The 266,517-nt window shown below is 46.8% G+C and overlaps 3 protein-coding genes across 8 annotated transcripts; 1 reads left to right on the top strand and 2 right to left on the bottom strand.

Moving 5' to 3' along the window:
• Positions 1 to 2,418: 2,418 nt before the first annotated feature.
• ACTB (actin beta) lies at positions 2,419 to 5,835 on the bottom strand. Its single transcript, XM_060032501.1, has 6 exons — positions 5,746 to 5,835; positions 4,897 to 5,025; positions 4,509 to 4,748; positions 3,620 to 4,058; positions 3,353 to 3,534; positions 2,419 to 3,196 (listed from the first exon to the last, which is right to left on the bottom strand). Exons 2-6 carry the CDS (start codon positions 5,017 to 5,019, stop codon positions 3,053 to 3,055), a joined length of 1,128 nt encoding a protein of 375 aa, XP_059888484.1. The 5' UTR covers positions 5,020 to 5,025; positions 5,746 to 5,835; the 3' UTR covers positions 2,419 to 3,052.
• Positions 5,836 to 45,287: 39,452 nt separating this feature from the next.
• On the top strand, positions 45,288 to 55,064 carry FSCN1 (fascin actin-bundling protein 1). Its single transcript, XM_060032500.1, has 5 exons — positions 45,288 to 46,214; positions 52,394 to 52,550; positions 52,642 to 52,763; positions 53,011 to 53,178; positions 53,644 to 55,064. The coding sequence occupies exons 1-5, from the start codon at positions 45,383 to 45,385 to the stop codon at positions 53,844 to 53,846; spliced, it is 1,482 nt and encodes a 493-aa protein (XP_059888483.1). The 5' UTR covers positions 45,288 to 45,382; the 3' UTR covers positions 53,847 to 55,064.
• A 16,649-nt stretch (positions 55,065 to 71,713) lies between these two features.
• Positions 71,714 to 243,428, bottom strand: RNF216 (ring finger protein 216). Of its 6 annotated transcripts, XR_009522175.1 has the most exons (18): positions 243,324 to 243,428; positions 223,731 to 223,866; positions 211,831 to 211,964; positions 203,076 to 203,933; positions 202,039 to 202,115; positions 193,082 to 193,184; positions 191,085 to 191,249; positions 183,300 to 183,414; positions 179,914 to 180,053; positions 174,344 to 174,394; positions 172,707 to 172,844; positions 170,661 to 170,809; positions 170,071 to 170,149; positions 103,375 to 103,472; positions 91,499 to 91,721; positions 90,810 to 90,868; positions 75,464 to 75,533; positions 74,584 to 74,719 (listed from the first exon to the last, which is right to left on the bottom strand). XR_009522175.1 is itself a non-coding variant. In XM_060032496.1 (17 exons), exons 2-17 carry the CDS (start codon positions 223,795 to 223,797, stop codon positions 74,400 to 74,402), a joined length of 2,787 nt encoding a protein of 928 aa, XP_059888479.1. In that variant the 5' UTR covers positions 223,798 to 223,866; positions 243,320 to 243,428; the 3' UTR covers positions 71,714 to 74,399. The 6 variants fall into 6 exon arrangements, 5 of the variants coding, with proteins under 5 accessions (XP_059888479.1, XP_059888478.1, XP_059888480.1 ...); XM_060032496.1 differs by lacking the exon at positions 90,810 to 90,868 and having other exon boundaries at positions 71,714 to 74,719; positions 243,320 to 243,428; XM_060032495.1 differs by lacking the exon at positions 90,810 to 90,868 and having other exon boundaries at positions 71,714 to 74,719.
• Positions 243,429 to 266,517: the final 23,089 nt, after the last annotated feature.

Here is a 266,517-nt window from a genome sequence, read left to right as displayed (position 1 = left end):
GGGGGAGCCAGCCACCTGAGAAAGCAAGGAGCCTCCTGGCCCAGGGCTGAGGTGGCTCAGGGTCAGAGTGGAGAAGCCGAAGTTCTGTAAAACAAGAGGACGGTTGTGTTGGGCTGAACCTTGCCTCTCCTGGCCCGTTGCCCTGTTGGGCTTCACAGGTATTAGGGTCAAATTCCAGCTTCCTCACTTACAAGATGGGTAACCTGGGGCCAGCGCACCTATCCTCCCTGAGCCTCAGTTTCCTAATCTGTAAGATGGGTGCTGAGAGGAAGGCGGCAGGTAATGCAGCACCCTCTGGCTTAGCCCAGATGATCAGCCCAGCTGTGGCCCCGGGAGGAAGGGAGCAGCACCTAAAGGGTCAAGTGTGTGTCTCCTTTCAAAGGAAAAGACTGAGGGAGCACCTGCTCACAGCACCCCTCCAGCTGTTACTGACATTCCCATTTCTCAGATGGGCATGTGGACAGTAACGTGACTTCCCAGGGCCACATAGAAAAGACACATAGCCCCATCCACCCTCCCATTCATCCCCGGGCCTCTGCCTGAGACATGCACACCCACACTTCCACCTGCCCAAGCGACTGTCGTGTGGCCAGCTCCCGCACCCCTCCCACAGGAAGCCGTCTGAAAAAGCCTCCTGATCAAGAGCCGCGGATGCCCCCATCCCCCCATCAGCCAGGTTTATGGTCCTTTATTACCTTATTTATTGGAAAAAGGCAAAATGATGATTGCTAAAAAAAAAAAAAAAAAAAAAAAAATGATGATTGCTTTTTTCCTTTTTTTTTAACCTGTATTTCTTAGGTTTTTTTCAGCTTCACTGAGGTACTTTGATGAGCTTTGATGTCTGTCCACACCCGTGACACCATCACGCATCAACGTGATGAATGTCTCCGTTTTCCCAGACCGACCCTATGCTCTTTACCACACGCAGCCGCTACTCTTTCTTCTCATTATCACCACTGGTACTTGTACATTCCTATTTATTCTGTCTTGCCCAGTCAGCTGGGCCCCTTGTGAGGGCAGGAAACACACCTGGTTTCTTCTCCACTGCATCCCACAGCGTGGCACAATGCCTAGCACAAATAGCGTGAGGGAGGAAGCGGGGAAGAGAGAAAGGGAGGGAGGGAGAGAGGGGAGTTTCCAGGCTGACAGCTCCTCCAGGGCAGGCTCTGTGTCCAAGACATCAGCACAGAGTAGGTACTCTCAGCTCCCAGAGCCCAGGGCTGACCACCATCCCTGAATTAGACCAAAAGAGCTGGAACTGACCCAGGAGGGACTTCCCTTCCAGGTTCGCAGGCCTCTAAGACTGCACAGGGTCAGGGCGAAGGATCCTCGGTGCTCTTCCTCTGGGCCAGGTGATAGAGGGCAACGCCCTGGGGAACAGAACACCTTGCAGGTATCACATTCTGCACCTGCCATGCTGTTTCATGTGCTGACCTAGGAAAATCTGCCCAGGTTAGCCCGGGGACCGTGGGCTCCCCTTTGGTTTTTGAAGCCACCAGGAGGTCGAACAGCCCTCTTCCCCCCACACACCCCCAAGGTGCTGCGCAAAAGGTGCCTGAGGGTCTGCACTGTCCCTAAGATGGGAGGCAGTGGGTCGCCCCATCCTCACGGGCCACAGCTCCCACCGTCCCCAGCGGAGCCCTGGGGAAGCCCCAGATTCATGGAGGGGAGAGGGTCCCCCAAGGCCTCAAATCTGGATCGACTTGGGGGCCAGTTTCCTTATCTCACTCCCTCTGGCAGTGTGGGAGAGGCCTCACCCACTTTCCCTCCATGTCAACCACAGCTTCTAGCAAGAGTGGAGGCCAGCCAGGCTTGGAGAAGAGTCCCAAACTGACCGCAACCCCCAGGCTGCTTCCCCCTGGGCCAGATCTGCACTTGAAACTGGGCACCAATAAAGGATGACGTCTACCCTCCAACTAAGGTCATCTCTGCCGACCCCGCATCCCCTTGCCCACAGGCCCCAGATGGGTGGCGCTGTCCCTTCCACGGGGGTCACTCCAGGTGAGTGGGCAGGTGTTAAACTTGAGGCCCCGCCCATAACCTCAGAGCCCCTGGTTCTCCGCAGGTACTGAAGAGAAGGCGAGGACAAAGCCTGTGGCCTGGGAGACCCCACTATCCCAAGAGAACAGTGAGGAAGCAGCACCCACAGAGACGAAGGTCCCCACCCAGTTCTACGAGGTGGGTACAGGGACCACACCTCCCTAGCTCCCCACTCTCCCAGCATCTGGACCTCAGAACCCAGCGAGAAACCGAGGGGAACAAGGGCCAGGCAGGAAATTCACTTAAACAGGATTAGAGGCCAGAATTCCTAACTCCTCCCACATAACCCAATCCCAGACCCTTCAGGGTGAGAGGCACCTCAAAGCACCCCCAGCACCCCAGCCTTCTCCCCAACATCCAACAACGCCAGCCACAAGCCACGTGTATAAGGTGTGCACTTTATTGAACTGGTCTCAAGTCAGTGTACAGGTAAGCCCTGGCTACCTCCGCACCTCAACCCACTCCCAGGGGGACCAAAAGCCTTCATACATCTCAAGATGGGGGACAAAAAGGGGGGCCACGATGGCTGACCATTCAAAATAAAACAAACAAAAAGAACAAGTATTAAGGCAAAGATTAAAAAAAAAATTTGGAGTACATAATTTACACGAAAGCAATGCTATCACCCTCCCCTATGTGGACTCGGGCGAGGACTGGCCCTTCTCCTAAGGGAGAAGTGGGGCGGCTTTTGGGAAGGCAAGGGACCTCCTGTAACAATGCATCTCACAATATTTGGAATGACTATTTTAAAAAAAAAAACAAACAATGTACAATCAAAGTCCTCGGCCACATTGTAGAACTCTGGGGATGCTCCATCCAACCGACTGCTGTCACCTTCACCGTTCCAGTTTTTAAATCCTGAGTCAAGCGCAAAAAAAACAAAACAAAAAAAAAATAAAAAAAGACCAAAAAAAAAAAACAAAAAACCAAATAAAGCCATGCCAATCTCATCTCGTTTTCTGCACAAGTTAGGTTTTGTCGAGAAAAGGGTGTGACGCAACTAAGAGTCCGCCTAGAAGCACTTGCGGTGGACGATGGAGGGGCCAGACTCGTCGTACTCCTGCTTGCTGATCCACATCTGCTGGAAGGTGGACAGCGAGGCCAGGATGGAGCCACCAATCCACACGGAGTACTTGCGTTCAGGGGGAGCGATGATCTGGGGAGAGAAAGGCAGTGAGGGCTCTGGCGGTCCCAGCCCTGGTACACCAGGGGCCTACAGCAAGGCAGCTGCCTTGACGACCACCACGCTCACCTGCACCAAAGCCACATCTCACCCCCCAAGTGCCCAGGCCAGCTCAGGCCAGGCACTCACCTTGATCTTCATCGTGCTGGGAGCCAGGGCGGTGATCTCCTTCTGCATCCTGTCAGCGATGCCTGGGTACATGGTGGTCCCGCCAGACAGCACCGTGTTGGCATAGAGGTCCTTGCGGATGTCGACGTCACACTTCATGATGGAATTGAAGGTAGTTTCGTGGATGCCACAAGATTCCATGCCTGAGGAGAAAGAGAAGCCAGACTTAACTTCCAGTGTGGCCAGAGTGACCCTCGTGTGGGGCGGGCATGAGACCTCCTGACTCACCCAGGAAGGAAGGCTGGAAGAGAGCCTCAGGGCAGCGGAACCGCTCGTTGCCAATGGTGATGACCTGACCATCGGGCAGCTCGTAGCTCTTCTCCAGGGAGGAGCTGGAGGCCGCGGTGGCCATCTCCTGCTCGAAGTCCAGGGCGACGTAGCAGAGCTTCTCCTTGATGTCACGTACGATTTCCCGCTCGGCCGTGGTGGTGAAGCTGTAGCCACGCTCCGTGAGGATCTTCATGAGGTAGTCCGTCAGGTCCCGGCCAGCCAGGTCCAGACGCAGGATGGCATGGGGGAGGGCGTACCCCTCGTAGATAGGCACCGTGTGGGTGACCCCATCACCGGAGTCCATCACGATGCCAGTGGTGCGTCCAGAGGCGTACAAGGACAGCACAGCCTGGATGGCCACGTACATGGCTGGGGTGTTGAAGGTCTCGAACATGATCTGCACGGAGAGATGGACCATGTCACACTTGGGAAGCCACCGGGAGCAGTGAGGCCAGACTGGGGACATGCAAAGAGTGCAAGGAACATGACTAAGTGTGCTGGGGCTCCCAGGACGGGGATTCACTTCAGACCTATTGTGCACCTACTGAATACACACTCCAAGGCCACTTTACAGCGGCCTCGTCAGCTTTGTCACACGAGCCAGTGTTAGTACCTACACCCACAGCACTTTATGCTTTCAACACCTAGTCAGAAAAGCAAACACGAGAAAAAGATTCCATCTGGGAAATAGCAAATAGAACCTGCAGAGTTCCAAAGGAGACTCAGGTCAGAGAAGAAAGTCCTAGGAAAATGGCAGAAGAAAGAACAAGTGAGAAAGGGCGTGACAAAGAAGGGCAAGAAACGGGGTGCGGGGGTGGCGCCCAGGCGAGGCCGGCGGGCCACTGACCTGGGTCATCTTCTCACGGTTGGCCTTGGGGTTCAGGGGGGCCTCGGTCAGCAGAACGGGGTGCTCCTCGGGGGCCACACGCAGCTCGTTGTAGAAGGTGTGGTGCCAGATCTTCTCCATGTCGTCCCAGTTGGTGACGATGCCGTGCTCGATGGGGTACTTGAGGGTCAGGATGCCTCTCTTGCTCTGCGCCTCGTCGCCCACATAGGAGTCCTTCTGCCCCATGCCCACCATCACGCCCTGCGGAGGGAGGAGCAAGGCGCCTTCAGCTCAGGCACTGCCCCACCGACCCTCACCCAGAAAACCGAAGGTCTCCCCCTCCCTCCCTCCGCCTGCTCCCGAGAGGGGAGCCCCACCCACCAAGTCAGACCCGAGGCGGGCGCCTTACCTGGTGCCGGGGGCGCCCCACGATGGAGGGGAAGACGGCCCGGGGAGCATCGTCACCCGCGAAGCCGGCCTTGCACATGCCGGAGCCGTTGTCGACCACGAGCGCAGCAATATCGTCATCCATGGCAAACTGCGGAGAGAACAGGACCATGAGCCGTGCGGCCGCCCCCGCCCTACCCACTTCCGGCGCACCGCGCCTTCGAGCCGCCAGGGGGCGCCGGCGCGCGCCCAGATTGGGGACAAAGAAAGCCGGCCGGCCGCGTTATTACCATAAAAGGCAAACGCGGATTGGAGGCGGCCCCGCGGCTCGCGGCAGGAAGCCAGGCCTCCGCCCCCCTACACCGGGCGCCGGCCCCGCCCCGCCCAAAAAGCACCACCAGGCGAACGCTCAGCAGCCACACCCGCGGGAGCCGGCGGCGCGAGAAGGAAGTGCGCGCAGGCGCTCTCGCGCCGCGGCGACCCCACCCCTTCCGGCCGGCCGCCCCGCCCTCGCTTCCCGAGCCTAACGCGCACACGCACGCGCACTGGTGTCCCCAGCCCCCACCCGGCCCTGCTGCCCCGCCGCGCCCACCCACCCTCCCGCCTCGCCGCCCCGCTGCCCCGCTGCCCCGCTGCCCCGCCGTCCCGCCGTCCCGCCGGCGGAGCGAGCCGCTCGCTCGGACAAAGACCCGCGGTCCCAACGGTAACATTCTGGGAGCGCGCCCCGAGCGCAGCTCCGGCCCCGAGCGAGGAGCGCATGAGTCCACTCCCCGCAGCCAGGAGGCTGTCCACGGGGCCGGGATCGCGCGCTGCCTCCCCGGAGGAGGCGCGGGCCCAGCGCATTAGCGGCCCGGCCGGCGCGGGGCCCTACCTGGTAGCGGTGTAGACCGGCGGCGAAGGCGGAGCGGCGAGGGCGAGGGGCCTGTGCTGACGGAGTGGACGCGGTCTCGACTGTGGCTGCGCGTCGCGCCGCCGGGTTTTATAGGGCGCCGCCGCGGCCGCTCGAGCCATAAAAGGCAACTTTCGAAACGGCCAGCGCTGATTGGCCCCGCGCCGCTCACTCACCGGCCTCGCCGCACAGTGCAGCATTTTTTTACCCCCTCTCCCCTCCTTTTGCAAAAAAAAAAAAAGAGAGAGAGAGAGAGAGATGGACTGGTAGAGAGCGAGAGCGAGATTGAGGAAGAGGAGGAGGGAGAGAGTTTTGGCTTTGGGTGCTGGGCCCGCGGGTCGTGGGGTGCGAGCCCCGGGCCGCCGCCCAGCTGAGCAGTGCCCGGTCCGGCCCCGCGTGGCCAGGCCTGCACCCGGCCTGCCTGTCACTCCGGGTCCCCCCACCCCGGGACCCTCCGGGTGTGGATGCCCCAGAGCAGTGAGCGACCTGGTGGGCAAGGGTCAGCACAGATGCGAGGGTGCCTGGTTGCTGTGGGCGCATACTTAAGGAACAGTTGGGGGGGAGGGGTGGGCAGCGAGTCACCCCCCTTGTCCACATTAGCTCCACTGCCCAGAAAGCCTGGGTTACATGGGGGCCTCTGGGGGTGCTGAGCGTGCTGAGTGGGGGTCTCCGTGTGCCATGGGGGCACATTACTACTCAAGAGACCTGGGGCTGAGGACTATGGTGTTTCATGGGGGAGTAAGGGGGGCTGGTGGCCATTTAACAGGGGCTTCAAGACCACAGTCCTCAGGGACAGGGCAGCCCCCCCCACACACACACACACACCACCAGGGGCCAGCGGCTAGAAGTTCCCTGTGAGAAGGGCTCCAAACCTCCGCTGCTGCAGACCTGGGGAGTGGTGGGCTCTGTAGAGCAGAGAAACTGTTCCCATGGAGCTGGGCTGCCTCGGAGCTGCCTGGTCACACCCAGCCAAGGCCAAGCCTGGGCTGTTAGCCGGCGACCCGGGCAGCTGCCAACCACTGCTGGGCGCAGGCAGGCAGGGCCATTTGTCACAGCTCTGGGGCCCGGGGCCCACCGTCCATCGTCTGTCTGTCATGTGCAGCCACAGCTGAACTGCCCTCCTGGACCATCTGGAGGCCACCAAGGACTGGGGAAGGACACACAATGTGCCAGAGAGGAGTGAGGGTGAGGGGTGGAGCGGCAGTGACAGTAGCTGAAGGCCAGCTGCCCTCAGAGGAGACCCTCCCACTGCACCTGCTCCTGCCCTGGGTCTCTCCACCAAACCCTGGGGCAGACCTGGGTGCCCCACAGTGTTCTGGGTGGTTCCCTGCTCTGAGAAGTGTCAGGCCGGCAGGGAGAGCCTGCCACCCAGAGGGTGGCCGACAGTAGTCACTGTGTGGTGAAAGGAAACCCAGAGGCCATGGAACCCCCAGAGGGGAATCTGGCCCAACCTGGAGGAGCACGCATCCTCTCAGAGGTGGTGACAAGCTGAATTTTCACACAAGGGAAAACGGGAAGGGTGGTCCAGGTAGAGGCCCTGGCCTGTTGCCGTGGTCTGTGTCCAGGCACCCCAGGTCTGCCCAGGGCTTTGCTACACACAGTAGGTGCTCACTGAGCGTGTGTTGAAACCAGCAAAAGCTTCGTCCATATATGGAGGTGGAATCTGGCCAGGGCAGAGGCAGCTTGGGCCAGCCCACTGCAGGAGGCTAGTGCTGGCAGGGCTCTTTGAAGGTTGCAGAGGCCACAAACAGGTAGAAAGGGTGACCGTCTCCTAGCGCACAGCAGAGCCCACGGGCTCAGAGCCACCTGCCAGCGGAATTCCCAGGGATCTGCTCTCGGTGGCTCCCCCAGCCCCGCCCCGGGCCTGGGCAAATGTTCCCAGCCCGTCCACTCCCTGCTTCCCAGGGGCCGGACTGCCCTGTCCCTGGCCTTGTGTGTCTCATTCACGGGCGTCCGGCCAGCCACCCTGGGACCTGCCAACCCTGTGATTCAGGAGCTGTGGTGGGGGGTTGGGGGGGGGTGGGTGACCCTCTTTGCTGCTGGCCGATGAGGGCTGCTCTGGGCTGTTCACTGAGCCTGGTGGGTGCCAGACAGACTGGGACCAGGGCTGCAGGCCAAGGCGTGGGAGACTTTGGTGGCTCCAGGCAGCTACATGGGGTGGAGAGCAAGGCTGGTCCCCAAGCAGGACCTGTGCTGCCACCTCGCCGCTTCTCAACCAGGGGCCGGCCAAGGGGCAGAAGCACCGAGCTCAGGCTGCACTACTCCCGGCCCTCTGTCTGCGGCAGCTGGGAGTCTCCTATGCATCCTTCAAGGCCCATCCCAGAAGGCCCCTACCTGAGGGAGTCCTTTGGCATCTGCAGCATATCCCCCCTCCCCCCAAGACCACTGCACAGGGCCGGCATTTATAACTGGGCCTCCCCGACCAGACTGTGAGCCCTTTCGGGTCTCTGATCCGTCCATCTCCACCCACCATACCCTCCCCAGGGCTCTGATCTGTTGAATGAATAAGTGACCGCTTGGGTGTCCTAGGCCCTGAGAAAGGACCCTGGGAAGATGGAGGGGTGGGGGGTGGGGGCCGCAGGCCTAGCGGGAGAGAAGGAGCTGAAGAGAGACAGCAGCCAGAGGAGGAAAAGAGGAAGTGGAGGGGCCAGAGGAAGAGGGAGGAGACCTCCGGAGAGGAAGTGAACAGGTTCTTTGCCCTTGCAGGGAGTTTTCAGAGCTGTCACCGGGGCAGGCACACAGCCCCCGGGGCCCTTAGCCGGCTCAGCCAATGGGGACTTCACTTGCCTTTCTGGTGCTTTTTTTTTTTCCTCTTGCGGTTCCCCTCCCTGAGAGGCCTCCAGGCCAGGCGACCTTTACAGCCCATAGCAAAGGACCACTCCCCACCTTCCTCCAGAACTGGCCACCCGGCCGCCTTGCTCTGGGTGTTCGGACCCCACTGCTGCCCTGACCCGCGGGGAAACCAAGCTCCATTTTTCAGAGGAAGAAACTGAGGCAGGACAGAGAAGGGGAGACCTTAGGAAGACCTTAGACTGTTGGCTCCAGGAGGGCAGAGCCCCTGCGCACTGTGGGTCCTCACTGAGGAGCAACTGATGGGCAGCATTCTAGCAAATACGCCTCTTGCTACAGATGAGGAAACTGAGGCCAGACTGGAAAAGGGCTTGGAGTCCGGTGTGAGGGATTCCAGGTGTAGGGCCTGGAGGCCTCTCACTGCCTCTGCAGTGTCCCCTGCAGTGTCCTCAGGGACTGGGACCAAAGGCTGTTCCAAAGTCTAAATTCTTGGGTCCCACCTCTGTCCTCAGTGCTTATCTCCTGAGGCCCAGAGAAGACAGCCACTAGCCCTTGGTTACACAACAGGGGGTCCTGAGCCCCAGGCCTGCACGCTGTCACCACCTCTTTCCCCTGCCCTCGTCCCCTGCTCCCAGGATGGTCTCAAGAGGCAATTCTGGACTTCTGGATTCCTAAGGTCCTGGGAGGGACTGGGCTTGGGGTGCCTCTGCCTCCAGGGCCAGCTCTGGGCTGCCACCTCCAGGAAGTCGGCTATGACTTCCTCCCTCCTCTACCATAACAGCAGTAAGCTTTCCTGCCCAGAGTGGGGAACTGACCCAGTCAGGATTACACAGCAAGAGCACAGGCAGCCGCTCAACATCCTGGATCACACTGCTCCTGCATTCCACACACCAGCACCGACCAGCCAGACGTGCTTCCAGAGAAGAAGAGCACCAGAGAACACACTGAATAAAGCAGGTGTGATCCCTGAGACAGACCTCAAACAAGAGAGCCAAAGAGAACAAGTGCTGATGCCCAAGAAGGAAAGCAGTGGATTTTCTCAGGAAGGAGGGAGTCAGGGAAGGCCCTCTGAGGAGGTGCCCAGCCAGCTGAAGGGGGCCCCGGAGGCGGGAAGGATGGGCTGGGCCCTGTGTGCTCTCCTGGGCGTCAGCCAGGGCCTTGGTCCCCATCCTGGCCTGGCCTCTAGCCAGAGTCTCTCCCAGGGCTGTCAGTGGGCAGCCTCCAGCCCCTCAGCCTGCCCTGGGCCTCCTGTCCTCCCTGACAGAGCTATCCGCCCGAGGGGGATCCCTGCTCCGGAGAAACTGGGAACTTCCAACACTTCTTGGGAGTGTTTTTAAAAATCCTTAAAAACTACCCTCTCTCTTCCTGTCCCCCAGGGCACCCAGAGAAACGCCACCCTCCTGGGGAGTTCCCAGCCTTGCTTATTTGATTGAATTTTTCAGAAATAGACGTAAGTTTCCCTGGGCTTCCCCCACTACACACACCCAGCTGAGCCCCTTCTGCTGGTCCCTGGAGTCTTCTGCTGGGAGGGCTAGCTGTCTCCGTTCTCCAGATGAGAACCGAGGTGACCCAGGCAGACCCTGAGTGCTGAGAGGCAGAGGCCCCTTGGGGTGACAGCCGTCCAGACAGACAGGGGGCATCTGGCCTCATGCCCCCCGCCCCAGTTGTGGTCCCAGGAGGCCTTTGAGGTCCACTTCTCACCTGGGCCCACCTCAGCCCACCGGGAGTGGGTGGTGACCTGCTCCGAGTCATCTGGCAACCAAGACATCCCTCAGATGCCAGGTTCCTCTGGTTCCCCAGACAGAGGCCTGAGAAGCTGGGGGACAGGTTGGACCACGTGGGGTGGGGTCAGCAGCAATTTCAAGTTCAGGCCAAGCAGGGTTCTGGAGCTCCTGGGCCTGACGCCCCAGAGTGTTGGCAAACATGCCCACGGGAATGGCACAGACAGGAGGCCAGGGGACCCTGCGCCTCAGGCCTCTGTCCCTGGGCTGTGAAAAGGGGCAGGGGGGCGTCTGGCCCCAGGGGGACCAGAAGCAGTCAGTGACGTGGGCTCTCCCATGCCAGGCGCCTGGGGCCACTGGTGGGGGCTCAGCCCCTTCCTGGCTGGGTGGCCTTGTTCCGGCTCCCCTCCTGGCTGGGCCAGGGGCTCCGAAATGCCCTAGGAGCTGGGGGAGCTGGGGGAGCGGAGGTACAGCTCCCCAGCTGGAGGGGCCGGAGGAAGTGAAAGGGGAACAGGAAGGGGGAAGGGAGGCGTTGGGAAAGTGCAGGCGGGTGGGTGGGGCCGAGGTGACTCAGGAGCCTCAGGCTCACCTACCTCAGGGCGAAGCCCGCATCCGCAGCGCATCAGCGACAGGACAGGGAAGACAGAGTCCCCAAGGGCCCGCGGAAGCAGAGCCAGACCCACCTGCGCACACAGAACGCTCACCGCGCCCCTGCCGGCCAAGCAGGAATCTCCCCATTTCTCAGAGGAGCCAGCTGGGATCAGTGAGAGCGAGAATCAATTACTGATTACCGGAACCCAGGAGTCTGGGCTGGAGCAGCGCAAAGGCCCACAGCCAGTCTCGAGGGGGCGCCCTGAGTCCCTGAGCCTCCAGGGGGCTGCTGTTCTCAGGTGGGCAAATCGAGGCTCAGGGTGGTCAGTGGGCAGTGCAGAGCGGGCTCCCTGCTTGGCCGTGGGGCGCGCCTGGGGCCCCCCGTGGGGCCCTCCTCAGCTAGCGCTGGCTCCTCCAGCCTGGGGCCTGGGGCCCATCCAAGTGGAAACCCAATCGGCTGGGCCGCGCAGCCGTGTAACCAGGCCCTCCTCGGCCAGAAATCTCAGCCGCCGGCTGGGCTGGCCAGGAACCTGAGCCGGCTCGGTGGCCTGAGCTTCCTGATGTCTCCCCTACGCCCAGCCCTGTGCCAGCTGCCGGGGAGACAGGGGACCAGCCCCTCCCCTTGGCCTGCACTGTCCACTGGGACACAGTCCTGAACCCATGAGACTGGTTCTGTACGAGCCCAGAGAAGCCCCATCTCAGGCTTGGGTGTGATGGGTCAGGCGGGGAAGGGGTTTCCCCTGGCACAGCAGCCCCTGTTGGGGGCCGGGGGCCGAAACCAGGGTTCCCCCTCCCCAGAGGGGCCCTGTTCCCTCCACTTCCCAGGTCCCCAGTGAGTAATTCGGGCTGTCTGAGTCATCCAGGCTGCTGAGACCCCAGCACTGGGGGCACACAGGTGCACCTGAGGACACGTGTGCCCACACCTATGACCCAGAACACGTAGTGGCCAGGCTGGGGGGTTGGTCCAGACCCAGGTAGGACTCAGCGATAAACCCACTGTGCACAGGGCCAGGGGGCTGCATGCTGTGCCCTCTTAGCTAAGCCAGAGCGAAGGGAGCCGCAGAGCAGCTGGGGACCCCAGGAAAGAACATAGCACCCTCTTCCCACCGCGAGGCCCCACAGAACGGTCAGCTCGGCGTCCCGGCTTTTGGGGACCCTGGTCCTTCCTTTTCTGATCCACTTTCAGGCTCTGTGTTAAGTAGGACTCAGTTCTGTCCCTCACCCCTGGATGTCCTCGGAAAGGGACTCGGCACCCCTGAGCCCACCAGGGGCAGCAGGACCGAGTGTGGATCGTGCCCTCTGAGTGGGCCTTCCTGACCTTTCAGGGGCTTGTCACAGACAGCCTGGAAGGTGACCATCACCGGCCTACTTACCAAAGGGGAAACCAAGGCCCAGAGATGGGCAGAGTCTCCCCAGCATCACACAGCACGTGGGGCAAGCCAGAGCCCAGGCCTGGAGGGCTGGGGCTTCGCATTTTGTGTGCTGCCAGGATGGCGAGGAGGATGCTAAGTTTTCTGCCGGGAGTACCAGGCTGGTCTGTCCAGGATGGGTGCAGGACCCCGCTCCCCTCGGCCAAGATGGCTCTAAAGCCGACCTGCTGAGACAGCCCAGAAGCCGTGCAAGACCTACTCCTTCTGGCAGGAAGCACACACCGTCCTGGTGGTCCAGGTCTGGCCAGACGCAGCCCTGCTGACGTGCATCTGACGAGGATGAGGGCCTGGTCCCTCATCCCTCCCTGAGTCAGAAGGACTCCAGGTCCCTCAAAGGCCCTGGCTCAGGGGCCTCCTGTCTACCCCTAGTTGCTCCCTCTCTGTGGGTGGGGGGACCCTGGAGGGCAGGGCCCGGGCTGGGTCATCCTGGTTCCCAGACATGTAGGCAGGGGACTGCAGAAGTGGGTGGAAAGTTCTGTGTCCAGCTCTGAAATCTCCTCTCTGGGGACACAGCTGAGCAGGTTGTGTGTTGGCGGCCTCGGCAAACTCACTCATCTACGTCGCAGAGCTGTAGGAAGGGGACAGGTGAGCCAACAGACACATTGGAGCTGGGCCTGCTCGGAGCCAGTCCAGGGTGGCCATTGCTGGCGACTTGGGCCAGGCGTACTGTGCCTCTGTGACACGAAGACCATGTACCGCATCTGGTCCGTCCCAGGCTCACTGGGGGGCTGCAGGAAGGGCGGGGGCTCCAACAGGGGACATGTGTGCGCATGTGCAGCGCTGTGCCTCTCCCTGGTCTCCGGGCCTGTCACACACAGAGCAGGGCCCAAGAGGGGTGGGTTGTGGGGAGGAGGGAGCCTTCATCTCCTTCTGGATTGTTCTTCCACCAGAGAATACCGGTATAGCCTTTGGGCAAGAAAGAGAGGGGAAAGGCAGGGAGGGGAATGAGAAAAAGAAGTGAAGGGGCATTTTATTTTTATTTTTTTAGCCATGCCACAAGGCTTGTGGGATCTCAGTTCCCCGACTAGGGATTGAACCCAGGCCACAGCAGTGAAAGTGCGGGGCCCTAACCGCTAGACCACCAGGGAATTCCCATGAAGGGGTATTTTAAACAAGAGGCCACCCAAATCTCCACATCGCCAGCAAAGATAAAAAGAGTGTTGACATCACGGGTCATCCGGGAGATGCAAATGCAAACCACAGTGAGATCCCACTTCACACGCAAGATCAGATTCTCTATGATCCTGTGTTCATCTGTGTGCAGAGGTCAGGCCAACGGTGCCCTTTGGGGAGGACCGACTGGAAAGGATGTGATGGAGGGACCTGCACATGTCTCTTGATCTGGGTGCTGGGTACTGTGAGTGTTCAGTTTGTGGCAATCCAAGTAGCTGCACAATGATAATGTGCGTCCTTGCCTAGACGGCAGCTAGTTTGGGAGTGTGGCTGCCCGTCCCCCCACCCCACCCCCACCCCCCGCTCCCGCCAGCCTCACTCTACACTCCAGACATGCTGGCCTCTAGCCCTTAGAGCACCAAACTCCCGCCTGCCTCAGGGCCTTTGCACTTGCTGTTCTGTCTGTCTGTAATGGACCCTTCTTCCCACACACATCCTTTCTGCTTCTTGAAGTTCTGCTTATCCTTCAGGGCTCGGTGTAAACATCACCTGGTCCAGGGGGATCCCTAGACAAGGGCAGGGTTCTTGTGGCTCCTGCACTTCTTTGTCATGCTCGTCACAGCCGATTCTTGGGTGTATCTGTGTGATCATAGGTTTATTCTCTCCCTCCATGCTGCAAAGGCAGGGACCACATTTGTTTTGATCACTGTGGGATCCCCATCTCAGGGTGTATAGTCAGTACCATTTTGGGCTTCTTTTTTTTTTTCTTTTTTTGGGTCTCCATTGCTGCGTGCGGGCATTCTCTAGTTGCGGTGAGCAGGGGCTACTCTTCGTTGCGGTGCACGGGCTTCTCACTGCGGGGGCTTCTCTTGTTGTGGCGCATGGGCTCTAGGTGTGTGGGCTTCAGTAGTTGCGGCACACAGGCTCAGTAGCTGTGGCTCGCAGGCTCTAGAGCACAGGCTCAGTAGTTGTGGCGCAAGGGCATAGTTGCTCTGCGGCATGTGGGATCTTCCTGGACCAGGGCTCAAGCCCATGTCCCCTGCATTGGCAGCTGGATTCTTAACCACTGCTCTACCAGGGAAACCCCAGCTTTGGGCGTCTATCTTCAGATGGAAGAAAGGAAGGGAGGAAGGGAAGATGGATGGATCCAGTTCTCTACAGAAGGGACAGAGGTCACAGTAATGGATGTACTGGCTCTCAAGGGTGTGAACACCCTGTGCCAGGAGGGTGTGGGCACAGCCCTAGCAGGAATGATGTCCCAGGACTGCCAAAGCTGATGAGGAACAGGCCTGGGGAGGAAGGGGTTTGGCCAGCTCAGGGCTCACACCTTCCAGCGGATGTTGACGGGATGGGTGTATGGGAGGCTGGGTGTCACAAGAAGTCCTCAGGTCTCTGGGCTGCAGCTGACTCACCCAGTGTCTGATATCACTCACAGGTCAGACTTGAGCCTTGTTCTCCGGAAGTCTCCAGGGAAAACAACTGTTTGATATCCTGAACGTGTGAGGAGCTGAACTGGAGGAAGAGCAACCCAGCCCAAGGATCAAGCAAGGCTTTCCACAGGAGGGGTCTTTTTGGCTGGGCTTTGAAGTATGAATAGGAGTTCACAAAGGAGACAATTTAGAGGGGGCTTGACAGAAGGTATGTTGGGAGAACTGCAAATATCTGATGTGGCTGGGAACTTTGGAAACTGAGTCCATAGAAACCTTAATGGAGAGATCTGGGCTCAACACCATTTTTGTTCTGGCCAACACTCAGTAGAGTACATGGAGGCCCCATCTGAGAAAGACCCCAACTGGGTGAGCAGGGTTGGGGTGGGCATGGGGTTGGTGGAGCCCTCTTAGCACAGCTCAGTGGGGGCTGTGAGTCCTTACCCCTTGGAAGGAATGTACTGGGCCTTGAATTCAGGTCCCATTGTACAGGTGGGGAGACTGAGGTAGGCAGGGTCAGAGCTAGGCTCAAATAGCTGGGTTAAGCTTGGGTTCTGGAGCCCATAAGGGCAAGAAACAGGCCCTCCTGGAAGTTGGACACCCTGCAGACGCAAGTTTACGGGGCCAGCCTCTGGGGTCCAGCGCTGGGGGTACCATGACACTCACCAAAGAACTGGCTGGAAACAAGGAACTAGAACTCTGCAACAGGTGACAGCTGCAGGGCCTCTGTGCTGCCCTCCCCCAAAGCTGTCAGGTGCCCCTTCCTCTCCTAGTCAGCCTCAGCCTTGGCCCAGAGAAGGAAAGCAAGATGCAGGGCCACACAGCAAGAACGCAGCCTTGGAACTCAGCCAGGAGGTGGGAAAGTGCTTCCCAGGTCTGGAGATTTGCTGGCGCCCAGGATGCCTGGGGTGGGTGTGTTCTCAGAGGACTGGCGTGAACTCAGGAGCTGGGACTTTGTCCGCAATGGTAATGGGGAGCTATAGAGGGTGGGGGAGCGGGAGAGGGGAGGGCCATGTCTGATGTTTCAGCAGATGGCTCTCCATTATGAAAGGGCCCAGGAGGCTCCAAAACAAACTCTGTAGCCTCAGATTTCAGATTTCTGTCTGTCTCTGGCCAAGTAGAAGTTTGTATTAGAAATACTAGCACTATACAAATAATTATAATAATAGTAATGAGAATAATAACCTATGTGTCTGTGATACTCTTTCATTTTTCTGATGTTCTATAATTTGATTTTATCCCATGGCAACCCCAAGAGGCAGGAAGGGCAGCTTTCATCATGATGTTTTAAGTCGTGGGTAGCAAAGCTGACAGTCGAGGTTGGGGACCTGCCTGGGGTATGGGGAGCACGCAGCTCACTCACGTTCATGCAGGGCCACACTTACCTGCATGAGGTGAGGTGGTGAGCCCCCAGCTGGGACCGACTGTTGCTACATGCCCAGATGCCCTTCATGAGCCTCTAGGAGGCAGGCCCTGTCCTGCTCACTCCCCATTAACTGCCCCATGAGGCAGGGGCCTTCATGTTTCCCCAAATCCAGGTGAAGCCCAGAGGAGTGAGGGGACATGCCCAAGGTCACACACAGCCAGGGAAAGATGGCAAGAGGGGGAATATCTGCCATCTCTGTGACTCTGGGCAAGTCACTTTACTGGCAAAGGCCCTCAGTTTTCTCACTTGTAAAATGGGGGTGAGGACTTCCCTGGTGTCACAGTGGTTAAGAATCCGCCTGCCAATGCAGGGGACACGGGTTGGAGCCCTGGTCCGGGAAGATCCCACATGCTGTGGAGCAGCTAAGCCAATGCACCACAACTCCAGAGCCTGTGCTCTAGAGCCGGCGAGCCACATCTACTGAGCCCTTATGCCACAACTACTGAAGCCCACGCTCCTAAAGTCTGTGCTCTGCAACGAGAAGCCACCGAGTGAGAAGCCCGTGCACCGCAACAAAGAATAGCCCCTGCTCGCTGCAACTAGACAAAGCCCGTACGCAGCAACGAAGACCCAACACAGCCAAAAAATAAATTAATTAACTTTTTTAAAAAGGGGGTAAAAACTGTGTGGGGCTGCTGGAAGGACGAAACCAGACTGTAAGTCGATGTGTCAAAAAACATGCAGCTGGGGCTGCCCTGGTGGCTCAGTGGTTTAGAATCCGCCTGCCAATGCAGGGGACACGGGTTTGAGCCCTGGTCTGGGAAGATCCCACATGCTGCAGAGCAACTAAGCTCGTGCGCCACAACTACTGAGCCCGCACTCTAGAGCCCACGAGTCACAACTACTGAGCCCGCGTGCCACAACTACTGAAGCCCGCGCACCTAGAGCCTGTGCTCCGCAACAAGAGAAGCCACTGCAATGAGAAGCCCGCGCACTGCAATGAAGAGTAGCCCCCGCTCGCTGCAACTAGAGAAAGCCCGCGCAGCAACGAAGACCCAACACGGCCAAAAATAAATAAAGAAAATAATTTTTTTAAAAAAATTATTAAAAAAAAAAAAGTATCTGCCTGCCGACGCAGGCGACATGGGTTCCAGCCCCGGTCCGGGAAGATCCCACATGCTGTGGAGCAACTAGGCCCGTGCGCCACAACTACTGAGCCTGTGCTCTGGAGCCCACGAGCCACAACTACTGAGCCCACGTGCCACAGCTACTGAAGCCTGTGCGCCTAGAGCCCGTGCTCCGCAGCAAGAGAAGCCACCGCAGTGAGAAGTCCGTACACCGCAACGAAGAGCAGCCCCTGCTCGCCACAGCTAGAGAAAGCCCACGCGCAGCAACGAAGACCCAACGCAGCCAAAAATTAATTAATTAATTAATTCAAATAAACAAAAAACGAAAACAACCACGGAGCTGGACTTCCTTGGTGGTCTAGTGGTTAAGACTCCGCTTTCCCAAGGCAGGGAGCACGGGTTCGATCACTGGTCCGGGAAGATCCTGCATACCATGTAAGCGCAGCCAAAAAAAACCAAAAAAGACACGGAGTTGCTGGGCTGTGGTTACAACTGCTCTTGTTTCCAGGGAAGAACCGGGGGCCAGTGGCCTCTCTGTGGTACCTGCTCATGGTTGGTTTTGGGGGAGGGGGTGGGGGGGTGTAGGGAGGAGGAGAAAGGTGTTCATGTATCAGCAGATAAGCTAAGCTTCCTGGTTCTGCCCTAGCCCACTCCCAGGGTCCTTATGAGCGGAGAGCAAAGGACAAAGTGCAGGGGCTGGAATCTGGCCTCGCCCTGTCATCCAGGGGCACTTGTAGGCATATGTAGGCTTAGTCATGACAGTCACCTTTCCCGGAGGGTGTACGGGGTGTGACGCCAGGCTTCCAGCTCAGGAATCTGAAAATACACGTGCACACCTCCGCCCACCTGTCCCTATCCTCCACTGAAATGTCACCCCAGGCCTGGGGGCAGGGGAAGTATCCACTATGGGCCTAGAGACCTTAGGGGCCCCCACCCTTAGGAAGGGCAGCGCCAGGACTCCTGGCCAGGTCTTGCTGACCCCGGAGGAGGGAGGGGATTGTGCGGGTGTCGCGGAGCATTTGCAGCAGGGCTGGACCAGGGTCTTCAGGCCCTGCGGCAGCCCCATCTTCTGCCGCTCAGCTCCTCGGGCCTGTGAACTCCCTCCAAGGCCTGGCGATTTCTGGGGGGGACTCAGGAGAATCTCTTCGGGCATAGCTGGGACAGCATTCCCCGTGTCCAGACCCTCTGGTCGGGGTTCATGAGGCCCCACGACAGAAGAGCAGAACCTTCGCAGCACCCTGAATCACACCCTGCTGTCTCTGGGCCTCAGTGTGCCCACCTGCAAAATGGAGCCCAGTGGCCTCAAACCAGCCTTGCTGGGTCCCAGCTGGACTCTGGACCACACGGATGTGGTGGAATACTGGGTTCCCAGAATCCCACAGCCCATCCCGGCCCTCCTCCCGTACAGTGGCCAGGGCTGGAGCTGGTGGCTGTTGAAGGTGGAGGAGAACTTTGTTGGGGGTCTGGACCAGGAGACACTGAGCTGCAGGACAGAGGCCCTGACTCTCCCAGGTCAGGGGAGCGGGGAGGGGGTGTGTCTAAGTCATATCAGAGGGTGGGAGCCCATCTGGACACCTCAGGTAAGTAACTGTCTGGGGTCCCAAGGTGAGCGTGCTCAGACCCATCCCCAGGCAGGTCGTAGGAGCCCAAGGCCAGGGCCAGGCTTGGCCGGCAGAGGTGGAGGCTCCGCCTCCCCTGGGCTCGGCCGGCCGCTGGGGGCCGGGGTGGGGTGTTTATTATCTGGCGTTCCCAGGCCCGCGCGGCTCACGTGGCCGTGGCTCGGGGCCTCCCGCGTCCCAGGGCCGCTCGGAGATAAGCCTGATGCTCCCAGTGCGTGTCCAGCGCGGGCCGGGCCGGAGCTCCAGGTCCCCACCCCGCCCCTCGGGCCGGCCCGGCCCACTTGGCCCAACTTCCTCTCCATAAAAGGCGAGCTTTGGGAGCGCCCGGGGAGGGGGCGCTGGCCTCACAGGCCCGGCCGCCGCCGCCGCCGAGGTTTGCCTGGGCCGCCCCCCCATGCCCCTCCCCCCAGGGAGCTGTCGCGGGCCTGAGCGCCCCGGGTTGGGAGGGGGGCATAGCCCAGCGCCCGGGTGTTCTAAATCCCTGCCTCTCTCCTCCCAGACCATCACCCCGAGCGCGCTCCCCACTCCAAACCGGACCCCCTGTACTCCCCGCATTTTGCGTTTGAACAAACGGAGGCCCACAGCGTGGCAGGGCCGGGGGCGGGGACTGAAGACCAGCAGGAAACCATACACGTGCCCCGAGGGTCGCGGTGCGACTCAGCTCCGCACAGACGCACAGGAATTCTATTCCGTGTGGGGTGTATGTGAGTTCTGACGCCCCTAGGATTGGGGTACCTGCTCCCAGACATACTTACGTTAGGCCCCTCGCATTGCCACTTAGCTCCCCGACCTGGGGCTCACAGCTTCAGTCTACCATCTGTTAAATGGGGAGATGATTTTCATCTCCCCGCAAACGTAAAGTACAACAGCCAGCCAGGGGCAGGTGAGGGGGAGGACCAAGGGGGAGCTGCTTCTCCCCTCCGGGGAGAGCCCGCGTCGGGCTGTGGTTCGCGGACCCAAACCCGCTCTGAAAGGACTGCTGTGAAGCCGAGAAATCTGGAGGCCGGGAGACAAACAGTGGGTGCTCAATAAATGCAGCTGCGCGCCCTTGGGAGTGTGTCATCTTTGTCCCGGCCCTGGGCTGGGAAGCAGGGCCTTTGGGTGTCATCGGGTGCCACCCCGCCGTGGTGCGATGTGACCTTGGCAGGGCTCCGCCCCTCCCCGGACCTCAGTTTCCCTCTCGGTAAATCTGGGAGGCTGGGCCTGGCCAGCTGGGGGAAGGGGTGGGGTGGGGGAGGTGGGGGGAGAGGATGGGCGGCCCTCGGGGAAGCGCCCGCAACCCCCCGCCGCCGCCCGGCCCCTCGCAGTCGTGCCCTCAGCCCCTCGGCCGGGGGTGGGTGGGGGGGCCCGGGAGGCCACGTCCGCTGCCGGCGAGTCCGCCATAAAAGGCAACCGGCGGCGGGGCGCGCGGCCAAACTTAGTCATCCGGCCCGCGGGCCGCCCGGCGCGCGCCGCGCTCAGCTTCCTCCCTGAACTTCCCGTGTGCCGAGGGGCCCGGGAGGGGTCCGAGGTGCGGCTGCGCCTTTCGAAACGTACGCGCTTCTCAAAAGGGCCGGCAGCGGCTGGGCCCTGGGGTGGAACGCCCTCGGGGAGGCTGGCAGGCTTGGCCTGGGGGGTCCCGGGCTGGGGGCGCCCTCGGGGAGGCTGGGAGGCTTGGCTTGGGGGGTCCCAGGCTGGGGACCCGCCGCGGACGCCACCGCCCCGCCCTCAGTCAAGTCGGTCTGCGGCGCTTTAACCCCGGAGCTGCTGGACAGTCTGGCGCCGGGGCGGGCGGGCGCCTGGGCCCCGCAGAGTGATCTCCAGAAGATGCCTGCGAGGGAGGCCGAGGTCACTGCCCAGATCAATCTAAGCGAAGCCCCGGGGAGAAAAGTGCAAGGCAGTCAGGTCGAGTTTGTAAAATGTAAAAACACTTTGTGAAACCACCAAAATACCGGCCCTCAGGAGCAGGGATAGATAAGAAGGGTATGGGATGAAATACGTGCAAAGTCAGGAGTAACTAGCCAGAAGCACCCAGATGGAGCAGCCGCAGGCTGTCTGGTTCAGGCCCCTTACAGCCAAAGCTAACTGAGAGTGACAGCAGTCAGGATGGTGGGGGGGAGGCTATGGGGGGCGGTGCGTGGGGAGCCATTCTGGGATGGAAAAGTCCTGTGTGCTGATTTGCGGTGACCCCACTGCAGTACACTCAGGACCCAGCTGTACACCCGAGGCTGGTGACCTCGACTGTAGGTAAATTACACCCCAATACAGACTGTAAAAAGGAATGTGCACACAGGACACTCCCATTTATCGTTTAGGGACATGTAGGTAGGAACAAAGGCCATGGAAACAGATGGGAAGGGGCCACCACAGCTCCAGGGTGGAGGTGGGAGGGGGCAGAAGGGTGGGCATCCACTGCTTCTGATATCCTCTATTTCTTTGAGAAAACAGAACTGAAGAAAATATAGTGAAATAATTACCGGATCTGGGGGTGCATTATATTCCTCTCTATACCTTTCTGTACATTCGAAATATTTCACGCTTTTCAAAAAGGGGGGGGGAAGGGGGGGGAAGGAGGGGGAAAAGCGCAGAGCCGGTAGTTGGACATGGTGGTCAACCTCTCTGACCCTGAGTTTCTTCTTCTGTACAGTGGGCCAATCAGTAATCCCTCTGGGGTAAGTATATTAGAACTATACGATGTGGGGCATGCAAAGTGTTGAACGTGAGCCCCAGGCACACAGTAGGTGCTCGACAAAGGGGGCAGGTGTGGGGCTCCCCCTTTCCTCAGCACCCCTGGGAGAAGGAAGGACTTGCTGGGGTGTGGGCCTAGGGTGGGAAGGTCTTTAGGCCATAGCTCCCTTAGGCTAATGGCCTGGCCTGGCCTGGCCTGGCTGGAAAGGCTTGTGTTTCTGACAAATGGGGCCAGCCAACCCCATGCCCTGCTGTCCTGTCCTGACTGTCCTGTCCCTGGGGCGAGGGTCACTCCAGGTGAGGCTCAGGGCCAGCATACTCAGCAGGACACGGGCCTGCAGGTCCCCTGGCCTCAGATTCCAGGTGGCCGGGGCCACAGGCAGCCTCCGTGGCGGTGAGGACACACTGGATGGTGGGTGCCAGACGGTGAGTCCTGGAGCCCTGCCCTGGGAGCATGGCGCAGAGGGCTCCAGAGGGCTGTGGGCAAGCCTAGCCAGCAGGGAGGAAGCGGGGAGGGCGTGGGGGTTTAGAAAGGGCATTCGGGAAGGAACAGGGAAGAGAAAGCAGGAGAGTCTGCCTTTCCTCCCATGACTTAGGGGCACCCACCGGTGGGCACTGCATCCGGGTGCTCTGATGAAAGCTATCATGACCCTGACAGGGAAGGAAGACCCCCAAATGCAGTGAGGTTAAGTGACTGGGTCAAGGTGACCCAGCTGAGAAGGGCAGGTATGAACAAGAGAGAATTGACAGAAGCGTGGCCAGGGGACAACAGAGTAGGTAGCGGGCATGAAGCAGCCCAAGTGAAGGGGAGGCCCTGGGAGTAGGAAGGAGAGGTGGGGGCCCAAGGAAGGGGGGGTTGGGGGCGGTTGGGGGAGCAGAGAGGATAAGTGAATGACAGCCAGCTGGGGCAGGCCGGAGGGCAGGACCAGCGGGAAGACACTGCTCTCGGGTGCCCTCTAGTGGGGACATTTTCTTCCCTGGCCAGGTGGACCTGTGATGTCCCCACACGATGAATTAGGGACTGGCTGGATTCTCCCTGTACGGCCCAGACCTCCATAGGCACCCCCCTTCATGGTACCCCTTTCCCAACCCTCCCTCACCTCCGCAGGCCCTGCCTCCCCCAGGCCTTGCTGGACAAGAAGTGGCCATGGCAAAGTATCAGGCAAGAGGAGTGTCCTTAGCTGCCCTACGGCCCAGCCGTCATCCACCCACCAAACGCTCCAGCTGCAGCCTCCCAGCCACACTGTTGGGGCAGACATTTCTCTCCCCCTTTTCCAGATGAGGAAACTGAGGTCTAGAGGGTACCAGGCATGCCCACCTCTCATGCACACGAGTGCACGATGGAACTGGGCACCCTGAGTCTGCACACCTGGGTGGATACAGACGAAGCTGAGAATCTGGGTTTCTCAGCCTCCCTGGCTGGCAAAGGCAGCCCCTCCTGCAGTATCTGAGGAATCCAACCTTCCCTGGCTGCAAGGTGCTTTAACACCCTCACCTGAAGGGAACCTCTTACAGGCTTTAGCTCCACCATCCCTGTGGCCTTCAGCCCCAGAACTAGGGTCAGATTTCAGCATGCCCCAGAGGCTCAGAGGTCAAAGTTGACCCGGAGGAAACAGCTTATATTCCAAGAGAGACAAATGTTGCTAGTTTCCATCAACAGAAACCTGGGGCTCTATGGAGATGGACTGTACAGGTATTAGGCCCGTGGGGGTGACACTGGGGCACTGTGACACTGGATTGGGCTGGATTTACAGGCATGAATGTGCATCCCAGAGAGTCAGAATGTAATGTGTCAGCTGGTGCAACTGAAAGGACCTCCAACAATTTGCTTGGTCTGTTGTCTGAAGTTGCATCCCATCAGTGGTCTACATTCAGTGAGGCAGATGTGCGAGAACTTCCCAGGCATAACTGAAGGAAGAATCAGAAGAGAGTGATTTGTCACATGTGACCTGCATGTCTCTGAGAAATGTAGCGGCGAGGCAGCGCCAGCAACCCCAGGCACCAGCGGCCGTGCTCTGTGGGCTGGCATGAGGGGGTGGTGCTGCACTGCCGTGGGCTCCTGATCTCAGGGGGCTGATGGTACCCCGAACGGTAGAGGCTGAGCGGTGACCCTTAAGCTCTAGAGACAAGGTGAGCACATTACACAGAGATGGAGCTATTTCCAGAAAGTTCTGGCCTGCAGGATTTTTTTTTTTTTTCCTGCAGGAATTTCTGATGGAGGCTAATGGATCGTGGTGTTCTTAGGAATGAAGTAGATGGGCCACATACTAACGTATCACTTGAGCTATAAAATTGGAAAACTCCAGGTCTGGTGGACCAGAAATCCCACTGGAGTCCCCACAGTCTCGAGTTTCTAGGCTTGAGATATGTTATTTAATGCATTAATAAAGAAGTACTTTTATCAGTTACTGTATCACACATTTGTGATTTCAAATTGTTGACAACTGCGATTGATAGTTTCCTTTTGTGTATTCCTTTGTAATTCTATGCATTTTATTTTATGCACTTAAAGGCATGATTCTCATTGTCTGTGGATGGATGAATGCATAAACAAAATGGGAACATATATACAATGGAATATGATTTTGCCTTTTAGAGGGAAGGAAATTCTGACACATGGTACAAGGTGGATGAACCTTGAGGGCATTATGCTAAGTGAATAAGACAGCCACAAAAGGACAAATACTGTATGATTCCACTGACATGAAACAGCTAACGTAGTCAAACAGAAAGAGAAAGTAGAAGGGTGTTTTACCAGGGGCTGGGGGCAGGGCGAGAAGGGGAATTTATTGGGTATAGAGTTTCAAGTTTGCAAAATGAAGAAGTTCTCAAGAGCTGTTTCACAATAGTGTGAATGTCTTAAACTGTACAGTTAAAATGGGCTAAGAAGGCAAATTTCATGTGTTTACCACAACTTAAAAAATACAGAATACAATACACACAACTGAAAGTCTTAAATTTTCTTTTCTTAAAAGCATGATTCTGGGACTTCCCTGGTGGTCCAGTGGTTAAGACTCCACGCTACCAATGCAGGGGGCCCAGGTTCCATCCCGCATGCCGCAAAGAAGACCCCATGCAGCCAAGTAAATAAGTATTTTTTTAAATTAAAAAAAAAAGCATGATTCTGAGAAGGGTCGCCCTAAGTATCTTCAGATGCTAAACGCAGCCACATGGGTCCACCCACAACACCCGAACTGTTAAGAGCCCCGGCGCCTCCTATTGGCCGAACCCAGCAGGAATTCCGGGTCGGCCAGGGATTCTGGGAATCGTAGTTTACAGACCTCAGCCGGAGCCTCGCTGAGAAGGGTGGGCTTGGAGCTGGGAGACAATAGCTCCGAGACCGACATCCGGGATGGCGGGGGATTCGCGGAATGCAAGCTCGGCGCACCCGTCCCCACGTTGCCCAGGGCAGCCTCTTACACGGTCAGACGAACACATACACCTGTCCACTTGCACCACGCAGCGCGTGGCGCTCCCGGTTTGCAGTTTGCACCTGCACATTTTTTCCAATACAAATGCCCACACGAACATCTGCGGGTCAGGCACGTAGATGCTCCCTCGCTCTTCCCTGACACATCCCCACGGGAGCAGAGGCCTTGGCAGTGACCATGGGGAGGATGCACAGGCTACAGATGCCCTGGGGAAGTGTGTGCCAGGCTGAGGGCACAGAGAGTGCAAAGGCCCTGAGGCGGGAGGCTGCGTGGCCACTTGCACTAGGGGAGAACGGCAGGGGATGAGGTGGGGTTGGCCTCGTTGGCCACGTAGAGGCGTTTAAACAGGCTAGTGGCCGAGCCTCCCAGGTGAGCGCTGGGCCGCTGCCTAGTGAATTGAATGACGCTTATTGTTTTCACCGTGATTGCAGCTGCAGCCTCGGAAGTGACTCAGCGGAATTCCTGGGAGCTGGGTGTGGGCGGGAGGGATGCTCCAAATAGTCTGGGTAGGGGGCGGTGCCCGAGCAGAGGCCCCACCCCCAAGCTCTGGCTGACGGCGGCGCACACCCACCCTGGAGTTCTCCACCCTATCCCTGTTGGCTCGGGCAAGCGCCAGCGGGAGCGGAGGAAAGCGGGGCGGCGGTGGGCGTACAGCCGGAGGATTCAGGGAGAGAGGGAGGGAGCGGGAAACCTGGCGCGGGGCGGGGACTTCTCCCATCCTCCTGGAACCTCCATCCTTGAGCCCGGATTTGGGTGGGGGTGGGGCAGACTGGAAGGAACTGGGGTGCGGTGGAGGCTGGCTCTCTTTTCAGCCCCCGGGGGGAGCCCAGGCCTTTGGCCGGGGGCTGGGGAGCAGAGTTGACCCAGTCCGGACTCCTGAGTGAGTCAGCCGGATCAGGGCCTCTCTGGGACTAACTTCTTCCTCTAAATAAAGGGAATCGTTCAGTCAGCAGGCATTCGAGCTTAAAGTCGCTCCTGGCAGACTGGGCATTTCCGAGGGGGAGCCAGGGCAGGCTTGAGTTAAGAAGGTCTGAGCACTGGACTGGGGCTGTGGCGCAAACATTCTAAGAATGAGCCTCAGTTTTCCAGTGCATAAAACGGGTGCAACAACCCCAAGAATGAGGCTTGCTGGAGTAAGCTGCGCGCGGTCCACCTAATTCAGGGCGAGAGCTTGCTCTGGCCTTGCACCCCGGGGTGGCTGGACTGAGAAGGCGAATTAATAAGTACTGCATGGCCCAGCTCCAACTTGCCCTCCTTAGGGAAGACGTCCCCCACTACCAAGACAAAACACACGGCCTGTTCCCTCCTCGGGGCCGGAGAAGGGAGGACCCCGCCCAGGATCTGACCGCCCACAGGGACCCCACTGCCCTTTCCACCGCCCGATCGGGCTGCGGGGCGCCTGGCGGCCTCCAGGTGGCACTGGAGACGCGCCTGCCAAGCCAAGCTGGGCGGGGCTGGACTTGTCCTTGAGAAGGCGCTGCTCGGGAAGCCACCCCAGATCCACTGAGAAGCTGTTTGGACACCCCCGCCCCCAGCCAAAAGTACCGCATTCAAAAATGCAAAATTAAGAGTCAATACATATATGTATTTATGTGACATATATGTATATATATGTCAAGTTATGACTGAACTCGCCTCATCTTTCTGAGTTGGGGGTCCAGAGCAGGGCCAGAGGTCTCTGTCCTGGCGGGGTGACAGGTGAGAAGTGGCTGGGGTGCTTATCGGAGCAGGGAGATTTAAATAGGGCCTTGAAAAGTGAGTAGAATGTGGAGCGGAGGGGAGAGGGAATTCTAGGCTGGAAGGTGGGACTGGTTCCAACAAGTACAGAACAAAACAAGTTCACTTCTCGGGTAAGAGGGTGGAATTTGGCAAGTGGAGTAGATGGGGTGGGTGATGTCCTAGCCTCGTCCAGCTTGGGACTGGCCACATTTTGTCTCAGCATGGTGTCCTTGCTCCACTGGCATTTCACTCTGGCATTGACAGATACTGAGAGGTCACTGTGGGCTGTGCCTAGCCTGGGGACACAGTAGGCCTGCCTGTCTGCTTCCAACCTAACATTATCCGAAGCTCCCCAGGGCCCTTGGGACAAAATCTGGGGCCTCAGCTTGAACCTGCATGCCAGTAGCAGCTGGACATTCCCTGGCAGGTGGAGATCAGGAACGGCGTATGTGGGGCGCTGGACGAGTAGCACCTTCCAAGCTTCTTAGGTCAGAAAGGCATAAATAAGGAGGTCTCGGCACAGGTGCTAAGGTGGGCCGGGCAGTGACTCTGGCCTGGCAGCAATGGTGGGGGGTGAGCACTTGGGGAGAACCAGGCCTTGACCTCCCACCCTGCCCAGACTTGATCAAGGTCGGGAGATAGAAAGGCCCTGTGCTGGGAGGCAGGTGTCAAAGCATGATTTTTGAAAAGCTAAGATCATGACTCTCACATAATTAGAACATGAACATTTGTGAGAGATTTAGTTCAACTCATTAATGAATGAGGGAACAGTAAGGGGGTAAAATTCACGCGAAGAGCATTTGTGGAACTGGGGTTTATACAGTCCATTAAAAGTGCTAGGATAAGATGCCTAAATTTGATTTCAAAAGCTGCCCAAACCTGACTCGTGTCCTTTTGGGCAACCAAGAGTTAACCTTTGGTGTTATCTTTCATCTCAGACACAAATCCACAAGTTAACCTGTAACTTCAAGTTTGAGCCCTTACTTATTTTTTATTTATTTGTTAATATAAATTTATTTTTATTTTTGGCTGCATTGGGTCTTTGTTGCTGCGCACGGGCTTTCTCTAGTTGCGGCGAGTGGGGGCTACTCTTCGTTGCAGTGCGCGGGCTTCTCATTGCGGTGGCTTCTCTTGTTGCAGACCGCGGGCTGTAGGCGTGCAGGCTGCAGTAGTTGTGGCACATGGGCTCAGTAGTTGTGGCTCGTGGGCTTAGTTGCTTTGCGGCATGTGGGATCTTCCCGGACCAGGGCTTGAAGCTGTGCCCCTTGCATTGGCAGGCAGATTCTTAACCACTGCGCCACCAAGGAAGCCCTTGCTGTTTACTTTTAAATAAAGGCTCAGGGCTTCCCGCGCACCTAGAGCTCACGCTCCGAAACAAGAGAAGCCACCACGATGAGAGGCCCGCACACCGCAACGAAGAGTAGCCCCTGCTCGCCGCAACTAGAGAAAGCCAGTGCGTAATGAAGACCCAACACAGCCAAAAATAAATAAATAAAATTTACATATAAATAAAAAAGTACGGACTTCCCTGGTGGTCCAGTGGCAAAGAATCCGCCTTACAATGCAGGGGACGCCAGGTTCGATCCCTGGTCAGGGAACTGACTCAGCCCGTGCACCACAACTACTGAGCTCACGCATCTCAACTAGAGCCTGCCTGCCGCAAACTACAGAGCCCAAGCGCTCTGGAACCCGCGCGCCACAACTACAGAGCCCACGCACCTTGGAGCTTGTGCACCTCAACTAGAGAAGAGAAAACCCGCAGGCTACAACTAGAGAGAAGCCCGCGTGCCACAACTAAGACCCGACGCAGCCAAAAATAAATAAATGAATAATAAATAAATCTTAAAAAAACAAAAAGTAAATAGCAAGGCAAACAGAAGTTTCCTAGAGAATTAGATAATCCTTAGGTGGGCCCCGTACACATAATGCAGTCCTTCTCTGGGCTTCATTTCTAGGTCTTCATGTTGCAAGAAATGGAAAATACCAACGTACCTTGTCTAGAACAACAAATACTGGCTTCTGTAGCTGTCTAGAGGTAATGGGATGTGAGGTATGGTATGATCAGGGCTCTGGCTCGATTTCTGTCTCTCTAAGCACTGTCTTCTCCATGGGTCAGCTCTGTGTACCGGGTGGCCAAATGCTTGCTGCAGGTCCAGGTGGCACATGCATAGGCCATAGTGACTTGGAGTAGAACAGCAGTGCTCTGGGCCAGGGTGCCAAGCATGCCCCGAGGGCTCTCCAGATTGGGCAGTTTAGGTCACAGGCCCATCCCTGGAGCGATGATGACCTGGATGGGGAGGTGACCTGGATGGGGAGGTGAGAGTAGGGGTTGGCCCAAGGCTCAGGAGTTGAGAGGAGCAGAGAGTGGAATGAACACCTGGACTGTCCCTAAAAAGAAGGGGAGGGATGGATGTGGGGAAGGAGCCCGAGGAAGAACAATGGAGGGAAAAGAGGAGATTGACAAGGAAATCCCTTAGGCGGTTGCGCTGGTGTAATCACCCAGGCTTGGGGACTGTCTGGCTGGCAGCGGGTGCAGTAGCTCAGGTGTGGAGGGCGGAAGGGGCTCTGGGTGAGGATGCAGCTGGAGGACCTTGGTGAGGGGGCTCCAACCCCAGGACTCCGGAAACCACACCCAGAACGAAGCCACTCAGGCCCTACCAGAAGCCTCCAAGCTCCCCAAACCTCCTACTGCTCTAACTGCCGCCTCCGCCAGCAGGAAACCAGGGGGGAGGGGAGGCTGCTCGCGGAAGGGGACGGGAAGGGCCGTCTCGGGACTCAGCCGGTTCGGGAAGTAATCGGGTAGCAGGAGTTGCAAAGGGAGGAGGGACCCGGGGGGCGCGGGATCCGCTGGGGCGGTCCGGGCGAGGCTCTGCAGGGCCTCGCGGACCCCGGGGCGCCCCCTTCCTAGCCGCGCCCAGAGTCAGGGGCTTCCCCATCGCGGGCGGGGCCTCTGCTCGCCCTGATCCCACTGCTGGATCCCAGGCCCCTTCCCCCCGTGGCACCCCTCTCCCCAGCCCCTCCTTCTCCCCTGGGGCACCCGACGGCCTCTGCAGGACCCCAAAGGAACCTCAACTACAGCAGGTAGCAGGAGCCCCGCCCACTCCCCCACAGGCCCCGCCCACGTCCCGGCCACAGCCCCGCCATTGGCTTCCCAGAGCTGGGGCCTCCCCGGATTGGTCTATCTCCGCTAGACCGCGCCCTCCCGCCCGCACAAAGAAAGGGGCCCGCTCAGCCCACCCCCACCGCAGACTGCAGGGAATTTGGGGGGGCTGGGTCCCAAGGTTGCAAGCCCCGCTCTCGCCCCGACCGAGGCGACCCGGTTGAGTCACAGCCTGGGGGTTGTAATAGTAACTGCGGTCGAGGTTGTTGTGAGCCCCAGATGCGCTGACTCAGGCCTTGGGGGGTTCCGCTTTGGGAAAACCCGGGTCTCCCTACCCAGACCTCGCGCCCCGCCCCCCCGCCCCGGCTCCATTCCCACCTAGGAACTTACCCTCTAGGCCCCGCCACTCTGTCACGCCGCTGTTTCCCCTCCCTGCCCTTCGTGCTGAGGTGGGGGTGGGTGGACTCACCGATTTCGAGTTACTTGATTGTGAAGCTGTTACAGATGAGAAAACTGAGGCTCACAGAGGGTAGGTAGCCTGGGCCAAGTCACACAGCAGTCAGGAGTAGCCGAAAAAAAAATAATGAGGTGTGGGAAGAGGGGGGAGAGGGCTGTGGTCGGTGTGATCATCGGTGCCTCCTCCCCCCCTTCCTCCCTGCACACCTGAGACTCAGCAGCTAAGTCAGGGAAGGGTCGCCTGCAGGCTGAGGGAGGGGATTGGATTTGATTTGATTTATTTACTGTTTATGGTCAGAACGTGAGCCATTTTAATGTAGTCGAGATTCTTTGTTCAGAATTTTATTTTCTTTATCAGTGATGTGCTCGATCCCAAACAACAGCAGGATCCAGCAGATACATCATGAAGCCGTAAATGCAAATCACATATTTAGTTTTAAGGTTTCTTGTCTGGAGGAGGAGATTTGAGCAAGAAAACCTGGCCGTGGTGTCTAGAGAGCGTGTACAGGCTTTGTTCCCACCTCCACCTCCCAGGCAAGTTTTGCCTCCTTGAAACTTTCCTTATCTGTAAAATGGGTTGGTAACAGCTGTGAGGATTACATGAGACCCTGCCCGTGCCAGGCACACAGTAGGGGTGGACATGCAGCACTGTGAAGAGCCACGAGGGCAAGCTGGGGTGAGGGTCCAGGCTGCCCCAGGAAGCGTGGGTGTGAGGGGACATTCGGGCCATGCCCGGGCAGGGCCTCCCAGTGCCCGGCAAGGACCAGCAAGGGGTGTGGGTGGGCTTGAGGACCTCACGCTTCCCAGAAACACCTTAAACTGTTTCAAAGCTGACGGCACTTCTGAAGTTTTGGGAGAGGGTGGGTGGGTGGCGGGAACACTGGCCAGGACCCCTGGATTCAAGCTTGAGGCGTGTGGTACATCTCCAGGTGAGGGGTCAGGGCTGTCCCCTTGTCCTCAGCCCAGTCAGTGGCCCTGCCCTCCTGGAGGAAGCCCCCTCCTGCCCTCTCCACTTCCCAGGCTCGTTGCTGGGGCCTCTCGATTCTTTCTCCTGAACATGAGAATCCAACCCCTCCTGCCACCTCCAGGGTCAATGCAGGGTACAGCCACCACCCTCTGCCACCTGGCTTCATGTCCGCAAGCCGGCCACCCAACTCCTGCACACACCCCCATGGGAGCCCTCTCCACCCTGTGCATGGAAGCCCACCTTGCTCTGCCCCAGCCAGTGGCTTTAGGACTCAGCTGTTCCAGAAGGGAAATGAAAGAAGGGGCAAAGGGGAGAGGAAGGAAGAGGTCTTCTCTGTTTCTCGCTTTATCTTGAAAACTCACGCCAAGCGTGCAGTTTTTAAAGAATGCAATTCCTTTCAGTTTAACGTGATGCAGGGTCCTCCCCACTCATCTTCGTGCTGTCCTGGGAGGAGGTCTGGGGCTTCCAGGGGCCAGTCCAGGGCAGAGACAGGTGGGGAAGCTGGAATGGCGGGGGTGGGGTGGGGTAGTGGTGGGGTGGAGTGGGGGAGCCTGGGGGAGGGTGGGGCAGGGCAGGGGCCTCGGGGACTCTCCTCTGCCCTTCCCTTCCTTCCAAGACAATGGGCTACCAGCTGAGGGAGATAAGGGGCTGGATGGGGGCCCAGTGGAATCACAGCCTCTGGCAGCTGCCTGGAGGAGGGGGGCTTCCCCAAGGATGGCCCCCCCACAGCCTCCAGGGCCTCTGGTCCCCATTACTCTGCACCTTTGTGGAAGGGAGGCCCGAAGGCTGTGCCTGGTCGGTCACCAGAGCCCCCCTCCTGACTCAGGGACTCAGTCACTCAAGGACAACATCTTCCTTCCTCCCTCCCTCGCCCCCCGCGTCTATTTCTCTTTCTCTCTTTCTTCCAACACAAAGTGCACCTACCTTGAGTACAAGTATGTGTCTGTTGAGATGTGTCCAGCCGAGATGTCAGCCTGTGGAGCCCAGGATGGGCCTGTGGTGGGAGCGGGCCAGGTGCGGCTTGACGGAGTGTAGGTGGGCCAGATGGCTTAGTTTGGAGGGCAAGGAGAACCTAAAAATTTCTCAGTAACTTTTATATTGATTACATATTGAAATGATCATATTTGGGGCATACTCATGGGTTCAATAAGATATATTATTAAAATTGATTTCACTGGTTTATTTTTACCGTGTCAGTGAGGCCGCTGGAACAGTTAAAGTTACGTCTGTGGCTGACACCGAACATTTCCAGCTCCTAGAAGCCCCCTGGAGCCCCACCTGGCCAGCACCTCCCCGACTAGCTTTGACTGTTCTTGAACTTCCTAAAAGGAGTCACCCAGCACGCGCTCCTTCCCATCTGTGGGGTCATCGTGGTGGTGGAGTTGCCGCGCCCTCATGGGGAATTTAACAAGCCAGACTCTGGACGGAGCACAGAGATGCTGTGGCCACCACGACAGCCGGGTCCTTACCTTGGAGCAGCCCACAAATGGCGGGAATGATGCCGGGGTTCCCAGGGGCTGCAGAGGGAAAGGGGCACCTGAGCGAGGCCCACATCTGAACTGGACTGGGTTGAACTGTGACCCCCCCTCAAATTCATTTCCCGTTGGAACCTCAGAATGTGACCTTAGGATAGGAAATAGGATCTTGGCAGGTGTCATTATTTAGGGATCTCGGATGAGAGCCTGGGTTGGGGGCGGCCCCTCCATCCATTGGCTGGTGTCTTTGTAAGAGAAAGGAGAGGGAGATTGGGACCCAGAGAGACGCCAGGAAGGAGGTCTTGTGAAGGCAGAGGAAGAGATGGGGTGATTTGGCCACAAGCCAAGGAACACCCGGGGCCACCAGAGCCCGAAAGAGGCAGGAAGGAGCCTTCCCTGGAGCCTCTGGAGGGAGCACGGCCCTGCCGACACCTTGACTTCCACCCCTGGACTCCAGAACTGTGGGAAAATAAATTCCTGTTGTTTTAAGCCAACTAGTTTGTGGTAATTTGTTATGGCAGCCCCAGGAAACCCATCTACGGAGACTTGGAGCACTCATCTGGGAACAGAGGGGAAACTGAGGCACTGGGGGCACGCGGGTGAGGTCTCCTCACAGAGCACAGGTTTGGGACCCCTCCCGGACTAGCTGGGCATCCCTGAGCAAGTCACTGCACCTCTCTGAGCCCCACTGTCCTCCTTGAAGAGGCGCTGCTGAGAGTGGACGGAGACCCTCCTACCCAGGGCTGGGGGTCACCGCAGATGGTAGGGAGGGGCCTCCGTCCCTCTGCCCCCAGAGGTGCTCTGAGCCTGGCTCCTCAGTGACACTGATGCTGCAGGAATCAGCTCAACAGCGGCTCCACCGTCACTGTGCGCAGACCCTGGGGTGCCCGGAGACACTGGCTTCTAAGGCTTTCCTGTTAGGGTTTGCCTTGCACAGGTTTTATAAAAAAAATCCATAACTAGGCCAGAGACAAGGCAAGGGACACTGCAGCTCGCTGGCCACTGCACGATGCCTGCCAGGGCCCAGCCAGAGCTGCTGGGAGGGAACTGCCCCCTGCGGGCACTTCCCAGCCTCCGCACCCCGTCTTCCCCTCCGCTGCCTTCCTGCTGGTCACCGCCTGTGGGGTGAGGGCTAGAGGGCGGTGGGAGTCTGGGGACGGCAGCGGGGAGGCAGGAGGAACTGTGGGGTCCCAGCCAGTGTGATCTGAGCAGGCTTGTGACCCTCCCCCAGGTGCCTGTCTGGTCCTACTCATGCTGCCCCCTTCCAGCCCCTCAGACGGTGTCAAAGTTCTTCCCCCCAAAACAGAAACTGCTTTCTGAGCACATCCTCTGGGCCCTGTTTGGTCCTTGTGACCCTCGGGATGTGGGGCTCCGAGGCCCCCGCGCCCCAGCATGCTGACTCACCCTCTTGTACACGGCACCTCCTGCCCATCTCAGCCCCGGGGCCTGCTCCTCCCATCTGACTTCCCCAGGTGTCAACAGGAGCACGCCACACTCCCACTGAAACCTTCCATGGCTCCCCAGCACTCCCAGGATAAACCCTGAGCACAGACCTGCAGGCTCCGGCCTCTCCACCACCCTGTCTCCCCCCACCCCGCCCCCGTGCACCCCAGACCAAACCCCAGGTGGTCCCTGAACTCCTCCTGCCCTGCAGGCTCCCGTGGACACATCTTTTTCAGGACATTTCCCCACAGCCCTCTGAGGTGGGCAGTACAGTACCCATTTCACAGAGGACAACGCTGAGGCTCGAGAGAGAAAGGAAGACAGAGGATGAGCAAGGGCCTGCACCCCGGTGGCTGCAGCTGCCCACAGCCCTGCTCGGAGACCGCTGCCCCATCCGTGTGCTGACCTCTATTTCTTTGGCACCTTTGGTGAAAATCAAATGACTGGATAAGTCAATTGGGCTCAATCTTCTATTCCATCCACCTGCGTGTCGGTCCTGTTCCAGAACTTTGCCATCTTCCTTACTGTGGCGTCAGAGAAAGTCACAAGGTTAGGCAGCAGTAAGTTCTCTTTGTTTTATTTTTTCCCCCTCACTCAACCCCCGGCCACCACCATTCCACCTTCTGTCTCTCTGCACGTGGCTCCTCCAGGGACCTCATATAAGCAGAATCCTACAGTATTTGTCCTTTCGTGTTCACTGAGCATACTGTCCTCAAGGTCCATTCCCGTTGTAGCAGGTCTCAGAATTTCATTCCTTTTTAAGGCTAGATGACATTTCATTGTATGATGGACCACATTTCGTTTATCTACTCAGCTGTCAGTGGGACTTCCCTGGTGGTCCACTGGTTAAGACTCCACGCTTCCACTGCTGGGGGCACGGGTTCGATCCCTGGTCAGGGAACTAAGATCCCACAAGCCGCTCAGCGTGGCCAAAAAAAAAAAAAAAAAAAGCTGTCAATGGTCACTTGGGTTCCTTCCACTTTCTGGCTACTGTGAATAAACGGTGCTGTGAACATGGGTGTGCAGATACCTGTTCAGGTCCCTGCGTTCAGTTCTACAGGGCTTATACCCAGAAGTCGAATTGCTGGACCATATAGTCATTCTATGGGGTGTGGATTTGGGGAGAAGCACGTTGTCAGCTTGGCTAAGAGAAGTGAGGGAAGGTCTGCAGGAGGGCTCTGGGAAAGAACAGCCTTCCACAGAGAGCTGAGGGAGTTAGGGAGTCTGGAGTCTCTGAACTCGGATGAGAAAACAATCACATCCTGATCGTCACTGACTGAGTTCAGCATTTCCCTCCTTTAGGATTGTGAACAGCAAACCCCAGAAGGGCCTGTGGCTTTGCCACCAACACTGTCATCGAGGGTTTCAGAACATAGTACCTCTATTGTAGAAATTTCAGAATGTCGTTTGGACTCAAGTAGTGGTAGTTCTTAAACCCACCACTAGGTATTATTTAATGACTTAAAAGAAAGTCCATATTAGCACATCACAAGGAAACAATAGGCTGACAATTTGAATGTAATTGGCTTCCTTTGTAATGCTACGTATTCTGTCTTATGCATTTAAAAACATGATACTGAGAAGGGGTTTGTCAAAAGCCTAGTTTAGATGATGCTGGGAAGATGTGATGTCTGGAACCCTGGTAGCCATTTTGTGACTCTGAGGGGCTCAGCCTGAGAGTAAAGCTGACTCAGTAAGGATGGTAGAGAGAGGAGTAGGGGAAGTTCCAGGGTCCTTTCCCAGCTATTATCAGAATTACCCAACCCAGGAAACTCCCCTCTTCAGGGCTTCTTATTTCTTGCCATAACTACTGGACTTGTTATTGATATTTATCCAGTTGAGTCAAGTTTCTTTCCCTCTTCTTTTTTTTGGCCACCCTGCAAGGCTTGCAGGATCTCAGTTCCTCAACCAGGGACTGAACCTGGGCCACGGTAGTGAAAGCCCGGAACCTAACCACTAGGCCACCAGGGAACTCCCAATTTTTTTGGTTGGTTGTTTGTGTGGTTTTCTTGCCGTGAAGATTTCATGACTGAAAGACAGTGTTTCCAAAGGGATCCATGAATGGCCTAGGGAACGATGGGTGAGGACAGAATCCTGCTGGCCTGCATAGAGCCTTTGTGTGAATTAGAAAGAGGTGCTCCTCTGGGTGGCTAAAAAGTGCCCTGGCTGGGGGCTGTGGCTTTTGGCAAGAATAAAAGCCTCTTTTCCTCCAGGCTGACACAGCCCCCAAGCGGGGGCACAGGGCTTGTCTAAGTGGGCTTGAGTTGGCTCTCCCCCGACCCCAGCTGTACACGGAGGCCTTGGGAGGAGACCCCAGGTTGAGGAGAGCAGGTGGGCTCCATGGAGGGGCTGGACATGCATCGGGTGGGGTAGAGAGGGGCTGGCAGGACCCCTGAGTCAGGCACATAGTGAAAGGTTCCCCTTCCCCGTCTGAGCATTTGGAATCCCCCAGGCAGCTGGCGCTCCCGAAATGCTATGCAGATTCCGCCCCAGGCTCTTTCGGGGAAGCAGCCAGAGTGCTGGTCGGAGGCCATGTGCCCACTTGTGGAACTGTCAGGGTCTGGAGTCGGGGAGGGTCCCTGGGCCGCGGAGGATTGAGCCAAGAAAGGCCTGGGCAGCAGGGAAGGTGAGGGAGGGTCTGGTGTCCACCCCTCCTGCCTCTGGGTCCCTCTGTCTTGCTTGGGGCTGCCTGGCTGCTGGGTGGGCCTCAGGGATGCACGCGTCAGGGGTTTGCTGCATGTTGCAGGGCCCGACATGGGTGCTGCAGCTGTGGCACTGGAGTCGGGGGTGGGGAGACACAGTCCTGGCCGCCGGTGAGGGGGGAGGGCAAAAGGGGCAAGTCACCAACAACTGGCCGAGGCACTGGACGCTTGTTGTCACATCTGTCAACTCGTGGGATATCCCTCCGAGCTCCAAACTCTGCTCTAGCCTCCCAGGGAGGGGCGGGGCGGGGCGGGGCGGCGCGGGGCGGGGCGGGGCGGCGCCGGCTGCCCAGGCCGCAGCAAAAGTGCCCGGACCTGCGCTTCTTACACGTAAGCGAAGCACAGCGAAGCAAAATGAAAGGTTCCTCGGTCACACCAGCCACGTTTCAAATGCTCCGCAGCCACATGTGTGACCTGAGGCTCCCGTATTGGACAGAGCAGGTCCAGAACACTTCCATCACTGCACAAAGAGGCCTGCCTTGACCCCTGGGACGCTCGGACCTGCGGGAACAGGGCCAGAGTTTCCCCCACACACACTGGGGGCCTCCCCAGAGGAGATGGGGGATGTTTGAGGTGGGTCTTTTGCACGAGCAGGGGTTTGCAGGTGGAGAACAGGGAGAGGAGGAGAGCGAGGCAGCAGAGATGGACAGAGGCTGGACCACCAAGGGCACTGGGCACTGGGGAGCCTTGAGAGAGCTTTAAGCTGCGGGGCAGGCGGGGCCAGCTTTGCCGTGGAGGAAGCAGCCGATATGCCCCAGTAGATGAGTTGGGGGTAATGGAGGAGGCGGGCGAGGCTGCCGTCCCTGTGGAGGTGCTCGTCACTCTTTCTCCCCGCCCAGGCGTCAGAAGTCAATCAGAATAGCGCTCAGAGCCCGCTGGGTGGGGGAAGAGCGGGCACCGTGCTCCTCGCAGGTGACCGTGATGCCCCCGGACTTACGGGCGTTACGTAGCAAGGGTTCCGTGCAGGCTCAGGGAGGGTGGATGAACACACATTTGACACACGGGGCCTGAGGCCTGAGGCCAGAGGCCGGCCTGTGCTGTGGAGGTTCACGGGCACCGGTAGAGGGGCGGGGGGACCCCGAAGGTCGGCCGCAGGCCCTGAGGAGCAGGAGTGGGGTGGCGGCCAGGTGGGGCTTAGCCGAGGCCTGGCACGGCCAGGGAATCGGCCCTGCTCCTGGCAAGGATGCCTTGGCAGGAGAGGGCTTCTGCCCAGGGTGCTAATGCCCTCTTAATTAGCCAGGCACTTGCCAAGGAACTGCCGCCACAGCCTCACTTTACAAAACACACTCGGGGCTCAGAGCTGGTCCAGCACCTGCCACACTGTCAGGTGGATGGCCAGGTGCGGCCTCTGAGCTGCCCGCTGAGGCCAATCCAGGCCTTCCCCTCGGGGCTTCCTGGTCCAGGACGACAGAAATAGAAATGCTTTGTAGGGACACGTTTTTGGTAACAGACACGGGGCAGGTCAGCCTCTGTACCTTTGCTCCAGCCAGCCTGGCTCTGCCCTGCTGAATTCCTATTCACCCAGCGTGGCCACCACTTCCTCCTGGGGGCCCTCCTGGACCTCACGGTTAACTCTGGGGTCTCCCCCACCGCCCAGGACAGCTCACTACGTGGGCCACGCTGTGGGCACCCACAGGTTTGGTTCCTGACTTAGAAGGGTTACAATTTAGGGGCAGGAGGGGGTGTCACAGATCTCTTGGCAAATCTGAGAAGAGCCACAGACTGGGCCCCTGAGAGCTCTATGTCCCTCCTAAAAGCTGGACCAGAGCCTCACTGTTCTGTCCAGGCCACAGTTTCCCTACGTGTAACCTGGCGGCCCTGAACCCCTATTGGCAGAGATGTTTCTGGAGATGGGGTGACAGCTGGTCCTGCCCTCCTTGGCTCTGACCCGACAGTGCTGGGGTGTGGCCTGTGGCCCTGGAAGGCACAGCTGTCCATCGGTTACTCCCACTTAGGGCACTCGTGAGGGATGCGAGGGATGCAGGGATGCAGGCCGTACCAGGCTGCCTCGAGGGGCCACAGGGGCAGAACAACAAAGACACCATTCACAGGCTCTGGGCCCCGAGGCCGGTCATCTATGGGGGCTGGGCCGTTGACATCTGTGCATCTGCAACGTGGATGGCTGTTCTGGCCTCTTACACATGCCTGGGACACACTTACCTCCTTTTGAGAGAAGGGAAAGTGAGCCTCAGAGAAGACGGGGAGCCCCCTGTTCACGGCTCTAAGTGATGCTGGCGGGAAACTCCCAGGATGTCACATCCTGTCCTTTTGCAGACGAGGAACTGAAGCTTCGAGGGGCCTCAAACCCTGGTCCCTGGACAACAGTCAAGACCAAGTGCAGGGCCCATGCCCTGAAAGCCGGCAGCCCTGGTCAGGTGTGACAGGAGGTTTCTAGCGTTGAGATCCTGGAAGGCAAAAGACAGGGTGTGAGACTGCAAAGCTGGTATGAAGGGGGAGCCCCAGCAAGGAGTGGGAGGTGCTGGGGGCGGGGCGGGGGACAATGGGAGACAGTCTAAGGCTTGATTTTGTCACTCCTAGCTGCGTGACTTGCTTACGTGCTTTTTTCCCCCAAGATTGATTGATGTTTCTTAAGTTGAGGTAAAGTTCACTCAACATAAAAATTTAAAGCACACAATCCTGTGGCATTTAGTATATACATTCACAATGTTGTGCAACCACCACCTCTACTTAGTTCTTTTTTTTTTAATTTTTAAAATTTTTTGGTGGTGCTGCACATCATGTCGGATCTTAGTTCCCCCACCAGGGATCGAACCCTCGCCCCGTGCAGTGGAAGCGTGGAGTCTTAGCCACTGGACCGCCGGGGAAGTTCCTCTACTTAGTTCCGAAACACTGTCGTCCCCCCCCGCCCCCCAAAGGAACTCCGTCCCCATTAAGCAGCCGCTCCCCGTTCCCCGGCCCCTGCAGGCACCAATCTCCTTTCTGTTTGGTTGTGTTTCTTCCGCCGCTCAGGCTCCTTCTCCTCATTCGTGAAGTGGGCATGACACCCGGTTGTCGGAAAGTTAAAGCATATAAAGCCCTCGGCGCAGTGCCTGCAGCGCCTGTGACTGTGAGTGGCTTAATGCCCGCCTCCCAACGGGAGCCCAGCACCAGTGACCCCAGGAGCGGTGGGAGCTGGGGCCCGGGTCTCGGCGGCCGGGAGAAGTGGGGCTTGGGAAGATTTCCTCGAGGAGAAGCCATGGGGAGCCCGAGGTGCCGGAGACCCTGGGCAGCGCAGCTTTGCCCCAGCCCAGGTGAGAGGGCTCAGCTCCGGGACAGGCACAGGTCAGGGCCCAGCTAGTCCAGGCAGGCATCTGCCCCTGGGATCAAGCCTGGAACGTCAGGTCAATGTGACAGCCTAGTAGGAATCTGATGACCTTCCACATGCCAGAGAGAATGGGGTGGAAACAGCCCTGGGGATGGAGGGGGTGGGGGTCATTCACTGGGCCAAGTCGTCATGGGATGTAAGTAAGAGGCAGAGCAAAAAAAAAAAAAAAAAAAAAAAAGCCAAATTAACAAAACCCTCAGAAATAAAGCTATGCACTTCTCTATCTAAATATCTATCAATATCTCCTATCTATCATCTATCATCTACCTATCACCTCTCCATCTCTACCTACATAATACATTCCTGAATAAAGGTACAGAGAGGGCTGGCAGGATGAGGTCCAAACACAACGAAACAGCACACACAGGAGACAGGACTAAGGCACAGGCGAAGATGCAGGGTCAGAATGTCAGGGTTCATTATTGTTATGAACATGTTCAGGCAGACATAAAAAACACAGTATGTTGTCTCTTCTCGTGCCATCACTGCTGGCACAATCATTGCATCCTATCTATTCCCCACCACAACTATCGTTTTTTTGGGGGAAGGGAGGACTGGGGTATTTTATTTTTTATTTTTAGTGTCCTCGTCCAAAACTTTTTATCATGGAAATGTCCAAACATTTGTTAAAGTAGAGAGACTCGGGAATTCCCTGGCGGTCCCGTCGTTAGGACTCCGCACTTTCACTGCCAAGGGCCCGGGTGTGATCCCTGGTCAGGGCCACGAGGCATGGCCAAAAAATAAAAATAGAGAGACTCACGGAATGCAATCCCATGTGCCCACCACCCTGTCTGGAATGGTTTAAGGCAAAACCCAGGCATCATGTCATTTCATAGGGAGTTCTTTTTCATGGCTTGAGAGATCTTAGTTCCCTGACCAGGGATCAAACCCGGGCCCTCAGCAGTGAAAGTGCCAAGTCCTGACCACTGGCCCGCCAGGGAGGTTCCTTTAGGGAGGGTTTCTGACAGGTAAAGACATTTGTTTGCTGCTTTTACAAACACTGTGCCATTTTTATACCTACCTCTGTGTTGTCCATGAGGAACTCTGCATGTATTATTATTTCCATTTGACAGGTGAGGAAACTGAGGGTGAAGTAACCTGTCAAAGGTCCCATGGCAAGTGTGTGTCAGAGCCAGGAGCCAAGTCAAGGCCTACTGACTCCAGCTTCTGCTCCTTGGCTTTTGTGCTGGGATGCATCCCAGGATGTCATTTCAGGAAGCCCCTGACCATCAGTGGTGGGTGGGCACAGGGAATTCTCCAAGCCTGCTGGACGGGGGAGGAGTCTGAGTCTTTGTGGCTCAGAATCCTCACTCGGGGAACTGGGTTCAGGCCTAGCTGAGCAGCCCTTCCTGGTGGCCTCATTTTCCTGCCCAGACCAGGCAGGAGGGCGCCCGGCGGCCAGCCTGGGAGCGGCTCAGGCCTGGCCCCAGCCAAGCACCTCCGTTCTCCCCGTGCCATGCCCTTGTTCCGGGCAGCTCAGGTGGCGCCTGGGTTCCCGTGGGGCCCAGGGACACAGCGTCCGTGTTCCTGTCCTTCCCCAGAGGGACCCAAGGTGGAGCCTGCAGACAGGACCATGTGACTGCACTGGACACAGAAGTGCCCAGTGTAACTGAGACTCGGGGAATGGAAGAGGCGGGAACATGGGTGCAGAGCAGGGAAGGAGTTTTGAAAATGCTCTTTTGCCAAACTGACCTAAGATTTTGTTCCTATATTGGCTTTTCGGCAATAATTAATCATAATAATAATTAAAAAAAAACTGAGATGCTTCCCTCTGCCCTCATCCAAAGATCTATGCTCATGAGACTCAGCCATCTGGTAGTTTTCCCTGTACTCAGGAGACCCCTCTTTCCCAGCAGCTGCTGTGAGCCAGGGCTCCCTCATCCCCCAATCTCCCCCCAAGCTAGAACAAGGCAAATACGTATCACCCATATTGGCTTTGGACAGAGGACAGAGTGAGCTCCCCATCACCAGAGGCATTCAAGCCAAGACTGGACAGCCTTAATTTTTTAGAAGTTGCCTGCTGGGTAAAGAGAAACATGAACACATGTTGGTTTGTGGTGGAGGGCATCCCTCTTGGGAGGAGGTTCTGGCCAAAGCAGGGCATCAATAGCAACAACCCAAGTGTCCATCCACATGGCAGCAGTTAAATAAATGGCACATTCATGCAGTGGAACATTACACAGCTGTGAAAGAGAACAAGGAAGGCACTCAGGTACTGAAGCAGAGACTGGGTTCAGATGCAAGTAAGAAAGCAGGATTGAAAATACTGTTTAAAGATGTAGGGATTTACAAGAATACAGATGCAGGTTTGCTTGTCTTTGAAGTTCATGGAAAGGGAGACAATCTAACAGCAGGTATGGAGGTAGTGGGTGGGAATGGGGGGAGGGGGAGGACAAAAGCCTTTTTAGGGTTTGGGAGATTTGAACCATGTGAATATATTGTCTGTTCAGAAAAAAATTAAATATACTAATTTAGCTCCACACCTATTGAAACGAACCTCAGCTCTTCATATACTCACCCCTACACCACCCCTTGCCCCCAGTCTCAGGACTAACCTGATTTTCCCCAACACTTCAGGCTCTATGTTGTTCACTCGACCTGGACTGCCCTCATCTGTAGGGAAATCCAAGGTCCCCTTTCTATGTGCCCTCCCCCACACTGCTCCATTTGATTTTAATTTATTCAGCAAACTGGCACAAGGCTCACGCTCCTGGCCGACTGATCCTAAAGCTTTGTACTTCACCATCGCTCTGACTACGGGACTAGGGTCCTGGGGATTCCTGGTGACCCTGGGGGCTGGAGGGAGTCTGGCCCATCCCCAGGACAGTTCCCAGGACCAGCTGGCATTTATGAGCACTGACCACGTGCCAGGCACTGTTTTTTAGGTGCCTGATGTGTGGAGTCACCAACTTGTCTCCGTTTGCCCAAGACCTTCCTGGTTTGAAAACCGAATGCCACGTCCCGGGAGCCCCCTCAGTCCCGTTCACAGCGCCTTCTGTCCTCTCAGCTTCTCTCCTGCGGCAGGTGCTATCATTATGCCCTTTTTAGAGATGGGAAAACCACGAACCAGGGGTGTGCATTTGAGTCCAGGAAGCCCGATGCAGGAACCCTGGCTGCCACCATACCCAGCCGGGCTCACCAGTCTTTCTGCCAAAAGCATCACCTGGGAAGGCCTGGACCGGCTCCCACTCCTGGCCTGACTGAGAGGCAGGAGCCCCCAACCCCAGCCTCCTTCCTGGCCTCCATGCTGCTAAGTTGTAGGAGGGGGACTCGCTCGGGTCAGAATGGGGAGCTGCAGAGCCAGGAGGGAGATGCCATCCAGCCCCCATCCCAGCAGGCACGTCTCAGCAGACTCCAGTCCTGCTGCCAGCATGGACCCCGCCCCCAACCTTCAGTTATTCAGCTCCCTCTCCTCTGAGCCTTGGTAGTTGGCCAGAGGGTTGGGGTCTCCCTTACGAGGGCTTTCTGGGGACTGGAATGGGTTCTGAGGGTGGCCAGGGACCGTGTCTGCTGAGCTCCATGCCCTCAGGGACTCTCAGACAACCCTGAGATGGGGGATTTGAATTTCTTCTACAAAAGGTGAAACAGGCTCAGAGAGGTTTAAGTGACTTGCCTACAGTCACACAGCCAGCGAGACCCTGGGTTTCAAGTCTATTAGATGACCTCAAAAAGAGACACTTGATTTCTCATCTCTCCAGAGGTGAGCTTTGTGGGAGGGGATGCTGTGGGCAGTGCCTGCCTGGGGCTCAAGGACCTGCCAGTAAACCCATTTGACCCAAATGATGGGAAAGTAACACAAAATTACCCTGAAAGATAAAAATCCCTGGAGGAGGTTGCCTGGGGGGAGCCACAGGCACAGACCAACCAGCCCAGGAGCTAGTTCAATGCCCTCTGCCTTTGGCCTCGAGACCTTGTGGGCAGCCTGTGGTCATGCTGGCATTCCAGGGGCCTGCTTGGCATGTGGGGAATGTCCCAGCAAAAGTCTTGGCCTTTGGAGATGCTCAGAAAAGGGAAGTGTTCCTCTACAGGGGCAGGGGTGGGCATCTGTAGGGAATATCCACGTTGACGGAGCAGGATGGAGAGCTGAGGTCCTAAAGGAGGGCTGTAGCCAGCGTCGCCCCTTCCTGTGTGCCAGGCTCTGCGTCCAATGCAGTGGGGACCTGGGGGTGGGTATCAAGTGGGAGGCATGCTGGCTCCTGGGTTCCACCCCTCGGGGCTGTGCTGCCTGAGCGGGAGCACGTCTCTGACCTGCTCAGTAAAAGGGCACGCTGCTCACTCTATGCCTGGAGAACCTCACCAGAACCCTGTGGCTTCTGCATCCTCAGAGTGGACACACTGCCACTTGTCTCAGCCACTACCACGGAGACCTATTTGGGCCAGCCCGGCTGGGTGCCTGGGCCACAGGGAAGGGTCTGGGTGGCTTTCAGGGCAGTGTCCTGGGAGGGAAGCCTCGGGGAACCCCAGCCCCCGCTCTGGAGGCTGCAAGGCCTGGGTTGGGTGAGTTGGGGTCTGCAGGCCCCTCCCCAGCTCCTGGCCTGCCCCCCACTCTTCTGCCCACAGGCCCTTGGAGGGTCCCCTCTCAGCTCCTTCAAGGCTCTGCTGTAAAGCCACCTCCTCTGAGGAGCCTCCAGGCCGCTCCGCCCTAGTACTGATGTGCTCTGTGGTCTTGCGGTCTCTATCACAACCTCAAACCTGGCTCGGCCTTCCTCCCGGCTGGGCTTGGGGTGCGGGGCCTCCGAGGGGTCCCGTGCTCTGGGTGAGTCCTCAGGCTGAGGTGCTGCGAGGGCGAGGCCTTGGCATTGGCGGGGAGGGGGCGGCGGCCCGAAGAGGGGGGACTGCAGAGGCCGGCCGAGCAGGGAACGCGGCGAGCCCAGCTCCCACCCGCGCCCCTCCGGGACCCTGCGCGACTCAGCTCGCTCCCTGGGCCCCGGTGCCCCCTCCTCGGCGAGCCCCGGGGCGGGGCGGGGGCGGGACCTCGCGACGCTGACGTCACCCCGCCTATAAAGAGGCTCGGGCGCCACGGGCCGGCTTTGTAAAGCGCTGCTGAGAGTGAGCGCACGGCCGCGGCAACTGAACAAAGGAGCAGGGCGCCGCCGCTGGGACCCGCCACCGACCTCCCGGGCCGCGCCGGCCTCCCGCCCGCCGCCACCATGACCGCCAACGGCACGGCCGAGGCCCTGCAGATCCAGTTCGGTCTCATTAACTGCAGCAACAAGTACCTGACGGCCGAGACGTTCGGGTTCAAGGTGAATGCGTCGGCCAGCAGCCTGAAGAAGAAGCAGATCTGGACGCTGGAACAGCCGCCCGACGAGGCGGGCAGCGCAGCCGTGTGCCTGCGCAGCCACCTGGGCCGCTACCTGGCGGCGGACAAGGATGGCAACGTGACCTGCGAACACGAGGTGCCCAGTGCCGACTGCCGCTTTCTCATCGTGGCGCACGACGACGGCCGCTGGTCGCTGCAGTCTGAGGCGCACCGGCGCTACTTTGGCGGCACCGAGGACCGCCTGTCGTGCTTCGCTCAGACCGTGTCGCCGGCCGAGAAGTGGAGCGTGCACATCGCCATGCACCCCCAGGTCACCATCTACAGCCTGGCCCGCAAGCGCTACGCGCACCTGAGCGCGCGGCCGGCCGACGAGATCGCAGTGGACCGCGACGTGCCCTGGGGCGTCGACTCGCTCATCACGCTGGCCTTCCAGGACCAGCGCTACAGCTTGCAGACGGCCGACCACCGCTTCCTGCGCCACGACGGGCGCCTAGTGGCGCACCCCGAGCCCGCCACCGGCTACACGCTCGAGTTCCGCTCCGGCAAGGTGGCCTTCCGCGACTGCGAAGGCCGCTACCTGGCGCCGTCGGGGCCCAGCGGCACGCTCAAGGCGGGCAAGGCCACCAAGGTGGGCAAGGACGAGCTCTTCGCCCTGGAACAGAGCTGCGCCCAGGTCGTGCTGCAGGCGGCCAACGAGAGGAACGTGTCCACGCGCCAGGGTGAGTGGGGACGCCGTCCCCCGCCTCTCTGGGCCATGCACAAAGCGAACCCCACCCCAGTCCCCGCAGCCTCCCGCCCTTTCTCGCCCGCGGCGCCGCTGCAATCCTGAGCGACGCCCGGTGCGCCCCCGCTGGGCGCGCGGGCCACCCCACCCCGCCGCGGGACCTACGCTCCGATCCCCAGGAAAGGGCGAGGGGTGGGGCTTTGCCCATCCTTGGGTGCCGCTGCATAACCCCCACTCCGCCTTGAGGTTGGGGCTCCTAGGCCGCGATTAGACGCCGCCCCTTGTGCCACCCTCCGAACCCTCGGCCTGATCTGGGTCCTCCCTACGCGCGCAGATCCCTCCCTCGCATCCGTGGGCCTAGCCCGTGGGGAGGGGACGCCCCTCGCCTGTTTCCTCGTGCCCCTCCCCCCGGCAGTGGGCCTTTGGCTCCAGGGAGACTAGGGGTCGCAACAGGCGCGGGGCGCGCCCCCGCTCCATGAAGGCCGCCTTTCGCGGGCGGGATGGGGGTAGCCTTTGATCTCCGCAGGGTGCGCTTCCACCTCCCCTCCCTCCGGGCCTTTCTCCACCTCCGCTGGCTGCTGGGAGGGGTTGGCCTCTGCTGGAGGGGGGGTGCCCAGAGTGTCTGCCCTTCCCCCCCCAGCCCCTCCTCCCGTGTCCGCCCCGCGCTCGAGGCCGCGGCCTTTGTGAGCAGGGGGGCGGGCTCGTCGACAAGGCCCTCCCTCGCCCCCTTTGTCCTGCTCCGTCTCTGCAGATGGGAAAACCAGATGCGGCCGGGCGGGGGAAGGAATCGACTTTCTGCGGGTTCCCCCCTGCTGAGGACCCCCCGCGCCGCCCCTAGGCCCAGTGCCCCGTCCGAAGCCACCCCAGAAGGCGGCCTCTCTGCTCGCGCCCCAGCCCCGGGACGGCGTGGCGTGGATGGCGCCCCGCCAGGCACCCCGCCCCGCGCCCGCGCGCGTCTCCTGGCCGGTACCCTCTGCTCTGCGGGAGCCAGAGAGCGGTCTCAGCCTGAGCCCGGAGACCCCAGCCCGGCACCCTCGGGAAGCCCCCCCTACCCTCGGTTGAACCCACCCCCAAGACTCCCGCCTGGAACAACTGGCTGCAACTCGATGCGTCCTCTCCCGGGGCCTCCCGTTGGCCTGGCGATTTCCTACTGGCCTGCGCGCCAGAAGTGAACCCTCCTCTTTCCCTTCTTAGATTCTCCCCGTAGGCGGCTTCTCTTCCTTCTGGCGCCCTCGCCCCTCCTTTGGGGGAACCTGTGGGTGTCTGGCTCCCCCAGCCGGGAAGTTGGACCCCAGCCTCTGGAGATAGCTGGATGGGAGCCCAGTCATTGCCCAGCCCCCCCTCCCCTTCCTTCTGACGGCCACCCTCCTGACCCGGCTCTGCCAAGGAGGTTGCAGCCCGGTGGCAGTTTCCTACCTGAGTGTGCTGATTGAAGTGGGTGGTGTTTCCTCCATCCTGCAGATGGGCAGGTTTAGGCCCAGAGAGGAGCAGCCATGTGCCCAAGATCACACAGCAAGTAAGCAGCATGAAGAACTGGGTTTGACTCCAGAAGGAGCTCTTATCTGGACCCCCTGATGCCTCCCAGCCTCTGGGGCACAGGTCCTCCCCTTTCCAGTCTCACACAGTACGAGGTGGGGCAGGAATCCCCACCTATTCAGCAAACACTGAGCCCCTATCAAGTGAGACATGCTGAGGCCTGAGTGGTGAGCACATGGGCATCTCCTGGATCCTTCCCTGCTGGGCCCAATGTTCTCGTTGGGACATGAGGAACATCCCAGAGGTGTCAAGCAAAGGTCTGGGGGTCCAGGAAGTACATGAGGGTCCCAGATTAGATGGGGGAGGTCCCTTTCTGAGGAGGACACTTGACCTGACCTGAGGATGAATAGAAGGTAGCATGTATCAGGTGTGTGGAACAGTGTTGCAGGTACAGGGAGCAGCTTGTGCAAAGGCCCCGAGGCAGGAAGGAGCAGAAAGCCCAGGGTGGCTGAACAGAAGCTTGTGAGGTTGGTAGACGGGACTGGAACAGCCGGCAGGGCCACAGGACCTAGGTTGGGTGTTCATCAATGCAGGCATGCTCCATGCTTGCTGGGCTGCATCTAGCACCTGCCCTGGGGAAGGTGTGGCAGGAACGCGTGGCCCTGGCCCTAGCCCTTGGCGCCAGAAAGGAGCAGAGAGATCCTGGGGGTGTTTCTGGCAGGCACTGGTGAGCCCGGGCAGGTGCCCTTTCCTTTCTAGTAAAGCTCGTTGGTGGCGTCATGGTGTGATTCAAGCTGATGGGGCAGGAGGAGACGGAAATTGCACCAGGAGAGCTGCTGGCTCATCTGTGCGTTTAAAGGGAAGGGAGATTTGGGAGCAAAGTTTGGAGCTACATTGGCCTCAGATTTTGGGGTCCTCATCTCGTTCTGATGTTGGCTGACCTCAGGTCTTCTTTGTGGGGTGGAGGATGCCCAGAGGACCTGGAGCCGGCATGGGCTTGGGGGGTGTGTCTGCAGAGGCCATTTTGGACAGGCCTGCGTGGCAAGGAGGCTTCAGCTGTGCTTCCGACACATGTTGGGAAACGCCAGCCAGGAAGGAGGAGCATCCTGGGTTTAGCTGGCTGGGGGAAGTGAATCATCATCCCCGTAGGCCTGCACAGGCAGGGCCTGGTGGGGGTGGGGTGCTCCCTGCTGAAGCTGCAGCCTGCTCTCTGGCCTCAGTTTCCCCATTTGTAAAGGGCTCGCCCAGGGCTGCCCTGGGCACATTCTTTTCGGCCAGACTGTATTTCTGGGAGGAGGCCATCACAGCCTACATTAGAGGAAGGATCGGCCACAGGGAGTGGGGGTCCCAAGAGCTGATGTGACCAGGCAGATGGCACGTGTCTACCCCAGCTCCTGGGAAGTGCTGTAGCTGTGACCACACAGGTGGGGGCGTGGCTTGGGCAGGGATGGAGGGTGGCAGGGCCACTGAGTGAGCAGTACTCATGCTACTTTGGAGCCTCACCTGCCCTGGGCTCCAGCCAGACCCTGGGCAGAGCCTCACCCCATTTCCCACCTGGTCTCACAGCCTCTTTGCATCTGGCCAGCTGTGCCCTGGGGACTCCATGCTCAGGAAGTGCCCAGTCCCAGCCGCTCAAAGGTGAGGCTGGCTGGCTGAGAAAGGGCTGGTCAAGCTGGGCTTTGCAGGATGTGTAAGAGTTCTCCTGATGAGGCAGGGCATTTCAGGCCCAGGGAACAGCTTGTGTAAGGACAGAGTAGGGATTTAAAGTGGTCAGGTAGTGGCAAGAGCTGACTGGGAAGAGGGGAGGTGAGGTGAGGCCACAGATGCTTCTGGGCCCCCTCCCTTAAACTGAATGGGGGTGGTGGAGAGTGCCTGATTTGAACAAGCCAGGGGAATATGTGGACTGCTAAGGCTGAGGGGGATGGGGATCATGAAGTGTGTTGGCAGGGAGGGGGTGCTCCCTCCAAGCCACTGTACAGGATGGCTCAGAGGCTCGAGGTGGGGAAAGCCACGATGTGGGGGGACACGCCGGGGCCCGGCGTCTCAGTTGTGCTCTCTGGAGCGGGTCGGGGGGATGTGCCCATGGGCTCTGTTGAGCCCCCGCATCTCCTGCCTCCTCAGGGCTCCTGTGGGCCTGTGACTCAGGTTTTTTGTGCTGCTGTTGATGAAAAGAAAAATCCCGAAGAAAACCCTGTTCCCATAGTAACCGAGCTCTAATTAGAGACTCCAAGGCCCCACTCCAAGTGGGGCCTTTCCCATCTGGGCAGGGCCTTGGAGCCAGGAGTTACCCCACTGGAATGGGGAGGGGATACTCTTCCCACCCCTTCCTGTCGCGGGTGGAAGACCTGCTGTCTACTTGGCACTGGGCTGCTAAATCCTTTCCATCTCAGACCGGGCCCTTTTGACAGGCAGAGAGGGAAACTGAGGCTGCGTGGGGGGAGGCACTCAAGGGCACCTGGCCCCGGCTTTGCATACCTTGCGGGCTGGCCTAGGCCTGTTTATCAAACCAGTTCCAGGACTGGACACACCCAGGCGGGACGGGGTCTGAGTGGCTGAGCAGGTGGTGGTGGTCGTGTGGCCCTGAGGAGGTACCCGCCGCTGCAGAGCCTCCCTTTGTTCCTGGAAATAACTCTGTGGAATTGCTGGGAGGAGTCAAGCCCAGGGCTGTCCGCGGGAGCGCAGGGCTGGCTAAGCTCTCAGGAACCAAAGCCTCATTGAAAAGGAGCCCCTGCACTTGCTGTGTTTGTCCTCGGGCAGGCTGGCGAGCGCCTTGTTCGCTGGCAAGCCTCTGTTATGTCAGGTAGGCTGGTCAGTGCTAGAGATCTGACTGCCACTCGGGGCCCTTCCCTGCCCCCTTTGCCCCTCTTTCTGGGGAGCCCTGTCTGTCTTTTCTGCTGCTGAGGGGTGCCCGGTGGGGCTCCTCCTCGTCTGTTCTTTCCTTCCCGTCAGCCGGCCTGCCACGTGTTGGGCAGGTGGTACCATGTGGCTGGGCAGGCTGGGGGTGGCAGCTCTGCAGCAGCGGCGGGGGGGGGGGGCAGGCCTGCTGGGCGAGGTCTGAGCAGGGATGGAGCCCAGCCCCACATTGTGCTCCTGGTGTGGCCTTGAGGATGGTCGTCCTCTGGGTGGCTTGGGCACCCCGAAGGCCCGGCCCCTGCTGATCCTCGCCCCGTGCTTCACTGGGGCGTGATGGGGGATCGAGCTCACCTCTACCCCCGGGGCCTCAGTAGTCAGCAGATCCCTGACACTGTGGCTAAGGGGACCCAGGGGGCCTGGAGGGTCAAGCCCAAGCGTTGTGAGGGTCTGCTTCAGAGTGACCCGTGGAGGCCACATCCACCAGTCCACAGAGGGGAGGGAGGGTTGGGGGAGAGGGCATGGCAGGAGGCCTGAGTTTGCCCATCTCTCCTCCCGAGAGCCCTGGACCCCTAGCTTTCTCTCTGGGTGACCTTGGGCAAGGGCACCACCTCTCTGCCTCATTCTCCTTCGTGATGGGGTGGCGCTGACATGGGACACGAGACCCGGTTAGCATGGGGCTGACACCTTTCAGGCCCTCTGGGTGGTGGCTGGAGAACTAAGAATGGGTCCTGGGGGAGGGCCTGGGGGTGCTCAGACCCCAGGCTCTGCCACCCGCCAGCCTCTGCCACCCGCCAGCCTCATCTCATCTAAAAGGACACCTGCTGCCCGCCACTGATCCCGGCTTCATAAAGGCCTCAAGGCCCAACTCACCCTGCTGCTGAGGCCCTTAGGATCCATGGCGCTTGGGGATGTGAACTTGTTGGGACCAAAGATCCCACTTCAGGTTTTATCTGGAGGAGTCCATACGGATGTGCAAAACGACATGGCTGCAGCTTGTGGGAGCAAGACCCCGGAAGCCACCCCCTTCACAGACGACTTAGGGACATGGAAACGTGTAAAGGTGTTAGGCAGATCATTTGCAAATCGAGGTCTGTAGCATGCATGCACTTGAAGGTCAAGAAAATGCATATGTGAGCGCACGGGGAAAAGGCTAGGAGTGTGTGGTCGCCCGCCGTTCACGGTGGCGTTCTGGGGGTGTGGTGGGCGTGGGGGTGTGTGTGAATTCGCTTTTATGAGTTTTCTAAATTCCCTGAAGGGAACGTGTGCTATGACTCTCTTGACACGTATACAGAAGCAGGAAGGATATCATGAACTACTACCATATACCGACTCTCCCAGCTGCAATATTCTGCCACACTAGCTCCCTGTCCCTTTATTCATTGCTTCTGGTTGTATTTAATGCAAATCCCTGACATCAGGGCATTTCATCTCAAAATGTTTGTGTGTATCTCTAAAAAACAAGGCCATTTTCTTACTTAATGACAACATGATTAACAATAATTAATCCATGCTCTCTACTCCTGGACCATGTTGAGAGTCTCCCCGTTGGTTCTACAATATCTTTTTTTTTTTTTAACAATATCTTTTTGCATCTGGTTTGTTGGAAGGTATTACTTCTGTAATCAGAGAATGTGATGTGTAAATGGACCTAGCTGGCCTTGGCCCTTGACTTGTCCTGCCTGGGATCCTGGGTTCCGCCCTCTGAGGTGAAGGCCGAGGGGTCTGAGCCGCACTGTGGGGTCTCAGCAGCCCCCTACTGTGTTGGTGTGTGCGGGCAGGGCTGAGGGTCAGCCAGCACTGGGGGGGCGTGGGGGTCCCTGTACTAGCTGGAGGCTCTCCCAGCAGGTATGGACCTGTCGGCCAATCAGGACGAAGAGACCGACCAAGAGACTTTCCAGCTGGAGATCGACCGCGACACCAAAAAGTGCGCCTTCCGCACCCACTCGGGCAAGTACTGGACGCTGACGGCCACCGGGGGTGTGCAGTCCACTGCCTCCACCAAGTGAGTGCCCCGCTGCCCGCCTGTCACTGCCCGCGCTCGCCCAGGCTGGCCTTCCTGTGGGGCGCGCCTGACCCTGTCCCGCCACCCCCAGGGATGCCAGCTGCTACTTTGACATTGAGTGGCGTGATCGGAGGATCATACTGCGCGCGTCCAATGGCAAGTTTGTGACAGCCAAGAAGAACGGCCAGCTGGCTGCCTCGGTGGAGACAGCAGGTAGCCACCTGGGGGCGTACCTCAAGCCCTTGTTCCCTGGAGGGTCTAACTGTATGCCATGGTCACTTACGAACCCCACCCGAAGCCTGCCCTGTGCTGGGCATCCTCCCAGACTGGCACCACCCTGCCTCACCCTAGGGCTGGCATGCTGTGTGACCCCAGACTCCCGCTCTCCCTCTCTGAGCCACACCCTGGGTGTCCACGCCCAACCCCACGAGGCTCACTTCTCTTCCACCTCCTGGGACAGGGGACTCGGAGCTCTTCCTCATGAAGCTGATCAACCGCCCCATCATCGTGTTCCGTGGGGAGCACGGCTTCATCGGCTGCCGCAAGGTCACAGGCACCCTGGACGCCAACCGCTCCAACTACGACGTCTTCCAGCTGGAGTTCAGAGACGGCGCCTACAACATCAAAGGCAGGTTCTCCTGTGGGCAGTGCCGGGTGGGGCCCCCTGGGCTCAGGGGGCCGATGTTGGACACAGAGAGCAAACCCTTGCCCCACTTGAGCCTGGCTTTGGGGCTCGGCTTGGCCACCCTGTGATGTGGCCTGGGCCAGGCCCCATCTGGACACCAGAGGCTCTAGGCTGGGGGGGGGGTAGCCCCTTCCCCTCTTGTCTGTACAGGAGGGAGATGTCCGGCCCACCCCAGGTAGAGCTAGAGAGGGAGACGGGATTCTGGAAAGGCTGGGCGGGGGAGGGGTCACACACGAGTTATGGGACCAAAATTCTGGTGGGAGGCGGGGGAAGGGACTCCAGTCCAGCATGGGCCCGAGGCTTGGGTGGATGTAACAGACCCCACCCCCATTCTGGAAGCCGTGACTGGAGGGTGGGGAGCAGAGCCCAGGCAGGGCCTGACGGGGCCTCCCCTTGCCCCTGCTCCAGACTCCACAGGCAAGTACTGGATGGTGGGCAACGACTCCTCCGTCACCAGCAGCAGCGACAGCCCTGTGGACTTCTTCTTCGAGTTCTGTGACTACAACAAGGTGGCCATCAAGGTGGGCGGGCATTACCTGAAGGGGGACCACGCGGGGGTCCTAAAGGCCTGCGCTGACACTATCGACCCCACCACGCTGTGGGAGTACTAGGGCCCCGCCGCTGGCATCCCCCTCCCCACCCTGCCCAACCCGCCCTGCTAACTCTCTTCTCCAGGTGGGCTCTGCTGTGGGTGGCGAGCCCCTTGCCTTTCAAACTGGAAACCCAGAGCAAATGGTGCCCTCACCTGTTGTCCCACGTGGCCTCCCCTGGGCAGGTCAGAGGCTGTGACCTGGTCCTTGGAGGGATTTCACATCCCTCTGCTCTCTCTTCTCTGCCCTGGGCGAGGCTGGAACTTCTTTCTTCTGACCTCAGACAACTCTGAGCCTTATTTCCCCGAAGAGGCCGAGGAGGAGTGGGGGGCTGGGAGGCCTTCCCGAGCTCAGCTCCTGGGAGTGGCGGGGTGTAACTGGAATCTCCTGTCCCCTCCTGAACCTCCCCCTCCCCCATTTCCCGGGAGCCAAGCTCTTGCCCCAGGCCTGTTGGTGGCCCCCCTGGGGCGCCATCCCTGTGTTGTCAGGAGGACAGCTGGTGGACAGGACGGGGCTGGCTCCAGGCCCCTGTGAGTGGAGCAGGTTTGGTTTGGTGGCCGCCCGGGCCTGGCCACTGCACACACATCCTGCTGTGGTCCGGGGGTCCTGCTCCTGTCTCTTTTCTTTCACTCTGGCCTGACTGGAAGCAGAAAATGACCAAGTCAGTAACTTTTTTTTTTCAGTGAAATGTTATTGCTGGAGGAGCCCCAGGCAAGCCTGGTTGTAGCCATGGGTGGTCTTCAAGGGGTCTTGGTGGGGGGGTAGTCTTGAGACAGCATCTCCGGGCCTCAGTGCCCTCTACCCACTGGTGGTGGGGTAGGTGGGGTGCCTCCCTGAATCCAGAACCTGCCTCCACCTTCCCAGGGGGCTCTCACCGGCCCCTTCCCTCCCATGTGCGTGGGCCCCAGGCCTGTGTCCCCACCTGGTGGTGCTGGGCCCTTCACCGCCTCAGCCAGGGCCCCTGGTGTGATCGGTGCTCCTCTTCTGACTGGACTCCCGGGTCTCGGCAGGATGAAGCTGGGCGTCGCCCTCAGCCGGGAGCCCCGTGGAAGCCCCCTGGTCCCTGGCTCCTAGCCCCGCCCCTGCCAGTTCCCTTCCCCTCTGGTTAGTGTCCACCATGCATCTCACTCTGGGTGTCTTGGTCTTTTATTTTTTGTAAGTGTCATTTGTATAACTCTAAATGCCCATGATAGTAGCTTCAGACTGGAAAGAGCAAAATAAAGTTAACGCAAGTCTGCACCCCTAGGGTTGGTGTGTGTGTGTGTTGGGGGTGAAGGCAGGTGGCAGGGGTGGGCCTGGGAACCCTCCTGCTGCAGGTTTCCGGGTTAGAGGTCAGGCCCACACAAACCAGCAGAGCGGACTTCCTCCTGCCTTGGCACGTGTGCCTTGACGAGCTTGGAGGTGCGGGGCCTGGGTGCCCCCTTTCCATACTGCAAGGGGCCTCGTGTGCATCCATCCACACGCCAACACAGCAGGCTTGGGCCCCTTGGGACCTGGATGTGCTGTCTGGGCGCCCTTGGAGGACAGGCCCGGGTAGAGGTGGGCACAGGCCCTGGGAGAAGTCGGCTGGATGAGCTAAGCTTGGAGTCCAGGGAGGACGCCTTCATGAGAACAGGACCCCTAGGCCCAGCTTGGGGAGGAGGGGAGGCACTTCTCTTATTTGGCAGATAAGAAGCTGAGGAAGTTTCCAACCTCGAGGGGGGACCTGGGTCCTGAGCCCACCCTGTGGTCGCGGCCCCTGGCAGACCTCCAGGTGGTCAGCCCTGCAGGGACTCCAGAGAGGCAGACGCTGGGTTGGGCCCTTCTATGCAGTATCATGTTACCCAGAGCATACCTGTTCCCATCTTACAGAGGAGGAGACTGAGGTTCAGAGTAGCGAGGCAGAGCTTTGAGGGTGGAACGGGGTGCCCCATGGGTGTCCAGTAAGTAGGCGGTGATTGAAGATGGACGTGGGCGTGTGGCCGTCTTGCGGGGGCAGCGGGACCAGAGGGGCCTGAGCTGTCAGCAGAAGCGCTGATTGGCTGCTGATGACGAAACTGGGATGCCTGCGCTGTGATTGGTGGTCCCTGGGGGCGGGAGTCTCGAGATTGACAAGCACAGATGGCGGCTACAAAGGGACGTCGGGCTCTCAGCGGGGTCCAGGCGGCCAACCCTCCACCACTGTTAAAGCCAGGCTGGAAGCCAGAAAAGTCTCAGTGACGTGGAAGGGAACAGATGAGTCCTCCGGAGCCAAGCTCCTCCAGACTGCAGGGATGGGGATGCACTGGAAGGGGCTCAGGGAGGGGTCCCCAGTTGGGCAGTTGAGCGAGGTTGAGCGAGGTGGTTCCCTGCGGTGCCCGGGGTGGGCGCCTGCCCAGGAGCAGGAATGACCTGTCCTGGAATGATGCAGGCACCCCTCCCCGCATCCTCCCAGCCAGGCCCAGGCACTGATTCTGAATTCCACGCGTTCTGCAAAAATGGGCGCAGAGCAAGTGGCTGCGCGTTACAGGGGCTTATTCCCCCGCCCCACACACACCCCGCGAATGAGGCGCAAAGGCTGGTGGGGGAGGTGATCACACCTAGGGAGGAGGGGGGCCTAACCCAATACTAGGGACAGGAAAGGCAACCAGGGCAAGGGAACCGCACGAGCAAAGGTCAGGTGGGAGGAACCTTGGGGCGGGGCCTGGTTGGGTCCCGGATGAAGAGTGGATTTGAGTGAGGCCATTGTCTCTAGGCCCACGTGGAGGCGACAGGCGTTACCGGAAGGCGGCAGACACTCCCGGGGGCGCAAATGGAGCACCGTGGGGACCACCAGATTCACTCCTGCGCACGCACCGGGACTCCCCGTGTCCTGGTCGAAAGGTGCCCCCCCGTCAGAATTGGCTCTGGGGCCCCCAGGGCGCAGATTCCAGAGCAAAGGATGCGATTCTTCCTCAGCGATTCCCAGTTCACAAGGGTCACTGTGTGATCCTGCACACACGCACACGGGCTTGTGTACATGCATGGGTGAGTGCACACAGGAACACAGGCATGTACAGGAGCCCAGTGCACACACAACACGCATGCACATAGAGACATACGTGGACGCAGGCACAGGCACACGGACCAGCCCACAGGAACAAAGAGCTTACGGTTTGCTCACCAGCCTGCATTGACTCAGCCCACAGGCTTCCAACCACTGTGCCTGGGGACTCCGTTCCCCTCAGTTTTCCCAGACCCTGACTGCAGCTCCTCTCACCTCCAGCTGGGTCAGGGGCCAGTGGGCCCCACAGTTCTGAGGCTGGGTTCCCCCCAAGCCTGCCATGGAGGGCCAGCAAGAGTCCAGGCTGCCATTGCTCAGATGGGGACATCAAGGCCTAGAGAAATGCCCAGTGAGTCTGGGCAGCTGCAGCCAGTGCTCCAAGCTACTCGTTGGGGTTAATTGTGAGCCTAAAAGATCATGTCAGAAGGAAAAACATTCAATTAAACTTGTAAGGAAGAAAAAAGGAAGGAGAGGCAGCCCTTCTTCCCTTCCGTGGCTCTTTTCCCTGTTAGGGGCAGGACTGCCGAAGGCCGGGCAGATGGGGCAGCTGCGGTCCCCAGGATGTAACCTGGCCAGAGTAAACTGGGATCTCCACAGGTTGGTCCTTTAGGTCCATCTTGGGGTGGGACCCCAAGCCCTGCTGGGGGCTCCAGCCCCAGCAGGACACAGGTGGTCCCCCCTGGTGGGGGGAAGCCTCTGAACTTCCTAGGTGCATCTCCACAGGACACTTCAAGCCCCCTGCCCTCCCCAGCTCAGGCTCCTCCCCTGTTCATTTCTGGGGAGCCCTCAGTGGAGGATATCCCAGACCTGGCTGGGCCCTGCTTCCTACAGGGCCTCTTCCAGAATTGAGAAGTATGAGAGGTGACCTCCAGTGACCTTGGGGCTCATAGCTCACACTGAAGTGTAAGGTAGGTGAGGCTACAAAGGGACCCCTGCCACTCTGGACTTCCTGGGGACCCTCTGGCCTCAGTTTCCCTCATTTGAGCGACGGACAGCTGGTTCCCTGGGCCTCAAGACTGTCAGATGGGGGAGGGGCTCTGAGACCTCTGGGGCAGCAAAAGGAGAAGGGAACAGATGGGGTCTCCCCAGGCAGAAGGAGGCCTGGAGAAGGGGCTCAGCCCTGGGAAGGGTAGGCTGGGGCTGAGCATTTGGCCTGAAGCCCCAGCCCTTTAGTGGGGCCCCTGAACTTAACCAGGAGGAGGCTGATTCTCCGTGAGGAGATGGGGGGAAGAGAAATTGCTCTCCTCTGCCTGCCCCCTCCCCCCAGTCCAGGCCTGACCCCCAGAAGGGGAAGGGAAACCCACCTTCCGGGAACCTGGAACTGGGCAAGCTGCTCTGAAAGGTTTACTATTACTATCATTATTGTTACTTTAAGAATTAAGAGAGGGACTTCCCTGGTGGCACAGTGCTTAAGAATCTGCCTGCCAATGCAGGGGACACGGGTTCAAGCCCTAGTCCGGGAAGATCCCACATGCCGCAGAGCAACTAAGCCAGTGTGCCACAACTACTGAGCCTGCACTCTAGAGCCCACGAGCCACAACTACTGAAGCCCTCGCGCCTAGAGCCTGTGCTCTGCAACAAGAGAAGCCACCACAATGGGAAGCCCGCGCACTGCAACGAAGAGTCGTCCACACTCACCGCAACTAGAGAAAGCCCACACACAGCAAAGAAAACCCAATGCAGTCAAGAAAAAATAAATAAGGGCTTCCCTGGTGGCGCAGTGGTTGAGAGTCTGCCTGTCAATGCAGGGGACACGGGTTCGTGCCCCGGTCCGGGAAGATCCCGCATGCCGCGGAGCAGCTGGGCCCGTGAGCCATGACCGCTGAGCCTGCGCGTCCGGAGCCTGTGCTCTGCAACGGGAGAGGCCACAACAGTGAGAGGCCCACGTACCACAAAAAATAAATAAATAAATAAATTTATTTAAAAAAAAAAAAGAATTAAGAGAATAGGGACTTCCCTGGTGGTCCAGCAGTTAAGACTCCTTACTCCCAATGCAGGGGCCGGATTGGATCCCTGGTCAGGGAACTAGATCCTGCATGCCACAACTAAAGATCCCGTGTGCGGCAACTAAGACCCGGCGCAGCCAAATAAATAAATAAATATTAAAAAAAAAGAATTAAGAGAATAAATACCTAGAGTATAAAGTCAAAGGGTGCCCCAGCCCCAGTCCTCCCCACAGAGGTAACACTGAAGTTACTTATACTCTTCCAGAAAATCTTTTTTTTTTTTTTTTTTTTTTTTTGCGGTACGCGGGCCTCTCACTGCTGTGGCCTCTCCCGTTGCGGAGCACAGGCTCCAGACGCGCAGGCTCAGCGGCCATGGCTCACGGGCCCAGCTGCTCTGCGGCACGTGGGATCTTCCCGGACCGGGGCACGAACCTGTGTCCCCAGCATCGGCAGGCGGACTCTCAACCACTGTGCCACCAGGGCAGCCCCCAGAAAATCTTATTTTTTATTTAAGGAATATAGCCCTTACTATGTGCCAGGTACAAAGCCCTTCACTACCTCACTTAGTCCTTATGATGGGCTGAATTGTGTCCCCACCAAATTCATATGATGAGGTCCTAAATCCCAGTACCTCAGACTGTGACTGTTTGTGGAGGTCGGGTATTTAAAGAGGTGATTAAAATTAAATGAGGTCATTGGGGTAGGCCCTACTCCAATATGACTGGTATCCTTATAAGAGGAGGGGATTAGGGACTTCCCTGGTGGCGCAGGGGTTAAGAATCCGCCTGCCAATGCAGGGGACACCGGTTCGAGCCCTGGTCTGGGAAGATCCTACATGCCGCGGAGCATCTAAGCCTGTGCGCCGCAACAACTGAGCCTGAACTCTAGAGCCAGTGTGCCACAGCTACTGAGCCTGTGCCCATGCTCCACAACAGGAGAAGCCACCGCAATGAGAAGACTGCGCACCGCAAGGAAGAGTAGCACCCACTGGCCGCAAGGAGAGAAAAGTCTGCGTGCAGCAACGAAGACCCAACGCAGCCAAAAAAAAAAAGAGGAGGGGATTAGAACACAGACAGGCACAGAGGGATGACCATGTGAGGACAGGGGGAGAAAACAGCTGTCTGCAAGCCAAGGAGAGAGGCCCAGGAGACATCAACTCTGCTGATACCTTGATCTCAGACTTCTGGCTTCCAGAACTGTGAGCTAATATATGTTTTTGTTTAAGCCGCCCAGCCTGTGGTACTTTGTAACAGTGGCCCCAGGAAATTAATACAGACCTTATAACAGCCCCGCATGGTAGGTACTGTTGTTGTTCCACTTACTGGTGCAGAAATTGAGGCACAGAGAGGTTAAGTAACTTGCTGAAGGTCACACACCCAGTTCGTGGTGCAACTGGAATTTTTATATAAAAACCTAACAGGTGGAAATGCAAATCAAAGTCAAAATGAGATACCACCTCACACCTGTCAGAATGGCTATTCTCCAAATGACAAAAAATAACAAGTGTTGGAGAGGAATTTTAGGGAAAAGAGAAGCCTCACGCACTGTTGGTGAGAATGTAAATTGGTGCAGCCACTATGGAAAACAGTATGGAGGGTCCTCAAAAAACTAAAAATAGAACTACCATATGATCCAGCAATCCCACTCCTGGGTATTTACCCGAAGATCACTAAATCAAGGGGCTTCCCTGATGGTGCAGTGGTTGGGAATCAGCCTGCCAGTGCAGGGGTCACGGGTTCGAGCCCTGGTCCGGGAAGATTCCCACATGCTGCGGAACAACTGGGCCCGTGAGCCACAGCTACTGAGCCCACGTGCCACAACTACTGAAGCCCGCATGCCTAGAGCCTGTGCTCCGCACCAAGAGAGGACACTGCAATGAGAGGCCAGCACACCACACCGAAGAGTAGCCCCCGCTCGCCACAGCTAGAGAAAGCCCGCGTGCAGCAACAAAGACCCAACGCAACCAAAAATAAATAAATAAATTTATTTTTTAAAAAACCCACTAATTCGAAAAGATACATCTACCTCAATGTTCATAGCAGCATTATTTATAATAGTCAAGATATAAAGACAGGGCTTCCCTGGTGGCGCAGTGGTCGAGAGTCCACCTGCCGATGCAGGGGACACGTGTTCGTGCCCCGGTCCGGGAAGATCCCACATGCCGTGGAGCGGCTGGGCCCGTGAGCCATGACCGCTGAGCCTGCGCGTTCGGAGCCTGTGCTCCGCAACGGGAGAGGCCACAACAGTGAGAGGCCCGCGTACCACCAAAAAAAAAAAGATATAAAGACAACCTAAGTGCCCATCAATAGATGAATGGATAAAAATGGATAAAGAAGATGTGATACACACACACACACACACACACACACAATGGAATACTGCTCAGCCATAAAAAAGAATGAAATCTTGCCATTTGCGACAATGAGGCTGGGCCTGGAGGTATTATGCTAAGTGAAATAAGTCAAAGACGAATACCATACGATTTCACTTACATGTGGAATCTAAAAAACAAAACAAATGAGCAAACATAACAAAACAAACAGACTCAGACACAGGGAACAAACAGGTGGTTGCCAGAAGGGCGGGATTGGGGGGATGAGTGAAATAGGTGAAGGGGATTTAGAGGTACAAGCTTCCAGTTACAAAATAAATATCACCAGAATGAAAGGTACAGCATAGGGAATATAGTCAATAATATTGTAATAACTTTGTATGGTGACAGATGGTAACCAGACTTGTGGTGATCATTTTGTAACGTATATAGTACATTAGTGTAATGTATACTATGTATATGTATAATCCAATGTACACTATGTTGTACACCTGAAACCAACACAACGTTGTAAGTCAATTATGCTTCAATAAAAAAATCAACAAACATAACAGGACTTCCCTGGAGATCCAGTGGTTAAGACTCCGCGCTTCCACTGCAGGGGACGCGGGTTTGATCCCTGGTTGGGGAAGATCCCACATGCCGCACAGCATGGCCAAAAAAAAAAAAAAAAAAATCAACAAACATGACAAGTATGTACCGGCACACAGGCACTCAAAGTCATCAGTTCGCCCAGAAACAGATGGATACCAGCGTTCAGGCCAAGTGACTACTTTGGAGGTGACCCGGGGACAGGGAGAGGAGGCGAGAAGGAAGGCAATGGCAGGGCAGTACCGTGGGCACCGGGCCCTGAACCCCTCTGGGTGGTTCAGGAGATCAGGACAACACACTGCAGAGCCTTCCCTGGGGAGCAGGGACGCAGGCCTGTCACCACCAAACCTCTCCATCATGGTGGGCTGCTTTCCAGAGCGCCAAGCTGTACTCTGGACTTCCCTGTGTGGACAGGACAGATGCGTGCCTGCACCTGGGGGACTGCTGGGCGGGGGGCAGAGGGTGGCGCGGGGGTTGGAAGGCAGCACCTCTGCTGCAGAGGGGGAGCCGAGGGGATATGTGAGGGGCACCGACATGGCTGCTACGGCCTATGTTGTTATGCACTTATTATCATGACCCCCGTTGTATTTATTTTATTCCAGTTAACTAATTAAATAACTTTTAATTGTGGTAAAATACACTAGCACAAAAGCTGCCATCTTAACCATTTCTAATGGTTCACCGATGTTAGGAATATCCACAGGGTTGTGCCATCACCTAATCGCCACCGTAATCTCCAGAACTCTTCATCTTGTAAAACTGACACTCTGTCCCCTCCCCCAGCCCCTGGCACCCACCCTTACACTGTCTGCCTCTATGAATGTGATACTGTAGGGACCTCATCCAAGTGGAATCATACAGTATTTGCCCTTTTGTGAGTGGCTTTTTTCACTCAGCATAATGGCCTCAAAGTTCATCCATGCTGTGGCAGGTGCCAGCATCCCCTTCCTTTTAAAGGCTGAATACTATTCCATTGTACTGGTATGCCCCATCTGTCGGTGGACATTTGGGTTGCTTCCATCTATTGGCTATTGTGAATAATGCTGCTATGAACATAGGTGTACAAGACCCTGCTTTCAATTCTTTTTTTTTCTCTTTGGCTGCACGGCATGGCATGTGAGATCTTAGTTCCCCGACCAGGGATCGAACCCATGCCCCCTGCAGAGGAAGGGTGGATTCTTAACCACTGGACTACCAGGGAAGTCCCCCTGCTTTCTTTTCTTTTTTTTTTTTTTTTTAATTTTTAAATTATTTATTTATTTATTTTTGGCTGCATTGGGTCTTCGTTGCTGCTTGCGGTCTTTCTCTAGTTGCAGAGAGCGGGGGCTACCCCTCGTTGTGGTACGCAGGCTTCTCATTGCGGTGGCTTCTCTTGTTGCGGAGCATGGGCTCTAGTTGCATGGGCTCTAGTAGTTGTGGCCCACGGGCTTAGTTGCTCCGCGGTATGTGGGATCCTCCCAGACCAGGGATCAAACCCGTGTCCCCTGCATTGGCAGGCGGACTCCTAACCACAGCGCCACCAGGGAAGCCCTGCTTTCAATTCTTTTGGGCATAGACCCAGAAGTGGAACTGCTGGTTCATGTGGCCATTCTAATTTTAATGTTTTGAGGAACTGCCATAATGTTTTCCATAGCAGCTGCACCATTTTACATTCCCAGCAATGGTGCACGAGGGTTTTATTTTATTTTTTGACACACACAGCATCGTATGCGTCCACTGCTCCGTCCGTTCACTTGTCACCTAACACATGCCGGTTTTCCTTATCTGCCCAGACAGACCTCACTCTGTCTTCTCACGCTCAGCCCTGTGACATCCTGTCTTATCTACCTCGTCCCCTGCTCACGGACGTTCACATCCTTTCTCATCTGTCATGACTGGCACAAACATGGCTGAATGGAACAACGGTGGGTAGGAGCCTTTTTACAAGTCTCTGGGGTAAATTCCTGGAAGGATTAAAATTCTTGGGTCACTTGACATTTTGATAGATGTAGTCTGATGGCCTCCCCAAAAGACGCTCCCCCCGGCCCCTGCCCAGCTGTGGGTGTTTCTTTACGCTTTTCCCAACGTGGATGGAATCACTCTTGAAGCTTCTTACCAAGCTGAGAGGTGAGAACCCGGGTCCTACGTGTGTTGGTGTGTGCCATCAGCACTGTGCTCGGGTTAGTCTGCTAACTGGGAACACAGGGTGTCTGGCCCATGGGGCTCCTGCCTGCTGGGCTTCCTCCTTTCCCAAAGCACCACTGGCAGATTTGAGGGGTGTAAATAAAAACCTCATACATCTCCCAGGGCTCCAGATAAAGTCTCATCAAAGAGCTGGTAACCGGGACTTCCCTGGTGGTGCAGTGGTTAAGAATCCGCCTGCCAATGCAGGGGACACGGGTTCGAGCCCTGGTCTGGGAAGATCCCACATGCCTCCGAGCAACTAAGCCCATGCGCCACAACTACTGAGCCTGCGCTCTAGAGCCCGCGAGCCACAACTACTGAGCCCATGCGCCACAACTACTGAGCCTGCATGCCTAGAGCCAGTGCCCTGCAACAAGAGTAGTCACTGAATAAGAAGTCAGTGCACCACAACTAAGAGTAGCCCCCGCTCACTGCAACTAGAGAAAGCCCACGCGCAGCAACAAAGACCCAACACAGCCAAAAATAAAAATAAAATAAATTTATTAAAAAGAAAAAAAGAAAAAGAGCTGGTAATCAAGGAGGCCCTGGGTCCCTGCAGCTCCAGATGTGCTCAAGGGGGCTCCAAGGTGGCTGATGGTCAGCCAGTCCCCTCACTCACGTGGGCCAAGGTCCTCCCCACAGAGGCTGTCCTCTTTGAGGGTGTAGGCTGTGCCCTGTCTGGCTCCCTTCCCCTTCTGTTTATTTTTTTCACTTTTTTTTGGTGTGTTTCTTTGTTTTGGATAGTTTCTATTGCTGTCTTCAAGTTCAGTAACCTTTTTTTTTTTTCTTTTTTCCCCTGTAGCATCTAATCTGTTATTAATTCCACACAGGGTATTCTTTTAAAAATATAAAACATTGTATACTTTCATCTTTAGAAGTTTAATTTGGGTGGGTTTCCTCCCACCCTTTTTTTTTTTTATCATGCTCATGTCTTCTTTTGCCTTCTTGAGGGAATCGATTTACATCTATCTATAACAGCTGTTTTAATGTCCTTGTCCACTAACTGTATCTTCTTGCTTCTAGCGATTGATTTTCTTCCATCCTTAATATGGGTTGTATTTTCCTGCTTCATTGCCTGCCTTGTAATTTTTGATCCGATGACAGATATTTAGATTTTCATGTTGTTGTATGCTGGATTTCTTTTCTCTCTTTTTAAAAATATTTTAATTAATTAATTTTTGGCTGTGTTGGGTCTTAGTTGTGGCAGTCAGGCTTCTCTCTAGTTGTGGCATGTGGGCTACCTAGTTGTGGCATGCAGGCTCTCTAGTTGTGACATGGGCTTAGTGGCCCTGTGGCATGTGGGATCTTAGTTCCCTGACCAGGGGTCGAACCCACGTCCCCTGAGTTGGAAGGTAGATTCTTAACCGCTGGACCACCAGGGAAGTCCGAATTTCTTTTCTTTGTGTTTCTTTTAATGTCTGTTAGCTTCATATGTTTTTGCTCTGGGTTGAAGTCAAAGTGCTTGGAACAGCTTGATCGTTTGGAGGCTTGCTTTTAAGTTTGGGGCCAAAGCAGCCCTTCAGCCTTTCATGCCCACTATGGCGGCGACATCTTTCTGAGAATTCTAGCCCTGATCCATGCCCTTAGATTCTTTGCTCTGCTGTGGGGAACATGAACTATTCCCAGTGCTGTGTGGCCTTTGTGGGTCGTTTAGTCTGCTTCTTTCTGCTGGTTATTTCCTGGCCTGGCACCGGGTCCTCACATGCATTAACTCGTCAATTGTCAGCTGAAGACAGAGGAGGCCCCTCTGCAGACCCCTAGAGCAGCTCTCCCCTCTTTTCTGCTCTTTTGCTCTGCGGATTCTCGGTCTCACCAAATTCTCAACTCTCTTCAACTCTGGGAGTCCACTGGTCTCCGCCAGGGCTTCCTGTTCCTGTGCTGCAGCCTGGACAACTCTCCAGAAAGGAGGCTGGGAAATTGTAGAGTTCACCTCATTTGTTTCTCTTGTCTCAGGGGTCACTGACTTTGCTCCTGTTGTCCACTGTCTGAAGACTATTGTTTCATATATTTTGTCTGATTTTTTAGTTACTTACGGGGGAAGGGTGAATCCAGTCATCCTTGTTACTCCACATGGCCAGAAGTGGTATTTCTCCCCTCCCTCCCTCCTCCTTCCTCTTTCTTCTCCTTCTCCTTTTTGTTAAATAACATCTTTATTGTGTGATAATTCACATGCCATAAATTCATCACCTCAAAATGAAAGACTGTAGGGACTTCCCTGGCGGCCCAGTGGTTAAGACTCTTCGCTCCAAACGCAGAGGGCACGCACTCTTTAGCTGCCACCCCCTATCCCTCCATGGCCCCCTCCAACCCTAAGCAACCACTAATCTACTTTCTGTCTATATAGGTTTGCTGATTCATATAAATGAAATCACACAATCTGCAGCCTTTTGTGTTTGGCTTCTTTCACTTAGCACAATGCTGTCAAGATTCATCCACATTGTCGGAGGTGTCAGGACTTCTTTCTTGTATGGCCAGATGATATCCCGTTGTATGGAGAGACCCCATTTTGTGTGTCCGTTCATCAGATGATGGACAGTTGGATTGTCTCCACTTTTTGGCTGTTTATGAATAATGCTAAATTATCATGGTATTAAACACATTCTAGGGAAACATCTCTGTAGATTTATAACCCCAGCTCTTGATATCTGCACCATCAGGACACCTGTGAAACCCCAGCCCATTAGAGCAGGGAGGGCTTTTCAGGCTACCCAGCCAACCCCTCCACTTCACAGATGGGGGAATGGATGCTCCAGCTGGCAGGTGACTTGCCACCATACCAGCAGTGGAAGGAACACTCACGCACATTTTCGGATCCTAAAAACAATGACGGTAACATTTGCGTGGCTCCTGTGGGTCGGGCTGCCTCTTCACATACACTATCTCATTTGATGCCCTACATCCCCCTTCTGAGGTGGGTCTTTTTATCCTCATTTCACAGATTTCTTCTTCCAACAGTTATTGCCTGAGCACCCCAGACCCTGAACTGGTGCTGGAGATGTTGAGCTGGGCAGAATGGTGCTCCTGGGATTTCAGGGAGGCAGGCACTGTGGAAAATATTCCAAAGGTAGGGAATCAATCAAAGATGGTTAGTGCCTCATGAGGATAGAGGTCAGGGGACTGGGCTGTGTCTCAGAGGCAGGAAATGGCAGAGCTGGGTAGGAACGCCCAGCTTTAAGGTCGCTCTAGGCTTCCTTTTTGGCCTTACTCCCCATCAGAAGGGAGAGAAAGGATATGTCTGTGGGGGAGGTGTCAGCTTCCCCGAGGTCTGAGGCTGTGAGCAGGCTTGGCCCCCAGGGCGCCTGGGACAGGGGCAGCCGGGCCTCCAGCAGGTCGCCGAGATGTGCCTCTGGCTGCACAGTGCCCTTCCCTTGAGCTATGGGCATGTCTCCGTCTTATAGAGACATTGACCCTTATAACTCATGCGTTTCAGCATGCGAGGTGAAGCTGCCTTTGAAGACTGGGCAAGGACGCCTGGTGGAGGTGATTCAGAGCCCTAACTCTGGGCTGTGTTCATTTTATAATCATAGCTTCGCTTTTGTTCCAATTTGGTTTCTCTGTTTGTTTTTATATCATATGTATTTTTGGTAAGTGGCCTTAAACGCGATAGAAATGAGTAAAGAGGGGGAGGGGGAGAGAGAGAGACAGAGAGGACCAGACTTGGGGCCAACAGAGAAAGGAGGGACAGAGCCATTTAAGAAGGCTGCGGCCACAGTCCCCCCCAGGCGCCTCTTCCAGCCGTGAGAGGCGAGCCGCGCACAGGGGGGGCCACAGGCTTGGTTTGGGGCACGCTGGGCGCTGCGCGAGGTGGTTTGTGTGCGCTGGCCCCGGGGAGCCCTTGACAGCCCCCGCCCGTCGTGCTGGGGGGAAGCTCGGGCCGCTAGGGGCGAGGGGCCCTGGGAGGCCATCTACGGGGCTGCAGTCTCAGACAAACCGCAGCAGGGCTCAAAGCTGCCCGCGGCGGTTTCTAGCCATTGCGCTCTCTTGCTCGGGGTGGTTTCCTGCTGCCGAGGCCGCGGAGGAGCGGGTGGAGCAGCGGCGGGGGGAGGGGGCCGCTGGCTCCGGGGCGGGAGAAGCTCGGTTGGGCCCTGGTGGGGGCTTGGAGGGGAGGGGAGGAGGGACAGCACCGGGTCTGCGACGCCCAGAGGGCCGGAGAGAGGGCTCGGCGGGGCAGGAGGCTACTCCCCCTGTCGCCGCACCCAACCTACTGACAAGCCCTAGGCGATGAAGAGGAGCCAGGTTGGGGTCTTTCCCCACCCTCTTGGCTGCAGGCACCTCCTCTAGGCCACCTCCCCAGCCCATGGGAGCCTCCTGCTGCGTCTTCTGTTCCCGCGGTCTGGTGTTTTAGTGGCATGTTTTTTGTCACCACTGCTGCGGAGCCTGACAGCCCAAGCCCACCCAGTTGAGTGGCGCCTTCCTGAGGCCCAGCCTAAGCCTGTACCATTTAGTGGCGCGTGCACAGGTGCCCACTGTGTGCAGGGCGTGGGGCATGGTCTCAGTGCCGCAAGGATTTTATTTTTTATACAGCAGGTTATTAGTCATCAATTTTTTTTTTTTTTTTTTTTTTTTTTTTTTTTTTTTGCGGTACGCGGGCCTCTCACTGTTGTGGCCTCTCCCGTTGCGGAGCACAGGCTCCGGACGCGCAGGCTCAGCGGCCATGGCTCACGGGCCCAGTCGCTCCGCGGCATGTGGGAATCTCCCGGACCAGGGCACGAACCCCTGTCCCCTGCATCGGCAGGCGGACTCTCAACCACTGCGCCACCAGGGAAGCCCCTAGTCATCAATTTTATACACATCAGTGTACACATGTCAATCCCAATCGCCCAATTCATCACACCACCACCTCCACACACACACACACACCCCACCCCCGCCCGGCTTTACCCCTTGGTGACCACACGTTTGTTCTCTACATCTGTGTCTTAATTTCTGCCCTGCAAACCGGTTCATCTGTACCATTTTCTAGGTTCCACATATATGCGTTAATATACGATATTTGTTTTTCTCTTTCTGATTTACTTCACTCTGTATGACAGTCTCTAGATCCATCCACGTCTCAACAAATGCCACGAGGGTTTTAACTGGCACCTTCTAAGGCAAAGCCAAGCCAAGCCAGTGATCAGTCCTTGCCAAAAATGTGCTGATGAAGGGAGAGGAACTGGTTCTCCAACATAATCCTAAGAGGGATGACACAGATGGGGATTTAGATGTGACCATTTCCCACCAGGGGTCATGGGAACAAAGGGCCAGCAGGCTGGGGAGGGTTGGCTGTGCACCAGCCTTCAGGAAAGAGATTTTAATAAGCCCAAAGAGAATGCTAACAGAGCCTGCAGCAAGAGGTTATAAAACAAGGAGCTAATTAAAAATCATGTTTCAGAAGCACTTGCTCATACGTACCTTGTTACTGCTCAAGACAGACTGAAAATCTGCACATCTGGCTTACTGGTTTTGTGAAATACACCATATATATCACAGAAAACAAATACACTGGAAGGAAACACATCAAAATATTATTAGTAGTTACCTTTGGGTAACAAAGCACTTCTTCTTTATACTTTTCTGTGTTTTCAATTTTTTTTCCATTTAAAAACATTTACAATTGGCAAATATATTAAAAAAAGACACTTTTTTAAGGATGGAAAAAATAAAAGTTTGGACATTACAATGACAAATGCTCCTGACCTAAAAGCAGTTTTACCTAAAGAAAGAGGTGAAAATAGAAGTGATGTCTCCATGAGGTCAGATTACAGAGGGCATGACTTAGGACAGCAGGGTGGACCATGGTCACAAAGATGTGCCAATGAGGGGCGAGAGCACAGCCAGAGGCTCTCACCTGTGGTGGGTTGACACAGCTTTGCAGGAGAGGAATCTGGCAAAGCTACTGAAATATACCTGGAGAAAAGGGAGCCCTCCTACATTGTTAGCAGGAATGTAAATTGGTGCAGCTACTATGGAAAACAGTATGGAGGTTCCTTAAGAAACTTAAAATAGAGTTACCATATGATCCAGCAATCCCAGTCCTGGGGTTATATCTATAAAAGGCAAAAACTCTAATTCGAAAAGATACATGCACCCCAACATTCTTAGCAGCATCATTTACAATAGCCAAGACATGGAAGCAACCTGAGTGTCCATCGACAGATGAATGGATAAGGAAGATGTGGTACATATATACAATGGATACTACTCAGCCATAAAAAAGAATGAAATAATGCCACTTGCAGCAACATGGATGGACCTAGAGATGATCATACTAAGTGAAGTAAGTCAGACAGAAGGACAATCATATGATATCACTTATATGTGGAATCTAAAAAATAGTACAAATGAACTTATTTATGAAACAGAAACAGACTCACAGACACAGAAAACAAACTTATGGTTACCAAAGGGGACGGCGGTGGGGGATAAACTGGGAGTATGGGATTAACAGATGCGTGCTACCATATGTAAACTAGATAAACAAGCATTTACTGTATAGCACAGGTAACTATGTTCAATAGCTTGTAAAAAAAGTATAACGGAAAAAATTTTTAAAAATCTAGATATATATACGTATAACCAGATCACTTTGCTGTACACCTGAAACTAACACAATATTGTAAATCAACTATACTTCAAAAAAAAAAAAAAATACACACACACCCCATTCTTTGATTCACAACTCCACTGCTGGAAATTTATCTATTGCAACATCAAAGGGAATGTTCACTGAGGTGTTGTGTGTGGTGGCAAGACTTTGCAAGCATCCAGATTTTCTTTAATGGGGCAATGGTTGGCAAATATATACAAAGAAATGTCATGGAAGGCATAAAAGGCACAAATTAGAGCTATATTGACCCACAGACCTGGAGGGTACTCCATGACTGCAAAGAGAGAAAAGTGAGTTTCAGCCAAAAGTATGAAACCACTTTTGTAACAACAAAGGCCCAGAGCCCTGATAAGCAGGTGCATGTTGAAATGTGCTGGAGGGCGAGTGGGGTAAAGAGGGAGGAATGTGACTCTGGTTACTTGAATGGAGGATGGGAAAAAAAGATGGCAGTAGATTGCGGGGCAAAAACATTACTTATCTACTGATGGAAACTGTAGAATAGTCTATGATGTTGCTGTAAATATGGAACATGTACAGGAACAAGAACTAGATGGCATGGGTAAATTTAAAAATACACCGATTTAGAAGCTGGTAATGCAGGTAACTTTTGTCTTGGGTTTACTTCAGTACACCTTTTTCAGATGTGCAATTAAAAAAAAAAATGTCACTCAGTAAAAAGCTGCAAGTGGAGAAGAGGATAGCGTGCTTTCTCAACATCTGAGCCCGAGCGTGCTGTGATCCACCCGTGCCCAGGGTACCCTCCAGGCCTGGCAGGTGGCAGGAAGTGTGTGGAAGGGGGTGTACCTGCAGCTTCACTGCCTAGGGGCTCCCTGTTCTCAGGACTGGCCTCCTGAGTGAGGTTTCTCCCTTTTGCATCCACCTCCAGGGCCGAGTCAGTGGCTTGCTGCAGGGGCCTGGAAGAGGGGCTGACCATACTTTCTTGAAGGGGATTCTGTACTGAAAAACAAATAAAAAACCCCCTTTGTGCCCAACCCGGCCTGGGCAGCCACCCAGGCAGGGTTAGCATAATGGATCACCTGGTCTTCCTCCTGAGCAGGCCCAGCCCCTCGGGGCTCCTTTGGGATCAGATCCTGCAGCTCTCCAGCAGCATCCCGACCTCCGCTCTGGGTGAGCAGTGTTACATGAAGTGTTATCACTCCCCTGGAATCCGCTGGCTTTCAGTCTGAGCAGCCCCTGTAACTCTGTGGGGTCGTGGGGCCTGCCTGGTCAGGCCATGTGGAGAAACTAAACCAGAGAGCAGTCTGCACAAACATTTATTTACAAAAAACCAAGTTACATATGGTACAGGCTTTTTACATAACACAGTAGTTTAAACAATTATTTTATGTATTTTTACTACCAGAAGGTAAAGAATTTAGTAAACTAATCGTTTTTGCTATTTTTATACAAAGTGACAGGTCATGCACATTTTTTTTAAGTTTTAAAATCTTTTGCTAAGTGCAAATACTAGATTCCTCTCTCCAGTTTTAAGGCAAGAATGGGACTGTTGCTGGGCAGTCTCTCGCTCCAGGGAGCAAGCAAGGCAGCCCAGAGGGGAAGGTGCCAGGCTGCCTCTGGGACTGCTCTGTCCCCCAGACAGGGGCTGATCTCTGGGGGTGTCCTGTCGTTTGCATCTTGCAGCCACTGATTGGTGTGTCTGATGGTTATGGCGCCCTCTCTCCCCAACCCCATCACTAGTACAGACTGCTTCTCCAAGACACGAGGCACCTACAGGGTCATTTTGCAGACATGAGGGGGCTCACGCTTGGGTCAGAACTTGAGGCAAAAGTGACTGTGCTACATCTGCAGACCTGCGAGCCACTCCACAGCCTGGCTCAAGGAGGAACGTTAGAAATCAGGCGCCCTCGGCTCAGAAAGGCAGGAGTGGTTCCCTAGCTGCCTTGTGTGGCTAAAAACAGCCAGAACTCATCTCAAAAGACAAGTCTTCAGTTTGGCCTTGGGGGAATTATTCTGGTCTCCCTCCTGTGCAGCAACCTTTGGACCTTTGCATGCCAGGTCCTAGGGCAGTTCCTGGACCGCAGTGTCAAGGGCATGCAACACCAGCCCAAGGTCTGTCCTTGCTGCTGCCCCAGGACCTCCGTGGAGCCACGTACCCTGGGCTGCTGGGCAAAGATGGAAGCTGGTTCCTTCGTTAGATGATGAATCGGGTCAGAGACCCAGAAGGTTCTGGTGGGCTGGGGTGAGCACTGTCACCGGTGGGGCAGGTTGACAGCACCTGGGGTCACCCTCCCCATCCGGTGGGACATCTGTTGGCAGTTCACAGCCCTCAGGGACCCTCCCTTGGGGAAGCACGGGGAACATGCTTTAACGGTACTTGAAGAAATACTGTTGCTGTGCCCCGAGGGCAGGGGCAGGAAGCCCAGTAGGGCAAGGCTCCTGGCAGCAGAGACTCAGTGTAGCCTCTCTTCATGCGCCCCCCACCCCAAGCCCAGGGGGCCACCTATCCGCAAACCCCAAACCCAGAGGAAAGACAGCAGTAACAGGCAACCTGGCACATCACCTCTCCATTTTAATCTCTGAAAAACATCTGAGAGGCTGATGGCAATGGGTGACCGACCAGACAGTGATGCCTGGTCCCGGGTGTGTCCCCTCCTCTCTGAGGTCTGTGTGTGTGAACTTCGGGGAACCCCATAGCCATCAGAGCTTCAGCAAGAGGAAGGGAGGCCAACACAGGGAGCCAGGCAGGTTCATTCCCCACTGAGGCCTCTGCTCTGCACATGGGCTGGAGCATGAAGTACTGCAGAGCGGGTGGCCGGGGTGAGGCTCAAACACCTGGCTGGGGTTGGACAGCAAAAGGCAACTGGGAACATGGCGGGGACTCACCTGACCTCAGGAAAGGGTAGCTGCCAAGCGCAATCTGGGTCATGTACCTGCTGGGGAAAGCCAGCGCCACCATACCTTAGGGGAGAATCTGTTCATTACCTGGGTGGTGGCAAACACGGCTCCCTGGGAGAGCCACCAGGCCTCTGTCACAGCTACTTCAAAAGGATCTTGTGGTTGGCAAAAATTTCAGGACCATCCCACCCTCCTCAACTGCCAGGCGCGGGGCAACAGGTTTCTTTGACTTTGCAGAGACCAAGGGAGAGAAACTCTAGTAGAGGCCACAGAAAACTGGGAAGGTTCAAAGTGAGTAAACGGCAAATGTTTCTTTAGGTAAACTACAAACATCCCTTTGCATGAAATGGCTCTCTGTGGTCTCATCCAAGAGGATCAAGAGGGGAGGCGAGACCCTGGAACAATCACTGTGGTGGCGGCCTGGGGTACTGCACTTGGACACGGTCCACAGCCACCCCAACCTGAGCGGCGCTCCCAGGTCTGTGGACATCGCTCTGCCACTTAGACCAACCGGCTCAGGGCAGTGGGGTGCACCTCACTCTAGGTGGGCTTTGGAGCGAGGTGGGTAGAAGAACCAGGCCTCCACGACACGGTCCCAAGCTCTCAGCTCTCTTGAAACCGCACTACTTGTTATTTCACTTTATTATGGATCACACTGCTACGGTAAGGAAGGCTTACGTGGTTTTTAACTGAGAGACTTCTGTTGTCTGCCGGGGGAGGGTATGGAGGCAAACATTTCCCTTCATCTATTTCTGCAGGGACGTGAGTGATAGAGACGGGCTACCTTGTGGCCCAGGGCCACCACGTTGGCTGCTAGGACGGCAGAACTCTTCAGGAAGAGGGTTTTGCTGCCCCCTTATCTCTGGCCCAATCCTGTTACGGGCACCCAGAGGGTACTAGCCTGCTGATCACTCTTCAAGGAGCAGTGGCCCTTCCCAGGAAGAAATCCAGCCTATCCATTCAACAGGCAAGTCCGTCATCCCTACTTAGCAGGCATGGACACAGCCATCAGCCTTGGGGGCAAAGGAGCATCTATCCAGCCTCCAGCCTGCACAGGATGCTTGGCGGAGCTCCCGGGAGAGGTGGGGCCTGGGTGTCAGAAGCGATGCCGTGGCTGGGGGCCAAAGTGCATAGGCAGGTTGTGCTCCAGCGGCATGTGGACGGGGGCGAAGTCGTAATTGACTCGTACATTGGGCAGAGGGGGCACATAGGGTGCTGGGATGGGGCCCATGTTGAGGGGGAAGTTGTTGAACATGGGCCGGACAGGAGGCAGGGGGAAGGCTGGGTGCACAAAGGCGTAGGGGGGGATCTGTGGCTGGTGCAGGTTCTGTGGGACGGGCCTCGGCAGGGCTTCGATCCTCTGGACTTTCTCTGGAGGCTTCTCCAAGGGGGGCCCAATGCGTTTGAAGGTATTCTCTGAAAAGAAGATGGGATTTAGTAGAGAAAACAGTTAAATCCCACTGTGCTCGGATCTGGCTTGGGACCAGAGCTGCATATCCTGATCCTGGTCCCAGGGGCCCTGAGCTGTAGGCTGACAGCCTGGAGCATGAGGGCAGACCGGGAACCTCCAACTTTCAGCATCATTCTTCCCTGTGGACACAGGAGGGGTGGCCAGGCCAGAATAAGGCCGATTAAAGCCCAAAACGTAGCATGCACGCATGGGTGCATAGCCCCCTAACCAGCCATCACCAAGGACAAAACCGTACTTCCCACCGAGTGTCACACTCCGCAAGGATCACCTTGGAAGGAGGCAGACTGATCCAGCTCAGAAAAGGTGGAGCTTCTGTGAGAAAATTTCCTTTAGAGCCAGGGCGTGGATGGCCACTTACAGAAACTCCTTTTCATTCCTCTGTAACCTCAGAGGGGCCTACTGTCGTTTTAAGTCTGCTTTCGCTTCTATTTGCTTCCTAAGCTCCAACTCACCCCTTGGGACCTCCTGGCCATCAAGGAGCTGCTGAAACTGTGTCTATGCTTTCAGGGCCTTTCCCAGAGGGAGCTGGATATGTGGGTGAGGTATATAAGTGGGCACCTAAGGGACAGCACTCCCCGGTGGTCCCTGGCTGGGTGGAGTGCCAGGATCCCGATGCAAGCCGGCAGTGGGGTCCCCTCGTCCCCTGTGCACATGGAGTGAGCACAGGGCCTGTCTTGGGGAGCACTTGCCTCCATTCTTTCTTTTCTGTTCTTCTTCGGCCTCCTTCTGGATTTCCTCAATTAGCTTCTCATCATCTTCCTAGGAGAAAGGAAAGAAGATGACAAGCTTGCTCTCAGCCAGCTCCATGCAGCGCTGAGGCCCTCCCGGAATGCGCGGGAGGCCGGCTTGCTGCCGATCAGCAATGGGGCTAAGCCAGAAACCTGCTGCTGACCAGCGAGGTCGTGGGCTTGCATACCACCCATTCCCAGTTCCCCGAGAATCTTCTTCCTTCATCATTAGACGGTGTTCCCATGAGGAAGCCCATCTGAAAGGCTGGGACCAAGGAGCGGGTCTGTGCACTGCAGGTGGCTGTCTGGGGGCTGGGCTGAGAGAGCCTGCTCTGTTCACTCAGCTGTAAGGTAAGAACTTCCCACAGCTCGGAGAGGGCAGACTGATAACCCAAGGGTTTGGTATGGGGGTGAGCTGGAGTGGGCAGGGCCTGAGGAGTTTCAGATCTTGAGTCTACAAACTCTGAGCAAGAAGCGCTCTCTGTAGGGCCCGGAAGTCTTGCTGGCTCCCCGAACTGAGCTGGACAAAAGACTATGCAGGCCTGCTGAGCCCTGAAGTTGGCCTTTAGCTCCTAGACAGTGGTGGGCTGTAGAAGGAGCAGCATCCCGCCAGCAGAACAGTGGCCTGGGCCACAGGGAAGGACACAGCAGTCTAAGAACAACTCCCCTGTAGACCTCCCCATCTCCCCTTCTCAAACTCAGGCTTGGTAGGCCTGCTTCGCTAATAGGCAATTCAGACTTGGATTATCCCAGCCTGGGGACAGAGCCAAGTAGGCACTCTGGGTACAGGCAGATGTGTGGGCTTCACCAGGGAAACTCAGGGGTCTGTGCCACATACAGTTCCCCCATCTCCACCTGCCCCAGGCACCGTGAACTGGGCTGCTGGCCCGGGACAGACAACCTGAACCATGCCTGTTCTGTGTAATGTCCTGGGGGTTCAACCCACTCCTCAGCGGCCCTGCAAAACGGCTGGGGACTGAAAGGACACTCGCTGGATTGAAAACACCACCAATACGGTGCATGTCTTTGCTGCCAGCCGCAGGGCTGCTGCTGAACCAGCATGGCCACGGAGGGCATGGGACTTAAGTCTACCCGCCACGAGCTGGGGCTCGACAAAGAGCAGAGTTGACACTGCAGCCACGACCTGAGCGTGGCAAGTGTACTGATCAAACTGAGAGACAGGCAGGCGTGTCCTGTTTCCTGGGGTCTTGCAGTAGCTCCTCCAGTAGTTAAGGGCAGTCAAACTGGGAAGAAGTAAGGAGAAGGGCAGTGGTGCCCAGTGTGGGGTGGGGAAGCATAAGCCAAGTTTCAGGACTTCCAGAAGCCTGCTAGAAACGTGTGTTGCCCCAGACGACGCATCAGGCGAGGCCTCTCCACGTGGTCTGGGCTGGAACACTGCCAGTGATAACTCTGGAGTTTTCATGCTGATTGGATGCTCTGGACTGGCTGACGTCACCCGTGGCACTTCTGGGAGGTGAATGGAGGGCCACAGAAGGGAGTGCATGAGCTGGAAAGAACCCCTGGAAAACCTTGGACCAGGGGAGAGCACAGCAGCCTCAGCGTGGAGCTGGGCAATGGGCAGTCTGCAGGCAATGGGCAGTTACTAATGTCATAACCAAGATGGTAACTTGTGATTTCAGACAGTTATGGCCCCTCCCTGATTCTGGAGTCATGAGTGTCGCTCACTCATTGTGTACTGGACACCTACTCTATAAAAACCCTAAGACATGCTCATCCAGCCTCTTTGTGAACACTCCAAATGAGGAAACTTAACTACTCTACAGAGTAATCCCTAAGCCAATCAACACTAAGGGCTCCAGTAATGCAGCAGGCTTTGGTGGAGGCAGTCTGAAGCTCTCCATGTGAATGTCAAGATAAATTCTACCACTATCGAGATTAGGAGCTGGCAAACATCTTTATTTTGGTGCCAGTGGCAAGCCTAGGAAAAAAGATTAAAAAAAAAAAAAGAGTAATCTAGAAAAATGGAAAGTAGGAGAGCTGTTGCTCTGCACTGCTCACTGAGTGACCTGGGCAAATTCCTGAACATCTGAGTCTGGGCATCTCATCTGTAAAATGGGCTGTTGTAAGGACCGTATGAGCTCAATTGTGTAAAGGACCCAGCACAAAGCAAGTACTCCTCATTAAAGACAGGAAAGTTGTGAAAATGGCAGGAATAAAGATTTCAGAAAGATGAAGTTTCAAGAGAAAGTGGTAAAGATTGGGAGATGCCCTAACATTTCTCTCAGTGGCTTCTTTATGGTATGAGTGAGGTTTCCTGCCTCTGGTCATTTATTAATTATAACTATTAGTACTACATCACCATCACCCTCACCCCACCCCCACTATCTCATCCCTCTTCTATCACATCACTTAAATGTGGTCATGTCCATCAGTACCCAGAGGGACACCTAAGGCCTCTGATGGCACAGGAAGGCACCTTAGAAACCAGCCATTCTAACTTCCTTCTACCACAGAAAGTAAGGTCCCAGAGCAGGTAAGTTGTTCAAAGTTATGGTTAGTTGGCGGTGGACTAGGCAGTGTCACTCAAATACCTTTCCTGGAGAAAATCCACAGAAAACTACTTTGAAGGTTCCCGGTCCCTGTCGTTTGATTTGAAAATGTGGAGGGTATATGTATGCTTTCATTCAAGAATATGTATCGTGTGTCCAGTATGCATCAGGACCTGAACTGGATGTACAGCTAAGAATAAGGCAGACCTGGTCCCTTCCCTCATGGAGCTTCTATTTTTGTGCTGCGATCACAATTCCAGCTGGCATTCCACTTTGGAATCCTACATGGGCCTAAAGAGTAATTTCACAGCATTAAAGACTAACCCCTGACCCCCACCCCCTCTTTCCCCTCTGACCGTCTTGTGACATTTCTGTCAGAATAAATGAAGAATGAGGGATACTTTCTGAGTAAAGCTTCCAGGTCTCTTATAGCACTGTTAAGGGTGTGGATGAACAGGGCATCTGACCGATTTTTATCAATACTAAGTTTCCTGTGATAAATCCAAACGCTCCTGGTAAAAGTTCGCCCCTGAATAAATGCAATGTAAGAATTCCCTTAGGCGGGTCTGAGGCACTTGCACAGGCAAGTGTGAGTTGAGCGTCCTGATACGGATCTGCCGGCTCTCTGGAGGACAGAGCAGCCAGGTCCACGAGCTGGCAGAAACTCCCAGGCCGCCACTGAGAGCTCTTCCGGGGTTGGGGGGCGGGAGAAGCCTTAGAGCCTTGAGTTCTTCACCTTTTGAAGAGAGCCACCTGGAGCCTCTTCCCTTCCTTCCTTTGCTCTGATCACTCTCCTGATTTGTTAAGTGGACTCAGGACTATTTGTCCTTAAGCTCTGGCTTTCCCTGGTTAGGCAGTGCTCTTACGGTCTAAATACAGTCTGTATTTCACAAGAAAATGTCAGCACTCAACTATTTTGAGCAGTGATTGTTACCATAAAGAATGAGCGAATTGTTAGTTACACCTAGAATATGGGTTAAGTGTTTCAGATTTCAACTTTCTCCAACTGGTTGGAGTCACAGGACACTATATTTCGAAACTAAGAACTAAAACACTTTTCAATATATTTTTTTAAAGATAAAAATTACATTTTCAGCCAAATATGTTAGACTCTAAGGGGGAAGACTTTTTCTTCATCTGGGGTAGAATTTCCTTCCATAAGCAGTTTCCCTTGAGTATTTAAAATTCCTCAAGTCAAGAGTGAAGGCATGGGCTTCCCTAGTGGCGCAGTGGTTAAGAATCCGCCTGCCAATGCAGGGGACGTGGGTTCGTGCCCTGGTCTGGGAAGATCCCACATGCCGTGGAGCAACTAAGCCCACGTGTCACGACTACTGAGCCTGTGTGCCGCACCTACTGAGCCCGCGTGCTACAACTACTGAAGCCTGAGCACCTAGAGCCCGTGCTCTGCAACAAGAGAAGCCACCACAATGAGAAGCCTGCACACCATAACGAAGAGTAGCCCCCGCTCACTGCAACTAGAGAAAGCCTGCGCACAGCAACGAAGACCCAATGCAGCCAAAAATAAATAAATAAAAAATTAAAATAAATAAAATTTAAAAAAAAATTAAAAAAAAAGTGAAGGCAGAAGGGCTTCCCTGGTGGCGCAGTGGTTGAGAGTCCGCCTGCCAATGCAGGGGACGTGGGTTCGTGCCCCGGTCTGGGAAGATCCCACATGCCGCGGAATGGCTGGGCCCGTGAACCATGGCCGCTGAGCCTGCGCGTCTGGAGCCTGTGCTCCGCAACGGGAGAGGCCACAACAGTGAGAGGCCCGTGTACCGCAAAAAAAAAAAAAAGTGAAGGCAGACTGAACTGTACACTTTAAAAATGGCAAATTTTACTTTACCACAATTTAAAAAGTTAATAATGTTAAAATAAAAAGAGTGAAGGTAGGTTTAGGGTTGATTTTGAGATAACACGTGAGGACTGGTCCCTCATCAGAACACTTCTTGGGTTGGATACGTGATACATGGGGATATTAAGGCTTTTCTAGAGGTGAGTTCCCTTGGGAAACATTCTAGGCATCCCAAGTGTCATCATTCACGGTGAATAAGAACACCTGTGAAAAAGTCTTGCCATTCTGCAAATCTAGGACACACCTAACCTGCTGGAAACAGGGAACAATAGGAGGAATAAAGATGACGAGAGGGCCAGGGGTGTGTGGGCTGGATCACAGAATTAACTGTCCTCCAGCCCCCCTGCAGGGCCTGAGTCACTTACAGGAAATCCCGGCATGCTGGAGCAGCCCCCACCGTAGTGAATTTTATCTTAAAGCAACACTGGCTTCCTAACAGGCAGGCAGCTGGTGTGATGGGACTCCAGCTTTGGGGTTCCACAGACCTTGGCCTGGGGACCCCTCTACCCAACACGACTTAACCTGGAGGCTAATCATTTCCATAGCAGGTTTACTGTGAGAAGCAAATGATCTCACTTTTTATAAAGTGCCAAGCACAGTGATAGTAATAACGGCTTACTGTGTACCAGCTCCTGTTCTAAGCACCTCACATAGATTTCATGACAACTCCAGGAGTTAGGTACTATTAATTAATCCCCATATTACAAATGAGGAAACTGAGGTTTTTTAAAAATATTTTTTCTGATCAGGGATCAAACCCACGCCCCCTGCATTGGAAGCACGGAGTCTTAACCACTGGACCGCCAGGGAAGTCCCACACATAGTAAGGTTTGAATCCAGGCCTTCTCAAAGCCTGAGCTCTCAAGCACTTAAACCACTAGTTTCTTAATAGAAGCTTCTGGAACAGTATGACTGGAGGGGCCCAGAGTACTCTGCCTGCCCTGAGAACTGTCAGAGGTGACTATTTTTAGGCCCTGCTTTGTTCTAGAAAGAGTGTATCTTGCTCTCTTTGAAATATAAGAGTTCCTTCTCTTTGGGATGGGCAGAACTCTGAAATCTCCTTTCTCCACTGAATAAAAGAAGGGAATAGGGCAAAATAAAACACCTCTACTCAAGGAGATGAACAGCCAGCAGTACAGCAGAGAAGGGGACACTTCCCTGGAAAATTCCCATTTTCCTGGGGTCAGCTCACCCAGAAGTACATGTGCCATCACTTGGAACATCAGGTCTCTGACTGGCCTCCCCAGCACTTGGCCTTTGAGACAAAGCCAGCAGAACCTTCTCACCCAGAGTGGGAGCCGGGAGCTCGGGGAGAAACCAGAAGCCTAAGGTGCAGGCCAGGCTCTATCACTGAGGCCACAGGACTTAACTGGCTCATGGTAACTGAGTCGCCTATCGCTCCTGACCTGGGCGCTGTTCCAGGCCATCTCCAGATGTCCTTGCCTTGTTGACATGTTTTCTCATGAGGCTACCAAGTTACCTGTATACCTTGGAGTCCCATGGAATTTTCTCCTTCTTCCACAAAAAGCCAGAGTTTTGATTCTCACACACATTAAAGCAACCTTGGGAAAAAGAGTTAAACAAAACACAAATAAAAAGGTAATTCCGGGCTTCCCTGGTGGACCAGTGGTTGAGAATCTGCCTGCTAATGCAGGGGACACGGGTTCGAGCCCTGGTCTGGGAGGATCCCACATGCCGCAGAGCAACTAGGCCCGTGAGCCACAACTACTGAGCCTGCGCGTCTGGAGCCTGTGCTCCGCAACAAGAGAGGCCACGATAATGAGAGGCCCGCGCACCGCGATGAAGAGTGGCCCCTGCTTGCCACAACTAGAGAAAGCCCTCGCACAGAAACGAAGACCCACCACAGCAAAAATAAATAAATTAATTAATTAATGAACTCCTACCCCCAACATCTTTTTTTAAAATTTATTATTTATAAATTTATTTTATTTATTTATTTTTGGCTGTGTTGGGTCTTCACTGCTGTGCGCGGGCTTTCTCTAGTTGTGTCAAGCAGGGGCTACTCTTTGGTGCGGTGCGCGGGCTTCTCATTGCGGTGGATTTTCTTGTTGCGGAGCACGGGCTTCAGTAGTTGTGGCACATGGGCTCAGTAGTTGTGGCTCACGGGCTCTAGAGCGCAGGCTCAGTAGTTGTGGCACAAGGGCTTAGTTGCTCCGCGGCATGTGGGATCTTCCAGGACCAGGGCTCGAACCCATGTCCCCTGCATTGGCAGGCGGATTCTTAACCACTGCGCCACCGGGGAAGCCCAACATCTTAAAAAAAAAAAAAAAAAAAAAAAAAAGGTAATTCCTGGGACTTCCCTGGTGGTGCAGTGGTTAAGAATCCGCCTGCCAATGCAAGGGACACGGGTTCGAGCCCTGGTCCTGGAAGATCCCACATGCCGCGGAGCAACTAAGCCCGTGTGCCACAGCTACTGAGCCTGCGCTCTAGAGCCTGTGAGCCACAACTACTGAAGCCTGCACGCCTAGAACCCGTGCTCCACAACAAGAGAAGCCACCTCAATGAGAAGCCCGCACATTGCAACGAAGAGTAGCCCCCGTTCGCCGCAACTAGAGAAAGCCCACGGGCAGCAACGAAGACCCAACGCAGCCAAAAATAAATAAATTTAAAAAAATTAAAAAAAGAAAGAAAAAAGAAAGGTAATTCCTCACCAGAAATAACTCCTAGGAAGATTTTGGCCTAATTTCCATTGGTTGTTTTTGTATCCACATCTCACTTCCAAAATCCCTGAGGTTCCCTTCTAGAAGGCCACACTCTGCACACTCAGGTCCCCACTTCCCTGTGTGTAATGCGCTCGTTCACACACGCCTGCTCTCCAAGTGTCTCTCCCAGCCACAAGGGGCTGGCAGCATTCTACCCACAAGGAAACAGGCTCTGACAAGGCAGTTATGTGTTGAAGGTCACCAAGTAGATGATGAAGAGTGAAATCAGAACCAGGGCAGGGCCAGGCTGCTTCTTCTGGGCTTACAGCCCCCAGGGGAGCCTGGGCAGCTCTGGACTCTGCAGGCAATCAGAGGCCAAAGGCCTTGGGAGCAAGCTATTAGGGGCCCCTCTGACTGCTCTGACCCCAACAAAGTTGGAGGCTAAACGAAGCCCATTTGAGACCTGAGCTCCCCTTCATATCCTGCCTGCCTTGGTCAGTGGGTAACTGAGGGAGGAAGACAACTCTGTCCGGACTCACTGCACTGGACACCTCGACAGGCCCTAGTGAATGTCCACCAAGGGCAACATGCCCACCCCAGCATTCCTCTCCTTGGCCTTCGGCTCGGGGTTTAAGATGGACCCAGTAGGCCTTTTCTGCCCTCTTTCTGGCCCCTCCTCATCTTGGTGAAAACCTTGAAACAGATCCACAGAATATGCATATAAGCAAGTCTCAGACTGAGCATAAGGAAACGCCAGGCTAGAGTAGAAGTGAACCCCACAGACCACCACTGAATGTAATGAGAACTGGGATAGGAACATGTGTAGCACCCACAGTGGGCCAGTGCACCCCAAATGCAGTGCTGAGGACAAAGGATCACAGCAGAGAGTGACATGGAGTCTCGCAGCCCAGCAGATCTGGAAGAATGCTTTATATAAAGAAATGAGGGATTGCATCTTAACAGTGAGAGGATTTTATTTCCTTTCCCTGAATTCCTCTGAGCTCAGCAAGATACAGAAATGCTGGCCTAACACAGAAGACTCTGACACGCTTACTTCACATGGAGGTGGGTAGGGAGTGAGGCACGGCAAGAGCATGAGGGGGATGGCAGGGGCCCGGCTTCTCCGAAACACCGACTCAGCACGCCAGCTGCCGGCAGGAAGTGAGGGAGAATTCACCAGAGAGGTTTTAATGAAGAAAAACAACCCCAAACCCCAACTCCTTAAAACGTGTCCCTCAACAATGAAGCCCCACAGCTCTGCCCATGGAGCAGGGTCTGGATGGGAGAAAAAGAAGGAAGAGAAACTGCAAGTGGTTAAAGGGAAAAAGAGAAGGTTTCCACCAATCAGATATTGACAACAATCGCCAACCACAGGCTGAAGGTTCCTAAAATAAATGTCTGCGTACTTAGCACACGGCTTGTTCTTGCGAGGCTTTTAAACATCCTTTTGAGCCCGTTTTCTTCAACATTTCTGGACACCAGAGCTGCCAGCCTGCTTGCCTGCTGCCAGCCTCCGGTGACCATGAAGGGAGGGTGATGACTTTTCTTCTCCATTTAACTTTTCCTCCCTGTAAAAAGGTGACTGAGAAGTGCAAGTCAACTGCTGCTTCCCTCCTGCAATTTTGGGGGTGGGGCTGGGGCTGGGATCCAGGTCATGTATGGCCACAGCTGTTGTTAATAAACTTGCAATGATTTCATAAAAGGCTTCCAAAGAGCTGAGGATTTAGTTTCAAATTATTCCCAGATTGGCTGCAGATCGCCGAGCAACACCAGACCCTAACCCCCCCAGCGCCAGCTGTCCCCCTGCAACAGGAAATTGGGGGGAGGAGGGTGCAGCACGGCCCGGAGTGGCACATGCTGTGCAGCTGGGGTCTGGAATGGCCAGGGAGGGGGTGCGGAGGTGGTCTGGATAATGTGTTGGAGAGGAGCAAAGACTGGACGGCTCTCTGCTGGTTTCTGCAACTATCTCCTCGGGTCACAGGGGCCTGGAACGCAAACACCTTTCTGTCTAGAGCTCCCCCCAGGGACCTGGAGGCAGCATGGGGTGTGGCCATGTTGGGACTCCTGTCAGGGTCAAGCACTCAGCCTGGGGCCTGCTGGCATCTGCTGAACATGACACATGCCAACATGCCATGTTTACTGGACTGAGCCATACTGTGGCCCTCCTTGGTACAATCCTCTAGTGACATCTAAACCTGACTGGGGACACTGTCAAGGCCCCTTTCTACCATCTGCAGCTTGCTCAATGGGGAAGGGTCCAGCGAGGGCCTATCCCTTTACGGAGGCCTGCGTGACTCACTGGGTGCAGGGGCCCTGCGGGCAGCTATCGGCAAGCTCCCGTACTTGTGACCTCTTGTTCCAGACAGAGAGTGGAGACTTGGGGAGTGGAAGGAGCTAACAGCTGGCTGAAGACCTGGATTTGTACCCTGGTTTTACCAAGTGACCTGAATCTTGTTTTCTTCATCTGCAGAATGCGAAAGTGGTCCCGCTTCCATGTTGTAACAGAAACAATGGTGTTTAAAACAGTGACTTGAAATAAAATGCTAAGGCCAACTGTGGAAGTTAAGTGATAGGGCAACATGGGTGTTCACTTTACCATCTTCTTCACAGAAGGTAAATTTTAAAAGTTAAGGAAAAAACCCTGAAACTGAAAATTAGTTCCCGAGCTAAACTCTGGAATATCTTTCTGAAGATACTCCCTAAAATGATCTCCACCTCTCCCTCCTCAACCCTGTATCTGAAATACTTTTATTTCCTCTTCCTTTCCCAGGCCACTCAAACAAGGGTCTCAAAGGTGCCCAGTGCCCTCCGTGCCCCTGACCCATCAGGAAGACAGACACTGGTCCAGGCTGGGTGGTGCTGGAGCCAACTAAGGGGAGAAAGCAGAAAGCAGCTTTGTTTAAGATGCTGAGAGAACAGAAGACCTGAGATCAACACATGCCACGTTTTTTTTTTTTTAATTTGGCATGCAGGATCTTAGTTCCCAGACCAGGGATTGAACCTGTGCCCTCAGCAGTGAAAGCGCAGAGCTCTAACCACTGGACGGCCACAGAATTCCCCATGCCACCTTTTACTGACCACAATCTTCTGCAAGTTTCTTCATTTGTAAAACTGGGATGATACATTGGCCTTAGAGGACTGTCAAAGAATTAAATATATTAACACATATTAATGTCAGGTTCAATCCACTGCAGGCTTGAGAAAAATAAATAATTCTCTTAACCAAACGGCTAGACGACAATGGTGCCAAATTGTAAACTGGCTGTTAAAGCCCTAGGGTTTTATTTGAACTGAACATGCTTCCAATTCTTATATTTAAAAAACAAAGAAGTTGTAGAAAACAATTCTGTGCAGTTTCTGGTAGCCAAAACCCAAGATAAATACTGACTTTGTTTTGTATTAAAGAGAAAATGCTCTTACGAATTTTGCCCCACTTCTAGAATCCGGACTGCCAGATGACTGCTCTGAACATGGCTTCTAACAGTTAAGATGTAACTTGTTAACCCCCTTAAGTTACCACTCACGGACAAGAAAAAAGTCAGCACATACGGGTCCAGTAAAGTCCCGGGGTAACCATTCCCCCACTGCAAAATGATGTTTGTTCATTTATGTGTTGTGATTTGGCTGTGCATTCTGACCCCTAAGCTAGAAAACTGTGGTTTGTTGTGACTGGTTTGCTTCTGTTTTTTTTTTTCCCTTCTTAAAAAGACATCTTGTTATTACAAGACTCTTGGTTGAATGTTTTGAGCTTATTTCTGACAACTAACAGATAACTGACAGCTTTCTAATATGCAGTTAGTTCAGTTCCCAAGCAATCTCTAGTCATTAAGGATGAAAACTCAACTTCTCTCCAAACCATGAAGGGATAACTCCCTCATGGACAAATGAGAGATTCTTCCTGGCCTTGCCGGTTAATTAAGCCAGAGAAAAGGCTGGATGACAGGGCATGCTTTGTTTCCCTGAACTTCTGAATGGCTTTGTGTTCCCAGAAGCCCCAACAGATGCTGGGTTGGAATTCAATCGGTCTCCTGGTGAGAATCAAGGAAACGGGGCTGATCCCGGTTTTGATGGGAACGGGACAAATGGAACAAAATCTCTGGCTGTGGCTACCAGAGGAAATCGGAGGGATCTGTATTTGCCTGACCTTCCTTTCGAACTTTATTTTGAGCAAGTACAGAACCTTTCTCAGGGTAGAAGACGACAATTCAACATGAAAATGAGGGGCAGTTGCATGCTATGGCACCGAAACAAGGTAACAGAACACGAGAAACGTTTATAATCAATTCCATGTGTGGGAAGAAAAGGGAGGTGGCAGGAGAAGAACAAGAGAGAGCAGAAAGGAAAATGGGGCTGAGAAGAAACCAGACTGCCTGCCGCACACCCTGCCACACGTGGTAACTCCCACGCTGCTCTCTGCTTCTAGAGAGGAAAGCAGGCTGAGGAATGCTTCTTAGGAGCGCCGCTGAAGAAATGGACCCTATTTCTTCACCATTTCCTAGAGATGCTCAGGCCCCCAGTTTGCTCGCTGGATGGGACTGAGGAACCGAGTCTGTGGAACTGCCAGGGCCTGGGAAGTTTTGTCACAAAATGCAGTGTGGGTTACCTTGGAGAGCACTTCCCACTGTGGGCCACACCTCCCTCCACTCAACCAGCAACAGAAGGATGACTGTTTATTCCAAAGTCACCCCTTTCTTTCAATTATTTCCTCAGTGGTAGGAGGGCAGGCTCGCTAAGGGTTTTACTGGGTCACGGAGCTGTGGGATAAGAGCAATTTCTGGGTCCCTCAGCCCAGTTTTCCACCCAGGAGGAGACTGTTCCTGACATGCAGATGCCGGGTTTTCACAGAGGACTCAGTGTTTAACAAAACTGTGGGGGGTTCTGAGGATTAGGATTAGGCCACCAGCCTGGCCTGCTGTGGCTTTCAACAGGGGCCAGCCTGTGACCCTGACACCTTTTCTTATCAGGCATATTGGAGGTGTTCTATATGAGGGATAAAGATTGGTGGCTTACAAGACTTTTATCTTTGACTTACAAAGTTTTTTAGATTTGGATTAATGATCAATCTTTAAAAATTGGGAGATTTCACATTAAAATACAGATTTCCAACCTCTCTGGAAAATCTGAAGCCGTGGTAACTCTGAGCACAGTCCCATCTAGCAACAGACTATGGGGGCTTAGGCCAAGTCACTCGTGTACTCAGGGCCTGCAACAGCTCCCAGCACACTCAGTGAGACCCACGGCCTGCTTCTGTGCCCACCTCTCTCACCTCCCTCCCCTCGTTCACCACCTGCAAGCCACACCAGCCTTCTTTCTGTTCCACGAATAGGCCGAATCTGTTTTATTTTTTTGGCCGGCCTTGCTCCTCCTTTGCATGCAGGTTTCGCTGTAAATGCTGCCTCTCAGAGAGGCCTGCAGAGATGACTCCCCCCTCCGGCTCCTGTCATTCTCCACTGCATCATTCTTACTGCTCCTACACAGTACCAACCACATGAAGTACCTCTGTTTTAAACTTAATAGACTGTAAACGCCAAGAAAACTAGTCCTGGCAACACTGAATAGTTACAAACAAAGAATGGATGAATCTATAATTTCTCCAGTGATTTGAATGATATTTTTGTCACATATTAAATTCTTATGGGACTGTTCCTGGTCTCTACCTTGTCCCCTTGATCTATCTGTCTATTCTTGCATTAGTCTGCGTGATTTTTTTTTTTTTTTTTTTTTTGCGGTACGCGGGCCTCTCACTGCTGCGGCCTCTCCCGTTGCGGAGCACAGGCTCTGGACGCGCAGGCTCAGTGGCCATGGCTCACGGGCCCAGCCGCTCCGCGGCATGTGGGAACTTCCCGGACCGGGGCACGAACCCGTGTCCCCTGCATCGGCAGGTGGACTCTCAACTACTGCACCACCAGGGAAGCCCAAGTCTACGTGATTTTGATTTGTGCAGCTTCACAGTAAAAATTAGTCTCACTTTCAAAATTACAGGTAATTTTTCAAGAAAAAAAAATCCGACTGAATTTAAACGGGAATTGCAGTAAACTTGTAGATTACTTTGGATATAAGTAATCTCTCTGTAATACCAAGTCTCCCCTTTGAGGGACAAGGCGCTTCTCCACTATCCAGGTCATCCTCACTTGCCCCAGTGAAAGCTGACTCGTCAATGGCTATCCCCAGGCCTCCGCAGGCTATGGTGCAGCTTCCTTGCTAGCTCCAAGTTGGCAGGGTATCTATTCACTGTTATGCTCAATTGTTTTTTGGTAGAACAAGTCTTCTCACATACTACATTGCCATTCTTACAGAGCAACTTACAACAGACTAGCAAACTTAAAAATCATTGGGACTTCCCTGGTGGCACAGTGGTTAAGAATCTGTCTGCCAATGCAGGGGACACGGGTTTGGGCCCTGGTCCGGAAGATCCCACATGCCGCAGAGCAACTAAGCCCACGTGCCACAACTACTGAGCCTGTGCTCTAGAGCCTGCAACCCAAAACTACTGAGCCCGCGTGCCAAGAGCCCGTGCTCCGCAACAAGAGAAGCCACCGCAATGAGAAGCCTGTGTACTGCAACAAAGAGTAGCCCCTGCTCGCTGCATCTAGAGATAGCTTGAGCACAGCAACGAAGACCCAACAAGCCAATAAATAAATAAATAAATAAATGAAACTTATTGTTATTATATACATAAAAAAAAAAAACAAAGCACATTTCTCCACATGTTCAAGTCTCTTCACGTCCTTCAATACGGTTTTATAGTTTTCTTCATACTTCTTGTTAAAGTTCATTTCCTGGGTAGTTCACGATTTATATAGCTACTGTGAATGGCATTCTGTATATCTATTTTGTATCTAGCTATCTTTCACTGCTTCTGATGCCTTTTCAGTTGATTATTTTGTCTTTTCTCAGGTTTAAAACGGTAGGTTTACCTTTTTTTTTCCCTCTTTTTTTGGGGGGGCTGTGCTAGGTCTTCGTTGCTGCGCACGGGCTTTCTCTAGCTGTGGTGAGCGGGGGCAACTCTTTGTTGCAGAGTGTGGGCTTCTCATTGCGGTGGCTTTTCTTTTTGTGGAGCATGGGCTCTAGGCGCGTGGGCTTCAGCAGTTGCAGCGTGTGGGCTCAGCAGCTGCGGCTCATGGGCTCTAGAGTACAGGCTCAGTAGTTGTGGCACATGGGCTTAGTTGCTCCGTGGCATGTGGGATCTTCCCAGACCAGGGACAGAACCTGTGTCTCCTGCACTGGCAGGCGGATTCTTAACCACTGCACCACCAGGGAAGTCCTGCTTTTCTTCTTTACATATAAAAGTGCTTAGGGGCTTCCCTGGTGGCGCAGTGGTTGAGAGTCCGCCTGCCGATGCAGGGGACACGGGTTCGTGCCCCGGCCTGGGAGGGTCCCACGTGCCACGGAGCGGCTGGGCCCGTGGGCCATGGCCGCTGAGCCTGCGCATCCGGAGCCGGGAGAGGCCACAACAGTGAGAGGCCCTCGTACCGCAAAAAAAAAAAAGTGCTTAGAACTTTTTATTGGACACACAGTGGGTGTTCAATAAGCATTAGTGATCATCTTCTCCAATATCTATATTTTTCATCTTATTCTCTCAGCTAACTGCATTGAATAGCACAAATAATGGTGATAGTCTTATATATGACTTTTGGGGAATGTTTCTATGTATTTCATTATTAAATACATGCTAATGACTGTTTTGAAACATGGGGCTTATAAAATATATTAATTATATATTAATTATAAATTATATTAATTATATTATAGTATCCTTCTAATACTACTGTTAAAGCTTAAATCAAGAACGGATACAGTCATCCCTAGATATCCACAGGGGGTTGGTTCCAGGACCCCCATGGACACCAAAACCAGTGTTGCTCAAGTCCCTTATATAAAATAGTGTAGTATTTGCACATAACCTATGCACATCCTCCCGCATACTTTAAATAATCTCTAGATTACTTATAATACCCAATACAATGTAAATGCTATGTAAATAGTTGCTGGTGTGTGGCAAATTCAAGTTTTGCTTTTTGGAACTTTCTGGAAATTTTTTTCCCTGAATATTTTCAGTACATGGTTGGTTGAATCCACAGATGTAGGACCTGCAGATACAGAGGGCTGACTGTATTTGTCTTCTTTTTTTTTTTTGGATTTTATTGTTTTGTATTTATTTTTGTTTCACACACACTGTATTTAATTTTATAAGAGATGAATAGACTGACACCGAGCATTGTAAATGGATGACCACAACAGAAGCAACAATGTTGCAGTTACCAAACACGAAACACACTCACACTACGTCATAATATTGACATTCAGTCCAGGAATCCTCCACTGTAACAGCTCCTTCACTCTGCAATGAAAATTGGTTTGTATATTTTTTGCCCCTGAGTCCTTGTGGGATTTTTTTTCTTTTTACTCTAACAGAAAGTCACAAAAATTACAGTCACCCTCATCAGTGTATTTGTCTTTATCACCTAAAGATATCATATGGTAAGTTATATTAACAGAGTCCTTAATACTGAGCCATCCTTGCACATCTGGAACAATCTCACTCGGTCATGGTTTCTATTTGCTGATATTTTATTTAAAGAATTTTAAACCTATATTCGTAAGTGAGATAAATCTGTAGATTTCTTTTTCAGGGTTACCTCTGAGAGGTTTTGGTATCAGCATTATGCTGGCTTTATACAAATATATGTAAAACATTCGTTTACTTTTCTATCCTCGGAAGTATTTCAAATGGCATACAAAAATTTTATTCCCTAAAGGATTAAAAGAATTTGCTCATAAACTGTTGCAGAATGCTTTCTGAGGAGTAGCTTTTTAGCTACTTTCTCAATTTTTGTGTGTAGTTATCTATGCAGTTCCCTATCTTTTCAGGATTCAAAATGTGTTATGTATGTATAAAATCTCTTTTTGTCATATTATGTTATAGATACTTTTTTCCTACAAAGCAACATGTAGCCATGCATTCACTTACAGTGGGGTCGGTCCAGAGGGAGCATCTTGAACACTCCTGGCAAGGGGCTCCTGGGGAGCGAGGATGCTGGCAGAAGTGGTCATATCCATTGATAGATACTCGACAGAGGTAGCACATTTGGGCACCGCAGCGGCAAGACATGCGGTTGCAGCCTTCTGATTTGATGAGGCCGGTCCCACACTTATGGCATTTCCTAATGCGGGCTGCAGTCATCTTTTCTTCACTAAAAAAAGAAAACAGGATTGGAGATAGCACAGAAGATAAAAAAGAAAGAAAAATATTATGGCCCTTAAAGTCTTCCTTTCTTTCCACAGATAATGATTGCTTGGCTCTTTTGGTGACATTCGAAGGGTGAAAAGAGCCTATGTTTTGGGCTTCCCTGGTGGTGCAGTGGTTGGGAATCCGCCTGCCAATGCAGGGGACACGAATTTGAGCCCTGGTTTGGGAAGATCCCACATGCTGCAGAGTAGCTAGGCCCGTGTGCAACAACTGTGCCTGTACTCTACAGCCCGCGAGCCACAACTACTGAGCCTGCATGCTGCAACTACTGAAGCTTGTGTGCCTGCAGCCCATGCTCTGTAACGAGAAAGGCCACTGCAGTGAGAGGCCTACGCACTGCAATGCAGGGTGGCCCCCAATCGCCGCAACTAGAGAGAGCCCTCGCGCAGCAACGAAGACCCAACTCAGTCAAACAAACAAACAAACAAAAAAAGGAGCCTATATTTTGGAGTCTCAGAACTGCTTCAGTTTTTCAGTTGTATGACCTTGGCTAAATTATTTAACTGCCTCGAGACCCAGTTTCCTCATTTTTAAATTGGGAGAACCGAACTTTCTCATAGTGTTTTACAAAATTAATTAATTAATTAATTTTAACATCTCATAGTGTTTTGAGGATTACAGATAAGATACAGGGTACCCTGGCACCTAGTATTTAGAAAATGATTATTCTATTTGTTATAGGAGTCCCTATAGGCTTAAAATGGAGAGAAAAAACTCAGTGTCTTCCTAAACAATGGTTTTTATATACACAAAGCTGGATAATGGAGAGCCAGTAAACCTTAGTTACATACACATCTTAGGTTTTTAAATACATACTTGACATAGGGCTGGGGTAGACACGGCTGGGGGCGATCCAATGCCACCTATGACTTCTTCCTGTTGGCAAAGCTCACTCCTATGACAAACTGGCATGTTGGAATAATACCTTCTCAGACTCCCTTGCAGCTAGGGGATGGGCACACATATGACTCAATCCTGGCCAATGGGAAGCTTGTAGGGAGGCAACTTGTTTCCAGAAGCACTTTTAACTGATTAGATCTAGAGTCAAAATGACAGGTCTTGGCTTGTTTTCAAGAGCTGGCACTTCCGAATTAGTTACTTCTAATGGTGCTGTTCATAACTCTGAAATAACACTTGCCACCTTTGCCTATTATTGCTTATGTGTGTCTTCCTGTGCTGTGTTGAGTTCCTTAAAGTATAAGGCAGAGGCTATGATGCTTGTACCCAGCTGGCATGAAGAAGTATCATCTTGATGGGAAGGAGTCAAAAGGTATTCCTGCTGAGACCAAGAAGAGCATGAATAGCCTTGAAGGACTCATCCCATTGCTCGAGAACTTCTCTCCTCTCCGAGTACAAACACAGTGTGTAACCAGGTAATTGCTTCATTGTAAAGAATGTAATAATGTGGGGATGAGTTCTGATCTGCACTCTCCCTCCTAAAGCTGAGGGAATGCAGCTTTCTTCCTTCCACTGCTCCCAGCTTTTCTGCTAATTAGTAAGAGTAGCCAGATGAGCCTGTGCTCAGGCAAGTGTTTTTTTTTTTTTTCTTTTTTAAATATACATTTAGGACTTCCCTAGTGGCACAGTGGTTAAGAATCCGCCTGCCAACGCAGGGGACAAGGGTTTGAGCCCTGGTCTGGGAAGATCCCACATGCCACAGAGCAACTAAGCCCGTGTGCCACAACTACAGAGCCTGTGCTCTAGAGCCTGCAAGCCACAACTATTGAGCCTGTGAGCCACAACTACTGAAGCCCGTGCGCCTAGAGCCCGTGCTCTGCAACGAGAAGCCACCGCAATGAGAAGCCCATGCACCGCAATGAAGAGCAACCCCTGCTTGCCGCAACTAGAGAAAGCCCGCCCACAGCAACGAAAACCCAACACAGCCAACATAAATAAATAATAAAATAAAAGATATTAAAAAAATTATATATATAAAAAAATACATTTATTTATTTATTTTTGGCTGCGTCGGGTCTTTGTTGCTGCACACGGGCTTTCTCCAGCTGCTGTGTGCAGGCTTCTCATTGCAGTGGCTTCTCTTGTTGTGGAGCATGGGCTCTAGGCATGTGGGCTTCAGTAGTTGTGGCATGTGGGCTCAGTAGTTGTGGCTCACAGGCTCTAGAGTGCAGGCTTAGTAGTTGTGGCGCACAGGTTTAGCTGCTCCATGGCATGTGGGATGTTCCTGAACCAGGGCTCGAACCCATATCCCCTGCATTGGCAGGCGGATTCTTAACCACTGCGACACGAGGGAAGTCCAGGCAAGTGGTTTTAATTACTGATATTTAGAAGACTGTTGTAGAATGCTCCTCAGAAGCCAGATCATATGTGTTTAAAAATAGAAAAATACATTAGGAAATTGGCTGCTATTCATTTCATTTAGGTCTAAGCTTCGAACGGCCCAAAATGAAGGCAGGCAGAACTTCGGCCTGAAAAGAATTTAAACCCAGTTCAAGTTACAGAAGAACAAATGAGTTCTAAGTTTTGCTGAACAGGAAACAAGGTCAAGGAGACAAAGTTTTAAAAAAGTAAATTTATTATTGTCAACATTGTACACATGTTCATGATTTCAGTTAGCTCAGCAACTGTGAAGACAGTTCTCAATGTTCCATGTTAAGACTCACAAGGTTCTGGGACTTCCCTGGTGGTCCAGTGGGTGAGACTCCATGCTCCCAATGCAGGGGGCCCAGGTTCAATCCCTGGTCGGGGAACTAGATTCCCCCATGCATGCCACAACTAAGAGTTCGCATGCCACAACTAAGAGTCTGCATGCCACAACTAAGAGTCCTCATACTGCAACTAAGAAGCCCACATGCCACAACTGAAGATCCTGTATGCCGCAACTAAACATGCCACAACGAAGATCCCATGTGCCACAACTGAGACCTGGTGCAGCCAAAATAAATAAATATTCAAAATTATTATTATTTTAAAATAAAGTTCTTGTCTTTTATTTTTTATTATTTTATTTATTTATCCCCCCCCCCCCCCCGCCGCTTTTTCAGCTGCACCGGGTCTTAGTTGAGGCATATGGGATCTTTGTTGAGGCATGCGGGATCTTTCATTACGGCACGTGGTCTCTTCGTTGCAGTGCTCAGGCTCCTCTCTAGTTGTGGCGTGTGGGTTGCAGGGCGTGTGGGCTCCAGAGCGCGTGGGCTCTGCAGTTTATGGCACGCAGGGTCTCTCATTGAGGCGTGTGAGTTCAATAGTTGTGGCATGCAGGCTTAGTTGCCCTGCAGCATGTGGGATCTTAGTTCCCTGACCAGGGATTGAACTTGTGTCCCCTGCATTGGAAGGCTGATTCTTTACCCCTGGACCACCAGGGAAGTCCCCAAAATTACTATTAAAAAAACAAACAAGACTCACAAGGTTCTGATGAAAAAGTCTCCAATGAAAAGCTGTGACCAAAATACAATTACAATCTTCTATGGCACAAACTTTCTGTGTACACGCACCCTGGAGACTGAGGTGTGGCCTTAAGCCATTGCACTCTGCCTGGGGGCTGGCTCATGTCTTCCCTGGGCAGCTTAGACTGTAGTGTGGGAGAGGAGTGGCTAAAGAGAACCAAGATTATATAGTCCTTTCCAGGAAGAGGGTGCATTTGCTTGCTCTGTTCCACCAAGCTGTCAGTCGCCAATGTGAAATAATACTGGGTGTGGTGGGGGAGAAATGGATGGAGGAGGGGGCTTCCCTGGTGGCGCAGTGGTTGAGAGTCCGTCTGCCGATGCGGGGGACGCGGGTTTGTGCCCCGGTCCGGGAGGATCCCACGTGCCGCGGAGCGTCTAGGCCCATGAGCCATGCCCGCTGAGCCTGCGCGTCCGGAGCGGGAGAGGCCACGGCAGTGAGAGGCCCGCGTGCCGCAAAAAAAAAAAAAAGGATGGAGGAATATGAAAAACACATACAACTCAGCATGGTTATAATGTTCAAATAGCTACTCAACACTGCAAGGATATCTATTCAAGTCCTTTGTTTTTGCAAAAGAACAGAACTAGATAGGGCCAGAATGGCCCTGTACCATAAAAGGACTGCTATTATGGGATGTGGTGACCACCTATCCAGTAATGTGAAAGTGCAAAATGGGACTGGGGAGAAATCATAGTTGATTTTTTTGGGAGGAGGGTGATTTGGCAAGAAGATTCTAAACTAGGCAGGAAGCAAACAGCCCTACAGGATGTGATCATTCACAGGAAAGGAAGAGAAGCCTGGGCTGCAGCTGTGTGGACTGACCTTGTGTTCAAACAGGAAGGCTCACTGCCCTCCTCTACATAACCAATCAAGATCCTACGATTCCATGATTATTTGTTCTCACCACTATTTAATTATGTTGGAAACTCCTTTTGGGAGCTGTCCTTATTTCTTGTAGCATACACTATTCAAAATCGTAAATGGCTTTCCACTGTGAGCATGTGTATGCACTTTTTTGGTGATAATGTGTACATAAAATTTACCATTTTATCTATTTTAAAGTGTACAATTCAGGGACATTTAGTATATTCCCAAAGTTGTGCACCCATCACCATTACCTAGTTCCAGAACATCTTCATCACCCCCAAAGGAAACTGCGCCTATTAAGCACTCACTCTCCCCAATCCCATGTCCCCTGCAACTGCTCATCTGCTTTCTGTCTCTAACGGTTTTGTCTATTCTGTACACAGGCAAATATCCATAAGCCTATGAATACTTTATATAAATGGAATCATACAAGATGTGGCCTTTTGAAACTGGTTTCTTTCACTTAGCATGTTTTGAAGGCTCATCCACAGTGTAGCCAAACATCTTCACTCCCTTTCCACGGCTGAATAATACTCCACTCTATGGATATACTACACTCTGTTTACCATTCATCAGCTGGTGGACATTTGGGTTGTTTCCTCCATTTGGCTATTGCAAACAGTGCTTCTAACGAACATTCTTGTACAAGTTTTGCTGGAATACCTGCCCCATCTTATACCACTTATTATGCTGTATCTTATGATTTAGCAATAAACTGCTTATGATTCCCTGTGTGTACCCTGTGCCTACAAAAAGTGACACTAGATTCCTGTGAGCATCTTTGAGAGTGGCACCACCACCAAGGGGTGCTGATTCTCAATAAATCTCCTTTTACTTCTCTGTCTGGACTGTATAGAGGAATGGGTCTTGGAGAACACTGCATTACTATAAGCCTAATCAGGTGCTGACTCTAATTGCAGCTGCTGTTCCAGATGTCATTTCTTACCAGAGCAAATAAACATAACCTCTGGCAACTGGTATGCAGCCAATGATCTGGAAAATGCTTTTATTTTCTGACCAATAAGCCAAGAACACCAGAAGCAGTTGGCAAGGACCTTGATCATCTGTCAACCAACAGACAATCCACTGGACCACTATTCTAATGACATGCAAATAGAACCCAGTTAACAGGAAGTAGCAGGTACTTTACGATACATTAATATGGTGTATTGTATGCCAGAAGGTGGGAGATAGATCTCTTGAAAATACAGAGATCTCTAATCTCTATGAATCTCTGGTGGCCTGGAGGTCATGTGCATATATATCAGGCTATTCCTTCCAAAGCTACACACACATTGCTGTTATGTTGTATCCCCCTGTATTCCCCACAAAGAAAGAAGTCAGACATTTGGGAGGCCTTTCTGGATTTTGGAATTAACATATATCACATCTGGATACATGGTTCTGATCCATTTACTGCTGATACAAAAGGCCAGGTTTAAGTAGGGTCTAAACCAAGAGAAGCCTTCCAGCTGCTATTGGACCCAGTGGTGTTCCAAGTGTCTACGGCAGACCAACATGCTGAACAGAGCTCGTAGCAGGAACTGACAGGAGAGTCAGAAAGGGGGCTGTGCTTCAAAAAGTAACCAACTCTGGGAATTCCCTGGTGGTCCAAAGGTTAGGACGTGGCACTTTCACTGTGGAGGCGGGTTCGATCCCTGGTTGGGGAACTAAGATCCTGAAATCTGTACAGTGTGGCCAAAAAAAAGTAACCAAGTCTTCTCCTTCTGAGAAACATCTCTGGGTCTGTGACCGAGTCTTGGAGTAGTCTAAATGCCTGATCAAGAACCAGTTTATAGGGTTTCCCTGGTGGTGCAGTGGTTGAGAGTCCGCCTGCCGATGCAGGGGACGCGGGTTCGTGCCCCGGTCCGGGAAGATCCCACATGCCGCGGAGCGGCTGGGCCGTGAGCCATGGCCGTTGAGCCTGTGCGTCCGGAGCCTGTGCTCCGCGACGGGAGAGGCCACAACAGTGAGAGGCCCACATACTGCAAAAAAAAAGAAAGAAAAAAAAAAAAACCAGTTTATAGAGCTGGGCAATACTCCATTACCAACTGCAAGTAGAGTACATATGACCAGGCTTGAGCAGGCCCTGGATACAAGAAGTTGTCTGTTTATGTGCTTTGTCACATTTATAAATCAGGGCTTCCTGCTTAAAAAAGAAAACAACAACAACAAAGAGCTAATACTTACTATATATATAGACTTATCACGTGGCAAGAACCATTCTGGGTATTTTAATCTTCATAACAACCCTACAAGTAGATATGATTATGCTCTATACTTTACAGATAAGGAAATTTAGGCACAGAAAGATTTAAAAATTTGCCTAAGGTTCTTAACTACAGCTATCCAGGGTGAGCACTCAATAAATCTGTACTGACTTCATGAATAAGACATCCTTCTTCAAGGCAAAACAAAGGCTCAAACAGCAACAACAGAAATCATCCGTTCCTCCCAACTCAAACTAGATATGACATGTCCACAATAACAAGAACAGGTTTGGGGGGAGCTGGCTCGTAAGCCGGCTGAAAGACAATTCTAAATGAGAAGTTTAAAGTGTTTTAGGCGATAACACAGCTGCTAGAATACTGCCAGACAAGATGACGACTTTGAAAAAAGAACATTTTTTGACATGTTCATCACTCAAGGCCATGCCACTGGTCAGGGTGGTGGTCACTCTAAAATATAAAGGCTGGCCGACAGGGATAAGCCTGGATGTGATGAAGCAATACCAGATTTTTCTAGTTGGTGTGGTATTTGTGATTACTATGTATGTGGCTGAATTAGTTTTCTTTTGTTTCCTGTAACCTTAATCACATCTGCAAAGCCCTTTGCCATGTGAGATGAAAAACAAAACAAAACAAACCACAGGTTCTGGGGATTAGGGCATGGATTATCTTTGGAGGCCATTTTCTCTTCTCTAACATAGTCTGCCCTCTGGCTTCCAAAGACTGATATCCATCCCACATGCAAACTACAGTGACCTCATCTCAAGGACCCCAAAGATCTCATCCAGTATAACATCAACTCAAATTTCATCATCTAAATTAGGTATAGATGAGACTCTGGGTATGATCCACTATGGGACACACTTCCTCTCCATTTGTGGGCCTGGGAAACTAAAGAAACAAATCATCTGCTCCTAAAATACAATGATGGGACAGGCCTAGGACAGCATTTATAGATATTCTGGTTCAAAGGGGGAGAAAATGGAAGGAAAAAAGGAGCCACCATTCCTAATAAATTTAGAAATCCAGCTGGGCAAACTCCCTTTATATTTCAGCTCTGAGCACAATCCTCTGTGGCTCACAGCTCTGTTCATGGCTTGAAGAGGAATAATCCTTCCTTTTTCAAGAAAGGTAGCATATGTTTGTAGCTGAGTAGTTTTTAATCAGCCTGTTCGCTGCTTATAGAATTTTGGGGGTCTGACAGACATCTTTCATTTTGTACTGTCTCTTTCAGTCCAACCTGGCAGTGTTTCTACTGATATAAAATTCTCAAGAACCTTGTGGGTCTCCCATGTATGTCACAGGGATTCATTCCATTAAGACATGAAGTTCAGGGGCTTCCCTGGTGGCACAGTGGTTAAGAATCCGCCTGCCAATGCAGGCGACACAGGTTCGATCCCTGGTCCGGGAAGATCCCACATGCTGTGGCGCAACTAAGCCCCTGCTCCACAACTACTGAGCCCGCACTCTAGAGCCCACAAGCCACAACTACCGAGGCCCGCGTGTCTAGAGCCCGTGCTCCACAACAAGAGAAGCCAATGCAGTAAGAAGCCCACGCACTGCAACGAAGAGTAGCCCCGGCTCCCCGCAACTAGAGAAAGCCTGTGCACAGCAACGAAGACCCAACACAGCCAATAATAAATAAATAAATAAATTTATTAAAAAAAAAAAAGACATGAAGCTCATTCACAGATATTTCCTTGATAATCCCATCTCTACTTTTGGCTTCTGCTTAGATGGCTGAGGGATAATGCCCGAGTTTCCTAGAGGCTCCCTGGTTACACCGAGGGGATCTGTGAGTCACTCTCTCAGGCTCTTCAAAGAGCCTTTGTGTAACTGAACACTCTGACATTCTCAAGGCAGCCTTGGTTTTTTTCTCTAGAGCATGCTTTTCCTGACAGTCAATCTCTTAATTTTAGGGTCTTTCATCATCTGAAGAGTATGAGATTTTCAGAAACAATCAAGCCTGTTCCTTAAAAAAAAAAAATTATTTATTTATTTATTTATTTATTTATTTATTATTTTTGGCTGTGTTGGGTCTTCGTTGCTGTGTGCAGGCCTTCTCTAGTTGCGGCGAGCAGGGGATACTCTTCATTGCAATGCGCGGGCTTCCCATTGCGGTGGCTTCTCTTGTTGCAGAGCAGAGGCTCCAGGCATGCGGGCTTCAGTAGCTGTGGCACGCGGGCTCAACAGTTGTGGCTCGTGGGCTCTAGAGTGCAGGCTCAGTAGTTGTGGTGCACGGGCTTAGTTGCTCCATGGCATGTGGGATCTTTCTGGACCAGGGCTAGAACCCTTGCCCCTTGCACCAGCAGGTGGATTCTTGACCACTGCGCCACCAGAGAAGTCCCGCCTGTTCCTTTTTGTTAACAGCTCTCCTCTCAGTCTGTCTCTTTCCACTTGCATTTTCTACTCTTCAATACTGTGCTTGGGGGACTTCCCTGGTGGTCCAGTGGGTAAGACTCTGTGCTCCCAATGCAGGGGGCCTGGGTTCAATGCCTGGTTGGGGAACTAGATCCCCCATGCATGCCTCAACTGAGAGTCCGCATGCCGCAAATAAAGATCCTACATGCCAAAACTAAGACCCAGCAGAGCCAAAAAAAAAAAAAAAAAAAATACTGTGCTTGGAAACTTCAGTTAAATGTCGTTTCACCATTTACAAGTTCTACTTTCTTCATAATTGCTGGACACAAGTCAGCTAAGCTTTCTGCCATTATATAACAAGGATTCCCTTTCCTCCAGTTTTCAATAACATGTTCTCCATTTCCTTCTGAGTCCTCACCAGCACTGCCTTTCGTGTCCATATTTCTACTAACAGTCTGTTCATGGTGATTTAAGTGTTCTCTAAGGTAATTTAGGCTTTGCCCATAATGGTCCTCACTTACTTCTGAGCCCTCAATGGTGGTTTCTAATGTCTGTATTTCTACTAATGGTCTGTTCAAGGCAATCTATGTATTTTTCTATCATGCTTCTCAAAATTCTTCCAGTTTCTACCCATTGCCCAATTCCAAACCCATTTCTACATTTTAAGGTATCTGTTACAGCAGCATTCCACTTCTGGTTCCAAAATTTATTTTCTATTGCTGCTATAACAAATTACCACAAACTTATTAGCTAAATGTAACACAAATTTATTATTTTATAGTTTTATAGGTCAGAAGTCCAGCATGGATCTCATCAGACTAAAATCAAGGTGCTGGTGGGCTATGTTACCTACTGGAGGTTCTAGGAGACAATCTGTTTGCTGCTCATCTGGAATGTCAGAGGATTCAGTTCTTTGAGGTTGTAGGACTTGAAGTCCCCATTTTCTTGGCAGCTATAAACAGAAGGTTATTCTCTGCTTCTGGAAGCTCTCACGTTCCTTGGCTCATGGCCTTCTTCCTCTACCTTCACAGAGAGCAACAGGAGGTAAAATTCTTCTTGTGTCTCTCTGACTCTTTGTCCATCATTCCATCTTTGTCTGATCAGAGAAAAGCTCACTCTGCTTTTAAGAAGTCATGTGATTAGACTGGATTTACCTGGATAATTCACAATAATCTTCCCTATTTCAAGTTCCATAGCCTGAATCACATTTGGAAAGTCCCTACTGCCATGTAAGGAAATATATCCAAAGATTTATAGGTTCCAGAGATTAGGACATGGGACATCTTTGGGGAACATTATTCTGCCTACCAAACCTGTGGCAAACAGCAAAGTCATGGAGCCATTTGCCTAGGTTCAAATTCCTGCTACGCCAATTACTACCTGTGTGACCATGTTTACTTGGGCTCTCTGTGTGTCAGTTGTGTCATCTGTAAAATGAGGATAATAGTACCTATCTGTGGTGGAGACCTGGAGACTGTTAACTGCCCCAAATAGCCATTTCCCACTTTATTTTCTTGGTCACAAAACCCACTCCTTACCCTTCAAATTTAAGCTGGAGAAAAATTCGGCCAGCTAGAAACTATATATGGTATCTGCCTTGGAGCCAAGTTGTGGCCATATGACTCAGTTTAGACCAACAGGGTATGAGCAGAAATAATATATATAATTTCTGCTTCACTTAAAACTTAGAAGCTGTCTGCCTGGCAACTTGTCTCTGTCTCTCTCCTTTTCTGCGGGCTGGAGTGCAAATGTGGCTGCAACCTAGTCACAATTATGCAGATAAGAACACCACCTTAGTGAAGCAATGAGATCAAGAAACCTAGGTCTTTGAATGACCTCATGGGACAGATCTGCCCCACCTGCCAGGTAGGGCTGGACTATCATATGAGAGAGAAATAGACTTCTGTATTATATAAATCAATGTATTTAATAGCTGTAAAGTGCCCAGACACATAAGGAGTGCTATACAGTGATGTTCTTCTTACTGACTGCATTATTTTGAATTCTGGAGGTTGTACTTCTACTTAATGTCTCAGGCCACCAGTCTCCTACAGAAAACAGATAAGCAACAGTAGTGCAATGTGACTTAATTAAAACGTGTAATAAGGGACTCCCCTGGTGGTGCAGTGGATGAGAATCCGCCTGCCAATGCAGGGGACACATGCTCAATCCCTGGCCCAGGAGGATACTACATGCCACGGAGCAACTAAGCCCGTGCGCCACAACTACTGAGCCTGTGCTCTCGAGCCCGTGAACCACAACTACTGAAGCCCACAAGCCACAACTACTGAAGCCTGCGCGCCTAGAGCCCGTGCTCGGTAACAGAAGCCACTGCAATGAGAAGCCTGCGTACCGCAACGAGGAGTAGCCCCTGCTCGCTGCAACTAGAGAAAAGCCTGCGCACAGCAATGAAGACTCAACGCGGCCAAAAATAAGTTAATTAAAATGTGTAATAACACATTTTATTTTATTAGTAAAGAGAAGAGGAACCGAAAGTTATTGAATTCATATGTGCCAGGCATTTACTATGTTACATTTGACCGAGAAATAGTTCTAAGAGGCTGCAGAGATGAGGAAACAGAGGCTCAGGGGTTAGGTCCCTTCCTTGAGATCATTCTAGCCTGGGGTAGCTTCAGAGCTTATTTTTCCCACAATATTCACTGCCCCCTCTGCCCAAAAGGCAGGTTAATGGGGGAGTTGCAAATCAGTCAATAAGCCCCCCTGAATCATGTTACTCACATAGATGTTCGGTACTTGATGTCATCTTTTTCAGCCAGTTCTTCACAAGTGAGACCGTTGTGCTCTTTCCAGAGTCCCTGACACTTCCTACAGGTTTCCTGGGGATAAAGGAGAGACACAAAGACAGCTCTTGGTGAGTAGACACCATATACGTCTCTGTTGAACAATCGGGAATGCGAAACACGCTTCACTTGGCTTGATTCTTTCAGAGGATCTCTCTCCTTTTCAGCAGGGATATTTCTAAAGACATCTCAATAGAAGATGTAAGAATCATTGTAAGAAAGCATGGGGAAATTTTTCTCTCCTTGGATCAAAAGAAAGTGTCGCTCCCATCACCCAAGGTTTATAAGGTTTTCTAAAATGCCAGGAGTCACCTGAAAAAACTACAGAAGATAAATTTATGTGATCTTGGTTTTTTAAAGATAAAATACTGTGAGCTGCTTGAGGTCTGGTTCTGCCCAGCGTTCCAGGGTTGGTCTGGCATAGACCACTTGTGTTGAATTGAAGTGAAGAACAGTCTAGATTAGGATCACTAGGGGTCCTTAAGGGAGACATTCCCTCAGTCATCCCTCACTCATAAACATGGATATCATCCTCCATAGCTTAACTTCATTTATAAACATAAATTCAAAATAATTACTAATTTTTATTCTAGGACTCTTCACAGTTTATAAAATATTTTCACATGTGCCAGAAACCATCTCACATCAGTAACAGGAATTTAAAGAAACATTAATGCAATTTAATTTCCATAAATAGAAACCACAACCCTAATAAGTACAATGAAGGAAGAAATGGTGGTGTCAGCTTTGTTTGGCCTGGGGCGACAGTGAAGGCTTGAGGACGTGCAGCCTGAGATCAGAAAGACGAGTCAAAGAAAGCAGAAAGAGAATAGCATTCCAGACAGAGGAAGAGTAAGAGAAAGACTCTGGTAGATGAAACTGGCCGAGTTTGGTTCCTGTAGCTGGACTGCAGGCAGTGAAAATAGGCCTCGTGAGGCCTGCTGGAGCCCGTCCATGTGACGCTTTGTAGGATGTGATTATCAGTTTGACCTTTATCCTAAGAGTGGTAGGGAAGCATCGAAAGGTGTCAAGCATGGAAGTAACATGAGCAGGTTTGTGATTTTAAAAGATGATTCTGCGTGGAGAACAGAGCAGAGGGAGAAAAGAGTGGAAGTGTAAGACACTAGGAAGCTATTAAAGTCATTCAGGAGAGAGACTATGGAGGCCCCGGTCAGGTAGGTGAGGACATGAAGGAAAGTTGACTGATTTAAGAGAAATTTAGGAAGTAAAACTGGCTGGCTTGGTGACGGCCTGGCTCTGGGAATGAGGAGAGGGAGGTATCACCCTGATGCCTTGGTTTCTGGTTTGTGCAACCCAAGATAATAGCGACATGGATGGAGCTTGGGAACAGTGGAAAAGGCCTGGCTTGGGAGGAGGGAGGGCAGGTGTTAAGATCCCGAGTTGATCTTGGCAGTAATGACACAGGGGGACCTGTAGGACACCCAGTGGAGATGTCAGGCAGGGAGTTGGGGGTACATGTTTAGCATCTGGAAGTACCTGGGGTAGAGCTTGCCAGGAGATGTGCTAGATTATATCTTCACATCAATTCTAGAAACATCTACCTCTGTACTCTCCACTTACTACTGAACTTTCTGTAATATATACTGCTAAGATGACTCTAACAAGGTGCAGAGTAGTATACATAGTAAAGATGCTGCCACTTCTACATCAAAAAAGGTGGTGGTGGGAGAATATAGTGATATATAAAATCAACCTGAAAGGATACTCAAGTAATTGGTAGTACTGATTGTCCCGAGTGGCTGGAAAGTGGGGTGAGACTTCTTACTGTAAGCTCTTTGTATCTTTTGTATCTTGTACTACACCTAATTAAAATATAAAATTTTAAAAGAGAAAGAGAAATAAAATGGACTGCTTGAGGAACTGAGAACCTGAATAACTCTCATAAAAAGGCTTCTATCAATGGCATGGGGTGGGGTGGGGTGCGGTTAGAGATAAGCTGATCAGAGATTCTCTATTAAATGCTGTTGCTTCCAAGGGATATGCTGCTCTCTGGTCCACTACCTACATCTCTGTCAGTAAACAGAAGCTAAATCAGTACTGACTTCATTACTACACACCCAAACGTAAAGCAGCGTAAAACCCATTTTTAAAAAAAAAAACATTTTTAAAAGACCTTGTGCCTGACTATTCTGGGAAACTGGAGGATAAACAACAGCTGGAGAATAAATGAGCTAGTATCTATATCCTAACCTTCAAAACAATGCTAACCTAGCCACCCACCAGGAATAACATCTTGGAAACAATGCATGGCATTTAGAGAGTGCTTTCCAGCATTCCTGGTGATCCAGTTATTAATTCATGGGACCTTCTTCATAAGGGAAGAACCCATTTTCTAGGTGAGGTGCACAGGTCCATGACAGCAAGATGACCTGGCCAAGCTGAGTCAGCTGTGAGTGGTCACCGCGAAGCCACTGCTTACTTCCAATGTCACAGCGGCTCTCCTGTAGGTCCATGTGTGGTTTTTCAGGCATGTACTTCTCATTGAAGGGCTGAGGGGTCCCAGAGAATAAAAATGAAATGTCTTTTGAAGAGACTAGCTAGTTAGACATTGAAACCCACAATTAAAAGAAGGCAAGCAAATAGCAGGCTGGGTGAATTTTACATTTGGACCTTTCTGTGTGTTGTTTCTTTACAACGTACCCTCTCTTCTAAACACAGCGTATACTTCACTAAGCTGTAATTCTCTCCTCTCAAGTACAGCTAGGCTTTGTTCCTTCCTAAATGCAACAAATGCTTAAACAATATTAGGCAGAAGAAAGTTCTTCAATGTTTCTAACGTGAAGATAATCAATTCTTCAAAGTAAGGTTAATGAAAGTCCCAAGGACCATTTTGGAAGGTGGAGTACAACGCTGACAAGTAACTTCAAAACATGAAGGACATGCATATCCTGGCTGTCAAATCTAATTGGAGAGGCTTCCCATCGCCTGTGTGCATTTTCAGATCAGGAGGAAACAGATGAATTCATCATCGGCCCAAATACAACAGAGAAGGCAGCTCCTTCCTTCTTGATGAGGAAGGCATGCACACACTGGTTAATTCAGCAGCTACCAGTCCATGCTCCTCATGACATCAGAGAGATTTCTGGTTAAGTTCTACGTTGCCCTTTAGTGCGCAAGATGCGTCAAGGTGTTTTGACTATTCATTAAGGTCTTAACTTTGTACTCTAAAGAAAGTACTCGACAGCTTCTCTTCATCCAGTTTCTGCTGCTTAAATAATGTTTACTGGGTAAGGCAGAAGATCAAGTTTGGTTTCAGATGACCCTGTCAGGGAGCTGACATTTCTTCAAAGAAACAGCTTCCTAAAAGACTAGCAGACAGCGTCCAGGTCATCATCTACGCATAGCAGGGCTTCCTGCTGCTGGCAAAGAACCCGAGAGATGAGACCAAGGGTCCAAGTCACCAGACTCTGCACTTCTTGCTCGCCATCCCTCCAGGCCTGCTCTGAGGTTTCTTGGTTCCCTGTGCATCCTGCATCTTTCCTGCTTGACTTCCAGCCTTGTCTCAGAAGCGGAACACAGTAGAAACTGCTCACTTATTTCTGAATGGTTCCTCCAGTGAAACTTCCAGACTCACTATCCAGGGGAGAGAAGTCTGCTGGCCTAAGATATGGGGTATGGGGCTGTGGCCAATTCATATCAAATCTCTGAAATTCCAGCTCTCTGCTTTGCCATCTCAGGTACTCAAAAACTGGTGGGGCCGTAAATCCTCACACCTCTTAAGTAAAAGATGAGGCCCGGGCACCTGACCATTCACAAGTGCTTAGCATAATCCAGAAGCCACAGGGCTATGGGCATTCAGGCCACATGTGTCTTCCAGCTGTCAAAGTCACTGGTTCTCCCCACCTCAAGACCCAAATGACATACGGATGCTAGCCAAAGCCAGAAAGAGTTCGATTTTAAGACAGGAAAACAGGCAATGAGATGGATGCTGGAACCCTTGGGAATCAATAAAGCTTGGCAAAGTCAAAGCTCAGGCAGAATCAGTGGGCTTTCCTTCCTTTCACTAAGGGAATTTGAGGATTTCTATTTTCTCTACGGCAAGGATGCCAAGGAAGTCAGATATGTGAGCAAACCAAGTAGAGCACAGTGGAGGTAAGTATAATAGTGTACACATGTACGTGCGCATGCGCACACACGAGCACACAAGAGACAGCAAAGGGGGTGGGGCTAAGTCAGACAAGGATTCTTTGAGGAGTTGGTGTCTTCATGGGACTGAATAAAACCAGTATCGTGAGGACTTCCCTGGTGATCCAGTGGTAGAGAATCCGCCTTACAATGCAGGGGATGCAGGTTCGATCCCTGGTCAGCAAACTGAGATCCCAGATGCTGCGGGGCAACTAAGCCTGCGCAACACAACTACTGAGCTTGTGCGCCTCAACTAGAGAGAAGCCTGCACGCCGCAAAGAAGGTCCCTCGTGCTGCAACGAAGACCCGATGCAGCCAAAACAAACAAAAATTAAAATACAACAGTATCATGAGTGATGAGAACATCCAGGCAACCAATAAAGTACTCCTCACATCTGGACTGACATCTCTTAGGGAAGTGCCTTTCCCAGCTACAACAGCCATTAAAGTACATAAAATGTAGAACCAGGGAATTCTCTGGAGGTCCAGTGGTCAGGACTCTGTGCTTTCACTGCTGAGGGTGTGGGTTTAATCCCTGGTCCGGGAACTAAGTTCCCACAAGCCACACGGCATGGCCAAAAAAAGAAGTAGAACCAGACTCTCAATCAAACATTTCAACAATGAAACATACTCAAAGTGTTAATATTTTAATGAACACAAAAGGTTTTCATATTATTAAATAGAATTGTTTTGTTTTGGGCTTCCCTGGTGGCGCAGTGGTTGGGAGTCCGCCTGCCGATGCAGGGGACACGGGTTCGTGCCCCGGTCCGGGAAGATCCCACATGCCGCAGAGCGGCTGGGCCCGTGAGCCATGGCCGCTGAGCCTGCGTGTCCAGAGCCTGTGCTCCGCAACGGGAGAGGCCACAACAGTGAGAGGCCCGTGTACCGCAAAAAAAAAAAAAAAAAATTGTTTTTTAAATAAAATTATTTAAAAGTATTTATTTCATCCTACCCTTTACAATTTTCTGTATTTATGTATATTTTGCAATGTATGTTACAACAGTAGTACAGACACATAATTTATAAATAAATAAATACATACTTTGGGGGGAATTCTGCTGTACACATTTTTTTCCAATACAGAGAGCAATCGCAAAGTTGTGCCATCTACTACCCTAGCTATCAGAAAGTCACGGAAGGGATCCAGACGTGGCAGCAACCTGCCTGGGCTTGCGTTTCCAAATGCACTGATGCACTGAAGAGGCTGAGACTAGAGGCAAGAGGACAGTTAAGCAGCAACTGAAGAGTCTATGGGACTGGGTTGGGGAAAACATGGACTTGGATCAAGTGATGAAGGAGGAGGAGCAGATCTGAGTGAGGGTGGGAGGCAGAGGTGAGAACAGAAGTTTAATTTTAAACGAGCTTATTTATTCACTCTCAATATTTGCTGAATTTTTATCATTGGTTGAGGGCTGTATGAGATGCTGGGGATACAGCATTAAGAAAGTTAGACTCAGTGTCTAACTTCTTGCAGCTTATGTTCTGCTGAAGAAAACAGACATTAGACAAACTGGATATACAGCTACAACTGTGACAGGAACATTCAGAGGAAAAGCACTGGGCGCTGTAGAAGAGCGGAGTTAAATTAGCCCAGCGATCAGGAAGGGCTTTGTGAGGATGTGATGTTGAAGCTGAGCCCTGAGGGATGAGCAGAGTTAGCCAGATGCGGGGGAAGGGTGTTCCAGGCAGAGGGGAGAGGATGTGTGAAGGCTTTGGCACAGGTGAGGGCCTGTCTCATTCAAGGAGCACAGAGGGAGTTGGTATTGGCTGGAGCCCAAGGGGCAGAGCTGAGAGTAGACAGTGGTGAATCCTGGTGCAGCCGCTGAGGCTGGAGGGAGGTGTTTGGAAAGCCAGGCTAAATAGGTGGGAAGTGCAATGATCTAATTCACATTTTCAAAAGATCACTCTGGCGGCTGATGGCTTGCTAGGTTGTAGGACCTTGCAGTGACCCCCTCACTGAACTAGGGTCTGGTAAATAACTTTTAGGGGAACAAGCCCTAGAGTCTGGATTCAGTTCTTGGGCAGACTTCCTCCACAGCCCTCCACAAATAAGGCCACAACCTCCCTCCTGAACCAAGTTGTGCCAATGCTGAGCCTGGCAGAGGTGAGGCTGACCTGTGACCAGCAAACGGCAACATACCTATCTTTTCTTATTAGGAATAAGAGGACCACTTTTCCTACACGATTTCAGAAAGGGACTTCATTATTATTTTAAAAAGGAGATTGTTTTTTTCAGTTTTGGCTCTTTAGATGAGTTTCTCATTGAAATGTCATCTATATGGTATGGAACATCTTTAACAAGAGTCTTGAACTCAGACATCTCACCCGAGACCCTGGTTCAAGGTTTCAGACCTATACACCTTTTGGTACAGGCTGTTTACACACACATTTCACTTAGTCTTCACAGCAATTCTACAAGGGAAGTACTGGCCATTATCCACCCCTCCCTTTTTTTTTAAGTAAATGAGAAAGGAAGGCTCAGAGAGGCAAATTAACTTGTTTAAGGTCACAGAGCTATGGACTCAAGTCTGCTCAAATCCATTTACACTCCCCACTCTATTCTCACTGATTCCAGCACGGTATCTGTGAGCAAGAACAGGTCATTGTTTACTGGAAGCCCTGAGGTTACAATGGGCATCTTGTGTAAGGAGACCACAGACAAAAGGTCAGTGAGGTCACATAGAACCAAGCGTCAGGGTAGCAAAGGTGTGGACACCGAGCTGCAGCTGTGCAGGATGCCTGCTTCCCTGCGTTTCCTGGAGAGCTGGGAATGACCCATTAAGAGGCAGGATGGACTGGGATTAAACACGAGGACACCTTTTATTAATGATAATGATAGGAACCTGCTAATCACAAAGTAATCCTGGACTGGACACACGTGAGGAAGTAGCTGTTCCTGTCACTTTCAGCCAGTTGCATGTCTGGCGGGGCACTGACGGAAGTGTGTTTTTAGATTCCCATTAGATGAACAAACGTGAGTATTCCACACCAGAACCAAATATCAGTTACCTGGTCCTTCCCTCAACCAGCCCCTGGAACTTTACTTGTAAATAATGGCCGCTCACTTCCCCAAGGTGGCCAGGATTAGAATACATGAAGACTTGCTAGTGAGAATGCTTGGGATGATTTACCATCACCAACCCTGTGATTCAGTGCAGACAATTTCTGCACTGAAAGGAGTAAGGACACCTTCACTTTCCCTCCCTCGCCCCCTTCAACAAATACCTCCTGAGCGCTGCCACGAGGACCAGGCACTGTTCTGAGCAAACGATCACTGAACAAATGAAGTCCCTGCCCTCCCCGAGTCTACATTCTGGGAGTGCTGGAGTGGGTGGATCGCCAAACAGATAAACGTCTAGTCTGTAGGAAGACAAGGAGCACCCAGGGGAACTAAAGCAAGGTGAGGGGCAAAGAGGTGTGAAGGACAGCCCTGCGCAGAGGTGGCGTGTCAGTTCAAACCTGAAGGGTATCTGGTAGAGGAGTGGGAGCAGGATGGAGGATGGTCAAGTGAGCCAGGAGAGAAGAAGGAGAGAAGCTCAGAGAAACAGCCGTCCCAGGTCTCACGTCCGTCCTGAGCCAGCACCCAAGGCCAGCACTGTTGGCCTCCTGCCAGTGCCACACGCTCAACATCCTCAACCTCGCAAAGCTCTGCCTAGGTGTCCTTTCTCTGCTGGCAACAACTACTCATCAGCTCTCATTTCAAGTACCGGGGGCTCTGGAAAACCCAAATGACACGGGCAAAAGTTGGCACTCTTTCTCTGGACTCTTGGAGCCCTTGGCTCCAACTCTATCACAGTAGCACTTTTAATAGTGTCTTGTAATTATCTGGTTACATCACATCTCCAAGGAGCCAAGCACTCCTTGCAGGCACAGACTATGCCCTGCTGATCACTACAGACAGGCTTGGAATGGAGGGTTCAATTCATATATTCAAAAAATGTTATCTTTTGAGTGCCTGTTATGTGCCACATGGGGATACACTGGTGAGTAAGCCAGCAAAATTCCTGACTGAAAGGAGCTTACAATGTTCTACACTGTGTCTCAGCTATCTTTGGGTTTCTAGGGCCTTACACTAGGTCTGAGACAAGCAAGGGGCTGAAGGTATGAAAAATTACAGAGAGATGAAGGCTGGCAAGACAAAGCACATTCCTCTCCATACAGAGTTACAAATACAACCCCACCCCTACTCCTGGGACGTATGCATTTTACGTGGGAAAAAGGCATATGAAACCTCTTAGTAAACTGAACCCCTTCCCAAAAGAACATTAGTTCCTCCCTATCATATCCTTTTCTTTACAGCTATACAAAATACAATGATGATTTTATGAGAAAATCAAGCTATATATAAGACAATTTCAAGTTAATTCTTTAGAGTTTATGCCTTAAGGATACGGGCTACGCCTTTTCCACTGTGGTTCCTTTCTTTGCTCCCTAATCACCTTCCCCAACCTAATGCATAAAACTTACAGATCAGTTATTACCAAGAAGCTAATGGCCAAATGCCTGCAGATGGTGCTTGAGAAAGCACTGCATATATTTCAAATAAGACATTCTTTGTTGATTTTCTCCTATAGCTCCAATATGTGGAAACTGATCTCTCTTCATTTCCAATGAAAGGAGCTTCACCAACTATACTGCTTGTGCGAGCCTCTACTTTAGAGAGATTAAGACTCAAAAATCACGGTCAAGACTTCCCTGGTGGTGCAGTGGTTAAGAATCCGCCTGCCAATGCAGGGGACAAGGGCTCGAGCCCTGGTCCGGGAAGATCCCCCATGCGGCGGAGCAACTAAGCCCATGCGCCACAATCACTGAGCCCACACTCTAGAGCCCACGAGCCACAACTGCTGAGCCTGTGTGCCACAATTACTGAAGCCCGCGCACCTGGAGCCCGTGCTCCACAACAAGAGAAGCCACCACGGTGAGAAGCCCGCACACCACAACGAAGAGTAGCCCCCGCTCATTGCACCTAGAGAAAGCCTGCGCAGCAACGAAGACCCAACACGGCCAAAAATAAATAAATTTATAAATTAAAAAAAATCACAGTCAGCCTGGCTCTTTCCTTCTCCCACCCAGGGGCTCTGGAAGGTCAGTTACCACCTGAGGTCAGATCACAGGTTCCTCCTGCCCACCCCTCACCCCAACAAGACCAGTCCACTCTGCCTGGGCCCACTTTTCTTTTTTTCTTAATCACTATTTTTTTAAATTTAATTTATTTTTAACACAGCAGGTTCTTATTAGTCAATCCCTTTTATACATATTAGTGTATATATGTCAATCCCAATCTCCCAATTCATCACACCCCGACCCCCCCCTATGGTGTCCCTATGTTTGTTCTCTACATCTGTGTCTCAGTTTCTGCCCTGCAAACTGCTTCATCTGTACCATTTTTCTAGGTTCCACATATATGTGTTAATATACGATACTTGTTTTTCTCTTTCTGACTTACTTCACTCTGTATGACAGTCTCTAGGTCCATCCACATCTCTACAAATGACCCAATTTCGTTTCTTTTTATGGCTGAGTAATATTCCATTGTATATATGTACCACATCTTCTTTATCCATTCGTCTGTCGATGGGCATTTAGGTTGCTTCCATGACCTGGCTATTGTAAATAGTGCTGCAATGAACACTGGGGTGCATGTGTCTTTTTGAATTATGGTTTTCTCTGGGTATATGATGCCTGGGCCCACTTTTCTTAAAGGACAAACAAAATTTGAACATTAATTCTTTAAATGATGTCTTGTAATTATTGGATTACATCATGCCTCTACAAGAAGCCAAGCTCTCCTTGCAGGGGGTTTCTCTCTTTCCTCAAAGTAAATAATCACTCTGAGGCAGAAGAACCTTTTGATTTCTGAATGTAGAAATTCAAATCTGGGTGTGACCCAGCAACAGCTCTGGGCAACATTACTGTGGAATGGGCTTCTTTGGGGAAGATTCCATACTGTTCTTATTTTTTGATGGTCACACACACAAACTATGGAGATTTAAAAAAATGTGTGCACTGGATGCGCACCCCACCATTTCTATGCACAGAAGCAGATTTTGAAAAAAGAAAACTCCAAATCTTACTCCTGCAGATTAGAAAGAAGTCAAGCACTCCCTTCCTTTGGATCCACCAGGATTAGGTGACAAATCAGAATAGGTGGTTTATAAATTTGGTTTCTGTGCTAATGCTGCCCTCTAGGGATAGAAAGCTATGAAGGTACGGAGACTTAAAGAGATTTACGCTGCCTGGTAAAAGGGTAATGCTTGAGAAATACTGACTGCGAAAAGCCCATTACATCAGGGCCACAGCTGCCTGCTCTTTACTATACTATAGGGACCAGGACTTCTAAGATAAAAAGTGGGAGGTAAATATTTCCTGAAATAAATGTAAGTTCAAATACCGATAACATTCTCTAGAATGTCCACTTAACAGAACCAATGGGACAATATAAGCAACACCCGGGGCAATGCCAGGAGGTGGACATTAATATAATCTGATTACTGCTCTGGGCATTGGGGAATAAAATGGACAAATACAAATCCCCTATCTTCAGAGAATTTACTGGGGATGGAGGGAAGGTCACACCATATGTCAAATAAGTAAAATACACAGTGAGATAAGATTATAGGTGCTTAGGAGAAAAACACAGGGAGGAAGAATGTTAGCATTGGGTTGCAGAAAGGGAAATTATTCATAATTTTAAAGTGGGTGGTTGGGGAAGGCCTCTCTGAGAAGGTGTATTTAAGCAAAAACTTAGGAAAGCAAGTAAGCTTTGTGATGTCTGGGGGAAAGAATTCCAGGCCATGGAAACAGCAAGAAGGGAGGTGGAAAGGCCAGTAAGCTGTAAGGAGGGCAGGGTGTCTGGGGCCTGGGAGGTAATGCCATAAGGACTTTGGCCTGTACCCAGAGTAAACAGGTTAAAGAGGATTCCCTCTACAAGGACTGGAGTGAGTTAAGTCCCAAAGAACCCCCATCTGCTGGCTCCCCTTTCCTGGCGAGTTCTCAGGTCTCTGAGCCACACCTCCACCTGGGCCCTGGGCCTCTCCTCCCTTGTGCTACGCTCACAGCCTTGAAAGGGCGGGAGGGCAGAGGTTGTGACTAAGCCCTGTCCAAAGGGGTTTGCTCATGGCGGACGCTCAACACAGTGCAAGTCTGTGGAACCAGCTACTTACAGCTATGATTTTTAAACCATGGACTACAAACCACTGGTGGATTATGAAATCATTTCAGTAGATTACGATAAAAAAAAAACTAGAACGGAAAAGAAGATACTAGAGTGCATCCACATGTCAGGCATTTGTTTTTTGTAAAACTATTGTTTTCGTTATACATATATGTGTTTATGCATGTGTTGGTTCTATGGTAAAATATATTCCTACTATAGGTCACAGTTAAAACAGTCTGAAAACCATCAACTTAGGATTCATTCATTTATTCAAGAACCAAAAAGGTTCTCTAAAGTATCAGAGAGGCTCTTTCTTCCAGGGACCAGCTGTGAGGAATTGAAAAATGGACCCATCTCCAGTTTACCCTAGAGGTAATGCTTTTAGTGAGGAACAATGCATGAGAATCAGGTACAACAACAGTCTTCAGGAGGGCTCAGGAGCAAAGCAATGTATTGTGAAGTGGCGGATCTAATAAAAGGTCACTTCGACTGTCAAAAATAAACATTGTTAGAACTTGGACAGAAACAAGCCCAGTGCTCACTCCAAGGGCTACTCCTGGGGGACTTCCCTGGTGGCGCAGTGGTTGAGAGTCCACCTGCCAATGCAGGGGGCAAAGGTTTGAGCCCTGGTCCAGGAAGATCCCACATGCCGTGGAGCAACTAAGCCCGTGCGCCACAACTACTGAAGCCTGTGCGCCTAGAGCCCGTGCTCCGCAACGAGAAGCCATTGCAATGAGAAGCCTGTGCACTGCAATGAAGAGTAGCCCCCGCTAGCTGCAACTATAGAAAGCCCATGCGCAACAACAAAGACCCAACACAGCCAAAAATAAATAAATAAATTAAAAAAAAAAAAAAAAGGGCTACTCCTGGGCTTCCTGGAGCTTCTTGGAATCCTGGCCTGGAAGGAAGAGCCAGCAAAGCCAGCTCTTCCCTGCTCTCACTCCACTGTCAACATGCCCTGGAAGGGAGGCTCCAGATTTCAGGAAAACCAAAAGATGACCTCCCACAATACGCTTCGAGACCTCCTCTATATTTCATGGTGTTAGCTAGCTGGGCAGGGGTGCTGAGGGGCAGACAGACATAAAGGCCACTTGGAGAGAGGTGACCCTCTGCCTCAGTGTTAAACCGGGAAATGCTACGTATTTCTTGCGGGAGACAGACAAGTGGCAGAAGGGCTCAGGGAGCAAGTCTACAAATCAAACAGGAGAGGCATGGCCAAGGACAAGAGTGCTACAGCCTAATGAACAGCCTCACAACCTGAGAAACAGAAGGATATTACCTGAGCTACCTGAGGTTAGAAAAAGAAGAAATGAAGGATTTGTCAGCCTGACTCCACATGCTCTAAAGAAGAGGTAACTGCACCAGCCAGCTCAAGTATCTCTGGCCTTATCACAGCTACCATCCTGCAGCCGTGACAAACAGCCATGAGATGACTGGACCTGTCCCCTGCCTTGCGCTCCCTCTTAGATGTGCCTTTGGGGACAGACAGCATGTGCTGGAAGGCCAACCTAAGTGTCTATGTGGCAGTTACATCTGGGACTCTAGCTGCATTCTGTTTTCTCTTTTAATCTTGTGCGGATTTGGCTTGGGTCAGTGTAAAATTCAGCTTCTGGATCAGTAGTGTCAGACAAAACCCTTGACCCTGGCACTCACTTTCTGTGTACACAAAAATCCCTGGGGTTGCTAATAGAAGATGCAGATTCTAACGCTGTGGTGCTGGGCGGGCCCACGAACCTGCACATAGAGCAGCTTCTTGGGACACTGCTACAGCTGGCTTACAGATTATGCTTTGAGAAACCTTGCCCAGATCCCCGCACTGCCTCCTTACGAGGTCTGGCCTTGATGGCTTTCCTCTAGGACAGTCATGACTACTCTTCAAGGGTAAATAAATGGTAATTAATGTCCCTCACCTAATAGGCTGCCCAGTTTCCTGGGCATTCCTGAGTAGACAGCATGCACACTTTTGTTGTTTTTTTCTTCTTTGACAAAGTTAGAAAAAAAGGTCTTTTGAACATACTGTTCACTTGTATTTTAGCCTGGTGTGATGATGCACTGTAAGCCAGAAAAGTAGAGAAACCAGGCCCCGCCACACAGGCCTGTGAGAAGGAGTGGAGACCACCTTAGTTAGCAGCCCTCCCCAGTGGCAGGTCCGGCAACAGGCTGGGAGATTTATGCAGCTGGGGTTCCAATAGGCTGCCCAGGTAGAGGAGGAGCCATGAGGTCTGAGCACAGGAGGAATGAGGAAGCAGAGCCCTCAATCACAGGCAGTTCAGTGGAAGTGCTGGTTCTAAGGTGGAGTGCAGTTTCAGGGGGCATTCTGTACAGCTGGCAGTGGTACGAGCACCCAGGGTCAGGACTTAGGGTTCAAAATACCCCTTGGTGGACGCTGGATAGGACAGCTCACAGAGGTCTCTGACCTAGGTTTTCCACCTTATGAGCAAAGGTTTCCAAAGAGGGAGACCCTGTAGGCCACTCACGGTGGCCTGTTTCCGCAGGAGGCAGCCTGGCTGCTCCCCGAGCCTGTACCTCCACCTCCTTCCCGCCCCCACAGATGGTTTATGCCCTACCAGAAGAGCCCAAGAGGTGAATATAGTTATAATAAAATGAGAAAACATCCCCAAAGAGGTCTGGACTAACAGTTGTGCTGCACAGGTCAGTAAGGCTCTCTGGGACAGGGAAGGCGTAGAAACTTCTTCAAATGTTAACGCTAATAGAAGAAAATGTAGGCAAATATCTGTGTGTTCTTTGGTTAGGAAAGGATTTCTTAAACAATTCCCCAAAGCACCCACTACAAAGGTGAAGCAACTGAACTGAGTAGCTTTATCCTAAGGAGGACACCATAGACCAGGGTTAACAGATGTGTGACTGACTAGAAGATATCTGGAGCACTTAAAACTGAAACAAGATTAATGTCTAGAATGAACAGGGAACTGGCAAAAATTGGGAAGTAAAAAAAAAATAAGAAATATGATAGAAAAATGGGTTAAAGATATGAGAGGGGAGATGTGCAACTTTAAAAGTTACCAAAGACAAATGGCCAACAGACACATGAAAAGATGCTCAACATCGCCAATTATGAGAGAAATGCAGATCAAAACTACTATGAGGTACCACCTCACACCAGTCAGAATGACCATCATCAAAAAGTCTATAAATAAACTTTGGAGAGGGTGTAGAGAAAAGGAAACCCTCCTACACTGTTGGTGGGATGCTAAATTGGTGCAGTCACTAAGGAGAACAGGATGGAGGTTTCTTAAAAAACTAAAAACAGAGTTTCCATATGATCTAGCAATGCTACTCCTGGGCATATACCCAGAAAAAACAAAAACTCTAATTTGAGAGGATACCCGCACCCCAGTGTTCACAGCAGCAGTATTTACAATAGCCAAGACATAGAAGCAAACTAAATGTTCACTGACAGATGAATGGATAAAGAAGATGTGGTGTATATACAATGGAATACTACTCAGCCATAAAAAAGAATGAAATAATGCCTTTTGCAGCAACATGGATGGACCCTGAGACTTCCATACTAAGTGAAGTTAAGTCAGACAGAGAAAGACAAATATTATATGATGTTGCTTTTATGTGGAATCTAAAAAAATGATACAAATGAACTTATTTACCAAACACAAATAGACTCTCAGACATAGAAAACGAACTTATGGTTACCAAAGGCGGAAGGAGGTAGGAGGGATAAATTTGGGATTAACAGACACACACTACTACACATAAAACAGATAAACAATAAGGACCTACTGTATAGCACAGGAAACTATATTAAATATAACAACATATAATGGAAAAGAATCTGAAGAAGAATACACACACACACAACTGAATCACTTTGCTATACACCTGAAACATTATGAATCAACTATACTTCCATAAAAAAAATAAACAGTTACCAGAAAAATGTATATGAAAACACTTTATACTAAGCAGACTGGCAACAATCAGAAAGTCAATCCACGTGAGGTGCTGGTGAGGCTGTGTGTCAAAGGGAACCGCTGAGTACAGCAGGAGGGTGTCAACTGCCTGGCCACCTCCACCTAGGGTTGCTTCCCCAGGCCCATAAGGATGCATTCAGGGGTCTAGGATGGTAGAAAGGTGCTACGGTACACAGGAGAATGGATAACAAGATGCTATGCAGGCAAGGAGAAACATTCACAAAAAGCAATGCAGAAAAGACCTCAAAAACAGTATGAAAAAAAGAACAGAATGAGATCTACAGCACATATCATTTACGTAAATGAAAATCATACAGGCATAGAATTCTATTTTCTCAAGATACACACATATCCAAGGACATATACTGAATATTTAAAATGGGTGTCTAAGGGGGAGGAGATAGGAGTAGGGATTGGAGATGCAGAAAACCCAGTAAAACAAGAGGGGTCTTCTGCAGCTGGTTCTGATGGTGCGCTCGTAGGTGGAGAGTGTGACTGATTTAGATTCGTGGACTTGGGGTTCCAGTCCTCACCCCAAGACTAAAACACACCATTCATACATCCTGGGCTCAAACTGCTATTACTGCCCCCACCCTCCCTAGGATTTAAAAGCAGCTGTAGAAGGACTGGATTAACCTCCATATTTGCAAATCAAAAAGCAAAGCACGATGATCAGGGTGTAAGCACAGAGTGTGGGTGTATTCTGGGGTGTATCTTTCACTAATACTTTTATTTTGGTTAGGTCTGGGGATTTATTTCATTGACTTGGTCTAAATATGACTGAGTTTTAGAATACTTTAGAAAAAACCTTGAATAATAAAAAATCAAAATAATAAGAATAGCACATACTCAGAAAGACGTGTCCTGATAAGTGTAAGAGGACCCTGTAGAATCTGTGATCCTAGGGTACATGTGGTTCTGTATTTCTTGGACAGCTTTACAGACACCAGGACTTTTCACTTGGGATGAAATTCTTAGAGTGAAGAGGACACAATTCAATCTTTTCTTGGTGCCTCACAGTTATGGTCTCGGTGTATGCCAGCCACTCTGAGCCATAAGGAGTCTACCAAGTCTGTCCCTACCCAGAATGTCCCCGGACTGCTGGGCCTTTGGAGTCCTCATGTTTGTTTCGCATAGTTTTTTCCTTGCTTTCAGGAGGCGCCCTTTTTTGCTGCTGTTTCTATGACTGCCCAGCATGCTCCTTCTTTCTCCCCACCTATTGTTAAGGAGTTGAAAACTAGATAACTACGTGTTTTAGAACTGGATCTCAAATAAAAATAGACTGATCTGAGGGCAAATCTCTAGGCTCACCTTGGAGGACAAAGCATCACAGACTGTGACGGTAACTATTCTGGATGCTTCAAAGCCTTTTCTGATTAGCTCCTGCCACTATTTCAGTGTGGAAGATGAAAAAAGGCAGCTGTGGAAAATTCTTCTCAAAAATGGCAATGACTACAAAATCTGCCCTGGTTTGACCTTACAGCCCTTTCCCAGCCAGATTATCTTCGCCTGCTGGGCCAACACTGTACGGGGAGTGGTACCCTGCCTCAGCAGACAAGTCCGAGGGGGCTGTGGGGGTACTAGGTCAATCCCCTGACTCTGTGTTCAGTTTCCCTGAGGGTGGAGCTTCCAGCCTATGCAGAGCGCCATGCAGACCCAACAACAGTCTTTAGATACTAGGGTGGAGGAGACAGGTGCCATGTCTTCTCATTTTACTAGACGACAAGCCTCTCTGACGAGGACATATTCAGTCAGTTCTCATTAACGGGCTTTCTCACGAAATCCAACCCATGAGGTTAGTGCAGTTGGAGACCAGGTATGTGGTATGTTACTGCCTTTTTCGATCTGGTGCCTAGGTCTCATCAGACTCATCTTAAATTTTTAGGATTCACGGTTTATGAGATGTTGTCAGTGTACTTTTATGAAACCCTTGTCAAGAAAACAAGACTTGAAAAGGAAGACATCACAGAGACACAGTATCTGGAACTGTAACAGCAAATGCCATGTTTAATAATGGGATTAATCAAGTGAAGCCTGGATTTATCTGTATTCCCTCATTTGATGAACTAGAAGATGGGGACATTATTGTAATCATGTTTGTTTTCTCCCCAGGACTCAAGGAGAAGGGAGTTCTTTTTGAAGAAAACATGACAGATTTAGATTTTATGTGGTGGATTTGGGGAACTGTTTGGCGGTGTGGTTTGAACTTGTTAGGCTAAGAGCTCAGGGAGGGGTGGGGCTGGAGTCCAGATGTATGAGGCTCTGGCATGCAGAAGGCATTTAAGACAGCTTGGATGAGGTCACCCAGGGCGAGTGGGGACAAACGCAAAGGGGCACAGGTCAGAGCCCCAGGGTGCTCCAGGGGTGGCATGCAGGGCAGAGAGGAAGAGATAGGAAGCTTCTGAGTGGTGGGGGTCATTAAGGCACTAGATTAGGTTTCTAAAATGGAAAGATGACAAATGAAAGAGAGCGGGTAAAACTGCTATGCCTTAGGGACTGGCAATCTCTCTTTCGGGCTACTTAATAACATCACACCCATCTCTCTCTGCCTGAGTATCGAGGCACATCCTACTTGCATTTCTCTCTGGTGATGTCTTTCACAGTTCACTACAGAATTTCTGGCATTTTGTAGTCCTACAGTGATAGGAATCCAAAGCCCTGCTAGTGTCAGGCTTCCTGGAACCAAGCATTGGCTCAAGTTTGAGCCCATTCAGCCACTAGATAACACTCAGATAATTCTTGGCTCAAATTTCGTTAATTATTGATGGGTTAGAATTGCATCATTCATGAAACATAAGATCACAAGTTGGTAGCAACTTCCTGGAACTAAAAACTTCAGTTTTAATTTACAGAAAAAGGAACTCCTAGGTGGATATCCAATTGGAGTGTACCAATACTATCTTTCCAATACTAGTACCAATACTATCTTTAGCTGGGCTTAAGGCAAGGTATTCAGGCCTTAGAGTATACATACAGGAAGAAAGATCCTCCGTAGAGTTGTTAAAACTGGTAGTTACAGTTCATATGACCATTTTTGATACTGAAACTGGTAATGATTTCTGGAAAACTTGGGAGGAGAACATGTTCCTGAAGGAGCGGTAGGGGTTGTGGTAGGAAATAGCCAATGAGAGCATTAAAGCAGGACAGGGAGGAAAACAATTCTTCTCACTATTTCCCTTCAGTGGCTGCCTTTTCCCCGCACTCCTGTGACAGGCCCTACTTGTCTGCATTTTTTCATCTTCTCGCTCGCCTCCCTGTTGACCCCTCTCTCCCACTCTTTCTCCAATGACGTTCATTTCCCCTTTCAGAAATGGACTTTCATAAGAAAGTAGAGGTCACATGTGAGCCTTTCCCTTGTGGAGTCTGTTGTCCTGTTCCCTTGAACGTGGCCCGCACTCACTCTTTTTTGGACCCCTCAGGACAACACAATCTCTCTAGTTTCCTTTTTCTTCCTCTTCCCTGAGACAGACACACAGACTTGCTCTGTTAGAAGGATTTTATGGCTCACCATGCTGGGTGGACAGATTGGAGAAAAAAATGACATATAGGAAGTTCGTTTTCAGAAACTCCCTTAAAAAAAAAAAGTACTGGTTTCTGGGATGTGGTTTCAGGTACACTTCTGTGCTGGTAACTGGTAAATCCCATTGGATTTCCTTCCACTTTTACTTTTAAAGTTCACACGCCCTCCCCACCTGCTGACCCAACCCAATGAAAGGAATAAAGACAACACAATGTAGCAGAAGGCTTGGAGAAAAAGAGGAAGTATTTGCTGCTATTTACTGCTATGGGCAGTCTCTTCTCAAAGAGTTACCACTTTCAGATCTCCCTGTAGTAGTATAAGCATTAAATGAGAAAAGGTGTCACCTCTGGTAGGGTGCCTGGCACTGAGAGGTTTTTTTTTTTTTCCACATCTTTATTGGAGTATAAATGCTTTACAATGTTGTGTTAATTTCTGCTGTACAACAAAGTGAATCAGCTATATGTATACATATATCCCCATATCCCCTCCCTCTTTAGTCTCTCTCCCACCCTCCCTATCCCACCCCTCTAGCTCATCACAAAGCATCGAGCTGATCTCCCTGTGCTATGCAGCTGCTTCCCACTAGCCATCCATTTTACATTTGGTAGTGTATATATGTCAATGTTACTCACTTCATCCCAGCTTCCCCCCTCCCCGTGTCTTCAAGTCCATTCTGTAGGTCTGCATCTTTATTCCTGCTGTGCCAGTAGATTCATCAGTACCGCTTTTTAAAATTCCATATATATGGTATTTGTTTTTCTCTTTCTGACATACCTTACCCTGCATGACATATTCTAGGTCCATCCACCTCACTACAAATAACTCAATTTCGTTCCTTTTTATGCTGAGTAATGGTCCATTGTATATATGTGCCACATCTTCTTTATCCATTCATCTGTCGATGGACAGTAGGTTGCTTCCATGTCCTGGCTACTGTAAATAGAGCTGCAATGAACATTGTGGTACATGTCTCTTTTTGAATTATGGTTTTCTCAGGGTATATGCCCAGTAGTGGGACTGCTAGGTCATATGGCAGTTCTATTTTTAGTTTTTTAAAGAACCTCCATACTGCTCTCCATAGTGGATTTATCAATGCACATTCCCACCAACAGTGCAGGAGGTTCCCTTTTCTCCATGCCCTCTCCAGCATTTACTGTTTCTAGATTTTTTGATGATGGCCATTCTGACCAGTGTGAGGTGATACCTCATTGTGGGTTTTTTTGTTTTTTTTGCTGTACGCGGGCCTCTCACTGTTGTGGCCTCTCCCGTTGAGGAGCACAGGCTCCGGACGCGCAGGCTCAGCGGCCATGGCTCACAGGCCCAGCCGCTCTGCGACATGTGGGATCTTCCCAGACCGGGGCACGAACCCGTGTCCCCTGCATCGGCAGGCGGACTCTCAACCACTGCCCAGGGAAGCCCCTTATTGTGGTTTTGATTTGCATTTCTCTAATGATTAGTGATGTTGAGCATCTTTTCATGTATTTGTTGGCCATCAGTATGTCTTCTTTGGAGAAATGTCTATTTAGGTCTTCTGCCCATTTCTGGATTGGGTTGTTTGCTTTTGTGATACTGAGCTGCATGAGCTGCTTGTATGTTTTGCAGATTAATCCTTTGTCAGTTGCTTCATTTGCAAATATTTTCTCCCATTCTGAGGGTTGTCTTTTAGTGCTGTTTATGGTTTCCTCTGCTGTGCAAAAGCTTTTAAGTTTCATTAGGTTCCATTTATTTTTGTTTTTATTTCCTTACTCTAGGAGGTGCATCAAAAAGAATCTTGCTGTGGTTTATGTCATAGAGTGTTCTGCCTATGTTTTCCTCTAACAGTTTTACAGTGTCTGGCCTTGCATTTAGGTCTCTAATCCATTTTGAGTTTATTTTTGTGTATGGTGCTAGGGTGTGCTCTAATTTCATTCTTTTACATGTATCTGTCCAGTTTTCCCAGCGCCACTTACTGAAGAGGCTGTCTTTTCTCCATTGTATATTCTTGAGAGGCTCTCCCTTTGAATGCTGACCTCACTAGCAGGGACTCAGCTTCTCTGCTGCTCCTCTCAACCCCTGCCATTTGTGTTTCTAACTCCTCAGCAATTAGGGAGAGCACCAGCAACGGCCTGATGTTCCTCAGGGCTTGTTTCCTACATTTGCACACAGTGCAGTGTGGGTATGTCTGTCTTTTCTTTTTCTTTTGCTCATAAGGTTTGCAGGGCAGAGTCTATGCTGATATCCACTTAAAATATCGACTAAGTGCCCATCGGGGGCCAAGCAGACTGCCGGGTATAGTCAGCAGTGCTTGAAATTATCAAACTGTGTGCTCTCTTTATGCTTCACATATTGGCAATGTTTTGAACAGAGGGCCTAATCCTTCCACCGTGGACCCTGGCAATACTCTGCCTGGGTTACGCCTGACCACAAAGCTCTTTTCTTCCTCACTGTCCAGGGAGTGGACGGCCATTTATAAACATCTAATTTGCCCACAGGCACACGGTCAGCTCCTGGAAAAGGGATGGCAATCAAGGGGACTACATACTCGCAAAGGTTTTCAGAATGATTTTCCTGCAAAGAACCCAGAATTCTCCCAAATTCTGTACATGTTTTTTGTGTTTTTTTTGCGGTACGCAGGCCTCTCACTGTTGTGGCCTCTCCCGTTGCAGAGCACAGGCTCTGGACACGCAGGCTCAGCGGCCATGGCTCATGGGCCCAGCCGCTCCGCGGCATGTCGGATCTTCCCGGACTGGGGCACGAACCCGTGTCCCCTGCATCGGCAGGCGGACTCTCAACCACTGCGCCACCAGGGAAGCCCCCAAATTCTGTACATCTTAAGGAGATAGAATCCTCACTGTCTTCCCAGAAAGGAAAGAGCAAACAATGGTAAAAAATTGAAAGGGTGCAGTCATTTCTGATCTTTACTGGTACTTTCACATTCCCTCCTTCTGTTCTGCTGTCAATGGGAGGGACAATAAGGGCTGTTTAATTCTTATGAAGCAGGTTAAGAAAACCAAGAGTGACATGGATTGCTGATGTGTTGCCAATGACAGTCCCTTTCCTTTGGTGTTGGAAGGAACGTTTTCTCCTTGAACTTAGCTGGAGGTAGAGTTATACCCGCTTCACAAGTGCCGTTTATACAGCAGGCTTGCAGGGAGGGAGCGGCTGCCTAGCTAGTAGTTTTTCATATCCTCATTAACAAACAAACAAACAAACCCCCTCCTCAGAGTAAACAGCAATGGTGAGCTTTCAATCTTTCCCTCCTTGCTCCTTAAGTGTGACAAAATGAAAAGCCTCTCTTGGGCTCAAGCAATATGACTGAATAGAAGGGTCAGAAAAGGGAGGAAAAACTGTCAACTTGACACAGGGGCATGATAAAAAATGCAAGTGGAAGAATCCCAACTCGAAAGGCACAGAAACAGGAACACAGAGACCTGTCTCGATACAGAAACGCTTCGTGCTGTCACCCTCCTAATGCCTCACTCCCTCCATGCTCCCACTTCACATGCTTTGGCAACTCCAGTTATGCTGTAAGTTTTCATATATTTTTGTTATAGGAAACAGTAAAACACTATGTATTTGGTTAGTACGCTATCCATCTGATGTCTTCGGATACTATCATCCTTACACCCCTACTGAACTCACATGCCCACATGGCTCTTTATCCAATTTTTTTTCCTTCCCTCCCTCCCTCCCTTTCTTTCTTTATGCAGGTTGTGCTGGGTCTTAGTTGCAGCACATGGGATCTTTTAGTTGTGGCATGCAGACTCTTAGTTGTGGCACACATGCAGGATCTAGTTCTCCGACCAGGGATCAAACCTGGGCCCCCTGCATTGGGAGTGCGGAGACTTACCCACTGGACCACCAGGGAAGTCACTCTTTATCCAACTGAAAACTAGTCCTTTCCCTTAGGAATACAAGCAGTTTAATCAATGATTTTTAGTTCTGTGGGACATAATAGTATAAAGAACATCAGAGAGCATTCAGGGGATGGTTACCTAGTTACTGCTCCTCAGAGGACGAGCAGCACTGTCTTTCCCTGGGAGCTTGTTAGAACTGCAGAACATCAGGCTCCGCTCATTTTGACAAGATCACTGAGTGATTCTAATACACAGTAAAGTTTGAGAAGCCCTGGCCTCTTCTTACACAGGTCTTGGTTTTGCTGATCTTTCTGATACCTCTATTCAGACAAGAAAAAAATCGGGTAATATGGGTTCTTTAGTAGATCAGTTTTCACTACTGGCAATTTTTAGGGAAGTTGACTATATTCATTCTCCATTCTTTTCAGCATGGCTAAGGGGACAGGCAGAGTTTACTCAATGCTCGTGAAATCATCACTCCATCTTGCTTCAAGGGAAAGGCCATCAACATATTTAACAGTAGGGGACAAAGAGGTATGAGAGAGTGAGGTGACAGGAGGGAGCAATAGTGAAATCTATAATTCTTTATGCTTGTAAATCAAGGTCTAAAATTTGTTATCAAATTTGCCAAATATTGTTGTTGAAAACGAGATGGTGAACAATGCATTTTGGAAAGCACCTTGCAAACAAACAATGCCGGCACAGGGTCTTCAAGTATATAAACCATCTGCACTGAGCACATACTCGCCTGCCCGTAAAGGCTGCTTGCTGATGCAGGGAAGGACCCAGCTATGCGGGGAAGTAGGGCTCGCCTGATGCCACGTCGAGGAAGCTGCCAAGAAGACATTCAGAACCAGGCGAGGGTGCTGAGCTGACTGCTGATGAAGACAAATGGTCTTTTATTTTCTTGTTTGCTTATTCTTGGACTTAAATTTTCAGTACAGTTAGTCACTCAAGTATAAAACAAACCTTAGCATACCACTATCTCAAACACTATTTGATCAGAGAGAAACTAATCAATGGTGCGTCCTCACCATTTGACCCTAAAGCATGCTTAACCACCACCCACTAATGCTAAACCACTTTTTCATTAGTTTTCTTCATGTTCAAACACCCAAAGGTGACCTTTGGAAGCAAAAGTGCAACTAAGGTGTTGTAAATGGGTCTCGTAACACAATATGTTGCAAATGTGACTTCCCTCTCATCTCTTTTAAGCTGTCTTTCAGCCTTTCTCCGTGGCCCCAATTCTCTGTTCCAGTTATATGGTGTACCGAGGGGGAACTTGTAGTGTTTGGCCATATAAGGAGCCTGTCCACAGCTTTCCTTGAAGGCAAGATAAGCCCAGCCCAGGAAGGTAGAGCTGAAGGTCTACTCAATAGGAACCATGTCACTCACACCCCCCTTCCATGTCTCCTCCCCTAGAAGGGCCTAGTGATTTTGTGAACACCCGACCCTGCAGAGAGCTGCCAGAGTGGTAGCCTGCTCTGGTGTTGCCAGTATCTTTGTTTTTCATTCTTAATTCCTTCCTTACAGCAACTACTCAAAACAACAGATGGACAATAGGACAAAACTTCACCAGAAGCCATTTGCCTTTTGTCAGGCTCCCCAAGCTCGGCTCCACTCGGGCTCAGCAGCAATTGCCCTAGGTGCCTGGACGAAGGCTGGACCACCTGGAAATACACGGGGACACATCTGCTAAAGCTCTAACAGATTTGTCTCTGGCTCAGCTGTAAGCTCGATTATAACCACCCCTGATTTCTGTGGCTTTCTCACCTGAATCAGGCTACAAAAGACACTGGGTTTTTTGGGCGGCCATTATGGACTGAATTGTGCTCCCTCCCAAATTCAGATGTTGAAGTCCTAACCCCCAGTAGCTCAGAATGTGAATCTGTTTAGAGACAGGGCCTTTAAAGGGGTGATTAGGTTGAAATGAGGCTCTTAGGGTAGACCCTAAGCCAACCTGACTGGTGTCCTTATAGAAGAAGGGTATCTGGACACATAGAGAGACACCAGAGATTTGCGTTCACAGTGGAAAGGCCCTGTGAGGACACAGTGAGGAGGTGGCCATCTGCAAGCCAAGGAGAGAGGCCTAAGAAGAAATCAAACTTGCCAACACCTTGATCTTGGACTTCCAGCCTCCAGAACTGTGAGAAAGTAAATGTCTGTTGTTTAAGCTGCCGATCTGTGGTATTCTGTTATGGCGGCCCTAGCAAATTAATAGGGTGGCCTTCAATGGTGATCAAACACTAGATGGTGGTGGATCTAGAGAGGTCCTGACCCTCTGTGCACACACTGCTGCCCTTTGACCTTCTTCATTCATGCTGAAACTCTAAGTCATGATTTTTGGGGGACAGATGGGAACAGGCTGTGGAGACTGTGACTAAGTCCCCGAAAACCGAGAGTGCCACTGATCTATTTTCCATTCAGATGAACACGTGGCTTCCTGGAAGTGGGGCCTCTAAGTACATGCTGACTTTGGGGGAATAATAATTTTTTTCTTTGGCCATGCCGCGTGGCTTGTGGGATTCTCAGTTCCCCGACCAGGGACTGAACCCAGGCCCCTGCAGTGAAAGTGCCAAGTCCCAACCACTGGACCAGGGAATTCCCAATAATCCTGTAGTTATACCAGTTACTTCTACCTTTACTAATGGTAATCCTCAGAATATACCACCCCCCTCAACGCAATGTGGTGCTTAGAGTATGAAGAGATAGTTTATGCTACTGACCAATTTCAACAGGAATCAGACTCAATATATCTTCTGGGAATAAAAAGAGGTTTCCAGAATTCACAAAATACATGTTGAATTAAATTTGCATCCGTCTCCCTGCATTCTCTTGCCAGTACACAACAACAAATAGTTATGATACTAAAGTGTGATTAAATCGATTTCAACAAATATTTATCAAGCAAGCTAGACACTGTATTAGCAAGTGGAAATAAAACCATGAACAAGACTCTGTCTCTGACTTTCAGGAGGAGATTACAGCAGACCAGGAACTGCAATCTCAAAACGCCCATATGGGTGGCAGGTAATGCAAGCTGCTAGAAAATAACCAATCGTGGTGGCCAATCAAAAGCGAGATTCAGTTTGCCTAAGCTTTAAATTTAAGAGAAGCCAGAAATCTGAAATTTTACATAAAATCTGATTTCATATATTGGTAGCTAACTAAAAAAATAGTTTATAATGTTGGTGAGGACTAAATGAAAATGGCTATGAGCTGCATCAGGGGTGTGTGTGTGTGTGTGCGCGCACACACGCGCGTGCGCTGGGGGTAGGGTTTTCTGCACTTTACAGACCAGATTTAGGACCGGGCACAGCTGAGGGATGAGCACTGGCACCAAGGAAACATTCACAACCTTGGCTCTAGGTTTAGGCTTGTTTGTTCATCCAGCTACTGAACTGCTGCCACTCACCAGCTGGTCTGGCTGTCTCCACCCTGCCCCCACCCTTTTTACAAAGGTATATGTGGTTTTCCTTAACCATCAAGAGACTGCTCCCTCTCCACCTTTCTCCCCAGCCCCCCCCCCCCCCAAGACAAGTACAAGAGTTCATGGTTACTGCTGCTCGGAAAAGGCCTCTGTGAAAAGAGCTGTCTTCTCATAAAGCAGAGATCATCAGGGAGTGGTGGTGTCTACTCCTCGTGACTGACTAACTTGTTCCTCCAAACAAATGCTTATGCCAGGTCCTGAATAGGTGCCGGCTAAGAGGTGGATCCTACAGTGTTTCTGTTCAGGTATCGGCTACTGTAGAGTGGGACAAGAGAGAAGGGTCTCGTAGAGTGGGACAAGAGAGAAGGGTCACATGGTGTTCTAGCTGTTCAGGGGAGGGGTGGGGCCTGGGAAGGCTGCACAAAGGAGAGGGTCTGGCTGAGGTTCAAAGGTTCAGGAAGAGTCACCCAGGAGAGGGTGGAGGGTGTAACAAGTACAAAGAGCAGAGATGTGAGAGAGCTGGTCTAGTGAGGAAACTCAAGTCGTGTGGGGCTGGAACATGATGCTGGGAGAAGGAAGATGTGCAGGAGAGGAGTCTGATGAGGCCAACTAGATCCCGGGCCAGATGTGTAAGGCCTCCTAAGGTGCATCCTAAGAGCCATGGGGGCTATGGAGGGTGTTAAACAGGAGACAACGTGGCCAAGTTTGTTCTGTAGGAGATCACTCCAGTGCAGGCATGGAGCATGAAACTGGAAGTGGAAGCCTTGTGAGGAGGCTGCTGTGATCCGGGCGAGCAGCGCAGGGCAGAGGAGAGATCTGGAGAGAACTTGGTGACAGGTTGCAAGGAGAGGTGGGAGAGTGGAGGAGAAGGGAGCTGCGGAGAGCAGGAGGTCTAGGATGGAAGGTGAGAAGCTGAGGCGCTTTGTGCTTGAGGTTCTCTCTCTGGATCCTATCGCTTGACCTCCGGGGATCCCCTGGTCGTAAAATCTACAGGAGTGCTGAGATTTCCTAAGCCTTGGCCTAAGAAGCTGCAATTTATAGGTTTGTTCTGTCTTTACAAGAGACATGGGGTGGTATCTATCAGCCTCTCTACCCACTCTCATGGTGGGACGGGGACACGCATGTACAGTGTGGGTATCCGCTCTGCACCAACTGGACTCCCTGAGACCAGCTTACTGAACAATCTGATGCTGAGACAGATGTATTCTCTCCAACACCAAACCCCACCTGTGGGCAGTACTACATCTGGCACCAGCCCTACCTGAGAGGGGGAAGCAGGTTAAATAGTCAGTGGTTACTGAGATTCTTCTGTGGAGCCCTGAAGTATAAAACAGGGCCTCTGCCTGCCTACCTACCTACCTATCTATTTACCTGCCAATTTATCTATTTAATTAATGTGGATGCACAAAGCAGTGTGGACTGGAGAGGGCTTTGTGGAGACAGCAGGACAAGAGGTGAAGAGAATGGTCCAGGTGAAGGCACGTGCGTGAGCAGAGGCAGGCACGTGGAGGACCTGGTCTGGTCTGTGAGAAATCAGGAGGCAGAGGCCAGACTTCTTTCTTTTGAAAGAGTGTCAAAGGCCTGGGCTCTAGAAGCCACTGCAGGTTCTAACTGGGTGATGTGAAGGAACAGCAAGGCTGACAACATTATAGGGCATACTGGAGGGAGGAAAAGAGAGTCAGGAGACTGAGTGCAGGAGGCCACAGCTACAGTCCAGAGTGAAAGTCCGACCAGGTGAAGTGGGGAGATAAGAGATTCTGAAGAAATTCTTCCATATGGCTAGATTTAGACGAAAAAACCCAAACAACCCTAAGTCATCACAGGCTATGAGAAATCTGCCAGTCAAGGAATCCTTGGGAAGAGTGTTCAAAGAAATGCTGACACCCACTTGTAGGAGCGCAAAGAAGGGAGCCTTTAAAGCAATGTGGAGGTAAAACGGTTAATGTTTGTATATGTTAGCTTCATATGTAACAGAGCAGAACTCCCGCAATTTAATTGAAAGGTTAAAATTTGATTTTAAAATAATAGCGTGGAGGGGGCTTCCCTGGTGGCACGGTGGTTGAGAATCTGCCTGCTAATGCAGGGGACACGGGTTCGAGCCCTGGTCTGGAAAGATCCCACATGCCGCAGAGCAGCTAGGCCCGTGAGCCACAACTACTGAGCCTGCGCGTCTGGAGCCTGTGCTCTGCGACAAGAGAGGCCGAGATAGTGAGAGGACGCGCACCGCGATGAAGAATGGCCCCCGCTTGCCACAACTAGAGAAAGCCCTCGCACAGAAACAAAGACCCAACACAGCAAAAATAAATAAATCAATTAATAAAATAATAGCGTGGAAAGAAGAAGTATCAACTCTCAAAGACTCAGATATGGCATCGTTTATTAAATACCTGCTATATACTACTTACTGTACTGGGTGCTTCACACCCATCATCTTGTCAATCCCTAACCCCCTGCACAGAGGCAAGTGAGTCACAGACAAGAATCTAAGGCTCCTGCAAGGGAAGTGACTTTTCTGGGCTGTATCTCCGTGGATGGAGGAGAGAGGCAGGACCACACAGATCATGAAGCTCATAGCACCACCTCTATCTGAAAGAAATGCTTTTTTCCCCAGCTTCATACCTTTAAAATTTATGCAAATTTTAACACAAAACGAAGCTGACAGTGAAAGTGTTGACAGCAGGTGCAAAAAATGAGTATGACTCTGAAACAAGGTAAGCCATGTCAGAACCGCTGCTGGGGAAATCTCCCAGCAGCACTTGCAGCAGAGCCAGTGAGCTGCTTCCCTGCAGCCTCTGTCCGCATGGCATTTCTGTGTGGAACAAAGTGGCGCAGTCTGCTCCAGACCTACTGCTCCGGTCCTGTCTGCCTGTCTGCAGGGCTGCCACAGCTGCGATGGCACTCTTGGAACACAAACAGCACCCCAGACGCCCTGAGAGGGCACAAAAGGGGGACAGGTGCACAGTTAGAAAGAGTAGGCTTGTGCTGGAAAAAGCCAGTCTCATCTAAGCCCTTATTCTTGCAGAAGAATGGCACTTCGGGCCTAACAACTGATAAAGAAATAAAGGACTCACAAACAGTACAATATGAGAACCATGACAGACAGAAAGGCCACTGGCCTTCCTTGGGCCTCAGGTTCAAAGTACTTCCCCTCCAGCCATTGTCCCCTGCTATTATTTCAAGGCTGACCTTGGGCCTATGACCAGGTGTGCACCCAGCTGGGGTGCTCCAAAATGGGACCAGTGAATGCCGGAAATACTCTCATCCAAGGTCTACGTTTCCAGTGGGTAGGGGTTGCTGTTTCTTAAAGACAAAGCCAAACAAAAGCAAACCAAAACAAACCAGATCCTGTTCTGTTCTATGACGTTCGTTCCTAAGAAAACCTAACTAGCGGCCCAGTTTAAGTAAAATATTGGTATAACACACACACACACACACAAGTGGGGCCTGCCCACCCAACAGTTTCAGGGTACTCTGATGTAATTATAAGGTGTGGAAAGCTGAAAATGATTTTATTTTGTATTAGCATTATTTCTAAACTGTCAAGGTGTTCACTTCAGGGCAAACACATATTACTTAGAGACTGCTGAACATGCACTTCCACGCACCAATCAAGGAGTCACCAAGGATTCCCCTGCCCTCTGAACACTATGTGCTCTTACTGTATGTGCAGCACAGGCAATGAATGCCTCCTACATTCACTAAAGGTGAGCACGAGATAAATTTTATTGCTAGTGATATAACTGCATTCTTTTGGCTTTCTTGCCATTTTTCTAAGCTTTCCACTATAAAGGAGAAAAAAAGGGACATCCATGGGTTAAAAAGGGAATGAATGCAAGATCCAGGCCACGATTTAAAGGCCCATATACAGGGAGTTCCCACGTGGTCCAGTGGTTAGGACTCCTCACTCTCACTGCCAAAGGCCAGGGTTCGATCCCTGGTCGGGGAACTAAGATCTTGCATGCCGTGTGGCTTGGCCAAAATAAACCATAAAAAAATAAAAATAAAGGTCAATATACAGTTTTTGGTAACTGTAGCAACAACAAGCACTTATAAAGGCATTGTTCCAAGCGCTTGTCACTACACCCACAATCAGGATCCTCAGATTAGAAAGAAATTACTAAGAACCAGTCTGGAATCTGGCCATTCAATTGCTAATACTGAGGGTTAAGAGCGAAACAGCTTAATCCTCTTCCGGGTGTGTCTGTCATTACTTCACTCTGCATTTGCTGTCCACAATCCTGGAAGCATTACGCAGGACTTCCCAGGAAAGAGTCTGCCCAGGGAGGGGGTTATACATGCAGAGGCCATACGGGTTACTGAAGCAGAACCCAATAAAAACCAGAGCAAGGGGATACTGGGGTGTGAAGGAGTTAGATAAATAGTTTCTTGTTCACCTCCCGGTTCCTGCAGAGCCAATGTGTTCCTCTCTTACATACAATGGTATACCACACAATCCTCTGCCCCGCCCTCAAAGCAAGACTACACATATCCCCAACTAGCAGGCCACCAGATTTTGCAACTGTACTTCTGTAATTAACTGTGATTTCTATCTTCCACCTAGCCCCTATCTTGATATCGAAGGTGGTGGAGTTTCCTCCCAAGTTCAGAGATGGGCACTCCAGTTTGGGCTTGCCTGACTGCACGCCCACTGAAGCCAAAGAAGGCTGGCCTTGGCCTCCCTGAGAGGGCCAGAATCTGCGCTTATCTGTGAGGCTCTGAGGCCCTCTGCTGACTGCCTGCTGTAACTGTCAGTTCCTCACTAGACCAGTAAGAAAATGGTCCTCAGAAACCCTCCCATCTCACTGCCATCTACAAGGCTTTCAATTTACTGAAAACACCCACATGCAGAGAAATACGCAATACAGCTTTATGTCATCTGAGCTCACGCAACGTAAATATTTTTATCCACATTTAATAAACAGCATCTACAGAATATTAAGGCTTGTGCCCAGTCTCAGGACGGGAACTAACATGGTCAAGATCTGCCCGAGATATCCTCCAACCAGCATCGCAGCCTCACCAAGTATGTACAGTTAATCTCATTCTACAGATGAGCACAGTGAGATTCAGACAGATTAAGGCAACTTGGGCTCCCCACACAACCTGGTGGTCAGGACACTGGCTCTGGGCAGATGTGGGTGGTCTGCCTCGGCCACTCACTGAACGGTGACCGCGGGCGAGCAGCTCATCTCTCAGCTTTAGTTTCCTCGTCTATGAAGGAGAGATAACAGAGTTACAGGACTGAATGAGACGCTGTACTTCTAGTACCCACAGGGTGGCGGCACCCGGCAGTAGACGAATAGACGTTCTAGCTGCTGCTCTGCCATCGCTAGCATCACATCCGGGCCTCCAGGCCTCATGCCTGCCAAGCACAGCTGCAGGAAAACCCTGCCCCATGGCGGGGGGGGGGGGGGGGGGGGTGTCTAGAGCAGTAACTTGAGTCGGAGAGGCCCCCTCATACAGAAGGTGGCAGAGCCTATTTTTGGACAGCAGGTTACCAAGTGAGAGCTGGTTTCTCTCACTTAAAAGGCAAAGGGAAATCGAGAGAACTGACAGAGCAATGAGCGCATTAAAGAACCAAAACCCAGGTCCGTAGACACTGCTGAGGAAACTGAGGATGCTGCAGGTGAGCGGAGGATGAGCACCTGAAAACAACATGGGCAGTATGGTTGGCTTCCAGTTACTTTCCAATAACCCTGACCACACAGGGATTGGAACCCTGGGAAGAGCAACAGGGAAATTTATGGGAGCCACAAGTATAGAATATTGAAAAGACTTAGTAAAGTTGCCAAATCTAAGAGTAGGAGAAATGAGGTACACAGTGGGATGAATAATAATACAGCTAACATTCACTGAGTGCCCATGGACTAAACATCTTACTTATATTAAGTCATTCAATCCTTATAGCCAATCTCTCAGGAGGGGGCTATTCTCCTCCCTATTTTCACAGTAGGGGAAACTGAGACAGAGGGTGAAGGGGGCTGTGTAAGGCCACACGACTAGCTGGTGGAGGGGCTGGGATTTGAACGCAGGCAGTGGCAGTGCTGTTCCAGCCAGCCCCAGTGAAGAGTGCTGGACAAATTCTTTCGCCCCAGAATGGTGCAGCACAGAGAAAATACTATATAAACAAATGGTGTATTTATTGATACATTAAAGACATGTATTTGGTGGAGCAGACTGTTAGGAAGCCAGAACTTGGGCGAGGCCTCCCAGTATTGGGAGAGCTGACCGGAGAGCCCCTTGACAGTTCTCCTTGCCTCCAGTTCCTGGGAGTTGAAGTCTTCACCAGATGCGCAGTTATTTGATAAGGCCTTAGCTCCAGGCGCTATGGCAACACACCACAAAATCAAACCACTGAAATCAAGCAAGTGAAAGAACATTCCTGTTGTGGAATCTGCCAGTGGAATGTGCTGTTGCAGGATACAATTAAAAAAAAAAGAAAAGGAAAAAAGCCACCAGGAGAATGAGAGTATTAGTGTGAGTGTGTGCATTTTAAACAACTGGTCTTACAGAAACAGGAACAGGAGTGTCTTTAGAATTGCCCTTGGTGAGATAGAACCTGAGCAGCTAGACCATCACACTGATAAAGAGCCAGCCCTCCCAACACACTTGGATGGATAAAGCCAGAACCTCAACTGTCCACAAAGCACGCTGGCCCGCTCATACCCACCTTTCTGCTGAGCTGCCAGAGCCCCAGGGCAGGGAGCACGGTGGCTCCGCCATCACTCTAAGGATGAAAGCAGCAGCGCTAACTGCACTGCATTGCTTGTGTGTGGCTGAGCTGCATCCTTACGGGGTCTTCTTACTGCCCTCCCTGCCTTCAATCTCTTCTCACTTTCAGTCCTTTTTTCAAACTGCTGCCAGAATAATCTTCTGAAAACCTTTATTTGATCGTATCATCCCCTTTCCCACCCTGGATGGACCTGCTATTGTTAACAAGACGCCGCCCACACTCTTCCCACAAGGACTGTCCCCTTCACCAAATGGCTCACCACCGGCCACCGCCCCCCCCTTCCCTCAGAAACACACCTTAAATATGCTGTGTCTTCTTCTGGGAGGCCTCTCCCCACTCCTCTGCCCTAGTTACCCAGCAGCCTTCCAGGTCCAATCCTAAAGTCACTTCTATAATGTTTCCTCAACTCTCCCAGGCAAAACCAGCAGTCCCCTCTCATCCACTCCCTCGCCAGCTGACACGCCAGGCTCTGAGGCTCTCCCACGCAGGCAGGATCGGTGGTGCCCGGCTCTACTCTGGCTCTGACAGCTTCCCTAAGTGGTAGGCCTGCATATCCGACTGGCTCTTCAACATTTCCGCCTGGAGGTCTAAAAGGCATCACAGACACGTCTGAAACACAAAGTTTGATCCCCTCACCTCCCCACAAAGCTGTTCTTAGTCTCCTCTGTATCACTAAGGGACACCACCACCCACTAGCTGCGCAAGCAAAAACCCTGGATTCCTCCTTTTTCTTCACCACCCCCCCCAACTTATCCCACCAGCCAGTCCTCTCAGCTCTACCTCAAACCCACCCACTCTCATGTTTCCTGAAGCCTAAATCCAGAATCACTGCTAGCCTGGAACCTGTAGTGCTGGAAGAACCAGAATCTAAACCAAAAATAAATAAATAAAATTTAAAAAAAGGATGCTACAAAGGTGACCAAAGGTGACAAACTCCCTGAGCCAACAGCAACCAGGATGGAACACGTGCGCCCACTCTCACAATGATGGGTTCACAGGCACATCCGATGTATGTATGTATGTATTTATTTATTTATGGCTGTGTTGGGTCTTCGCTGCTGTGCGCGGGCTTTCTCTAGTTGTGGCAAGCGGGGTCTACTCTTTATCACAGTGCGCGGGCTTCTCATTGCAGTGGCTTCTCTTGTTGCGGAGCAGGGGCTCTAGGCTTCAGCAGATGTGGCACGCGGGCTCAGTAGTGGCTCGCAGGCTTAGCTGCTCCGTGGCATGTGGGATCTTCCCGGACCAGGGCTTGAACCTGTGTCCCCTGCATCGGCAGGTGGATTCTTAACCACTGTGCCACCAGGGAAGCCCCCATCGGTTTGTTTTGGTTCTTCTCATGCTGTTTCTTTACTCCAGCAGCTTCTCTCCTCACGGCAGGGACAATCAAGAAACGCCTGCACTAAAATGCAAGCACAACTGTCCACTCAGAGGACAACTGAGACCAGAGTGGGTGTCACGCTGCCAGGACAAACTCTGTACCGACGTGCTGGCCTATACTTGCTTTTGCTCAAATCTGGACTCCGAAAATTCCTGTTTTGTCTTGAAATCCTCCGGAATCACCTCAAAGGCTACTTCACAAAGCAGCCCTTCAAAGGTGTCAGTGCCTCTCTGAAGGGCAGCCAGGCAGCATGTGTCACTGTTCAGCCTGGGGCAGCCAGTCTCTGTGCTGAAGAACAGATGACATTTTTCCTTTTAAAATAAGCAGCATGTACTGGAGGAAAGATAACCATATACAATCCTGGAAAGAAATCTGGAACTATGTCTTAAGAGTCTTAAGAAAATTGATTCTCTTGGGCCCAGGAGTCCTACTCTAGAGATCTATCCTCATGAATAATTCTAAAAAAGAGAAGGCTTTACATACAAGGCCGTGCACTGCACTGTTTGCAGCAGCAAAAAGCGGAAAGCCTCCTGCATTTCCAGCTCAGGGGTGCATGGGAATAAGCTGAAGCACATCTGATTGATGGAATGACAGCCACCCATGACACATGTTTACACATGGTTAGAGAATGCAAAAAGTGCTTACGTTATGTTGAGTAAAAAAGCAAGGCACAGCAGTGTACATACGGAATGACTACAATCATATGGCAAAAAGCAAATGCCAGCCTGCAGGCTAAAGGGGCAGCACCACATGGCAGAGCAGAGGGTCAGAGCATCTGTGTGACCCTGAGAAAGTCCTGGCCTCTCTGCCTCCGCAGAAAACGGGGAAACAAAAACAAAACAAAAACGGAGAAACAAGTACCTGGCAGGATTTCTGTAAACATAAATGAGAAATGTGTGTGCTCAATAACCAACAGCTGCTGTTCTTACGTAGCAACAAGAGAGCCTGGTGGTGCTGCCTCACTCCTCATCACACCCTGAGCAGGTACCACATTATCCCCACTCTCCCTGTAAAGACTCCAAGGTCACAGGCACTCAGGCACTGTGATCTTAACTGCTTCACTAGAACTTTCTAAACAGACACTCGAGCCTCAGTCCTGGCTCTGCCATTTACAGGTGTGCACTTAACCCCTGAGCCTCAGTGTCCCCATTTGGTAAACTGGGAATGATGATGATGCCTTTCAGGGTTACTCTGAGGACTGGTAAGAGTTTTCAGAGTGCTGAGCACAGCAGAAGATAATCAATGAGCGATACAGTTATTATTGGGGGAAGTGGGTGGCAATCATATTAGTGTCTTGGGATAGAATCTGTACAAAGCTCATGATTAGCCGAGCAGAGTTTATAGCCTAATTACTCTGGCCATTACCACAGACACAAGTGAGAGACAGGATTTTCTAACTTAATTCCGGATGGGGACAGGGGTAGTTTTTGTTTAAAGAAAAATCGCAGGGCTTCCCTGGTGGCACAGCGGTTAAGAATCTGCCTGACAATGCAGGGGACATGGGTTCGAGCCCTGGTCCGGGAAGATCCCGCACGCCGCGGGGCAACTAAACCCATGTGCCACTACTACTGAGCCTGCGCTCTAGAGCCCGCGAGCCACAACTACTGAGTCTGCACGCCACAACTACTGAAGCCCGCGCGCCTAGAGCCTGTGCTCCGCAACAAGAGAAGCCACTGCAACGAGAAGCCCACACACCACAACGAAGGGCAGCCCCCCGCTTACCACAACTAGAGTAAGCCCACGTGCAGCAACGAAGGCCCAATGCAGCCAAAAATAAATTAAAAAAAAAAGAAAAATTGCAACACTATGATATGACAAGTGACATATGGTGAGAAGGCCGCCATGGCTGAGTTAAGGCCTAGATAAAAGTAGACAGTGATGTGTGAAGAACAAGTGGGCAGAGAAGCAGTTCAGCCTGGCCAGTGTTTGGCTCTGATTTGTGATGGCCGAACATGTGTTTCCATTAGCTGGGCTTTCTAAGTGGGAGTCTGCATTAAAAAAAAAAATCCTGAGGGACTTCCCTGGTGGCACAGTGGTTAACACTCTGCGCTCCCAATGCGGGGGCGCCCGGGTTCGATTCCTGGTCGGGGAACTGGATACCATGTGCATGCTACAGCTGGGAGTTTGCATGAAGCAACTAAGGAGATCACGTGGAGCAACAAAGGAACCCTTGAGCTGCAACTAAGGGGCCCACCTGCCACAACCAAGTCCCAGCACAACCAAATAAACTAAAAAAAAAAAAAAATCCTGAGGTTGAAACTACTTCCAGACTTTGTTATCCCTGACCTGCTTGTGCAGGAGCACCAGCCACCACTCCTGTTGTACGACACTCCCTGGGGTTTCTGGAAATTCCAGCTTGGCTTACGTCGGTGGCAGCGAAGATCACCCCGAGTGGTCGTGTAGCGTCCCCAAGTTGCCCTCAGGCCTGGGTGCCTGTGCCCCGCCTATGGAGCAGAGGGGGAGAAAGGGGGCGCTACTGATTTCTTAACAGCTATTCCAATGGGCTCCCAAGCAACATCTGTCCAAAAGGCACCTCACAAATAGGAAGGAAGAACGAAGCTTTTACTTTTGCATGGTTCCTTCCTTTAGCAAATCAAATGGTGTGCCTTATTTTTTTTTTTTTTGAGGTGGCTAAAGAAGTCAATGAAACACCTTGCTTAGCTCCCCCAAGAAGGAAAAGTGGGCTCCTGCTGGGGCCATCTGCACTGCTCCCCACCCACAGGCCCCACACCCGTTCCTGCCGAGGCGCATGTGGACGAGGCTGCTGGAGACTGCTGAGGTGAGTCCCACACCGGGCGAAGCCAGCTTCTGCTGGCCAGACCTCTGTCTCCCTTCCACCCGTGCCACTGGCTGCTCATGCCACACTCTGCTTCCTACAGCGAGCCAGACCACAGCAGAAAGAGGGGTGAGCCTTCATTCACTGGACTCGGGCTGTAGGAACCAAGGAAACACCCTGATTGTCACCCACTGCAGATGTGTGGACACGGGGTGGCTCCCCTGGTGGAGGTGGCTTGAGATGAAAAGGAGTACAGTGACCTTCAACAGCCACTCCTCCTCTGTGCCCCACAGGCTCCCTGACCTCCTCTGCCTTCAGAACTAGATGCGACTAATGTTAGGAGAGGGGGACTCCCACTGGCCCCCGTCTGGGGTCTGGGCTCTTTTGTGGGCCTGGGCCTACTCCTCCCCTCCCCATAGGCCACCAAGGTTGAAGGACCCAGGGTGCAAGGAAGGACTTTTTTAAGTCTGGGAGAGCAGGGCCACAGAAACTGTTCTGTTACTGGACACTAAGGAATGTACACTAAAAATTACTACTTTGAAAATACAGCCAGCTACAAGATGAACTCCACAGGGGCGAATTCTATTACCTTTCCTCTTTCCACCCAAAATCAAAAGGACAAAGTGACGAGCTGAAAATGAGAGGGAAGGGTATGCAGTGGGAGGGAAATAAACAGCCAAAAGCTGAACCTGACAGAAGTCATGGTTCAGCCACTCTTCTCTCACAGTTGCCTCCAAATGGCAAGTCACCAAGGCTGCAAACATCTATCTCAGGAGTAATTAAATCAAATTAATCTCAGGAAAAGAGCTTTAAACGTTCAAAGCCCCATTAATGTTCATGCCTTGTAATTAAATACGTATGTTAAGAAGGCTTGGACAAAAGCAAAACATTTTCAAATGTGAATTCTTTACATTCACAGCATTATAATGCATTCTAAGTACTGATCTTGTAGAAAACTATGTAAAAAATTTAGTGAAGCACACTGTAAAAACATGGCAGAAAGAACGCAGATACAATCTCAGTCCATACTGAGCTTTAGAAAAATGTGCCTTGATAAACATCTTCACTTTTAAGGCTCCACATAAGTTATCCAGTGATAATCTCCACTTAGTTTTTTAACTCTCCCTGATCCTTGCCCCTCTGGATCCTGAGGCGGCAGCCCTCACATGCATCTTGGAAAAGTTCTTTGCTTCTGCTCTCCTGGGATCTTCTACTTTACTTCCTTGTTCATGTCAATCTTCCAGGGTTAACCTTCTCTTTGATAATCAACCATGAAAGAGACTGGTCACCCCAACATACTGTGTGTCTTGAAGGGAAGGTATCCAATCTTCCATTTCTAAAAAAGCGTGTACTTGTCAAAAATCTCAAGAACACTACTGCTGCCACGTGGTCTCTGAACAGCTCTTGACTCCTTTGTCAAAGTGCTCTCACCTCACAGAACCTCATTTGCTTCTCACAGCCACCCTGAGAGAAGGTGGAATAGGAATTACACGTCCATCTTTCTGATGAGGAGAGTCAGAGTAAAAGACTTGCTGACAGTCACACAGTAAGCAGTTTACAGTCTGAATGTTATCAGTTCTCTGATTAAGTGCTACTGGTTAGAACCGCTGGTGCCTCCAGGAAAGGCTGTCACAATGTAGACCAAATCATCTACAAAAGGCTCCCATGATTTGTCTAAATTGCTTGGTTCTGTTGCAACTGTAGTTATCAATTCTTTCTTAAAAAATACTGTGAGTTGGAGTTATGGACTGAATGTCTGTGTCCTTGGATAACTCATACATTGAAATCCTAACCCCCAATGTGATGGTATTAGGAGGTAGGGCCTTTGAAGGCCATGAGGGTGGAGTGCTCATGAATGGGATTCATTACAAGGAGAGACAGGAGAACCTGTTCCTTCTGCTCTTTGTCATGTAATGATATATAGAGAAGATGTCCATCTGCAAACCAAGAAGAGGGCCCTCACCAGAACTCAATCTGCCAGCACCTTGATCTTAGACTTCCCAGCCTCTAGAACTGTAAGAAGTAATGCCGGTTGTTTAAGCCACCCGGTCTACGGTAATTTGTTATAGCAGCCTGAGCTAAGATGGCTGAGTTTGGAAAACTTAACAAAACTTTCAAAGACAGGGATATCTGCGGTAAAGGAATTTTACCTATAGAAGATCTTAAAAAACAAAAGCAGAAGCCCTGATTATTCCAACTGGATTCATTACCATGGTCAACTGAATATATCTGTCAGGAATACCAGGTTTCAAATCAAAACCTCGAAATTAAGGGAAGAGGCAGAGTTTTCAGAAACCAAAGAAAGAGTATACTCGTATCTAATTTTTGGACAAAGATACTGTGGAAGGATTGTCACACTGACACCAGTGCATCTAAATGACATTTTAAAGTTTCTTCTAGGTCCAAAAGTCTGTGTGAAGCTCCTCTGCCCCTTGAAAGATTCTAAGGTAAGTAGATCTCACCCCAGAGGAGGAAGCCAAGTGATCCAGCAACATCATTTCAGAGAAGACTGAAGTAGAGAAACCAAATGCCTCAAATGAGGAGGAATCAAGAACAGTAAAAACCTCGTCTTTTGTTTATTTCCCAAGTCCGAGGGGAGGGAGAAGATAAATGGACCTACCCACATTTTCAAGGACTTAAAGATTAAAGGTGCTGTCTCAGAATTTTACTAATATCCCTTCCTTCAATCCTCAGATAGCCCGGAGAGAATGTCATCATATCCATTTCACATATGAGGAAACCATGTTACTTAGAAATTGAAGGACTTGCCTAGTTTACATAGGTTATGCCCAGGATTCTCAAAGTTACACTACAATTAACTTCCTATCATACTCTTTCCCCTGTTTTCTAGCAGGAAAAAACAGCTGTTCTGACAATTTTACTTATGTCTGATAAAAGGTCCTGGCTTTTGGAAATGAAACTAAAGAGATGACTGGAGCAGTAAATAAATATCAGAGAACAGATCTTTGTTCAATGAACAAAGTCTTTGTGTTCTGTTCCCTGAGAAAACTTAATATTTATTTTATTTAATTTATTTATTTTATTTTTGGCCTCACCGGTGGCATGCAGGATATCTTAGTTCCCCGACCAGGGATCGAATCTGTGCCCCCTGCATTGGGAGCACGGAGTCTTAATCACTGGACCGCAGGGAAGTCCCCAAAACATTTATTTTAATGTCAAAAGTTTTTGCCTAGTGAATTTCACTTACTTCTGACACAGCTCCAGGTCTAACAGACGGAGGGAGCACTTCAGTTCAAGTGAAGAAAATGGAACTTCACTGTCTACATTGTCTGAAGCTCTGCCAAGCTTTCCTGGAAGAGTCACGAGAGTATTCTTAACAGAAGACATTCCTGCTTCCAGTCCTGGATTCCTACAGCTGGCCAGCGAGGGCACCAGGCTTTCATTTTGCTGTTAAAAGCACAGAATTGTGTAAAACCGAGATAATTCTGGCAATGCTTACCTTCTTTCAATTATTTTTATATTGAGAGAAAAAGTAGGGTAAAAAGCTATGAGAAGTATAAGCAGACGGTAAATGAAGTAGGGTGAAAACTACTTAATATGACACATTCACATATTCAGAAACTATGAAGAAAGAGAAGGAGGAGCTACCGACCCGTTCATTCCAAACAGACTAAACGTCAGGGGAAAAAGTGGTCAGCTGAAGCCCAGAATTCTATGCTGGGGTAGTTTTTGTTTTTTAAATCTCTGTGGACACCGGTCAAAGAAAAAAAAATACATGTACATGCTGAGAAATACAAAAAGGCCTAATGAGTGAAAGCCTGTGTTTCATTTCAGAAAAAAAGCTCCCGCTGCACCCATTTTACCTTGCTTTTTACACTCGACAGTGCACTTCTTGGAGAGATTCCCTGATCAGTACTTATAGATCTTTCTTATATATATATATATTTTGGAATGGGTTATGAAAAATTTTGCTGGTTACTCTAGCAGTGGGCCAATTCTCAATTTATCCATCTTACTTTCTTATCAACAGAAGGGTTGTTTTTTTAAAAAATTTATTTATTTTTATTTATTCTATTTTTGGTTGCCTTGGGTCTTTGTTGCTGCACACAGGCTTTCTCCAGTTGCGGCGAGCAGAGGCTACTCTTCGCTGTGGTGCGCGGGCTTCTCATTGCAGTGATTTCTCTTGCTGCGGGGCACAGGCTCTAGGCACGCGGGCTTCAGTAGTTGCGGTGCATAAGTTTCAGTAGTTGTGGCTCACAGGCTCTAGAGCGCAGGCTCAATAGTTGTGGTGCACGGGCTTAGTTGCTCCACGGCATGTGGGATCTTCACACACCAGGGCTTGAATCCGTATCCCCTGCATTGGCAGGCGGATTCTTAACCACTGCACCACCAGGGAAGCCAAAAAGCGTTGCTTTTGATAAAGTATGACTCAGGCTCCTAAATGAAGACAACAGTCAACATTACTATGCAGATCGCTGTTTTTTTTTTCAGATCGCTGTTTTTTAATCATCTTTTTTTTTTTGCTGGGCTGTGCAGCTTGCAGAATCTTAGTTCCCTGACCAGGAATTGAACCCAGGCCCCGGCAGTGAAAGTGCTGAGTCCTAACCGCTGGACGGCCAGGGAATTCCCAGATCACTGCTTTTTAAAGTAAAAATTTAAGAGATTCTGAATTCAAATGTTGACTGAGAGACCAGAAAAACAAACAAATGAAAACATTCGAAGAACTGGATTAAGGAAACAACCTTTCTTCCTTAAGTGGATCTGCCGTGGCTCCATCCCTCATGTCAAGACCTTAAGACAAAATAGGTTCCTGGGATGTAGCACCACCACCAGGACCACTCATGCCCACTGGGAGAGCTGGGGGCGTGGAACTGGAAGGAGTGCCTGCCCTCCCGTGCGGCCTGCTTCAGCATCGTGCTGGTGTGTGAGATGTGGGAAAAGCGAGAGGATTTACTTTCAGTTTTGAGAACCATGATTCATTCTCCCTACATTCTCTCAATTCTAGCTGCATTTTTAGTATTAAAAAAGAAAGAAAAAGAAAAGAGAGGCAGATCATGAAGCAGGGAACATAGAAGCCCACATCCTTTCAGTTCTACCATCAAACGATTAATAACTGCTCACTTTCGTGAAGCTGTTTTCTTTCCAAGAAAAATATACGCTTTGTGTCCTCTCAAAATGGTTTTTCCTGCTTTTCAACAATTAAAAAACATTATTTCAAAGTAGTTTTCCTTTTCTCCTGGACTCAGGGTTGTAATTGCATGATAGCACACTTGAGTAAAACAATTTAGAAATGAAGCGTTCAAGAAAATGATACGTGAAGGGGCAGGTAACCCACGTTTGCAGAGCTCAACTGTCTTACGGTTTACTCTTACCTTTGAAGTCCCTTTCTACTTCCTCGTACTCTAGAAGACATGGTCAGTGTTCCTCAGAAGCTGGGCAGGCTTTTGATTAGAGATCAGTTTGCTAAGGTTCCCCAGGTGACATTAAAGGCGGCTCCAGCGGCATGAAATTCTCCTCTCCCTGAAGCAACAACGGGAAGAGGTGCTGTCCTCACCTCTCACAGAAACCACACCAGCTCACAGGGGCCGTCAACCAAACACGCCCTCGCATAAGCAGGGCTCCGTTCCACAGGGAAGAAGGGGGGCTGCTGGCCCCTGCCCTTTGGTAACGCTCTGCCGCCCAGTCTTTTGTACCTTAGGTACGTGCTCGTTCTGCCAAGCTTACATTTCCCAACAACCCCGACGTGTCACATTTGCGCGAAGCTGGGATCTGGGGGCTGGAGGGAGACTTAACTCACGTAGGCAGACTCAGACCTGGAGGTGAAGGGCTGATGCCAGCACACGGCACATGGCCAAGCGAGGGCGGAAGCCGGTTCCCCGCAGTCTCTCTGCAACGCCTCTCCTGCCACATTAACACAGTCCTGTCCGGCTCATACCACCAGCGCACAAAGAGCTCGCTTTCAAAGGGGTTGTTCTGCCATGATCAGAGTTTTGGATGCTTCAAAGTTCCGACAGAAACGCACCCTCTTCTCTAACCCTGTGCACAGACAGTGAGACTGGGGTGACGGATGTGATGTTAAGAGCACCTCCCCTTCCACCAACAGGGTCTCTGCTGGGTCGGCTTATGGTGAAGATCCACCTCTACCCTCAACAAACAGCACAGACACCGAGCAATTTTGCCTGACAGCAGTATTTTATTGTTATGACACCGTCTTGTGACCCACTTTACTCCCTGCTCCTTACTTCTCAGTTATAAGCAGTAATTAGTAATGTCAGTGTTCTGGCTGGATTGCTCCAGGCCCATTAATAATGCAAGAGCAGGAACAGGATGAATGCATAAATGTGCAACAGAGGTTTCAAGGTTAAAAGCAGTAATGGGGAGAGCTGGGGGGAGGCAGGCGGTGTTGGCAGAAGAGGAAAGCGTGTGTGTGTGTGGTGTGTGTGTATGGTGTGTGTAAGAGAGAGAGTGAGTGAGAGAGAGAGAGAGAGAGAGAGAGAGAGAGAAGCAGGGAGGGTGTGGGGGAGAGAGGTGATGGGGAGTTTTAAATTTATTTTTTACAACATCCAGCTTCCCTTTAGGGGCAGTATGTACGGCGAAGCACTTCTCAGTGTCCTTCATCAAGCTGAGTATAGTTTCTCCTCTCCTCTGGAGTGGACACATGCCTCTGGCCACCTGGTGGGGAGGGCGTCAGTGCTAAGTCTCAGGCACTGAAGAGTTACCAGTATATGAAATTGAGGTCAGAGGAAACTATGCCAGTATCTTTCAAACACCTTTCTGGTGTTTTAAATGACTTATAAAAGGCAATGCCTGCTTGTTCAGCAAAACTGGTACCTTCCCACTTAAGCTTTTACAGGAAAGTCAAGACAAGTGATGCAGAACAGGTCCCGGTCTGGCAGCCAGGTACTCCTTCAGTGCAAGAGACAGAAGACGATGTTGTTGCAACTGCTTCCCCATCTCTGCAAATCTCCATCCCACCCTGTTTCCAAGGGGGGATTTCAAAAGGTACGATATCCAACATTCCTAAACAGATCTTTGTATTAGAACCGAATGACAGCAAACAAGCCTGCAAATTAGGAGAGGGAGAGGATGAGCATGGCTATCTGAAAAACATTTGCTTAGGAGATGGGGGAGGGGGCCCTGAAGCAAGGTGGACAGCCATCTGTGACTCCTGAGCTGTTTACAGCTACATTACCTTCTAAGCAGACACAACCTTTCACTTGTCCCTCACATACCAAAAGTGAACTGCTTTACACACTAGGAAAGTAACAACTTTCTCTGCTGGTTTCACAACCAAAACCAGACATTTTAAAAGCCGGTGATAGCAATGCTTGGGTGAATCAGAACCCATCCTTACTTGTTAGTCAGAAATAGTCTCTGTGGGAAAAGGAAGCAGCTGGAAGCAGCCTTGAATCATAGTTACTGAAAGCTGTATCTATTCCCACGGGGCTCTGACTTCTGTGCCAAGGTTTTCTCACTGGCAGCATACGGTTCTGTGTGCTAGAGATGGGGCTCCTGCAGAAAGGCCAGCGAGAAGAAAGGCAGAGCTGCCAGAGTTCCAGCTCTTTCCACTGGCCACAAAATTGCATCACGTCACCTACAACCTGAGGCAAAGCACTCCTTTTGAGGGTGGTGAAGTCAGCCCTCACAGGGATCCAGGAGAAAGGTTTATGGGTTTGAAAATATACAAGCATGTTTTTAAAATCACATGTCTATCATTCTTTTCAAGTTCCCTAAAAACAAATAAAATAAAATCCTTTTGTTTTAAAAGTTCAGAGATGACTGGGTTGATGAAAATGGGTGCAGTTATTTTTTAATTGGAAAAGTAGTACACGCACAGTACTCCCCCTCTCCCGCCTTACCCTCAGAGTAAGCCTCCCCCAAAGCAATTCCCTGTAACCAATTTCTTACTTATCCTTCCACACAGATTTTATTCACATGTTGGCACCCATCTCCTCCTCCTCCCATGTGAGACCCAGATATAAGCATACAATACCCACTGTTCTACACCTTGTTTTATTTTAATTTTTTTACTTAATACATCTTGGTGATAGCTCCAGATTGGCACAACTGGACCCATGTCATTCTCTTTAATGCTATGGTGTACCGGTTCACAAGTCAAATCTGTTCTGTTGCCTCTCTTTGTAAATATAATCTTAACTGGATCACAGCCACGTTCATTTGTTCACATATTGTCTACGGTTGCTTGCAAGCTACAAAGGCAAAGCTGAGCAGCTCTGACAGATTTATATGGTCCAAAAAGACTAAAATATTTACTATCTTGCCCTTTACAAAAAAGTTTGCCAACCCCTGGTGTATGCCATTGTATGAATGTCCATATGTAATCTGTTCCCTGTTGATGAACATTCAAGTGGAAAATGGGTATCCTTAAGAATAAAATTAAACTGTAAACGCTGAGAGGCACTAAGGATGAGGATGAAAGAGCAGGAACTAGCTGGAGGAAGCTGGCATGAAGAAGCAGGCGTAAAGAGGGAACTGCAGGGCAAGCTACAGCCTCCCAAAGTGTTACTTCCTTTTTTTAGAGGAAGTAAGAGGCAAACTGTAGGTCTTTTGATAAAAGGAAATTCCCCTTTGCTGTATCAAAGTTACTCCCTGTGTTTGTGTTTTTCTAAGTTAGGCAAGGCTGCCTGAAGCATACTCTGACCAAATTAGGAAGCAAGCAGGCTGATGTCTCTAAGCTGGTCACCACATGGCCAGGACGCCCAGGCATGCATACACAGAGTGATGGATGGGGAAGGAGAGACTCAATCCAAGAAAGAAATGCTATTTGCTTGAGAAATTAGCCTTATGAAAATTACACTTAATAAGAATTAGTAATTGTTCTTGAAGATGAAATTCACTTCCTGCTTCTGACAAAAAAACCAGGGCTTCCAAGGTTCTACAAGGGAAGAATGTGTGAGGGGCACAGTGGAGATGAATTCTTCGGGGCATTTTTCTGTTTACTCCAAGGGCAGTGAAGATCTTGCGAAGTACCAAGGAAAAACATACCAATTAGCTCTCTGATAGATTAATAAGATATTCAGTTTTACACTACTGAGAAATAAAGAACTTAGAAAGGTCATACTAAAAAAGAATTGTATAAATTTCTATTTGAAGACTGACTACTCAACTGCTTTATCTGCTGGAAGGATAACGTTTTAAACTAGTCTTACACTTTCCAACAAGGTTGAGGTATGCGATACTGAATCAATCATTCACACTGAGCTTGTTTCTGCCATCTCTACTCAGTGATATTCTTTTTCAGGAATGACTTCTGAGTTAACTTTTGATTCTGAGCCAATGAGCTCAGAATCTACTCCGACCACCAGCACTATCTGGGTAATAAAATTTAACCTTGAAAATCCTTGCTTTCCTCCCAAATTTCCAGATCAGCAAGATTCTTGGACATGATTTTTATTCCCTTAGGAATGTGCTCAGTTCAGTTCCAGTATTCGCTTTGAAATCAGACATGCAGTTAGAGTTAAGGTAAGTTTAAATGACAAAGCAAATCTCAGTTCTTCTTTTTTTTTTTTTGCGGTACGTGAGCCTCTCACTGTTGGGGCCTCTCCCGTTGCGGAGCACAGGCTCCAGATGTGCAGGCTCAGCAGCCATGGCTCACGGGCCCAGCCGCTCCGTGGCATGTGGGATCTTCCCGGACCAGGGCACGAACCCGCGTCCCCTGCATTGGCAGGCGGACTCTCAACCACTGCGCCACCAGGGAAGCCCGCAGTTCTTCTTTATAGGAAAATCTTCAAGGGAGCCAGGCAAAAAGATGTGGGCACTGCTCTTGGCGCAATCTGAGAACCTGCTCTCTCCAGCGCAGCAGCTGCTCCCCACAGAGAAGGCAGAGGCCCAGAGCAGCAATCTGCACGGGTGGCCATGGACTGGCGTGGGGCTCCTGTTGAAACAGCATTTTCTGTGCTGTAGCTCAATTTGTGTTGAGTTGGTATCCTGGTTCCTTTGCCAGGCTGCATGGGGCAGGAAATTCGCAGCCCCTCTCTCCAAAGTGCTCTATATGTTGTCAAAATTGCTAAGTGTTTGCTTTCTACCTATTCCTTTATTGACTTTGCACATTTATTTACAATCACCTAAAGGACCCATGGATTTTACAGGTAACACTATAAAGAACAGCTATTTTTTGAAACCCTGGTTGAACCCATCAATTAAGAACTGTATTTCTATTAGTCAAGACTTCTGTGACTCACCTTTAACTGAGTCAAACTGTACACTAATGGACCACTGAGGACATACACAGGTTAGAGAGCTATCCCTGAACCCGAAGTTCATATATAACCAAAAGACGAAAGTGTGATAGTTTCCTCAAGCTGCGTGAACCTGGCACTTAACCCCTTCCTTCGTCTGCACAGTGAAGATGTATGGGCTGTACGAGTCCCCTCTACTCCCTTTATAAATCCAGCACCTACAAGTACAAATGGAGAGAACCAAATGCCAGTAACATAGAACCATCTGGGCAGGCTCAGTGCAGTTCCCCCTAACAAGGTTTGAACTACACACTTGTGTCCCACTAGACGAGCGTGAGCTGTCGATGGTACCCAGGTAGATGGGAGGCCTTCCTTGCCCTGCTTTCTCCAACTGAGGCTGCTGCTCGGCAGCCTGGCCGAAGCAGCGATGTGGGCTCGGCGAACGTGCCGCTGTACCTACTGCGATGCGTCCCTCTCCCCAGCTTGTCTTCTGCTTTCTTACTGCAGTGCAGAAGGCACCACGGCTCTACACAAGCTCTGTTGCCCTTTTATGGTAGAAAAATGAATTGCCTGCCCAGCAGTGGAGCGGAGAGAGATGACAGAACGGAAAGTTGTCATTTGTTGTGGTTTTGGCAGCAAGAGAGTGTTCTCCCCTCAGCCACCCTTGGATGGACAGTGCACGCCAGGCATTCAGAGAGGGAAAAGCAAAAGCCCAGCCAAACTGTTCCCCGATGCATTCTTCCTTTGCCTGGGCGGCAAAGGGATGTGTTTATTTATGAACAGTATCAAGCCTCATTCTTGTGAAAATGTACCTTTTAAAAAACAAGCCATAAAAAGGCTGTTTGTTCTCTGCTGAAAGATTTAAGCAGAGGTGTCCCAGAAAACATGGTTCCAATCAGATCGCATCCAAGGAACAGACTTCACTTCCTTGCGTAATGAGGATGTAGGACTGGAGCTGGGCAGGGAGGTGACCTCACTCTGAAGGAGGGGCTGTGGCTTTTACTGCAGCCCAGCGCAACCTTGGTCCCTGCCTCCCATATGGCTCAGAGGGACAGGAGAGTAGCCACAAACCCCAGATAAATGCAACTCCTGGGAAAACACACCAATATCCAAGTCCCTGTGGTAATAAACAGCAGTTGGTACCACAAGGCCTTAAACGGTTTGCACTTCTGTCAGGAGGCCCACAGAAAAAAAGCAGGCCTCCCAGCAGCTGGGAAAGCATGCTGTTAAAAGGAAAATTTAGCAAATCTCTGTATGCACATCGGAGTTAGGGAAATTAAGCCATCTGAGTGAGAAATTAAGCTTAATCCAACATGCTTTCAGCTGGAAAACAAGCCTTTTAAAATGTGTGGGGAAAAAACTTTGATGGTTACGTGGTTTCTTCCATGTTTCAAAAGCACCCAAGGACTAAAAAAGCCAAACATACTGGTACGGAACTGTACCCAAGCAGCAGCTATTAAAGGATGTGCCCAGTGTCTCATTTTTGGGCTCCCTCCACACTACACTCCCTACACCCACAGGGGCTGTGCTCCGGGACAGCCCCGCAGGAGGAAGGAGCCTCCTGGACACCCGTGCCCAGGCTGTGTCCACCACTGGCCCTGGGCTGGCGCCTCCACCATCGCTCCTGATGGCTGCTGCCCCTCCGCTGCAGCCCCCCATCAGCCCTCAGAAGACTGTGTTTCTTCAGGACAATCCAACCCCATCAAGGCCTTCTGGAGAAGGAAAAAAATCACAGCAAGTACCTGAGGCACTACATAAACGGGCTTTGGGACCGGAGGGTTTGTTAACCGAGGACCACAGGAGCACTGTGTGATCCTAGGTCTTGCGGCACCAGACCCGTTACGATAACTAAACTGACAAGACTTCCCAGCTCCCCTAACATTCTGTATCTCATTTCTCCCCAACTCCCATTCCTCTTTCATGGCTCTACAAGGTCCACCCTCCTTGCACTTTGATCACATTGTCCCAACATCAGGCCTGCAAATAGCTCCCTGGAGTGTCCAGAATTAGATCCACTGTCTTTACTCTGCTTTGCAAAGCCTTCTTCAATCTGGGCTCTATTTATCTTCCTAGTGCCATTTTCTCCTGCTCTGTCACACTTGTCTACTGGCTGACCACTCATGCAGTTTTGCTCGTGTCAGAGTACCAGTCCCCCATCACCACCCGTTAAGTCCCAGTCAGGCCAAGACCCTGCTCTTTCAGGGAGTATTTCCTGACCGCTCTTCTGACTCCCTAGAGCAGTCATCATCACCATCTCACTATTTAACTGTCTTCACGGGAGTTGGCCTCCCCTGCCAAGAACTTAGGTTATGGCTGTGGCTGCCCCTTTTGCATTTCTTCAGGCACGGGAGCGCTCAGTAAGTAACTGAATGACCAGATTCCAACCAAGCAGTGATGTCCCGCCTGTCTTGGCACAAGTCTAGGCTGAAGGAGCGGCTCACAAACATGTTCAGAGAAGAAGGAAGTAACATCGGGGAGGATAAGGGGCAAGACCCTCGTCGGCTGCTTCTGCATGATGGCTGGACAAAGCTTTTTAGGAAGGACTGAGTCCAGAGCTCTAGAGAGGGAAGGACTTGCACAGCAGGCACAGCCATAGAATGAAGGGTTTAGGGGCAAGGGTGCCACCTGGAGAAAAGATCCAAGCCAGGAGAAATAAAGTTAGGTCAGAGTGGGTGCTGGCCTTGGGGGAGAAAAGAAGGGTTTTAAGGGAGGCAAGAGGGCCTTGGAAGAAAGAGGGCTGTGGTCACAGGACAGGGAGCTACAGAGATTTTTAGCAGCAAAATGTGGCAGAAGAGGGAAGGGGAAGGCAAAAGGACAAGCTGCTGTCAAAGACAAGAGAAGAAAAAAATTGCGATCTGTTTCACTCTCTTTGGGCTAGAATCTGGATCAGCTTCTAGGGAGCTTTTGAAACTTAAAATGCTTTCCATATATATGCTTCTGATGGGAAATAAAACTGAAAAGTGCTTTTATGAGGCTTTAGGGATTTGATCTGAGAAATTCTCTTAGCCTACTTCTCTTTGAAAACCAAATGCCAATGCCAGTTTGAAAGCCCTCAGTATTCTAGAAATCAGAGACTGAACTGGAAGGACACTCGAAAGGTAATCTGGTCTCCCTCCCGGCCTCGAGGCTAGACTGCATGTTGCCAGTCGTCCTAGAGGAAGGAGAATCTGTCGAGGGCTGTACGTGAGCCTCTGCGCAGGGCCCCAGGCTCCTGGAACCTGTTTCACTGGTTACATTATAGTCTAGTGATCCATCTTGGATTCCTGATGGGCAGCTGAAGTCTGTTTTCTCAGGGAAGTTGGAAAACATCAGGTCACCACCACTTGTATGGAAGAATCTTGTACCAATAGAGAAACTACACACATGCAGCCTTCCCTTCTCCAGGATGACTAGCCCTTTAATCTTCTCAGAAATAGCTGCTGACATTTTCCTGTTATGTTACAGATTTTCTTCATCTCTTAAAACAGTGACTACACCATGAAACAGAATATTCGAGTGAAGGGTCTCGCCAGTTTCCAAGAGTGAGGTGCCCTCAAAGTAGTAAAGCGAAGTAGGTCAGAGCACAGACACAGAGAAGTCACACACATCTAGATTTCTGTTTTTTAAATTAACTTATTATGAAAAAATTTAAATATATGCAAAAGTAGGTAATATAATGAACCTCATGTACCTGTCACTCATGTTTAATAATTATCAGATCAGAGCCAATCCTGGCTTCTCTAAACCCTACCTGCTCTCCCGTCCTCCCTCTTCCAGTATAATTTCGAAGCAAATCCCAGACTACACATCATTTCATTTGTAAGCATTTCAGTTTGTATCTCCAAAAGACAAGGACTCTTAAAAAACCAACGATCATACCAAAATCACACCTAAAAACACACAAACAATGATAAGTAAGAAAACCTTGGATTTGATTCAGGGTTGTCACCCTGATGTTGTCACCTGCTAGCTGCGTGACTCTGAGTGGACAAGGAGTAGAAAGCCCCTAAAAGCCGGCAAGAGCGCTGCTGGCAGGTACTGTGGCGTCCGCCGGGTGTAACTATGCTGCTAAACTCCCACCTCAAGGAACTCTGACTAGATTGGCTCTGACTTTCCGGCAGAGCAGCACACTAGCTTTTGGTCGTGCTCCTCAAGCCAACCTCAGCGGACTGCACTTGGTTTCTCAGCACTGCTCTGAGTTACCAAGGCGATTCTGAGTCCACCTTCTCAAGAGACATTAGCATGTAATGCAGACACAGAGCACAAAAGCTGCCGTTTGGCTTCAAGTGAGACAGCAAGGCTGACTCCTTAACCTGTTATACTGGAGATGAAGGGCAGTGGGTGCTGTAGGTCTGGGTGGTCGGTCCCACTTGGAGCGGTACACTGGCCACAGATACACACACTCGTTTCTAACTGTGGCCTGGGAGAAGGTCATGTGGCCTTTGGGAACCACAGAGATGACAGAGGCCCTTCTCATTCTCTGTTTGACTCAGGGAGGACACTGGGGAGTAAAAGACCATTTACATTTCTCAGCTACCACACAGCAATCGCAAAATGACCTCCAATTCAACAGTAAACACAAGAAATTCCGTCCAGTGGCAGCTTTAGCCTAGGCTTCACTCTGATTTTGCCTGAACATTCCTCTCTGCTACCGCTTCCCTTGCCTGCATTCCTCCTCCCTGACACAGACACCCAGGGGGATACAGGGTATTTTTGAGCTTCTGTTATTACCATAGCAACAATTTTTCTTCTACCTGGAAGGCTGGAAGCCCTGCAGTGCTCTGTGCTGAGAATGCAAAGAGGGGACACTATTGCTTTGCTCTCCAACATACATGCACCACACACAGACACACACACATGCACGCACACACAACACACACTCCTTCCTCAAGGATATCACGATGAGGATCGCTAAAACAAATTAAGATGCTGACACCTAGTAACACAATTAGTGAAAGACAAAAAGGAGGCAAATGACTCTATAAAAATATATTCTGTAGATTATCAATTCTTGAGGGATTTTTAATGTGAGATTTCTAAAGATTTTGAATCAAAATGCATCTCTCCTTTGATGAGGCCACAGGCACAGGAAAATGCATTATTTTAGCAAAACGTCTAAAGGCACTCAACAATATGTGGTTTCCAGAAAGAGAGGCACTCAAAGCTTCTGATCCCCGTATGGTTTGTGAACAGGGTTAGGCCGCTATGAGTCTGATAAGCAATGGCTAATGGTGGCCATAAAAACCATGAAAAAGGGTCAGAGTTCCTATTTTAACAAAGTGCCCATACAAACCTATTAATCCACAGAATCTTTTTCTTCAAGCACCACAGACAGTATATCTTAGTAGAGACCAAAACAACAGAAGACAGACAAGGAGGTGTGTCCATTTGCTAAGAGGACAGCAAAAGGTGGGCAGCCCCAACCCCCAGGGCTGCCTGCTGCACTGCACATGCGGGTGACGGTCAAGACTCCAAGGTCAGCACCCTGCTAGGAAGACAATTACCAACGAATCATGGAGACGAACCAACACTTTTAAAAATATTCCCTTTGTGACTAATTCTGAGTTCTCCAGCAAAATGTACTATCAGTTTTGTTTCTAGGTCCTTCCTACACTCATCTCTTTGAATATCATTCCCTGAGATGCCAATCCTTCTGGATAGGGGTTAAAAAAAAATCAAGGAGAAACCTGAAAGGAGGGGACACAGCAGTGGTGCAGACCAAGCAACTGAGAGTTAACCCACGAGCAGCCTGCTTTAAGACACAGCTCTCCCCAGGGCAGAACAAGGTTCTCTCTCAACTTGAACACTGTGGGCTGAACTGAGAGTGGTTATTTCTGACAGAACATATTGGTCAGCAAAAAATTTAGCTTCAAAAATCTATCCCCTTTCCATTGTGGCATGCTAGTAAGAAATGAAATTTTCTGAGTACATGATTTGAAAATTTAAGGTAAGTGAGGAGTCCTCTTTTGGTCCCCTGATGGGACTTCACATCTGCCCACTTTAGGGGAACTCTGTGCTCTTGTGGTAAAAGATTTTACAAACCTGGGAGAGGTTCCTCCTTTCTAGGAATTCCTGTCCTCACCTGAGCCTGCACTGCACCTGTACACACTGTCGGCATCAGTCTCTGCCTTCCTTGTACGGACAGCGGCTGTTTACTGAGGAAGTGCTGGGCAGTGGGGTAAGCACTTCAGCTACATCACGGCATTTAACGCCCCCCGCCCAACCCCCCTGGTGTAGATTTACTGAGATAAAACTGACAAGCCATTTACTTTTCACAAAGGCTCCAGGACATAGGTGTAATTGTTCTCCTTTTATAGATAAAGAAAATGTGGCTGAGGGAGATGACGTTTTTACCCTAGGTCACAAAGCCAAGAAGAGGAAGAGCTGGAATTAAAACATGAGCAGGTTTAACAACAAAATCCCTGTCTTATCCACTATGCCAGACTGTCTCCTTAGCTGCATCATAAGCAACAGCATGGATTTCTTTGATATTTACAGCCTCATGGCACCCAGCACAGGGCTGGACCCAGAGCAGTGCATCCATGAATATTTCTCATGTAACTGTATTCAAGAAGAACTCTCAAAACAGAGAACTTACTAATAAAGCCCAGCAAAAAAAGTACTTGTCCCAAGCAATGCTGCTGGAGAAAGGCAAAGCCTCTTCATTCTACAGAGAACAGGAAGTTCTGTGATTTGTCTCCTAGAAGGTGGCAACATTTTAACCCTTTAAAGCAGCTTCATTAAGAAGCACCAGAATGTTCTCTGGGGGCAAGACAGAGCAATGCCCATTTCCTGAGGGTGAGGGAAGTCGGCGAAAACCCGAGGCCCAGGCTGCTGCTCTGCCCTCAGGCCCCAAGTCCATACTGACAGCTGTGTCTGGACCACCTTGGCTCTGAAATGCACTCCACCATCTGCTGAAAAGTCAGCAGTCAACCTCTGAGAGCTTCAAGGGGAGAAATCTGAGGGGCTGTGCCAGCCTCCAAGAGGAAGCAGGCATAGCGGCACTGCTTGTGCCCGCTTACCAGTCCCCTAAGCTAGGAGATATCATGGGTTCAGTTCCAGACCGTGGCAAAAAAGCAAATATGCTGTAAAGGGAGTCACATGAATTTTTTGATTTCTCAGTGCATATAAAAGTTACGCTGACAGGGCTTCCCTGGTGGTGCAGTGGTTGAAAGTCCGCCTGCCGATGCAGGGGACACGGGTTCGTGCCCCGGTCCGGGAAGATCCCACATGCCGCGGAGCGGCTGGGCCCGTGAGCCATGGCCGCTGAGCCTGCGCATCCGGAGCCTGTGCTCCTCAACGGGAGAGGCCACAACGGTGAGAGGCTCACATACCACACACACACACACACACACAAAAAGTTATGCTGACACTATACTGTACAATGTACTATTAAGTGTACAATGGCATTATGTCTACAAAATGCATATAACCTTAATTACAACTTTTTTTTTTTTTTTTTTGCAGTACGCGGGCCTCTCACCATTGTGGCCTCTCTCGCTGCAGAGCAGAGGCTCCGGACGAACAGGCTCAGTGGCCATGGCTCACGGGCCCAGCCGCTCCGTGGCATGTGGGATCCTCCCGGACCGGGGCATGAACCCGTGTCCCCTGCATCAGCAGGCGGACTCTCAACCACTGCGCCACCAGGGAAGCCCCTTAATTAAAAACTGCTTTATTGGTGAAGAATGCAAACCATCACTTGAGCCTTCAGCGAGTCATAATCTTTTTGCAATAGTAACATCAAAGATCACTGATCACCATAACAAATAATAATGAAACAGTTTGAAACACTGCAAGAATTACCAAAATGTGCCACAGAGACACAAAGTGAGCAAATGCTGTTGGAAAAACAGCAACAACAGACTTGCTCAATGCAGGGTAGACATAAACCTTCCATTTGTAAAAAAAAAAAAAAAAAAGATGCAGTATCTGTGAAGTGCAATAAAATGAGGTATGCCTGTACAAAAATAAAAACTATTTCTGTACAGTTGAGGGGAAGCAAAAATAAATGTTTTATTCATACTGGCATTTCAGTTTAATGCATGCATATTTTTACCTTTCCCTATTTTGGGTGGATATCTATCTCCCTTTTAAGTAACGACTGCAAACAACAGCAGAGATGGTATTTATTTGACTTTTATTAGGGAAGGCAGGGTGGGAAGAGGTAAGCAATATTTGCCTTTCTTTGCTTTTATTCTTCTTGAAAACACACAAACACACACCCCTAACTGGAAGACCTAGCTTCTCAAACACAATGTTTGATGGTTAGATGTCAAGTAAGGAAGTGTGTGTAGTTATCAACCAAAATCTTTCAAGGATTGAGAAGCCTATGATGAACAGACTCACTACACTGTTTACTGTGGAGAATTTTAAAAAGTGGAAAAAAAATATTAAGACAAAAACAGAGTTAAATCCTGAAACCTCGCTGCTACAGTGCCAGCTCTACTCAGTGCTTGTTGGGAGGACGGCTCACAGAGATGGCCTTTCGGATCCACTCTGGACTGTTTGGGGGCGGTAGGGAGGCCCCCCCTTTGGGTTCTCAGCTCCACCATTTTACCTCAGTGTCCACTTCATAGGGTGGCCATGGGGACCTCCAGGAGCCTAAGGTCCTGCAAGGCACCCTTCCTGACACACCTGCACACCACTGCAGCCTGAGGTCTTAAGCTGTTCAGCCAGAGCCCTAGGGCTCGGAAAGGAGTGACTCACCTTGAGAGAAGCAGGGGCAGCTGAAATGCCTGAGAAGGAATTCCCACACCACCCCACTTCTTTTCTGGACTTGCATTATGCAGCATGGACTTCCACGCCAGTAAAGGAGCCCTCATTTGGGGACTTAAAAATCCTTTTGTTACCCAGACATTTGGTTCTTCTCAACGTTACTTCCTGAATAAAGGTCCTTCCTGATAATGAAAACAAGAGGCTCAAGCTTCATTCATATCTAGATAAATGTAAAGGCCTGTGCTCAGCACACGAGTCAGCTGACTGGCTGGGCCTCAAATTATAGTGCTGCTAATAAGTGCCAACCGTCCACTGTCACAGCTGGAGCTGCCCTGGCACTGACAGCTGGTCTAGGCTCATTTACATTCTCTTCACGCAGCCATTGAGCTACTTTAGGCGGCTGCAGATGCCTGTTTTTAGCAACAAACTGGTTCACTGCAGATGTGAATTTTGGTTATATTTTACTGTTGCAGAGTCAATAACACTGAATGCTACCAAGGATAGGATGGTGCCTGGGAAGCATAAAAAAGATGAGTAGAGAAGAAAGCTGGCAGGTGGGAAAGATACATAAAAACAAATGTAAGTGACACTGGGAAAAGATGAGCGGTTACACAGTCACTTCACGTTCTCCACTAAAAGACACCAAACTAGGCATTCTTCACAGCTACTGTGATTACAGTCTTACCACCCGATGGTCTCCCTAACAGCACTTGCTTCGTGAGTATTCTTAAAGCTCCACCTTGTGGTCCTGGTTACCCTTCGGGAAAGCTCTACTTACATATCTCTGAGTTTATGGAGCAAAGTTATGGTTCTAGACAGTAAGAAAGAGACCCAACAGGGAAGCTTCTGACCCTAAAAGATATTCCAGAAGTATCACTTTCGAATCTCTTTTTAATCTAACACCCTGCAGTCCCACACCAAACCCATCCAATCCACTCCTAAAAGCAGCACATTGAAAGCAAACTGATGAATCCTTTATCAGAGAGCACACAGGACGCCGAGAGGGCCTTGACAAAGGCATTTCATCATATCAATGTAACAAAGACTCTCCCCCCATTTCATCAAAGATACAGTGTCTTACTAACTCTTCAGGGATTTCAGGGGAATGATTCCAGGCATTCAAGCCCGTCTCCAGATAATGCATTAATATAAATGCCTCATCTCAGAGTGACAAGTTCCCGGAAACGTAACTGGAGTTTAGATTACTGGCAGTGACACGGCAATAAGGAAGCAGAAGCCCTTAGTCTCACAAGGGCCCAAATTAGCTTGTGGCTCATTCTTGAAGATGAGGAATCCTCAAGGATTAACAGCTGGTTTAGCCACGTAGCTGAAGAGAAAGAATGTCGTAAGGAGAATGTGTACAAGTGAAAAAGGTAAAAGCATATGTCCTAAAAACAATGACTCTTTGATGTTGAACTCTGAATGCAAAGAGCGGTTCGCTTTGGTGCTAAACCTAAAAGAATTCTGTCAGTTCTGCTTACAGGACAGTGTATGCTTTTGAAATGCCCAAGAGAAAACCTTTCTTCATGGAGTGTTAGTGCCACCTTGTGGCGAATCTTTCCATAGCTCCTAATGAGGATCAAACGTTTTACTTTTAAGTTCTCCCTTCTTTTCAAAGGACAGCTGGCAACTTCTCAGTAACCGTTAACCGGCTGTCACTGCCTCAGGTCCCATGAGACAGTTTTCCCTTTATTTCTCACAGTGGGCCAAACACTGCAGATCTTACCCTAATGGTAGAAAGCAAGTCTAGAACATGAATGCTATTGTCCGCAAGTGAGGGTCAGGTTCTGAAGCACACTGTGATCTATAACACTTTATGATGCATTCCCTTCACTGTAAAACACTACTAAGGGACATAAAAAAATGTGAATCACTGGAAAGACTTATTTTGAACTTTGATAGCAGGACTCAACATTTTAAAAGTAATACTTTCCTTATAAACTCACCTATAAATTTGATGAGACTCTAATGCAAATGCTGCCAGCATCCTTAGGTGCCAGCATTCTCTAACTCCTGTGACCTAACTCCTAGAGGGCCTCACCCCAACCCCCAACCCCCCTGAGTTCCCTGCATTCTGCCCTCTGCCTTCCCCCAGGACTCCCGCCTTTCAATGCTTCTTATTCCTGACTCCAAAATCTTTCTGCAACCCATCTCTCTCCTGCGTTCCTAACCCTAGTCATGTCCCAAATAATCACTGAGCACCTGATATGTGCCAGGCACTGGGGAAAAGTACGCTTACTGAATACGAACACCTCCACCCTCAAAACTCAACATCTGCAAAACAGAGTTGATCTTCTCTCCTGGAACCTTTTTCTCTTCTATTTCCAATTTTGTGTGAATAGCATCATCACCCACTTAGTGGCTCAAACCAGAAAAGTGAGTCATCTGGGCTTCTCCCCACCCCCACAGTCAAAAATCTCTTTCTAATCCTATCTCCCTACTATCTTTCCTTTTCTCCACCCCTATTGTCACTTGTGGTTCTCATGATCTGTACCAGTCAGAATGTGCTCGGTTATGCTGTTGGAACAAACTCAAATTTCAGTAGCTCAAAACAAACTTACTTCTACATGTCTATCTTGGCAGAAGGAAAAGAGACAGTGAACCATATGCTCTCTATCTTTTTAAATTGTGGTAAGAAACACATAACACAAAATCTACCCTATTAATGCATTTTAAGTGTACAGTTCAGTACTGTTACCTATGTGTGCACTGATGTGCAGCAGAGCTCTAGAACTTCTGCATCCTGTGTGACTGAAATTCTACACCCATTGCACAGCAACTCCCCAGTTCTGCTCCCCTGGCAACCACAATTCTACTTTCCGCTTCTATGACTGACTACTTCAGATACGCCTTGTCAGTGGAATCATACTGCATTTGCCTTTTTGTGACTGGCTTATCTCACTTAGTATAATGTCCTCAAGGTTCATCCATGTCGTAGAATCTCCTTCTTTTTAAATACTGAATAATATTCCATTATATGGATGGACCATATTTTCTTTATCTACTGGATATTTAGGCTGTTTCCATATCTTGATTATAAATAATAATGCAATGAACATGGTAGCACAAATACTTCTTCAAGATCCTATCTTCAATTCCTTTGGATAAAAATCCAGAAGTGGGATTGCTAGATTGTATAGTAGTTTTATTTAAAATTTTTTGAGGACACTTCATACCATTCTCAATAGCAGCTGTACCATTTTATGTTCCCACCAACATCCTGTAATGGTTTCAATTTCTCCATATCCTTGCTGACACTTGTTATTTTTTGCTTTTTTTTTTTTTGATAGTGGTCACCCTAATAGACATGAGGTGATACCTCACTGTGGTTTTGATTTGCATTTCCCTGATGATTAGTTAAATAGAGCGCCTTTTCATATACTTGTTAGCCATTTGTATGTCTTCTTCACAGAAATGCTTAGTCAGGACCTTTGCCCATATTTGTTTTTTGTGTTGTTGCTGTTTGTTACTGAGTTGTAGAAATTCCTTATATATTATGGATATTAATGCCTTATCAGATAAGTAGGTTGCAAATACTTTCTCCCATTCCAAAGGGCTGCCTTTTCACTCTGTTGATTGTTCCCTTGGCTGCCCAGAAGCTTTTTAGTTTGATGCATTCCTATTTGTCTATTTTTGTTTTTGTTGTCTGTGCTTTTAGTGTCAGATTCAGGAAATTACTGCCAAGACTAATGTTAGGAAAAATTCCCCCTATGTTTTCTTTTAGGAATTTTGTAAGTTTCAGGTCATTTGTTTAAGTCTTTAATCCATTTTGAGTTGATTTTTGTACATGGTATAAGATAATGTCTAATTTCATTTTTTTTACATGTGGTTATCCAGTTTTCCCAGCAACACTTGTTGAAGAGACTATCCTACTGTGTAGTCCTGGCACCCTTGGCTATATATGCATGGATTTATTTCTGGGCTCTCTATTCTGTTTCACTGGTCTCTATGCCTGTCTTTATGCCAGTAACATACTGTTTGGATCACTGTGGCTTTGCAACATGCTTTGAAGTGTGGAAGTGTGAGGTCCCCAGCTTTGTTCTTCCTCAAGGTTGTTCTGGCTACTGGGGTTCCACATGAATTTTAGGATTGTTTTTTCTGTTTCTATAAAAAATGCCATTGGGATTTTTATAGTGAATGTACTGAATCTGTAGATGGCTTTGGATAGTATGACATTTTAATAACCAATCCATGCACATGGATGTCTTTCCACATACTTGTATCTCCTTTAATTTCCTTCAACAGTGTTTTGCGGTTTTCAGTGCATAAGTCTTTCACCTCCTTGGTTAAGTTTATTCCTAAGTACTTTATTCTTTTTGATTCTATTATAAATGGAACTGTTTTCTTAATTTCCTTTTTGGATTGTTTGTTGTTAACATATAAAAACTCAACTGATTTCTGTATGTTGATTTTGTATCCAGCAACCTTGCTGAATTTGTTAGTTCTAACAGGTTTTTTTTTAAAAAAATAACTTATTTAATTTATTTATTTTTGGCTGCGTTGGGTCTTCATTGTCGCGCAGGGCTTTTTCTAGCTGCGGTGAGCAGAGGCTACTCTTCCTTGCAGTGCATGGGCTTCTCACTGCAGTGGCTTCTCCTGTTGCGGAGCACGGGCTCTAGGAGTGCAGGCTTCAGTAGTTCTGGCTCGTGGGCTCTAGAGCACAGGCTCAGCAGTTGTGGCGCATGGGCTTAGTTGCTCCACGATTATGTGGGATCTTCCTGGACCAGGGATCGAACCCGTGACCCCTACACTGGCAGGAGGATTCTTAACCACCGTGCCACCAGGGAAGTCCCTTTTCCGATTTGAATGCCTTTTATTTCTTTTACTCGTTTATTGCTCCAGCTAGGACTTCCAGTATTAATGTTGAACAGAAGTGGCAAAAGTGATCCTTGACTTTTTCCTGATCTTAGTGGAGAAGTTTTAGTTTTTCACCAATGGCTGTAGGCTTTTCATACATGGCCTTTACTATGCTGAGGTAATTTCCTTCTACTCCTAGTTTGTTGAGTGTTTTTTATTATGAAAGGGTGTTGAATTTTGTCAAATGATTTTTCTCCATCAACTGAGATGATATAATTATCCTTCCGTTAATGTGGTCTATCACACTGATTGATTTTTGTAGAACCGTCCTTCATTCCAGGGATAAATCCCATTTGGTCATGGTGTATAATCCTTTTAATGTGCTGTTGAATTTGGTTTGCTAGCATTTTGTTTAGGAGTTTTGCATCTACATTTGTCAGGAACGTTGGCCTGTAGTTCTCCTGTGGTATCTCTGTCTGGCATTGGTAGTAGGGTGATGCTGGCCTTATAAAATGTATACTTGAAAGGAATGTATATTCTGCTCCTGTTGGGTGGAATGTTTTGTATATCTGTTACGTCCATTTGGTTTATAGTGTTGCTCAAGTCCTTTGTTTCCTTACTGATTTTTTTTTTTTTTTTAAAGAAGATGTTGGGGGTAGGAGTTTATTAATTAATTTATTTATTTTTGCTGTGTTGTGTCTTTGTTTCTGCGCGAGGGCTTTCTCTAGTTGTGGCAAGCGGGGTCCACTCTTCATCACGGTGCGCGGGCCTCTCACTATGGCGGCCTCTGTTGTTGCAGAGCACAGGCTCCAGATGCGCAGGCTCAGTAGTTGTGCCTCATGGGCCTGGATGCTCCAACGCCATGTGGGATCCTCCCAGATCAGGGCTTGAACCCATGTCCCCTGCATTAGCTGGCAGATTCTCAACCACTGCACCACCAGGGAAGCCCCCTTACTGATCCTTTGTCTGCTTGTTCTATCTATGATTGAAAAATGGAGTAATGAAATCTACAACTATTAGTGAACTGCCTATTTCTCCCTTCAGATATGTCAATGTTTGTTTCTTATGTTTGGGTGCTCTGACGATGGATACATATATATTTATCCCTGTTATATCTTCCTGGTTAATTGATCCTTTCACCATTATATAATGTCCTTCTCTCTTATGACAGTTCTGCCTTACAGACTATTTTGTATGACATAAGAATGGCCACCCTGGCTCTCTTTCGGTTATCATTTGCATGAAATATTTTTTTCCATGCTTTTGTTTCCAATGTGTGCCATTAAATTTCTTTTTTAAAATACAATTTAATTAATTAATTAATTTTTGGCTGTGTTGGGTCCTTGCTCGTGGGTGGGCCCTCCCCAGCTGCATAAGTGGGGGCCTCTCCCCATCACGGTGCATGTGCCTCTCACCGCAGTGGGCTCTCTGCTGCGGAGCATGGGGTCCAGGCGAGTGGGCCCCAGCAGCCGTGGCACATGGGCTCAGCAGCCATGGCTTGCGGGTTCCACAGCGCAAGCTCAGCAGCCATGGCGCACAGGCCTAGCTGCTCTGCGGCATGTGGGGTCTTCCTGGATGAGGGATTGAACCCACGTCACCTGCACTGGCTGGCGGACCCTCAACCACTGTGCCACCAGGTAAGTCCGCCATTAAATTTCAAGTGAGTCTTTGGTAGACAGTATATAGCTGGATTAAAAAATAAAAAATCCAGGGCTTCCCTGGTGGCGCAGTGGTTAGGAATCCGCCTGCCAGTGCAGGCGACACAGGTTTGAGCCCTGGTCCAGGAAGATCTCACACGCCACAGAGCAACTAAGCCCGTGTGCCACAACTACTGAAGCCCGTGTGCCTAGAGCCCGTGCTCCGCAACGAGAAGCCACCACAATGAGAAGCCAGCACACCACAATGAAGAGCAGCCCCCGCTCGCTGCAACTAGAGAAACCCAGCACGCAGCAATGAAGACCCAACGCAGCCAAAAAAAAAATCCACACAGTCACTCTGTGTCTTTTGGTTGGAAATTTTAATCCATTTACATTTAAAGTTATTAATGACAGGGAAGAACTTACTACTGTAATTTTGTTGTTCTATGTCTTGTTGCTTTTTGGTCTCTTTTCCTCTTTTGCTGTCTTCCTTTGTGTTTCACTGAATTTCTCGTAGTGACATGCTTTGATTCCTTTCTTTCTTCTGTGTATATTTATAATAATCTATTTTCAGCTGATAACAACTGTGATCACATACAAAAACTCTACTCTTACTTCCCTTCCATTTCATGCTGTTAATGTTACAAATTATGTCTTTTTATATTGTGTATCCATAAACATATTTTATATATTTTCCATACTTTTGTCTTTTAAGTTCTATACCAGAGTTAAAAGTGATTATATACACACGTTACAGTATTCTGTTTGTCTACATATCCACCTTTACCAGTGAGCCTTATACTTTCATGTGCTTTTGTGTTTCTATCTAGCATCCTTTCATTTCAACTCAAATGACTTCCTTTAGCATTTCTTGTAGGGCAGGCCTAGTGGTGAGGAACCCCCTAAGTTTTTGTTTATCTGGGAAGGTCTTAATTCCTCCCTCACTTAGTTATGCCAGATACAGTAGTCTTGATGGGCAGGGTTTCTTCTTTTACTTTTTTATCACTATGAATATATCATCTTACTCTCTTCTGTCCTGTAAGGTTTCTGCTGAGATATGCTCTGAGAATCTTTTTTTTAAATAAATTTATTTATTTTATTTATTATATTTTGGCTGCATTGGGTCTGCGCGCGGGCTTTCTCTAGTTGCGGCGAGCGGGGGCTACTCTTTGTTGCAGTACGTGGGCTTCTGTTGCTGCGGAGCACGGGCTCTAGGCACGCGGGCTTGCAGGTTCTAGAGCGCAGGCTTAGTAGCTGTGGTGCATGGGCTTAGTTGCTCCGCGGCATGTGGGATCTTCCCGGATCAGGGCTCGAACCCATGTCCCCTGCGTTGGCAGGCAGGTTCTTAACCATTGCGCCACCAGGGAAGCCCTCCTCTGAGAATCTTATGGGAGACTCACTGTACATGACAAGTTGCTTTTCCCTTGCTGTTTAAAAAATTCTCCTTGTCTCTGACTTTTGACCATTTGATTATAAAATGTCTGGGTCCATCCTAATTGAGCATCTTATGATGATTATTTGGATTCTTTGTCAGGTAATTCACATACCTCAATCTCTTTAGGGACAGTTTCTGAATATTTATTTTGTTCCTTTGGTTAGACCATGGTTCTTCTTGTGCCTTGTTACTCTGTCAGGATCTATACATTTGAAAAACAGCCATCTCTCCCAGTCTTTAGACTGGCCCTGTACGGGGAAAAGCCTTTACCAATCAGTCGGGCTATAAATTATGGAGGACTCTCAAACCTCTCCTGTGGATGCACCTTCTCTGGACCTATGTGTGTAAATTCCCAATTCAGAGAGGTTTTGCTGGCTTTTTTTTTTCAGGAGCTTGTTATCTCTTGCTCGCTCTGGTGTCCATCTACAGTACTGCAGGTTCTCTGGAGGGGCTATAAGATGCCCAGCTCTTTTTTGTTCTCAGTAGACCTCAGGCATCTAGAGTATGGTGGGTCTCATCAGTGCTCTGAGTTGGACAAGAGAGAAACCAGTCCCTTGAAGAGCTCCCCCCTCCCCCTCAAAAGCTAGAACATTGGGTGTATGTCCCACTCTTCCTTTCTCCTGGAGGGAAAAGCCACAGAGACATAATGGCCTCTGTCTGCTATACTGTGGGTCCTTTGTAGCAGCAGTAAGCGTCTCAGCTCTTTTTTCCTCAGAAGCTTCCAGGCCTCTTGAGTATGCAGGGTCCTGTCAGTGCTGAGTCAAGTGAGACAGAAACCAGCCCCTTGGGCAGCACCCCAAAAAGCTGGGACACTGGACGCACACTCCAACTCTTCCCCTCCCTAACCAGAAGCTGGGAATTGGGGGTTTTCTCCTGCTTCTTCTACACTAAGCCAAGGAAAGGGGCAAAGGTGAGGGAGCGTATGCTAGTCCAAACCACTGCCTTTGTTTTTGAGGATCTGAAACCTGGTGCTCCCTCCTGTCGGTGCTTAGATTGAGGAAAGACATAAGCCAGCCCCTTGGGTAAGCTCTCTGAGAAGTCTGAATGTTAGATGTATGTTCTAGTCTGCTCTTTGCCTCCCCAAGGAGAAGCAAGGAGTTAGGTGTTTCCTTCCATGTGTGCTATGTGTGCTGGGGGACAGGCTCTGGGGAGTGAGCTCCACTAATTTTCCTACAGGCCTCAATGCAGCTAACTGCCCTGTATGGAGTGCAGGAGCCTTGTAACTGGTTTCTAGATTTCTCACAAAGGAAACTGGTCCATGTATTGTTGAATCAGTGTTTCTGTGGGGGAAGGAGAATTTGGGGCTACTTATTCCACCACCTTGCTGACATCACCCCTAAGCATTTATTTTACCACTGTTTTTCCAAGTGACCTCTCACCCATTTCATTGGCCAAAAGAAGCTACACGGCCCCCTCCAAGTTCAGCAGGGCAAGTATATTCCTCCCACAGAGAGGAAGCAGAATATCTGGGTTTTCTGCCTAGCATCTTAAGAGCCTCTAGGAGGCTTTTACTGATATCCCAGGCTGGATATCCTCAAAATACTCACGGGATGCTGTTTCAGACTCATAAGTACCCTGATACATTCCTGTAACTGTCTCTGGCATTCCAAATCATATATGAGCACTTTCATTGGCAAGGTCTAATTTGGAATCATACCAGGAAATATAATTCCTAGCTCAAACTAGCAATTCCTGGAGACTCCAGAGGCGGGTGACAGTGATGTGCATCCCTCACCTTGATTACTCAACAGCCAAACAGATCTCCCTGCTTTTTCACTCCCCCATCCTCCTGCCTCAGAATGGTGCTGAAGGCCTGCATGGCTCTGGCCCCTCCCAGCTCGTAAGCCTTTCTCTTCACACTCCCAGTACGTCAGTGTCCAGGATACTACTGCTCCTTGGACCTACAACATTCCACATCTTCACTTTCACTTTACTCCCACCCTTTTCTTCCCTTGGCTACCTCCCTTGCTCTCTGTATCTTAGTTCAGGCACTGCCTTCCCAGGCATTCTAGAGCTGAACACACTGGAAGCACACAGGACAGTCAGTGAGTCTGCTTTCTTAGTTCCAAGATTCCAGAGACTATTGAAACATTTGTTATAGCAACAGCCTGGGGTGGGGACAAATTACTAATGGATACATCAATTGTAAGAAAATATCCAGATTTTACACAGAAATATTAATGTTGAAAACAAAATGAGTAAGGTTTTAGTCTATCAGTGTAGTTTCTTCTTCCTTTTCCAATATCTACTTTCATTTCTTCACTCCCCAAAAGGTGGAGATATTATAATATTCAACTCTGATCATTCTATTTTAGGAAAATGGCTTAAAACATACTTGTCTATGTGGATGCCAATATTATATTCCTTAAAAACTCTTAAGTGGCTTATAAATGGTTGACAAATTTCAAGACATTCTTAGTTCATGGCATAGGAGTCTAAAGGGAAGAAAGACTTTCAGCAGCAAGGCAACTAGACAGCTTTGGTCTCACCTGACACAATCAGTCCTTATGTGAACAGCTGAGTGAATCATCTACCGCATGTGACAGAAATGCCACCATGACACCCAATTCTTTAATCAAAGAAATACCACTTGGACTTTTCAAGTGGCAGGAAGTGTGTGCACGCTCATGTGCACACACAGAAAAGAAGTATTTGAGCATAAGAGGGTGGAGAAAGAGCAAGAAAAATACTGGCACAGTGGAATAAACACAGAACCCTTTACATTTTACACTGCAGTATCTGCCCTTTAGGCAGATGGCATAAAACAGGGATCCAGAGCTATGTGATTAAAATTCTGTAAGTGGCCCCCATCTCTGCAACAAAGTCAGCCGCCATTCACAAAGAACCAATCCTCACTTGCTTTCATGAAAAGGAGAGCACTCAAATCCTCCTCATGGGTCAGCATGCAGACACCCAGCACATATCTGTGCCACAAAGGCAGTCCATAATACAAATACGAATCTAGAAAAAATATTTGCCTCCCTACCTTTCGGCAGCGAGGATTGGGACAACTGAACCTCTTCACATCACTGTCCAACAGAGCAGGAAAGCTGCAGGAGGGGCACCTAGAATCAAAACAGCAGAAGGAATATTATTCAGAATATTAAAGCCTGATTTGTTCCATGTGATTATTCATACTGAGATGGAGTTTTCAGCTGGACAGCCACACCTCCTTTCGCTCCTTAACTTTTCATTAAAACATGGACTGAGGCTCTGCTTTGTGCTGGCTCTCACCAGGAAATGCAGGTGCCATTCTGGGTTCTGCCTCAGTGCAAACCACTCAATATTTAACATACCTCTCTGAGAACTCCTTACACATGTTATCTTTCCTCTAACCAACGCACAAGGACTGTACCTATAAGCCAGATGATTAAGAGGTGCCAAGGAATGTAGGTAAAAATACAAACTGCAAATTTTTCTATGAATACAATTATTCTCTTTTTTTAAAAGCAAGAAATGCCAGAAAACCTGGAGATAGAGCTCTGTTACAGAATTTTCATCACCAATGAAAGGGCCCAGGCAGTCTACCTAACAGGGAATGAGTTGACAAGTGACACTCTGACTCTGAGGACCCACCTGACGAGCTCATCAGCGTAGGCTGCAGCAACTTCTTCTTCTGCTTTTCGCTCATAGTATTTATACAGGATGGTCTGGGGAAGCACCTTCTCCAGTTCACTGGTTGGGAATGAACATGTGCAGCTGCCTTCCATGCAGCTGAGCTCTGACTAGAATGATACGGTCAGGAGGCAAAGGGAAAAAAAAAATTTAACCAAGTTTTCAGAGAAACAAAAAAACCTCAGTGGTTAAATGCATCTTTCAATGGGAAGCAAATAAATCGTGGTTTGGAACACAGAGTCTGAGATGGTAAAGGTCCCCTCTTCTCTGAGAAACCACACTCAGAACAAGAAAACCATGAAACAAAAACACAAAGTCCATCTTTGATTCTACCAGAGGACGTCTATCAGCCTAAACCACAATATATGAAGATGGGAAGTAGATGAGGAAAGATAAATCACTTAGCAGATTAGAGGAGGAAAGTCACAGCTCAGTGTCTGAAAAGCAGATACTCATGATAAGCAAGTTGATTCCCTCTACACTCTGTGGAAAGGCTGGAGTTCCGAACCTCTTGGAAGGCAGAGATGAGTGGTAGGAGGGAAGGGGATTGTCAAAATGCTGTTGCACACTTAACAGGCTACAGTATAGTGTAAACATAACTTTTCCATGCACTGGGAAATCAAAGAGTTGTGTGACTCTTTTTATTGTGATATTTGTTTTACTGCAGTGGCCTGGAACCGAACTTACAATATCTTTAAACTATGCCTATATTCTGCTAATCACAACTACTCTGCTCAATAACTGCTACTCAGGGGACTTCCCTGGTGGCACAATGGTTACGAATCCGCCTGCCAATGCAGGGAACACGGGTTTGAGCCCTGGTCTGGGAAGATCCCACATGCCGTGGAACAACTAAGCCCGTGCGCCACAACTACTGAGCCAGTGCACTAGAGCCTGTGAGCCACAACTACTGAGCCCGCGTGCCACAACTACTGAAGCCCGCACGCCTACAGCCCGTGCTCTGCAACAAGAGAAGCCACCACAATGAGAAGCCCGCGCACTGCAACGAAGAGTAGCTCCCACTTGCTGCAACTAGAGAAAGCCTGCTGCAGCAACAAAGACCCAATGCAGCCAAAAATAAATAAATACATTTATAAACAAAAAACAAAAAAAACCCCTGCCTACTCAGTCCTTGACTGAATTACAACTGATTTTAGAATAATTGATGTCAAGTGGTTTGATTATTGGTGGGGCATTTATGAAAAGCAATTTTGGTTTTTAAGTGTTCATTAAGACAAAAAACTCCTTTCCATATTGTATGTTGGTGTCAAGAGAAACTGACTTTGGACAGAGAAATATAATCTTGTATAAAATATTATTCATTTTATGGGTCTTTCCTGGTGGCACAATGGTTGAGAGTCCGCCTGCCAATGCAGGGGACATGGGTTCGAGCCCTGGTCTGGGAGGATCCCACATGCCGCGGAGCAACTGGGCCTGTGAGCCACAACCACTGAGCCTGCACGTCTGGAGCCTGTGCTCCACAATGAGAGGCCGCGACAGTGAGAGGGACTGCGTACCGCGATGAAGAGTGGCCCCCGCTCACCGCAACTGGAGAAAGCCCTCGCACAGAAACGAAGACCCAACACAACCAAAAATAATAAATAATTAAAAATATTATTCATTTTAATACAACTATATAAAATGTTTTAAAAATTTTGTTAAAAAAATACTAATTTGCAGCCTCATATGCAAGATTCTCTTTTTGAGTTCATCCTTCATTTTAATTTCAAACAGAAGATAACTGAAGAACTTGGTGCTCCAGTGCGCTGGGCATGAGAGCATGGAAGAATTAAACCATTCCCTGAAAAAAAATCTTCTGTGCTTCAAACCAACATAATCACACAAATCAAAGGCTGTCTAGGAATCACACACATTAGCATGTCTTAGCAGAGTTCCACATCACCTCAGAAAAGGCACTTCCATGAGGCATTTACACTTGTCTATAAATGTGGTGTCCTCAAACTCTGTGAATATTTCCTATGTATGGACACACTGTATGGTTCTTACCTTTCCAGATCCAAAGACTGCCTCTTGGGCATATCTGATGAGACACTCTTTGCAGAACAAGTGAGCATCTGCACACTGCGTCAGTTCCTCAAATGGAAATTCCCCGTAGCAGCAGCGGCACTCAATCAACTGGCCATCCTGCAAGCCACCAGAAACACACATGAAATTCCCTACACGCAAGTAGAGGGGGCAGCCATGTTTCATATTCCCCCACCTCCAAGTACATTCTGAGGTGAAAAGCAATCCCTAGAAGCCATAAAACAATGATGAGCTGTTTTCTTTTTTCTTTTTTTTATTTTTTGCGGTACGCGGGCCTCTCACTGCTGTGGCCTCTCCCGTGGTGGAGCGCAGGCTCCGGACGCGCAGGCTCAGCGGCCATGGCTCATGGGCCCAGCCATGGATCTTCCCACACTGGGGCAGGAACCCGTGTCCCCTGCATCGGCAGGTGGACTCTCAACCACTGTGCCACCAGGGAAGCCCAAGCTGTTTTTGCTGTATAAAACTAGCTTAAGATGCTAGTACAAATATTAATATGTAGCTAAAGACAGTGAGATTTTCATGTTTTTTGGGGGTATTCCTTGGTATCATCCTTTGTATAAAGTTATCATATTCATGAATTTCATGGTACCAGCAGAACTGTAACATCTATAATCAGATGTTAACATAACAGTCAGAGACAAGTGGCATGAGGGATATTATTTAAAAAGTTTTGGGCTTCCCTGGTGGCGCAGTGGTTAAGAATCCGCCTGCCAATGCAGGGGACACGGGTGCGAGCCCTGGTCCGGGAAGATCCCACATGCCGCGGAGCAACTAAGCCCGCGCACCACAACTACTGAGCCTGCGCTTTGAGCCCGTGAGCCACAATTACTGAGCCCGTGCAGCACAACTACTGAAGCCCGCACGCCTAGAGCCTGTGCTTTGCAACAAGAGAAGCCACCACGATGAGAAGCTCATGCACTGCAACGAAGAGCAGCCCCCGCTCGCTACAAGTAGGGAAAGCCTGCACGCAGCAACAAAGACCCAACACGGCCAAAAATAAATAAATAAAATAAATTTTAAAAAAAATGTTGGATTTTGCTCCTTATTATAAGACAAGAGTGCGACGGGGTCACAACTCAGCACAAGCTTTATCTTAAGTGACTACTGAAGCTATATAAAGCAGCATCTCAAGTACTGCGAGTACCAGAAAACTTACGCTTTTTATTAAGGGCAGTGACTGATCCAGTCACTAGTCCATTTCTACCATGTTAGAAAAGGCCACTACACGAGGATGGCTGACATCATACAAAAGCCATCTGGCCTGAGGTTAGACACATCTCTTCCTTCTAACCCTATAAGTGATACGTGAATTCTAAATTTTGCTCTAAGAGTCTATCCAATGGATTCCAGGCAATGTTTTTTAAGAGGCACGACTCTAACAATATTATCTTCCCTCCAAATCTGATCCAATTGGGAAGCAAGAGTGACTATAATGGTTTAAGTACCTGACTGTAACTTAGCTGAAGCTCAAACTCAGCAGATCAACAGCAAAGGTTATACAGGAACCAATTTGTCATCAAAATGCTCAGGAAATGTGAGAAGAGAAAACAGCTAATGAAAATACCCAGAATAAATTGATTAGGTGAGATTTTAACTACCTTTTGATACTGTTCTTCATTCATCTGCAGGGCAAGCAAAAAGTCTTCATGCTGAGGAACAAAAAACCATACACGCAGATGCAAATTTAGTCAAGATGCCACAAACCATTTAGCATTTACTTTCATAAACATAAAAAAACCCTATTATTAATAGTCATCTCTTCAGTTACATAGTTTAGTAGTTTAAAAAGTTACCTGAGAGTAAATTTAAAATGCATCAGAACACTACACATGAAAAAGGAAACGATATAAGTACTAGAATATATGGGGAAAACTTCCTTAAATCTGACTCAAAATATAGAAGGAATAAAAGACTGACATAAAACATTTATGAAGAGTACAGCATAGCATAAGCAAACAAAAAAAACTGAGTGGGTAAAAACCAAGCTTGAAAACATACTCTGTTGGTGAGGTTAGCGGGAAACAGGCTCTCTTGTACATTACTGGTGGGAATGCAAAACAGTACAACCACCATGGAGGGGAATTTGGCACCATATAACAGTTACATAAGTATTTACACTCCAATTCATCAATCGCACTTGTAGGAATCTATTCCAAAGTTACCCTGGGGCAGAAATATGAAATGATGTATGCACAAAGTTATTTATCATGGCACTATTTATAATAGCAAAAAACTGGAAACAACCCTGAGTGTCCCTCAGTAGGCGAATAACTGAATCAACTCTGGTACTGCAGACAATGGGACACTAGGCAGTTTTGAAAAGGAAAGAGAAAAATCTCCATGGATTGCTGTGGAGTCATTGCCAAGAAGCACAGTTAAGTGAAAAAGGCTAGAGTAGAACAGTGTGTACCTTTTAATAAGAAAGAAAGGTTTTAAAATATATATATATATATATATATATACACACATATATGCTTTTACATAAAATAAGAAAAGACAACCCAAAAACTATTAATAATGGTTTATGTATAGAAGGAGTTAGAGGACATGGGGAGGACAGACAGGACAGAGGCTAGATCTCTCTGAATGTTCCTTGTTTTATAGTTTTGACTTTAAAAATACTTTACATAACTGAACAACAGAATTAAATGAAAAAGAAATTAAAAACCAATTCCTTAAAACTTAAAAATAAACAGAAACAAGCTTCTTTGCTTACCAAGTTAATGGCATAACCACACACTTATTTCAAGTAACTTCATAATATTTTAATTTCAAATCCCTAATCTAAGTTATAAATAAATCCTAGACCGTATTTAGCAACATTATTGGTAATAATACTGGGTTGTTATTTGGGATCTACTAAGTATACAACATAGGATAAAGGAAATAAGCCATTATGGTAATGTAATTAAGAGCCAAGATTTTCAGCATAAGAGAAAAGAAATGCTTACGTAAAATGAAAGAAGTAAAAAAAACCCTATAAACCAAAGTTGAAATAAAAATCTTAGTATGAACTTCCACTAAAAGAAAATATGACATCTTGGAAAAGTTGGTGATTCCAGGTCCAGGTTAGGAAAAGCAGAAGTTGAACCTGGATCACCAGGTGTGCCAGAAAGCAAGGATACTGTCAAAGAAAGATGACTAGGTCCAGGACAGAGGAACTAACTTGAAGGTGACGCCACTGGCCAAAGAAGGGACAATTTGGACATCAAAAAGATGACCACAACCATCTTGCCAATACTTCAACACTTCTCTGATGAGGCTGGCAGTGATATTAGCAAATGTGGTGTTTTGATACTATACTGTGAAATGTGCCAACATCTGGAAGGTCTACATAATTCAGTGAACCAGTGTTTATGATAAAATCATGCATGGGTGAAATATCTATTCGAACTGCAAGCTACACTAACAGATTTTAATGTAACAGATACAGTCACAGGTAACTCTATGACGGATGGATCAAGATGACAATTCTCCAAAAGTCCAATTTCTGTTTGAGATCCAGAATTTTATCATTGGACATAAATAATCACTTCATTCATTTCTGAGAAAATTCCTGCTAAATACCTAATTTTGAATAATCATAGTTTTTCTGTCAGTCATTTTTTCAAGTAAAAATGGTGGGGTTTTTTTTGGGGGGGGGTAGGGAGAAGGGCCTAATTCAGCAGCTTGCAATTCGATGTTACAAATGCTTCTCCTTGAGAAAACCATCATAGTCAGCCAGTATGCAGCAAAAGCACTTTATGCATACATTCGGCCCTCCATATATGCAGGTTCTGCATCCACAGATTCAACAACCTCAAATCAAAATTATTTGGGGGAAAAAAATTCTAGAAAGTTCCAAAAAGAAAAACTTGAATTTACAGTGTGCTGCCAATTATTTACAGAGCATTTACATTGTATTAAGTGTTGTAAGTAATCTGGAGATGATTTACAGTATCCGGGAGGATGTGTGTAGGTTATATGCAAATACTAAGCCGTTTTATACAAAGGACTTGAGCATCTATAGATTTTGGTATCTGTGGTGGGGGTCCTGGAACCAACCCCCTGTGGATATGGAGGGACAACTGTACTTCCCATTTTGTCATACAGAGTATTGAAAAGATGTTTTCAAGGGTTAAAATTTCATAAAGTAATAATTTCAACTGCTTCATCAAAGCATCAAATACATTTTTAGACGACATGGGCTTTTTTTGTTGTTTTTTAAAATGTGAGTGCATGGTGGTGAAGAAAGTAATGATTTCCAGTAGAGTTTGGTGCCACTGGCTTGATTCATGCTAAGGCACCACTACTTTTGTTCCTCAGTACAAATTCAACAATGTGAAAAAGGTAAATATCGTCTTATCACGATAAGAGATCTGACGTTGCAGACATCCTAAAGAGTCTTGGGAAACCCAGGGACCCATGGGGCAAACTTGAGAGTTGCTGGTCTAGAAAACACATATAGGCACACTTCATTTTACTGCACTTTGCAGATAGTACCTTTTTTTTTTTTTAAACAAACTGAAGGTTTGTGGTAACCCTGCATCAAGCAAGTCTATCAGTGCCATTTTTCCAACAGCATTTGCTTACTTCATGTCTCTGGTCACATTTTGGCAATTCTCGCAGTATTTCAAACTTTTTCGTTATTATTATTACTGTATTTGTTATGGTGATCAGTGATCTTTGATGTTACCATTGCAACTGTTTTGGGGTGCCATGAACTGCACCCATATAAGACAGTGAACTTAATCAATAAATGTCATGTGTGTTCGGACTGTTCCACTGACTGGCCATTCCCCATCCTTCTCCCTCTTCTCCCGCTTCCCTATTCCTTGAGACACAACAATGTTGAAATTAGGCTAATTAATAACCCTACAATGGCCTCTAAGCATTCAAATGAAAGGAAGAGTGGCCCATCTCACTTTAAATCAAAAGCTAGAAACAATTTAAGCTTAGTGAGGAAGACATGTCAAAAGTCGAGATAGGCCAAAAGCTAGGCACCAAACAGTTGGCCAAGTTGTGAATGCAAAGGAAAAATTTTTGAAGGAGATTAAAACTGCTACCCCAATGAACACACAATGATAAGAAAGTGAAACAGCCTTACTGCTGATATGGAGAGAGATTCAGTGGTCTGAACAGAAGATCAAACCAGCCACAATATTTCCTTAAGCCAAAGCCTAATCCAAAGCAAGGCCCTAACTCTCTTCAATTCTATGAAGCCTGAGAAAGGTGAGGAAACTGCAGAAGTCTGAAGCAGGTTGAGGTTGATTCCTGAGGTTTAAGGAAAGAAGCCATCTCCATAACATAAAAGTGCAAGGTGAAGCAGCAGATGCTGACGTAGAAGCTGCAGCAAGTTATCCAGAAGATCCAGCTAAGGTAATTAACCAAAGGTGGCCACACTAAACAACAGATTTTCAAATGTAGACAAAACAGCCTTATATTGAAAGAAGATGTCATCTAGGACTTTCACTGCTAGAGAGGAGAAGTCAATGCCTGGCTTCAAAGGACAGGCTGACTCTCTTGTTAGGGGTTAATGCACCTGATGACTTGAAGCTGAAGCCAGTGCTCCTTTTACCATTCCAAAAATCCTAGGGCCCTTAAGAATTAGGCTAAATCTACTCTGTCTGTGCTCTATAAATGGAATAACAAAGCCTGGATGACAGCGTATCTGTTTATAACATGGTTTACTGAATATTTTAAGCTCGTTGTTGAGAACTACTGCTCAGAAAAAGATTCCTTTCAAAATATTCCTTTACTGCTCACTGAAATGCTCCTGGTCACCTAAGAGCTCTAACGGAGATGAACGAGATTAATGTTTCCATGCCTGCTAACAAAACATTCATTCTGCAGCCCATGGATCAAGGAGTAATTTTTGACTTGCAAGACTTATTATTTAAGAAATACATTTTGTAAGGCTTATAGCTGCCATGGTGATTCCTCTGATGGATCTGGGGCAAAGTCAACTGAAAACTTCTGGAAAGGATTCACCATTCTACATGCAAAGAGGAATATTCATAATTTATGGGAAGATGTCAAAATACCAACACTAACAGGAGTTTGGAAGAAGCTGATCCCAATACGTGTGGATGACTTCAATGGAGAAATTAATTGCAGATGTGGCAGAAACAGCAAGAGACCTAGAATTAGAACTGAATTGTTGCAATCTCATAATAAAGCCTTAACAGGCAAGGAGTTGCTTTTCATTGATAAGCAAAGAAAGCGGTTTCTTGAGATGGAAACTACTGGTGAAGATACTATGAAGATTGTTGAAATGACAACAAAGGATTTAGAAAATCACATAAACTTAGTTGATAAGGCAGCAGCAGCAGGATTTGAGGGGACTGACTCCAATTTTGAAAGAAGTTCTACTGTGGGTAAAATGCTATCAAACAGCACTGCATGCTACAGAGAAATCATTCATGAAAGCAAGAATCAATCAATTCAGCAAACTTCATTATTGTCACATTTAAGAAATCTGGACAGCCACCCCAGCCTTCAGCAAGCACCACTCTGTGATCAGTCAGCAGCCACCAACACTGAGGCAAGACCCCTCACCAGCAAAACGATTATGACTCGCTGAAAGCACAGATGATGGTTAGCATTTTTTAGCAATAAAAGTATATCTTAATTAAGGCATGGACATTTTTTTTAGACATAATGCTATTGCATACTTACTAGACTACAGTGTAGTGTAAACATAACTTTTCTATGCATTGGGAAACCAAAAAATTCATATGACTAGCTTTATTGCAATATTCACTTTATTGCGGTGGTCTGGAACTGAACCTGCAATATCTCCAAGGTTTGTTTGTATTAAATAGCCAACATATGTATATTCCAGTTGACTTGCACATTTGATAGTATATTTGGAAGAATTAAAGAGCTAAATGGAATCTCTCTGTTTTTTCCTCCATTTCCTCTAATTTCCACCATTAGAGGGTGAAGGAGGTGAAACAGATGTGTTTACTAAGCTCCAATTAAAATTCTCTAACATAAATCTGATTTATGAAACTGTGAACTTCAGTCAGTATCATTACAAAACCTAGTTTTGTTTTCCTTTTAAAAGTTTTATAGTTTATTCAAATGAACCACTTGAAAGAAAAGGCAAATCTTCCAAGACAGTTTTATACTATGCCCTAACAGCAAACCAGAATCCCAGAAACACATTCCAAACACATCTTCCTACCTCTGCCATCTCTTTGATTTTCTGCTCATAGAACTCCTGCTCTTGCTGCACAGCTGGAAGGAGAGCACGCCGGTCATAAGACCTACAATGTCGCCGCTTATTTTCCAGAAAGAACATCCTCTTTTCTATTTTTTTGTCACCTAGAAGATAAATGACAATGCAAAGTCATGCAGACAACTGTTCTGCTAGGAATCCAGGCAGCCATCCCAGTCCTCTGTGGCCTGGTCCTACAGAGGACGTTTAGTGACTTTCCCATAACACATTCTCTTTGGGAAAACTGGGCTCCTTACCATTCCCTAACATTCCACACACTCCCCGACTTTCTTCCTCTCCACCCCTCCCTCGCTCCTGCTTATTATAATCCAGCTGGAAGGTCTCTCCTAGCCTGTCAGTACTGCACTGTGTGAATATACCACAATTTACTGTGCATTCACTACTGAGGACAGGCAGGTTTACAGTTTTGGGTTATTATGACCAGGGCTGCTATACATATGCCTGCAACTCAGCTGAGAATACGTGAAGGAGTAAAATTGCTGGATCAGCTTAGAAAACAGTGCTACTTTTCCAAAGTGTCTGTTCCAATTTACACTCTCCCCCCACCGGCAATGTATGTGAGTTTCAATCACTCCACATTGTCCTCAGCACCTGATGACATCAGTTTTTAATTCGAGCCATTCTGGTAGATGCACATGTGTTTCATGCATGTTTAAAAATTTTTTTTATTTTGAAAATTTCAAAGACAGAAAAGAGCAGTACCTAGATTTACAATAAATAACACTTAGAATAAAAGCTAACAAAATGACAAGTGTCAAATCTTGCAGTTGGTCTGATTTAGTTTGTGTATTTCTTTGGTTGATTTGGTAATGTACATTTTCTAGAAAACTGTCTATTCCATCCAGATTTTCTATTTACTCAAAAAACCTTTTTGATAATCTCTTGATTTTATCAATATTTACTATACATTGATACACTTTATTTTTCCTCTCTTTTCTCTTGTTCACTCTAGTTTTTTTTTTTTTTTTTTTACTCTCACTAGTTTTTAAAATTAAAACATTTTTTTTCATTATTTAGAAAACCAGTTTTTGGTTCTCTATTCTGTTCCATCTATCTGTCTATATTTCTGCCAAGCCCACCTGGTTTTCTTTTTAAACAGTATTTATTTATTTTATTTAATTTTTTTGGCTGCATTGGGTCTTAGCTGCAGCACATGGGATCTTTGTTGCGGCATGCAGGATCTTTCGTTACAGCGCTCGTACTTAGTTGCCCTGCGGCATGTGGGATCTTAGTTCCCCGAGCAGGGATTGAACCCGTGGTCCCCTGCATTGGAAGGTGGATTTTTAACCACTGGACCACCAGGGAAGTCCCAAGACCACCTAGTCTTAATCACTGTAGCTATGTAGTAAGTCTTGAAATCCAGTAGACTGATTTCTTCCACTTTATTTTTCTTTTTAAAAATCACTGGGACTTCTCTGGTGGCGGAGTGGTTAAGAATCTGCCTGTCAATGCAGGGGACATGGGTTCGAGCCCTGGTCTGGAAAGATCCCACATGCTGCGGAGCAACTAAGCCCGTGTGCCACACTACTGGGCCTATGCTCTAGAGCCCTCGAGCCAAAACTACTGATAAATAAATTTATTTAAAAAAAGAAATCATTTTAGCTATTCTAGTACCCTGCCTTTCCATATAAATTTTAGGATAATTTTAGGATACCTTGCCTGTATCTACAAAAAAATCTTGCTGGGATTTTGACAGAAATTACATTAAGCATGGTACCAATTTGGGGAGGATTTACATCTTCACTGAGTCTTCCAATCCATGAACACAGTATGTTTCTCCGTTTATTTATATTTTCTTTGATTTCTTTCTTCATTGTTTTGTAGTTTTCATCATAAGTCCTGTACATGTATTGTTAGATTCACATCTAAGTATTTAATTTTTTTCAGAGCGACTTTACTTTTCAAATTAATTATTTATTTATGGCTGTGTTGGGTCTTCGTCGCTGCGCGCAGGCTTTCTCTAGCTGCAGTGAGTGGGGGCTACTCTTTGTTGTGGTGCGTGGACTTCTCATTGAGGTGGCTTCTCTTGTTGCGGAGCATGGACTCTAAGTATGTGGGCTTCAGTAGTTGTGGCACGTGGGCTCAGCAGTTGTGGCTCATGGGCTCTAGAGCGCAGGCTCAGTAGTTGTGACGCACCTGTTTAGTAGCTCTGTGGCATGCAGGATCTTCCCGGACCAGGGATCAAACCCATGTCTCCTGCATTGGCAGATGATTCTTAACCACTGCGCCACCAGGGAAGTCCCAGGAAGGTACATTTTTGGCTTGATATAAAGGAATAACTTTCTAAAAGACATAGCTGACCAACAAGGGAGTAGATCATCTTGTGAAGTGGTACTTTCTTTTCTCTACCACTGAAAGTCAGAAACAAATACTAAATGACTATGTATTAGGGATGCCTAGTAAACTGTGGATGAATTCAGCTGAATGAAAAACCACCTATACACAGTCCCCACTTCCATTCTGCCACAGATCTGTGAGAATGTCATGTCAGGAGAGCACTGCTTCACAGAGTAGCTTGGTGAACTTAGAAGTCAGAGCCTAGGACGTTTTCTTTTAGATCCTGAAGAGTTCAAAAATTCAAATACTTTCCAACTCTATAACTATCTCATGGATTTTTCATTTAGTCACACCTGAAGTCAAGTCATGAAATTAATTACAGTTGTAACGGAAAGACACATAGGAGAAAAGAAAAGGGAAATATTCTTATTTATGACATAATCTACAGGAAAAGTTGAAGTGGACTCTTTTCTTAGACACAAGCAACTAAGATCAAATTTGTTGCAAAATTCAGCAAGTTTACCTTGGCGGGGGGTGGGGAGTTAGACCTGAAATAACCTCTCTGAAAGAGCTTTCAGCAGTTACTTCATCAATATGAATAACAGAATTTTAAATAAACAGCTTAAGGGGCAGTTTAAGAGCTGTTTGGTTTTTTTCTGTGTAGAAGCTACTCTCTCTCAGGTGTGTAAGTGACTCCTCTGCAGTAAGCAATCAATCACTGGTCTAGCTTTTACTATGTAGTGAAAGGTTAATTCTTGTCAAACCTTCAAGACCTCTTTTCCCCCCAAGCTGAAGAATGTCCCCAAACACTTTTCCACATGTGAATCTAACACTACACACAATTTTCCTGTCATGGTGTATCCTAAACAGAAAGATGACAAACTAGCCACTTTCTAAAAACACCAATGTGCCATCAGAGCAGTCATGTCAGTGACACTCCTCAGACTGCTGTAACAGGGCACTTCTAAGCAGCCACACCACGACTCCCCTTACAGGCTGTGTGGGAGCAGACGGCTCTGCAAACACCATCAGCAACACTCACATTTGGCCATTACCTTGTTCAAATTTGAAATCTATGTAAGAATACTGATTCATTTCTTTTCTCTTTTTTCTTTTTCCACTGGTTTCTGGCGATAGCTCCTGCCATTTTTTAATGGCATCAGAAAAGGCCTAAAAATTGAGAAAGGGAAAGGTTACTGCTGTAAATGGGACAAAAAAAGTACATGAAACATCGGCAATCCCTAAATCTCGTTGTGACTCACAGCTATCTTCCCTACATGGCTTACCAGAAAAGGCAGCAGCAAAATAAACAGGTAGCATTTTATTGTTTTCATTTTCTCTTTCAACAACTGCTATAATGGTAGAACCAAATGCTTACTGATAAAGGTGCACAAGAAAACAGAAACTACTGAAGCTGTCCTTAAATAAACACAGGTTAAATCACGTAACAAATGGTTACAAGTTATACTTTACAGGCAGCATCTTACATGGTGTTTCCCTGGTCAACACTCCCTCCTCCACTTCCCCCACATTCTCGTTGCTTTCACCCACATCCCCACTTTGTACTGAACACGGGAGTGCAAAATTCTTATGCCAGTGATAATCCCTTTTCTTCCATTCCTTTAGCTTCTCCCCCTTTTTACATCTTTCCAATAGGCATTTAAAGGTGCTCAAGTCTCTGCCATCTTAAAAAAAAAGAAACCCTTTCATTCCCTGACCTCCTTCCTCTTCCAGCTACCAGCCCTTTTCTTCTTCCTCTTCTTTGTAGCCAAACTTATCAAAAGAGCAATCTGTACATCATTCCATCACCTCGCCTCCCACAAGCGGCCAACTCCCTCTAACCTGGCCTCTACCCCACCTTTCCACTTGCTAATCTTCCTAACGTGGGGCTAACTCCTCACCTCACTGGATCTCTCAGCAGCACGAACAATGCTGCCTGCTCCACTCTCCTGACTTCCTCCTTCCTCGCTGCCTGCTGCTCTACCTAGTTTTTCCATGTTGGGAGTCCTCAAGGCAGCCTTGGCTCTCTTCTTACCCGACAGTCTCTCTAGGTACACTTCATCCAGGCTGGTAAGGTCACCTTCCATATGCTGACGACTCTCAAAATCCCTTCTCCAGTTCGTATTTCCCACCTTTTTTGTCCATTCAGCCAACCAATGAATTGCTTTTACTTGGATGTCTCACAGGCCCCACCCAGCATGCTGGCAGTTCAGCGTTTCCCAGACAGAATTCATGATTTCTAAGGATCACCCCTGCATCTTAATCTACCTCCTACCTCCCTTCCTTTTCAAAGCTCCTAAGTTTGGGAATCAGAAGGGAATTACCATTCGTTGTGCGTGCCTCCTATAAGCTAAGCACTACATGTGGCCCTTTCAAGTCCTTACTTATTTAATTCTCACAACAATCCTCTGAGGGAGGTATTATTTATTTTACAGTAGAGGGAAGCAAGGCTTAGAGAAAGGAACTTGCCCCCAGTCAAACCTTAATTAAAGCTAGTATAGGAAGTCAGGCCAGTCTCGGAACTAAAGCTCCTCTCTTTGACATCACCTTGCCCTCAGATTTCAGTGAAACCCCATCAAGAGCTGGCCAACAGCAAGATTCATCTTGCCACCTCTCTATATCCCGGATCAACGTCCTCCACAGCTGCAGTGCCTCCTCCCTTGCTTTCTGTTTCTTCTTTCTGTCCCACTACCCAAGGTGTTCCCCACAAATCCTTAGGCACCAATCTTAAAGTCACATGTTTGTACTCAGCTGCAAAACTACTAACCTATACCAAGTTTTATCTACAGGTAAAACCCCACCCTTGAACCAGGGCTATGTGCAAAAACCCAGGAAAGGAGGCAGGATAAGTTATTATTATCTGCATTTTAAAAATGAGGTAATTAAACGGTAGATGTCATTTATCAGCAACTGATTACTGGAATGTGAACTCAGAGCTCATAACTGGTAGGTAGTCTACTGGGTTTTCAACCACACTACACTGTCATAAAACACAGAGGCTTCTGGGACTTCCCTGGCAGTCCAGTGGTTAAGACTCCACGCTTCCAATGCAGGGGGCCTGGGTTCAATCCCTGGTCAGGGAACTAGATCCTGCATGCTGCAACTAAAAGATCCCACATGCCACAGCTAAGACGTGGTGCAGCCAAATAAATAAATATTAAACAAACAAACAAAAAACATAGAGGCTCCTGACTGCAAGAACTGAGGTCATTACCTTGGTCTCATTTAATACTGTTTCTAGTTAGCAGGAAAAAAAATCCATATATATGAACACAAACTCATACTTGTCAGGAAGCTGTACCTTAAAACAAAATGTTGCCTAAAAATTAAAGACACCTCCAAAATCTTACCTTAATAGTTATATTAACATTTATTACTTATCTTTTTTTGTTTTTTTCTGGTCGTGCCTCTCAGCTTGCGGGATCTCAGTTCCCCTCAGGCACTGAACCTGGGCCACGGCAGTGAAAGCGCCGAGTCCTAGCCACTAGACCACCAGGTAACTCCCTACTTATCCTACTGACTAACGGTCCAGTAGACAAATAAAATTAGAGAATCAGATTTCCTTCCTTTCGAGACCTGCTAGTTATAATTCATACCTACACAACCAAAAGGCATCACAGTTACTTTTTCTTACCTTTTAGCCTTTCACATATTATTCCTCTAGTGAAAGCATCTTTAAGACCTTGTTCAAATGACATCTTCATTTCTTTCCTAGTGCCCTCATGCACCTTTATTCACTCTATTTTATAATACTCATCACATTGCTTTAGCCTTTTTTTTAAACTTTAATCTCCTCAAACAGACTGAAAACTCTTTGGAAAGAAGCTAATTTGTATTCTACGCATGTCAGTGTCCTCAGGGTCTAGTCAGTAACTACCACAAAGTAAGTACCCCAAAAACCTAGCAGGAAGAACACAGAACAGATAATGAAGAAAAAATCTTAAAAATGTTCCTTTTGTTGTTTCTGGCACTTTTCCCTCCAGCCTTCTCACACTCACAAATCAAATACCCACTCAAAGTATTCGTTTTGAGAATCAAGGATACAGTCTGGTAAGATTTTTGGGCCATCTCTGACAACAGCCAAACTTCTTTTAAGGGATGACCTAAAAACACAACAATGGTCATGTGATGATGCAAAAGCTGAGAAGTAGACAGAGACTCCTCTGTGGAGCCTGGTAGAAAGGTCAGGTCCAGAGACAGGGATATGTTACCTGCATGGAGACAGAGATGACCATTCAAGTACACAGACGGAGAAATCTAGGAAGCCTGGGTAGTCAATACCCTGAGAACGACCACCTCAGAGAAGAGAAGTCAAGGGGTGGGTTAAAAAAGATGGCCCTGTCCACTAGCATTAAGCTCCATGAAGGAAGGGAACCTCTATATTTACTGTGACATTCCCAATGTGTGACCTATGGCAGGCATTCAACAAACTGCCTGAAAGAGGTAGTCTCATCTGGGGCAGAATTATTGAGAAGAATTAGGAGGGGAAATAATTTTCAATCCAGTGGAACCATCAGTCAAGCATGACATGAGTGTGTAAAGGAAGACACAGAAAGTTGTCAGGATCTAGAATACAGAAAATTAATCTTTGTCAAAAGGCAACGGGAATTCCCAAGATAACAGCTATGCAGCAGGCATGAAGAACAATCCGAACAGACTGGAGTCTACCAGCAGATGAATGGATAAAGAAGGTGTGGAATATACATACAATGGAATACTACTCAGCCATAAAAAAGAATGAAATGTTGCCATATGCAACAACATGGATGGGCTTAGAGGGCATTATGCTAAGTGAGATAAGTCAGACAGAGAAAGACAAATACTGCATGATATCACTTACATGTAGAATCTAAAAAATACAACAAACTAGTGAATATAACAAAAAAGAAACAGACTCACATATACAGAGAACTAGTGGTTACCAGTGGGGAGAGGAAAGGAGAGAAGGGAAATATAGGGATGGGGAATTAAGAGGTACAAACTATTAGGTATAAAGTAAACTAAAAAGGACATATTGTACAACACAGGGAATATAGTCAGTATTTTATAATAACTATAAATGGAGTATAACCTTTAAAAATTGTGAATCACTATACTGTACACCTGTAACTTATGTAATACTGTACAGCAAGTAAACTTTAATTGAAAAAAAGAAAAAAAAAAGAAATGAGAATTGACAGGTTAGACAATAAGCAAAACTAGAATAAGAACAACTTTCAAGTTGTTGGGTGTGGAAAGATTTACCCAGAGTCAAAAAAACAAAACAACAAAAAAAAGCAAATGAAAAAACCAAGGCAACTGATTTTTAACTCTATGAAAAATACAAAATTCAAAAAAAGGAAACGTTATCATAGTACATTACTTGCCCTAGCAGTGAACATTTCCATAGTCATAATAATGACAATTCTAAAAACAGATTTAAAAAAAGCTGTATGCATCTAAAAGATGAGTGTGTGTTAGATCTAGAACCTCCATCTACCATAAAGAGTAAACTATAACAAATGAATCAAGCATAATAATATGTTCATAAATGTGGAGGTAAATACCAGAAAAAAAAAACATATAGAAGAGGATGAAGAAGGGGGCTTCAGCCTGCCATTTACAAAATTATAAATGAGCATTTTGCCACTATTGTATTTTATTTATTTAAAAAAAATTTTTGGCCGCGCTGCACAGCATGCAGGATCTCAGTTCCCTGACCAGGGATTGAATCCGCACCCACTACAGTGGAAGTGCAGAGAGTTTTAATCACTGGACAGCCAGGGAAGTCCCTGCTTTTTTAAACTATGGAAATTAATTAGTTTGATAAAAATAAACATTCATTTTAAGAAGTAGTTCCTGTTGTGAATTTTAAGGATGACCAGTTCTCTCCAGTTTAGAAGTTATTCATTGAAAACACTTAGTGCTGACAGCATTTCTGTCCCTACAGAACTTTACAACCAGAAGAAACATTACTGCAGCTGCACTGGGGTCTCCAAGAAGCTCACCCACAGGATACACCCATAAAAAGAGTGGAGCTAAAATATCCACAAGTGCACACACATGCGGGTAGAGTCTTCCTGCACTCTGGGCCTCCATACCACAGGCTTGCAACAAACCAAAGTGGGCCCTGCTGGTCACAGGCCTCTCTAGCATGAATTCAGCGCTGCAAACCTAAGGAGGCCGAACCACGCAAGGCTCTTGTGCTCTTGTACTACACTAAGGACCAACTCTGAAGATAGCACTGAGTAACCGTTAAGTCAAATGGTTTGAAAATTATTCTGTAGCACACAGAGAGAAGTGTGAAGGGATGGGAACTTGTTACTGAAACTTGATATATGTGAGGCACTGTGTTATAGGCCTGCTATATATTATCTCATCTAATTCTCACATTACCCATCTAAGACATCCACTATTTACTAACAGAAAACTGAAGCTCTGCAAGTTTAAGACACTTGCTCAAAGTCACACACCAAAGTGGCAGAAGTAGAATTAAAATTCATGAGAGAGAAAAAAAAATCAAACCTAAGTTTGATCAAGATTCTAGATGTAACCATCAATTTATACAAAACTGAGGGGAGAGAGGAATCATTTAATTACAATGCAGGGGTGCAGTTAGCAAAATCTAGACTGTGAAAACCTGTAAGATAAAACAATCCAGTTTTCCCCAACAAATAGGCAGTAAGGAAAAATAAAGGGGGAAGAAAGAGAGAGAGCTTACAGATTTTTAAAAAGAGATTTAAGAAGTTATCAATCAACTGCAATAAACAGATTTTACTTGGAACTCTATGACCAAACAAGCTAAAGATTTTTGACATATTCAGAGAAATCTGAATGCTGACTGGATATCTGATGATGTTAATTTTTAAGCTGCGATAATGGTATTTTGATTGTGTTTTAAAAATTATTTTGTCTCTGTATTTATCTTTTAAAGATAAATACTGAAATACCTATGGATGAAAAAAATGAAATGAAGCTTGGAATTTACTTCACAACAGTCTGGGAGGGAGAAGTGTGTAGGGGTGGAAATACAATACAACAAGATTGGGCAGGAGCTGATAATTGCTGAAGCTGAGTGACAGTAAGCAGGGGTTTTTTACAATATGATCTTTACTTCTATATGTGTTTGATGTTTATAGTAAAAAGTAAAAAAAAGAGAAATCCACGGAGAATTGACTTTGTCTTCAGTCAGCATACCCTCCCAAAGCAATCATCATGTTTGGGGAGTGGCACAGGGAAGACATGCTATTGCTGAAACTAGGAAGCATCTCCGGGTGTGTTTTCTACATCCCTGTCCACGTGAGTGTAACTTCCTACAAGGCAGAAGTCTTGTGCACCATGTCCATAGAGCAGGGAGACTTTCTGATTGAGCACATCAGATTTTAGCTTCTGTCAAACATTATTTCTCCTTAAACACCTTACATTCATTCAAATAGTCCAACCCACCTCTTTCCAAAATCCTGCAAATTTTTAAATTACCCACTAAAACAAGCAGACACAATAAAAATATAAAGGGTCAGAAAAACAAGGAAAAGGATAAGGAAGGTATGAACAAGAACTGAGCCACAAAGCCCTACAACCTCCCACCCATATAACTAGTAGGCCTTCAGTGGGGAGAAGCATGTGCGAGTACAGTTACTCTTACTTATCTCAGGATGGCGGCAGGGACGTTACCAATGAGGACCAGCCCACACCCAGACCACAGGGGTTGTCTCCTGCTGCTGCCCTCTTACTTCTCATCTAGGCTCCCTGGGAGCTCAGAAAAGGTGTGAGGCACCAAAGCATCAGTAAAGACACCAGGCAGGGCCTAAAGATGAAAGAGCCCCTTTCTTTCTCAAGGTCGTTATTTTGGGGGGGAAGCTGTTTGTCTGTTTGTACATGACAGTACAAACATTCCCTCTTTAGCATGGGGAATGAGATTCAGAAACAGAAGGCACTATCTCTGTGTTCCCTTCAGAGTAATTTTACCTAAAATGAACCTACAATTAGGAGTTTGTTGCCAGCTGCCTAAATGTTATCAATCTAAAGGTGGAAGGGGCCTACACGCAGCAAATTCACCGATGTTCACCTTCTTTCAGGTTATGACCCAGTGGGTATTTTAACCGTTAAAGTAACTCCACATTTGCTTGTCTTCTGGAAGGAAAAGCACACTGCTGAGAATCACCAGAACTTCAGCAGGAGAAATGGATTTAAAGGCAGGAGAAAGAGGAACAAGTCAAGGACCTGCTGGTGCTCACTCTTCCATCCTGGCTGACTGCCATGAAACGGGCACTGTACAATGGACTTCACTAAATGAAGCACGTCTGCTACCCACTAGTGACCAGCACCCTTCCAAGCCCTGGAACAGAGGCCCTTACATGGAACCTTATTTAGGGCCCAGAAGAAAAAAACAAAACCTCGAGAGCTTTCAGTTAGCTGCCTACTCGCTTCTGAGGCAAACCACCACTCCCTGGGCAGAGCTGGGTTCCTGGGCCCTTTACAGACTCTACATGTAACTGCTAACTGAGCCATCTGGGGGAGGATTGTGGTGGCCAGCTCCAAGTCAGAAAGCAAATGAGGGAGGAATAGCACTGAAATGCATCTTTTACACTCTAGTCATCCGCATTCCATGGGAAAATTCATTACCTTCCACGTCTTTATGGTCAAACCAGAACCTCCCTGCTTCTAATATGTATTTCTTTTCATTCAGTTCTTCCTGATCAGCAAATACCTTTGTCTATTTACCTTCGCCCTGACAAACTCCTTAGCTCTTTACCATCATAAACCATGCCAATTTCCACAAGCTGAACTCTTCATTCTGTTATCATGGGAAGGAGTAGTTAGTCAAGGTGTGACCCCAGCAGGAAGACCAAGTAGAGCACCTTTCGGGTGATTGCATAGTGTCCTTTGAGCTCATGCAGGGCCCACTTGATGTCCTGACTGCTGAGCATTTTGAAGTCGGCCATCAGGAGGTCAGCAGCTTGGATGAAGCAGCGCTGGTCAAGAGGAGCCAATTTAGAATAGTCAAAAAAGTCTATTTTAGGCAACTGAAATGAGAGAGAGGCACAACATTAGAGGCCAGACGGTGCATTTCCTACGAGGGGGAAATCATTTGAAGAATTATTTACTACAGAATAGAATAATCTGACTTGTACTCATAATTACTCTAAAGGAGGATACCAACCCTGAATAGAGATGAAGAAATGATAGTTCAGAGAGGTTAAACAGTCTGTCTGGAGTCTGAAGACTAGTTTTACTAGTTGGAACTATGAAAAAGTATAGCTGGGGATTTGAACCCAATTTTTTAGCCATTTTCTTTTCACAAAATGTTTAGAAAAATGAATTTTTTTCCAGCTACAAAATACAGGCATACTTCAGGGAAACTGCGGGTTTGTTTCAAGACCACTGCAATAAAGTTAGTATCACAATAAAACGAGTCACACAAATATTTTGGTTTCCCAATGCAAAGAAAAGTTAAAGTTATGTTTACACCATACTGTAGTCTAGTAACTGTGCAACAGCATATGTACAAAAAAAAAGTACATGCTGCAATTAATAATTTATTGCTGGGCTTCCCTGGTGGCGCAGTGGCTGACAGTCCGCCTGCCGATGCAGGGGATGTGGGTTCGTGTCCCGGTCCGGGAAGATCCCACATGCCGCGGAGCGGCTGGGCCTGTGAGCCATGGTCGCTGAGCCTGCGCTCCGCAACGGGAGAGGCCACAACAGTGAGAGGCCCGCGTACCACAAAAAAAAAAAAAAAAATTTACTGCTAAAAAATGTTAACCATCATCTGAGCTTTCAGCAAGTCAATCTTTTTGCAACAGTAACACCAAAGGTCACTGATCACAGATCACCATGACAAATGCAGTAATAAAGTCAGAAATCTTGTGAGAATTACCAAAATGTGACATAGAGACACGAGGTGAACAAATGCTGTTGGAAAAATGGCACCAACAGATTTGCTCAAGGCAGGATTGCCACAAACCTTCAATTTGTAAAAAAAAATTGTAACATCTGAAAAGCACAAAAGTAAAGAGCAATAAAATGAGTAATACCCATACATAAAAGAAAGAGTCAAAAAGAATTTGTGGTAAGTAGAAGGATGGTACAACAGATCCCAGTGAAGCAGTTCTGAACTATACTTTCCTTCAACAGCTTAACACACTAAATGCTAGTCTGGATCACAAATGAAGACAGTGATTAAGATTTCTAAAAACCAAACTTTATATCTTGATACAGGATTTGGTTACACAGGTGTATGTACTGTATATAAATCTTATACAAAAAGAAAAACTGTAAACAGACATTAAACTCTAGGCAATAATCTGCATGCTAAAGTATTTACGGGGCAGTGTATTGATGTTTTTGCAATTTACTTTGAAGTGCATTATAATGAAATAAAATATGAAAGGAATGTGCTGATGGACACAGGGATGGACATGTGACAAAATGGACATAGTAAAATGTTAACTTTTAATAGTCCTGCTGGTGGATATATAGGTAATCAATGGAAAAGCCTTCTAACTTTACTGTATGTTTGAAAATTTCATAATAAAATGTTAAAAAAAAAACCTAAAATGATACAAATAATCCGGTCCAATTCTTGTTTATCTCAGGAACTTCCTTTGTAGAATTAAAGATATGGAGGATTTGTTTAATTCTTTGTGGGGAAGGGAAGATAGAGTTACAATGAAAGAAGTCAAATACAGAATTCAAAGTGACTCAGATGGAGAAATCCCACTAAAATATATATTCTGAAATCCTCTTTTCCTGGATTGTCTTAAAAAATGTGTCTTGACAAAGCAGTTTATTCCCTTAAAAATGATGAAAAGAGCAGAGCATTTCCAAGTAGACACTGCAAAACAAGAGCACAACTTGCCTTTATCTCATCTTGGCTGGCAAGCAGGCTGCTATTGGGATTGATAAGGACTCTATCTTCTCTCTTTGGATAATCTGGATTTTCCAGAAGAAAATTACAAAGTCTGCAAAAATAAATGATGTTACTTTCATAGTGCTTCCCAATCCCACACCTGCCCATTGATTCAAATGTAATGTGTGAAAATAAAGTTTCTAGACACACATTATAATTGACCTATCAGGGAATTAAAATGTTTGCAGATCAGAAAAACAAAACAAATAGACAAAAGACAGTTACACTGAATCTCTATTTTTACTTGCTAATTTAAAAAGTAATATACATACTGAAATATAAACTCCGAAGTTTTTCTATTAGTTGGGTATCAATATAATGAAGTCACTGAAATTCTTACTGGTTGAACTGTATGGAGAAAAGTTTGTATTTACATTCACAATTAAAAATAGTTTTCTGGGCTTCCCTGGTGGCGCAGTGGTTGAGAGTCCGCCTGCTGATGCAGGGGACACGGGTTCGTGCCCCGGTCCGGGAAGATCCCACATGCCGCGGAGCAGCTGGGCCCGTGAGCCATGGCCGCTGAGCCTGCGTGTCCAGAGCCTGTGCTCCGCAATGGGAGAGGCCACAACAGTGAGAGGCCCGCGCGCAGCAAAAAAAAAAAAAAGTTTTCTAAGAGTTAATAAATGGAACATAAAAGACCTTCTACTAATTCATTAATACTTCTTTTAACCCTACGGTAATAAATCCCCATGACAATCTGAGGGATGCTCAGTTTACTGTAAGGCTGAAGGAACAGACCATGTTTGCTTAAGAACAGACTCTCTTCATACCAAACTAACAACCCTGTCTTTTTATCACTACTATGAAATCCTTCAAAAGTAAGGATATAGAGAATAAGATAACATGAGAGATGTATCACCACCCAGATTTACAAATGTTAACTAAGAAGGCCTTTCACCCTAACAACCAAAGAAGCAACGAACTGTACTCCTGGGATGATTCCACACAGACAAGTACAGCCTGGTGGTATGCAGCACGAGCCACTTCAGTAGCAAGAAAGCTTCCCAGTTACAGGGCAACCGGGGCTTCCCCTCTCCTCTACCTTCCTTCCCTTGCTCCTGCAGATTCTGAAGATGACTCCACTGCCTCGAAGGTGCCCCACCATGATTCTCACTCAACTCCCTTCTCCCCAGGTCTCTCCTGTCCAGTGTCAGGAGCGCAGCCTCTAATTAAGACAGGTCTAGCAGGAAGAAGACAGAGAAAAGGTGTTCACCTCCAGCTCCTCTTCTCACCAAGGGCCAGTGTGTGGGGACTAAAAACTAGGGAGGCATGCTTCTTTTGCAATCCCCCTCAGGGCCCTCAGCACTGGCCGGAATACAAAGCCCAACTGCAAAGCCCCCTCTTCCTCCTACTCCAGGACTGGTCAGCACATCTCAACACCTTTTTCTTCATCATCACTACCAGGAGTCCCATGCTTCTTACTGTTAAGCTCTCCTCTTCCTATCACCACGCCCAGTCTCTGAAACATAATGCCAGAGGCCTGGAGAGGGAAAAACCCCTTTCCCATATTACAGTAGTAGCAAGGGGAGACACCCCTAGTCAAGAATTCTGAGCACATTTCCCAGTAAAAGCATTGTCACTGATGGTGACTCTTTGTTCCAGTACAAACTGATGAGCACCACAGGTTATACAGATCTCTGAAGGCTAAGCTGAGAATCATTCACTGTTAAGAACCCAGTATTTGTGGAGAAAGGCATGAAGTTCCAAACAACCCCTTTAACATGCACAACTGGACATACTACAAACCAGATGTGGAATAGCTCCTCCATTCCAATCTTACCTGTTTGTAACGTTCTGATAAGTGTGGCTACCACAGGCCAACAAACTGCCCCAAAACCAGGAATTTGGGGAAAGATAAAAAGGTCAAATATAAAGAATCTTTTTTAATAGAATAGCCATGCATGAGTGAAGCCAGAGGTCTCCTAAGTGGGACGCATGGAAGATGATCTGCTAGGGTGTTGGAAGAAAGTAGTAAACCTTGTTTCTAGTTTTTAAAATCTCATCCTTTAAAATGTTCTATTTTTATGCACTTCCTAAAGTACATGCTATAGAACAGTAGGTATAATTTCTGAATCACCCCCCAACCCCCGGCCGCATTTTAGAGGTTCTTCTCTTAGCAATTCATTTTATATTTTCAACACTATTAAAAACTTCACATATCGAAATGCTTGTCAGAACTCAAATCTGCCCACCTACTGATATTATTTCATGCTTGATCTGACCTGACAAGCTACAGGGTTTCGAGAAAGCACTCCCACTAAATAAGCCAAGCTAATATTCCAAGCTTTTATTCTTTAATAGTTGTTTGCTGCCTCGATCCAACTTAAGTTGCATCACATGTGAGTGAAAAGTCTTAGTTAAAGCGTCAAAGAGTAGGTTACCATCACAGCAGGTTCTCTGGTGAACAGGCCCCTCCTGCTAAAATGACCAGCTGGTTACATCTAAAGGTGACTTAAAGACTGCACACAAAGTGACTGAGAGTCAGCCCCACAAAATACCAGCTTGCTCAACTCTGCTTTGGGCCTCCTTTCGGCCCTACATTAACAACATTCAACTTAGTTTTGAGAATTAACAACTTAGTCTCAACAGCCCAGGGACGAAAGGAAAGCAGTGTCAGGAAAATCATACTGTAAGTTTCAAAAGATTCAATACCATTATTGAACATTCCCTTTCCTTTGGAATTCACAAGAATTTATGTTTAAGGATGAATATTTGCTTTTCAGTGATGCAAACGGCACAGAGTCAGTAAGCCCCTAGAAAAAATGACATGTATGAGACTCAGGAGGTAGGAGAACAGAATTGTCACAGAATCTGTCAATTTGATCACACTTTACCGATATTACATTGAAGACTAATTTTGCAGATACTTAAAAAATAATATATTCATCCACAGAATGAGAGGGAAACATTATAGTATACTAAATTTCTAAAAGATTACTTTAATATTTACTATAAGTTATTTAAAATTCTACTTGGTATCCTATTCAAATCAGTATTCTGTAACTAAATGTGCTAGGTATATACATTTATAGTTTCTAAAATGAACGAACATTATGCTTCATAATCAGGAAAATATTAACAAAAAAAGGAATTCAATGATACAAGAGAAGGAGTAAACAATTTACATAGGAGGGAAATACAATTAGTAAACAAATACATGAAAAATGGTACATAGCTAATTACCAAAGAAACGCAACTAAAATATTACTTACTTTATGCCTCGTTAAAATAAGACTACTCTATATTGTTGAGGAATGATTAAACCAATTCATATACATCTCTAACAGCAACATAAACTGGCACAACTCCACAGGAAGGCTATTTGTTAGTTTGTTTTTGCTGCGCTACTTGGCTTGTGGGATCTTAGTTCCCCAACCAGGGATTGAACCCAGGCCCTCCGCAGTGAAAGCGCAGAGGCCTAACCACTGGACTGCCAGGGAATTCCCTGGAAAGCTCTTTGGAAATATGTTTCAAGGATCATGAATCTGTTTATAATCCCTGATCCCAAATCTTAACTTTTAGGGTTTCAGCATACCGTGTATAACAAAAAAAAGGAAAAGTACTACATGGAATAATGCAGAATGTTTATCAGAACACTAGTGAAACTATGTACAGGAAAAATATTTAACAAAGAGGAAAATTCAATAGAATAATTTTTATTAAAGGTAATCACTAATAACACCATAAAAAATATTTTTTTACATAACACTATTTCATGAAAAAGATATCCAAAATTGTATTTACCCTCCAAAAAAAATTAGGTTTTCATTCCAAGAACTAAAAAGGTACGTTAAAAAAAATCAGTTTGGACTTCCCTGGTGGTGCAGTGGTTAAGAATCCACCTGCCAATGCAGGGGACACGAGTTTGAGACCTGGTCTGGGAAGATGTCACATGCTGCAGAGCAACTAAGCCCGTGTGCCACAACTACTGAGCCTGCGCTCTAGAGTCCTCGAGCCACAAATACTGAGACTGTGTGCCACAACTACTGAAGCCCACACACCTAGAGCCCATGCTCCACAACAAGAGAAGCCACCACAATGAGAAGCCCGCACACCGCAAGGAAGAGCAGCCCCCACTCACCACAACTAGGGAAAGCCCGCATGTGGCAACGAAGACCCAACGCAGCCAAAAATCAATCAATCAATCAATCAGTTGTTTTTTAGTTGAGTGGAAGTCTAGGAGATATTTTTCATTGTAAAAATGTAGCTATTTCTGCTCAATTTTGCTATGAATTTAAAACTATTTCAAAATTAAAGTTTATTAATTAAAAATAATGCAGTTGCCATCATGTTGTTTACATACTCAAAAAGAAAATATTTTAAAACCTTAGAATAAAACAGCACCTTCACTTCTAGTAATGGCAGACCAATACTCCCAAAGATGAGAAACAAGACCAAAATTAAAAAACAAAATTAAAAAATTTCTACTTGAAGGTATCACTAGCCAACAGGGTGGTAAAGAAGGCCAAGTCTGGGCTTCCCTGGTGGCGCAGTGGTTGAGAGTCCGCCTGCTGATGCAGGGGACACGGGTTTGGGCCCCAGTCCAGGAAGATCCCGCATGTCGTGGAGCGGCTGGGCCCGTGAGGCATGGCCGCTGAGCCTGCGCATACGAAGCCTGTGCTCCGCAACGGGAGAGGCCACAACAGTGAGAGGCCCGTGTACCGCCAGAAAAAAAAAAAAAAGAAGGCCAAGTCTGGTTAAGACTAGGGGCTTGGGAGGCATGTACAAGTATGCTCATAGCTGCATTATCTGCGATAGCTAAAAAGTGACAACAACCCAAATGTCCATCAAAAGTAGAGGGAGGGGCTTCCCTGGTGGTGCAGTGGTTGAGAGTCCGCCTGCCGATGCAGGGGACACGGGTTCGTGCCCCGGTCCGGGAAGATCCCACACGCCGCGGAGCGGCTGGGCCCGTGAGCCATGGCCGCTGAGCCTGCGCGTCCGGAGCCTGTGCTCTGCAACGGGAGAGGCCACAACAGTGAGAGGCCCGCGTACCGCAAAAAAAAAAAAAAAAAAAAAGTAGAGGGAAAAATTTAATTACAGCATTTTCATACAAGTGGAATACTACTTAGCAACGAAAATGCATGAACTATAGTTATACACAGCATGAAAGAATCTCACAAACATAATGTTGAAAGAAGCCAGTCACGAGAGAATACAGACTACATGATATCTTCATACAGCATTCAAAGATGGCAGCAATGCTCTATTTTTTGAAGATTGCTGGGTGGTGGTTACATGAATGTTTTATTTGTAATAATTTATTAAGCTGTGCATCTTTATTTTGTGCATTTTTCTGTATGTGTATTATAGTTCAAAAATAAAAAAATTAAGTTATACACAATCCAAAATATGGAGGAAAGGCTTGAGAAGAATGAATGGCGTGTAAAATAACAAAATGGCTTCCCCTTCCAGCAGTATGGAAGATTAAGTACCAATTAAGTACCCAGGCAGTCTCCAATTGAAAACTGCTGAGTGAAATATTAAAATAAAACTTTTAAAGTACACCAAAATGTTTAAGTTAGTAAGGCGTTTTCAGGAGTCCAAATCTAAGTGAAACTGACACCCCTGAGAAATAAGCTAAACACAGAAGCTAGTTTTCCTGAGGGCATTTGTTGATCCTAATAAAGGTGAGCCCTTAGTTTTCACGGGGCACACAGGATAAGAGACAAAGCTCAGAGACCACATGGAAAAGCATGCCTTAACACTGATGCTGAGTGGACGGATGGGAAAACAGAACTCCTCCTGAGAATTTGTGATTACCCAGTCCTCATCCAGGACTAAAGTCTTACTACCCAGGTAAGATAAAACTTCCAGACAACAACCTATAGTATTAGACTGACATTGCCCTGAGGAACATGACAGAAGTTAAAGCAAATCCTCCCTGAAGGAACCGTTTCTATCAAGACCTCAAGTAATGCGCTCACAGTCAAAATCTACAAAATAACGCAAGGAAACAGGACGCCATGAGGCCAGGAGAAACAACAGAATGAGATTCACAAGAACTTCATGTGTCAGAATGATCACACCCAGAACACAAAGAAGTTATGTTTATTGTTTTTAAAGACCTAAAGTGATTAAAAATACAAACAAAAAATAAAACACTATTAGAATGGCCTGAAGAATTAAAGAATAGAAATACTAGAAATGAAAAACATATAGAAACTGAAATTAAAAACATAACAGATGGACTTACTAGCAGATTATACCCCACTGAAAAGACAATTGGTGAGCTGGAGGTTAGATCTGAAAAATCCTCTGGAATGCATCTCAGAAACAAAGAGATGATGTTAAGAGCCATCATGGACAAGGGTTAGAAGAAAAGTGTTACAGAAGGGGGGAAAAAGAGAACAGGGCAGAAGAATTATTTAATGAGATAATGGCTACAAAATTTCCAGACCTGACCAAAATCATCAATCTACAGCCCAGCACAGTCTATATTCTAACTGTATTGCCTTAGTGAAATATACTTAAGTGCAAAAATAACTACAAAACATTGTTTACTTCACTCAGTAGAGGTATTAGTACTAGTAACATCGGTACTACAATGTTAAAATTATTTTATGTATATTTTAGGATAAAGAAAATAAATATATTAATGTTATTAGAAATTACGTTTTTAGTGGAAGAAAAAAACACATAAACGTAAAATTCAGAAAGATTGAGAAAAAAATTTTAATTTTAAATTTGAATGGGAAATTTTGAATATAAATTCATGATTTTAAAAAAAACTTATTTTCTTGGTTTGTCCCTTAAAAAGGTCCTAGAAGTAATGACAGGCTAGTAGGTATGATGAGCAAGTTTAGCCTCAAGATGTTAGTTTATAAATAACAATCCTCATTCTAAGAAACCTGGATTTCTTGGGGGAAATGACAGATTCCAGGTTTTCGGCAGAGAAGTTCAAGGTAAGCCTGGGGTAACTTAGCCTATTAGAAAGCCAGGATGTGCTCAAAGACTAATGGAGTCATGCTAAAAAGACACAGGTGCATCTTAAGACGCTCCTACTGGTCAAATTTAGGATAATTCAGTTTCAAAAAGAAAAAAATTATAAAGCACCACTTATACAAACCTTTATGTCTACAGAGATTTAAAAAAGAGCACAGGGCTTCCCTGGTGGCGCAGTGGTTAAGAATCCGCCTGCCAATGCAGGGCACACGGGTTCGAGCCCTGGTCCGGGAAGATCCCACATGCTGTGGAGCAACTAAACCCGTGCGCCACAACTACTGAGCCTGTTCTCTAGAGCCCGAGAGCCTCAACTACTGAAGCCTGCACACCTAGAGCCCGTGCTCTGCAATAACAGAAGCCACCGCAATGAGAAGCCCACGCACCGCAACGAAGAGCAGCCCTTGCTCACATCAGCCAGAGAAAGCCCGCGTGCAGCAACGAAGACCCAACTCAGCCAAAAATAAATAAATTAATTAATTTAAAAAAAAAAAAAAGCACGCAAGAAATAAAAGGCAAAATCTTCCTTACAGCAGAATGCCAGATAATAACCTAGGTGGTGGATACAGGGTGTTCTTTCAACTTTTTATGTTCAAAAATTACAGGGGGAAAAAAATCAGTAACATTAAAAAAAAAGTAACTGGTGGACTGTTCTAAATTAAAAAGCTAAAAAGATAAACAAATACATTTGAAACCTTGATTCCATCTTGGTTTAAAAAACTGGTAACAGTGCCTGCCTCTGGACAGAGGGGGAGAGATAGGGCTGCCAATGGCACCACAGTGCCTTTGTATGAATTAGAAAAAAATACCTCCTCTGGGCTGCTAACCTCAGACAGAGGGCCCTTCCTTCTTGGTTAAGGCAGCCAGCTCCCACTCGCACCCTTGCTGAGTTCTACGGTACAGAATATAATCTTTGAGGACAGAGGTTTAGTGTCCACCTTTAATTAAAATAATCTGTATTAATTAGCCGAAAATTTGATCAAGTTCAATACCTACTGCTCTTTACAAATTTACAACTGTTCCACCTCTGCATACTAGAAGGAGGTGAAAGAGTATAAGAGGAAAGAGACTTATTTTTCATTTTGTATTCTTTGGGACACTTTTATTTATTATTATTTTTTTTGTTTTGCGGTATGCGGGCCTCTCACTGCTGTGGCCCCTCCCGTTGCGGAGCACAGGCTCCGGACACGCAGGCCCAGCAGCCATGGCCATGGATCCCACATGGCCATGGATCCCACATGGCCAAGGATCCCACATGCCACGGAGTGGCTGGGCCCCGTGAGCCATGGCCGCTGGGCCTGCGCGTCCGGAGCCTGTGCTCCGCAACGGGAGGGGCCACAGCAGTGAGAGGCCCGCGTAACGCAAAAAAACCCCCCAAAAAAACATACTTATCAACTTTATAATGAAAATTAAAGAAGACACTTCCATACCTTTCTCCATATAGGCAGAGTGGCTACAGAATACTTTGTTACAAATATAGGGAAGAATATATCTTTAACATCCTGACCAAAATATGGGTAGTATCAATGCTAAGAATTAACTAAACATCTTAATTCTATAACCATGTATGATTCTATACAAGATCCAGAAAACAGTCTGTATACGACTAAAATTAAAACTATTCTAATAGGATGATTCAAAAAGACATAACGCTAACTGAAGTAAGGCAGCCGAAAAAGGACAAATATTGTGTGACTCCACTTACATGAGGTCTCTAGAGGAGCCAAATTCATAGAGACAGAAAGTAAAACAGTGGTTGGCATGCACTTGGGAGAGGGAGTGGGCACAGGTTCAGTTCGAGAAGATGAAGAAGTTCTGGAGATGGATGGTGGTGATGGTTGTGCAAAAATGTAAATATACTTAATGCCACTGAACTGTACACGTACAAATGGTTAAAATGTTTTGTGTTATGTATATTTTACCACAATAAAAAAGAAGAAAGAAAAAAAGCGTGGTGGTATACTTACACATTCAAATCATAGTAATTTTTCAAATGAATTATTTCCTCAATATACCCATGTGCTACATCTGGAAATCTTACTTCCTAGAAGGGAATAAAAAACATTATTTATATTTCATCCCCTGGTATGGTTTCAAATTGCAATAAAAACCAGATGGCAAAAAGTACATAAAATGACTAAAGACTAGAAAAGGACTGTAAAGCAGTTTTGTGTCTGGCTTAAACCTTCACACAAGGTGCCCAGATTTATCTGTCTACACAGAATATGGAATTTAGAAAGGTACGCAGAGATCACCTGGTCCTCTGCCCCCATTCTGCATGTCTATTCTATAGTCTTCCAATAAATATTGAACATCTCTGCCCAAGCAAAGGAAGTCTAAAGACAAATAAAACACTTTCTAGTGTATACCCTCAGAAGCACACAATCTAGTAGACCAGATGAAAAAACCTGGGGGAAGAAGGGTTAAAAGACTGTTCCAAGGCAAAGAGCAGCCCACAGAGCCCTGCATGACTTTCTAGGTCAGTGCTATCTAACAGAACTTGGTACAAAGGTGGAAATGTTCTATTCTGTGCTTTCCAACACGGTAGCTGTTCAGCCCTATGTGGCTACTGAGCACTTAAAATATGACTGGTGCCACCAGAAATGAAATTTAAATTTTATTTAATTGTAAGACATTTAAATTTAAACAGCCAAATGAAGCTACTGTATTGGACAGTGTAGCTCTAGGTAATCTTATAAACCTGCTTTAAGGGTTTGAATTTGGAGTTAACTCAATTCCTTTTTAAAAACTGCGCAGACTGCTCATATGACAGCATGAGGGCAACCATGATCTGCAGCTAGAATCCCAGAGGGCTTGCTGAGGGTTTAAGCATACATTCAGGAATCCTGATTCAATTTTCAAATCTTCAGTTTCTCTCCTTCTAGTCTACAAATCTAGGAAATTCAGAAAATGAAGTCCCCACGCACAAATAATACTTTTGCAATAAAAGGAAACTCAGTATACTTAGTGTGTATAATTATTTACATATCAAAATAAAACTTACTGTTTCTTTCACTAACAGTGCAATGAGTTCTTGGTCTACGTCAGGAGCTTCTTGCCTCCAAAGGTTTTCCAAATTGGGCTCCTGAGATCCTTGCAGTGGAAAGGCTGGACCTGGCTCTTCATCATCTATTGCTAATTGTTGGTCTTCAAGCTCTTCCAGAGGATGGGCAGGCTGAGGAGAAGAAGGGCCTGGAATCCCATCCTGCTGGGGTTCTGATCTTGGAAAAGCTGGTCTTGGAAAAGCTGACCCTGAGGCTTCATGCTGATACAACAGTGGGCCCAGTTCTACTTCAGGCTGCCGCTCCTGAGGCACAACCTGGTTTGTTATCTCACGGGGCTGTTGGTTCAGAGACTGGAAGTAAGGATGGTCTAACCAGCAGTCTTCTTCGATGGCCTGGTCATCTAGGATATCAGTTGATTCTCCGAGGTTTGATAAAAGCTCTGTCTCTGAGTCTTCAGATGACTGGTTCTGAGTGTCCAAAGGATCACTTTCTGGAAAAAGAAGGCTACCTTCTTTCAAGATAATGATTTTCTGCTCTGCTCTATGGTTGACAATGTCATTTGTTGCTTGGTTATGACTTGGTCCAGGCTTGGGTTCTCTTTCTGTTTGTCCACTTGGCTTAATGAATTCAGAAACTCCAGGAGGCCCAAGATCTAGAAATTCACCGTAGTTATCCTCAGAATCATCCTGTGCCCCAGAACCAAACAACGAGCTGTTACACACAGAAAAAAAGCGGTTCTTATCTGATTCAAAGGCTGCTCTAGACTTTTTAGGCCTTTCTTCTCCCAATCTTTTGAGATCTTGCCACTGGGCAGCTGGTTTGATGAGATTGGGTCGTGATGTCTGAGGTTTATTTGTCTAAGAAAAAATGAAATTTTAATAATAATTCAATTTTTTTCCTGTGTCTATACCTCCCTATGTACTTATATTGAGCTTCTGAGGTTGGACAGGAAAGAAACAAAAACAAAAACAAAAACACCCTCCGCCATGAGACCTATTCTTCACATTTATCTTAACATTGAAATTTGGTCACACTATAGTAACTGTAAGAATCAAAGCAGCCATTCATTGATTGAAGCATGACTTATAGTTTGAATTATAATTTCACCTGAGACCAGTAAAACAAAAATAACTGCATAGTACAGAAAATAATGAAAGAATGACAACACAGTAGAGGAATGAGAAACGTTCAACAGACACACGAAAAGCAGCTAAATCTCATTAGTAATGCAGCAAAATGCAAATTAAAACAAGGTACCCCCCCCCCAAGACTGGCAAACAATTTTTAGTTAGACAACTTTTTAGTTAGCATTGGTACAGATGTGGGAAAACTCTCATACTATCATTCATTGCTTGTGAATTTAGGAAAGCAATTTGGTATTACTTATTTTTTAAAAAATGTATATCCTTATGATTTGTCACTATCGTTTTTCAATATCTATTCTATAAACCCTTATGTGTCCAAAGGAAGCATATTCACTGCCACACTGCTTGCAACATAAAACGAAAAACACTGGAGACATTCTGAAGTTTGTTCCTAAGCGAATAGTTAAGTAAACTATTATTTATCTGCTCTACAAAATACTCTCCAACTCTCCACCCCTCCAAGAGGTAGCTCTATATGTAATGAAATGGAAACATCACCAATAAACGTTACTACGTGAAGAAAAGTTACAAAACAATACATACACAGACTGATTCTATTCTTAAAAAAAATCAAAATACAGACATAAAACATACCATTTCTAAAAGCATACACACACACACACACACACACACACACACACGCGCACACGCGAATACATATGAATTCAAAGAAAAAGATATGGAAGGATACATGCCAAACTAGTGACAACAGTTCCTCTGGGAAACCTCTGGGGCAGAAGGGGCTAGTGAAGACAGACTTCAGTTTTATCTGTATTGTTTCAATTTCTATAGAGAAAACAATCATATGTTATTTATAAATGTAAAAAGTGGAATGCCCTGGGCTTCCCTGGTGGCGCAGTGGTTGAGAGTCCGCCTGCCGATGCAGGGGACGCGGGCTCGTGCCCCGGTCCTGGAAGATCCCACATGCCGCAGAGTGGCTGGGCCCGTGAGCCATGGCCGCGGAGCCTGTGTGTCTGGAGCCTGTGCTCCGCAACGGGAGAGGCCACAACAGTGAGAGGCCCGTGTACCGCAAAAAAAAAAAAAAAAAAAAAAAAAGTAGAATGCCCAATTTTAAGGTAGCAGAATAAAGATGCCTCTGATCCTTCTCTTCTCTGAAATTACCCCAATCCAGAGAGGAGAATGAGACAAAGAACTGAAAATCTTTGATAAAACCAGCAGACATCTGCGATCCCAAATCACAATATATACGAGAAGGAGCTGATAAATCTAGTGAGGGAAGTCTAACCAGATTTTAGGCAAGGCAGAGAAAGCTTCAGAAAGGCTGAGTTTTCCAAAGTAGGTGGTGTGGCCTGGCGGGCAAAACCAACTCCTTGCTTGGAACAATGGGAACCTCCACTCCATTTGGCAGCAAGGATGTTCTGAGGAAGTTAGACTGAATGAAGACACACGTCTCTGCTGGAGGTAGGCTGTCAGTGAGGCAGGAGGGAGAGAACTTTGAACTGGGCTGCTCTGAAACTGGCAGTATCTGCCAGGCAGTAAGAAAGAAAGAAGCATACGTGCATGTAAGCACACCTCCCCCACCCGCTGCCACCCCAATGTCCTCTGTCATAGGAAGAATTCCTGCTAGCCAAGAATAGTGCCTGAGCCTTTCCCCAACATAAATGCCTGCAAAGAGCTGGTCCAGGAAAACTTCAAATGCATTCAACGTTGAGTAGTGATAAAAAATAAGCAGTACAGAAACTATATTAAGATACCTAACTATTGAAAAAAGAAGTGGTAGATGAGCAACACAGATGATAAAATCAGTACTACACAGTGAATGAAATGAGAAGAGAGAAGCAGGAAAACAAAGTAGTAATGAAATAATTAGGTATTTAATATAAATGTTCTAAATCATGGTTTTGTAGAAATAAGGTAACCATCAAAAGTTGGGAGGGGAAATGGAGAAGCTGAGGGTCAAAAGATACACTTAAAGCTAATAAATCAACATATAAGGACATATGTAAGGATAGCAGTTGAAAGTATAAAAGCAAGTACTAGAAGAACTAAAAACAAACAAAAAAACCTAAGGATAAAAACCTTTCAAATTATTAGCAAGGACACATGCCCCCAATATAAATAAAATAAAACCTCAAAAATGCAGGGAGTATAGTGAAAGATCATTTTTAAAAGCAATAAAAATATAAAGCATATTAAACACTATTAGAGAACTAAAAACAAAGTATAATGGTCACATTAATAAATATAAATTAGATCAATTTACCTATTTAATTTAAAAGTCTCTTTAGGGGCTTCCCTGGTGGCGCAGTGGTTGAGAGTCCGCCTGCTGATGCAGGGGACATGGGTTCGTGCCCCGGTCTGGGAAGATCCCACATGCCGCGGAGCGGCCGGGCCCGTGAGCCATGGCCACAGAGCCTGTGCTCTGCAATGGGAGAGGCCACAACAGTGAGAGGCCGCACACAGCAAAAAAAAAAAAAAAAAAAAGTCTCTTTAAATAGAACCACTAGGCAAAACCCAACTCTATAATCAACTACAGGCATACCCCAGAGATACTGCAGGTTTGGTTCCAGACCACTGCAATAAAGCGAGTATCCCAATAAAGCAAGTCTCAAGAACTTTCTGGTCTCCCAGTGCATAGAAAAGTTATGTTTACACTATACTGTAGTCTATTAAGTGTGCAATGGTATTATGGTTAAAAAAACAATGTAAATCTTTAATTTTTTAAATGCTATTGGAAAAAAGGTGCCAAAAGACTTGCTCAATGCAAGGTTGCTACACACCTGCAATTTGTTTAAAAAAAAAAGAGCAATATCTGCAAAGCACAGTGAAATGAGACATGCCTGTATACAATCAAGAGTTACTGCACCACTGGGATTCAGAAAGCACATGGACAGAGACACCAAAGCGGATTTCTGATTCTAGCAATGGCATGCTAGACCATTCAGATCAACCCTTCTACTGAGTAAAAGCAGAAACCCTGGTCAAAATATCAAAGCAAAACCAAAACATCTACTTGAAGGCCTCAGGATCCAGGAGGAAGAAATCCAACAAAATAAGCTACTTTTCTTCTACAGATGCATTTGCCAATCCCAGACCTGGATGAAGAATGAGAAGATTGAACGAAACTTTTGGTATCTTTTTTGAGGAGCTAAGTGCACAAAATCAGAATTCAGAACTCACCATGGGGAGGAGTTCTGGTAAATCTCAAGCTCTAGGGTCATTCCTTGAAGGGTACACCACTGAAGTAACGGTAAAGTGGAAATATGCTGGACCTCCCAGAAGCTGAATTCTAGTTTCAATAGTTTAAATCCCTGGATCTGAGTTTCCTGGTCTCCCAAACCTTCTTTGAGAAACAAATATAGGCCCTCTTTGAAGACAGATAATATCACCTAGAACCTCAAAATTTTCATATATAGTGATACTACTATTCAACAAAAAATAACCAGGCATATAAGAAGTTGATGCAACGTAATAGAAAACCAAGAGAAGTAACAGACAACAGAAACAAATCTACAGTGATTTCAAATAGTGAAGTTATCAGACATGGATTCTAAAATAACATGCTTAGCATGTTTAAGGAAATAAAAGACTAGATTGAAAGTTTCACCAGAGAACTAGAAACTGTTACAAAGAAAGAAAAAAAATAAACTATCAAATGGAAATTCCAGAATGTAAAAATACAGTAACTGAGATCAGGAATCAATGGATCAGTGCACAGCATTTTAAATAAACACAGCTGAAAAGAAAAATTAGTGAACGGAAAGACAGGTCAGAAGAAAATAGAATAATGCATAGAGACACAAAATGATTGAAAATTAGATAAGAGAATAGGAGACATAAAGAATAATACAGTGAAAAGGTTTTACCCAACTAACTAAAGTTCTAGAAAAAGAGGAGAGAGATAAGAAGCAATATCTGAGATAAAATACAAATATTCAAGCAGAACAGCAGCTTGATTACATTTCTGAAGATCTAAACCGGATAATTAAAAAAAAAATCCAAACAGACCTAGATACAGCAACAGGAAGACTGCAGAAATCAAATACAAAGATAAAAATTTAAAGCAGCAGCACACGCTACTTTCAAAAGGAAAAAATAAGACTCACTTTTCAATAGAAAAATGGAAGCCAGATGGATAAACAACAAGGTCCCACTGAATAGCACAGAGAACTATATCAATAACCTATGATAAACTATAATGGAAAAGAATATAAAAAATATATGTACGTATAACTGAATCACTTTGTTGTACAGCAGTAATTAACACAACATTGTAAATCAACTATATTTCAATTAAATAAATAAAAGAAAAATGGAAGCAAAAAATACTGGAATAGTATCTTCCTTGTGTTAAAAGAAAATAACTGACACATTGAATTCTATACTCAACGAAAATATCAGACTTACTATAAAGAAAATCCTAAAGAGTGTTCTTTAGATAGAGTAAAAATAATCTCTGTTTTAAGGCCAGAGATGCAGAAAGGAATGAAGACCAACATAAAAAGATAAATATCTGGAGAAGGTAAAGTGAATACTGATTATAAAAAACACAGGGTTTAAAACAATATATACAGGGGCTTCCCTGGTGGCACAGTGGTTAAGAATCCGCCTGCCAATGCAGGGGACACGGGTTCGAGCTCTGGTCCGGGAAGATCCCACATGCCACAGAGCAACTAAGCCCATGCGCCACAACTACTGAGCCTGCACCCTAGAGCCCGTGAGCCACAACTACTGAAGTCCGCACGCCTAGAGCCCATGATCCACAACAAGAGAAGCTACCGCAATGAGAATCCCACGCATGGCAATGAAGAGTAGCCCCCGCACGATGCAACTAGAGAAAGCCCGCGTGCAGCAACGAAGACCCAATGCAACCAAAAATAAAATTTAAAAAAATTAAAAAAAAAAAACGAGCAAAGGATCTGCATAGACATTTCTCCAAAGATATACAAATGGCCAATAAGCACATGAAAAGAGGCCAACATCATTAGCCATCGGGAAATGCAAATCAAAATCATAATGAGATACTGCTTCACAACCATGAAGATGGCTGTAATAAGAAAGATAGACAGCAATTATTGGTGAGAATATGGAGAAGCTGGAACACTCACACTGCTGGTAGGAATGTAAAATGGTGCTACTACTATGGAAAACAGTCTGGGAGAGTAAAATACAGATTTACCTTGTGATCCAGCAATTCCATTCCTAGGTATATACCTGCTATGGTCTGAATGTGCCCACTCCCTCTACCTCCAAATTCATATGTTGAAATCCTAATCACCAAAGGTAATGGCAGCAGTAGGGGGAGTCTTTGGGAGGTGCTAAGTCATGAGGGTAGAACCCTCATGAATGGGATTAGTGCCTTTATAGAAGAGGCTCCAGGGAGATTCCTAGCTCCTTCCACCATGTGAGGACACAGTGAGAAAGTGCCAGCTGTGAACCAGGAAGAGGACCTTTACACGATCATGCTGGAGTCTTGATCTTGAACTTCCCAGCCTGCAGAAGTGTGAGCAATAAATTTCTGTTATAAGCTACCCCGTCTGTGGTATCTTGTTAGAGCAGCCCAAATAGACTAAGACAATACTCAAAAGAAACGAAAACATATGTCCACAGAAAAACTTCTACATAAATGTTCATAGCAGCATTATTCATTATTCATCATCACAAAAAAGTGGAAGCAACTCAAATGTCCATTAATTGATGAAAGGCTAAACAAGATGTGGTATATCCACACAATGGAATATTATTCAGCAATAGAAAGGAGTGAAGTACCGATTCATCCTACATCGCAGATGACCTTGAAAACGTTATGCTAAAGAAAGAAGCTGGTCACAAAGGACCAAATAGCATATGATTCCGTTCATAAAAAATGTCTAGAATAGGCAAATCTATAGAGACACAAGTGGTTAGTAGTTCTTAGGACTGGGTGGAAGAGAAGAAGGGAGGAGGGAAGATAATGGTTAGCTCATCAAATCAAGAAAAAAGGCTAAAAAACCACAGCTACACTAAAATAGAAAAGGAAAATGGAGGAACCATAGGTTCAGAGTAAGTAGAAAGAACAGGCTATTTTGTTTAACTCTATTAAATACATTAAAAAACGCTGAAGAAATAAATGATTTTCTAGAAAAATATCAGGGACCAAAACAGATACTGAAAGCAACACAAAATCTAGACATGTCAATCACCACAGAAGAAGCTGAAACAGTTTCAAAGAACCGTCCTCCATGAAAAGAAATAGCCCAGATGCCTTTAGGGTAAGTTCTACCAAATCTTTAAAGAACAGGTAACTCCAACATTATTTAAAATATTTTATCAGAGCACAGAAAAAGAAAGAAAACTTCTAGACTCTTCATGAAGTCAGAATAATGTTTATAAAAAATTTGTCAAGGACAGCCCAGGCACACACACACCCCTACGGGCCAATCTCACTCGTGAGATCTATGGAGAAAACCCTAAATAAATCTTAGCAAATAGAATCTAATAGCACATTACCATAATACTGTAATACCATTACCAGGCAAAGTCTGCCCAGAGACAAAGTAATTTACCACATTAACGGATTTTTAAAAAATCATATAATAATCTCCACAGATGCTGAGATTGAATTTGACAGAATTCTACATTTACTCATTAATAAAAACTTGAAATAAAGTAGATAGCTACTTCCTTAACATAATTTAAAAACGGTATCTCAAGCAATAAGTCACCATCACACTTAAGAAGAAATATTAAAAGTATTCCCATTTATGTCAGTGGCTATTTTTCTTATTTCTATTACCATTATTACTTAAAAAATTTGAAGACTTATCACTTAATATAATTAGACAAGTATAAAAACTGGAAAGGAAGAAACTGTATCATTATTTACAGATGGACCAGATACCATTCCTTGGGTCAACTGAAAAATGACTACAGACAATAAAAACAAGCTGATTATGAAATTAATATAAAAACCAACAGACTTTTAAATTTTAAAAAAAAAGGTTTAAAAGGTACACAGAAGAAAAGATGCTATTTACAAAAGCAAGAGAAAACATAAAATAACCAGGAACAAACTTAAAAATGTTTAAGATCTATTGTAAGAAAAATTCAAAATGCTCCGGCTGAGGAATATAAAAGGTTAGACAGAAAGAACTTGTTCTTAGTTAGAAAGGGTCAATATTATAAAAACTTTCTATAACAATAAAATATGTTTTAAATTAAACAAACTATCTACCTATCTTTTGGAATTAGAAAAGCTGATCTTAAAATCTGCATTAAAATATAAGCACAAAATATCCTGGATGAGTCTGAAAAATATAGAGTAATAAGGGGAGATGGGCACTATCTGATATTAAGATACATTATAAGGACATAGTAATTACAACACTGTGGACTAGTACATGAAGAGTCAGAGCAACAGTTTAGAAGTTAAGTCCAGAAATAGACCAAAACATACAGCTTCTGACTTCTAAGCTAAGGGGACATCAGGTAGGGTATAAAAGAGGCTGTTCTCAGAAATGTAGAACAAGTGCAAACAAATAGTGCTACAAGTGTAGCACAAGAGGTGCTCTCAGCTGTTCTATAAGGCCCCTACCCACTACTGAGTGGCTGAAGAATCAGATTATTAACTTGCAATATGCCTCGTCACGTTAAGTTTTAGAAAACTCACTTCCGCCAGGATGACATCATCATCCAGGTCCTCTTCATCATGCTGCTGAGGAGCTGGGGTGACCAGCATTGGAACCCCTTCCTCATCAGAGGAGTCAGATATGGTGATGGGTCCATCTCTGAGATTGATCCAGTCTAAAAGTAGGCAGAGAACACTGTTAGGAGGAGGTGGGCATAATCACATTGTCCTTTAATTCAACTTTGGCATGAAAAGGGTCAAGCTTAAAGCCAAGTTTACAGCTAATGGAGTGTTAACTTATCTCCTCAAGCAGCACATGCAACCAAGCATTAAAATGAGCCATTTTTCCATGCTGATCTTTGCCAATAATTCATTTTGGGAATCACCAGAGAAAATCTGACAATTACTATGCTCAAGATTATCAACTTTTTCTTATACTAGACTGGAGGAATCTGTTGATAAAATCTTCTCGACTGCTCATTTCTTAAAAGTGAAATTATGGCCTCCCATCTCACCTCTATTCTTCCAAAGAAATATAAAACACTGCTTTATTCAAACTGATAGGTCTGAAAAAACTTTCACTCAGAAACAGTAAAATTTTCACTTAATATTTAAAATATTAAAATTTGCTCACCTTAGACACAAACCTTAAATATCACTTACTCAAACATATTTCAGTGTTTTAGTCAAACACCCATTTATCATCTATGACAGTAAGCACTTTAATCTTCCTGTTTCCTTTTAAATATAACTAGAGTTAAACTAACCATCTATTGATAGATGTAATAATTCTGTTAAAGGTCTCCAAGTACTTTTATTTGTTTGAAGACAAAGCACGTTTGATATGAATTACTGGATAACACAAATTAATAATTCCTCCATTAAAGCTCTAATATTTTTCTCAAGGTTAATGCCTCATGTATTTTTATGTTACCCAACAACCTGAAAAGCAATATAAAACCAATTATCTCATTTCATTCCTGTAACAGGACTGTGGTAATGCCAAGACAGTAGTTTAAAACAGATACGTCCACGGGATCTAAGGTCAGACTGCCTGGATTCCAGCCTCAGCTCTACCACATACTAGCTATATGATGCCATTATTTACTTCTTTAGGCATCCATTTCCTCAACATTAAAGAAAGGCTAACAACACTGCCTACCTCAAATAGCTGTATTACCTAAAATGCTTGTTTATTATAGTACTTGACACACAGTGAAGTGGCCTGATTTTAAGTCCAATGCTACCTACACAGAAACAACCAACTGAACTGAGGGCCTGCGGAAGTACATTATAGAGGATTTCTCTAAAACCTGCATAATGAATCCAAGTGATTATACCATCACCTGCTGAAACCCTACTAAAATGACAGTAAACGAACTTTTAAAAAGTATAACCTCTTAATTACACAAAGAAGAGAAAAGGAGATAATAGCCAGCAGGAGATTTAAAAAAAATTCTGGAAAACAGCAGATTTACACATGACAAGAGCTCTAGAAGAGTGGATAAGGCTCAAATCCACAGCCTGCAGCGGGGGCGGCCAATCAGAGGTGGCCTAATTCATGTTGCAGAATCGTAGATTTCCTGAATAACTGTTCTCAATTACTGTATGCCTTTGGTCATTTCCAGTCTTTAAATGGTTATTTTAGGGCTTCCCTGGTGGTGCAGTGGTTGAGAGTCCACCTGCTAATGCAGGGGACATGGGTTCGTGCCCTGGTCTGGGAAGATCCCACATGCCGCGGAGCAGCTGGGCCCGTGAGCCATGGCCACTGAGCCTGCGCGTCCGGAGCCTGTGCTCCACAATGGGAGAGGCCACAACAGTGAAAGGCCCGCGTACCGCAAAAAAAAAAAAAAAGAAAAAAAAAAAAAGAAAAAAAAAAAAGAAAAGGTTATTTTAGACAATTCTGTCTAATTTTACGGTTGATTTTGGGGAGAAGATTTGCCAAGCTTCTCACTCAGCCATTCCAGAAGACCCACACTGTGGAGGTCCACTCTGAAGAGCCACTGAGGCAGCGAGTCACTAGACACCACGCCAAGAGAGGAAAGGGGTGTCACTGGAACAGCCATAATGAGTAAGACCCTGGCTGCCTTCTGCCACTTGGCTCCCTGAATGCTGGCAAACACTCTTGAATTCCACATTCAAGACACTGTAGATTCCTCTCTGGAAGAATTGGCCCAAGAAAAACACACAGACAACAACCGTGGGGCACCCAGCTAAAAAGTTGGTTTTAAACCTATCACCTTACAGTGAAGCCCAAAGATACTCCCCAACATACCACATATAAACACATTAGCTTTTAAAAATATACTTTAAAATTTTAAAGTATAACAGAGCAAAAGCTATGCATTAACACAAAAGGCCCATACCCGAGTGACCATCACAAAGGTTCGTAAATACATTTCTTGCACGTTAGTAGTCTAAACTACTCACATTAGTTCCTGAAAATACATTCTTTTGATTCTGGCTTCCTTGCAAACATGATGTCTGAGATATATCCACGTTGTTGCATGTTACAGTATGTAGTTTTCGTTGCTGTATGTAATTTACTATATGAATATATCATAAGTTACTTATTCTTCTGTTGACAGACATTTGGGTTGGTTCCAGTCTTGCCTGTTTGGATAATGCTGTTATGAACATTCTTGTATATGTATCTTGATAGACTCATTTCAGTTGGGTACATTCTAAGAGAAGCGCTGAGCCACAGGGAAAGCATATGTTCAATTTTAGTGGACAATGCCAACCAATTTTCCAAATGTCTGTGCCAATTTACACTCCCACCAGCAGTGCAGGAACTGGAAACTTGTTTTGTTGCTCAAAATGTCAATTTTGGTAAACACATTGGGTGCAACATTCAATATATGTTTGTTGCTTATTTATTTATTTAAAACATCTTTACTGGAGTATAACTGCTTTACAGTGGTGTGTTAGTTACTGCTTTATAACAAAATGAATCAGCTATACATACACATATGTCCCCATCTCTCCTCCTCCTCCCTCCCATCCTCCCCATCCCACAAAGCACCAAGCTGATCTCCCTGTGCTATGCGGCTGCTTCCCACTAGCTATCTATTTTACCTTTGGTAGTATATATTAGTCCATGCCACTCTCTCACTTCGTCCCAGCTTACCCTTCCCGCTCCCCATGTCCTCAAATCCATTCTCTACATCTTCATCTTTATTCCTGTCCTGCGCCTAGGTTCTTCATAACCATTTTTTTTTAAGATTGCATATATATGTGTTAGCATACGGTATTTGTTTTTCTCTTTCTGACTTACTTCACTCTGTATGACAGATTTTAGGTCCATCCACCTCACTACAAATAACTCAATTTCATTTCTTTTTATGGCTGAGTAATATTACATTATATATATGTGCCACATTTTCTTTATCTATTCATCTGTCGATGGACACTTAAGTTGCTTCCATGTCCTGGCTATTGTAAATAGAGCTGCAATGAATATTGTGGTACATGACTCTTTTTGAATTATGGTTTTCTCAGGGTATATGCCCAGTAGTGGGATTGCTGGGTCGTACAGTAGTTCTATTTTTAGTTTTTCAAGGAACCTCCATACTGTTCTCCATAGTGGCTGTATCAATTTACATTCCCACCAAGAGTCCAAGAGGGTTCCCTTTTCTCCACACCCTCTCCAGCATTTATTGTTTGTAGATTTTTTGAGGATGGCCATTCTGACTGGTGTGAAGTGACACCTCATTGTAGTTTTGATTTGCATTTCTCTAATGATTAGTGATGTTGAACATTCTTTCATGTGTTTGTTGGCTATCTGTATATCTTCTTTGGAGAAATGTCTATTTAGGTCTTCTGCCTATTTTTGGATTGTGTTGTTTGTTTTTTTGATATTGAGCTGCACAAGCTGCTTGCAAATTCTGGAGATTAATCCTTTGTCAGTTGCCTCATTTGCAAATATTTTCTCCCATTCCAAGGGTTGTCTTTTCATCTTGTTTATGGTTTCCTTTGCTGTGCAAAAGCTGTTAAGTTTCATTAGGTTCCATTTGTTTATTTTTGTTTTTATTTCCATTTCTCTAAGAGGTGGATCAAAAAGAATCTTGCTGTGATTTATGTCATGGAGTGTTCTGCCTATGTTTTCCTCTAAGAGCTTTATAGCATCTGGCCTTACATTTAGATCTTTAATCCATTTTGAGTTTATTTTTGTGTATGGTGTTAGGGAGTGTTCTAATTTCATTCTTTTACATGTAGCTGTCCAGTTTTCCCAGCACCACTTATTGAAGAGGCTGTCTTTGTTCCACTGTATATTCCTGCCTCCTTAATCAAAAATAAGGTGACCATATGTGTGCGGGTTTATCTCTGGGCTTTCTATCCTGTTCCATTGATCTGTATGTCTGTTTTTGTGCCAGTACCATACTGCCTTGATTACTGCAGCTTTGTAGTATAGTCTGAAGTCAGGGAGCCTGATTCCTCCAGCTCTGTTTTTCTTTCTCAAGATTGCTTTGGCTATTCGGGGTCTTTTGTGCATCCATACAAATTTTAAGATTTTTTTGTTCTAGTTCTGTGAAAAATGCCACTGGTAGTTTGACAGAGATTGCATTGAATCTGTACATTGCTTTGGGTAGTATAGTCATTTTCACAATGTTGATTCTTCCAATCCAAGGACATGCTATTTCTCTCCATCTGTTTGTAGCATCTTTAATTTCTTTCATCGGTGTCTTATAGTTTTCTGCATACAGGTCTTTTGTCTCCTTAGGTAGGTTTATTCCTAGGTATTTTATTATTTTGGTTGCAATGGTAAATGGGAGTGTTTCCTTAATTTCTCTTTCAGATTTTTCATCATTAGTGTACAGGAATTCAAGAGATTTCTGTGCATTAATTTTGTATCCTGCTACTTTACCAAATTCATTGATTAGCTCTAGTAGTTTTCCGGTAGCGTCTTTTGGATTCTCTATGTATAATGTCATGTCATCTGCAAACAGTGACAGCTTTACTTCTTCATTTCCAATTTGTATTCCTTTTATCTCTTTTTCTTCTCTGATTGCTGTGGCTACAACTTCCAAAACTATGTTGAATAACAGTGGTGAGAGTGGGCAACCTTGTTTTGTTCCTGATCTTAGTGGAAATGGTTTCAGTTTTTCACCGTTGAGAACAATGTTGGCTGTGGGATTGTCATATATGGCCTTTATTATGTTGAGGTAAGTTCCCTCTATGCTTACTTTATGGAGGGTTTTTATCGTAAAAGGGTGTTGAATTTTGTTGAAAGCTTTCTCTGCATCTATTGAGATGATCATATGGTTTTTCTCCTTCAATTTGTTAATATGGTGTATCACATTGATTGATTTGTATATATTGAACAATCCTTGCATTCCTGGGATAAACCCCACTTGACCATGGTGTATGATCCTTTTAATGTGCTGTTGGATTCTGTTTGCTAGTATTTTGTTGAGGATTTTTGCATCTACATTCATCAGTGATCTTGGCCTGTAGTTTTCTTTCTTTGTGACATCCTTGTCTGGTTTTGGTATCAGGGTGATGGTGGCCTCATAGAATGAGTTTGGGAGTGTTCCTCCCTCTGCTATATTTTGGAAGAGTTTGAGAAGGATAGGTGTTAGCTCTCCTCTAAATGTTTGATAGAATTCGCCTGTGAAGCCATCTGGTCCTGGGCTTTTGTTTTTTGGAAGATTTTTAATCACAGTCTCAATTTCAGTGCTTGTGATTAGTCTGTTTGTATTTTCTATTTCTTCCTGGTTCAGTCTCAGAAGGTTGTGCTTTTCTAAGAATTTGTCCAGTTCTTCCAGGTTGTCCATTTTATTGGCATATAGCTGCTTGTAGTAATCTCTCATGATCCTTTGTATTTCTGCAGCATCAGTTGTTACTTCTCCTTTTTCATTTCTAATGCTATTGATTTGAGTCTTCTCCCTTTTTTTCTTGATGAGTCTGGCTAATGGTTTATCAAATTTGTTTATCTTCTCAAAGAACCAGCTTTTAGTTTTATTGATCTTTGCTACTGTTTCCTTCATTTCTTTTGCATTTATTTCTGATCTGATCTTTATGATTTCTTTCCTTCTGCTAACTTTGGGGTTTTTTGTTCTTCTTTCTCTAATTGCTTTAGGTGTAAGGTTAGGTTGTTTATTTGAGATGTTTCTTGTTTCCTGAGGTAGGACTGTATTGCTATAAGCTTCCCTCTTAGAACTGCTTTTGCTGCATCCCGTAGGTTTTGGGTCGCCGTGTTTTCATTGTCATTTGTTTCTAGCTATTTTTTGATTTCCTCTTTGATTTCTTCAGTGATCTCTTGGTTATTAAGTAGTGTATTGTTTAGCCTCCATGTATTTGTATTTTTTGCAGATTTTTTCCTGTAATTGATATCTAGTCTCATAGCATTGTGATCGGAAAAGATACTTGATACGAAATCAATTTTCTTAAATTTACCAAGGCTTGATTTGTGACCCAAGATATGATCTATCCTGGAGAATGTTCCATGAGCACTTGAGAAGAAAGTGTATTCTGTTGTTTTTGGATGGAATGTCCTATAAATATCAATTAAGTCCATCTTGTTTAATGTGTGATTTAAAGCTTGTGTTTCCTTATTTACTTTCATTTTGGATGATCTGACCACTGGTGAAAGTGGGGTGTTAAAGTCCCCTACTATGATTGTGTTACTGTCGATTTCCCCTTTTATGGCTGTTAGCATTTGCCTTATGTACTGAGGTGCTCCTATGCTGGGTGCATAAATATTTACAATTGTTATATCTTCCTTCTTGGATTGATCCCTTGAACATTATGTAGTGTCCTTCTTTGTCTCTTGTAATAGTCTTTAGTTTAAAGTCTATTTTGTCTGATATGAGAACTGTTACTCCAGCTTTCTTTTGATTTCCATTTCCATCCCCTCACTTTCAGTCTGTATGTGTCCCTAGGTCTGAAGTGGGTCTCTTGTAGACAGCATATATATGGGTCTTGTTTTTGTATCCATTCAGCCAGTCTATGTCTTTTGGTTGGAGCATTTAATCCATTTACATTTAAGGTAATTATCGATATGTATGTTCTTATTACCATTTCCGTGATTGTTCTGGGTTTGTTACTGTAGGTCTTTTCTTTCTCTTGTGTTTCCTTCCTAGAGAAGTTCCTTTAGCATTTATTGTATAGCTGGTTTGGTGGTGCTGAATTCTCTTAGCTTTTGCTTGTCTGTGAAGGTTTTAATTTCTCCATCAAATCTGAATGAGATCCTTGCTGAGTAATCTTGGTTGTAGGTTTTTCCCTTTCATCACTTTAAATATGTCCTGCCACTCCCTTATGGTTTGCAGAGTTTCTGCTGAAAGATCAGCTGTTAACCTTATGGAGACTCCCTTGTATGTTATTTGTTGTTTTTCCCTTGCTGCTTTTAATACTTTGTATTTAATTTTTGATAGTTTGATTAATATGTGTCTTGGCGTTGTTTCTCCTTGGATTTATCCTGTACGGGACTCTCTGTGCTTCCTGGATGTGATTAACTCTTTCCTTTCCCATATTAGGGAAGTTTTCAACTATAATCTCTACAAATATTTTCTCAGTCCCTTTCTTTTTCTCTTCTTCTTCTGGGACCCCTGTAATTCAAATGCTGGTGTGTTTAATGTTGTCCCAGAGGTCTCTGAGACTGTCCTCAATTTTTTTCATTCTTTTTTCTTTATTCTGCTCTGCAGTAGTTATTTCCACTATTTTATCCTCCAGGTCACTTACCTGTTCTTCTGCCTCAGTTATTTTGCTACTGATTCCTTCTAGAGAATTTTTAATTTCACTTATTGTGTTGTTCATCATTGTTTGTTTGCTCTTTAGTTCTTCTAGGTTCTTGTTAAATGTTTCTTGTATTTTCTCCATTCTATTTCCAAGATTTTGGATCATCTTTACTCTCATTACTCTGAATTCTTTTTCAGGTAGACTATTTCCTCTTCATTTGTTTGGTCTAGTGGGTTTTTACCTTGCTCCTTCATCTGCTGTGTGTTTCTCTCTCATTTTGCTTAACTTACTGTGTTTGGGGTCTCCTTTTCGCAGGCTGCAGGTTTGTAGTTCCCATCGTTTTTGGTGTCTGCCCCCAGTGGCTAAGGTTGGTTCAGTGGGTTGTGTAGGCATCCTGGTGGAGGGGACTGGTGCCTGTGTTCTGGAGGAAGAGGCTAGATCTTGTCTTTCTGATGGGCAGGACCGCATCCGATGGTGTGTTTTGGGGCGTCTGTGACCTTATTATGATTTTAGGCAGCCTCTCTGTTAATGGGTGGGGTTGTGTTACTGTCTTGCTAGTTGTTTGGCATAGGGTGTCCAGCACTGTAGCCTGCTGGTCGTTGAGTGGAGCTGGGTCTTGGCATTGAGATGGAGATCTCTGGAAGAGCTTTTGCTGTTTAATATTACATGGAGCCAGGAGGTCTCTGGTGGACCAATGTCCTGAACTTGGCTCTCCCACCTCAGAGACACAGGCCTGACACCCAGCCAGAGCACCAAGACCCTGTGGGCCACATGGCTCAGAAGAAAAGGGAGAAAAAAAGAAAGAAACAAAGAAATTAATAAAATAAAATTGTTATTAAAATAAATAAATAATATTAAAAATAAAAAAATTTTAAAGTAATTAAAAAAAAACGGACAGACAGAACCCTAGGACAAATGGTAAAAGCAAAGCTATACAGACAAAATCACACAAAGAAGCATACACATACAAACTCACAAAAAGAGAAAAAGGAATAAAATATATATATCGTTGCTGCCAAAGTCCACTGCCTCAATTTTGGAATGAGGTTGTCTATTCAGGCATTCCACAGATGCAGGGTACATCAAGTTGAGTGTGGCGATATAATCCACTGCTCCTGAGGCTGCTGGGAGAGATTTCCCTTTCTCTTCTTTGTTTGCACAGCTCCTGGGGTTCAGCTTTGGATTTGGGCCCACCTCTGCGTGTAGGTCAGCTGAGGGCATCTGTTCCTTCGCTCAGACAGGACGGGGTTAAAGTAGCAGCTGATCAGGGGGCTCTGGCTCACTCAGGCCAGGGGGAGGGAGGGGTACAGAATGCGGGGCGAGCCTGTGGTGGCAGAGGCTGGTGTGACGTAGCAACAGCCTGAGGTGCGCCGTGTGTTCTCCCGGGGAAGCTGTCCCTGGATCATGGGACCCTGGCAGTGGCGAGCTGCACAGGTTCCCAGGAGGGGAGGTGTGGACAGTGACCTGTGCTTGTACACAGGCTTCTTGGTGTCTGTCGCGGCTGGCTTAGCGTCTCATGCCCGTCTCTGGGGTCTGTACTGATAGCCACGGCTTGCACCTGTCTCTGGAGCTCGTTTAGGTGGTGATCTGCATCCCCCTCCTTGCGCACCCTGAAACAATGGTCTCTCGCCTCTTAGGCAGGTCCAGACTTTTTCCCGGACTCCCTCCCGGCTAGCTGTGGCACACTAGCCCCCTTCAGGCTGTGTTCATGCAGCCAACCCCAGTCCTCTCCCTGGGATCTGACCTCCGAAGCCCGAGCCTCAGCTCCCAGCCCCCGCCCGCTGCAGCGGGTGAGCAGACAAGCCTCTCAGGCTGGTGAGTGCTGGTCGGCACCAATCCTCTGTGCGGGAATCTCTCCACTTTGCCCTCTGCAACCCTGTTGCAGTGCTCTCCTCTGTGGCTCTGAAGCTTCCACCCCCCGCCCTCCCACACACACCCCGTCTCTGCCAGTGAAGGGGCTTCCTAGTGTGTGGAAACTTTTCCTCCTTCACAGCTCCCTCCCAGTGGTGCAGGTCACGTCCCTATCCTTTTGTCTGTTTTTTCTTTTGTCCTACCCATGTACGTGGGGAGTTTCTTGCCTTTTGGGAAGTCTGAGGTCTTCTGCCAGCATTCAGTAGGTGTTCTGTAGGAGTTGTTCCACATGTAGATGTAGTTTTGATGTATTTGTGGGGAGGAAGATGATCTCCACGTCTCACTCCTCTGCCATCTTGAAGGTCTCTCTGTACTCACAATCTGGGTGTATGACTGTTGTCTCCTTTTCTTCACATTCCAGGGCTCTTTGCTCAAAGAAGGTGACCAGGTTCAGCTTAGAGACAGCAACACCTGGTGCGTGGCCTGGAGGGCAGACAGGGTTTCAGCCGCCCGGGTCTGTCCCGAGTACAGTGGCAGTCCCATATATGTTTATCATGTCCAGTTTGTTGATCGTGTTCTTCCAGTGTTCCATATTTATACAAATGTTTCTGTGTGCTTGATCTCTCTCAGTTATTGAAAGAAACATGTTAAAAATCTCCCATTTTGATTGTAGATTTGTCCAACTCTCCTTTCAGTTCTGTCAATGTTTTCTTTGTATATTTTGATACCATATTACTACTCTATAGAGATTAGAATTGTTCTATGTTCCCAGAATCTATCTTTCCCAGAACTCTTTATCTGTGTTAACACTTCTGGCTGGATTGTCTACTTTATATAATAACATATAGACTTAACAGCTCTGTCTTGAGGGCTACTGTTTGCATAATATATCTTTTTTTTTATTCTTGTACTTTTAACCTTTCTTTATTTTATCTTTATTTTTAAGGCTATCTTCACTGAATATAAAATTTTAGGTGAATACTATTCAGCAATTAAAAGGGATTGAATTACTGATACATGCAACAACATGGATGAATGAAAAAAATTATGCTGTGCAGAAGAATTCAGGACAAAAAGTAAACACTGTATGATTCTATTTATATGAACCTGTATAGTGACAAAAAGCAAATCAGTGGTTTCCTTAGTTCAGGAGTGGGGTGAGGACTACCTGCAAAGGGACATATAGGAATCTTTCTGGATATGTTCTACATCATGATGAGGTGGTGGTTATATGGGTATATTCATTTTTCAAAACTCACTGAACTATACACTTAAAATGTGTATAGTTCCTCATGACAAAATTCTTCACAACGGGTGCAAAATACACAAAACGTGTCCAACAGAAAAATATACCTCTAAAGCCAATAATTTCCCAGAATAAATTAGTTGTTCTTAAAGAGACTTTGTTGAAGTATATTTAAGACTCAGTTAAAAAAACAATCACAACATTTATTTGATATACATGTTCAGAAAATTTGGAAATGATCATACATACAAATTACAACTAGGATTTAAAACTTCCTAAACCACAATAAATTATGGCTATAATCACTACCAAGTTAGAATACACATTAATAAAATCCTAAAAAATTCAGTATTTCTTTTGTTTTCATAATTTGCATAGCTTAAACAAACTTGTTTTTCTCAATTTATTTGCATAAAAAATTTGCTCAATTTTAAATTATCTGAAAGCCCTATATATATAATTTACCTTCTGCTGAAAAAAAAAAGTCTTCATAAGCACAAAATATTATCAACGGGAAAACACACAAAAAATGGTAAAACTCTTTCCATGGAATTTATACTTATGATCTTTTCCTACTCATCAGCATAACGTTTTTCCTTTTAGTCTAGATGTAACTGTGAATTACGATCTGATAGGAAATTTCATATGCATTTAGGAATCTTAGAGAAATGTAGGCTCCCTTCCCTTTATGAATGAATGAATTTCCCCTAATTTTAAACTGTAAAGTCAAAGAATACACGTCCTAAAATTCCTTGTAAGGCTAAACCAGAATCTTCTGGCAAAAACTAAATTAAGTATTGTCTGAGGGACCAGAAGTGCTTTAGCAGCAGATTCAGTACTTTCAGAATGCACAGGCCTGGAGGTGCACTCCTCTGCAGTCACTGTTCCTTCAAAAACTGAGAACTACCACAGTTCCTATACTCCTACCTCTTAAGATCTAATCTACTTGTGATAGAAGGTTCTTAAACTTCATTCATGCCAGCAAGAATCACCATTTAACACAAAATTCTAGTCTGATGAGTCCATTTAAACCTGATGTCCTGAGATATAAAAATGAAACGTCTCTGGGTTTTACATGGTGCAGAACAGATTCATTTCGAAGACGATATAACTGTAACACTAAGGGAAAAAGCAATGATGAAAGAGAGAAAGTGAGAACACTTACCTCGTCCCCGGTGGCAGTGGAAGTTGTTCAAGTGAATTACCTCTTCATTGTTGTTTCCCTCTGCCATTTTCCAATGCAGACATACAGCTATGTGCTTGCTAATATCTGAACATGGTGACTACCTGTTCCAAAGAGTCTGAAAAAAAAAAAAAAAAGAACATTAAGAATGAGGGAATATCAAAACTCTTCCCACATACCTGGTCAAGGTAGCATTCTAAGCTTATCGTGAAAACACCACTAAAAAGAAAAATAGGGGCTTCCCTGGTGGCACAGTGGTTAAAGAATCTGCCTGCCAATGCAGGGGACACAGCTTCAAGTCCTGGTCTGGGAAGATCCCACATGCCGTGGAGCAACTAAGCCCGTGCGCCACAACAACTGAGCCTACACTCTAGGGCCCGCGTGCCACAACTACTGAAGCCCGCGTGCCTAGAGGCCGTGCTCCACAACAAGAGAAGCCACTGCGATGAGAAGCCCATGTCCCACAACAAAGAGTAGCCCCCTGCTTGCCACAACTAGAGAAAACCCATGCGCAGCAATGAAGATCCAACGCAGCCAATAAATAAGTAAATAAAATAAATTTTAAAAAAAAAAAGAAAAAGAAAAATAAGGGGACATCCCTGGTGGCACACTGGTTAAGACTCCGCACTCCCAATGCAGGGGGCCCAGGTTCGATCCCTGGCCAGGGAACGAGATCCCACATGCATGCTGTGACTCAGTTTGTGTGCCACAACTAAGGAGCCCATGTGCCGCAACTAAAGAGCAGGCAAGCGGCAACTAAGGAGCCGGCGAGCTGCAACTAAGGAGCCCACCTGCTGCAACCAAGACCCAGCACAACAACAACAAAATAATAATAAATAAATAAATGAAAAATGAATAACTAAAAAGCTAACAGAACGGGACTTCCCTGGTGGCGCAGTAGTTATTAAGAATCCGCCTGCCAATGCAGGGGACATGGGTTCGAGCCCTGGTCTGGGAGGATCCCACATGCCGTGGAGCAACTAAGCCCGTGCACCACAACTACTGAGCCTGTGTTCTAGAGCCCGCGAGCCACAGCTACTGAGCCCGCGTGCTGCAACCACCGAAACCCACGCACCTAGAGCCTGTGCTTCTCAACAAGAGAAGCCACCACAATGAGAAGCACGCGCACTGCAACAAAGAGTAGCGCCTGCTCGCTGCAACTAGAGAAAGCCCATGCACAGCAATGAAGACCCCATGCAGTCAAAAAAATAAAATAAAAATGTGTTATCTATAGCAACTTATATAAAATAAATAAATGAATAAATAATAAAAAAAGCTAACAGAAGAGGAAAAACAGAAATTAAAAAAAACATTACTGGGGCTTTCCCTGGTGGTGCAGTGGTTGAGAGTCCGCCTGCCGATGCAGGGGACACGGGTTCGTGCCCCGGTCTGGGAAGATCCCACATGCCACAGAGCGGCTGGGCCCGTGAACCATGGCCGCTGAGCCTGCGCCTCCGGAGCCTGTGCTCCGCAACAGGAGAGGCCACAGCAGTAAGAGGCCCGCGTACCGCAAAAAAAACCCCAAACAAACCATTACTGCAAAAGAACATACAAAAGAACATACAAAAGATCAGCAAAGGATCAAAGAACAGATGGAACGTATATTTTAAAAAAGTAAAATTAAACCGGAAAAGTTAAAATGAAATAAACAAAAAAAGGAACTAAAAAACATTTTTCAAAAAGTAAATTAAAAACTCAATTACCGCAACCTATGGAATGGGTGAAAATATCTGCAAATCATAACCCCTAATAAGGTGCTAAAATCCAGAATATATAAAGAACTCACAGAGATCAATGGCAAAAAACCCAAAATAATCCAATTTTTAAAAATGGGCAAAGGACCTAAATAGACATTTTCCCAAATAAGATATTCAAATGGCCAACAGGTATGTTAAAAGGTGCTCAACAGCACTAAACATCAGGGAAATGCAAATCAAAATCACCTCTGCCTGTCAGAATGGGTATCATTCATTCAAAAACTCATTGTTATGAACGATAACAATGCTAGCAGGATATGGAAAAAGGGGAACCTTTGTACACTGTTGGTGGGATTATAAGTTGGAACAGCCACTAAGGAAAACAGTATGGAGGTTCCTCAAAAATTTTAAAATAGAACTACCGCATGATCCAGCAATTCCACTTCTGGGTATATATCTGAAGGAAACGAAATATCTCGATACTTTGAAGATATCTGCACTGCCATGTTCACTACAGCACTATTTATAATAGCCAAGACATGGAAGCAACCTAAGTGTCCACTGACAGATGAATGGGTAAAGAAAATGGAATACTATTCAACTACAAAAAAGAAGAAAACCCTGACATCTGAGACAACATGGATGGACTCTGAGAGCATTATACTAGGTGAAATAAGTCAGACAGAGAAAAACAAATTCTGTATGATCTCACTTACATGTGGAATCTAAAAACAAACAAGCAAACAAAAAAAAAACAAAACTATAAAAAAAGACTCACAGAAAAAGAGATCAGATTTGTGTTTACAAGAGGTGGGAGAATTGGATGAAGGTGGTCAAAAGGTAAAACTTCCAGGTATAAGATAAACAAGTATTGGGGATGTAATGTACAGCATGGGGACTAAGGTTAACACTGTTGTCTGGTGCATCTGAAAGTTGCTAAGAAGGTAAACCCTAAAAGTTCTCATCATAGGGAGAAAAAACTTTTTTCTTTTGGTATCTATATGGATGGATGTTAACTAAACTTATCGTGGTAATCATTTCAGTGTACGTAAGTCAAGTCATTATGCTGTACAACTTTAAAAAATTCAACTGTATCAGAAATTATATTACATAAACAGACTACTACAATTAAAAAAAAGATTATCAGAATGGATAAATGAAACCCAACTAAGTGTGTTTTACAAGATAAACAGTGTAAGTACAAGAAAACTGAAATATTTAAAGTAAAAGGATAGAAAGCAAACATCAAACGTTAACAACTCATCTAATAAGTCCTTAATTTCAGATACTGTAGTTCTTAATTATAAAATGTCCATCTGAGGAAATGCAGATGGCCAACAGGCACATGAAAAGATGTTCAACATCGCAAATCATCAGGGAAATACAAATCAAAACCACAAAGAGATATCAACACACATCTGTCAGAATGGCCATCATTAAAAAGAACACAAATAACAAATATTGGAGAGGATGGGGAGAAAAGGGAACCCTCGTACACTGTTGGTGGGAATATAAACTGGAGCAACCACTATGGAAAACAACATGGAGGTTTCTCAAAAAACTAAAAATAGAACTACCATATGACCTAGGAATTCCACTCTTGGGTATTTATCTGAAAAAAACAAAAACACTAATTCGAAAAGATACCTGCACCCCAATGTTCATCGCAGCATTATTTACAATTGCCAAGATATTGAAGCAACTTAAGTGTCCATCAAAAGATGAATGGATAAAAAAGATGTGGTATATTTATGCAGTGAAATACTACTCAGCCATAAAAAAAAAGAACAAAGTTTTGCCATTTGCAGCAACACGAATGGACTTGGAGGGCATTATGCTAAGTGAAATAAGACAGAGAAAGACAAATACTGTAAAGTATTACTTATATGTGGAATCTAAAAAATACATCAAACTATTGAATGTAACAAAAAAGTAGGAGACTCACACATATAGAGAACAAAGCAGTGGTTACCAGTGGAGAGAGGAAAGGGGGAAGGGGCAATAATATAGGGGTAGGGGGAAATAAAGGTACAAAATATTAGGTATAAAATAAGCTACAAGGATATACTGATTGTACAACACGGGGAATATAGTCAATATTTTATAATAACTATAAATAGAATATAACCGTTTCAAATTGTAAATCACTGTATTTGTACACCTATAATTTATATAATATTGTACAGCAACTATATGTCAATAAAAAGTCCATCTGATTTTTAAAAATAAATTCTAGTTCTCTGTTGAAATTCTCTTTTTAACTACTTTATCCCCCTGCTCTTTACAAAACCCATAAAAAACTGCATGAGTGCACTAGTATCTGACAAAATGGATATTACAAGTATTATTACAAACAAGTAGGGAGATTTCATCCAGATAAGGTCAACTCACAGAAGATATAACAACGTTAAGCCTGTATGAACTTAATAACACAGTTTCAAAATATATATGGCTTAAATTGACAGACCTTAAAGAAGTAAGACAAATCCACACCTACAGCTGGACAGAAGACTTGAACAGCACTATCAAACAGCTGACTTTACTGACATTTATAGATCACTCCACCTAACTACTGCAGAATACACATTCTTTTCAGAAGCACCAGGAACATTTACAGAACAGACTACATGCTGAGCCATAAAGCTAGCCTCAACAAATGTGCTGGGTTTGAAATCATACAGCATGTGTTGTATGACAACAGTCAGTAAAAGAAAAATTGGAAATTACTACGTATTAGAAATTAAGTAACCTAAACAACCCATGGGTTAAAAAAATTACATTGAAAATTAGAAACTATTTTGACTGAACTGAAAGGTAATGAAAACAAAACATATCAAAATTTGTGGGATGGAATTAAAGCAGTGCTGAGAGGATAATTTACAGGTCCAAATGCATACTTTAGAGAAGAAAAAACAACCCAAAAATCATTGATTTAAGCTTTGATCTCAAGAAGTTAGAAAAAGGGCAGTAAATTAAACCCAGAAAAAGTACACAGAAAAAACTTATAAGAGCAGAAACTGAAACAGATTATAAACATAAAACTGAGAAAAATCAAAGCAAAAAGGTTTCTCTAAAAAGATAAATAACATACAAAAAATCTAAAAAGATTAAATAAGATTGATAAACCTTTATTAAGAATGATTAAGAAAAAAAGGGAAAAAACACAAATTACCACCATCTGGAATGTTAAAGAAGACATCACTACAGATTCCACAATATAAAAAAATACGATGAATAACTTTATACCACTTAATTTGAAATTTTAACTGAAATAAACTCCTTGAGACACAATTTACCACAATTGAACAAAAAAATTAAATTTCAACAGATCTCTATCAAATAAAGAAACTGAGTAAGTAATTAATAACCTTCCCACAAAGTATACAGCAAGCCCAGTAAAGTTTCCTAAACATTTGAAGAAGAAATGTAACTAGTATTACAAAAACTCAGAGAACAGAAAAAGAGCAAACATTATTTCTGAAATCATTTTACGAGGCTAGCACAATTTTGATACTGAACGGTGATGAGAACATTACTAGAAAGACTAGAATCTCTCATGAACACAAATGAAAAATCCTAACCAAAGCAATGCAACATTCATTACTAGAGTAAAAGAAAACTACATAGTCACTGCAGTTGAAAAAAAAAAGTGTTCAAAATTAACACCTATTCATGACTAAAATCTCTCAGCAAATTGGTACTGGAAGTGAATTTCCTTCATCTAATTAAAGCCCTTTCAAAAACACTAGAGCAATCCTCACACCGAAGAGTGAAACACTGAAAAGCTTTCTCTCTGAAACTGAGTTTTTACCATTTTTTGGTCAACACTGTATTGGAGGTTGTAGCAAGCAGAGTCAGGCAATAAAAAATAAAATATCAGGTTGAAAGGAAGAAATAAAAGTGGCATTATTTGCAGATAAGATTGTGGTACTGATGCAAAGATAGAAAAATAGAACAGAGGGCTCAGAAACACAGCCACATACACCTGGTCACCCACATAAAAACAAAGGTGTTAGTGAAATGCAGTGGGAAGAATGGCCTTTTCAATAAACATTGCTGGGCCAAGTGGATATCTATATGGGAAGAAAATGAGCCTTGATACATTCCTTATACCACCCATCAACATCAATTCCAGATAGATTACATGAAAGAGAAAACAAAGATACTAGAATATTACAAGAGAACAAAATTATGTATATCTGTATGTGTAACTGTACACAGAGATACCACTGGAATAAGTGAATGAATGAAAAACAAAATCTCTAGATACAAGGCCAACATACAAAAAATGAACTAGTATGAAACAATTAGACAAAAAGACATTTTAAAAGAGTAGCATCAAAAACAATCAAATAACAGGGATGAACACATGAAAAATGTGTAAGACCTCTACACAGAAAACTGTAAAACATCACTGAGAGAAATTAAAGAGTAGATAAATGGAGAGACATACCACATTTGTGGGTTGGAAGACTCAAGTTTGTAAAGATGTCAATTCTCCCCAAATTGGTCTACAAGTTTAAGACAGCCTTAGATTTAAAAAATGGATATGTACTAGATGATTCTAAAACTTACAGGAAAATGTAAAGAACCAAGAATAAGTAAAGCATTCATAAACAAAAACAAAACATGGAGAATTTATACTACTGGATATTTAGTCTTATTATTATAAAGCTACAATAATTAAGACAATGTGGTATTGGCAAAAGAAGAGAAAAATAGACCAATGGAACAGAGTCCACAAACAGATTCATTCACATATGGACGACTGATTTATGACAAAAGCAGCACTGCAGAGCAGTGGATAAACATGATTTTTAAAACTATGTGACACTGTACTGGAAAACTATATTTTGGGAGCATAGGAAAGATCAAAGAACTAGACCTCTTCTTCATGCCTTAGATGAAAACAATTTCAGGTGAACTTTTGATTTAAATGGTAAGGTAAAATAATAAAGTTTCTGGAAGATAACATAAGAAAATACCTGCACAAATCGGAGCTGGAAAATATATCTTAAACAGGAAATAAAAAGGGCTGTCCACCAAAGAAAAGACTGAAATATTGTACATTAAGATAAAATACTTCTGTTCACCAAAGAAATTATTAAGAGTGAAAAGGCAAGCCACTGGGAAAAGAAATTTGCAATACATATAACAAAGGTTCCTATCCAGAAAATATAAAGAACTCCTACATGTTAACTGAAAATAGAAAAAAAAAAAGAAAAGGAAAAGAAGAATCAGACAACTTGAAAAATGGGGGCTTCCCTGGTGATGCAGTGGTTAGGAATCTGCCTGCCAGTGCAAAAGACACGGGTTCAAGCCCTGGTCCGGGAGGATGCCACATGCCACGGAGCAACTAGTCTCATTCACCACAACTAATGAGCCTGCACTCTAGAGCCTGTGAGCCACAACTATTGAAGCCCGTGCGCCTAGAGCCCGTGCTCCGCAACAAGAGAAGCCACCGCAACGAGAAGCCTGCGCACAATGAAGAGTAGCTCCCACTCGCTGCAACTAGAGAAAGCCCGAGCGCAGCAGTGAAGACCCAAAGCAGCCAAATATAAATAAACAAATAAATAAATTCTGGGAAGATGGCAGTAATGGTGGCACCATAGCTTTTAAACCTCCCCAAATTTTCAAATAAAAACAGAAAAAAATTCCCTGGTTACAAAAATTCCAGTTTACACAAAAACAAGACAAAACAAAGGAGTCTCCACAGACTCCAAACTGCAAGCACATGAGGACAAACCACCAAGAGCCACACAATTTCTGAAGCATCACTGGTGCCTCAGAAAGCACAGGGTACCATTCAAACCTGAGAACAGTATCAATATATAACCCCAAATAAGCGACAGGAATTCACTGGAAAGCACACAGGCCAATCTGAAAAAGGAGCTAATACTACGAAGCGGTTTTGCTCAATTCAATTGTGTGTAAGTGCAAGGAGGCCCTGACCCTGTAAGATCTGAAAAAGATATAGCAGTCTAGGATCCATGAAGTTTTGAAACTCATCAACCAGGGCTTCCTGACAGGACACAGCCCTATGAGAAGAAAATGCTGGGAACAGTTAAACTGAGTAAGATAGAGACAAAGGAAAGAGAAGTTAGGTCCAGATAAAAATAGAGAACAGAATCAAGAAGTCTCAAAAAGCAAGCTGCCATATTTTGAACATTGTATGAACAGGAGCTCTGTGAAGTTAGAAAAAGTTATCCTAAACTACATCTCCTTCTAAAAGTCCAAGAAAGCATCCATTAACAGAGGAATGGATAAAGAAGACGTGATACATACATACAAGGGACTATTACTCAGCCATAAAAAAGAACAAAATAATGAATGCCATTTGCAGCAACATGGATGGACCCAGAGACTGTCCTACTGTCAGACAGAGAAAGACAAATACCATATGATATTGCTTATATGTGGAATCTAAAAAAGGGTACAAATGAACTTATCTACAAAGCAGAAACAGAGCTGCAGATGTAGAAAACAGACCTATGGTTACCAGGGTGCAAGGGGGGTGAGGAGGGATAAATTGGAAGACAGGGATTGACATATACACACTACTACATATAAAATAGGTAACTAATGAAGACCTACTGTATAGCACAGGGAACTCTACTCAATACTCTATAATGGCCTATACGGGAAAAGAGTCTAAAAGAGTGGATATATGTATATGTATAACTGAATCACTATGCTGTACACCTGAAACTAACACAACATTGTAAATCAACTATACTCCAATAAAATTTTTTTTAAAAATCCAAAAAAGCTAATTTCACTAAAAATTAACAAAGAAAAGAACTGATGTCAAATCTCATATAAAGGTGTAAGAAAAACAAGAAGCAAAACATCCCTATAAACAATAACATGCCAGAAAGATGTAACAACCTAAGGGTCACTAAGAAAATAATATAAGACATAAAATAACAACATAAATCAGAACTAGAAAAACTCAGAAATGAAGTGACATATCTCAGGAAAGAAACAGAAATTAAATAAAGTGTTTTAGGAATGCAAAGTAAATTAGAAGAAACACAAGTGTTAATAAACACAACACATACTGCTTTAGGAGAACTGAAAGGTGAAAGGAAAATTTTAAATAGAAAAAAGGAGATAAAGGAGCTCTTGAATAAACTGAAAGGGAAGAAAACACAAAAAACTGTAACTGAAAAAAAAAAAAACTTTCCTAAAGTAAAAATATTAAAGCAACATTTCAAAAGAGCACAGTACATACCTAAGGAAAGCAACCCAGAATGACAACCATCAAGACACATTCTAGTAAAATTACTGGACTTTAAAGAAAGAAAAAAATCCTTTAGCATCTGGGCTTGAGAATTATAACAGAAAAAATTAAGATTATTAACAGATTTTTACAGTGATGCTTTAAGACACTCGTAAACAGATTAAGATACTTTAGGAAAAAACGTGAGCCATAAATTTTATATCCAGCAAAACTAATTTTAAGAAAAAAGTGCACAAACTTAACAATGTACAAGAACTTCCTACAAGATTTTCCTGAGGAAACAACAGAAAAGCAAGCTTCAGGCAACCAAAATGACTAGAGAGACACTGACACAAAGACTAGTGGTAAACATGAAATACATAATTACTTACAGTACTAAGATTAAATTATAACTAAGATTGAATGATACAGTACAATTATAAAAATTATGGGGAAGGGAAGCATATGAAAGATTTTAAAGTTGTTTACAGTAATCATGCTAGTGGTGACATTCTGAGACTTTCATTTTGACACTTTTGGCTGTGTTAAAACAAAGTTGCATATTCTAATTCTATCAATCCCTGTGTCCTTGAGAATCAAGATTCTTAGTGTGGTAAAAAGGAATTATAATATAGAAGCAATAAAGTAAGTTAAGTAAAACCACTGTAGTCCTAAATTTCAATTATAAATATTAGTATAAACTCATAAAATATTTTACTTCCATCCAAAAAAAAAAAAGTTTTCAAACAAGACCTGCTTGTAGCAATGAACATCCATGGTGCCCAGATTATTTGAAATACTATTTCTCATCGAAAGAGATGAAGGCTTTTGGGACAAATTACTAATTCCAAGTCTGGGGCAGGAATCATACAAAATGAACATGGAACATCTTGTCATATCCCATATCAAGGAAGCTATCAAAGACTACTTATCAAAGACTGAATCCTGTCAGAATAAATTCCTGAAGAGGCTTCCACTGGCCAAAGATGGAACATTTTGAACTTCAGTAAAGATAATAATTGATATGGTACAAACATCTTAGAAAAATGTATAAGTGAAAGTGTTCATAATTTTTTTAAAGTCATTTTCAGAAGATGATAGTCAACCAATACATTATCTTTAAACCTAGTAAAACAAAGGCAAAGAATCAGGCATTTTCTTGCCTTTTCTATATAAACTATATCACTGGATAACCAAACAGTAGATGAGGAAATCATTTCTTTATAAAATTACTGTAGTATTAATTTAAAAATTCAATTAAAATATCACCATTTTGCAATCCTCAGTAATTTACTGGGCCTTGGAATTCCCTGGCGTTCCAGTGGTTAGGAGTTGGCACTTTCATTCTGGTGGCCCAGGTTCAATCCCTGGTCAGGGAACTAAGATCCCACAAGTGGGAAAAAAAAAATAAAAAATTACTGGACCTAGACATTGAATATCATTGACTCTAACATCATAGAGACAATAAGACATAACTGCCTTCTGAGGAAAGAACACTATCTACTGTCTTGACAGAAACAATCAGATCTGTACACAGCCTAATTTTTAGAATAGAAGCTATCTGAAAAACAAAACTTTTGAATTACACCATTAAGTATGCCATCTAGATCAGGTATTCTCAATGGGGGCAATTTTGCAAGGGGGTAAAAATATCTTATATATTACAATGGTTTGTCATCCTCCCAAATTCAATCCCACCCAACAAAATCTTACTCCTTAGTATTTAATGGGGGAGAATCAGGAAAAAATGTCTAAAATGGCTCTACAGGGAGGAATGATTTTTTTTTTTTAAGCCTGACAAACACCTATCTAGGTGCTGGGAAACTAACAGGTCAAATGATTCAGGTTCAACAACAGATAAATTATAAGGAAAAATGAAAGGAATGGAAGAGAAACCCTAGATTTAAAAGATATAGGGATGCACTCAGGTGAAAAAACCATAAAGAAATACAAGAAAATGATCAGACTAATGGTTAATTTCAGGGGGAAGGAATGAATTATGCTCAGGACAGCATGCATAGAGGAGGCTTGGGGATGATCTACTTCTTGACCTAAGTAGTACATACAAACACCTTATAATAATTCATTAAGCCATACATGTTTTATATATTGTTTTATTTGTAAAGGGCAAAAAACTCCCATGAGATATTGCATACCCATAAGGATTGCTAGAAGCCTGAAAATTGATGACCAAGTGTTGCTGAGGATTTGGAGCAATGGGGACTTTCATGTACTATTGGTAGGAGAGAAAACTGGTACCACAACTGTGCAAAAAAGAATCCTTGAGGGCTTCCCTGGTGGCAAAGTGGTTGGGAGTCCGCCTGCCAATGTGGGGGGCGCGGGTTTGTGCCCCGGTCCGGGAGGGTCCCGCGTGCCGCAGAGCGGATGGGCCCGTGAGCCGTGGCCGCTGGGCCTGTGCGTCCAGAGCCTGTGCTCTGTGACGGGGGAGGCCGCGGCAGTGGGAGGCCCACATACCACACACACACAAAAAAAAGAATCCTTGATACTTTATCAATTATAGTGGAAAATATAAATCCTGGAAGACTCAACAATCCACTGTAAAATCTGTACTACAGAAATGTACACTTATACGCACCAAGTCTATGCACAAGAATGTTCACAGCAGCACTATTCCTAACAGCCAAACACTGAAAAGGACTCATATCAATGATGGAATGGACAAATACACTGAGGTATGCTCATACAATTGAAACATACACAGCATCAAGAATCAAGCCATTGTAGTCACACACAAAATGAATGGATCTTAAAACATAATGGTTGAGTGAAGGAATTCAGACATAAAAGAAAATATACTGAATGCCTCCATTTAGATAAAGTTTAGGCATAGGCCTAAACTTAGCTGTTTGGGGTGAAATTTCTTTGTGTGTGTGTTGTATTTAACAATGGAAAACTTAGAGGGAAAAAAGTCACCATAAGGGAAAAAAGTCACCCTAAGGGAAAAAGAGAGTGGTTGCCTCTGTGAAACAGTATTTGGGGGTCAAGAGAATTATTGTTTTTATTTCTTTCTGTAGTTTGATTTTTGAACCATTTTCTTGCTTTACTCTGACGGACATCACAAGAATGAAAATCAGTAAGTAAGAACCAATGGCGGACAATTATAACTGCTACAGTGGCTTTTTAGTTCCAAGATCCTATCTGTAACCTACCCACTCAAGGTTTTTCTTCCTCTCTAGGAAAATCTCAATTTTCTTTGCCTTCCTGGGAGAAATCATGTACTTCAGAGGAGGTGGGCCCCAGACCCTGGCTTATTATATGATGTCTATAGATAGTCAAATAATGTCATCATTTTCCCAACTTAAGATACTATAAAATTTTATATCAAGACTATGTTTAAGTATTACAACAGAACTTTCTGGTATCTATAACTGAACATAGGTATCTCAATGTTTAAAAATTATAAACCCAAGCATAAGTTTAAGTATCTCACTTGAAATAACAATAATGATGTTATTGATTTTGTAAATAGCATGGTATAATGGAAAGAGCTCTGGTATCAAATTTCAACTGCACCTATTCAAGTACTTTTCTTTCAAATACAATTTTTTAAAAAAATATTTATTTATTTAATTGGCTGTGCCGGGTCTTAGTTGCGGCACGCAGGATCTAGTTCCCTGACCAGGGATCGAACCTGGGCCCCCTGCCATGGGAGCACGGAGACTTAGCCACTGGACCACCAGGGAAGTCCCATTAAATACAATTTTTAAAAAGCATTTTGGGACTTCCCTGGTGGTGCAGTGGTTAAGAACCCACCTGCCAATGCAGGGGACACGGGTTCAAGCCCTGGTCCGGGAAGATCCCACATGCCGTGGAGCAACCAAGCCCGTGCACCACAACTACTGAGCCTGTGCTCTAGAGGCCGCGAGCCACAACTACTGAGCCCACGTGCCCCAACTACTGAAGCCTGGGCGCCTAGAGCCTGTGCTCTGCAACAAGAGAAGCCCCTTCTCGCAGCAACTAGAGAAAGCCCACGCGTAGCAACGAAGACCCAATGAATGCAACCAAAATTTAATTAATTAAATTTAAAAATGCATTTTGAACACTTAATTCCAATAACCCAGCTTATTTCTTCTTTTACCATAACTAGGTTCCTTCAATTTTACACTGGAAATCAAAGGAAAATGTGATTTATTTTATACCTAATTTAGTTAGACTGTCAAGCCTGTAGTTAAGCAGATTACTAGTGATGCTTTAAAAGCAAGATTCCTCATGAATGGCAAGTACAGTGGCCCCAAGCTGCAGTGAGAAAAGAAGTCTGATGATGAAATTTCTACTCCTGACTAGCTTCTCTGTAAAGGTCATTTAACTCCCTGACATTCAGTCCTCTCATCTGGGCTCAGAGCAGATGGCCTATAAACTGCTTAATCTCTTGGGCCTAATTCCTTTATTTGTAAAATGACAATACAGTTGTTTTAAAATTAATTGAGTTAAACATATATAAAGTGTTTAGCATAATGACTAGCAAACAGCAAGTGTCACATTATGACATTATTACCTGTGAAATGGAAACAGCAGATGCACAGTGTTTACTACTACTACTACTATGTTGATAATACAACCAAACGGGGGGAGAGGGGTGGAGATAGAACTTTATTCTCCTCTTCCAAGCTACTTTTCACTAGTATTACAACTATTCACAGTAAAACTTTTACTTCCTTCTATAAGAAACTTCGTTTTCCCTTTGGAAGTAGCAAGAAGCTATGTATGTCTTTTCGCTTATTGATCAGACACCAAAGTGGAGTTCAGAAATAGGAAATGCCACCCAAAAAAGAATATTTCAGTTGTCACCTCTTGCTTTTAATTATACAAATAATCATTTACACATTTATGATTATACTCTATAGTCAAATATACCAATTAATGCCTCCAAATTAGAACTTAAAATTAGGATATATTTCATCACTTCATTACTTGGTGGAGAATCTTATGTAGTAATATTGTAAGAATTTAAGAAAATTGGATGACAATTCTTCTATCTTCTCTTCCACCGCCCACAACTGTCCTAATGATCTTTTTTTTTATCCCCTTCACTTCGTTGTATGAATGAATCAACACATGATGAGAAGTTCGCATTTTGTTTTCTCCATATGCCCTTGACTACGTCTTATTCATAGCTGTACTTCCAGAGTCTCACAGTTGCTGAATGAATGAGTGGCTCCAAAAACATACTCTTCTGCCAGAGACTGGAGCTCTTCATCATAGCCATATACAATCAGAGTCAAGTAACATGGCTTACACGACAACTATCAGTTTATCATGATTTTCTTCAGTTATAAAGTATTATACCATTATAGAAAATTTGGAGAACAAAGGAAGTCGGGAAAAGATGGGAATCACCCATGGTTCTCTCACACAATTTTATGATTTCCGAAACTGCATCTTTGCTTCCTTGTGACCAGGGTCCTTGGGTCTGTCTCTAACAAATCATTTTCTTCTCAATTCTTCTATTCATGTCACTTCTCCACTTTTCCTTCCAGATGCTCCTAATATAATACTGTATGGTCCTGGGGTTTTGTGGTGTTCCTGTTTTCCAGAGTAATCTCCAAAAATATGCCCATCACTTCTGCAACACTGATTTTGGGGTAATAAAGGATGTTTCAAATTTAGTGGGTTAACTCTTTGAATGTTCTAGGGAAAGGTGGGCAAAGAAGAGCCAGGCACAGGCTGAGAGAAGCTGACATGCCCATGTCATATCAGCACCCACAAAACCTCTTCCTAGCATATTTTTTAAGTGTCTATAAATGATTATTGCTTTTAACTCAAATACTAGTTTCTCATCTTAACATTTAGGTAGCCATTCTTTGTAATCCTGTACTAATATGTAATCAATATTAAATTAACACAGAAAAGTTAATAACGGTTATTTCTAAGTAATAGGTTTACATTTTTTGCTTCCTTATATTTTTATATACTAAATTGGTATTATTTACATTAACATTTAAAATTAAAATACATTACAAGAGTTTGGCAAATGTTTATTGCAGGCTCACCACCTGGTATAAAGAATTTGTGTTATGCATCATGGGGAACACAAAGAAAATCCAACATGGATCTTGCTTCAAAGAACTTCCATCAGTGAGAGAAAATATGCACACAATTAAGTATACTACAAAGTATAAACCCATTAGTGCAATACAGAGACTATTCCAGTTGAAAGAGGGCAGGCAGTCAGAGTAGGCTTAGTGGAGACAGCAATATTTAAGCTAAACTTAATGCTCTGCCAGTTCCAGGCTTAGTTTTAAGAGAACAGCACTTCCATCTAGGGCTCTTGAAACCCATAGTCACCATGTAAGAAGTCTGACTACCCTGATGGAGAGACCACATGGAAAGCCCTGACACTACATGAAGAGGGAAAGGGCAGCTGAACCCAGTCTTCCAGCAGTCTCAGACAAGGCGTATGAATAAAGAAGCCATTTTGGAAGTATATCCTCCAGTCCCAGCCACCTTGGCTGACAGCATGTGTGTGGGGGGGAAAAAGGCTCAGGTGAGTCCTTCCCAATTTCTTGACTCAAAAAACTGCCAACAAATAAAACCGTTATACTAAGTCACCAGGCTTGGAGGTGGTTTGCTAACAGGTAAGTGAAGCAGAGCTCTAAGTTTATTTTCTAATCAATGGGAAGCAATGCAGAGAGCTGTGCTTTAGGAAAATCAACCTAGCTGCAGTGTGTAATCTAGTGGCAGGAAACCCGGGAAGCAAGAGCCAGTGAAGTCTGAACTAAAGGTAACAGTAAGCAGAGGGAGGAAAAGATACAAGATACTGACCACAGAGGTTAGATTCAATGGGATTTTTGTATGTAATTGGCCATGAAGGGCATGAGGAAACAAGGAGTCAAAGTTGACCTCGATGTTGAGATCAGGTGACTGGAGGATGGTGATAATATTAAGAAAGAACAAGGAAGCTGATGAGTTCAGAATAAGAAAATGCAATGCATATTAATTTCAATACATAAACAAAATGAAAAAACTACAGTAAAATAGCATCCATAATTACAGATAATATGCAAACAATTAGTCTGGAGTTTAAGCAGTTTAAAAGAGCTCTAAAAATCCTGTTATCAGTATCTTTCTACAATACAAAAGGTTTTAAACCAAAAATTATTCAAAAATTTCGGTGGGGAAGCTACAGAGTTCAATATATAACATTGAGATTTTTCATCAACTGTCAACTGAAAATTGGTTCAGAAACTGGGATGTGGAGGGCTTCCCTGGTGGCGCAGTGGTTGAGAGTCCGCCTGCCGATGCAGGGCACATGGGTTCGTGCCCCGGTCTGGGAAGATCCCACATGCCGTGGAGCGGCTGGGCCCGTGAGCCATGGCCGCTGAGCCTGCGCATCCGGAGCCTGTGCTCCGCAATGGGACAGTCCACAACAGTGAGAGGCCTGCATACCGCAAAAAAAAAAAAAAAAAAAAAAAAGAAACTGGGATGTAGAAACAACCTAAGTGCCCATCGACAGATAAATGGATAAAGGAGATGTGGCACATATATACAATGGAATATTACTTAGCCATAAAAAGAAACGAAACTGAGTTATTTGTAGTGAGGTGGATGGATCTAGAGTCTGTCATACAGAGTGAAGTAAGTCAAAAAGAGAAGAACAAATACCATATGCTAACACATATATATGGAATCTCAAAAAAAAAAAAAGGTTCTGATGAACCTAGTGACAGGACAGGAATAAAGACACAGACATAGAGAATGGACTTGAGGACACGGGGAGGGGGAAGGGTAAGCTGGGACAAAGTGAGAGAGTGTCATGGACATATATACACTACCAAACATAAAACAGCTAGCTAGTGGGAAGCAGCTGCATCGCATGGGGAGATCAGCTCAGCACTTTGTGACCACCTAGGGGGTGGGACAGGGAGGGTGGGAGGGAGACGCAAGAGGGAGGAGATATGGGGATATATGTATACATATAGCTGATTCACTTTGTTATACAGCAGAAACTAATACAACATTGTAAAGCAATTACACTCTAATAAAGATGTTAAAAAAAAAAGAAAGAAAAGAAAAAGAAACTGGGATGGATAGGCAAGCATATACTCATCCACAAAGGGGAAGGGGAGAAATCAATGTTTTCAATTATATTATTACAGTTGAATCCTCTGTGAACTCGTGATATCCCGTCCCTTCTATCCCAATACTGTCTACAGGTTACACCCTATGATAAATTTTCATATAGCATTAAGTTTTTGTTTTTTAAAAAAACCCCACAGATCTCATCATGGTAGAACCAAAATCCTTACCATGGCCTGTGAAACACTGCCTCATATGGCCCTTGCTGACTAGCCCCACCTCATACCTCTTCCCCTATTCACCAACCTGCAGGCACCAAGGCTCAGGTCCTTGAACATTCCATGCTTCTGCCTTCCACTTCAGGCTCTTCTCTCTGGCTGGGTTACTCTTCTTCACTGCCTCTCTTTGACCAAATTAACTGTATTCATCCTTCAGTTCCTCATCTTAAATGTCACCTCCTCAGAGAAAAACCTTTCTGGACTAACCCCAGTGTTTGTTCACACACCTCTCACTCCTTCAAAATACTCACCACAATGATAATCTACAATTTAGGAAGCTATGATTAATATCTATCTCCTCTGCTAAAAAACGTTCATTCCTGGGCCTCCCTGGTGGCACAGCGGTTGGGAGTCCGCCTGCCGACGCAGGGAACGTGGGTTCGTGCCCCGGTCCAGGAGGATCCCACATGCTGCGGAGCGGCTGGGCCCGTGGGCCTGTGCTCCGCAATGGGAGAGGCCACAGCCTCAGGACATAGGACACAGCCTGGCAAAAGTAAATATTCCAGAAGAACTTCTTGAACAAACAAGTTCACAGGTATAGCAGGATAATTAGGAGCATGAACTCTGGAGCCAAACTGGGTTCAAGTACCAGCTCTGACCCTTACAAGCTTTGCAACCAGGTAAGCTATTTTTCAGCATCTCCCTTTCTTCCTCTTTAAAATAAGAATAATGACAAAACCCACAGCACTGAGGCGTCAAAGAGTTAATATATGGAAAATCCTTAGAACGGTATCTGGCTAAAGACAGATGTCTGTAAAGATCTTAACTATAGCCTAGAATTTAGTGAACCCTCATTAAACAGGAGCTATCAGAATTAGTAAACACAGGCTCTCTCATCTATCCTGTTTCATAAACTTTCAGTCTCCCAGATTCACATCTCAACTTCCTTTATTAGACTTCTCCAAAGAGGCTGCAAGACTTCTCTTTTATTAGCTACTGCCTGTCTTCAGAAGAAAAATCTAAAGCCTCTATTTAAGTTTACGGGGAGGTCCAAAATCTGGCCCCAGGCTCTCCAAATATTTCCTTAAATTCAACCACTCCCTACCCCCAGCCGCAATAAATTACTTCTACAAAACACCAACGAAGCAAGGCCATTTCTTAAAGGTCTTCCAGTAGGCCAGCATACTAAAGTCTGCCCAGCCCTCTCTCAGCAGGGTAAGTCATCTTCTCTTTGCATCAAAAAGCCTAGGACAGGGACTTCCCTGGTGGCGCAGTGGTTAAGAATCCACCTGCCAATGCAGGGGACACGGGTTCGAGCCCTGGTCCGGGAAGATCCCACGTGCTGCGAAGCAACTAAGCCCGTGCACCACAACTACTGAGCCTGTGCTCTGGAGCCTGCGAGCCACAACTACTGAGCCCGCGCACCTGGAGCCCATGCTCCGCAACAAGAGAAGCCACCGCAATGAGAAGCCCGCGTACCGCAACAAAGAGTAGCCCCCCCCCCGCCGCGACTAGAGAAAGCCCCTGCGCAGCCAAAACAAAACAAATAAATAAAAATAAAAAAGCCTGAGACAACCCTACCCAGACGCTTATCACGACACATCCGAGTTCTTTACAGAGCCCTCGGCTCGCTGATGTCGGAACCCTGCCCAGCGGACATCACCGGGACCTTGCAGGCACTCAGTGAGCTTGGTCACGGGACTGAAGCGGCCCGAAGTTTTCGACAATCGTCCCACACGGTATTCGGGCCACATCTCACGCGGGAAGATCGGCCTCGTTCGCCGCTCGGCGCTCCGGGCACATTTGTCGGGTTCGCGTTCCCCGCGCTCCCCAGGGTTCTGACACACTCGGGGAGGCCTCACGAGGGCTGGGCAGCAGTAGCCGCCTTTTCGGGAAGACGCCCCTCCAGAGCCGAGTCGGGAGGGTTTGGGACCGCGGCCCGTCAGCCCCCCGCCACCCCTCGCCCGGGCCAGGGCGTCGGAGATCAAAGTCACGGCATGTTGCCCCCCGCGCGCCCCCGGCCGCGTTCGGCTCCACGGCCACTGCCTCCCGTGAGGCGCCACCGAGGAAACTCGGTCTTTCGGATTTACCGGCCCGCGAAACTTCCCGAAGTGGCGGGAGCGGAGGAGGGTCCGCCGGCCGCCGGCGCCTCTATCGCTCCCTCTCGGCCGCTAGCCCCGCTGCTCCGGACGCTCGGCGCTAGGCGGCGCCCCGCGCGGCGCCGGGTTCGCTCGCGTCGGGGCCGCGGCTGAGCCCGGCCAGCGCCCCCCACCGCCCCTCACAAACGAGCCCCCGCCCCCACCCTCACCCCCGGGCTCAATGGAGGCGCCGGGCGGAGACGCCACTAGCCTCACAGAGCCTCCCGAATAGCTGGCGCGCACCGCGGCCGACACTTACTCACCACTCAACTCGCCGGCTCTCGAGGCAGGCTCGGCGGCTTCTGTCGCCGCAGCTTCTAGTCCGCAGGAGCACCACGACAGCTTCGTGGCCGCAGCCGAGGCCGCCGCTGCGCTCCTTCCGGCCCTGCCGCGGCGTCACCTCGCGCCTGCGCACAGCGCCCCCTCCCGACTAATGACAGGAAGAACCATAGAGGCACGCCGGGTGATAGGGAGGAGGGGTCTGGGGAGTAACACCATAGAGAGGGACGCCTGTCCGCTCGTCCATCCCGGCTCACGGCCCGCTGAGTCTTGACTCCCCCACTAGGCGGGAGGACGAAAGGAACTGAGAGCCCCTCAACCTCGTGAGGAGGTCTCGCTGTCTCCCTGGAGTTTTCAACTCCAGGGCGTGAAGCGTGAAGCGGGCAGCCGTGGAAATCTCCTGGATATGCATTTATTTGCATCCGTTGCCGTTGGCAAGTCATTCATGCAACACATTTCGGAGAGCTTCCTGTATGCTAGGCACTGGTCTAGGAATTGGAGCCAAAACGGTATAGACTGTCCCTGTTCTCATGAAGCTTATGTTTTATTGGGAAGTCAATAACTCGTGAACTAATTAACTAACCAACTAAAATACTGGCCTAGACGGGAAGCGTTCTGGAAACACACACACACACACACACACACACACACACACACACACACGAAAAATAAAACAGAGAAAGGGATAGAGTGATGGGGATAATAGTGTGGTCTAAATGAAGTGAGGGAGTGAGCCGTGGTTACCACCCGGAGGAAGAGCACTTCAAGCAGACGGTATACAAAGGCCGAAAGCCCTGAGATGGGAATACGCCTGGCGTTTAGAAAAACAGCGTTATGCTGTGTGGCTGCATTACAGTGCGGTGAGTGAGACGGAGAGTGGTAGGGAATGGGCTTGGCTGGTCGGGAGCCAAATCGTAGGTCTTAAATTGAATTTGCATTTTATTCTAAGTGTGATGGGAAACTACTGGAGAACTGGGAACAGGGACGTGAGTTGATTTGTTTGTGTTTTCCGAGACCAGAATCAGGAAAGCCAGTTAGGAAGTTATTGCAGGATTCTAAATGGTAAGAGAGCGTGGCTTGGACCAGTACAGTCAGGGAGGAGGTGATGAGAAATGGTCAGAGTTGGGATTTCTTTTAAAGGTAAAACAGTGATTTGCAGATAGATAGGATGTGGGGTGAGAGAGGATGAAAGGAGTTGAGGATAACTACAAGATTTTTGGCTTGTGCAGCTGGGTGAATGGTGGTGCCATTCACAAATATGGGGAAAATGAAGAGGAATAGATTTTGGTTGGAGTGAGACGTGAACATGTTTTGCACATGTTACATGGCGAACTAGACCTTCAAGTAGACATATCAATATGCAATTAGATCCTTTGTTTCTTGATGACTGAGAAACAAAGGATTCTTGGTTAATCTGAAGACTTCATTTGGGAACCAAAAATCTTTTAACAAATAATCTCTCAGACCTTGAGCTACACATTTCCCCGAAAAGTATGCATTTTTCCCAGCATAATTTTGTTGGGAGTTATGTTATTGAGGAATGAACTAAGATGAATATGTGGAACTGTAATTTAATGGCATAGAAATCTGAAGACCTGCAGGAGATTTAAAAATTCCAACCCTTGTTATAACTTTTTAAAAGACTATGAACTTATCAAAACACACGAATCAAGTTTTTTTTTAATTAATTAATTAATTTGGCTGCACTGGGTCTTAGTTGTGACATGCGAACTCTCACTTGCTGCATGCATGTGGGATCTAGTTCCCTGACCAGGGAATGAATCCAGGCCCCCTGCATTGGGAGCATGGAGTCTCAACCACCGCACCACCAGGGAAGTCTCTGAATCAAGGTTTTTTTTTTTTTTTTTTTAATTTATTTATTATTTTTGGCTGTGTTGGGTCTTCGTTTCTGTGCGAGGGCTTTCTCTAGTTGCGGCAAGCGGGGGCCACTCTTCATCGCGGTGCGTGGGCCTCTCACTATCGTGGCCTCTCTTGTTGCGGAGCACAGGCTCTAGACGCACAGGCTCAGTAGTTGTGGCTCACAGGCTTAGTTGCTCCGCGGCATGTGGGATCTTCCAAGACCAGGACTCGAACCCGTGTCCCCTGCATCGGCAGGCAGATTCTCAACCACTGTGCCACCAGGGAAGCCCTCTGAATCAAGTTTTAATATGCTGTATGACGGGTGGATGAGGCTATTATTTTTTGGAAACTTAAAAATATTTATTAATTCATTTATAATAACAATAATCAACCTATCACGTGTCAGCATAAATCACGTCTTTAACAGAAAATATCTATATTTTCCAAAACAAGAGAAAATATGTGAGAAGAGTGACATTGTTTTACATTAAGTTCTTTTTATATAAATTTACATCACAGTTTTTTTTAATTCAAACAGAAAGTCACAAAAATTATAATCATCCTCATCAGTTCACTCAGTCCCATGTAATTAATTTCTTTTCCATCTTGATCTTTTGTTAGCACTTTTATGAATCCATCAGTTTTCCATTAGAGTTCTGAAAATGCTTATTCATTCAGCTCAGCAGTATAGTCAGTTACCAGAAACCTGTACTTGTCAGTCTTTTCCATGAATTCCTTGAAGATGAAACCCTTTTATAGGAAATTTTGCAAAAGCATCAGAGTACACCCAGAACTGTCTGTAAATGACAAAAGACTTAAAAATGACCACAGTTAAAGATTTGATGAAAGTTCATAATAATGCAATTGACAGGAAATTTAGTTATTTCTGAGATATACATTTTAAAGTAATAACTAGAATTATGACTTATAACATTATACCAGAACATATAAGATTTTTAGGAATTTCATGTAATGTCTGAAACATTTATATTAACATATTTCCATACAAATAACCCAAAGAAAGTTTAGTATTTTTTTTTGAATTTTATTTACTTTATTTTTTTATACAGCAGGTTCTTATTAGTCATAAGTTGTATACACATCAGTGTATACATGTCAATCTCAATCGCCCAATTCAGCACACCACCATCCCCACCCCCCCGCGGCTTCCCTCCTTGGTGTCCATACGTTTGTTCTCTACATCTGTGTCTCAACTTCTGCCCTGCAAACTGGCTCATCTGCACAATTTTTCTAGGTTCCACATACATGCGTTAATATACGATATTTGTTTTTTTCTTTCTGACTTACTTCCCTCTGTATGACAGTCTCTAGATCCATCCACGTCTCAACAAATGATTCAATTTTGTTCCTTTTTATGGCTGAGTAATATTCCATTGTATATATGTACCACCTCTTCTTTATCCATTTGTCTGTTGGTGGGCATTTAGGTTGCTTCCATGACCTGGCTATTGTAAATAGTGCTGCAATGAACACTGGGGTGCATGTGTCTTTTTGAATTATGGTTTTCTCTGGGTATATGCCCAGTAGTGGGATTGCTGGATCATATGGTAATTCTATTTTTAGTTTTTCAAGAAACCTCCATACTGTTCTCCATAGTGGCTGTATCAATTTACATTCCCACCAACAGTGCAAGAGGGTTCCCTTTTCTCCACACCCTCTCCAGCATTTGTTGTTTGTAGATTTTCTGATGATGCCCATTCTAACTGGTGTGAGGTGATACCTCGTTCTAGTTTTGATTTGCATTTCTCTAATGATTAATGATATTGAGCATTCTTTCATGTGTTTGTTGGCTATCTGTGTATCTTCTTTGGAGAAATGTCTATTTAGGTCTTCTGCCTATTTTTGGATTGGGTTGTTTGTTTCTTTAATATTGAGCTGCATGAGCTGTTTATATATTTTGGAGATTAATCCTTTGTCCATTGATTTGTTTGCAAATATTTTCTCCCATTCTGAGGGTTGTCTTTCCGTCTTGTTTATGGTTTCCTTTGCTGTGCAAAAGCTTTTAAGTTTCATTAGGTCCCATTTGTTTATTTTTGTTTTAATTTCCATTACTCTAGGAGGTGGATCAAAAAAGATCTTGCTGTGATTTATGTCAGAGTTTTCTTGCTATGTTTTCCTCTAAGAGTTTTATAGTGTCTGGTCTTACATTTAGGTCCCGAATCCATTTTTTTTTTTTTCTTTTTTTGCGGTATGCGGGCCTCTCACAGTTGTGGCCTCTCCCGTTGCAGAGCACAGGCTCCGGACGTGCAGGCTCAGCGGCCATGGCTCTGTGGCCCAGCCACTCCACGGTATGTGGAATCCTCCGAGACCAGGGCACGAACCCGTGTGCCCTGCATTGGCAGGCGGACTCTCAACCACTGCATCATCAGGGAAGTCCTTGAATCCATTTTGAGTTTATTTTTGTGTATGGTGTTAGGGAGTGTTCTAATTTCATTCTTTTACATGTAGCTGTCCAGTTTTCCCAGTACCACTTATTGAAGAGACTGTCTTTTCTCCATTGTATATCCTTGCCTCCTTTGTCATAGATTAGTTGACCATAGGTGCGTGGGTTTATCTCTGGGCTTTCTATCTTGTTCCATTGATCTATGTTTCTGTTTTTGTGCCAGTACCATATTGTCTTGATTACTGTAGCATTGTAGTATAGTCTGAAGTCAGGGAGTCTGATTCCTCCTGCTCCATTTTTTTCTCTCAAGACTGCTTTGGCTATTCAGGGTCTTTTGTGTCTCCATACAAATTTTAAGATTTTTTGTTCTAGTTCCATAAAAAATGCCATTGGTAATTTGATAGGGAGTGCTTTGAACCTGTAGATTGCTTTCGGTAGTATAGTCATTTTCACAACATTGATTCTTCCAATCCAAGAACATGGTATATCTCTCCATCTGTTGGTATCATCTTTAATTTCTTTCATCAGTGTCTTATAGTTTTCTGCATACAGGTCTTTTGTCTCCCTAGGAAGGTTTATTCCTAGGTATTTTATCCTTTTTGTTGCAATGGTAAATGGGAGTGTTTCCTTAATTTCTCTTTCAGATTTTTCATCATTAGCATATAGTAATGCAAGAGATTTCTGTGCATTAATTTTGTATCCTGCAACTTTACTAAATTCATTGATTAGATCTAGTAGTTTTCTGGTGACATTTTTAGGATTCTCTATGTATAGTATCATGTCATCTGCAAACAGTGACAGTTTTACTTCTTCTTTACCAGTTTGTATTCCTTTTATTTCTTTTTCTTCTCTGATTGCCATGGCTAGGACTTCCAAAACTATGTTGCATAATAGTGGTGAGTGGACATCCTTGTCTTGTTCCTGATCTTAGAGGAAATGCTTTCAGTTTTTCACCATTGAGAATGATGTTTGCTGTGGGTTTGTCGTATATGGCCTTTTTTATGTTGAGGTAGGTTCCCTCTATGCCCACTTTCTGGAGAGTTTTTATCATAAGTTGGTGTTGAGTTTTGTCAAAAGCTTTTTCTGCCTCTATTGAGATGATCATATGGTTTTTATTCTTCAATTTGTTAATGCGGTGTATCACACTGATTGATTTGCATATATTGAAGAATCCTTGCATCCCTGGGATAAATCCCACTTGATAATGGTGTATGATCCTTTTAATGTGCTGTTGGATTCTGTTTGCTAGTATTTTGTTGAGGATTTTTGCATCTATATTCATCAGTGATATTGGTCTGTAATTTTCTTTTTTTGTAGTATCTTTGTCTGGTTTTGGTATCAGGGTGATGGTGGCCTCATAGAATGAGTTTGGGAGTGTTCCTTCCTCTGCAATTTTTTGGAAGAGTTTGAGAAGGATGGGTGTTAGCGCTTCTCTAAATGTTTGATAGAATTCACCTGTGAAGCCATCTGTTCCTGGACTTTTGTTTGTTGGAAGATTTTTAATCACAATTTCAATTTCATTACTTGTGATTGGTCTGTTCATATTTTCTATTCCTTCCTGGTTCAGTCTTGGAAGATTATACCTTTCTAAGAAGTTGTCCATTTCTTCCAGGTTGTCCATTTTGTTGACATAGAATTGCTTGTAGTAGTCTCTTAGAATGCTTTGTATTTCTGCGGTGTCTGTTGTAACTTCTCCTTTTTCATTTTATTGATTTGATTCCTCTCCCTCTTTTTCTTGATGAGTCTGGCTAATGGTTTATCAACTCAAAGAACCAGATTTTAGTTTTATTGATCTTTGCTAATGTTTTCTTTGTTTCTATTTCATTTATTTCTGCTCTGATCTTTATGATTTCTTTCCTTCTGCTAACTTTGGGTTTTGTTTGTTCTTCTTTCTCTAGTTCCTTTAGGTGTAAGGTTAGATTGTTTATTTGAGATTTTTCTTGTTTCTTGAGGTAGGCTTGTATAGCTATAAACTTCCCTCTTAGAACTGCTTTTGCTGCATCCCATAGGTTTTGGATCATCGTGTTTTCATTGTCATTTGTCTCTAGGTATTTTTTGATTTCCTCTTTGTTTTCTTCAGTGATCTCTTGGTTATTTAGTAACGCATTGTTTAGCCTCCATGTGTTTGTTTTTTACATTTTTTTCCCTGTAATTCATTTCTAATCTCATAGCGTTGTGGTCAGAAAAGATGCTTGATTTGATTTCAATTTTCTTAAATTTACTGAGGCTTGATTTGTGACCCAAGATGTGATCTATCCTGGAGAATGTTCCGTGCACACTTGTGAAGAAAGTGTAATCTGCTGTTTTTGGATGGAATGTTCTATAAATATCAGTTAGATCTACCTGGTCTCTTGTGTCATTTAAAGCTTCTGTTTCCTTATTTATTTTCATCTTGGATGATCTGTCCATTGGTGTAAGTGAAGTGTTAAAGTCCCCCACTATTATTGTGTTACTGTCGATTTCCTCTTTTATAGCTGTTAGCAGTTGCCTTATGCATTGAGGTGCTCCTATGTTGGGTGCATATATATTTATAATTGTTATATCTTCTTCTTGGATTGATCCTTTCATCATTATGTAGTGTCCTTCCTTGTCTCTTATAACATTATTTTAAAGTCCATTTTATCTGATATGAGTATTGCTACTCCAGCTTTCTTTTGATTTCCATTTGCATGGAATATCGTTTTCCAACCCCTCACTTTCAGTTTATATGTGTCCCTAGGTCTGAAGTGGGTCTCTTGTAGACAGCATATATATGGGTCTTGTTTTTGTATCCATTTAGCAAGCCTGTGTCTTTTGGTTGGAGCATTTAATCCATTCATGTTTAAGGTAATTATTGAAATGTATGTTCCTATGACCGTTTTCTTAATTGTTTGGGGTTTGTTTTTGTAGGTCCTTTTCTTCTCTTGTGTTTCCCACTTAGAGAAGTTCCTTTAGCATTTGTTGTAGAGCTGGTTTGGTGGTGCTGAATTCTCTTAGCTTTTGCTTGTGTGTAAAGATTTTGATTTCTCCATTGAATCTGAATGAGATCCTTTCTGGGTAGAGTAATCTTGGTTGTAGATTCTTCCCTTTCATCACTTTAAGTATATCATGCCACTCCCTTCTGGCTTGTAGAGTTTCTGCTGAGAAATCAGCTGTTAACCTTACGGGAGTTCCCTTGTATGTTATTTTTCGGTTTTCCCTTGCTGCTTTCAATAATTTTTCTTTGTCTTTAACTTTTGCCAATTTGATTACTATGTGTCTCGGCATGTTTCTCCTTAGGTTTATCCTGTATGGGACTCGCTGTGCTTCCTGGACTTGGGTGGCTATTTCCTTTCCCATGTTAGGGAAGTTTTTGACTATAATCCTTCAAATATTTTCTCTGGTCCTTTCTCTCTCTCTTCTCCTTCTGGGACCCCTATCATGCGAATGTTGTTGCATTTAATATTGTCCCAGAGGTCTCTTAGGCTGTCTTCATTTCTTTTCATTCTTTTTTCCTTATTCTCTTCCACAGCAGTGAATTTCAACATTCTGTCTTCCAGGTCACTTATCATTCTTCTGCCTCAGTTATTCTATTATTGATTCCTTCCAGTGTAGTTTTCATTTCAGTTATTGTATTGTTCATCTCTGTTTGTTTGTTCTTTAATTCTTCTAGGTCTTTGTTAAACATTTCTTGCATCTTCTCTATCTTTGCCTCCATTCTTTTTCCAAGGTCCTGGATCATCTTCACTATGATTATTCTGAATTCTTCTTCTGGAAAGTTGCCTATCTCCACTTTAGTTGTTTTTCTGGGGTTTTATCTTGTTCCTTCATCTGGTTCCTTTATCTGTTCCTTCACATCTGTGAATGTGGTTTTTGTTCCACAGGCTGCAGGATTGTAGTCGAGGCTGTCTGTTGTACCATTTCTTTTTTTGAATTCTCAGGCATGGTTTGGCAGTGCAAAAACTGTAACATTAACAAATTCAATAAAAATTAATATATGAAAAAATAGGCAATTTAGATTTATGAGTGTAGCTTCAGAAAGACAGAACTCAGAGGCTGAGGATTTTTTAAAAAATAAATTTATCTATCTATCTATTTATTTATTTATTTATGGCTCTGTTGGGTCTTCATTGCTGCACACAGGCTTTCTCTAGTTGCAGCGAGTGGGGGCTACTCTTCGTTGTAGTGCGCAGGCTTCTCATTGGGGTGGCTTCTCTTATTGTGGAGCATGGGCTCTATGCGTGCAGACTTCAGTAGATGCAGCATGCAAGCTCAGTAGTTGTGGCTCGCAGACTCTAGAGCGCAGGCTCAGTAGTTGTGGCACACGGGCTTAGATGCTCTGTAGCATGTGGAATCTTCCCGGCAGGGCTCAAACCCGTGTCCCCTGCATTGGCAGGCAGATTCTTAACCCTGGGCCACCAGAGAAGCCCTGAGGCTGGGACTTTAAACTGGGATTCACTAAGACATATATAATATATAAAGCCTCAGGACTGACTATACTTATACCTAGGGAATGATTGTAGATAGAGAAGAGAGGACAGCTGAGGGAGGCCAGGGTCACTTGAGCATTTAGGATCTAGAGGAGGATGCTGAGAAGGAAAGGGCAGTGAAAGAGGAGGAAACCCAGAAGAGGGTGGTATCCCAAGGTCAAGGAAATAAAATGTCCTGAGGAGAAGGGAGTTATCAGTAGTGCCAAATGCTGCTCAGAGATTCAATACAATGGAACTGTGTCTCAGTGAAATCAGAAGGAAGACTGTTAGCTGAGAGTGAGGTCAGGGAGAGGATCTTGGAGGTTGGTGAAGGAAAAAGAGTGGAGGGTGAAATGACGAGCAGAATGCAGAGGCTTGCTGGTCTGGAGTTCTGGGATCATAAATTTAAAATGAGGCCATGTAGGGCTTCCCTGGTGGCACAGTGGTTAAGAATCCACCCGCCAATGCAGGGGACACAGGTTCAAGCCCTGGTCCGGGAAGATCCCACATGCCGCGGAACAACTAAACCTGTGCACCACAACTACTGAGGCTGCACTCTAGAGCCCACGAGCCACAACTACTGAGCCCGAGTGCCACAACTACTGAAGCCCATGTGCCTAGAGCCCATGCTCCCAACAGGAGAAGCCACCCAATGAGAAGCCCGCGCACCGCAGCGAAGAGTAGCCCCCACTCACTGCAACTAGAGAAAAGCCCACGTGCAGCAACAAAGACCCAACGCAGCCAAAAATAAAAATAAATAAATAAATTTATTATTTTTTAAAAAAAGAATAAACAAAATTCATTAAAAAAAATGAGGCCATGTAGGAAGGATGTGGGTCTTTCTCCAGCCACTTGCTTAGATGCAGGGGAAAGAAAGAAGCTAGAGACATAGGAGGGTATCAAAGAGAGGGATGCTTGAAGGTGAGGTCTTGGAAATGGTGCAGTTGTTGGTAATGATGAAGCCTAGGGTGTGACTATGAGAGTGGGTGACTGAGGTAGAGAGAAAGTCTCGATCATTGAAGGGGAAGAATCAGGAAACTAAGAGGCCTGGGTGTGGATAGATTATTTAAAAGGATGTCAGAAATGGCAGGGGAAGAGCATAGAATAAGACAGGTCCTAAAATCATCATGGAATAAGACAGGTCCTAAAATCATCAATGAATAAGAAGGTATGAGCAGCTGGCCAGCAGATAGCAGGAAAGAGGGTGGTATCATTTGACGGCACATGCTTCCAAAGATTCAGTTAATTGTCATTGTTGTTATTTTTTATTTAATGATGCTACTCCGTCTTATTGAGATGCCACAGATGAGCCCACACCAGCCCACTCACTGAACCACAAAGCAGCAGAGCTGAAAAGCCCTGCGCCACCAGGGAAGCCCAAAAGCAGACGTATTGATATCAAAAACAAACATGGTTACCAAAGGGGAAATGTGGGGAGAAGAGATAAATCAGGAGCTTGGGCTGAACATACCCACACCACTATATGTAAGATAGATAACCAACAAGGACCTCCTGTAAAGCACAGGGAACTCTACCCAATATTCTGTGATAACCTATATGAGAAAAGAATTAGCATATGTATATGTATAACTGAATCACTTTGCTCTACAACAGAAACTAACACAACATTGTAAATCAACTGTACTTCAGTAAAATTAAAAAAAAAGAAGTGTCATAAAAACCCATAAAGAGCTTCCCTGGTGGTGCAGTGGTTGAGAGTCCGCCTGCCGATGCAGGGGACACGGGTTCATGCCCCGGTCCAGGAAGATCCCACATGCCGCGGAGCAGCTGGGCCCGTGAGCCATGGCCGCTGAGCCTGCGCCTCTGGAGCCTGTGCTCCGCATCGGGAGAGGCCGCAGCAGTGAGAAACCCAAGTACCGCAAAAAAAAAAAAAAACCCATAAAGAACAGATATGAAGTCTTTCAGTGTTCAGCTGCGGAGATGAGCTTTGTGTTAATGGGGGGCATTTTAAATCGAAGTGACTTATCCCCATCGCCATGTAAGTTCCCACGCCTGTCTCCCCCTTCCTACACATTTCCAGTTCCTGCAGCAGTTACTCCTACTGAAGCTGCCATTTATCAGCCCTCTGTGCTTTTGAACCCACGAGCACCGCAGCCATCCCCGGCATACTACCCAGTGGGCATTCAGGTCTTTGTGAACTACACAGCATACTAGCCCAGTGTTTGAAAGATGTCTGGTGATCCTGAAACCGTCAGAAATAAGACAATTTCTAGCAACTTCAGGGAACCTTTGTCTATACTCAGGCTGCAGTATTTTCAGCGAACATGATTGGACAGTGGGCCTGTGCCCTATATTTTGGTGGAGTGAAAAATTTGAGCCAATGAAGCCAAATCCTTACAGCAAGCAGCAGGCTTGACTCCTTGCTGATTGCAAGTGGGCATTTATTTATTATTTTAAAATTTTATTGAAGTAGTCGATTTACAATGTTGTGTTAATTTCTGGTGTACAGCAAAGTGACCCATTATACATATATATTTATTCTTTTTCATGCTCTTTTCCATTATGGTTTATCACAGGATATTGAATATCGTTCCCTGTGTTATATAGTAGGACCTTGTTATTTATCCATTCCATATATAATAGTTTGCATCTGCTAATCCCAAATTCTCAATCCTTCCCTCTCACCCCTACCCCACCCTCTTGTCAACCACAAGTCTGTTTGCCATACCTGTGAGTCTGTTTCTGTACCAAAGATAAGTTCATTTGTGTCATATTTTAGATTCCACATATAAGTGATATCATATGGTATTTGTCTTTGTCTGAATTACTTCACTTAGTATGATAATCTCTGGGTCCATCCATGTTGCTGCAAATGGCATTATTCATTCTTTTTTTATGGCTAATATTCCATTGTATATATATATATACCACATCTTCTTTTTTTAAACTTTTTTTTTGGCCGCACTGTGTGGCATGCAGGATCTTAGTTCCCCAACAGGGATCAAACCTGAACCCCCTGCAGTGGAAGCACAGAGTCTTAACTGCTGGACCACCAGGGAAGTCCCCTACCACATCTTCTTTATCCATTCATCTGTCGATAGACATTTAGGTTGCTTCCATGTCCTGGCTATTGTAAATAGTGCTGCAATGAACATTGTGGTACGTGTCTCTTTTTGAATTATTGTTTTCTTAGGGTATATGCCCATGAGTGGGATTGCTGGGTCATATGGTAGTCCTATTTTTAGTTTTTTAAGTTTTTTACTGTTCTCCATAGTGGCTGTATCCATTTACATTCCCACCAACAGTTCAAGAGGGTTCCCTTTTCTCCACACCCCTCCAGCATTTATTGTTTGTAGATTTTTTTATGTTGGCCATTCTAACCAGTGGGAGATGATATCTCATTGTAGTTTTGATTTGCATTTCTGTAATAATTAGCCATGTTGATCATCTTTTCATGTGCCCACTGGCCATCTGTATGAATGCATGTGTTTCTCTGAGTTACTCATAACGTCCTTAGCTTGGCTGCAATGCCATGCAGATTTACATGGCTGCTGTTTTTGTTGACTTTGCATTACTTGGATTAACACCTTGAATTGAGAGTCAAACATTCCCTCTTCACTGACCAGCAACGGACCTTTAACTGCAGTAGGAAAAATAAAAATAAGAAACAAAAACCATTTTGTGTGAAAGTTGGTGATAACTGGCACTGACGTTCAGAAAAACAGTTCTTTATACTTGCTGTCTTAAGATGCTGTCTGCCCAAAGCTCTGAAAGACTTTGATAGGCAGTAATACTTACCACAATACTACTGAGTTTTTGTAGAAAGGTTACATTTGATAATAAAACTTGCCTGCTTAAAAAAGAGAGGGAGAAGAATGGAATAGTTAATGACCAGTCAGAAATAAAGGGATATTTGCTCCACATTTTTAGTTTGAGGGAAAAACGAAGTTCTACATCAATAAGAGGAGTCACTTTTTTTTTTTTGCTTTTAATGTTAACCAGCACCAAGAATCAGAAAGGGAAAAAGATACCTACTACAGACAAAATTATTGTCAAGTGACGGTTTGCTATTTTCCTGGGAAGAAGCATGGAAATTTCTTCTATGGAAATTCCTATCAACTGTACTGGCTGTACTTCCATGCAATAGGGCAGAAGGTGTGAAACACACACCAGCTTACTCTGAACCTCCCAGAGAGCTGTGGTATAATTCATACACCTCTGTGAGTCATCACAGCACTGTTCCCTTGATTTCATTTTCTGGTTACAATTAGTTTAATGTGCCTGCGACCTATAAAATCATTTATAATAGCAGAGGACTGTGTTTTCATAATTTGTGCGTCATCACTTTGTTCCCGAGAGCTGTAAGTATTGCCATCAGCTTTATCGAGATGAGGCTGTACTAGTCTGGCCACGGAGGAAATTATTCTTGAACTCTGTCTGCTTTCAGAAGTAGTAATTTCCTGCCATTCTAGCCCATTGCTTAAAAAAAAAATCAATGTTATTGCAGTATAATTTGTATTCAACACAATGCACCCAGTATAGGGGTATATTTCTATGAGTTTTGACAGATTTATATGCCCAATGTAACCACCACCATAATCAAGATAGAGATTATTTCCATCACTTCAAAATACTCCCTGTGCTCCTTCCCCATCAATCCACCACCCCCATCCCTGGAGCTAGGCAGCCACTCATCTGCTTTCTGTCACTTTAGATTAGAGTTTCTTTTTCTGTAGTTTCAGATAAATGAGATCATAAAGCATGTACTCTTGTGCCTGGTTCCTTTAGTTCAACGTATGTTCATTTTTTGGTTATTTTTATTATGGTAAAATACATATAAAATAAAATTTACCATCTTAACCATTTTTAAGTATACAGTGCAGTGGTATTAAATACATTCATAATGTTGTGCAACCACCATCACCGTCCATCTCCATAGCTCTTCATTTTGTAAAACCAAAATTCTATACCCATTAAACAATAACTCCCAATTTCCCATTCCCCCCAGCCCCCGGCAGCCACCATTCTACTTTCTGTCTCTAGGATTTTCACTACTCTAAGTACCTCATGTATGTGTGATCATTTGTCTGTTGGGGACTGACTTATTTCACTTAGCATGGTGTCCTCAAGTTTTATCCATGTTGTGGCATGTGTCAGAATCTTCTTCCTTTTAAAGGCTGAATAATATTCCATTGTCTGTATTATCACGTTTTTTTTATCCATTCATCTGTCGATGGACACTTGGGCTACTTCCATGTTTTAGCTATTGTGAATAATGCTGCTATGAACATGGGTGTACAAATATAATATCTCTTCAAGATGCTGCTTTCAATTCTTTTGGGTACATACTACTCAGAAGTGGAATTGCTGGATCATACGGCAATTCTATTTTTCATTTTTGAGGAACCATCATACTGTTTTCCACCATCTGACATTCCCATCAACTGTGCACAAGTGTTCCAGTTTTTCTACATCTTTGCCAATACTTGTTATTTACTTTTTTTTTTTAACATTATCCATCCTAATGGGAGTGAGGTGGTATCTCATTGTAGGTTTTCTTCTTTAAAATTAATTTATTTACTTTATTTTTGGCTGTGTTGGGTCTTCATTGCCGTGCGCAGGCTTTTCTCTGGTTGTGGCGAGGGGGGGCTACTCTTTGCTGCAGTGCGCAGCCTTCTCATTTCGGTGGCTTCTCTTGTTGTGGAGCACAGGCTCTAGGCGTGTGGGCTTCAGTAGTTGTGGCACACGGGCTCAGTAGTTGTGGCTCGCAGGCTCTAGAGCACAGCTCCTAGAGCGGGCTCTCCATGCTCCTCAGCATATGGAAGCTTCCCGGACCAGGGCTCGAACCCATGTCCCCTGCATTGGCAGGCAGATTCTTAACCACTGGGCAACCAGGGAAGCCCCAGTGTCATAAAGATTTTACTGTGTTTTCTTCTAAGTGTTTTATAGTTTTAGATCTTACATTTAGGTCTTTGGTTCATTTTTGTATATGGAGTTAGATAAGGGTCCAACTTCATTTTCTGGCATGTGGATATCCACTTTTCCCAGCACCATTTGTCAAAAAGACTGTCCTTTCCCTCATTAAATGGTTTTGGCATCCTTGTCAAAATTCATTGGACCAAGTATTTGAGGGTTTATTTCTGGACTCTTTTTTTCTATTCCATGTCTGTCTTTATGCCAGTACCATATTATTTTGAGTCCTGTAACTTTGTAGTAAGTTTTGAAATTAGGAAGTATGACCCTTCTAGCTTTGTTTTTGTTTCTCAAGATTATTTTGGCTATTCGGGGTCCTTTGAGATTCCATATGAATTTTAGGATGGCTTTTTTCTCTCTGTAAAAAAAGTCATTGGGGGACTTCCCTGGTGGCCCAGTGGGTAAGACCCTGCACTCCCAATGCAGGGGACCCGGGTTCAATCCCTGGTCAGGGAACTACATCCCACATGCATGCCACAACTAAGAGTTTGCATGCTGCAACTAAGAGCCCACATGCCGCAACAAAGATCCCATGTGCCACAACTAAGACCCAGCACAGCCAAAATAAATAATAAATAAATGTAGAAAATCATTGGGGTTTTGATAGGGATTGCATTGAATTTGTAGATTGCCTTGGGTAGTATTGACAGGTTAACAATACCCTTTTCCAATCCATGAACATGGAATATGTTTCCACTGATTTATATCTTCTTTCAGCAGCATTTACATTTTTGATGTAAGTACTTAGTACTGTGCATATTTTCTTTCAAATCTCTTACCTTTTTGTTCTCTTGATATGCATATTTTCTTTCAAATCTCTTACCTCTTTGTTCTCTCTTAACTTTTTGTTCTCTTGGTGCTCTTTTGAAGAGCAGAAATTTTTAGTTTTGATATATTTCTTACAATTTCCATTCAACTTAAATATTTTGTTACTTCTCTTGTGATCTGTTTGTTGACTCATGGATTATTTAGAATTGTGTTTTAAATTTACTATTTGGGGGAGTTTTCTAGATATCTTTCTCTAACTGATTTCTAGTTTAATATTTTGTGGCTAGAGAACATATTCTGTATGCTGTCAACTTGAAAAAGTTTATCAAGACTTGTTATATGGCCAATGATAGGGTCTATTTTAGTGAATCTATGTACATTTGGAAAGAATGTGTATTCTTTTCTTCTTCAGTGGAGTGTTCTGGTCATGTCAACAGGGTCAGCATTAAAATCTGCATCCTTACTGAGTTTCTGTCTCTTTGTTCTTGCAGTTAGGGAGAGGGGAAGTCTTGACATCTCCAACTAAAACTTTGGGTCTGTTGACAGCATACGCTGGGTCTTGCCTTTTTATCCAACCTCACAATCTCTGTCTTTTAATTCAAGTGTTTAAACCATTTTGATTTAATATAATTATTTATATGATTGGGTCTAAATCTACTGTCTTGTATTCTTGCAAGAATAATTGACCCTCTTATTCTTTGTTCCCTCTCCCTCTTTTTCTGCCTTCTTTTGGATGTAACTGAGTAATTTTGAGATTTCCATTTTATCTTTACTGTTGGCTTATCAGCTATTCCTCTCTGTATTAATATTTTAATTATCTCATTAAGGTTTATAACATGTATACTTACCTTATCACAGCCCATCTTCTAATAATGTTGTACCCTTACAATCATATACTTCCATCCCCCACCCCCATCTTTTATGCTTTTACTTCCACATATAATTTGAACCTCAATTCTACGCTTTCCAAAATCATGCCCTACAATTGCTGGCTGCCTGAGTTTCCTTGAGTTCTGATCTTTATCCCCTGCACTCAATAAGGGTCCTGGGCTCTGATTAGGTCTCCCCTCCTGGTGCCTATGGTCCGGAAATTGCTTCTGGGCAGAAGCTGGGGTAGTTACAGGGCTCATTTCCTTTGTTATCCGTCTCTCAGGCATCCAGTCCTGTGCTTCATGCTGTCCAATGTCTGGAAACTGCTGTTTCATATATATATATATATACATATATATATATGTATATATATATATATGTTCAGTTTTCTAGTTTTTTACTGTGGGAGGATGACTCTGGTTCTTCTTACTCACCAACATAGGAGGTGGAAGGCTCAGCACTACTTACTTGAATCTTCTGAATGATACTGTTTTTGAAATCATGGATTTTTTATGGTCCTTATATTATTTATATTCATTTAAAAATAAGTAACTATTAACATGCAAACATGTGTCAATTAAAATAATTTTGCTTAGCACCAGTGGTATATGTACCTGCTTTGGAAAACCCTGAGCCAGTCTAATCTCAAAGTGTTATAATAGGTGGAAAACAGAGGATGAGTGTCATGCCCAATGTCACACAGACTGTTAATTTCAGATTCTGATCTAAAACTCAGGAGGAGGACTTCCCTGGTGGCACAGTGGTTAAGGATCTGCCTGCCAATGCAGGGGACACAGGTTCGAGCCCTGGTCCTGGAAGATCCCACATGCCACGGAGTAACTAAGCCCATGTGCCACGACTACTGAGCCTGCGCTCTGGAGCTTGTGAACCACAACTACTGAGCCCGTGCGCCTCGAGCCCATGCTCTGCAACAAGAGAAGCCACCACAATGAGAAGCCCGTGCACTGCAACGAGGAGTAGCCCCCGCTCGCCGCAACTAGAGAATGCCCGCGTGCAGCAACGAAGACGCAAAGCAGCCAAAAAAAAAATAATAAATAATATATTTCTTTTAAACCAAAAAACTCAGGAGGGTTTTCAGTTTCTAGATAATTTCTACTGTACACCCCACCCCCATTGTGTTTTCTTCTGCTTTCTCTAGCTCTTTCCACATCCAGATTTGAAAAGGAAGCTTTTAGGAGAAGAATCAGATTCTACAAACATGTACTGAGTACCTACTCTTTGCCTAGTCATCACATCAAATGTTATTTTTCTCATGGAAACTTTTTCTGACAATTAAGGCTAGATCAGTTTCCCCTTTGAAACATCTCTTCATAGCCCATTTACAATTTGTAGTTATGTATGTATTAGTATGATTATTTGATTAATGTTTTCTTCTCTACTGTGGTCATTGTATAAGGGCAGGGGGCCAGGTCTGTTATTTGTTTTCTCTTTTTCTTTTTTTAAACTTTTATTTTATTATTATTTTTAAAATATTTTATTTATTTATTCATTTTTGGCTGCTTGGGTCTTAGTTGCGGCATGCAGGCTCTCTAGCTGAGGCGCACGAGTTCAGTAGTTGCGGGATCGGTAGTTGCAGCACGGGCTTAGCTGCCCCGTGGCATGTGGGATCTTAGTTCCCCCACCAGGGGTCGAACCCACATCCCCTGCATTGGAAGGCGGATTCTTAACCACTGGACCACCAGGGAAGTCCTTTCTTTTCTTTCTTTTTTTTTTCGCTCACCACTCTTCCTCTAGCGCTCAATGCCTAGAATGTAGAAGGCACTTACTATATTACATATAGTAAAAAAGAACATCAATAAAGAAGCTGTCAACCACTCAAAGACTAAAAGAAGAGCCTGTATAAGATCTGATCCGGACTTCCTGGTTGGGCTCCAGAAAGCAAAAGAGCTGGAGAGCATGTCCCCAGATTGGTTGAAGTGGCCCCCCTATGTGGGGTTTTGTCCCGCAGGCCCCTCCCGTGGAGTTGTTGCCAGCTGCCTTTCAGTCCCCACCTTGGAAGAATGCCAGGGCATCCTCAAGGACACCTAATTAGCCAATATCACCAGGGTACCTGAGCTTCAATATTGACCTGAGGACTCCCCTGGCGGTCCAGTGGTTAAGACTCTGTGCTTCCAAAGCTGTGGGCGTGGGTTTGATCCCTGGTCAGGGAACTAAGATCCCACATGCTGCTGCGTGGCAAGGCCAAACATATATATATATACATACATACATACACATACCTGAGATCCAACCATCACAGATGATCCATCAGAAATCTAAACTTGTGAGTATCATGGGACTCAAGGTGAGGGGGAAAAAAAGATTAAGAACAAAAGAAGCAATCTTTACACATACTGCTAACCAGCAGTTGGAGGGACAGTCTCATCAAAGAAGGGCCACAGGGATTGGCATCCTGATAGCAATCCTGGGAATTTTTCTGCTCATCTGCTGTTGGTATTGTAGAAGATGTAGTGGATAAAGAACCTTGAAGGACAAAAGCCTTCTTGCTGGTACTCAAAGTACCTTGACAGGAAGTAAGCCCACATGATGGGCTTGCCCACCAGGACAGCAAACTGCCTTTTCAAGAGAACAGTTGTACTCCTGTGATTCCCAATGATCTACCTGCCCATAAGAAACTCTGAAGAACCGTTGCCATCACCTTATTCACCTTTAGAGCCAACAAGTCACCTCAGAGGTGCTGAAATGATTTCCTTCATGCTTTTGCTTAAATTTAACACAGGTGGACTTCCCTGGTGGCGCAGTGGTTGAGAGTCCGCCTGCCAATGCAGGGGACACGGGTTCGTGCCCCGGTCCGGGAAGATCCCTACATGCCGCGGAGCGGCTGGGCCCGTGAGCCATGGCCGCTGAACCTGCGCGTCCAGAGCCTGTGCTCCGCAGCGGGAGAGGCCACAGCAGTGAGAGGCCCGCGTACCGCAAAAAAAAAAAAAAAAATTTAACACAGGTGTCTAATGTTCTTGATTAGCCTTTAAAAAGGAGGCACAGAACAATGTACATCATCTCTAATAATAAGCTTAGTGTCAGATTCTTAGTAGGGTGATGTTATAGGCAGAGTTGTGTTCCCCAAATATCCATGTGTTGAAATCTTAACCCTCAGTACCTCAGAATGCGACTGTATTTGGAGACAGGGTCTTTAAAGAAGTAATTAAATTAAAATGAGGTCATTCAGGTGGGCCATAGTCCAATATGACTACAGAGGAGATTAACACACAGGGAATTGGGTATCTCCCTTCCTCCATGTAGAAGGCTAGAGCCAGCTGGAGCTGGTATTTCTCCTTCCCCAGGTCACTTAGACCCTGATAAAACCCCAGCCGCTTAGGCTCTGGTTAAGCAGTTTCTCCTGAGAGCAGGTCTTGTTAAGAACAGAACCGTCTGGTGTCTTTTAAAAGGGTTACTTTTCCTCTCCCCCTGCAGGAAGCATGGGGGTGGGGTGGGGGTCTCTTCTATATTCACTGTGAGAACCTGGTCAGGCTCCTGGAGGGAAACTCACAAGAGCGTGGGGACCCCCCCCCCCACGATGGGGTGTCCCTGGAGTTTTTGATTCTCAGACTCATCCACACTGGAGCTTCCAGCAATTCATCAATTACAGTCCAGGTTTTCCTGCCCCGGAACTGGCTCCCTTGGAGGTTTCTGCTTGTGGGTTTCTGCTCTGGTAAGTTGTGTTTCTTTGTATTCACCCGACTGTCTTTCTAATTTGGGGGGCAGTGGCTTGCCCTGTGACCTCACTTCTTTGACAGATCTAAGAAGAGTTGCTGAGTTTTCAGTTTGTGCAGTTTTTTGCTTGTTAGGACAGAGTGGTAACTCCCAGGCTCCTTACATGTTGGACTGAAACCAGAAGTCCTGTCCATCTGTTGTTTTAGGCAGTTTGTCCACCTTTATGTGCATCTGGAAGTTTGTGGAGATCTGATGGAGTATAGTTGGTGGATTGTTTCCTCATTATCCTTGTTGGCTTTGTTTGGTTCTTTAGAAGTGGGAAGATTGAAAACCAACCTGTCACCCTGCTCCCACCACATTACAAAATATATATATTTCAGTGTCTAATGTATGCCAGGAATTGGGCTAGCCACTGATGATGCAGCAGCAGATAAGAAAGACCCTATCCCTCCCTCCTTGCACTTGCCTGCCCAGCTGGAGGAAATCCATTCATTAAGTGCCAACCTCAGATGTTCCTTGCTTGCTCTGTAAATCCCAGCTGATCATATGCTTTGATGGGGAGACACCGCCCTGCTGCAGAGTTCTTGGTTCTGAATTATACCAAGGTGCATCCAAAAGGTAGAGCAGGACTTCCCTGGTGGCGCAGTGATTAAGAACCCGCCTGCCAATGCAGGAGACACGGGTTCAAGCCCTGGTCCAGGAAGATTCCACATGCCGCGGAGCAACTAAGCCTGTGCACCACAACTACTGAGCCTGCGCTCTAGAGCCAGTGTTCCACAACAAAAGAAGCCACCGCGATGAGAAGCCCGAGCACCGCCACAAAGAGTAGCCCCTGCTCACCACGACTAGAGAAAAGCCCTCACGCAGCGACAAAACCCAATGCAACCAAAAATAATAAATAAGTAAATAAATTAGTTTTTTAAAAAAGGTAGAGCAAATACCAAAAAGAGGTGTCACTCCCATCTTTGCATGTCATATTAAATTACCCTCTGACCAGGAGAGCTGCTGTGAGGCCAGGAGCTGAAGGTGTTTTGACTGAAGAGAAAATACATTCCTGTTAGAATCTGCAGCTCCAGGTGATAAAAGAGAAGTTCATTCCTTGTGTGCCAACCTCAGAAGTAGACGGATGATATAATCTCACTTATGGAGACACGTAAGTGATAAATGAATGAAGGGTGCTTGTATCAACATGTCTACCCTCGTCTCTGGCCGACTCTGCTTCCATCCATCAAACAACCCCCCTTTGTTCCTAATTCTGTAGAACAAAGATTCATATTTGAAATCAGCTTCAGAATCAGCGGTCACAATGGACACTCCCAGGCTTATCCTACTTGTATCAACACTCCATTATAAACGATATAAACAAATGATGGGTACAAGGATATGAAGGCTATCTGAGCGGTAAATGACATTTTTTAAGGTTTTGTTTTCATTTCTGTTTTAATCTAAGGGGTTAGATTAGTGAGCGCTATTGCCACGGGGCTCCAAAGGATCATGATTCTGTGATTCTGTGTTGCTATGGGGATGGGATTATATGACTCAAATGCACAGCATGTTCCGTTGCTAAGGTAATTATGGGCATCTTCACCCTCTTTATCAGGGCCTGCTTTGTCACCGATATTAGCTATGGGATAAAATGAGCTTGCGGCCTCGGGTGCCACGAGCGAGAAGTGAAAATCAGCTCTGTGGAAGGTTTTAGAGGAAGTGGAAAATTCCATTCGCTGGTTGACTTGGCTGGCCTCTTGGTGACAACCGGCAACATGGATTGCATGGTTACTGCTGTCTTCAGAAAGCTAGTTCCAGGGTAGGAGACTGTGATTGCCATTTCCCAGGTGCCTGGTGGTATGGTGGTTAAATGCCTTGCTCAGGGCCACCGGCAAGTAGGGACCCAGAAGGCTTGAGTGCTCCAGAAGATGTCAGACTTGTGGTGCGAAGGCGGGTGAAGATTGAGTAAAACCGGGCTGAGGGAAACTTTTGTACTAGTGGACAATCGTATACCCTGCTGGGTTTTATGTATCTGTAAGGACATGTATCCACCATTGTAGCATCATATGGAATGACTTCACTGCCCTAAAATTCTGCTGTGTTCAGTCTAATCATCCCTCCCTCTTCCCTAACCCCTGGAAACCAGTGATCCTTCACCATCTCTGCCTTTTCCAGAATGTCATATAGTTGCAATCACATCATACCATAGCCTTTTCAGATTGGCTTCTTTCTCTTAGTAATATGCATTTAAGTTTCCTCCACGTCTTTTCATGGCTTAATAGCTCATTTGTTTTTAGTGCTGAGTAATATTCCGTTGTCTGGATCGACCACAGTTTAGTTATCCATTCACCTACTGAAGGACATCTTGGTTGCTTCCAGGTTTGGGCAGTTATGAATAAAGCTGCTATAAACATCTGTGTGCACATTTTTGTGCAGACGTAAGTTTTCAGCTCCATTGGGTAAATACCAAGGAGTGTGACTGCTGGATCATATGGTAAGAATATGTTTAGTTTTATAAGAAACTGCCAGACTGTCTTCCAAAGTGGCTGCACCACTTTGCATTCTCACCAGCAATAAGTGAGAGTTCTTGTTGCTCCACATCTTTGCCAGCATTTGGGGTTGTCAGTGGTCAAGATTTTGACCATCCTGAGATGTGTAGTGGTGTCTCATTGTTGTTTTAACTTGCAATTTTGTTTTTTTTCTTGGCTGCGTTGGGTTTTCATTGCTGCGTGCGGGCTTTTTCTAGTTGCTGCAAGCAGGGGCTACTCTCCGTTGCAGTGCGTGTGCTTCTCATTGCGGTGGCTTCTCTTGTTGTGAAGCACGGGCTCTAGGTGTGCAGGCTTTCAGTAGTTGTGGCACATGGGCTCAGTAGCTGTGGCTAGCGGGCTCTAGAGTGCAGGCTCAGTAGTTGTGGCACATGGGCTTAGTTGCTTTGTGGCATGTGGGTTCTTCCCGGACCAGGGATCGAACCTGTGTCCCCTGTGTTGGCAGGCGGATTCTTAACCACTGCACCACCAGGGAAGTCCCAATTTGCAATTTGCTAATGGCATATGGTTGCAGGGCAGGTCTAATCACAACAAATTCCCTCAATTTTTGTCTGAGAAAGTCTTTATTTCTCCTTCACCTGTGAAACATAATTTTTCAGGGTACAGGATTCGAAGTTGGTGGGGTTTTTTCTCTTGACACTTCAAATACTTACTCTTGCTTGCATGGTTTCTGAGAAGTCAGATGTAATTCTTGGCTTTGTTTCCCTATACG

This window comes from Delphinus delphis, chromosome 15, assembly GCF_949987515.2.
Source record: "Delphinus delphis chromosome 15, mDelDel1.2, whole genome shotgun sequence".
Taxonomy (NCBI): Eukaryota; Metazoa; Chordata; class Mammalia; order Artiodactyla; family Delphinidae; genus Delphinus; species Delphinus delphis.
Note: the sequence above shows the minus strand (reverse complement) of the source record. Positions and strands in the feature narration are given on the sequence as shown.

Bases quoted from the DNA above. Each gene is read 5' to 3' on its own strand.
- ACTB (XM_060032501.1), bottom strand. From the start codon at position 5,019: ATGGATGACGATATTGCTGCGCTCGTGGTCGACAACGGCTCCGGCATG. The intron at 4,059-4,508 runs GTCAGTGGCCCG...CTCTCCGTGCAG, and splicing joins ACCGTGAGAAGATGACCCAG to ATCATGTTCGAGACCTTCAA. The intron at 3,535-3,619 runs GTGAGTCAGGAG...CTTTCTCCTCAG, and splicing joins CTTCCAGCCTTCCTTCCTGG to GCATGGAATCTTGTGGCATC.
- FSCN1 (XM_060032500.1), top strand. From the start codon at position 45,383: ATGACCGCCAACGGCACGGCCGAGGCCCTGCAGATCCAGTTCGGTCTC. The intron at 52,764-53,010 runs GTAGCCACCTGG...CTCCTGGGACAG, and splicing joins TGCCTCGGTGGAGACAGCAG to GGGACTCGGAGCTCTTCCTC. The intron at 53,179-53,643 runs GCAGGTTCTCCT...CCCCTGCTCCAG, and splicing joins CGGCGCCTACAACATCAAAG to ACTCCACAGGCAAGTACTGG.
- RNF216 (XM_060032496.1), bottom strand. From the start codon at position 223,797: ATGGCAGAGGGAAACAACAATGAAGAGGTAATTCACTTGAACAACTTC. The intron at 203,934-211,830 runs GTGAGTTTTCTA...ATTTTTTCTTAG, and splicing joins ATGATGTCATCCTGGCGGAA to ACAAATAAACCTCAGACATC. The intron at 202,116-203,075 runs GTAAGTTTTATT...ATTCCCTTCTAG, and splicing joins CACTGTTAGTGAAAGAAACA to GAAGTAAGATTTCCAGATGT.